The 283,804-nt window shown below is 40.1% G+C and overlaps 8 protein-coding genes across 14 annotated transcripts; 5 read left to right on the top strand and 3 right to left on the bottom strand.

Annotated features, from left to right (window-relative positions):
• Positions 1 to 1,961: 1,961 nt before the first annotated feature.
• On the bottom strand, positions 1,962 to 20,410 carry LOC306850673 (heterogeneous nuclear ribonucleoprotein Q-like). Of its 4 annotated transcripts, XR_013782430.1 has the most exons (13): positions 20,136 to 20,277; positions 17,544 to 17,702; positions 15,422 to 15,540; positions 13,268 to 13,375; positions 13,006 to 13,119; positions 12,407 to 12,583; positions 12,202 to 12,337; positions 10,935 to 11,140; positions 7,621 to 7,770; positions 7,420 to 7,541; positions 5,316 to 5,679; positions 3,062 to 3,664; positions 2,316 to 2,881 (listed from the first exon to the last, which is right to left on the bottom strand). XR_013782430.1 is itself a non-coding variant. In XM_079386455.1 (12 exons), exons 2-12 carry the CDS (start codon positions 17,689 to 17,691, stop codon positions 3,626 to 3,628), a joined length of 1,683 nt encoding a protein of 560 aa, XP_079242581.1. In that variant the 5' UTR covers positions 17,692 to 17,702; positions 20,136 to 20,410; the 3' UTR covers positions 1,962 to 3,625. The 4 variants fall into 4 exon arrangements, 3 of the variants coding, with proteins under 3 accessions (XP_079242581.1, XP_079242580.1, XP_079242582.1); XM_079386455.1 differs by having other exon boundaries at positions 1,962 to 3,664; positions 20,136 to 20,410; XM_079386454.1 differs by lacking the exons at positions 2,316 to 2,881; positions 3,062 to 3,664 and having other exon boundaries at positions 3,671 to 5,679.
• Positions 20,411 to 29,519: 9,109 nt separating this feature from the next.
• On the bottom strand, positions 29,520 to 38,847 carry LOC306850716 (uncharacterized protein; the record flags this gene model as incomplete). Its single annotated transcript, XM_079386540.1, has 3 exons — positions 38,747 to 38,847; positions 36,171 to 37,627; positions 29,520 to 29,789 (listed from the first exon to the last, which is right to left on the bottom strand). The coding sequence occupies exons 2-3, from the start codon at positions 37,536 to 37,538 to the stop codon at positions 29,520 to 29,522; spliced, it is 1,638 nt and encodes a 545-aa protein (XP_079242666.1). The 5' UTR covers positions 37,539 to 37,627; positions 38,747 to 38,847.
• Positions 38,848 to 38,909: 62 nt separating this feature from the next.
• Positions 38,910 to 41,004, top strand: LOC306850248 (acylphosphatase-1-like). The gene is made up of 3 exons (XM_079385767.1): positions 38,910 to 39,071; positions 39,205 to 39,291; positions 40,428 to 41,004. The coding sequence occupies exons 2-3, from the start codon at positions 39,211 to 39,213 to the stop codon at positions 40,641 to 40,643; spliced, it is 297 nt and encodes a 98-aa protein (XP_079241893.1). The 5' UTR covers positions 38,910 to 39,071; positions 39,205 to 39,210; the 3' UTR covers positions 40,644 to 41,004.
• Positions 41,005 to 51,227: 10,223 nt separating this feature from the next.
• On the top strand, positions 51,228 to 54,164 carry LOC306850256 (protein c-Fos-like; the record flags this gene model as incomplete). Its single annotated transcript, XM_079385776.1, has 3 exons — positions 51,228 to 52,143; positions 52,416 to 52,523; positions 53,538 to 54,164. Exons 1-3 carry the CDS (start codon positions 51,901 to 51,903, stop codon positions 54,162 to 54,164), a joined length of 978 nt encoding a protein of 325 aa, XP_079241902.1. The 5' UTR covers positions 51,228 to 51,900.
• Positions 54,165 to 64,596: 10,432 nt separating this feature from the next.
• Positions 64,597 to 77,014, top strand: LOC306849939 (jun dimerization protein 2-like). Of its 2 annotated transcripts, none has more exons than XM_079385328.1 (4): positions 64,597 to 64,713; positions 73,363 to 73,580; positions 75,482 to 75,586; positions 76,145 to 77,014. In XM_079385328.1, the coding sequence occupies exons 1-4, from the start codon at positions 64,623 to 64,625 to the stop codon at positions 76,328 to 76,330; spliced, it is 600 nt and encodes a 199-aa protein (XP_079241454.1). In that variant the 5' UTR covers positions 64,597 to 64,622; the 3' UTR covers positions 76,331 to 77,014. The 2 variants fall into 2 exon arrangements, with proteins under 2 accessions (XP_079241454.1, XP_079241453.1); XM_079385327.1 differs by lacking the exon at positions 64,597 to 64,713 and adding an exon at positions 71,750 to 71,879.
• Positions 77,015 to 103,459: 26,445 nt separating this feature from the next.
• Positions 103,460 to 146,964, top strand: LOC306850105 (choline/ethanolamine transporter flvcr2a-like). Its single transcript, XM_079385548.1, has 10 exons — positions 103,460 to 104,296; positions 121,987 to 122,128; positions 122,848 to 122,988; positions 127,496 to 127,563; positions 127,980 to 128,083; positions 135,947 to 136,057; positions 137,754 to 137,859; positions 138,409 to 138,520; positions 138,847 to 138,911; positions 141,456 to 146,964. Exons 1-10 carry the CDS (start codon positions 103,745 to 103,747, stop codon positions 141,513 to 141,515), a joined length of 1,461 nt encoding a protein of 486 aa, XP_079241674.1. The 5' UTR covers positions 103,460 to 103,744; the 3' UTR covers positions 141,516 to 146,964.
• A 947-nt stretch (positions 146,965 to 147,911) lies between these two features.
• LOC306850674 (ergosterol biosynthetic protein 28 homolog) lies at positions 147,912 to 153,750 on the bottom strand. 2 transcript variants are annotated; one of them, XM_079386458.1, is made up of 5 exons: positions 153,639 to 153,750; positions 152,908 to 153,088; positions 152,543 to 152,633; positions 151,457 to 151,575; positions 147,912 to 149,177 (listed from the first exon to the last, which is right to left on the bottom strand). In XM_079386458.1, exons 2-5 carry the CDS (start codon positions 153,038 to 153,040, stop codon positions 149,089 to 149,091), a joined length of 432 nt encoding a protein of 143 aa, XP_079242584.1. In that variant the 5' UTR covers positions 153,041 to 153,088; positions 153,639 to 153,750; the 3' UTR covers positions 147,912 to 149,088. The 2 variants fall into 2 exon arrangements, with proteins under 2 accessions (XP_079242584.1, XP_079242583.1); XM_079386457.1 differs by having other exon boundaries at positions 152,908 to 153,050; positions 153,639 to 153,743.
• Positions 153,751 to 154,561: 811 nt separating this feature from the next.
• On the top strand, positions 154,562 to 281,023 carry ttll5 (tubulin tyrosine ligase-like family, member 5). Of its 2 annotated transcripts, none has more exons than XM_079386449.1 (32): positions 154,562 to 154,678; positions 155,733 to 155,863; positions 157,832 to 157,938; positions 158,462 to 158,544; positions 158,988 to 159,094; positions 160,389 to 160,519; positions 160,654 to 160,736; positions 161,840 to 161,909; positions 161,996 to 162,080; positions 166,860 to 166,961; positions 171,165 to 171,256; positions 172,201 to 172,308; positions 189,635 to 189,716; positions 191,819 to 191,880; positions 195,117 to 195,208; positions 197,908 to 198,009; positions 198,143 to 198,234; positions 203,462 to 203,524; positions 204,552 to 204,572; positions 204,656 to 204,801; positions 206,103 to 206,265; positions 210,613 to 210,730; positions 211,899 to 212,045; positions 213,683 to 213,777; positions 213,866 to 213,987; positions 215,573 to 216,181; positions 216,875 to 217,062; positions 236,434 to 236,552; positions 251,952 to 252,120; positions 256,207 to 256,403; positions 275,466 to 275,548; positions 279,832 to 281,023. In XM_079386449.1, the coding sequence occupies exons 2-32, from the start codon at positions 155,799 to 155,801 to the stop codon at positions 279,882 to 279,884; spliced, it is 3,756 nt and encodes a 1,251-aa protein (XP_079242575.1). In that variant the 5' UTR covers positions 154,562 to 154,678; positions 155,733 to 155,798; the 3' UTR covers positions 279,885 to 281,023. The 2 variants fall into 2 exon arrangements, with proteins under 2 accessions (XP_079242575.1, XP_079242574.1); XM_079386448.1 differs by having other exon boundaries at positions 215,570 to 216,181.
• The last annotated feature ends 2,781 nt before the right edge of the window (positions 281,024 to 283,804 follow it).

The raw sequence follows: 283,804 nt of genomic DNA, 5'->3' as shown, positions 1-283,804 counted from the left end.
AACCTTTTATCCAATCGTAGTCGTTAGTTCTTTGTGTTCCAGATAACATACAAAATCTAAAAACATGGAGTGGTCTCATTTGTCTGCATATCCAGTGCTGATGTAAGATGTTTTTTATATCAATTCATACACCTCTGGAGTTTCCAGATTGGTGGAAATGACGTTTTTCTTCACTGAAAGTTGTTATTGTGTGCTTTGGATGCTACTAATAAATCAATAAAGAAAACTGCATGCATTTTATTTATTAATAGTTCATGAAAATCCTACACTTTCTGCACCTAAACTCTAAAAACCAGCCCAATCATGGATCATTGTCCTTTAATATTTCACAATAAACAGGCTCGTTTAACATCCATTCTAAGGAGAAATTAAACTCGTATAACTCGTTGAATCTCTAATGGAGAACAACGCTGTGTTGACTACTAACTCATGAGTATGAGCACTGATGTGCACCATTACACACTTGCCAAAATTGCATGTCATCAATGAGACACATTTGAAATTTGTGCATGTTCACAATTAAAACTCAATTTTTAAAAGCTTGTTCAATGGTTTTGTCCCACCAGCCGCCCCGACATTACATTCCTGTGGTTCATTAGCCCGCTAAAGGCAATCCGCCATCTCATCTGCAACCAGTACAAGTGGCTGATCATCAAAATTGTGTTGGCGCTGATGCTTCTTGCCATTGTGGCCCTGTTCCTCTACAGTATGCCTGGCTATATGGCCAAGAAACTCCTGGGGGTCTGAGAGATTCAATCAGAGCTTAATCTCTTCTGCAAGAAGTTTGAAATGCATGAGTTCAACATGATTTGTATATCTGCATTTGGTGAAATAAAGACATCAGTTGACAGTAAACCTAATATTCAGTCTTGTTTTTGTTTATTTTATAGACACACTGTGTGTTCATTGTTTTAAGTTGGTGTGATTTTAGAGTTCAGTTTAACCATACCTCACTTAAGCCTTTCACAGCAAGGGCTCTTAAGTTGGAGCACGGTTTTTCAATTCCTGCAGTGTTTTTTTTTCTGTCAGCAAGTCCATCGAAATCTCTGAAATCTCACCCAATACCATGAGGGATTTTTGCCACTTGGGGAAACAATAAGACAAGTTTTCTTTTTATTTCTTGAATGTATAGTTATATTACATAAGTGGTAGTTTGGTTTGCATTGATTTTAAAGCTTAAAGCTTAGCTCGGGACTGTTTTGATTATTATAAAGCTACATGGTGTGTTTTAATAAACTGAATGTTGTGAATAAAATATTTTATCCAAAAATAAAATGTCTTTTCGCTTACCTTTATTTTGTTCCGTATCCATATGGCTTACAACAGGAGCTCAGGCATAATGATGCATCAGTCAGTCTGTCATCTCATTTTGGGTGCCAAATTTATTTGTATCGTAAAAAAATTGTTGATCAATTATAATTGTGCAATAGTAATATAATTGACATCTTCAAAAGCTGAAGTGATTACCTTGTCTTAATTCTTAGCTAGAATGTATAACTTAATTTTAACAGTAAAAGCAGAACAAAAAAAAATACTGATCTGTGAAACAATCGGTGATTAACCAATCATCAAAATAATCATGTTGCAGCTACATTGTGGCCAGTTATTACTCATTTTTACAGTTTAATGAAGGTGCATTATTCAACGGAATTGTTATTTGCTGAAATTCCATTTTCCAATTTAATTTTAATTTGCACTTGGCCTGAAGACATCCATCAAATTTTCTGTGATCAACCTGTTGTGGACTTCTGAGAGATTTGTAGATGTAGCGCCCCCTATGGGCAGAATTGGAAAAAAAACTTGTCCGAATGTCCTTTTGTCTGTCGTCTCGTTAAGAATGGACCATGTGTTTGACAGATACAGGTCAATTAGTCTAAATAGGTGGCAAATATTTGCCAGAGATAAAGAATAATGAAAACACTACAAATTGCTAATTATTTTACAGTTATTTATTTTATTTTAAACATTTACTAGCAACTTAAGAGTGAAAATTGTTTCAAAGTAAGCTTTCAGCATTTTATTTTATTTTTTTATATCAGCGTAGAATAGCCCTGTTTGTACAAACTTGTACAAGCCTCGTTTCACACGGGCTATTTCACAAAAAAAAAAATAGTTGAGCAAACTTAAAAGTTTAAGGCAACCAGCTTCAGCAGAGTTCTCAACTTGTTTTAAGTTTATACAAAAATAAGTTGAGAAAACTCAAAAATCTGCTGACGCTGGTTGCCTTAAACCAGGGGTGCCCAACCAGCAGCACACGAAACGCCTTCATTCGCATCTTTCCAGACGACAAGATGACGACAGTGAACGGGTTTTAAGATAGAATTCAAAACCTTTATTACAAAAATAAGTTACACTCACCTCATTTTACAGTATAAAACAATTTATTTGCTGGAATGCAAAAACGTTGTTGGCCACCAACAATAGTTTAAAACTGCTCACATATCTTTTCAAAAGGTTGCAATGTTACAGCTTTATTGAGAGGGAGTTAACTGTGTACAAAACCGGTTGAATGGTTCGGTCACCTGCTTGCTAAATATGGAATATAAACTGAAGCTGCAGTATCCCTTTTTCCACAAAAACCAGTTCATCTCTTGCCTGCAAACGAACGCAAGCCTGGCGAGCGTTAATATCGCTCGCCTAAAGTCATGATTGATTATAAAACCTACATAATTCATTGCTCTTCGACTGGTGTTCGCCGTCCAGCATTGGCAGAAAAAAGGACACTGCAGGGCTTAGCAAATGCAGCGGATGCATTTGTGATGTTTAAGCCAATACAAAAGTAACATTTTATCCCAAACTATCATACAATCATACACCCAGTAACTACATAATCTGAAGAAGCAAGGCAGCTAATTCAGTTGAAAGGAGGATAAAAGCAGGGCTTGTTCCAGCTCATCATATGAGATTCATTTGCATGCCCAGTTTCACTGTTTGCAATGTCAGAGCAGCAGCGGATTGACTATATTACATTAAGAATATCTGCTGCCCTTGTGCATATTTCATAAGAAACAAGCCCTGCTCCTATGCTTTGACATGTCCCTATTTACAGTACAGGCAGGGCAGTTGAATCCTCTCTACTGAGGTAGTTAACCGACCCTTAAAAAGACAAGTTCTGAAAAGAACCACGTTCCTGGAATGCCTGACTTGTCCACGCGAGGCGGTTACACCAAAAACCGGCAGATGTTCTCTAGCCGAATCCAAGCGCTTTAGGTTAACATGGACATTCCGACAATAAAATTGTAGTTGGCACAAAAATATACATCAGCATCAAGCTCCTCTGAGCCACTTCAAACGCAGGAGTAAAAAAGAAAAAGAAAAAGAAAAAAAAAAAGTGCAAAACACATCTGAAGTATGGGGATCCTTGAGAGTCTGAACTTCAGTTCCACAATGTGGTGAGTTTAGACTATATAACTGGGGGGTAGTAGTGAGTGGGCTTATTTAGACGGGCTCCGAATGGGGAAACTGGGTGTCCAGGGTTTTGACTTGAGAACTTTATGGTATGTTGGGGGTGGCAGTATAGGAAATATGCTTCAATACAGGCTGGAACATCATTGGGTCTTTGAGTTTGCTTTAACCTTATGAACACTGGGAGCATCCGGTGTAACCCCATACAACAAGTCAGTCTTCATACTACCTGGTCAGGACCAGCCTCGACCCCCTTTCCCTGGTAAAACAAAAAACACGCATGCTTTATTCACACAAACACAAGCGGCGGTACAGAATAAGGTTCATGCAAGACCTTCACAACAAAAGCGCAGGAGATGGTGAAAATCCAGTTATCCGGGTCATCACAACATGAGAATGTTTTCAAAGAAACGTGGAGACGTCAGTGCCGCAACAAGCAGCTGACATCAATGCGTGTGCTAAAGCATGTCCAGTCGCAGGACTGATTTTGCTGAAGTGCACCTGTTACTTTCACCATTAAATCATTACATTTAAAACAAGACTCATTTACGGCGAAGCCTGGGAGACAGAATATTTACAAAAGTTTTGATTTTGCCCATGAAGTTTCCAAATGAGCCAATCTTTAGACTAGTTTTAGGATTATGATGAGTGTTAAAACAGTTTTAAAATCCTCTATTTTGAACTTTACTAGCATTAGAGTTCATAACGTTATTTCTGTGATTCATTAGAACCAGTATATTTAAATGCATAATACCTCAAAAAGCAACATTTTTCATACAAGAAAATACTATTTTAGTCTTTCTACTTGATTTACACATTTACTTCAATGTGTAAATCGTTCCCAAATTGTTTTGCATGTATTATATTACTGGTAAGTTTACATGATTTAATATTCATCCTTTTGTCCGAGTTTATGTAGTAAAAACATGCTAGGGGTTTTTTTAACTAGATGTTTACTGTTTTTACTCAGTTTTGCATTTATAGTCTAATCTGCTAAAATGGTTGTTTTGATTAGGGAAAGGCACATCTAAGTAATTTCAGAGCAATTCTAGTCCTGCACCAAAAATTTACACTTTTTTTTTTTTTTTTTTTTTTTTAACCAAACTGATAAAAGGTTTTCATTTTGAAAATCTGAACACCAAAAACAAAGTTAAACAATCAACCACTAATCATTTAACAACCAACACTTAAAAACTGACTTGTATATAAACATTTAAGTTGTACTTAAGACGTTTTAACAATATAAGTTTTTTTTTTTTTATCGATTTTGTTGAAACAAAAGGGCTGGAAAATGGTGTGCTGAAAACAGCATAGACTAAAAGATGTCGGTTCATCAAAATGAAGGTTGATAAATTACAAATCTATGTTCACCTGGTGTAGTTTATCCATGTTTTGTGCATGAAATAGACACTCGCACATTCAAAACGGAGAAGCGCTTATTAAACATCACCATTTTGGTCAATGATTTCTGCTCTCTAAAGTGGTTTTAGCCAATACTGAAAATTAACTATGGTGCATCACCAGCAAATACTCAAATATAACACCTGAACAAGACAGATGTTTAAGCTATATCGCTCAGACCCAAGCACAGCTTGTGCTACAGTTGAGTACTTCTTGAAGACATTTTGCATATGCAGAAGTCAAAAAATATATCAGTGTACATAAGTGCCGTGAATTTCCAGGAATGAAAGAGCAGAAAGTGCAAACCTTTGGTCCGTTTCGTCCACAAGGTGCCTTGCATATGTAAGCAATATGAAAAGGAGGGGAAGGAAAAAACAAACGCCCAAAACATGTATTTTGATCACTATGTCCTTTGTCAAATTTGACTTAAAATGAGTGCACATCTAGCCTAGAGCGCTTCAAAACCTCCTGCCAACACTCCAGGAATGCTCCACCCACACATCACGTACCACTCGACATCTCTGCTGGACGCCTCCTCTGGACCCCCGGCCGCCTCGGCTGGACCCCAGACCCATGCGCTGAGAGAAACCGGCCCGTCCTCTGCTGCCGGTGGAGCCGCGGCCCCTGGACAGTGTGGGGCACCGGGCTCCTCTGCTGCCTCTTCCTCTGACGTGAGCGTGAAAGTCATCGTAGCCGTAGTAGGGGTCGTCGTATCCGCCTCTGTAGTTGTGATAGTCATAGCCGTAGTAATCGTAATAATCTTCATAGCTGTAATAGTCGTGGGGATACGAATAACCTCCTCTAGGGCCTCGTCCTCTTGCTCTCGTCGGGGGATGCATATGTGGCGGCCCGTAGTAATAATACTCATCATACCTGAAACACATGCACATGTTTACAATCCATATACAACCATTCAAGAGTCTGAGTGTATCAGCACTGGTTGGTCACACCTCAAATCTGAAAAAGACTCGACAAATGGCCGTGTAAAGCTGGAAAAGTGGGCAAGTAAAGGGGAGACAACAGCAAATAAAAGACCTACAACACTTACACACTATATGTGACCCTGGACCACAAAACCAGTCATAAGGGTACATTTTTTAAAATTGAGATTTATACATCCGCTGAAAGCTGAATAAATGTTAGGAGAGGACAATATTTGGCCGAGATGCAGCTATTTGAGAATCTGAGGGTGTAAAAAAAAATCTGAATATTGAGAAAATCTCCTTTAAAGTTGTCCAAATTAAGTTTTTAGCAATGCATATTACTAATCAAAAATTAGGTTGTGATATATTTACAGATCTTTACTTATCCTAATGATTTTTGGCATAAAAGAGAAATGTATAATTTTGATCCATACAATGTATTGTTGACTATTGCTACAAACATACCTGTGCTACTGATGATGTTTTGTGCTGCAGGGTCACATATAGGAGTCTCTAATGATTATTAAAATGTGATTGAGAAAAACAGCTGGGGTCACTTTGCTATATTTGATCCGCCAGTCTTTTTTGGCTCATATAGTCTAATATAGTGAGAATATAAAGGAAAAACAGCTCAGTTTTATTCTGAGACGCAAACTGAGCAAAAATATGCAATTTGGTGCAATGCTGATATTCATATGATGAACCTCTGATGCTTGCAATGTAAAACAATGAGATCTTCATAACAGTATAGCACAGGGATCGGCAACCTTTTGGGCATGAAGTGATATTTTACATTTTTGGGGTTAACCACTGTGCCAATAACCTCACCCCCAAATGCATGCTGTATTTATACAGTACATAAGCATTTTCAAATGTTCAGATAAAAATCTATATTTGATTATCATACATACATAGTTTCTGAAGCATTTTTTAATAAATCGGAGATACACAGAAACATTCAGCTCAGAAACTTGTCTGCACCGTGACTGATTCGCTGTATTATATCTCTCAGCAACGAGAAAATTCCTGTTTCTGAAATAACTGAACTCAGCTTCATTGTGTAGAGAAAGACACAGATGCAGATAAATCACACAAGCAACTTACATCTCTCTCTCTCAAAATGCCCATATTTGAGAAAAAGTGGAGTAGTTTGCATCATTGGATATAACTGTCAGTCATTTAACATTTCTATCATAAAACAGTTGACATATTAAATGATTTGCAACTTTCATTTTAGCTCGTTAAACTGATGCTTCAGGCTGGAATTTGCGCTCTGCTTCTGTGAACGGTAAACCTCGCCTACTTTGATTTGATTGGCCTCTCATCTCAGTCATTTCACGTGCATATGTAGACTAGCGCAGGTTCATTCTCACACTTTAATAGTATTTATAGATCCTAATGGGCTTTGTAACCATGAGGAATGATTACCCAAAATCTACATCGGTATGCAGTTTTCCCTGTTGCTCACGTGCCAGTGATTATCCCTCATTTGTTATGCCATAGGTTGCCAACCCCTGGTATAGCAGATACTTGCATAAAATTAAATTATAAGTAATAGTGCATTAGTTACTATGGACTTTTGCGCTGTATTTTATGTCATTTTTAGACCTCGAGAGCATTGTTGTGCTATATTTCTCCATGTGTGTTCGTGGGGAGTTAGTTATGTGACAAAGCTCATAAATCGCCTTACATTTGAGTTTTAGCAGCTTGTCTCTGGGCCTTTCGCTCTTTCCTTTTCTGATCAGGTGGCTTTGCAAAGACGATTTCAATTTGTTCCCCTTCCAAATCCTTCCCGTGCATTTCAGCTAGAGCCTGCAGAAAAAACACTGGTTAAAATCTGTGCAAAAATTACCAGTAACCTCTCAAATGATGCAGAGGAAGAGATAATTACCTTAACAGCACTATCTCGCTCTTCAAAGTGGATGAAGGCGTAGTCTTTAAGCTTTTTAACCCTTTCCAGTTTGCCAAACTTACAGAACGTCTTCTCCAGAAGCTCTTCCGTTACTGTGCTGGCCAGGTTTCTTACAAAGAGGACTTTGACCTACACAATACATGCAAACAAATATTATCAGTATAAACTTGACCATTTATAATTCAAGGCTCTGCCATCAAATCTCATTTAACACACAGGAAACACATTTTGCATAAAGAAAAATAAATTTTTAAATGTTTCCACATTTAACATTTGCATAAGCACAAACTACCTTCAAATTGAAACTCATTCTCATTGTTGTAACGCGTTCAGTGTAAAGATTGTGTAATCTTCATTCTCAATTATTCTCATTCTAACTTCACAGCTACACAGATAATCAACCTTAAGCTGCTTGACTAATATCATCACTATAGATTTTATGCACTTACATTAGTTAGAAAGTCTTCTCTAATTACTATAATGCTAAATACAAGATTACAAAATCATTAAGTCATCTACAGCTGACAAAGTTGTATTTTTCTTTAGGCTATGTTTCGCTATTACTCATCGATAATTTGAGCCTGTAATCTTTTGTGACTGCACACTTAAGGTCCCATATTGTACACCTTTCTGGAGTTTTATTTTAGGTTTTGATGTCCTTAAGAATATATATTTGCGGTATAAGTACCAAAACCCATCTCAATATATTTTTACACCTGTCTAATTAATATTCATGAGCCTCTGTTCTGATTGGCCTGTTGTTTTCTGAGTGACGCACGGCCAGGCCAACCACAGGTAACTAGTTAGGGCCGACGTCACAATTACTTCACCGAGCTGGAAGCAAAACAAAGGGAAAACTGGAGGCGGCCCATTCAAACCAGCGCAGATTCGTCTACATAAGGAGCTTAAAATATCATACGAACTACGGCTCTGTGCAGTAATTCCCGCTCCATTTGAAAGCAGGTGATGGTGATTTACTGCAAATCACTGAACCGGCTTTACTGACGAGATGCGCATGATAATCGAATTCGATTAATTGCACAGCCCTAGTGCGTCTAAAGATTTCTTGCATCTCACGACTATGTCGTGTATGAAATAACGTCTGTGTGAATGCGTGTAAAACAACAAACTGATGATTTATATGCTTAATCATTTGTAATTGTACAGTGGTGTGAAAAAGTGTTGGCCCCCTTCCTGATTTTTTTGCATGTTTGTCCCACTTTAATGTTTCAGATCAAACAAATTTAAATATTAATCAAAGATAACAAGTAAACACAACATGCAGTTTTTGAATGAAGTTTTTTTATTATGAAGGGAAAACAAAATCCAAACCCACATGGCCCTGTGTGAAAAAGTGCTTGCCCCCTAAACCTAATAACTGGTTGGGCCACCCTTAGCAGCAACAACTGCAATCAAGCGTTTGTGATAACTTGCAATGAGTCTGTTACAGCGCTGTGGAGGGATTTTGGCCCACACATCTTGGCAGAATTGTAATTCAGACACATTGGATCATCACACCATCACACTACCACCACCATATTTTACTGTTGGTATGATGTTCTTTTTCTGAAATGCTGTGTTACTTTTACGCCAGATGTAATGGGACACACACACCTTCCAAAAAGTTCAACTTTTGTCTCGTCAGTCCACAGAGTATTTTCCCAAAAGTCTTGGGGATCAAGATGTTTTCTGGCAAAACTGAGACGAGTCTTTATGCTCTTTTTGCTCAGCAGCGGTTTTCGTCTTGGAACTCTGCCATGCAGGCCATTTTTGCCCAGTCTCTTTCTTATGCTGGAGTCATGAACACTGACCTTAACTGAGGCAAGTGAGGCCTGCAGTTCTTTAGATGTTGTTGGGGGGTCTTCTGTGACCTCTTGGATGAGTTGTCGCTGCGCTCTTGGGGTAATTTTGGTCGGCCGGCCACTCCTGGGAAGGTTCACCACTGTTCCACGTTTTCTCCATTTGTGGATAATGGCTCTCAATGTGGTTCGCTGGAGACCCAAAGCTTTAGAAATGGCTTTATAACCTTTTCCAGACTGATAGATCTCAATTACTTTCTTTCTCATTTGTTCCTGAATTTCTTTGGATCTCAACATGAGCAGCTTTTGAGGATCTTTTGGTCTACTTCACTTTGTCAGGCAGGTCCTATTGAAGTGATTTCTTGATTGCGAACAGGTGTGGCAGTAATCAGGCCTGGGTGTGGCTAGAGAAACTGAACTCAGGTGTGATGAACCAGTTATGTTTTAACAGTACACTTTTTCACACAGGGCCATGTGGGTTTGGATCTTGTTTTCCCTTCATAAAAAAACCCCTTCATTTAAAAACTGCATGTTGTGTTTACTTTACATTTAAATTTGTTTGATGATCTGAAACATTAAAGTGTGACAAACATGCAAAAAACAAAAAATCAGGAGGGGGGTGAACACTTTCACACCACTGTATATACATTGTTGTGATTAATTGTGGCTGGAATAATAATGTAGCTGTAAAAATAGTTGACTGCTGAAGTTGAAATATATTTACATCATCGTGACTAGATAGACACGGTGAGCTTGTCTTTTACTATACACATGTTAGACGTGATCCACCTCATAGTCACAGTTCTGTCAGATCGTCCGTCCTTTGAGTGAGTGTGTAACGTTACAGGTTGGCAGATCTGGTTTCGACCGTTAAAGTGAACCTTTTCGACATGTTTCCGTGTTGTTGTTGTGCAGCAATGGCATAAAGGCAATGCTGTCTGGGGGTTTGGCAAAAGGACAGTGGGTGGGTGCTCAGGATGGTGACTCAGTATTTCGGATGTCACATTTTTAAGGAAGTCACAAGGGCTTGTGAAAAGGCACAGCTACATTACGCAGGCTGTGTGCACTTTACTGTGGACTGATTGTTTTGAAACTTATATGGTAGTTACATAGCCCCTAGACCTCTGTTATCATGAAAAAAAGCCAGGAAATTTCAGTTTTGACAATATGGGACCTTTAAAGATTTAAAAACATCAAGTCTGAAGACAAAGCCATTTGTTTTTTTATTTCTCAGAATTAAGGAATGTACTGTATGCGTTACATTATGCAACCATGCAAGTGAACAAACCCACAGATAGAGATGATATCAGGTGAAAACTGACATGCTAAATTCAGAAGTGTGTTTAGTTTTTTTTGGTATCAACCATATTTCCAAAAAAACATGCATACTGAGATACGTCATAAAATTACTCTTTGATATATACACTTTTGGGCTTATCGGCACCCACACCTAATCTAGTGTTGCACTAGTGCTGTTCGTGGAAAACAACGTACCTTAGCCATGACTTCAGGGTCGGGGTCTTCTATGGGATCGGCCCATTCTACCGTCACCACATTCCCCCAAACCTTCACTTTGCCGCTCATTAATCTACGCCGCGCCTGGGCTGCCGTTTTATGATCCTCGTACTCTAAGAAGCAGAAGCCGCGATTCTTCTTTTTGTCATCAGGCTGATGATATAAGATGACGTCGTTCAAGCCCTCTGTTGAGATTAAGGATAGAAAATTTCAGGAAAACTGATGTTTGTTTTGACAAATACATCAAACACTTGCCTCTTCAGTTAATCAAAAAAACCCTGACAAATTCACAAGCAGATATGCAGTTCTTTGGAATATAGTTTCAGCAACAAACTGACAAACTTCATCACTACTGACAAGTTTATTTTTACTTTTTCAAATGAACTAAATACAAATAATTTACAAAAGTAAAAAAAAAAAATATGATTCTGGAATTGTTATTGAATTGTGAAGCATTGTGTATTTATCCATGTGCATTGATCATTTTAGATGTATTTTTATTAGTGCGGTCAAATGATTAAATCGCATCCAAAATAAAAGTTTCTGTTTACATAACATATGAAAGTACTGTTTATATTTGTTATGTATATATAAATACACAGACATGCATTCATATATTTAAGAAAAGTGTTGTTTATATACTATAGTTTATATAAATTATATGAATATAAATATACATGTAAATGTTTTCAAAATATATAATGTATGTGTGTGTATTTATATATATATAATAATATACACAGTACACACATTGTGAACAAAAACTTAACCTTTTGACAGCACTCATTTTTATATTTCCTTCGCACCAACCTTTCATAAACAAATATTTTGTTAAAATAGAGAAAACTAAAACAGACAGGTTGGTCCCGTGCATGTACATATGCACAATATAAAGTGTGCTTCGTCTTTGCATAAGCAAAAACTCAATTTTTCACATTAAAATTGATATAATAAAATGATGAAATTACGATCTAAACAACAAATCCTCATCAGAGAGCTTGTTTTTATCATTACTGTAACAAATATGAGCATCCTCTATACTAGAAAATAACAGACCCCTTCTTTCTTATTTGAGAAAAAAAAAGAATTGTGATTTAAGATGAAAGCTGAGAAGTTTCTTCCAGCGCAAATAGAAAAACCAATCGCAAACCACTGGTCATGATAATCTGTAAAAGCAGCGTGTCAGTCCGTTTCTAATGCACACATATATACGAGCATCTCAACAGTTAACACCACCAACTCTTACCAGTAACTTTGGCAAACTCCTCCATGATCTTCTCCTTAGTTTTGCTCTTGGGGATGGACCCCACAAACAGACGATTGTTGGCAACAGAGATGCACACACCGATGTGTTTCCCAGGGCGAATTTCATTGTTGTTACACTGCAGGAAAGATTACAATCAGAATCCAAAAGACCGCAGGTGGATAGAAACAAGCAGGCAATCACTTACGAGTTTGACGGCTTGCTGAGCAGCCTCTTTAGTGCAGAAGGTGATGAAGGCGTATCCTCGGTTCAGCCCGCTGAGCGGGTCCATCATCAGACGCAGATCCCAGATGGGTCCGGCTTTCTCAAACAGAGGGACTAGCTCATCTTCAAAGAGATCTCTCGGGATCTTTCCCACAAAAATCTATGAGCGTTTGAGGAAAGAATATCAGCCACAGTATACAGAGAGATGTGCATAAAAATCTTAAAATAATTAATTGACTAGTGTTAAAACACTGCAAATTAATTCCCCTTTCCTGCAGTAGGCAATAATGAGATATATTGTCAATCACCTAAAACTCACTATGCAAATGCAAGTGACGGCACTGTGAACATGATATTGATATGATACAGTATGCTTTAAGGTCAAGCCAAACGCAATACTTTCATTATTTAGCAGTCTAATTTGGGTTTTTATGCAAGCTCCAGTTGAGTGTTTTAATGAACTGATTAATGTGTCTGAGAAGTAGATGACATACAATGCATTTTGACAGCTTCAAAACACAATCGAACCCTAGTGCAGAATAAAAGACATCAGTCACTCACACAAACGACTACAGCACTAACCTCTGTGCCGACGGTGGGCTGAACTCCAGCATGGGTCGACCCTGGAGGAGGACCGCCATACTTGCGCTGGCCTGTCGTCACATCAAGTGTATAGCCAGTTCTCTCCAGCAAAGCCTGTGAAGTAGAACATAAAAACACTTGACTGACTGCCAGACAGTTACTGGATCAACAGAAAAGCAGCAACACAAACAACTATATAGAACGAACAATAGACAGACATGCAGAACTGAAAAAACCTGACTGACTGGCTGTATAGACTTACTTTGATTTTGGCCTCATCTGGTCCTTTAGTGGAGTCTGACACTTTGGTCCCCTGTTTCTCCCTCTGCCTGTACGTCTTCATCACTCCACAGAGGAAGGCACTTTTATTCTGTTCAAAACATTAGCAATGGGTGAGCAGGTGTGCTTGTGCGCCTACAAGTGCATGGAAATAAAAACCAGGGCTCGACAATAAGGACAGATCAGTGGCCCGGGACAGCTGACTACTGCATCATAAACAGCTGAAAACCAGATGTGTGTCAGGATATTAGAGCTGTGCATTAGACAAATGACAAATCACTCATTTAACCAAATAACTTTAATAATTGACATTTCATTTATGCATTGAAGATTGTTATTTTACATAGGATTACTACATTTCTTTGCCTGAATATTAATGGAAAAACTGTTTTTTTTTTTATTTCACTAGAATTACATTTTAAAATTATCTCAAATGTTTTGTATATTTTTATTTAACGCCATGTTTTCATGGCAAAAACAATTTAAAAAATACAAGTAAAAAATACAATAAAATCTAACCTGTTGGTATCTAACTAATTACATGTGACAATTAACTGATCTAATTAATTGTGATTTTAACAGTACGATATGCATAATTGACAATTGATATAAATGGGAAAAGCATCAAATAGACATTACAAAAAAGAGCTTTAGAAAGACTTTATTTTTTTTGGGTGAACTGTCCCTTTAATTAGTTTTTATTAAAAAGGTTTTTCTTTTTTATTAAAATGGAAATATGAAATTATTTTTTAATGACGTGATACTCTAAAATAAGAAACTAAAACTACCAGTAGATGGTAGTAAATGTCTTAAGTCAGATTCATCAATTCTTTCAAATGGCTGATTCATTCAGGAATGATATAAAAGATGAATGAGCACAACAGCACACAGAAAGTTATAGATGCATACTGCGGTAGTAAACAAAGAAATTTATAGAATACAATTTAGGTATGCAACATTGCAGGACCAACATGTTTAAACAACTGCAATGTGACAGTAGTTCAATAAAAAAAAAAAAGTTATAATGAAGTGACTTACATTTAAGACACAATATTGACTGTTTTTGCTCAATTTCACTGATGAAAATAGTTCCAATCAAAGCCACAGCAGAACTATTTTGTGTCTCTGAGCAACACAGCAGTGTTTCGTTACCGAACGAACCGTTTTTGAACGAATCAAGTGAGTCAATGATTCAGTTACCCATTCATGAAGACAGTAGTCACTTGCCTCTTTCTGAACGAATCAGCCGTTTGAATGAATCTGATGTCTAAACGACTCAGTCATTTGCCCCCACAGACTGGTTTGGTTTCATATTCAAAACTATCATTGCATTTTCCCCAACATTTCTTATTTGTATCTAATAAAATTCCTTATGCATTCGAAATGTTGCAGTGTAAATGCATTTATGGCACCGCAGCTTCATCAAACAGACTGTGTTAATGTATCTAATGCCACTTCAGATGCAGCTTCTGTGTTTCCTGCAGCAGAAAGATGGAGTTTGTTGATACTGATTTCATTTGAATGGCAAAAGCTCTACAGTTTCTTATTATAACTGAATTAATTGGAACAATGTAAGAATTTGATGTAAACGATGACATTTATTAAGGTTAGCGAAAAAATGACAATAAGAAACATGGTGGGAAATTACATCTGTTTTGTTAAATACAGCAACTCCTTGTCAGTTAATTGTTATTTCTACCTTTCACAGAGCACTTTATTTCCAAAGTTGTTTAAATAAGAGAGCATCTGTAACTTTGTCCAGATTGGGGGAATTGTAATGTTTAATATTTTTTTTATTATGTATTTTTTTTTGCATTAAAAATTGAGTATAGGTTTTTGTTTGTATATACTGTCAATTATAGTTTTTGGAATCGGCCAAGAAAACTGCAATTGGTGCATCTCTAATTTTAATCCATGCTCCAAGCTATTTTAAGTATTATGATTTACAGATCTCAATTAAAGAGACATCATAACAAAATAAAGAATGAGTACTAAAATAAATTATTAAACGTCCTTATAACCAAAGAAAGTGTGACTGTTACGAAGCATCAGTAAAGCATTACCAAAAATAAACTGAAACGCAAGCACTCTCAGTATTCGGTGCGCGACTGCATTAGTTTGGTCTTCTCAAACATACCTGAACATGCGACAGGTCGCTGTCTTTAAACTGCAGGAGAACCTGCAGTGCACCTTCTTCATTGAACTCTTTCAGAGCTTCAATCGCTCGATCATCGAGATCGCTGTGAGACACGAGTCCTGCACAAAAACACATACTTAACACTTCAAACTGTTAATACATTCACCTTCACTGGATGTTATCAGACACAATTTTAAAATCCCGATGAAAGACGTGATCTGAACTACTGCAGTGCTTTCCCCAATTGATGTCATGTGTAATTTGACAGTAGAGCAGAGCCATTGACTGCATCTCATAGACACAGCGCTTTATGAGCGTTAATCATCTAATCACGAGCATCTGCTGTCATTGTTCCTGCATGTGTGCATTTGGCAGCGTGCTTCCTCTGACGCCAGACAAGGAGAACTCGTGTTGGCGGTTTGATTTGTTCTTAAGTTTCAGATCACAGTCCATGCAAAATAAGTAATCAGATACAATATTCACACTTTTACCTACTTAAAACCATTACTGGCTCCGTCAATATTATATGACATGGTGAGTGTTTACAAATAACAGCCATTCATGGCATTACAGTAGCATACATTCAACAGGACAACACACCGGCTTTAATGATCTGTTTGCATCAATAACAGTGTAACAATTTCAGAAAGGGATAGTTCACCAAACATTTTACTCACCCTCAAGTTTTTCTAAACCTGCATGAGTTTCTTTCTTCTGTTGAACATAAGATATTGAATAATGTGGGCAACAAAACTATTGTTGGTCCACATTGACTTCCAGAGTATGGAAGAAAAAAATACTATGGAAGTCAATAAAGACCAGAAACTGTTCGGTTACCCACATACTTCAAAACATAATCTTTCGTGTTCAGCAAATTAAATATATTCATACAAGTTTAAAATGAAATGAGTGCGAGTAACTGACAGAATTTTAATTTTTGGGTGCACTATCCCTTTAACAGACAGCCCAAAACACAGATGTGTATTCATGGGTTTTCATCCATTTCAAACATATAGACCTCAAAAAACCTTAACATATATCCAAAAACTATACTTAGTTTTTGAACAGGTGTATGCATCTATATTTGGTTATTGGGCATTAGTTAGTGCCAGTAGTAAAGTAAAATAAAGGTTTGCTGTAGCTCAAACAGAATACGGTGCTAGCAATACCAAGGTCATGGGTTCGGTTATGAGGGGAAAAATAGGCAGTGGCTATTTACAAAAGTTCAAATAGCAATGGATCCTATTTACACTGTTAAAATAGCAAGATTTTCTGCTATTTATACTACTTCTTGCAAATAGTGGCAATTATCTGCACCTCAGTATTGTAGTACATTATAAAACAGTACGTAATAATAATTATTGAGTGTAAATTATAGTTTTAATTCAAATTATTAAAAGGATGCCACCTTATTGGGACAATAAAGCCCTCTCTACACCTACCCTAAACCTACCAGATACTTTATTTTCAACTTTTTGATTATTTCCTTCATTTTTATTGAAAATGCATTTCTGATGCGATAGATTTGAAAAGTGTCGATCGCATCAAAAAGCACGCGCCTAACCATCTACACCACTGAAACAGATGTTTAATGAGCGTCTTTATTCAGTGTTGACTGTCCCAATCACACGTTAGTGGGCGGAGTTACTGTAGTGTAATAGCCTGTGCCAACAAGGGGGGCTATTTGCACCTAGTGTAAATAGACACTCCAGGAAAAATAATATACTTGAATGCACTCATACTTGAAGACACTTTGAATACAACTTCCAGCAAATGCGTAAATGTTTAATATTCAAAGTTGTGAAACATGCCACTAACAAACTGCACAATACAGAACTGAAGGTTCTTTACTGGCATTGATGGCTCCACAATTTAACATCCACAGAACCTTCCAAATCCATAAAAGGTTCTTATAGTGGAAAAACATTCTTTAGATTATTAAAATGTTCTACTAACACACTCAAACAAAAATGGTTCTTTTTATTCAACTCTTGACTGAGAGGTCCTTTGGGGAACCAAAAATGATTCCTCCATTCCTCCGTTTCAAGCATGACTGTAAACACCCCCCCTTTTGGAAGCTTTATTGCAACATGCAATCGTATGAAGATGTGTAACGTCTCACCTGCTATGTAAATCTCATCTAGTTTGACTGCAACTTTTCTAGGTAAGCCGGCGTCTAGTAGCGTCTGGAAGTGCTCTGAATGGGTAACCGCCACTGAAGACTCCACTGGTTCATCCGTACCATTTCCATTTATATGCTCCGTGGCCATGTCTCCGGGACCTGTGCAGATGTAAGGGGCCAAATTAATCCAAAACTGGGTCAAAGTTGAGCGATCTGGAGCCTGCCGGCTGTCTTCATCACCACGGAAGTAGAGAGATGCAGAAACACTGCAGGACAAACTTGATTTTATTTACTGTAAGCAGTGTTTAATAAACAGTATTTGTTTACTCCATTATTATAATGCAATATGCATACAGTATTTATTAGAATACAGATAATCTGTCAAACAATTGGATTTTTAAATAACAGCCATTCTTAAGAATCAAATAAGAAAGATTTAATTAAACACATCCTGAAACAAAATAATTAGCAACCATTACGACTTTAAAACAACCTTGCATGATTAAACGTATCATAAACATGACAAATTGTTTATTACTCTCTATATTCTTAAAGCACAGCTTTTAAATTGATCATAGTCATTAGGCAAGTCAAAACACAGAAATAATTAAATTGTTAATGCATATCAATTATCACACTAATAAAATCTGTATCAGTCAGTCCTAAAAAATAAATAATCAATATCTAGTTTTTGACCTCATAATTGGAGATTACATGGGATTTTACACATTAAAACTCATTTCACATCACAGCAAGATTTGTCAATAAGTGACGGCAAAAATGTTGATGTCAAGTGAACATTACTATGTATTACTTCCTCATATCTCACTATTCACAGACAACTGTAAGACAAGCATTTTCAATATATTGTGGTTTGTTTGAATATCACAGCCAGCCTGACAATGAGCCAATCATTGCTTTGGGGGCGGGGCAATCCATTCATCTGACCAATGGCAGAAAACATGCTTGATAACAGCCATTTCTGCTATTTAGTCTGGTGATGCTGTGCCACAGAAATGACCCTTCACTTATCAACTGTAACCAGTTACAGCACTTAAAATATCCACTTTAAATTCATTTCATACTCTGCACTTTTAAATCTAACATCTTGCTGCTGAAAACAACCCAACAGAAAACATTATGCACAGACTGAATCAAGCCCATGTACTGAATTACTCCCAATAACTGTTAGTTTCTATAGCATCGATGTCATTACTGAACAAGTACTGTGAAAGTACCATGGTACAGAGATGGTCCTACATGATACCATGGTAATGAACGATTGCCACCAATATATCAGCTGCTTTCTGTCATATTGAGGCATTGGCTCACAGCACTGCCTGCTATATATATATATATATATATATATATATATATATATATATATATATATATATATATATATATATATAATAAGATGTGATAATGTGAGAAATGTTGAAGGTGTCTGAATAAATGTATGTGTAACTTTTATATTTTATATATATACACATAGAATAGATCGAATAGGAAAAGAATAGAGAAAGCTAGTGTAAGAGGCTTTTTAAAATATAACAAATAGACAGATAAAATAGAATTAGAGCGTGCTACAGTAAGAGGGTCAAATACAGTACTTGTTATTAATTAATTAGGTGTAGCATATATTTACGCTCAATTATCATCAACAATATAACGTTACTCAATCATACAGAAATGCAATTGTATTGCTCAGTCAGTTCTGTAGACATCAGCACTCTCGAATCGAAATTAATTCTATTAATATGGCATTTACACCGTATTTCTACTATCTCAGCCTGCTATCATCAATGGAATATGTACAATCGTAAGTGTATGAAGACAATAGCATCATGTGCTGTATCTGCTCGCGCATTTCATCACTCAGACCTCCACGTGTTCCGCCGGAGGAATCATTCCCGCTTCACGAGCGACACGAAACGGCCATTTCTGTCTCAAAACCAGCGCGATTTACAAACCCCCGACGCATTAATCACTTTATTAAATAATGTGACCGAACCCGTGTATTAACAGACCGCGTGATTTATTTAACCAGCTGATTTCTCGACAAACGTTGTCATTCCGCTTCAAACAGCGGCCGTGTCTCTTTGTTGTGTCAGATGCTGAATAACAAGGGCACACTCACTAGGCCACATGAGCTACGTGGACAGTCTGCGCTCTAATAAAGCCTGTTCTCTGCACCTCACACGAGCCTTTCTGACAAACTACACACAAAGAACACACGAACACTTTCACTGGAAACTTTAGTCACGGTTGGCTGTGTTCAGTGTGTTTGACAGTGTGTGTGTGAGAGTGTGTATGTGTGTGTGAGAGACTGTGTGTGTGTGTGTGTGTGTTTGGGGAGGAGGGGGCGACATCGTGTTTGATCCGCCAGCAAACAACAACAACCACACCATGACTTTACCACGCTACTCCAACAGTGTACGAGCACAGAAAGCGAACAATATTCGGTGAATTCCGCCTAAATGTTTGAGAATGAGCCGCGTGCGCCGCCACAGAAGCCGGTCTACAGAAGCATCACCTCACCGCGAACACAACCGACTCCGCGCCGGAAATCTCAAGAGAACGTTCTCATACCTGTCCGTTAATATCTTGGATTATGTTGGGATAAATCCAGAGGGAAATGTACTGAAAGAGGATAAAGTGGCCAAATCCCGCCGTGTCTGCTATCTCGCTCTTTTCAATAGGTCTGGTGCAAAATGGCGGCGAAACTCATGCCGCGGGAGTTTTTTTTCCGCTTCCGGTTGCACGGGGTTTCTCACGCAGCTATTGGAGGGCTCACATTACAGCGACTGCGCTCGGTGCTGTCTCGCTACCTACTGAGTACTGCGCTGTATGCTGCTTAATGCACTGTTTTATTTCATTTTTAACTTACACTGGGTTTCTAGCTGACTGAATACTGCACATAATGTGTTGCATACAACCTAGAACTTTTTTTTAAAATAAGGTGTATCTCAAATCGCATGCTTATATGCACTATTCTGTGACGGTTTGTAGTACAAGGTGTCAGAAATCTCACACATTTGGCACATGAAGTTTGCAATGTTGGAAAGTGCATAGTGTATACGTGCATAGTGTATAAGTGCATAGTGTATACGTGCATAGTGTATAAGTGTATAGTGTATACGTGCATAGTGTATACGTGCATAGTGTATAAGTGTATAGTGTATACGTGCATAGTGTATACGTGCATAGTGTATAAGTGCATAGTGTATACGTGCATAGTGTATAAGTGTATAGTGTATACGTGCATAGTGTATACGTGCATAGTGTATAAGTGTATAGTGTATACGTGCATAGTGTGTAAGTGCATAGTGTGTAAGTGCATAGTGTATAAGTACATAGTGTATACGTGCATAGTGTATAAGTACATAGTGTATACGTGCATAGTGTATAAGTGCATAGTGTATAAGTGCATAGTGTATAAGTGCATAGTGTATACGTGCATAGTGTATAAGTACATAGTGTATACGTGCATAGTGTATAAGTGCATAGTGTATACGTGCATAGTGTATAAGTGCATAATGTATACGTGCATAATGTATACGTGCATAGTGTATACGTGCATAGTGTATACGTGCATAGTGTATACGTGCATAGTGTATAAGTGCATAAGTGTATAGTGTATACGTGCATAGTGTATAAGTGCATAGTGTATACGTGCATAGTGTATAAGTACATAGTGTATACGTGCATAGTGTATAAGTGTATAGTGTATACGTGCATAGTGTGTAAGTGCATAGTGTGTAAGTGCATAGTGTGTAAGTGCATAGTGTATAAGTGCATAGTGTATAAGTACATAGTGTATACGTGCATAGTGTATAAGTGCATAGTGTATACGTGCATAGTGTATACGTGCATAGTGTATACGTGCATAGTGTATACATGCATAGTGTATAAGTGTATAGTGTATATGTGCATAGTGTATACGTGCATAGTGTATACATGCATAGTGTATAAGTGCATAGTGTATAAGTGTATAGTGTATAAGTGCATAGTGTATACGTGCATAGTGTATACGTGCATAGTGTATAAGTACATAGTGTATACGTGCATAGTGTATACATGCATAGTGTATAAGTGCATAGTGTATACGTGCATAGTGTATAAGTGCATAGTGTATACGTGCATAGTGTATAAGTGCATAGTGTATACGTGCATAGTGTATAAGTGCATAGTGTATACGTGCATAGTGTATACGTGCATAGTGTATAAGTGCATAGTGTATAAGTGCATAGTGTATACGTGCATAGTGTATACGTGCATAGTGTATAAGTACATAGTGTATACGTGCATAGTGTATAAGTGCATAGTGTATACGTGCATAGTGTATAAGTGCATAATGTATATGTGCATAATGTATACGTGCATAGTGTATACGTGCATAGTGTATACGTGCATAGTGTATAAGTGCATAAGTGTATAGTGTATACGTGCATAGTGTATAAGTGCATAGTGTATACGTGCATAGTGTATAAGTACATAGTGTATACGTGCATAGTGTATAAGTGTATAGTGTATACGTGCATAGTGTGTAAGTGCATAGTGTGTAAGTGCATAGTGTGTAAGTGCATAGTGTATAAGTGCATAGTGTATAAGTACATAGTGTATACGTGCATAGTGTATAAGTGCATAGTGTATACGTGCATAGTGTATATGTGCATAGTGTATACGTGCATAGTGTATACATGCATAGTGTATAAGTGTATAGTGTATATGTGCATAGTGTATACGTGCATAGTGTATACATGCATAGTGTATAAGTGCATAGTGTATAAGTGTATAGTGTATAAGTGCATAGTGTATACGTGCATAGTGTATACGTGCATAGTGTATAAGTACATAGTGTATACGTGCATAGTGTATACATGCATAGTGTATAAGTGCATAGTGTATACGTGCATAGTGTATAAGTGCATAGTGTATACGTGCATAGTGTATAAGTGCATAGTGTATACGTGCATAGTGTATAAGTGCATAGTGTATACGTGCATAGTGTATACGTGCATAGTGTATAAGTGCATAGTGTATAAGTGCATAGTGTGTAAGTGCATAGTGTATACGTGCATAGTGTGTAAGTGCATAGTGTATACGTTCATAGTGTATAAGTGCATAGTGTATAAGTGCATAGTGTATACGTGCATAGTGCATAGTGTATACGTGCATAGTGTATAAGTACATAGTGTATGCGTGCATAGTGTATACATGCATAGTGTATAAGTGCATAGTGTATAAGTGCATAGTGTATACGTGCCTAGTGTATACGTGCATAGTGTATAAGTGCATAGTGTATACGTGCCTAGTGTATACGTGCATAGTGTATAAGTGCATAGTGTATACGTGCATAGTGTATAAGTGTGTCATTTGGAATGCAGCAGATAAAACAGTAGGGCTCTGTCCCAAATGGCTCAAAAAGTCTTTGGTCTTTTCATCATCATCACTAGAATCACTGTAACACCTATATTTACCACATTAATTAAGCACGAAGCAGTTTATACTAGAATTTCAAAGTATACTGCATTTGATAGCAGGCATTCAAGACATTAGAAAGTTTAATCACTGTCTGCTATATCTCTTTAGAAGTTATGACTGATAAAATGCCTTTGTAGTGTTTTATATGGCTGTGTGCATCTCGAACCCCTTAACACAAGCCTGACTACTTTCCTCCAGTGTAGGGTGTAATATTACAAGTAGGCTAAGTTCAGTTACGTAATCAGATTACTTTTTTAAAGTAACTAGTAATTGTTATAAATATTCCTAAAATACAGCAAGGCACACGCTGCCCAATAACATACAAAACAAACACTTTACATTTAAAAAAAATGTTACAGAAACTGCATTTTTAAAGGTACTTAATTAGTTGTAGATTACCTTTAATAGATTATGTTTTCTTGGAAACATTTGCAATCGGTTTATAAAAGGTGCAATCATGCTAGAGCTGAGTTTTTTGTTGCATGTACACGTTTTGACCAGCTGATGCCTCCAGACTGTGGAGTCTCAAAGTCTTCGAAAAAAGCGAATCATTTTAAGAAACAACTGGTTCAATTGATTCAGAGTTTCAAAAAGCTTCATTTCTCCCATTACCTACGGTGGCCGTGAGAGCTCAACGCGCTGCAACTTCAGAAAACACATGCAAATAGACAAAACACCAGCAAATCAAGAAAACATCTTCATCATTTTGACAACACATGCGCTGCAAATGCTCACAACACATGCAAATTAATAAACGCTGCAAATGCTCACAACACATGCAAATTGAGAAACGCTGCAAATGCTCACAACACATGCAAATTGAGAAACGCTGCAAATGCTCACAACACATGCAAATTGAGAAACGCTGCAAATCCTCACAACACATGCAAATTGAGAAACGCTGCAAATGCTCACAACACATGCAAATTGAGAAACGCTGCAAATGCTCACAACACATGCAAATTGAGAAACGCTGCAAATGCTCACAACACATGCAAATTGAGAAACGCTGCAAATGCTCACAACACATGCAAATTGAGAAACGCTGCAAATCCTCACAACACATGCAAATTGAGAAACGCTGCAAATCCTCACAACACATGCAAATTGAGAAACGCTGCAAATCCTCACAACACATGCAAATTGAGAAACGCTGCAAATCCTCACAACACATGCAAATTGAGAAACGCTGCAAATGCTCACAACACATGCAAATTGAGAAACGCTGCAAATGCTCACAACACATGCAAATTGAGAAACGCTGCAAATCCTCACAACACATGCAAATTGAGAAACGCTGCAAATCCTCTCAACACATGCAAATTGAGAAACGCTGCAAATCCTCACAACACATGCAAATTGAGAAACGCTGCAAATCCTCTCAACACATGCAAATTGAGAAACGCTGCAAATCCTCACAACACATGCAAATGTCCCTTCTTTCATTAGCCTACTAAAAGAGCCTGAATAAATTTTTAAATATTATTCTTACTGACATTTTTATTTTGACCTGGTTTTAACAATTAATGAAGCATTGCAAATTTATTTTCATTAACCTTGAAATTATATTTAGTTGAGGATAAGTTAGCCATCTTACATAATAACGTTAATCGTGTTATTTGTCATTATTAATCTAATAATATCCAAAAGACAAAGAAATCATGCAATCAGGGTGTTAAAATAAACAACAACAAAACACTCACCTTTCAGTTCACCAACAACTCAACCAATAGCCACTGCACAATAAGCAAATCCCAGCTGGTCCGTCACTTTTTTTGGGTCCCCTTGAAACATTTCCATTGTGGTCCATGCAGCACGTTTTTGTGAGGATTTGCAGCGTTTCTTAATTTGCATGTGTTGTGAGGATTTGCAGTGTTTCTCAATTTGCATGTGTTGTGAGGATTTGCAGCGTTTCTCAATTTGCATGTGTTGTGAGCATTTGCAGCGTTTCTCAATTTGCATGTGTTGTGAGGATTTGCAGCGTTTCTCAATTTGCATGTGTTGTGAGCATTTGCAGCGTTTCTCAATTTGCATGTGTTGTGAGGATTTGCAGCGTTTCTCAATTTGCATGTGTTGTGAGGATTTGCAGCGTTTCTCAATTTGCATGTGTTGTGAGGATTTGCAGCGTTTCTCATTTGCAGCGCATGTGTTGTCAAAATGATGAAGATGTTTTCTTGATTTGCTGGTGTTTTGTCTATTTGCATGTGTTTTCTGAAGTTGCAGCGCGTTGAGCTCTCACGGCCACCGTACATTACTGTCCCCTAGATTAAACATAAAAACCGTAGTGTACTTCGGGCTAAACCCTAACCTCACTGGACCTATCCAAGTTCCACCCAGGGTTACCAGATCTGCATAACAAAACCATTCAAAACTAGTCAAATAAAAAATTTAACTAATCCAAAACATGCCTACTATACATATATACAGTCACTGTTATCCATTGCACAGTTCTATATATTCTTCGAGAAACAGGCTATGAATGCTCATTAAAGTCTCAGAATAGTAGAACAAGTAGTGTCATACTTGAACATAGGCTATTTGTTTTTAATGATCTGTTGTAAGCTTGCTTGTATCGGTGTTACACTGTGAGAACATAGACTATCAGCTAACTGATTTTGATTATAGTGAAATGTGAATATTAACTCACTTATACAATGAATATTTCTGGTTTGTTGTGGAGCTGTTACATAATATCATAACAGCACTATTTTCCTAAGAGCTTTCATCCTGTGAAGTAATTGCACTGATACTGATATGAATTATATAGTGCTCTATAATTCACAATAATCACCAGTCCGTGGGCAAGAGTAGTCTGTTGTGTAACTTGCATCATGTTTAGCAGTAGCATGGCTGAATAACTTGACTAATGATTTAAAAGAGAATACATGTGATTCAAAGTACTTCAGTGTCTGCTTACCAAAAACATTTCTTTACTGATTTCTTCCTCTTTCAGTTACATCATTACACCAGTAGATGGTGACCAGTGAGTTATTGTTACGTGTCAGTATCTGTTTTGTTCTGTTTTGCCCTGCCCTGGTTCTTGATTAACTAATTTCCGCTGATTCCATGCACCTGCGTTAGATTAATTATCTTGTTTGCTAGTTTGTTCCGGTTCCTTTAAATAGCCCTGAGTTCTTTCTGTCAGGGTCTGATCTCGTTCCGTTAATGCCTACTGAGTTGATGCCGCTCCTGTAATGTCTTTTGTGTTAATGCCTTTCAATAAAAGTAACCTTCGTGCACTCCTGGATCGTCTCGTCCTTACCACAACCCAGGGCGCGTAACAGAAGATCAGACCCGTACCGAGGACGCGGACGACGCACTCATCACAATGGAGTTTATCGTCCGCCTCGACGCCTTAATCCAGCAGAATCCCACATTTTATAAATTCACTGAGGAGTTCTGCGAGCTCGCTGCAACGGTGGATCTGCATGATGTGGCCATCCTCGAGCTGTTCCGACTTGGGATCCGTCGTCTCTACTCTATGGACCTCCCAGACACTTCTGGCTTGTGTTGGAGACGGGGGATTTTCCAGTGTCTGGGGAGTTACCGGACCCAAGTCGGAGCTAGTCCGCCATCTGTGGCGAGGAACATTCCACCGCCCGAGACGACAAAGGAGATCTCTAGGTGTCCACGAGCACGCAAGAGTGTTTCCAACAGCGCTGACCTGGGGGCGAGAGTTTTGGACCCATCTATAATATCAGTCAGGTCAGCGCTGAGATCCTTTCCCCGTCGTCCAAGCCCTTCGCCTGAGAGTATGTCCAGCCCTCCTGAGTTCCCGCTGGTTCCGTCCAGCCCTCCTGCGTTCCCGCTGGTTCCGTCCAGCCCTCCTGAGTTCCCGCTGGCCCCGTCCAGCCCACCTGAGTTCCCGCTGGTCCCGTCCAGCCCACCTGAGTTCCCGCTGGTCCCGTCCAGCCGTCCTGAGTTCCCGCTGGTCCCGTCCAGCCGTCCTGAGTTCCCGCTGGTCCCGTCCAGCCGTCCTGAGTTCCCGCTGGTCCCGTCCAGCCGTCCTGAGTTCCCGCTGGTCCCGTCCAGCCCACCTGAGTTCCCGCTGGTCCCGTCCAGCCCACCTGAGTTCCCGCTGGTCCCGTCCAGCCCCGCGCCTCCCGTGCGCCCTCTAATGTCCGCGCTACAAGAGCGCCCCTTTGAATCCGCGCTGCAAGAGCGCCCTCAAGTGTCCGCGCTGCAAGAGCGCCCTCAAGTGTCCGCGCTGCAAGAGCGCCCTCAAGTGTCCGCGCTGCAAGAGCGCCCTCAAGTGTCCGCGCTGCAAGAGCGCCCTCAAGAGCCCGCGCTGCAAGAGCGCCCTCCTGCGTCTCCGCTGGTCCCGTCCAGCTCTCCTTCGTCTCCGCTGGTTCTATCCAGCTTCGCGCCTCCCGTGCGCCCTCAAGTGTCTGCGCTGCAAGAGCGCCCTCAAGTGTCTGCGCTGCAAGAGCGCCCTCAAGTGTCTGCGCTGCAAGAGCGCCCTCAGGAGTCCACGCTGCAAGAGCGCCCTCCTGCATCTACGCTGGTCCCGTCCAGCGCTCCTTCGTCTCCGCTGGTTCTATCCAGCCCCGCGCCTCCCGTGCGCCCCCCAGTGCCCGCTCCTCCAGAGCGCCCCCAAGCGTCCGCTCCTCCAGAGCGCCCTCAAGCGCCCGCTCCTCCAGAGCGCCCCCAAGAACCCTCTCCTCCAATGTGGCCCCCAGAGGGGAACTTTCCCAAAGAAATTTTGGGGGGGGGCCATATAGTCTCAGTCTGTGTGGCTAGGCCAAGGGCCAAGGCCACGGAGCACCCCGATCCGCCAAGGCCGCCCGAGGACCCCGACCCACCAAGGCCGCCCGAGGATCCCGATCCGCCAAGGCCGCCCGAGGATCCCGACCCGCCAAGGCCGCCCGAGGATCCCGATCCGCCAAGGCCGCCCGAGGATCCCGATCCGCCATGGCGTCCCGAGTCTCCCGATCCACCATGGCATGCCGAGTCTCCCGATCCACCATGGCATGCCGAGTCTCCCGATCCACCATGGCATGCCGAGTCTCCCGATCCACCATGGCATGCCGAGTCTCCCGATCCACCATGGCATGCCGAGTCTCCCGATCCACCATGGCATGCCGAGTCTCCTGATCCACCATGGCCTCCCGAGTCTCCAGTCCCGCCAAGGCCTCCCGAGTCTCCAGTCCCGCCATGGTCTTCCGAGTCTCCAGTCCCGCCATGGTCTCCCGAGTCTCCAGATCCGCCTTGGTCTCCCGAGTCTCCTGATCCACCCTGGAGGCTCCCCTTGTCTCCTCCCTGTCCTGGGCCTGCACCAGCCTCCAGGGTGCCCGCCCCCCCTCCCCGATGTGACTGTTACGGTGCGGGACGCACCTTCCGGAAGGGGGGCGATATGTTACGTGTCAGTATCTGTTTTGTTCTGTTTTGCCCTGCCCTGGTTCTTGATTAACTAATTTCCGCTGATTCCATGCACCTGCGTTAGATTAATTATCTTGTTTGCTAGTTTGTTCCGGTTCCTTTAAATAGCCCTGAGTTCTTTCTGTCAGGGTCTGATCTCGTTCCGTTAATGCCTACTGAGTTGATGCCGCTCCTGTAATGTCTTTTGTGTTAATGCCTTTCAATAAAAGTAACCTTCGTGCACTCCTGGATCGTCTCGTCCTTACCACAACCCAGGGCGCGTAACAGTTATACAACCATGGATAATAACTAAATTAACACAAACAGTAATTAGCAAACATCCCAACAATGTAAACACAAATTTATTTATTTTTTAAATCGCATATTCATAAATTAACATTACATTAACATCTCAAAAACTGAACCTTAAGAGTGTTACCTAAAGACACAACAGAAATAAAATAGTGGGACGTGAAATTCACTGAAAACCAATATTCTCTACAGAGGACATAAATACATTTCATGAGCTGCAAACGTATAGGGCTAAAGGCCCTATAGTGTTTCTTTCTGCTGGGGAAATTAAGGGGAAAAGTAATGAAATAATAACTTATTATATGACCCCATAAACTGTAGGTTAGTGAAGTGGCATTCTAATAACACATTATAATTTGTAATTGTAACACAAAGAAAGGATATGAAAACGTAAACAATGGATGTTTTAATGTGAGAAATCAGTTTGCTGTCAGTAACATTTCGTTTCAGGAGAATTACTGAAAATGGACACATTTCCCATGCTACACCCACATAATTTATACCTACATTGCTTTTAAATACTTAAATATAGAATTCATTTGTTGCTTTGTGTTTGGATTTTTCCAAAATTAATAAAATCACTATATTCATATACACAACATTAATGGTTGCAATACCATGTTCAAATAATATATATATATATATATATTTAATTCAGAATATGTATTTGTTTTTAAATGTTCTAGACAGAGTTGTTTTGAATAAGCAAATAGCAAGACATTTTACACTAAAAATGTTACTCTAAAGTTACTACTCTAAAGTTCAACCCAACAGCATCAGCGGCACATGTCTTCTGACAGAGAGCAGCTGAAGCACAAGTCACTGTGTGATCTTCCTGCTGCTGCTGCTGCTGCCTCCGCTGTGCAGCTGTTTGGGAGGCGGTGGTCTGCTCCTGATGTTCTGGCACTTTGGGATGTGTCTCTCTGAAGGCCCTGGGGCAAATTTGCGGCCACAGTGAGGGCAGTTAACATATTCTGAGTTGAGGTTTAAGCCTGACTGTGGCGGCACACTTCCCGGAGTGTGAGCTTGACCCTGACGCATGGTTTGAATGAAGGCCTCGTGTTTCAGCCGCCAATTATTCTTCTTAGGCTGAGGATAAAAACAGTAAGACATTAAGTAAAGACAGGGATAGTGCACAGAAAAGTGATGTTATGAAGTAAACACTACCACAGCTAATCAAAACACAGATCGGCCTTTTTTTTCACGATCAATGCTAAAAAAATATTGTGACGAGCGTCCCGATTGCTCATCAGCGTTGCCCTGGAGACGAAGAGGAAACACCTGCACCTCCTCATCACGGCGGATCGGCCACACCTGGGGCTCGTTTGCCCGCGGCCAGATAAGCCGTGCGAGGCTGCACAACAGGGAGAGACATCTCCGAAGAAGCTGAAACTAATGCACGCTACTCTTCTTGATTTCAGAGCCCAGCGAGTGACCGATCCTGCCCTGCCCCGAACACCGCACCGACGCAACGCACTAGGGAGGAAATCACACCACGAAGAGCACCGCCGCACCTCAGCCACACCTTTTCAACCGACGCCCTCACCTTGTTAAATAAATCCACCCTCCGGGGTATTTATTTTGAGCTCTCCTTGTTGTGTGATTCTTCCCACCTGCCACAATATATACACAGTGCCCTCCAAAAGTATTGGAACAGTACAGACAAAATTGCTCTGTTGGCTGTGGAGTCAAGACATTTACAAATATGATTACAAGATGAATATGAGACAAAACTACAGAATGTCACATTTTATTATTAGCTGTTTCAACACACAGATGTTTTACCAGCTAAGAAGTTCAGCACTTTTAGAGTTTCATCCCTCTATCTGATGTGAGCATAAGTATTGGAGCAGTTGCCTCACAGGTCTTTCTAAGTGATCAGCTGTGTCCTGTTGCATTAATTCTTCAGATATTAAAAGCAGGGAATGTGTCGTATCAGTTATATCCATTACTTCTGTATTCTGAATCTTGCATTCGATGATGACACACAAACCATCTAAGATGGCGCCGGTGAGATCGGCTGCCGTCACGACTGCTCCGACCAAACTTTGTCTTCTTTTGTTATTTTTTCGTATTGTTAACTATAAACACCGGTTTCTTTTTGTAAGATGGCCATTCTTACATACGACAGGGCCACTCTTATTTCTATTGGTGCACAATGCACTAACCTTTCGCCGTTTTTGAACCCGGACCCATCCTGGCCGAGCGAGATCCTGAGGAGGAACAAAGGACGCGACCCGTACCGGCGTCCTCGAGGGAAACGAGCCGGCGTCAGGAACAGGCTGAGGGCGCGCGCACAACGCGCTCCCCTACCAAGTGTCCTGCTCGCCAATGTCCAGTCGCTGGATAACAAACTCGATGACCTCAGGGCAAGAGTCAAGTTCCAGAGGGACATTCGGGACTGCAACCTTCTCTGCTTCACTGAGACATGGCTGAACCCAGCGGTACCAGACCACGCCATCCAGCCGGCCGAGTTCTTCTCGGTTTACCGCATGGACAGAACGCTGGACTCGGGGAAGACTAGGGGAGGTGGAGTATGTCTGATGGTGAACAAACACTGGTGCGACAGCGCGAGCATTGTACCCCTCTCACGCTCCTGCACACCGAATCTTGAACTTCTGACCATCAAATGTCGCCCTTTTTATCTCCCTCGGGAATTTAGCTCGGTCATCGTCAGTGCCGTTTATATTCCACCTCAAGCGGACACGGACACTGCGATATGGGATTTACATGAAACACTACACCTTCACCAGACACAGCACCGGGACGCCGCATTCATTGTTTTGGGAGATTTCAACAGTGCCAATCTCAAGCGTGCACTGCCGAACTTCCATCAGCACATCAGCTGCCCCACCAGGGGCGAAAGGACATTAGATCACTGTTACACCCCATACAAGAACAGCTACAAGGCACAGTCACAACCACCGTTTGGGAAATCGGACCACGCCGCCATCTTCCTCATGCCTGTTTACAAACAGAGGCTGAAACAGGAAGCCCCGGTGCAGAGGGAGGTCCAACGCTGGACGGACCAATCGGTGGCCGCTCTGCAGGACGCGCTAGATGACGCAGACTGGGACATGTTCCGGCGCAGCTCTGATGACGTCAGCTTGTTTACGGAAGCGGTTGTGGGATTTATAGAGAAACTAATGGATGATACGGTGCAGAAAACCATCATCAGGACGTTTCCCAACCAGAAGCCGTGGGTGGATAAAACCATCCGCGACGCCCTGAGATCCCGCTCCGCTGCCTACAACACAGGGCTCATCACCGGGAACATGGATGATTACAAGGCTGCATCTTACAGCGTGCGCAGATCGGTGAAGGAGGCGAAGCAGCGCTACGGGAGGAAACTAGAGTCGCAATTCCAACATGGCGACTCTAGGAGCCTGTGGCAGGGACTTAGAACCATCACGGACTATAAAACACCACCCTCCAGATCGGGGAATGCGGACGCTTCTCTGGCTGACGAGCTGAACACTTTTTATGCTCGCTTCGAGGCTGCAGCTAATCACGCTAACGGCGCTAGCAGTGCTAACTGCATGCACGCTGAGGAAGCCGGTGAGGACAACGTGTTCACCATCACGGAGCATGACGTGAGGAGGGCATTCAGGAGAGTGAACATCAGGAAGGCAGCAGGACCAGATGGCATCACAGGTCGGGTTCTGAAGGCCTGCGCTGACCAGCTAGCACCGGTGTTCACCGAGATCTTCAACCTCTCCCTGGAACAGTCCATAGTCCCCTCATGCTTTAAGCAGTCCACCATTGTTCCTGTCCCCAAGAAACCCCAGCCCACCTGCCTAAATGACTATCGCCCTGTAGCCCTCACATCAGTGGTGATGAAGTGCTTTGAGAGACTGGTCAGAGACTTCATCATTGCATCACTACCAGACACACTGGATCCACTACAGTTTGCATACAGGCATAACCGCTCCACGGAGGATGCCATCTCACACCTCCTCCACACCACAACAAGTCACCTGGACTGCAGAAAAGGGAATTATGTAAAAATGCTGTTTGTGGACTACAGTTCAGCGTTTAACACCATAATTCCCTCCACACTCACCTCCAAGTTGGAGGTCCTTGGTCTCAGCACATCCTTGTGCCAATGGATCTCCAGCTTCCTGAAGGACAGACAGCAAGCCGTACGGATGGGTAAACACACCTCATCCTCCATCACCCTAAGCACTGGAGCCCCTCAAGGTTGTGTTCTGAGCCCCCTGCTGTACTCACTGTACACCTATGACTGTGTGGCCACTTCCAACTCCACCATCATCATCAAGTTTGCTGATGACACTGTTGTGTTGGGCCTGATCTCAGACAACGACGAGACGGCCTACATACAGGAGATTAAGAATCTGGAGAGTTGGTGCCAGGTGAATAGTCTACACCTGAACATCAGTAAAACTAAGGAGCTGATAGTGGACTTCAGTACGAAGCAGGAGCGGTCATACCAGCCGATCACGATCAGCGGGACTCCAGTGGAGAGAGTGGACAGCTTCAGATACCTGGGTGTTCACATCACGCAGGACTTGACTTGGTCCTGTCATACCAGCACCCTGGTGAAGAAGGCCAGGCAGCGTCTGTACCATCTGAGACGCTTAAAGGACTTTAGACTTCCCTCTCGGGTGCTTAAGACTTTTTACACCTGCACCATCGAGAGCGTGCTGACGGGCAGCATCACTTCCTGGTTCGGGAACTGCACTATGCAGGACAGACGAGCCCTCCAGAGGGTGGTGCGTTCAGCGGAACGTACCATTCACACCGAGCTCCCTGACCTGCAGGAGATCTACAGCAAGTGGTGCCTGACCAGGGCCAGGAAGATAGTGAAGGACCTCAGCCATCCCAACAATGGACTCTTTTCTCTGCTGCGTTCAGGGAGGCGCTTCCGCTGCATGAAGGCGAACACAGAGAGAATGAGGAGGAGCTTCTTCCCGCAGGCCATTCGGAGTCTTAACCTCTCTCCACTCTAAGCACATCACCCCACACTTCCACTTTGCACATTTTCATTACATCTGCACTAATTTGTAGAAGGTCACGTAAGGATAAATGAGTGGGACTTACATACCATTTGTCTTTGTCTTTAGTATTCCTTTTACTCACTTATACACTTTACTGCACTGCACAGCACACAGACACTTTATCACTGACATACACTTTACTTTTACAGAATCTATATAGAATCATATTCTATTTTATTCTTCATATCTATTTTTATTCTCATATCTATTTGTTATTTTATTTTATTGCTAGTTTATTTCTATATATATGTTTACTGTACTTTTTCTATTTGCTATTTGTATTTTTGTAAACTTGAGGTTTTTTTTCTTAATTTTGTTGGACAGTCGTACAATACATTTCACTACATGTCGTACTATGTATGTATATGTATGTGACAAATAAAATTTGAATTTGAATTTGAATTTGATTTGAAGACGAGGGAGCTGACTTTAAGAGAAAAGCGAGCAATTTGGATGCTAAAAGAAAAGAGGAAGTCAATTAGAGCTCTAGCAAAAACAAAGGACATGGAGAAATCAAGAGTTTGGAAACCACCAGCGACACCAGCAACCAACAACGACCTGATCAGCTGAGAAAACAACAGTAGTTGATGACAGACAAATCATAAAAGCTGTGAAAATGAACCCTAAAAGACGTGTCTGTAAAATCACCAACAACTTCCAGAAAGCTGGGGTGATGCTCTGACAATCTACTGTCCTCAGGAGACTTTGACACAGAATTACAGATGCTACACAGCAAGATGCAAACCTCTGACCAGCACCAAACATAGAAAGACAAGATTAGAGTTTGCAAAAAAGCACAAAGGTGAGCCAGAAGAGTTTTGTAACTGTGTTTATGGACCGATGAGACAAAGATGAACCTTTATCTAAGTGATGGGAAAGCAAAAATGTGGAGAAAAAAAGGGAACTGCAATGATCCCAAGCATACAGCCTCATCTGTAAAGCATGGTGGAGGTGGTGTCATGGCATGGGCATGCATGGCTGTCTCTGGAACAGGCCCTCTCAACTTTACTGATGACTTCATGTATGATGACAGTAGCAGAATGAATTTAGAAGGGTACAAAACCATCTTGCCTACCAATATTCAAGAAAATGCCACCAGATTGATTGGGAAGTGCTTCATATTGCATCAGGACAATGACCCAAAACACCCTGCCAGTTCAGTCAAGGAATTTATAAGGGCAAAGAAATGGAAAGTCTTAGATTGCCCAAGTCAATCTCCAGATTTAAATCTGATTGAACATGAATTTCACCAGCTGAAGAGGAGAGTAAAGGCAGAAACTCCCCAAAACAAGCAACAATTGGAATCGACTGCATTAAAGGCTGGGAAAAGTACTGTATTTCAAAGGTTGAGACCAAGAGTCTGGTGATGTCTATGGGCCACAGGCTAATAATAAAATCTGACATTCTTTAGTTTTGTCTCATATATATATACATATGAATGTACAGTCAAATTACAATTAAATTTAACTTAAATTTGAGACTGTTCCTCACACTATCATATGACTTAAGACCTTTTTAGCGTGCAAATCATATGGAGTACTTTTTTCATTCTTTATGAAGCTTATGAATTTAGCATAGGCTATGAAAAAACAGTAAGAAAAATGTAAATTTTTGACGGAATAATTTATTGACCTTTTAGACAAAATATACTGTTTTTTTTTGTTTTTTATGTTGAGCAGGCCTATAATAATTGATCCATCAGGCTTTTATGGCTCATATAGTCTGATATAGTGAGAATATGAAGCAAAAACAGCTAAATTTTATTTAGAGACTTAAAATGAGCAAAAATACACACTTTGGTGCAGATGTTGATATTTATATGATTAAATTCTGATGCTTGTAATGTAAATTAATGAGATCTTTATAACAGTACAGCAGATACTGACATAAAATGATCTAAATATCAGTGGTGACTCTATATCTCCAATAATATGTCTCAGTAAGATGAGATTGAAATGATCCAAACATATAATGCAATGCAATGCAGTCCGATGCTGATTGAGAGATGAAGAAATAAACGCTCCTCAGAAGATGTGAGATGAAGATCATTCCTCCGCTGAGGAACAGTGAAAGTAAAGCTTCTGGAAACAAACGCTCCTCAAAAGATCCTGATGATCAGATTTGAGACGCACTGATTTTTCTAGAAAATGATTGATGGAGAATCAAGTAAAGCTGAGCTGCTTCAGTCCAGTAAGAGTTCATCTGGAGATATGACTGCAGTTATTCTGACGTTAACTTGATCAAAATCAGTCAAGATTTGACAGAAAAAGACACTGAAGCAGCAGCTGAAGCTGGACGTTTCTACAATTACACTAAAAGAGCTTTTACTGGATAAAAAAAAAAAAACTCTTTCAATAAACTATCGATCAGATGACAAGAAGGCATGGAGTAAATTGTGTGTGACACAAATATGTTACAGTAGGATTTATTGAGTAAAAAGTAAAACTCTTACTGGCGTTTTGCTCCTGCCGTTGGTTTTCATGAACTCCTCGAGGTCTGTTCCTTTGGCTCTGTACTGTGACGTGTTGAATATCTTGCGCTGGGGCCGCTTTTTCTCACACACCCTCACATGCGTCTCCAGCCGGTCTCGTGCGAAGCATCGATTGCACACGCTACACGGGATCAGCTGGTGTGGAGCGCCCCGATTCTCCTCCAGACTGAGCTCCACCTGCTGCAGGTGCTTCCCTCTCTGGCTGGGGTTTCTCTCCGGGACGGCCTCCTTCATGAGTTTCGATGTGAGTTGATATAAACCATCTTTATTTTCTCTCCTCTCATGCTTGACGTGAGATCTGTCCCTCATCACAGAGTCAGATGAATTTGGTTTTCTCACGTCGCAGTGATCTTCATCTTCACTGTGCAAATAGAGGTTGTGTATTTCCCTTCTTCTTCTGACATTGTCCCATCCCATTCCTCTCTCTCTTCGTTCCTTACTCATTTCCCTGCTCCTGATTTTTGCTGTCTGTTCATACTCATCCCATTCTCTCGTTTCCTCCAGCTTGTGACCCTTTGTCATCTCTAAGGTCGAAGGTCGTCTCCATTTTGCACTTTCTTTGCTCCTCTCCACCCGGCCACCATTTATCCCTTGCTCCCATTCCTCCCATCTTTCCATATCATCTCTGAATTCCCTGTGATATCTGTCTCTTTCCTTATCCCAGTTGCCGTATCCATTACTATGGAACCTGTTGTCCTCCTTTAGCTTACGCAAATATATTTTTTTTCTCTCATCGCTCTTTGCACAGTCCTTCCTCTCTTTTTGGACTCTTCTCAGAGTCTCCTCTGCATTGAAAATCTTCTCCTGGAGCATCATCTGCTCAGAGTGGATTTCCTTTGACAGCCATTTTTGTTTCTCAAGCTTCTGTTCACGGTCCACTTCACTCTTTGTCTGATATTTTCTTCCTAGATAGTCTGAATTAAGAGCGTCTAGTTTCCTTACAACCTCCTGCTGGTGTCTATTAGTGAAACACGAGTAAAGTCTCTCTTGATGCTCTGGTTTGGTGACGTTACTCAGGCTGTAGGCTCTCTTGTGAAGGACTGGTTTTAGAGGGAATAATTTGTCCGATTCTCTCCGTGAAGGAACGTATTCAGTCTGCTCCTCCAGATGTATGTGTTTCTTCCTGTGGATGTTGTCTGGATGTTGCCAGGGTTGTTGTCTGTCTCTCGTGGAGCTCGTCCTTCCCTCTCTGTTTTCTAGAACATGTGGTCTGGAGTTGGGACTGTGCTGTCTGCTCATGCCCTCTCTGTCCAAGTATGGAAGTTTTGTTGATTCGGTCTCTTTTTCCCAGAAATGCTGCGTGAATCGATGGTGTGGCACCGTTTGCATGTTTATGCAGTGAGTAAATCTCAGTAACAGTCACATATACAGCTTCAGCAGGAGTTGATTGTATAATAACAACGTTGTCAACCTGTGGACTGATATAACACAGACATTTTTTTTAAATAGTCCAAATTGTTTATTTCTCTTGTTTCTTCTATTTAGCATTTCTTTACATTACACAGCCATTGGTTTTAGAAAAGCTGTTCTCATGCTTTAAAAGTAAGACACTACAGGCATAATCTTTAGTTTTTCATGTACTGGTCTATTTTGCTTCCATGACATGTCTTCTTTCAGACTAGTGGAAAGAAAACATCCAAAATAAATAGTGTTTTTTATTGCATTTAACTATTTTTGCATCTGTAGATTTCAATTCCATCCTTCTATCTATATTCTGAAGGGTGTTGTTTTCTCAGTCTGTTGACAATATTTTCTGACTTATGGAGTGTTAACAAGAGAAATCCAAAATCTGCTCTGTTAAAACCTTTAATTGTAAAATGTGACCCTGGAGCACAAATTCAGTCTTAAGTCGCTGGGGTATATTTGTAGCAATAGACAAAAATACATTGAATGGGTCAAAATTATCAATTTTTCTTTTATGCCAAAAATCATTAGGATATTAAGTAAAGATCATGTTCCATGAAGATATTTTGTAAGTTTCCTACTGTAAATATATCCAAAATTCATTTTTGATTAGTAATATGCATGGCTAAGAACTTAATTTGAACAAATTTAAAGGTGATTTTCTCAATATTTTGATTTTTTTTTGCACCCTCAGATTCCAGATTTTCAAATAGTTGCATCTCAGCCAAATATTGTCCAATCATAACAAACCATACATCAATGGAAATAGTATTTATGATGTATAAACCTCAATTTCTAAAATCTGACCCTTGTGACTGGTTTTGTGGTCCAGGGTCAACAGAATCCAACAAGAATTTGCCTTTATCTGTTCTTTATATGTGTTCAGATTTCTGTTCTGGTAAATTATGCAAATTAGAGCATAGTTAATCAAATGAAGCCTCATTAAACGGTTTACATGTACAGAACAGCTGTTATTAATCATCGGTGTAAAGTATGTTGATATCTGTTAGTTAAAAGTTGTACCTTGACTCGGGTAAAGCCCTATTAACCCTCTTGGCTTAATCAGCATATTTTCATAAGCACCTGGATATTAGACTACAGATGGTTTAATATCTATTTAGCCTCAAACTTACCCAACTTTAGCGTTCTGTGAATGTAAAGCGATGAATCTTCTCGGTTTAATGAACTCGATATATATCTGTTTCCAGTAGCGGTCAAGAGTGTGTTTACACTCGTTGCTTAGAAACAAGACAACTCAAACTTCCCTTTCCCTACTGGCCAGTTGCGTCTGACGTCATGCCGTAACCCGGATGATCGACGCTGCTGCTGTGCATGTGCCGCTTCATGAGCAAAACAGTAAGTTCATAGGTGCAATAAACTGCATTTGAATCGCCTGTAAAGTGGATTTGACCGCGGATTTCAGAAACCAGAAAGCCTGTTATTATCGTCCATCCACCGGTACGTCATACAGTGTGCTTCTCATAGAAAAGCTGGTCATATCATATCTTGCGGTGCGTTTGCATGGAAACAGCGCTGCAGTGAATGATAGTGAGCTGCAAGAGTTGAGTTTGATGCTTGATCTGTGTTTCAGGTGATCATGTCCTCTGAAAAGCTGCTGTCTGTAGATTATGAGGTGTTTGGGAGGGTGCAGGGTGTGTTTTTTCGGAAATACACCCAGGTAATCAATCTCAGATCGAGGATAGAGGCACATGATTTCTACATTAGAGGCTGAAACATGCAAGCCTGCAGAATGCATCAATACATACTAATGTGCATCTTAAACACTGAGGAGGAAAGTGGCATAAATGCTAAATAATGCTCCTCAGGATGATGGCTTTATTTATGAACGTTTCTGTGTAGACAAAACATTAAAAACTATGAAATATGTGACAGAGCTTGCTGTATATTGACACAAATTGTTTAAAATATGATTTACTATCTAAAGTTACCTGTCTGTCTATGTTTAGAAGATAGTTTATTCTATATAATGGCTTTTAAGCAAACTTTAAATAGTAAATAAACATTTTGGACGATATAAATGTATATATATATATATATATATATATATATATATATATATATATATATATATATATATATATAAAACACAAGAATATGAAACTGTTTTTGTGGCCAACAGTTACTGTGATTGATGAATTATGTAGAATTACAAAACATAAACCCACAACCTGGCCTGACCAGACATTTCATCAAAATAATCTTGTCCCGTGAACACACATATCTACCTTCACAACATAAATCAGCATGAAATCATACTTTAATACTCTTTCCAAGTATGTATTTTCCAGTGTTACTTTAGTATTATTGAGATGATAATATAGTTTTCATTGTAATTTTAGGTAACATTTTGATGTTTTTGTCATTTTGAATATTTTTTATGTCTATTTTTTATTTCAGTTTTAGTTATTCTAGTCAAGTTTTTAAATTTTATTGATGTTAAATTAATGAAATGTGTTTTTAATGGTGTTAGTTTTAGTGAAGTCCCATGTTTTCTTCATTGGATGTGCTGTTAACACAGAAAAAGTCATATTACAGACTTAAATGGGTAGCTAAAGATGTTTCATGTTGACTTTAATCTATGGTTTAATATTGCTCATGTGTTTGACAGAAATTTTTATTTTTTGTTAGGATTTAAATATATTTTGATTTCTGTCCTTTTAGTCATACAATTTTTTTCCATTTTAATCAGTGTTTATATTAAGATCTGACTTTTTTAACATGATGTAATCAGTGCATTCTAGTGTATGAAGTGCTGTGTTGATGTGAGTGTGTGTGTGTGTGTGTCTGTTTCAGTCAGAAGGAAAGAGGCTGGGTCTGGTGGGCTGGGTGCAGAACACTGATGCTGGGACGGTTCAAGGGCAGCTGCAGGGTCCCGTCTCTAAAGTCCAGCAAATGCAGCAGTGGCTGCAAACCAGCGGCAGCCCTCAGTCACGAATCGCCAAAGCAGAGTTCAAGAACGAGCGGGCCATCGACAAACTGGACTTTAAGGACTTCAAAGTTGCTCGTTAATGACAAAACAACTCAATTAGTATTTATTATCATATACTACTTATTTATTTTCTTTTTGACCTGTGGTCTGTTACTGATAAATATGAGGAAGTAGTTTTTTTTTTTTCAAAATGTCTTATTGACGATATAACATCTGTTCTATAATTTTAGAGCTCTGTACATGAAAACACCTTCCTGATGTAACAAATAATAGACTATATAGACTCAGTGTCCATGCTCACTCCTGTTTCTTTAATGTATTTCTGTTTTATCATGGCTTAGCTTTCATTCACATATTATTGTGTTTGTTTATTTCAGAATGCAATATATTAATGGTTGTATTTTAACAAAAATGTCTTAAAATGCCATGGTGTTGACATGGTAAATTATATATATATATATATATATATATATATATATATATATATATATATATATATATATATATATATATGACCCTGGAGCACAAAACCAGTCTTAAGTCGCTGGGGTATATTTGTATCAATAGCCAAAAATACATTGTATGAGTCAAAATTATACATTTCTCTTTTATAAGAAAAATCATTAGGATATTAAGTAAAGATCATGTTCCATCAAGATATTTTGTAAATTTCCTACCGTAAATATATCAAAACTTCATTTTTGATTAGTAATATGCATTGCTAAGAACTTCATTTGGACAACTTTAAATGTATTTGTTTCAAAGTTGCCATTTTTAAATTTATTCAGCTTTCAGATGATGTATAAATCTCAGTTTCCAAAATGACTTATGACTGGTTTTGTGCTCCAGGGTCACATTTGTAGTGGTTTAATATCAACAAAAGGTAAATGTATAAATGAATTAGTGTAGGGGGGTTTAAGTATGTGTCTTTCAAAAAAACTAAATTGGCGTATACACTTTTGTCTCTAAAAGTGAAAAGAAAAACATTTTTCAGATGTTTCAAAGCCTGGCCAACAACATTATTTTCAGGTTAATTTTACATTATTTCTATTAAACTTCTATAATATTTGAGGGTTGTGGTCAGGAAAGCTTAATCCATTTCAGTATCAAAAACATTTTAATGTACAATTAGACAAAAGTCATGCTAAAATGTAGATATTAATGATTAATGATATGACCAAAACAAACATTGGGGCTCAACGGTAAGGATTGTTTCTGCTGGCCCTTGACTAGATTTTTACTTTACCTTACTAATATTTGCACTTGCCCACCACACACACACAAAAAGATACTTATTATTAATAGTAATACATGTGTAAAAAAAATCGGTTTTATAAAATATTAAATAGAAAATGATAACAAAAGGCCTACTGTAATAGCTGGACACTACAGGGCTGAAAATGAACTTTTTTTGTCAAATGATGGCATACAGTGATTTGTTTGTCACTTGAAACGGACTTTCTCACTCATGGCTTGTCACAGTCATTCAGAACAAACTCAGGTGCTTTACACTCTGACAGAGTTTATCACTAGAGGTCGCTGTCACATGCTGCATCACATCAACACTGCTTCATTGCATTCCCAACAGCTGCTGTAGGTGTATTATATTGGAGAATCAGCTATACTGAAAATGGCTGTCAGTGTGAAAACACCTTTACACAGCTTTTATCACTTGTAGCTTTATCGCATCCCTCCTGGTTCGTGGACAATGCTATACAAGTTCAGCACATCATGACTGAGTCTGCCGGCTTTTAGTTTGTCAAGTTTAACGTCCCTACTTTTTGGCAAATTATTATTACATTTAAGTGTTTTGTTTTGCTTGGTTGTTTAAAGAAAAAGTACGAGTCCCCTAAATATTATATTGCTTCCACCAGTGAAAAAGTCATCTGTTGTGAATCAGGAGAGAAATCTGCACAGATAAAGCACCATTTACAAGCCAAAACAGCTCTAAACAAATATGTGACCCTGGACCACAAAACCTGCCAAAAGGGTCAGTTTTTTAAATTGAGATGTATGCATCATCTGATTTGTTAGGATCGGACAATATTTGGCCGAGATACAACTATTTAAAGATCAGGGCCTGTATTCATGAAGAATCTTAGTGCTAAGAGTTGCTCCTAGTAACAAAATTCTTAGAAATGTGGGTGTTTCCTCTTAAAATGAAAGAAAAGATCCTAGTAAAGAAAAAAGTCATTCAGAAAGCATCTTAACCCTTAAAAGAGGTCTTAAGGTCCAAAATTGTTAGGAGTATGGACGAGGACTTTTAAGGGGCTTAAGAGTTTCTTTAGCAGCGGAGAAAATGGACGAAGCATGAAGAGGGAGAAGAAATGTGTTGCACACAATGCATGAGAGTGAGTTAATAAGACGCTACACATTAGATCGTGCAGGGATCATGTTTGTGACGATCTTATTAGAGACACACTAACATCTCTGACCCCTTTGCTATGTATGACACAATCTTTTGAAGACTGATTGGTTGGTTGTCAAGAAGGAAATAAAAGTGCTTTTAAGAGTAGGGTATATTATAAGCCTTCACTTTGAAATTACAGGCGTAACTGTTTTCACACTGACAGTCATTTTCAGTATAGGTGATTTTCCAATATCAGCTGTTGGCAATGCAATGAAGCAGTGTTGATATGATGCTTTTGACCAAAAACAATGGTTCTCCAATGATGAAGAAACAAACTCATCATTCAACCATGTTTGGGTGAACCATTCCTTTAAAAGCATTGGAAGTTAGCATTGGATTGTGGTTCCATGTTGGCAGCTACAATACAACCACGTGTTTATGTAAAAGTTGTGTACATATTTCAGCAGTATAGTATTGTTTAGAAATAAGCAGCCCAAATTCTTCCACTGCATCACCAAATCTAAGCTCATCATTTGAGGACTGGATCTCTATTTCCCCTCTTGAGGAAATTCAATTTAGATTCTGGCTGAAGGTACATCATGATGTGGCACTGTCCATAAAACATACTTCTCCATAATTCTTTGCTCTTATGCCATGTTTCATGTGTACATCGAGCAGCGTGTCTGGTATTCTCCCAGAACCAAGACTGCAGAATGAATGGATGTATTGTGAAAGAGCCAAACATTCCAGGAAATGAGTGTTCCCCACCCCCTAGTCTCCTTCCAAAGCCTAGACGGGACGCTTGTTTTCTACATGAGCTTTTTTAAGGTCCAACCACCCATATGGACGCCTGCACCAACTATGAGACCGAATCCATTTGATGATGCAGTACTATAGCAAATGGCTAAAGCTTGTGCTCTGTAAGGACTTTACACATCACTTGTCATTATTAGTGAGTTCAGCCATCTGTAAGAGGGCAGTCCCATGTTCATAAAAGACATGATGACAATATGTTGTCACGGTGCACACAGCAGGGAGGAACAAGGAACACGCATACGAGGATGTAAACTCAAATAATACTTTACTAGGACATCAGGGCAGGACAAGGCAAGGCAGACACTGACAGGAACACCGGGGAGTAACGAGTAGACCAGACAAAATGGCACAACACAGACAGGACTATAAATACACAGGTAAATTAACTCAAACACACCTGGAACCGAATAAACTACTGATTACATGAAACGAGAACAGGAAACAAACCAAATAAGGGCACAAGAAGCAGGAACATATGACAGACACACAACAGTTCCCTTACATTACTCCCCCCTCCCGAAAGGCTCGTCCCGAGCCTTAACAGTTCCATCAGGGAGGGGGGGGTGGGCGCTCTGGAGGCCTCTCAGGACAGACACGGACCGGAACACAGGACAGGGACCTCCAGAGCGGAACAGACAGACTGAGAGCTGGACGAGACCAGTGGAGACACAGGAGAGCTGGACGAGACCAGCGGAGACACAGCGGAGCTGGACGAGACCAGCGGAGACCCAGGAGAGCTGGAGAGACCAGCGGAGACCCAGGAGAGCCCAGGAGGCCATGGTGGAGCCAGGAGCTCAGGAGACCATGGCGGTGCAGGGAGCACAGAAGGCCAAGGCAGAATGTCTACGGAGCCTTGGCCTCGGACCCCTCTCGGCCCGGCCCCTACAGCCGGAACCCTACTACCCCCCCCAAAAAATTTCCCTGGGGATGTTGGGGGTATCAGGAGCCCTCCGGGGCTAGACACAAGTTAAAAAGTCCTCGGTCACTGGTCAATACGGCTGCAGCCGGCTGCCACTACCACAACGGTGGCAGCCGGCCGGCTGACCATCCCAACGGCAGGGACCGGTGGGCTGGAGGCAGCCCCAACCGGTGTCGGGCCGAGTGACCTCGGACGGCGGGTTGGCTTTCCCCGCGAAACAGTGGCCAAGGTGAGCCGCGAACGGCGGCGTGATCTCCCGCGAACGGCGGGGTCCTTGAGCCGCGGACGGCGGCATAATACCCCGCGCACGGCGAGCTGGAGTCAGCGGCGATCCGGCGGGCATTGAGTCAGCGGCGATCCGGCGGGCATTGAGTCAGCGGCGATCCGGCGGGCTTGACTCCCGCAAACGGCGGGTAAAACAAAAAACACAGGAACAAACAAAACACTGGAAAAACTGGACAAAACCAAACGCGGTGAAGGGACGACGCTTACTGTACTGGTCTGGTCTTCTGTCACGGTGCACACAGCAGGGAGGAACAAGGAACACGCATACGAGGATGTAAACTCAAATAATACTTTACTAGGACATCAGGGCAGGACAAGGCAAGGCAGACACTGACAGGAACACCGGGGAGTAACGAGTAGACCAGACAAAATGGCACAACACAGACAGGACTATAAATACACAGGTAAATTAACTCAAACACACCTGGAACCGAATAAACTACTGATTACATGAAACGAGAACAGGAAACAAACCAAATAAGGGCACAAGAAGCAGGAACATATGACAGACACACAACAGTTCCCTTACATATGTGTTATTGGTGGAGGTATACACTTGCCTGACCTGCCATTGATACAAAGAAGACGATTTTTATAAAACTGTTTTATAAGCCATTTATACTACTCAGTATTTCTTTTAGTTATTATTGTTTTGATAAAATAACCATACAGCGGGTAAAATAAGTATTGAACATTTTTCTCAGTAAATATATTTCTAAAGGTGCTGTTGACTTGACATTTTCACCAGATGTCGGTAACAACCCAAGCAATCCATCCATACAAATAAAACAAAACAAACAAATTAAGTAATGTGTAATAAAATGGAATGACTCAGGGGAAAAGTATTGAACTACTGAAATTAATTTAATACAAAAGCATTTGTTGGTGATGACAGCTTCAAGACGCCTCCTGTAGGAGAAACTAGTGGCATGCGTTGCTCAGCTGTGATTTTGTCTTCAAATCTTGAAGGTTCTGTGAGTCTCTTCTATGAACTCTGATCTTTAGCTCTTATTTTCTATTGGATTCTAGTCAGGTGATTGGCTGGCCATTCTAACAGCTTTATCTTCTTTCTCTGAAACCAGTCGAGAGTTTGCTTGCATGTGTTTGGGATCGTTGTCACCCTTGTTTCATCTTCATCATCATGGTACTGTAGGAGATGGGACTGAAGCAGCTAATATTCATTTCCACTGACGAGGGGCAGGATTGCTTTCTAATCCCTGATAGATTTCAGGCTTTACATGCATTTTTCCACCTCCCTTTTTCCCCTGTGTCATTCCATTTTATTACACATAACTTAATTGGTTTGTTTTGTTTTATTTGTATGTATGGATTACTTGGGTTGTTACCGACATCTGGTGAAAATTTCAAGTCAACAGCACCTTTAGAAATATATTTACTGAGAAAATGGTGACATGTTTAATACTTATTTTACCCGCTGTATGTTATTAATGAAAGAGTGCAAAAAATATAATTCTTTCAAAACATGTCTTTACTCAAATTACACTTTGATAAACCTATAATAATTTGTATTTCACAGCTGTCAGGACGGTTTTCGCGGGAAATTGCCCACGTCATAGAGAAAAGACAATAAGTTGGCCATGGATCATTCAATCACCAGTTGTAAAAACAAAGAAACCCTCATTTTTCGTCCATCTGCTCTGATAAGATCCTGTAGAAGTCCTGTGTCCTGAACCACATCATCCGCGCGGAGGAGCCGAAGCACAACCAACGCAATGTTCCTCCCCGAGAACCATGCAGCTTAGTTTTAACCGCTAGAGCAGGGGTTCTCAAAGTCTACATTCTAAGGTCCAAATCTGAATTTTCATCAGTGTCAAAGGTCCGGAACAATTGGTTATTACAAAACGTGTTTTTAATAAACATACATAACATATAACAAATAAGCACTCATTTTTTTAAAAAAAAAAGGTTCCCTTTGCATTCAAAATACTTTAATAACAAGTGCAAAAGTGGCAAAACAATTAATTTAAATGTCAGCAGTAGAAGTCGGCCTATAATGTTTTTTCTCTTGCCAATTTTTTGAAATCAGGGCAGCCTATGGCCGATATATGATGCTGATTTTTGGGGCCGATTTTCTCTTTTTTTCCCTTTATATCAAAAGAGAGTTTGCGTAAATGGTTATTGCAGGGCACAAGATAGTAATAGTAGTAGTAGTAGCCTAATTCATAGTAATAATACATGGCAAAACAAAAATATAAAAATATTAGCGGTTAAATGTCGCCCGATTACGTCAAACGTCATACGCTCACTGGATGTCATGATGACAACAAATGTCATGAAGGAAATTTTTTTGGAATTCTTTGATAGATAATATTAATTGGAAAAAAGCATGGCTTTTACCTTACAAATTTTGTATCCCCAACAAGGTGAAAGAATTACACTTAAGAATTTTACATAATATTTACCCCACCAACAAACTCACATCTAAATTTGATAATGATAACTTGAATTGTAATTTCTGTAAAAGTAGTATTGAGTCAATTGATCATCTGTTTTTTAATTGCTCCCTTGTTAAAGAATTTTGGTTGGATTTGTCAAATCTCCTTGTTTCAAAACTAAAATTAGATATTGAATTTGTATTGGGTGATGTAATTTGTTATTTTTCTCATTGTAATCATAAAACAGAATATATTGTAAACATATTTATTTTATTAGCAAAATATTTTATCCATAAGTGTAAGTTTTCTCTTAAAGTACCCAAATTATATAATTTTTTGTGTGACTTTAACTACTTAATTAAGACGATGAAAACAATTAACAACAAAAAAAGGGTCAAATGTTTGAAATTATATGACATTTTGTTGAGCGAAGTGTAATTGGATTAATGTCTTTTTTCTTTGTAGGACTACTTAAAATGTTTCTATTGTCTTCCTTATGTTTTTGTCATCCACTGTCATTTCATTGTTATGGATGTTCAAGTGTATTATTATTTGTTATTTGATTGTTCAATTGCAATAAAAAAAAAAAAAAAAAAAAAAAAGACAACAAATGTCATGAAGGAAAAGTTTCAATATCTCGCCTGCAATTTCGGACCTTCTCCAAAAAGACATAAAAAAATAAGAATAAATAAACAAATGATTTACAAGTTTAACGTGCGTTTATCAAAGTAGGAAATATAATTAATGTTCTTGAAATATGAAATAGAAGCGGGTCCGGATTGAATTCCCTCCGGGTCCGGATCCGGACCGGAGTCCGGACTTTGAGAAGCACTGCGCTAGAGGGACAAAAGTTACATAGTGGATTCTTTAACCCTGCAAAGACTGGCATATGAAATAATAGTCCGAAAAAATATATAGATGTTTTACTTATTTATGTATGTTGGTTTGTTTTTAAATGGATCAGTTAATTAAAACTTCAGACAAAGTAAAAAAAAAATAATAATAATTCTCGAGGAGAAAAAAAAACTCCTTTTTATAAGACTCCTTTATAGGACTCCTTTTGTCCTTTTTATAAGGCCCAAACTGAGCATACAGTGGGGATCGAAAGTTTGGGAACCCCTTGCAGAATCTGTGAAAATGTGGATAATTTTACCAAAATAAGAGAGATCATACAAAATGCATGTTATTTTTTATTTAGTACTGTCCTGAGTAAGATATTTTCCATAAAAGATGTTTACATATAGTCCACAAGAGAAAAAAATAGCTGAAATTATTAAAATAACCACATTCAAAAGTTTGGGAACCCTTGGTTCTTAATACTGTGTGTGGTTACCTGGATGATCTACGACTGTTTTTTTGTTTTGTGATGGTTGTTCATGAGTCCCTTGTTTGTTCTGAACAGTTCAACTGAGCACTGTTCTTCAGAAAAATCCTCCAGGTCCTGCAGAATCTTCAGTTTTCCAGCATCTTTTGCATATTTGAACCCTTTCCAGCAGTGACTGTATGATTTTGAGATCCATTTTTTCACGCTGAGGATGATTGAGGGACTCAAACACAACAATTAAAAAAGGTTCAAACATTCACTGATGCTCCTGAAGGAAACACGATGCATTAAGAGTCGGGGGTGAAAACTTTTTGAATTTGAAGATCAAGGTAAATTGTACTTCATTTGTCTTCCAGGAAACATGCAAGTATCTTCTGTCGCGTCAGAAGGGCAGTACTAAATGGCAAAATATGATATTTCAACAAAATAAGAAAAATTTGGACATCTTCATCCTGTTCAAAAGTTTTCACCCCCCGGCTCTTAATGCATCGTGTTTCCTTCAGGAGCATCAGTGAATGTTTGAACCTTTTTTAATTGTTGTGTTTGAGTCCCTCAATCATCCTCATTTACACTGAAAAGAATAACTGAAATAGGTTGCAGTAATGAGATTCCTGACTGCAGGTGACCAATTTGTTTTTATTTGGCCAATAATACAGAATTCAATTAAGAATGCCTTTAAAATTTCAATGCAATTAATATTTATTGCATTTGAATTGAGGTAGTAAACAGGGTGCACAACTGCAATTCAAGTTTGAATGTTGGGAGAATTAAAATGAACTGAAATTCAATGATCAAGTTTTAACCAAAAAAAAAAAAAGCTACATTTGTGAATGCTGACTTGACAAAGCCTTTTCGGTCGTTTAAAAGTTAAAAGTTGTGCATTGAAGGTAAATCCTTATGGAAACATTTTCTTTACACTGAAATTCATTACTTCCTGTCATTCCAATTCTGCTTCTTGTGTGTGTGGCCAATTCTATTCAGATTCCCACTCATGAATCGAAAGACAAGTTCTTCAACCCTGATGGATCCAGTGTTTAATCAGAAATTAAATGACTAAAATTTCCCTTATCTAATAATATTCCCCTTATGAAAATTACATTTTCATGTTCTCAGGATGTAGTAGACACTTAGGCCTAATACAGGAGTCATTTCCAAATCACTAAAATTCGAAATATATAATTGACTTTTAGGCTATATCTGCAGGTGTCACTTGGCCAACAGTTCATATTAGCGCATGCTCACGATCTGCAGAGAGAAGGCATTTTCACACGACTGGCATTTAATGTCTGACCACATAATTCTCATGCATAGAATTCTTCAGTGGTCTCGCCTCCTCAGCTCTGCAAATTACATATTTTAGACTGTACAATAATATTTTACCTACAATAATGATGGAATTTTATCATCACAATAGTAATTAAAAGTACTTTGCACTATAGCCGTACTAAACAGAGTTGTTTCACCTTTAGATTTTAACATCATAGGCTACGCATTCACTCATCATCATGGGCTGCGAAACAAAGAGAATAATCTGCTTTCTTCATTGAATTTTCAAGGTTATTTCAATAATAGGTTTTTGAATAACATTAACGTAACACATCAGCTTTTGGGAATCAAAGAAAAACACACATTCTTTCTACCTGAGCCTTGCCATACCATTATACACACACTGAAAATGCCATAATCTGACATAACGCCAACATCATTGGATATATAGGCTATGGAACGTTTCAAGGTTTATGTTTTGCTATCTGCGCATTTGTGTCACTGTCTGAACGCGCTTTCCGGAGGAAAACACAAATGCACTGCACAAAACACACAGCCGCAGCAGCTTCAGTCCAGAGTCCAGACGCACGCTCAGCACTGGAATCCCAACACGTACTTATCCTTATATGGTCATGTTCCTGTTTGACAGTGTGACGTCACTGCGTGACGCGTGAGCAGGTGCAGATGCTGAGACTGGAGGGGTCAGGAGTTAGAGACGGCACATTAAACATACATTTAATTATTTGAAAATGCAACGCGGACTAACAAAATATATAATCACTGATAAAATCATTTATATTGAAAAGCAGTAGAGTTGGTCCAATATCCTTTTTGTCTTTCTTTCACTGCCTCATTATACAGCATGACAACAGACATTATCAGATTATCAAAGTATGTTTTGAATTGAATGAATTATGATTATCATAATATTTAGGCGAGCATCAGTTTGCATGAAATGATCACCGTCATATGCATAAATCATACATTATTCATAAGGATGGTATGCACGTCTTCATGCATATCAGGGTCCATCAGAATTGTATGAATGAATATGTGGCACGGGCCACCGTTGGTCCTCACAGGGGATATCGATTCATCGCGCGCAGCTTTGCCACAGTGACTTCTGTCTCAGTCGACATTTCAGTTGTATACGGATTAAGCAATAACATGCGCGGATGTGCTCGGGAAGCTCAGTTTTCTCTGCGTGTTCTGTAGAGGCGCTCCCTGCGTGAGGAATGGTACGGTCCCTTCATTCATAAAATTCAGGCGGACTATAAATAGCCGCTCGCGGAGCTGAGTGTCACTGACCAGGTTTATAAACCTGGAGAGAGCGACTCCAACATCACGAGGCGACGCATCTGGATCATAAGAGCTGGAATCGAGACAACAGTTCGTCCGTGCGCGCTGGAGACATGTTTCTGAGCAAAGCGAAGAAGACTGATCCTGACTCCTCGTGCTCTTTGCCTGGGGACACCACCGGCTCCAGCAAACCCACCGATGACCCGATGGACAGCAGCGCACAGGTAGAGAAGACTTAGACATGCTTCCACTTTCAATGCATTCCGTGCATGCGGATTAACTGCTAATACATAATGCAAATGTATGTTTCTGAAAGCCATTCTTTTTATTCGAATATGTATTATTCTGAAAAATACAATATATATCCTATTAGGCTGTTATTCTTAAATAGTCATAGATTTTGGAATAGCACGCTATTGCAGCGCGCGCGCGCCTCTGTTTATCTGATGCTGAATGTGATGTTTTTGTCGCGCATCCTTTGCAATGCAGCGAAACATGGTGTAAATGCAGCTGTTCATTGAGAAAAATAAATCCATTGAGGAGAGCCCACAGCAGCCCTGCGTAAGCATTGACGTCAGAGACAATGCAAAAGTTAAATATTGATCAGGAGACTATTTTTAGACGCTCGAGCGTATTTAAAGAAAGCGTAAGATATTAAAAAGTGACGTTTGAAAACCTGGTTATGCAGATGCACATGAATCAGTGTTGTCCCTTGAATGACACGTTTCCATCGCAATTGCAGGGGTCGTTTGTTCCGACGGTCACCGCGATCTCCAGCACGCCAGACCTGCAGTGGATGGTCCAGCCGACCATCATCACTTCTGTGTCTCCGTCTCTGGGTAGAGCTGAAAGCAGTGAACCGGCAAAGAGCAAAGCAGCTGGGATCAAGGGGAAATGCGCTGCCAGAAAGAACAAGAGCGAGCAGGTACGGGTCTGCGTTTGCTGCGTGTTTGGCGCGCGTGATAATCTGTGAAGCGTGTGCCTGGGATTGATGGGGATGCAGCTCTTGCTTTGGCATGCTGCCTAGACCAGCAGCATCCACTTTATATTCAGGTCACAGCAAGTCTGCAACAATAGACTATTTTTAGACGCATTGCAGAGAAAGACGCGTTTGGGTGAATTGGCGATTGGTTTTTGCAAGGGATGCATGGATTCTTCGAGATGGTAATAAGTGCAATTCATCTTGGCTTTGACTAGCTCTCATCGGAGGAAGAGGAGAAGAAGAGGATCAGGAGAGAGAGGAATAAAATGGCTGCAGCGAAGTGTCGCAACAGACGGAGAGAACTCACCGACACCCTCCAGGCAGTGAGTATAGACATCATTCACAACATAAGGGTTTCATTTCGATATCTCCAGTTCATCCAGAACATTCAAATTCTGTCTCTGTTTAAAGTGATCCATACCATGCTATGTTGCTCCATTGTCCAAGGCTTCCGAAGTCGTGTGACAGCACTGTGTGAGAACAGACTCAAATGATAAAGGTCAAGTGTGTGATTCCAAATTCAAATAATGATGGGTTCAAACATTCACCCTAAACTCTTGTCATTGGTTGATTTACTGTTGCTGGTCATGATGTTCAAACAAACAGAGCAATCGGGCGAGTCTACCTACCAGTGGCTTATAGTTGGGTCTAAATATTGAGCTGGGATAGGAAAATATATTTTAATTGAAAAATGTCTTTATTCACTCATCATTTTCCATCCATTGATGTCAATATTAATGATATTTAACTGTAGAGTCACAGTGGAGAGCAAACCAGTGGGTCTGTTCTTCACACACAATGTGGCCGCTTCCAAAAGAAGGTTTTGCACATTCCACAGAAGAACCTTTCAGTGAACAGTTCCTAAGAACCATTTTTTTAGTGTCACACATGAAACTGAAATACACAATTAGTAATTTAGTCATTTAGCAGATGCTTTTATCCGAAGCGACTTATATGGCTTATAAATATGCAATAAACATTAATTTAGCAACATTAGATGAAACATAGAACCCTAATAAACATAACTGATAAGAAAAACCTAAGAAGAAACATTATTCATTATTATCAACATTATTTCAAAGAAAAAACATCCAATTTGAAATGGAAAGCAGGGAATTATGAGAACATCAATTTATGGTTTTTCACTGTAAATTATACATTCTTTTTCCACTTCTAAAAACAGTATTTTACCGTAAAATTACATGAAATGTCTATTAGAGTTTATCACCGTATATAGTAGGGGAACTTGCCATTAACCATTCAACAGGTTTTTACTGTACAGTTTTTTACAGTTAAAATCATGATCATTTTTTACAGTGTATTTTACGTTTCTCCAGGAAACAGACAAGCTAGAAGAGGACAAAGCCGCCCTCCAGGCTGAAATCGAGAACCTCCTGAAGGAAAAGGAGAGGCTTGAGTATGTCCTCGCCACTCATAAACCGCTTTGCCAGCTGCCCGAAGAGCTGGACTGCCTGTTTCCAGAGTCTCCCCAGCCGCTCTCCACTCCTGAAGCGGCCAGCAAACTCCCTGAGGACGGCACACAGGACTTGGAGATCCCTACGGTACCATCCACCGCCATTTCCGGCAACTCCAACATCCTTCTGTGCTCCAGTGCAGAGGTCAGTCTGTGTGACCTCGAGCCCTCTCTGGATATCAAGGATGAGCTTCTCGACCGGATCTCAGCAGAAACAGCCCGCTCCGTCCCTGACATCGACCTGACCGGCTCGCTGGGCATCACGGACTGGGAAACCCTCTACAAGTCTGTGGCCAATGATCTAGAACCTTTGAGCACCCCGGTGGTGAGCACATCCACACCCACCTGCAGCAACTACCTGTCCATATTTACCTTCGCCTGCCCAGAGCTGGACTCCCTGGCTGAGGGACTGGACGGCTGCAAGGGTGGCGTGACCAAAGCAGAAACTAGCGTCGACATCCTCAACTCTCCCACCCTTCTTGCCTTATAAATGCAAGCGTAGATGATGTACTGTCACAACGTTGTTCTTAATATCTATTGGATATCGCGGTGTTATGATGTCCAGATGTGTGATGTTGGTGTGAAGCCAGCTGTTCTATGGCTGCATCCGGGTAATGTGTACGGGACGGGGGTTTACTTTCTTCCAGAGACATTTGATGTAGCCCAAATACAAGAGCATGGATACTTATCTTATGAGCAGATATGAACTATGTTCTGGTTTGAAAAGCATGCACGATATATCTATATATAAATATATATATACAGTGGTGGCCAAAATGATTAGAACACTAGTATTTTCACCAGATAAACAATGAGAGATGTGATCTGATCATCATCAGTCTGTCTGGAATAACATGAAGAAACAGAACAAACTGAGACTAAATCCAGAAGAACTGTGTCTCCAAGACGCTTCAAGAAACCTCCTGCTAAGCTACAGTGCTGTTAAAAGTTTTAGGCACTTGTGTAAAAATGCTGTAAAATGAGGATGCTGTCAAAAATAATGTCAAAAATAGATTTTCTTTATCAATTAACTTCTATTAACTAAATTGAATCAACATTTGGTGTGAGCATCCTTTGTGTTTAAAGCAGCTTTTGCCCTCTGTGCACTTGAGCAGAGTTTCTCAGGAGCTTTGCAGGAGGTTTCTTGAAGCGTCTTGGAGACACAGTTCTTCTGGATTGAGTCTGTCTCAGTTTGTTCTGTTTCTTCATTCCAGACAGACTGATGATGATCAGATTAGATCTCTGTGTGGAGCACAAAAATCTCACTGGATTATTACAATTAATGGCAAAATGAATGTTTGGAAATATAAATTTATATTTCCTACTGACACACTACAGCAAAAGATAGAAAAAACTGACTTAAAACCTTTTTTAGCTGCTTAAAATACTAGTCTTCTGATCATTGTGGCCTCCACTGTATATATAGGCTATATATAACATATACAGTATATATTATATGTATCAGTTCCATATTTGTTTGATCTGGTGCTATAAGTTCTGTGGAATTGATTGCGGTTTTGTGTTTGTTGTCTATGGCAATAGATTATCGACTCGTGTTGTGCTTTAATATACAGTCATCGGAGTTATCGCATACCTCAGTGTCATCATTTGACTGTGTTTTCACATTGTTCTTAAATGTTTAGAGTTTTCCATGAAAACATCCAGTGCTATATCGATGGAGATGTATTTTATGATAATTTATTTTTCTACATTTTAAATTTGACTTCTTTGTCAAATGAAAAGAATGAAATGAGCATTGATTGCTGAATAAATATTCACGATATACAGTCATGCACTGGTGTTCTTGTGTCCTTTGTTTTGAAATGAACTGTGGATAGAAAGTAGAGCTTAATAATTGACATGTATTTTCACTCTGCTAAACCAGTCATCCTTACACCAGGATGTTGATCTGCAGACTACGGGATTTATATTAATTCAGTGTTCGAACAAATAAAGACAAGTGCAATCATCGTGTTTTTTTATTTTTTGTGGGGTTTTTTTACGAAAGGTTGTAACAGCCATCTATCAGATCTTCAGTGACAGTTAGGGTCTGATAAAACAGGTTACAGCAACAGACACTAGAGAAAACTGGCTTCCAAAGAAAATGACTCCCTCCTACTGTTAGACTGAAAGAGAAAACCCTCTGTAAAAATGAGTACTGTCATATGTGATCATAAGATGTGTACATGGACTCATGATAAACATTCAAATTTAGATGAGTTGCATGTTATAGGATATAAGTCAGTTTAAATGAGTAAAGGTGCTTAAAATTGAGAGCAGGGGCAGACTGGCCATCTGGAGCACCGGGAGTCTTCCTGGCGGGCCGCTGTTCAATGTGGGCCGGTCCTTTGCGTAAATATATAGAAAAAATGGATTGTAGTAAATGTTACGTGTATCCTTCCGAGGCGCGTCCTACTTCTTTCAGACATTCTAATTAATTTAGCTCCGGCTCAGTGCAGCGGCTCAAAAGTGCTTGTCAATGTCAAAATGTTTGAAATAGCCAATCAGTGTAGAAATTGAGATGTAACTATGGGTTTGATGGAACCACAAGCAGTTCTGTCTTGGCAAGGTTGAGCTGAAGGTGATGTTCCTTCTTGCAGCAAGAAATGTCTGATAGACAAGCGGAGATGCGAGCAGCTATCGTCGGATCATCGGGATGGAATGAGAGGTAGAGTTGAGTCTCATCAGCATAGCAGTGATATGAAAAGCCATGTTTCTGAATGACAGAACCCAGTGATACCATGTAGACAGAGAAGAGAAGTGGTCCAAGAACTGAGCCCTGAGGCACCCCAGTAGTTAGATGTTGCGACTATCTGAGACCACTGGAGTGCGGTTCCTGAGATGCCCTTTGCCAATAGGGTTGACAGGAGGATCTGGTGGTTCACCGTGTCAAAAGCAGTGGACAGATCCAGCAAGATAAGTATTGAAGATTTGGAATCCACTCTTGCCAGTCTTAGGGCTTCAACAACTGAGAGCAAGGCAGTCTCGTTTGAATATTCACTTCTGAAACCAGACTGGTTGCTGTCAAGGAGGTTGTTCTGTGTGAGAAAGGCAGAGACTTGGTTGAACACAAATCGTTCAAGTGTTTTTGCAATGAAAGGAAGAAGGGAACCCGGTTTGTAGTTCTCTAAAAGAGATGAGTTAAGGGTGGGTTTCTTAAGTAGTGGGCTTATACGAGCCTGTCTAAATGCAGAGGGAAAGACCCCAGTGTGAAGGGATGTGTTAATGATGTGAGTGAGTGCAGGTACAACTGCAGGAGAAATGGCTTGAAGGAGATTAAATGGAATACGATCAAGCGGACAAGTAGTAGGATGATTAGAATCATAGAGGAATTTGGAGACTTCTGCCACAGAGAGTGAAGAGAAGGATGTGAACGAATGTATATTTGCTGGTAAGATGTGTTTGCCAGATTGTGGTTTGGAAAATTGTGCAGTGATGGTTTTAATTTTTATTAATGAAGAATGTGGCAAAGTCGTCAGCAAAGTCGTCAGCTGTTAGAGTTGATGAAGGAGGGGGAGGAGGAGGACAAAGAAGCGAGGAAAATATTTTAAAGAGCATGCGAGAGTTAGACAAATTGTTAATTTTGTTATAATAGTATGTCCTTTTAGCAGTGGAGACATTAGCAGAGAAGGAAGAGAGGAGTGACCGTTACACATTAAGGTCAGTAGGATTTTTTGATTTGCGCCACACCCTTTCAACAGCCCTGAGCTTAGAACGATGTTTGCAGAGAACGTCAGATAGCCAAGGAGCATAAGAGGTGGTACGGACTGGCCTGGAAGACATGGGGTAGACAGTGTCTAAACAAGATGTAATAGTGGAGCAGAAAGTATCAGTAGCACTGTTAGCATCAAGAGATGCTAACTGTTTAGGGGGAGGAAGCGAAGATGAAACCATAGCCGTGAGGGTGAGAGAGAGCCTAGGTTATGTCAAAAGATGACATATGGAGGGGAATGTGTTGTGTCAGGAATCATGTTGAGGTTAAGAGTGAGGAGGAAGTGATCCGAGGTGTGCAGTGGCGTAACCAGCACATGATCAGTGGAGCAGTGTCGTGTGTAAATAAGGTCCAGTTGGTTGCCTGATTTGTGAGTAGCCGTAGTTAACACTCTCTTGAGATCAAAAGAGGCAAGCAGAGTGTGGAAGTCTGCAGCCTGAGGTTTATCTAGGTGGATGTTGAAGTCTCCAAGCATAACTAGGGGAGTACCATACTCAAAAGGTTGAGAGCAGGACATCTAATTCATCCAAGAAGTTACCCAGTGGTCCTAGGGGTCGATAAACAACTACAAAATGTATTTTAAAAGGGTGGGTAATAGTGACTGAATGTGATTCAAAGGAGCTGTTAATACCCAAAGGAATACATTTCCAATCATTGGAGAAAAGCAGACCAGTACCTCCACCTCTGGTTTGATCCAGGTCTCTGTCAGGGCCATGAGGTTTAGTCTTGAATGACTAGTAATAGATGTAATGAAATCTGCTTTGTTTACTGCAGACTGACAATTCCAGAGACCAATAGAAAAAGAAAGTAGTGTATTAGCAGACATAGGCAAAGTTCACAGGTTGTTAGGATTGTGCTGCCTATAGTGTGTGATGCGTGGTTTGCGAGTGGTAGTAATAATAGGGATATGGAAACACATAGTAAGAGTTGATCATAAAAACTGAAACAGAAGTGAAGCAAGGTGTAGAAAAGAGGATGAATCAAAAGCAATACTTATGTCCCTTGCCGGTGTCCCTGCACGGTAGAGTCGATGGTCTTACACTCTTCGGTCTTCACACGACGCCTGCCACGACCGCTGCCATCTGGTTATAGGAGAATGTTTTATTCACAATACTAAATAATTGCGTCTTGATTTAGAAATGCACTATACTGTATATTATTTTAAAAGAGACAAATAAAATTGCAATATATTTTATCACGTCTGGCAACTTGACAAACAGGTTTACAATATTGGGGGAAATATGCAAGTTAAATTTACATTTAATGATGTATAAGCATTTCACAGATTTCTTCTGATTATATAAAACTATTTTCAGAGCACTGTCTGTGCATTTATGTATCATGTTCAGTTATTCAGTAGTAACTAATGGAGATTAGAAAAAGATCAGACTTAGGTGGATTTCTTATTCATCACCTCTAGTGGATAACATGAGTCTTACATCATTTGTCAGATGAAATGGCTGATAGTTTATAATTTACTGTCAGCACCCTGAGCATCAGATATTCATGAAACTAAGCATGTTTCCTTCCGCATGTTCTCCATACTTACTACGTTTTGAGAAATCTGGATTTTGTGTACAGAAGATTCCATTCAGATTTGACATCATTAGCTACTGAAATATGATTAGCAGGCTATTTTTTTTTACACAGCCAAGTCATATAGGATGCAATCCAATTGTCAACTTAAGCTTACTGCATTATTAAGGACTTTCTGTTGTAGGCGCAATATTGGCGTGACTTTCCGTGCATCCTCAGATTGACCTGTGGTCTGTGGATCAAGTTTTGTTAAGTTTGGGCATTGCATTAGGAGGGAAATCAGCAATGCCAGAAATTAATGAATTAATTTGCTTATATCTTCACAATATTTGGACAAATCAAAATCCATTAGATTACTTCTTGCCAGCACCATCCCTGACTTTGGTGAAGCTCATAAGAGCGAGGTTACAGTAAGCAGTGAAAACTAAAAACATATCTAAATTTTTCCCCTTCACATCTGTTACAATAATTAACTTTTTTGCTTTTTTAATCTTCCATTAGAAATGTCTTAAATAACCAATGCACATCCAATGTGTGTCAGTGTCCTACTCACTCAAAATGTGGTATGTACCTGTCATGAGGCCGGGCTGCAGGTTTGCCCTTCCCCGCTAGAGGTCGCTATTCCCCTTTCCCCCGGACTCTATTCACTGGATTATGCACATACACCTGTTTGATCACACACACCTGGCATCTCATTACACTCACATTGCACTCACCTGGATGATTACACGCGTCTCACACAATCAGTTCACTCACAGCTGATCCGGATCACCATGAACTATAAAGTGTCTCTGCACCCGTCTCTCTGTCTGGTTGCATTGTCTTATGTTTCATGTCTTGCCTGATCCTGCCTGTTAACCTGCCTTGTTTATGTTTTATATGTGTTTGTTGTGCCGTGTTGGCCTTTTGTTATAAATAAATAGCACTCACCTGCATCTTGGACCCAGCCCTCATCTGTTCTCGCTCTGTGTCGTGACAGAATGCAACCAGCTGAAATGGGTCCAGCGGGGAAGTTGCTTAACATCCGCCAGGGAGATCGGAGCATGGAGGATTACGCCAGGGAGTTCACCAAATTGGCTCGACAGTCGGAGGTTCATGGGGAGAGCCTGGTGGTCTTCTTCTGGGGTGGTCTGGCGGAATCCTTCAAGTCTTGGGTACCATATTGGGACCCAGAGAAGTCGTTGGAGGATTACATCAACTTGGTTTTACAGCTGAGCGGCTCAACGTTCAGAGTGGAGTTAGTGGCGGAGATGGCGGTGGCCGCGCTCAGTGCCTCTGGTCCACGTCTGGAGTGTTTGGAGCTAAGGCGCAGTGTGTGGGAGCCTTCATTGATGTCGGTGCGAGCGGCATTGACCGCTCGCGGTTCCTCCAAAGCGACAGTATCTGCTCACAAGTCTTCTAAAGTGGCGGTGCCCGATTACAAGCCTTCCAAAGCGTCGGTGCACGCTCGCAAGATTTCAGAAGCGTCGGTGCACGCTCTCGAGGCTTCCGAAGTGGCGATGCACGTTCACGAAGCTTCCGATGCGGCGGTGCCCGATTACAAGCCTTCCAAAGCGTCGGGGCACGCTCACAAGATTTCCGAAGCGTCGTTACACGCTCACGAGGCTTTCGAAGCGGCGGTGTCCGCTCACAAGATTCCTGAAGCGTCGGGGCACGCTCAGAAGGTTTCTGAAGCGGAGATGGCGGAGGATGCCGCAGTTGCGCCCCCTGGGGCAGCCAAAGTTGCCGCTGTATTCCGCTCTCAGAAACGGAGGAGGAGGCGGAGGAAAGCCTCCCATGCCCCACAGGGCCAGGAGGCCATTCAGGAGCTCACGGTTGGCCAGGAGGCTGGGCCAGCGCCACCCAAGCTCCTTGCCCTGCCGGCGCCACCCAGACTCCTTGCCCTGCCGGCGCCACCCAGGCTCCTTGCCCTGCCGGCGCCACCCAGGCTCCTTGCCCTGCCGGCGCCACCCAGGCTCCTTGCTCTGCCGGCGCCACCCAGACTCCTTGCCCTGCCGGCGCCACCCAGACTCCTTGCCCTGCCGGCGCCACCCAGACTCCTTGCCCTGCCGGCGCCACCCAGGCTCCTCGCCCTGCCTGTGCCACCCGAGCTCCTCGTCCTGCCGGCGCCATCCAAGCTCCTTGCTCTGCCGGCTTCACCCGAGCTTCCAGGTCTGTCAGCTCCATCAAAGCTCCTCGCTCTGCCGGCTCCACCGGAGTTTCCTGCTCTGCTAGCTCCAGTCAAGCTCCCTGCTCTGCCGGCTCCACCTGAGTTTCCTGCTCTGCCAGCTCCAGTCAAGCTCCCTGCTCTGCCGGCTCCACCTGAGTTTCCTGCTCTGCCAGCTCCATCCAAGCTCCTTGCTCTGCCGACTCTACCTGAGTTCCCTGTTCCGCCGGTTCCACCCCAGCTCTCAGTCATGACGGAACCATCGGGGCTGCCTGCCAAGCTGTTGGCTCTGTTCGGACCTCTGGGCGTGCTAGTGCCCGCCTGGTTCGCCCCTCCGGTCCCACCCTGGCCGTCTGCTGGGGTTTTGGTGGGGCTGGAGCCTCCCTGGTCCATTCCTCCGGATCCGCCCTGGCACGCGGCTCGGCCTCTGTCTCCCGGTTCTCTGCCTCCACACGGACCTGGCCCACCATCCCTCCCCCGGTGTTGCCGTTCTACCCCCCTACGGATCACGGATGGAGCGTCTGGAAGCCGCTCCTTTGAGGTGGGGTACTGTCATGAGGCCGGGCTGCAGGTTTGCCCTTCCCCGCTAGAGGTCGCTATTCCCCTTTCCCCCGGACTCTATTCACTGGATTATGCACATACACCTGTTTGATCACACACACCTGGCATCTCATTACACTCACATTGCACTCACCTGGATGATTACACGCGTCTCACACAATCAGTTCACTCACAGCTGATCCGGATCACCATGAACTATAAAGTGTCTCTGCACCCGTCTCTCTGTCTGGTTGCATTGTCTTATGTTTCATGTCTTGCCTGATCCTGCCTGTTAACCTGCCTTGTTTATGTTTTATATGTGTTTGTTGTGCCGTGTTGGCCTTTTGTTATAAATAAATAGCACTCACCTGCATCTTGGACCCAGCCCTCATCTGTTCTCGCTCTGTGTCGTGACAGTACCATCTTGAGATACTCCTGACAAAGACAAGAGTCATCAGAAGAATTTAAGCTCATTTAATAATTTAACAGACATGGGCCATTACTGGGCCGATATATTTTGGGCTGCAGCCCATAATAACTAAATGTCCCATTTCTTTTAAACACAGTGTCCAAATTTCACAAAACATGGTACACATGGACAAGACATTCTTAGAAAACAGCCAAAATATCACAGTACTAAACAAAATCTTCCTTTATGACATGATTGCAGCTTCTGAAAAAACCCTAAATATCAAACATTTCAAACTCCTTGGATTTTTGGTCTTCTCCTGGAAGCTTCTTCACTCCTTGTTCTTCATGTGTTAAGTAAATTGAGATATCCTTAAAGATGTCTGACCTACACTGATTTCCAGCTCAAGAGCTGGAGAATGGAGAAGTGAGGAAATGAGAAAGCATCCGTTTGAGTATTCAGAAGCACACTGTTTGTCATGTTTTGTTAAGTCTGGACACTGCATTGAGCAAAGGTTATTTAGTCAAAATGGGCAACGCTTTGATAAATCAAAATTATTTTGATAACTTTTTGTCATGAGGGCTTAAGTTTCATGCCAATCAACCCAATGGCTAAAGTTCTTAAAAAAGCAAGTAAACAATATCTAATAAACAGCCTATATTTAATCAGTTTCTGCGTATAGCACCAGTATCAACTATGGATTAAATGTATATAAATGCCCACAAATGTTAGATTTGGTCTGTGCAATTTCAGATCCACAAAAATGTTTCTGTGTTATTCAGTGATTTTGTATTGACCGCCATTACTTTGCCCCACTTATGGCCATAAATATGGCGGATGAGTGAAAAAAAGTCACGTGACTGAAGATAAATTGATTGGAAACTACTATGTTTTTGGACATATACCAAGGTAGTGCCTTGGTATTTTATGAAGTACTTTAGAGAAACCAATGTAAGCACTTTGATATGGTAAGGGTGTTGCATTTTACAGTAAAATACCACTGATGGTGGAGAGATTACCATATACTGAACTGAGAAAATTGTTTCCCTGATGATAGACTTTGAGTGTGTTTTCTATCAGCTGTTTAGCCTAAACAGGTTCTTCGGACAGGTCACTCATGCTCTGAATCGTTTGCGGCGGTGGCTGGATGAGCTGGATATTAACCTACAATCCACTGTGGTAAACCCTGTTGGGGGTAACACGTTACAAGTAACGCAAATTATGTAATAGGATTAAGTAACTAGTGAAGTAACGCATTACTTTTTCATTTAGAATTAAATATTTGAGTTATTCTTTCAGTTACTTTGTTTCCCATGTCTTGACTGATAGCTCTCATGTTGCCATGTTGAGAGAAATCAGGAGTAAGCTAAAAAAAAAACAGATTCAGTATCCCTCAAAATGAATAAAAACAGTCAAATATTTTGATTCAACTAACTAGTTAGAATAGATTTGATGGAAAAACAAAGGATTTGATGTTCAGAACAGAATAACTAGAGTAATTGCCCATTGCCCCCTTTCTCTTATGTTTGAAAGAAAAATTATGTAATTCTGAAAATATAATGACGTTTTTATTAAATAACACGTACTCTCTATCTACAGGCCCAACTGTTCTCATATCATCTATAACTGTGATGTTCTACAAAACAACAAAACACTTTTTTTCTTACTGCTGAAAATGAGATCTGTTTTCTCTCTGGTTCATCACCAGTGTGAGCTTCATGGTGAAAACTTCTACAGCACTCTAGTCAACGTAGTCCATAGTCACAATAAAAATTGATCTTGACATTATCTTGTAGTTATTTAGGAAAAAACAGCAGAGTTTCCCCCACTCTACCCTATCCTTTATGTACTTAACCCCATTTTGTTAATCAATGTCTTTGCTACTGACCTTCGATGATTCAGTTCAACCATACTAAGCAAAAATGACACATTAGTGTTTCCTTATTGTTATTGCTGAAGTGTTGACCTTACTTCTCCTGCATCATATTCTTCATTCAATTTGTTTACTGTACAGACATGAATTTACACTTCCTTCAGCCTGAGGCGCATTCATTCCACGTTTGTTCTTATGAAAGGGCTTCTACGCTTGTTAAAGATGAACTTTTTTATAATAAAACAAACAAGCAAGCCCTGCCCAGATTTAAAAAGTAATGTAACACATTATGCTCCATATAAAGTAACTAAGCAACGTACTTCAATTACTTTTTTAGGGAGTAACCAATATTGTAATGCATTACTTTAAAAGAGATAAGCAACTCTTTATCGCGCATGCATCTGCAGGTAAATAGGCTACAATTTCTATCTATGCATGCATCCATAATAACAGTATGGGGCCAGTTTTTTGAAGGGGTACCGATGAACGCTCCTAGCACACAGCACAGGACTGCTGAGGAACTTCAGCTTGGCAGCCTAGAGCATGTAAAGCGCTGATGGTGAACGGAATGTTTGTTTCTGGTTTCTAAGGGGTGGAGCGAGCCTGCTCCTCACTTCTCCACTTCTCCATGTGTGTTTTCCCTGCAGTTCATTTCTCATCCTCCCTGCTGACGTCTGACTTCCGCATTCCTCGCTCTTCCCGATCAGGGATCAGCGCTCCAGACTCGAGCTGATGCAACGATTCCCGCTCTTCAAGATCTACTCGCGACCTCCGGCTGACGTCACAAAGGGACTCCACTCGTTCACCTCGAGACCAAAGTCAGGTAAGAGCGCAACTTTGGCAACTTTTGCACGGCTTCGAGTCCGGCCGCTGCGTTCCTCAGTGGCTGCGTCTCAAAGCGCGGAGAGCCGCCTAGACGGAGCGCGTTTTTGCGCATCTCAGGCGCGCAGCAGCATTTTTGGGCATCGCGAGAGGCTTCGCGCCTGAGATGCGCTAAAATGCTGTGTGTGTAGGGCACTCGCTAGGTTTTGAGACACGGCCCGAGTCTGTGCAAGCACAAAATGGCACATTGCAAAATAAGTAAGGTGGGTATTTCATATTTCAACAACAGCAGTGCATTCTATTGCTGTAGCTGCACACCGAAAGTGCAACTTAAACAGCTCTTTATTTCCAGATTTGAACGCATTTCACTTGGCCGTGTCCATCTCTAGTTGTAGCCTACACAGGGAATGTGCACTTCCTAATATACCGCGTTAATGATGATGATGATGATGATGGGACAGATGGTCTCAACACCGCTGTAAGCTAAAGTTCATGTTACATAAGAGAAACTTCCGCTTTGAGATCATTGAGTCACTGTAGGGCGTGGTGCATATATGCACATTCATATTTTGATTATCTTTACATTATTGTTTCTCATTATTTGTCCGCAGTCACTGTGCATGTACAGGCTCGCGAGATGCTTGTGTGGAAATGGCGCGTGAATACTATAACTGTGCACACTAACTTTTTAAAATTCAAATATATCCAATATAAGAGGTTCACAAATACTCTAGGCTTCTGTAAGTAACACAAGTGTGAGATCACTAGTGAAATGCTATTTTGCATTGTTCTAGTTTGATGGAAAAAATAAAAATAGAAAGTAATAATAATAAAAACACAGTTTGAGTGAAATGTTACATTTGAATTTGAGAATGTGTCTGTTTATTTATTGTGTGTATCTTTTGCTTTAATAATGTTTTAAAACATAAGATACAGCATTTAGTTTGAGATGATCCGAAAAGCATCTTGAACCTTAAGGAAAGCAAGATTTCAAACAGAATTAAAATGGGGGGGGGGGGGGGTAAATAATTCATATGATCAGCTTTGTGTATATTTTAATATCTGTGGTCTCTATTTGCATTTGATGTGAATTTAAGGGCCTGGGGCGATGCTTTCTCCTTGAGGTCACTGAGCATGTCCAGTGCAGTTGGATATCCGTCATCTGAATGTGAGATTGGTGTTTCTTTAATCTATTTAAAACAAGATCTAAAACTTCAGCGCTGCAAACGTTTACAACAAAGTTAAATGAACTGCGGTGCTCTTTGTAGATAAACAATGCACAGCATGCATTTTCAGTTATTCAGAAAAGGGTTTCAGTTCCACTCAAAAAGGAGTGGGCGATAAAATCTGGAAGCAATGTGTGAAACTGCTTTCTGATTGCATAACAGTGCTATTATAACTGCATGCATAATGCAATGAAATGACACTGACCTTTACGGCGCTGACGAATGTAGGGATGTTGAATATGACACACAGCTGTATGCAGTGATCTGATCAACAGTAACTCCACACAGATACATGTCACTGTGAACAGACTGGCCTTTAGAGTGCACTGTGACGCTCTCCGGCGCACAAACACAGACTCTCACTCATCAATGTTTAGAATTTGTGGAACGGATCTGAACATGTTAAATGTGTTAAATAGAGCTAAAAGCATACAATAATGTTGCATTGAAATTCATTAGTTTTAGTCTTGTTAAAATTGGAGAATATTTCATTTTGGCCAAATCCAATTGTAAATCTTTGACTGATGTTGTCGAGCACTGTACTGTAGAAACTGGTAGCATTATTGTGTGTCCATCACTTCTGCTTGTATTATTCTCGTTTGGTGTAGTGTAGTGGAGAGTGTATAGTGTTAAAGCATGTCACGTTATAACAGAAGCATCCTGCAGTGCGACACTCTACACTTAATTAAACTCATTTATACTAAATGCATCTGAAATGTGTTGTTGTTGTTTTTTTATTTAAAGCACGTACATATTTCATATTTAAGAACACACCATATCATGTTTTAACATATTTAAAAAAAACATTTAAACTTCATTTGATGATTATAAAAGGTTTGCTTTGAGTCAGTTTTGAAGCTTTGATGCAGTCACTTTAATAATTAGAAACAGTGGAAAAATGACTCAGATTTTATGTCTCAGAAAAGCTTTACCTTGTAGGACTAAATGAATGGCTGATTTGATGCTGTACAGAGGCAGAAGTAGCACTGCACACATTATGCACTTGAGAGATTCGACTTTCAATTGATTCCAATAAGAAGTTAGTATGTTGTTATGCTAAAAATATGATACTCTGGTAAGCATGTAAATGCACAGCACACACAGATACAGGCTTTAAATTACACTGGACCATTTTAACAACACTTGTTACAACGACTGAACCTCTTATTAAACTCCTATTAACTCTTTTCTCAAAAGCTGAACATAATTTCTCTGTTGTCCAGCTTGGTTGTGGTGAATTTAACACATGATTATTGTATTCATTTTGCTTGTTGTCCATATTATATTTGGACAAACAGCATGATAAAATCCCATTCTTTAATGTGTTACGCTGAATTCCTCCACAATAACGGGGCGATCGATCAATTAGAGCGACACATTATCTGTGATAATGGAGCAAAGTATTAATATAAGATGAGTTAACGGTGGCAGCGGAGAGAGCGTTAGCGAGGACGGTGCTCTCAGGCTCTGAATTGCGCCGCTCTATAGGACTTTCCAGTGCAAATCTAAACAAAGAGAACAGTGTTGTATTCTGTTTATTTTTCCAGATCCTTCATGCTGTCATTCCCTCAATACATACTTGTCTTGACTGGTTTGTATGAAGTTTTATTTGGAAGTGTGCTAAAAGTTTCAAAGATGGTGAATTTTACGGTGGAAATCGTTTTTCCATTGGGGCTTTCAGTGAGATGGCTTGTGTTGATGGAGTGAGTGTGTGTGTGTGTGTGTGTGTGTGTGTAGACAGAAAGGCAGCACACCTCATACACCTTCTGAAAGCCCAACAGGCTCATGAAACACACTTGATCACACGCTCCTGATTAATATATGGCAGAAATAAAGACTGAAGGGGGGTTTGAGTTAGTTGTTCAGTTTGTATGGAATATAAGATTACTGCATACTGAATACTGCACAGTGTGCACTCTGTACAGATTACTGTATTGTAATTATTGTAATTGCTGCAGCATGCTACAAGCAGTATTATGCTACAATGATGTCTCATATTAGGCAGTTTGATCATTGGCACGTACAAATATAGCTCTGAAACTCTTTCCATATTAGTGAACTAGATTATTTGAAGAAGATGCAAGTGGGGCTTATGATAAACTGCTGTGCGGTTGTTAAGGGGTTTTGAGTGTTTTTTAACCTATTTCTATGAGGCTGCTAAGGTTTTCTGAAAAAAGAAAACTAGAGTTTATTTAATAATCAATTATTTAATCAGTTTTTTTAATAATAAAAAAAATTGAAAAAGTTGTATATAAGGTATATAATCTATATAATATATAGGGCTATGTTTATATATATATATATATATATATATATATATATATATATATATATGAAGAGTTTATTTGCAAGTTTATTAACTGTTTTTTATTATGTTATCAAGTTTTTACTGTGTTTTATTGTGTTAGTTAGCTGTATTTATTTATTTTATTTTATTTTGTTATTTTTTTATCTAATCAAAATAGCCCAACTGCAGTTTGATTGCGATTAACTGAAACGCACAATGAAAAAACATGATTTTTACAACATGATACATACATCACTTAATGCTATGATTAAATAAATCTAAAAAGTGTAAAGTTTATAATTCTACAATGAATAGGAGGACAAAGTAGGCTATATCATTAAAATGTTGATATAAAAACTGCCTTGCTGCCTTGCATATAATATATAAGCAAGGCAGTTTTTATATCAACATTGAAGAATTATAAACTTTACACTTTTTAGATTTATTTAGTCATAGCATTAAATAATGAAGATAACAGGTAAATGAAACCCAATGAATATATAATAAAGTGCCTCTCAGGTAATTTTTTTCTAGCTGACTAATGAGTTTGCAGACATTGAAAGTCTTTCCTGAGGTTATTGTGTCATTGCATGACATTGTTTAATTACTGCCGTTTTTCTGCGGTTGAAACACTGATTGATTGATCGATTACATGAGATATGATTAATTTCAGTAAGTTGTTCTGTTTCTTTAAACTCCTTCAGAACTGAGGCCCTACAGCGATCGTCACGCAACATTAAAGTGTGTCAAAACCACATTTATTGTTTGGATTTCATAAGATTGACAGCATATGTCAAGTGTGTTTTATAACAAAAGTAACAAAGTTTATTGTGATTATTGGATGACAGGTGTGCTACAGATTAGTAAAGTTTAGTCCCCACATTAACTGAAAACAGCACAAACTAAAAGATCTCGAAGATTGATTAACAACAAGAAATCTATATAGAGAATCCAACAATAGCAGCCTTCCACACATCTGACATGTTCACCTGTTATAGCTTATCTACGTTGTGGGAACAAAATAGACACTTAAGTGTCAAAACAAGCCATTGATTAAGTGCTGCACCGTTTCAACTGAAACTTAAAATACATTTCCAGCCGAATATTATTGGTTGCTGTAATTTGGTGCATCATAAGGTCTCTAGATATTACTTGGTCCTTTCTTGAATGGAACAATTTCACACATTTGATCATCCGCCTGGCAGAAGTTAAAAGAAAAGCACACTACACCTCAATAAGCCGCAGCATTTAAGGTATCAATCCATGACAGAAATGATGCATGACGTGTCCGTGTTAGTAGCCTGCTTGGGGCTAGGGATTTGTTTAAGTGACTAACCCTCGGTATGAGCAATGATTGCTTGCCTTAGCAAAGACTAATTAAACTTCCTCTGAGTCAGAAGCGTTGTGTGTGTCGTGCAGTTGTTCACATATGGCAGTGATTTCTTGTGTCATCATCAGGCTGTTTCTTTAAGAAGAGCATTTATGTAGTTGGCAGTGTTGGGAAGTAACTGGTTACATGTAACTAAATTACTTAATTTACAAGAATAAATGTGTAGTTAAATTACAGTTACTTATGAAAATGTTAATGATTACAAAGGGGTTACATCTGGGGCTTTTTTTCACACACACCCACATACAGATTTAACTATTTTCTTGGTTGCACTTTATTTTACAGTACATGTACTTACAGTGTACCTAGCTAAGAAAGCTCTGGTAATAAGGTAACTACATGGGGTAGGGTTAGGTTTAGGGGTAGAGGTAGGATCAGTGTAAGTCCTAGTTTTTACCTAGTTATTGTAATTACTAAAATAAGAACATAGTATGTACATGAGTAACATGACTGTACAATAAAGTGCTACCGATTTCTTTCATAAATTGTATCGACTGCTCTAATATATAAGAGTTTAGGACACAGGATAGGACATATGCTTATTTGATCACTGTTTTATTTCCTATTTGGGTTTATGTATATACTTTCTTTATTTTTTAAAGATTGAGGCCCAGTTTCACAGACAGGATTAGGCCATAGTTCAAGTCATTTTTATAAACATGCCTAGAAAAAAAACATTACTGGGGTGCATTTTGAGACAAAACAAAGGCACTGATATATTTTAAGATCAGTCAGTGTTTAATTCAGTTGAAACAGCTCAGATTTACATTTTAATCTAGGACTAGGCTTAAGCCTTGTCTGTGAAACCAGGAGTAACTGTTTTTTTTCCAAGCCATTGTTTGATGCCAGTGTTTCCTGTCATAACTATGCAAAAGGTTTGATTTCAAAGGCAGTTTCATAGCTATTAAACTATTTCTTGTTATGGTTTTAAATCTGTATTTAACCTCAGAGTGACCTCAAAATACACTCTAAAAAATGCTGGGTTAAATACAATCCAGCACTGGGTAAAATATGGACAAACCCATAATATGGGTTGTTTTGACCCAGCGGTTGTGTTAAATGTTTAACCTAACCTTCTGGGTAGTAATAGCTGGGTTTGTCCATATTTTACCCAGTGCTGAGTTGTATTTAACCCAGCATTTTTTAGAGTGTAGAAAAGCAATCAAAAAGTAATCGAATGTAATCAGTTACATTACTTGGTAACACTTTATTTTAAGGTGTCCTTGTCACATGTGTTACATGTTACTATTAATAACAATTAATTATGCAAAATTACATGCAAGTAACCCTAAGACAAAACCTAATCCTAACCGTATAGCAAGTACATGTAGTTAATTAATGTTACTCAGTACTTAAATGTATAATTACACTGTAACAAGGACACCTTAAAATAAAGTGTTTCAAGATTGTACTTAAGTGTACTTGATGTGTATCTATACTGTACACCTTATCCAGCTCACCTTAGTTTGATTTAACCCACCAGTATACAGCTTAAATACATGTAATACATTTCTAATTACATTACAATTACAGAATATTACACAGGCATAAGCTACTTAAAATAAAGTGTTTCAAGATTGTACTTAAGTGTACAAGTAGCTGTGTAACAGACTCGGTCTGTAATATATGTGTAACAGTAGCTGTCTATTACATCTACATAATTACAAACTGTAATTACAGGCTGTTTTATAACTTAGTTACATGGTAAGTACAGTTTGTTTCATGCAAGTACAACAGCTACTACTAAGTACTTAATTAGCTAATTACTCTGTATTACGACACCTTAAAATAAAGTGTTACCTAAAAAGGTAATTGAAATAGTTACACTACTTGTTACATTTTAGATAACTAAAACTTGTAACTGGTAACAGTTACAGCTAAAACTGGTAACGTAACTATTACATTTCCAAATAACCTTCTCAGCACTGGTAGTTGTTCACTCTCTGTAGTTCATCAGGACGCGTGACTCGAGCAGACTATGAGAATGCTCTCTCAAAGCTACAGAATGCACACTGCATCTGAAAGGTTTTGATTTGAGGAGGACTTATGTAGGCCGATGACATTGTCCTGTTCCTCTGCGGCCACATTCCTCTCGGCTGACACGGAGAACAGTCGCAGATTTGGACGGAGGAAACTTTGGTAGCGGGCGGATCTTGGCCGACGTGCTCTGTCTTCTCTCCACAGCTTAAAGGAGAATGTGTCTGGGTCTAGTTTTGTGCCTCTCATAAAAAGGGGAAAAGAGCAGCTTCTCTTGCCAAGGGTCTGTAAGTGCTCGTGTTCTGTACATTTGTCAGATGTGGAGCGAGAGATTGGATATCTTACTTTATGGGCAGTGCATGGGCACAATGGACATGTGTTATATACAGCATTACTGTAGGTTAATTAAAAAAATGTTTTTTTTTTGGTTAATACTTTATTATTTTCTGATAAAGCCTGCATAATGGATTCCAGTGACAGATGCGTATTTGAGCCTGATGCTGATTGGTTTGTATTTCAGCACTGGTGGTGTTGCAAGGGTGACGTTTTTCCTAGCAAAGAAAGATAAGTCGTTAAATCATGCATTCAGAAACTTTGCATCACTTTTGGATTCCTTTTGAAGGTGATGCGTGTCAGTTTTTAGTAATAAATACTTTCTTGTAGCAGCTTAATTTTACTATAAGGAAGTCTCCTGGTAGTTTGACTTTCTGAAGAGTGTAATACTTGCTGACAACAAAGTGTATCAATGAACAATAAGCGGTGTCTCTCAGGAATTATATTGCAAATTATCTTGACGGTGGTTTTTATAGGATTTCATTGCCACAATAACTAGCGCCGCACAGCTTGGTAATCTTGGTAATAGACACAACTAATCTAAATAATAATTACTTACACACATGTGGCCAGTTTTTTAATTAAATGACCCAGTGTGCTGTGTGTGATGATTTCAGGAAATATATATATATATCACAAGTAGAAAATGACTTTTTGATACAGTGTTTCATCAGAACAAATATTTGTTATTGAAATGGACAGTATAAAAGGTGTCACTGGTGCAGTATCTTTTCAAAAGTTACAACTATGTACCATTAAGGTACTAATGTACACCCTTTAGGGTAAATAAGGTATAAATGTGTACATTTTCGAAGGGTGCTGCTCCAGTTACAGCTTTGCACCTTTTTTCTGATAGCTTATAATAAAAAATTTTGTATACACTGAATATCTGTAGGCCACAGTATTTTAAAGAGCTCTATATGTCTTTACCAGCTAGCGATATGTAATAGTGACTATTAATCATGATATAATTGTGATTACTTTGATGCAAATACATAAAAAAAATGAAATTATAAAATATAAATACAGAACTGAAATGGATGAGATTTAGATTACAGAGGTTTGCATTAGAGGTTCTGAAAAATGCTTTTCTAGGCTTTACTCTGTCTTCTCCTCTCTGGAGCTTCCAGCCTCCTCCTGAACTTCTGAAAACATCACAACTATCAGGAATCAGTTAAAGACACCAGCATTTAACTTGTTTGAATGAACTGATTCAATTCACTGATTCATTTGCATCATCATTCAGAAATGCAGTTGCATATTTGATATATTCAAATATATTAGTAAAAAATGTTGAGATATATGCAGAATATAATCTAAAATATATGTATGTAATCAAACTCTAACTTCAGTCAGAATTATTCTTTAATAATTCTGAATTATAATTTACATTTCAAAAGACAAGTTGTCTCATGATGCCTCTGCTCTTTTCTGCAGCTGTGGTCACGGGCGTTTGTGACATGATGCCGGGACAGATACCGGACCCCTCGGTGACCGCCGGCTCGCTGCCCAGTCTGGGCCCTCTAGCGGGCATCTCTGCCACCACACTGACTGAACACCTGAAATACACCGACCTCTGCAACCTTGGGGCCATGCTGTCCCCTTTACATCTACTGGGGAAGCTGGGTAAGAGGACGCTCCCTATTAAAGCCGAGGTGAGCACATTTCATCCTTTAGCTTGGGGAAGAAATTTAGGGGCATCTTTAGGAAAAAGCGCTGTTGTATTATCAGTATGTGAGGCCTGTTTCGTATATGCATCTAAATGATTCATCTGCAGGAAACCCAAACCTGATAGCAGAGCTGTAAACTGATTTAATCATCTGGATTTAGTCAGTTTCATTAAATGGAAAGTGCTGTTTGTGTGCTTTGTTGTTCAGTCCATTATTTGATATTGCTTTCTGAACGTCTGCAGTACATGCACTGTAAAAAAAAAAGCTTTAAATAAAACTAAGATTATTAGAATGCATTTTACAAGAAAATACTACTTCAGTGTTTCTGCATTAGAATTTCATGTTTAAGTGGTTCTTGCCGTTTCCTTATGATTATTGTGAAGTTAACTACAAATGTCTGTATGAAGTTACAAAGTAAATCTTACATCACATTTTTAGTATGCACATCTGGCACAATACTGTGCATTCTTACCAAACTGCAGTGACTCCATCTAGTGGAGAAAAAGTGACTGTTCAAACAAAAGACTGAATTAAAAAACTGTGAATTTAGGTCAAACACAAATGAAACATTAAAGCAAAATATAGTGTTTAGTTGGCCCAACCATATCAAGCTATTTTTACACAGTGACAGAAGAAAGAAACTCCACAGTGGCCTTATTGATGATTTATGGACTTGGAAATGAAATATAAAATCACAGGAAAACCTTGTTTTATAGATAAATGAAATACTTCAGCACCAGAACAAGCAGTACAAATGTTTCTGTACTGTTTAGCTAATAACTTAAAGATGCTGTTGCAACTCATAATTCATTTCAATTATAATTACATATTTTATATTGAAATATTTATTTTTAAGTTATGTTCCCTGCCTTTTCATTTAGTTGTATTTTGACTGAGAATAGCAACAGATTCTTGTTTGAGAGAACAGTTAAAAAACGGTTAAAGGTTAAAAGGGAGAGCATTCGTGCCGGCTGAACAGCTGTTAATGTCATAGGAATAATAGTTCACCCAAAATTAAAAGTTAGCTAAAAAAAATGGGCTCAACCTCAGGGCGTTCAAGATGAGGATGAGTTTGTTTGTTCATCAGATTTGTAGAAATGTGTCTCTGCATCAGTGTCTCAGCAATGGATGCTCTGCAGTGAATGGGTGCCGTCAGAATGAGAGTCCAAACAGCTGATAAAAACATCACAATAATCCACACCACTCCAGTCCATCAGTTAACGTCTGGAGAAGACAAAGGAAAGAAATCTTTGAAATTGCTTTTGTCTGAAAATCTGGCTAAAGTCCATAATCCATAAGTAATCTGTTCTGAATCAGGAGAGAAATCTGCATGAATCAAGCACCGTTTACAGTCGAGCAATGGTTTGAAGTTAAAAACGTCTTAATGCTGGATTTGTTTCAGCTTTTGTCTTCTCCAGATGTTAACTGATGGACTGGAGTGGTGTGGATTATTGTGATGTTTTTATCAGCTGTTTGGACTCTCATTCTGACGGCACCCATTCACTGCAGAGGATTCACTGGTAGGGTTGGGAATCGAAAATCAATTCCAATTCCAGAATCGGATACTTAAGGTTAGGAATCGAATGCTTGTTGTAAAATTACTGTGTGCGCATCTTTTTTTTAGGTGGCGAAAAGGGGCTGTTAAAAATAGTTTTTTAATCATTTATTCAAGAGAGTCATTCAAAAACCAAAAAGTCAATCTTGAGTGAATCACTGAATCATTCCATGAAATCTTGTCTAATATTTTTTCTTCAGAATTGTAAGAGATCTACAACCTCAAACAAATGAAGTACTTTATTGGCACATAGTCGTTTTGTAGGAAATGTAGTGTATAAAAACCTATAAAAAGCCTTAATTTCCTTATTTTGCTGTCACCGCTCATACAGAAAGATGAAGAGGAAGAGCGGAGGAAAAGAAGGCGAGAGAAAAACAAAGTAGCAGCAGCGAGATGTCGAAACAAAAAGAAAGAAAGAACAGAGTATCTACAAAGGGTAAGTCGTCTGTAAAAGCCTCAGTCAGTGTTGGGGAAAGTTATTTTTTAAAAGTAATGCATTACAATAATGCGTCACTTCATTAAAAAAAAGTAACTAATTGCGTTACTTTGTTACTTTTTATGGACAGTAATGCATTATGTTACTTCTTTGTCACCCTGCAATAGACTTGCTTGTTTATTTTTAATAACAAAAATCCCAAAAGTAATATTTTTGGCAACTAAGGGCCCTTTCACACTGAAGGCTGAAGGAACTTTCTCTCAACACGGGACAGATGTCAGCAAATAAATGTAACTGGCGTTACTTATTTTAAAAATTCATATAAAAGTCATAAAAAAAACATTTTCTATAAGTAATGCATTACAATATTGCGTTACTCCATAAAAAAGTTTCTAATTGCATTACTTTTTATAGAAAGGAATGCATTACTTTACTAGGAACTTAAGTAATCTGATTACATCCCTTCCTTGTAATGCGTTACTTCCCCCAACACTGGCCTCAGTTCTGTATCAGCATTTAGCAGGAGTGTATTAATGTGCCTTCAACTCTTCACTGAAGGAATCTGAGCGTCTAGAGATGATGAACTCGGAGCTGAAAGCACAGATCGAGGAGTTAAAGCATGAACGACAGCAGCTCATACTGATGCTCAATCGTCATCGGCCCACCTGCATCGTGAGTACGGACAGCATTAAGACGCCTGAGAAAGAGGCCAACCCTCTCCTGGAGCAGGTGGAGGCCAAATGAGAAGGAACCACACATTTCCATGTTACTGTTTACAGGTCAGCTCGTCTCCAGCTAGCTGAAGCACTTGGCTCGAAGCACTTGGACATTTTAAGGAAGCGAGAATGGCATCTCTGACCTGCGAGGTTGGAGTTTAGAGACTAAAAGCAAAAAGAGAAACACACGGATGGCCTGTGTGTTGGCAGTTGCAAATCTTTTGTGGGATAGTTTTTTTACTATCTTTTTTTTTGGTCATAAAGTGCCTTATTTGTTTTAGTCCATTTAGTATTTTTTATATTTTTTTTTTATAAAGAATTGTCTGTAGGTTGTTCTGAATTGATGAAAACACTCATTGAATGGTTGGACATGCATGTTGTGGCCTCGCCATGTTAACTGGATGATTCTTCACGGACTATCTCAACGTTTATTCACCATTTGCTGCCTTCAGTTGCGTTTTTTTTTTTTTTTTTTCTGACGCAGGCGTCATGTATGCACATATGTATGAACTGTTTACATCTTGCCAATTTATTATAGTTATCTAGTATATAAATATATATGTGATTTTTATACTTCCTGTACATGGACTTATCACTAGATGTGATACATTTTATGCAACAATTTCATAACCTCTATTTCTGTGACTTATTCAATTTGTTGTATAGCTGTGAAAACTGCAAACTATTATTAAATAAATGATTTCCAAATGTTATTTTGTAATACTCAGAATGTTTGGAGTTGGTCAACCTGTAGCCATTTACTGTAAAACTTCTTTCAAGCTCAGTTTCATTTTCATTTCACTTTTTTCTTGACATAGAGTAAATATAGCAAATAAAGCAACGCAATTAGAATAAATAAACCTCTTAAAAATAAAGCGATGCCATTGAAGAACCATTTTTGGTTGCATAAAGAACCTTTCAGTCAAAGGTTCTTTAAATAACCATCTCTTTCTTACCTTTTTATAATCTGAAGAACCTTCTTTCACCACAGAGAAGCTTTTGTGAAACAGAAAGGTTCTTCAGATGTTAAAGGTTCTTAATGGAACCATTTAGACAAAAAGGTTCTTCTATGGCATCGAGAAGCACATTTATTTGTAAGACTGCAGCTAAAGATAGAATTAAAGGCTTCTGTGTTTACAAAAACAACAAACAAACAAACAAACAAACAGGTGCTTCAAACATTTTCTGTTTTTGTAACCTCTTTGTCTGTCATATACCAACATTAGCCCCATCAGCACAATTCCATTAAACAGTTTTCCCACTAAATCAAATTATACCTGATATTATTTATAAATATAATTTGCATTAGTACTCACTTTTAGTCAGAGACATATATTATGCTACATCATGCTTACATGTTTGTAAAATGTGCACATATCATAATTTTTCATATTTTGAACACACTTATATTAAAATGGAAGAGGAAATTGCAATTATTTTAATCATAAATCATAATTTTATGTGTTTCAGAATTCTAAATATAAAAATCATAAAAATCATTTTTGTTTGAGGTCTCTGGATTATTGGTAAAACTGAAATGATTCCAATATGAAGAATGATAGTGAGAAAAAAAAATGTCATGAAGTTCATGTCATTTGCCCTTCAGAATCATCAAGTACAGTTAATCTATTAGTTAATATTAAATGAATATGCATAATACAAATACATAATACATAATGCAGAAATACAAGTGTGCCATTAAATGTGTAATCGTGGATTTAGTACATTAATGGCTAAGCTGTCCAGAAATGTCTATTACAGCAGTTTCCTAAATAAGAAATCACTAACGACTCTGGTATTTCCAAACCATTTTTTCTAGTCATATTTTACAACTGTATTCATCCTTCAAAGTCCTCTACATTTTTCTTCCACCTTATGTAAAGTGCGGTCTTCCTTCTGCAACTGTCCCGATGAAAAAAAAAAAAACTACATTACCCACGATGTTGTTAAGAAAATTCCACCAATCAGAGAGTTGTGGCAAGAAAATCTCAGCAAAAGAGCTCTGCAGGGAACATCCTTCATCCTTGCTTAAATATTTGTATATATATATATATGCATATTTGACTATAAACTTACTATTATTATTCAACTACTTTAAATGAATAGTTTTATATTGCGCCACCATTTTTAATTTGCAATGCTTCATGGGACTGTAGTTCCTTCCTCCATTAAAGCCATTCAGTTCTCAGTCTTGTACCTTTGTCTTTTGTCTATAAATGCATTTTTGCATTTTTATAACTCTTTAAATAAGACTTTTTAAAATATATGGTAAAAAAATGTTTGTGGACCCAAAGGTGCTGAAAAAGTGGGTAAGAACTAATGCACTTCTAATAACTGCATTACCATGACTTCACAAAAGAGAAACAAAATAAATAAATAGAGAGAGATATTGATTGATTACAACTGTCAAATTGACAGTGACTCCCCCTGAAGCTGCATTAGAAACACCTTGCTTTTGAGATGTGTTTGTGATATTTTGAATGCAGTGCTTCATTTTTCAAGAGATGTGAGGCATTTTGCATTTTGTGTGTGCGATTCTTGACTTTGTGTGTAAAGTTTTGAAAATGTAAGCAGTTGAAAAAAACCTGTAGTATCATAAACAGGACTTCTATTTCTATTTTGATGCCAGAGTCCACATCCAGTATCTGTGGATGTGAGGCTTGCATGCAGCTGCTCGGCCAAGGAAACCCATTTTATGAAGCTCTTGCTGCATAGTCATCCAATCACAGTACCACACTTGAATTTACTGAGCTCCTCAGAACAACCTTTTTTTCACAAATGTTTGTAAAAAGTTTTACAAAATTTCCTCACCCACCCACTGAGAACCTCTGCTGAGAGGTTCTGCTGCGATTGTAGCTCCATGTAGCTTCACTTTCTGATGAATTTTACTATCACTCTCTGTTGTTTAAAGTGATAAAATCTAACCTAATTCCCTCCATATTTCTGACATTATCTATCAAACTAATCTAATTTGATCGTTCGCTTTTAATCTAAAACCAAGAGTGCAACGCGTGTGCCATGCGTTAGCATTCGTTAACCGTTCATTCACGTTTCCACTCACCTATTATTTTTAGTACTGGCTGCAGATAAAGTCTTAATTGTTGGCGATTTTAATATCCATGTCGATAATGAAAAAGATGCATTAGGATCAGCATTCATAGACATTCTGAACTCTATATCGAACTCTGAACAAAGCGATGATGTCTCAGATCATTATCTAATCTTGTGTAAACTCCATGTAGCTAAAACTGTAAATTCTACTCCTTGTTACAAGTATGGTAGAAGCATAATTTCTACAACAAACGACTGCTTTGTAAGTAATCTTCCTGATCTATCTCAATTCCTCAGCATATCCAACAGCGCAGAAAAACTTTATGATGTAACAGAAACTATGGACTCTCTCTTTTCTAGCACTTTAGATACAGTTGCTCCTTTATGCTTAAGGAAGATCAAAGAAAACAGTCCGTGGTATAATGAGCACACTCGCACCTTAAAGAGAGCAGCCCGGAAAATAGAGCGCTGCTGGAGGAAAACAAAACTAGAGGTATTTCGTATAGCTTGGCGGGAAAGTACCCTATACTACAGAAAAGCATTAAAAACTGCTAGATTTGATTACTTTTCATCTCTTCTAGAAGAAAACAAACATAACCCCTGGTATTTATTCAATACAGTCACTAAATTAACGAAAAATAAAGCATCAACAGGTGTTGGCATTCCCCAAGAGCACAGCAGTAATGACTTTATGAACTACTTTACTTCCAAGATTGATTCTATCAAAGATAAAATTGTAACCATGCAGCCGTCAGTTACAGTATCGCATCAGATGCACTATAGATCCCCTGAGGAACAATTCCACTCATTCTCTACTATAGGAGAGGAAGAATTGTATAAACTTGTTAAATCATCTAAACCAACAACATGTATGTTAAACCCTATTCCATCTAAACTACTAAAAGAGCTACTTCCAGAAGTCATAGATCTTCTTTTGGCTATTATTAATTCATCATTGTCATTAGGATATGTCCCCAAAACCATCAAATTGGCTGTAATTAAGCCTCTCATTAAAAAACCACAACTTGACCCCAAAGATCTAGTTAATTACAGACCAATCTCAAATCTCCCTTTTCTGTCAAAGATACTAGAAAAGGTAGTATCCTCACAATTATATTCTTTCTTAGAGAAAAATGGTGTCTGTGAGGAATTCCAGTTAGGTTTTAGACCGTATCATAGTACTGAGACTGCTCTCATTAGAGTTACAAATTACCTGTTTCTATCATCTGATCGTGGTTGTATCTCTTTATTAGTTCTACTGGATCTTAGTGCTGTGTTCGACACTATCGACCACAACATTCTTTTGAATAGACTAGAACACTTTGTTGGCATTAGTGGCAGTGCCTTAGCATGGTTCAAATCTTACTTATCTGACCGCCATCAGTTCGTAGCAGTGAATGAAGAGGTATCATATCGATCACAAGTGCAGTACGGAGTACCTCAAGGGTCAGTACTAGAGCCGTTACTTTTCACGCTTTACATGTTACCCTTGGGAGATATTATCAGGAGACATGGTGTTAGCTTTCACTGTTATGCTGATGATACTCAGCTCTATATTCCTTCGCGGCCTGGTGAAACACACCAAATTGAGAAACTAACGGAATGCATAGTCGATATAAAAAAACTGGATGACGAGTAACTTCTTACTGCTAAATTCTGAAAAAACAGGTGTTAATTATCGGACCTAAAAACCCCACATGTAATAACCTAGAACACTATCTAACACTTGACGGCTGCTCTGTCATTTCTTCTTCATCAGTTAGGAACCTAGGTGTGCTGTTTGATAGCAATCTTTCATTTGAAAGCCTAAAGTTTCTAGTATCTGTAAAACTGTTTTTCCATCTCAAAAACATATCTAAATTGCGACCTATGCTCTCAACGTCAAATGCAGAAATGCTAATTCATGCGTTTATGACCTCAAGGTTAGACTATTGTAATGCTTTACTGGGTGGTTGTTCTGCACGCTTGATCAACAAATTACAGTTGGTCCAAAATGCAGCAGCTAGAGTTCTTACTAGAACCAGGAAGTATGACCATATTAGCCCGGTTCTGTCAACACTGCACTGGCTCCCTATCAAACATCGTATAGATTTTAAAATCTTATTAACTACTTGTAAAGCCCTGAATGGCTTAGCTCCTCAGTACTTGAGCGAGCTCTTATCACATTATAGTCCTCCACGTCTGCTGCGTTCTCAAAACTCTGGCCATTTGATAATACCTAGAATATCAAAATCGACTGCGGGCGGCAGATCCTTTTCCTATTTAGCACCCAAACTCTGGAACAATCTACCTAATACTGTTCTGGAGGCAGACACACTCTGTCAGTTTAAATCTAGATTAAAGACACATTTCTTTAACCTGTTAACCTTCACCCCCATTTGGGGCCTCGCAGGTGAAAATAACCTACCTAAATTAAAATGGTAACAGTTTGTGACAAAGTGTGCTTACACAAACAAATTAGGTATCTTTGGAAAGAAGACACTCTGGGCTTTACTATCTATCCAAAAGATAAAAAGTTATAGACACTGACGTGCCTTGAAAAATGTTTTTCCACACTGAATGTTTTTTTATTTCATATACAAATACATGAAATAAGTCCTGGAGCAATCCAGAAAAGTAATGGATCGAAAGCCACATGTCTCATGAGTTCATATTTCAAATTTGAAGAAGATACCATGAAAAATGAGATTCCTGCAATATTTTTTCTGAAACTATTTATAGTCCCCCCACCCCCCTGTCTGAGGAAAAATAACCACCAAATGGATTGCAGAATTATACAAGCTATTTTAGTCATTATACATATTCCTGCATAGTTTTTCAACTATAAAATAATAGACAGATTTATTTGAGCACAAAAAAATACAAAAATAATTATTTGAGTAATAAAAAAGGAAAAAAAAAAAAGAAAAAAAATGCTTTGTATATAGTATGTATACTGAAGTATTCTGATTGCCAGACATGAAGTGATATTGCCAGACATGGTCATACAGTCAGTAATCACACGCTGATGTGCTTCCATTCAGATGATAATCAAACAGATGGGCCATATAATCAATAATAGCTGATCAATGAATCACAATGATAGTCGTCATAGAGTCGGTAATAAACACGCTGATGTCCGTCCATACATATTATAATCATGCAGATACGGCCACATTCCCCACACAATACACACACACACATATAAAAAATGTAGAAGAAAAAAAAAACATTTTTTTTATGGATAAAGCAGATCGCTAAGTTACGCCCCGCTCAGATGACAGCGTGCGTGTCACAGCGTGCGTCATGGCTGACTGGAGGGAGCGCCAAATTCAAATAATCTATATTCCGCTTTTCTGAGACTTTTTTTTCCGTGGACGGTCTCATTCTGTTTGTAAAACTGTATGCTACAACACCGTGTTACTCTATACAATAACTCTCTGAAGAAATGAAACGTAAACAAAGGAATATTCATCCTTATTACAACGTTATTGTTTCGCTGGACTAAAAGTGCTCGCTGGGATGTTGTTCTGTGGACCCTTACCTGTCTAACTAAACTGGGATTTCAGCAGTGGACACGTTTGTGACTCGTTATTACAATGATAAAGGTACGTACTGCTTTTTTACTCTGCGTGTTTGGATGTGTACTGCTTACACAAATGTAGCAAATACATTCCTTATAAGCTTTCCATCGAAAAACAGCGATCTGTCGTCGATGCTTGAGGCTTAGACCCTCAGAATGATATATAGTTTGTCAAGATTAACTTTGTCCCGTTTCATTTATTCTAGTAGAAAACAATGACACATGCAAACAAAGAGCGTTCAGTGCGATGTCGCTCTGGTGAACGTTAACAGGTTAACCTGGCTTACAAATAACAAACTAATATGCTTCTATTATTCAAATCAGTTAAAGGATTGTTAGGCTGCATTAATTAGATCAACCGGAACCGGGGACACTCCCCATAACACACGATGTACTCGTTACATTGTAAGAAGAATGGTATCTATGCTAATATTTGTCTGTTTCGTTCTTATTCTTTTTCTCAGTCCGTGTCCGGATCAGATGGTGGATTGGCGCCTGGAGATGATGTCTACCTGATCATCGGCGGAGGCCGGACACCTGGATGAGCCCCGGGGACATATCCCCAGTGAAGACCTCGACTTAAATACAATAAAACTAACAATAAAAGAAAATAACTAAAAACATAATAAAATACCTAACTACATAATACTATTATTGTTAGAAATTGCAACAAGATAAAATAGAAATAAATAAATGTATACAATTAAAATTTTAATTAAAACAATAAGTAAACAATAAATAAACAATTATCTCCTGGCCAGAGGAGAACTGGCCCCCCGACTGAGCCTGGTTTCTCCCAAGGTTTTTTTTTCTCCATTCTGTCACAGAGGGAGTTTTGGTTCCTTGCCACTGTCGCCTCTGGCTTGCTCAGTTGGGGACACTTAAATGATGTTTTATTAACAAAGTTCGGGAGGAGCACGTCAGATACTTAGCCTAATTAAACACAAGTGGCACGTAATCAAGTCAATCAACTCACAGATATAAATACAGCTGACATACCTCTACTCATTTGACAGTCTATCAGCATTCGGTCCACACCTCTTGCCATTACATCATAGACTCAACTTCTCCCGTCCAAACCACGAGACTTATGCTGGGGATCTTTTCGGATCCTCCGGCCAATCTGCTGGCCCAGGATCGGTCTTTCTCCACCAGACACGGCCGCTGAACCCCAGGCTTCGTCGCGACCGCTGCTCTCTGCTCAACCAGCCACACGCTCTCCTCCACCGGCGTCTTATTCGGATGCACGGATTTCATCCGTGCCAACAATTCCTCCGATCGGAAAGTAGATCGTATTTAAGCCTGAGGCAAACACTGATTAATTCCGATGCACCGTCCTTGCGGAAGGTAAAAACAGATTTACACGATCTTCCGTCACCCCACAAACCAGCCAACCTCACTCCTAAATCCACTCCAGCCGCCAATAGATCGAGGAAAGAAATAGAAACCGAACTCGCCTCGCTCGACACCACCATTGTCCCGCTAAAGACCCGGCTCTCCGCAAGTGTCGGGTCTCTGCAGCAGGCCTTCAACGAGCCTGGGCCCCGCCCCAGTTCTCACCGCAGCAAAGCCTCACTCGCTTCCTGCTTCAGCTCAGCCTTCACCGTGGCTCTGCCGGCCGCAGTGCCGTATGCCACCGGGCCTCTAGCTTCTGTATCCAGATGCTAGCGCGAGGCAGCCTCCGCTAGCGGCGCAACCACAAGTGTTGCCAAATAATCCTCAAGTAAAATCGCTAAAGGCAGGTAATTTGTTGATAAAAGTATGTTGCGACATCATTGGATGTTAATGCCACTATGTAACCAAGAAAAACAAGTTACTAGGGTAGTGCAATAAATGGCTAAATCGGCAACGCTGCAGGCTAACTGGACATTTCAGCATGTCCAGCTAAAAATCGCAAGCCACTTTTCCGTGGCCTACAGCAGCAGAAGCAAGCACAAGGCTGCCTCCTCTTGCAACACAAGCCCACACATCTCAGTCTTTTTCCTCCCACTACTAATAACCACTTTTGTCCTTTTCAGCAGCCTCCAGCTCCAGTGGCAGACACTAGCGTGAGGCTACCTCCGTTAGCAGAGCAAGCTACACAAGTTTTTCTGGACTCCCTTCCTGTGGCCTATAGCCACAGCAAGCGAAGCAAGCGCGAGGCTGCCTCCGCTCACAACACAGACCCACACATCTTTTTCTCAAACTCTCTTTTTCTCTAACGCTTCTATCAGTTTCCCAATAGGCCATAATCATTTGTATAAAGTATCAAAAGTAAGTAGCATATGGTTTTGTCGAAAACTTAATATAATGTATTAAACAATATCATGCACATACGCATTACACCAAAGCCTACAGAGGGCTCCAATAGCTAGACAATTGTCTATATCGGTCGTTCTCGGGCCTGTCCTGGGGGCCCCCGGCCGCTGCGTGTTTTTGTGTGTCTCTCTCACGGGCCGTGCCCATTTCAAGTCTTGCAGACTCTACCGGAGTGTGCTGTGGCTTGGGGGCCCCGGGATGAGTTGGGAACCACTGGTCTACATACTACTGGTCCACCGTGTGATCTTATCCTCGTTCGACTAAAACATCCATTCAAATGTCCACCTAATCTCTAACATTTGGCCATTTCTTTACGACAGAAACGCCGCATCAGTCGCAAATTATTTTATGCAGGTTTAGTTCCTGCGTACCTAACTCGTCTTCTACCACGCTGCAATCCAACCTGCTCCCTAAGGTTGCAAAACTCTGGACTTTTGGTATTACCTAGGATAGCAAAGTCCACTAAAGGAGGTAGAGCTTTTTCACATTTGGCTCCCAAACTCTGGAATAGCCTTCCTAACGTTCGGGGTTCAGACACATTCTCTCTGTTTAAATCTAGATTAAAGACACATCTCTTTGTGGTATGGAAACAGCTCCAGTCAGGAATGCAAAGCACTACAGAGGGTTGTGCGCTTAGCTGAGCGCATCTCAGGGTCTGCTCTCCCCTCTCTGCAGGACATCTACCTCAAACGCTGCAAAAATAGAGCTGTCAAAATCATCAAGGACTCAAATCACCCTGGTAACCGTCTATTCACTTTGCTTCCATCTGGTAAGCGCTTCCGTAGCCTGATGGCAAAAACTGAGAGACTTAGGAGGAGTTCTTTTCCCAGGCCATCAGGCTCCTAAACTCTAATTCTGTGTCATAACATCACTTGACTCCATGTAAATATCACTATATCAATAAGCTATTCACTATTCATAATTTTTCTCTACCTCATATTGCTGCTATTTAAATACCCTGTACAACTTTTTTGCACATTCTTTTGCACATTCCTCTTCATTACTATTTAAGTCAACAACAACATACTGACCTTCACATTTATATTTATCGTAATCATCGTAGCATCTACCCCTTTTAGACGACTCATTATCCTGAGTATTGAACTCCCTGTCAGATGCTGCAAGAGCGCTCCCGGTGGAGCAATAAGTTTCTATGTCAACTACCGGCGAGACTCACACATCCGATGCCGTGAGTAGTGAACTCTTGCCGGATGCAACCTCGCTTTTCCGTCCGACCACCGGCAAAGCTTACACGTCCGATGCTGCAAGTGCGGAGCCCCATCAGATGCTGCATGAGCCTTCCCGGTTGAGTGAATCCGTTTCCCTTTCAACTACTGGCGAGGCTTATCCGTGCTGCTGTGAGTATCAAACTCCTGTCAGTCGCCGCAAAAGCCTCCCAGCCCAGCAATGGGATACCTTTTTGTCCTACAGTCCTCCCATCCCTTACCTTCTCCATCCTACGTTCGGCGAGGCTTACCCGTCCGACACAGCGAGTATTGATCTCCCGTCGGATGCCGGCGAGAGCCTCCCGGTCGAGCAAACCTTGCCTTTCCGTCTGACTACCAGCAAAGCTTATCCGTCCGATGCCGCGAGTATTGAACTCACATCAAGCGCTACAACAGCCCCTGGCCAAGCAAATCTTGGCCTTTCAGGCCGTCTACCGGTGAGGCTTAACCATCCAATGCAGTGAGTATTGAACTACCACTGGATGCTGCGAGAGCCTCCCGGCCGAGCTAACCTTGCCTTTTTCTGTCCGACTACCAGCGAAGCTTATCCGTCCGATGCTATGAGTATTGATCTCCCGTCGGACGCCGTTTAATTTTAGCCTTTTTTCGGGTTTCTGAGATACTCAGAGCTCACTATCTCCTTTAAATTCGATCCGGACACCAACCCCACCATCTCAGACCTAAGAGTTCTCTATAGCGAAACCATTTAATTAAAGAAAAACAAAAAAAAACGAGCCTTCCAGCCTTTTTTACTTTTTTTTTCACATCTTGTGGAACACCGGCCAGAGCCTCCCAGCCAGACAACTTACCTTTTCCACCCTGCGGCCGGAGAGTCTTACCCATCCAGGCTGCGAGCTTCCATCTCCAGTCAGATGACGGCAAGTGCCTCCCGGCCACCCAACATTACCTTTCTGTCTTTACCTGTCCGTCACAGCGAGTCTTGATCTCCCGACGGACGCCGGCGAGAGCCTCCCGGCCAGACAACCTTACCTTTTCAAGTCTCACGCTTGGCGATGCTTACCTGTCCGACACAGTGAGTATTGTGCTCCCGTCAGGCGTCGGCGAAAGCCTCCCCAGCCAGACAACTCACCTTTTCTATATCACAGCCGGCGAGACTTACCCATCCAGACTACGAGTTTCATCTCCAGTCGGATGCTAGGCAAGAGCCTCCCGACCACACAACTCCGTTACAGGGAGTCTTGATCTCCCGTAGGGGTGTGCATTGGCACTGCCCTCACGATTCGATTCGATTACGATTCACCAGGTAACGATTTGATTCAATTCGATTCTATGATGCATTGCGATCCATCAAAATTCTACTGCACACAAGGCAAATTTTTCATCAGTCATGAGGCAATACAAGCAGATATTAAACAACAGATTTTATTGGCTGCTATGTGTCTCCTGTATCTTTGACATAAAAGTTATTAAATAAAATAAAATGTGATTAAATAAAATGTAATTAAATAAAATGGTACAGGGTATTGGATATGGCATTTTCAAACCTGAAAAAGAAAACAATCAAAATCAGTGCTTTCAGTGCTTTGAATGAGAAATGTTTCTCTTCTCTCTGCTTAAGAACCATTTGAAATTAAATAAATAGAGCAATAAAATAACAGCCAACTTTTTTCAGCAGTGAACATAAATATTTTTTTTTACACACAGTAAAATAGGAGCTCTAAGACAGGCCACTTCCTGAAGTCCTGTGCAAATATTAAAATAATAAGTAGCACTATTTTAACACCACCCAGGAATAAAAATATTCAGTGCAACAACACACAGTAACCACTTATTACTGTGAAACTTTTTTCAAGTAGTAAAGTAAAGTGCAAACTATTCTCAACAAAACAGCAGCTTAGCAGCTTTAAGACAATGGCAATTATATGCCTGCCCTGATCCTACATCACATCAACTGCATACAACAAAATATCAAGATGTGAAATACAGTAATGTAAACCAAAAATAAAGTGTGTAGGCTTAGCCTACTACCAAATTTGTGCAAACAAACAACTTCTTCCGTCTGAGTTCAACATCACCATCATCAACAATCCGTTTCAGAGTGAGGAAATGTATAGTTTAACCTAAGCCTACATCATAACTTCTCACTGTTTAGCATTTGGGAATTTCAAGGTTCTTGTGCAAAAACACAAGCTGATCAACATGGTCCGGTTTGAGAGCGCTTCTTTTTGCAGTGATAACATCTCCTGCAGTGGAGAAGACTCTCTCTGCTGACACACTTGTCCCGGGGATGCACAAGTATCTCTTTGCTAACCTAGAGAGGAGAGGAAATGTGCCCTTATGGCGATGCCACCAGTCCAAGGGATCCTCAGAGAGAGGCACAGCTGGGGATCTACAGTACAAGTCCATTTCCTCCTCAGCACTGGCATCGGCGGTCTTACTTTGTACTGCAGGTTCACTGGTGTCATTGATGAAAGCAGGTCCCAGCAAACTTAAAAGCAGCGATGAGGCCCTTCTTTTGGGAGCGGATGGGCCTGCTGAGTCTGACACATTGTCATCCACGGACAGCAACTCTTCCTTGGTTCCTGAACTTCCTGTTCTGCCAGGCGCTTCATCTGCTTCTGTTCTCTGTCTTCTCTCATACTGTTTGAAAAAATAAATAAATAAGAGCAAAAAACAGCAGTTAGCATCACTTTCTCAGCCAATGCTGCAGCTCATATGACAATATTTATTTATTTACACGTAACTATTTTTCTCAGTCTAACATTTTACTGACTATGTAGCTGCTTAATAATTAATTAACATTACATTGTTATTATAATACATTTTTGTAATAAATGACAATTATTAAATTATGAATTTACAATTATGAAATTATTAATTAAATTTAAATTATTTTACAAGTAAAAATGAATTACCTCCTCCAGGGATGCAGCCTCTGAAGTCACTCCTGTGGAGACATCCAATCTCTCCTCCTCTGTCAGGAAAGGTAACCCCTTAAAGCGAGGATCCAGGGCAGAGGATGTATGAAGGATCTTTTTCTCTGCCTCACTATTGTACCTCTTAAGGAGATCTGTTTTGATGGCATTCTTCACATCACGGATCAGTGGTTGGTCTCCAATAGTGTCGGACATGCTCTGGAGGAGTTGGGCATATACTGGTGCAATTAGGCTGACTGTAGGACTGCTCTCCTCTGACATAAACACAGTGGCATCCTTCACTGGTTTTAATGTCTTCACTACTTCCTCCACATTAGCTAGATCGGCTCTGCTGAGAGTGACGATGTCACTTTCATCTACATTTAGGGCAGGCGACAGCAGGGTGGCATGCACTGCAGCTTGCAGTTGCAAAAACCTCTCCATCATATCATGAGCACTATTCCACCTTGTGGCGACATCTGTTGTCAGTTTAAGTGGACTTGTCAGTTTAAGAACAACTCTCTGGTTTTCTTCAAACAGGTGCTTTGCCTTTGTGCTGCGGTGGCAGTATGCTGAGATACGTCGGACTCTGCCCAGAAGCCTGGAGACCGCCGGTAGCTTAATCGCCCGCTGCGCAGCGAGGTTCAACGTATGCGCAAAGCATTTCACATGAGGGAACTTACCAATTTCAGCAGCACTAATCATATTAGCGGCGTTGTCCGTCACCAGCACAACACTTTTATCTGTTACCTCCACAACATCCAAGAGTAGCCTTGCCATATGAGCACCAGTGTGGCTCTCATAAACTGCTCTCGTCTGCAGCACATGTGATACAATCTTCCAATCCTCGCTAATATAATGTGCTGTTATGGTTACATAGGACTCTGTTGCGACTGAAGTCCAGGCGTCACTTGTAATGGCTACACGTCTGGCTTTACACATTGATTCCATTACCTTTGCTTTGGTTTCTTTGTACAATGCGGGAAGCGCGGATTCAGTGAAGGTAGCTCTTGTCGGTAGCTTATACCGGGGCTCAATTGTTTTAAGCATGTGGCGAAACCCCGCATTTTCTACCACAGAATAGGGTCGTAGATCCTTCGCTATGAAACATGCCACCGATCGTGTGATCCTCTTTGCTCTCTCGGAGTTGTGTGGCAATGTTGACACTAGCGACTCGTCAATTCTTGGCTGGGATGTGTCGACTTTTTGTGTTGTTGTTGTTGTTGAAGCTAACTCAGGATGCCAACGATCAACATGGTTCGTGAAGTTAGTTGTATTGCCAACGTGCTTGATTTTAGTGTGGCAGATTTTACACACCACGTAAGACTTGTCTAGTTTCCCATTCACTTCATAAAATCCAAAATGTGCCCAGATGTCCGCTTTCCAAGCTTTGGGGCGCGTTTTTAATAACCCGTCTATCGCGGTCATCTCCCTCCGCCTCAGCCATCTTGCTCGTTGTTGTTGTTATTCCCCCGGAACCGGAAGTATTTGAAACTTCACAACTTTATTTTCCGCCAGAAAATACACAGTGACATAATCGATTATGGCACTTTGCCGCATCGATGCTGAATCGTTCATGCCCCGCAAAGCGATGCATCGTCGAATCGATTATTGTTGACACCCCTAATCTCCCGACGGACGCCGGCGAGAGCCTCTCGGCCAGACAACCTTGCCTTTTCAAGTCTCACACTTAGCAAGGCCTAGTCATCTGACACAGCGAGTATTGAGCTCCCGTCAGATGTCGGCGACAGCCCCCTAGCCAGACAAACTTACCTTTTCCATCCTACGGCCGGCGAGACTTACCCATCCATGCTGCGAGTGCCAGTCTCCAGACAGATGTCGGCGAAGTCTCCCGACCACACAAGATCTACCTTGCTGTCTTCACTTGTCCAACTCAGTGAGCCAGATCTCCTGACGGACGCCGGTGAGAGCTATCCCGGCCAGACAACCTTACCTTTTCAAGTCCCACGCTCGGCGAGGCTTACCCGTTCGACACAGTGAGTATTGTGCTCCCGTCAGGCGTCGGCGAGAGCCTCCCAGCCAGACAGACTTACATTTTCCGTCCACTCACGCCACAATATCAAGCCCTCGTCGAAAGCCACATACCCGGCGAGGCTTAACCATCCGACTCGCAAGTATTGATCTCCCGTCGGATGTCACGAGAGCCTCCCGGACAGACAACCTCACCTTTTCCTCCTACGTCAGCGCCGCTGGCCCATCAAACGGGTGAGCACGCCCACCAGTTGGATGGCGGCTAAGCGTCCGGGCCAAACTTTACCTTTCCGTCTTTACCTGTTCGACACAGTGAGTCTTGATCTCCCGTCGGACGCCGGCGAGAGCCTCCCGGCCAGACAACCTCATCTTTTCAAGTCCCAAGCTGGAGATGCTTACCCATCCGACACAGTGGGTATTGTGCTCCCGTCAGGCATCAGCGAGAGCTTCACAGCCAGACAACTTACCGCTTCATCCTACGGTCGGTGAGACCGACCCGTTAGACTCAGTGAGTATTGGCCTCCTGTAGAGCGTCGGCATCGGTCTTGGCCACCCACCTACTTTTCCGTCCGTCGCGCGACGAGGCCTAGCCTTCAGTTGCTACGGGTCTTGTCCACCTGCCGAACACCATCCAAGTGTCTCTTCTAGCCTCACACCTTTTTCCCCCCACCTGGCAAGGCTTACCCGTTCGATGCTCTGTGAGTCTCAATCTCCCATCGGATGCTGCGAGAGCCCTCCCAGTTCCGGGTTTTCTCTTCTCCCTACCTGTCGGCGAGGCTATCCGTCTGACATTGTAGTCTTGATCTCGTGTCAGTCGTTGAGGCTGGTCTCCCGGTGGGCTCTTATGCTTGCCGCCCGCAAGTGAGGCTCATCCATTCGATGTCGTGAGTCTTGATCTCACTACTCGATTTTTGGAGGATCTCTCTTGGGAGATCAAGGAGGAGATTCTAACTCGTGATCTGCCAACCCGCTTGAAAAAAGCAAGATGGCGAGATGTGTGTCAGGCAGGACAGGTGCGGCAGTGGCGTTGTTATTTTATGGATTGATTTTAAATGTATTAAAGCCCACTGATATTAACATATCAACAAACATTAAGCAAACAACCCAAGCCGCAACAAACTTCGGCTATGGGAAACATGCGCTGGTAGTAACGTTCATGTATCCACAACTGTACTATCCAACAAAGAAACATAAGCCTTCAATCAAGATTCAACAAAGCAATGCTTTGCTAATCACAATCTGTTTATTACTATCCGGAGATATTCATCCGTGTCCTGGCCCGAGAGGAGAAGTAAATACTGTCGATATAAGTCGCAACACAGCTGTTTTACAGGTACGTACTCTTCGTAATAAATCATCGATTGAACAGATTCAACAAACTAACCTTGATCGCCATCTCTGTTTCGTGGGTGCCGCTGGGTGCGGGTTGCCTGCTCGGGTTCCTGTGGCCTGTCTCGTGGGAGCGCCGGTTGATTCGCCGGGGGCCGGCGTGGGGGGAGCGGCCTTCGCGCCGGCGGACCGGCGGTGTGTCGCGGCTCTGGCCGCCGTGGGGATTCCGGCGGAGACCATGTCCAGCGGTTGCATTGCTGAATCGCCGGGTGTTACATCTAGCTATTTGCCGATTTTGACGGACGAGGGTGACAGGCACTGCAGTTTAGGAGGGAGTTGTTCATGTAAAAACTCCCTCTACAGATTGTCATCTGATCCATCCGCACCGATGGCAGAGCTGTCGACGGGTTCATCCGCGCCGACGGCGGAGCGTGGTGTGTCGTCGCTCGATCGGACGGTGTGTGCTCTGAAAGAGAAGGCTGTAAGACATGCAATAACTACACTCAATCACACAATATGTAGTGTACACTCAAAAATGTTAAATGTTGCAATCACCAAAAACAGGAAACTTAATATATTCCAGACTGTCAATCATTCAAGAATAATCTGGGACCCCAAATTAAAGCCGAGGGGTATTTTAGGAGGGCACTTAAATATAAGAAGTTTTAAATCTAAATGTGATCAAATCCATCAGCTTCTATTAGATTCTAACCTGGATTTCTTGTGTTTAACGGAAACTTGGCTTAATGAAAATTCACCTTCATCAGCTTTACATGTTCCTGGTTATAAGGTGCATAGAAAAGATAGAGTGGGCTCAAAAGGAGGGGGAGTTTTAATCTTTGTAAAAGATCACTTTCAATGCCACGAGGTTCAGTGGTCAGGTAATGAATTGGAGTGTATTGGACTTAACATAACTCTATCTCCATCTATGTCTTTCTCACTTATTACACTATATCGCTCTCCATCTTCTAAGAATATATTTTATGAACATTTCCAAAATATGTTAAAGGAATGTAATTTTAATAAGGAGGTGATTATTATGGGAGACTTCAACATCAATTGGGAAGACAAAGCGTCAAGGAAAACATTAAAACAGATTACTGACGATTGTGATCTTACACAGTTGATAAATGGGCCTACCAGAGTAACAAATTCTACAAGAACACAAATAGACCTAATATTTAGCAATCGACCAAAGCGAATTGTTAAATCCCTTAATATGCTGACTGGACTATCAGATCATAATATGATCTTAATAGCCAGGAAGCTAACTAACAAGCGTTTCACTCCATTTGTTCAAGAACAAGAATCTTTAAATATCATAAGTGTTCATAAGTGCCGTTCAGAACATCAATTGGGATAACGTACTTTTAGGAAGATCGTTGGAAGAAGACAGTCAAAGATTTACACAACAAATGCAGAGTTCAATTGATGTATTTACATGCAGACAACGGCATAGGGAAAAAAAGAACACCATTCCTTGGATAACCACAAATATTTTAAATTTAATGAAAAAACGAGATATGGCTTTAAAATCTGCCATTAAATCTAAAGCAAGCAGTGATCGACATATTTTCACTATGTTACGGAATAGAGTAGTTAAAGAGATAAGGATAGCCAAAGCAAACTTGTTTTTGACCATAATTGAAAAAGCAGGAGGTAATACTAAAACTATTTGGAGCCAGTTAAGAAAATTAATGGGACATGATGTTAATAATGTCAAATCAATTGAACTTATTGTTGGTGGAAAATTAAGAGATAAGCCAGCTGAAGTAGCTGATGCTCTCAATAATTATTTAATTGACTCAGTAGAAAATATCATCGTGTTTTTCTTCTGAATATAAGAACATTCCTTGTCAAGGCGAACAAACAGAGCCAGCTTTCAACATAGAACACATCACTGAGGCAGATGTTGTGAGAGTGATTAGATCTCTGAGGCCATCTAGAGCGAAAGATGTCATTGGAATGAACACTGTTATGTTGAAAGAGCTCTCTGAATCATTAGTATACCCAATTACGAAAATTGTTAATCTTTCAATTGCTCAGGGGTTGTTCCCAAATGTGTGGAAGTTGGCGGCAGTCTTTCCTGTACTCAAAGGAGGTGATCGCTTGTCCATTTGCAACTATAGGCCCATCAGTATCCTGCCGGTGGTTTCCAAGGTGGCCGAAAAACTTGTCTTAGAACAAATGATAAATTATTTAAATACCAGTTCTTATTCTTTACATTCATATCAATTCGGCTTCCGTATTAATCATTCAACAGAAACAGCCAATTGCTATTTCGTTGATAAAGTCAAGTCACAGTTGGATCGAGGAGGGGTTGTTGGTGCTGTTTTTCTAGATTTAAAAAAAGCATTTGACACCATTAATCATGGAGTTCTTCTATCTAAGTTACAAACTTTTAATTTTGATAAAGGTACTATTAAATGGGTAGAATCTTATTTAACAAATCGGACTCAGTTTGTTAGAGTTAGGAATCATCAACAAGGTGTTATTTCCTTATCTGCAGGTGTCCCACAGGGCTCTATTTTGGGTCCACTTTTATTTTCTTTGTATGTAAATGACTTGCCAAATATTTGTCCTAATGCCAACACCCAAATGTATGCAGATGATACAGTAATTTCTGTACATGCTAACAGTGCAGTTCAAGCTGCTGATCTGCTATCAAACTCAATGCAAAAGATTACAAAATGGTTAAATCACAATTGCCTTCAACTGAATGTATCCAAAACTGTATGTATGTTTTTTTGTAAATCTAAAAGCCGCTGCGTTGAACCTGATGTAGTCGTAGCAGGGAAAAGACTGCAAGTCGTCTCAGATTTTAAATATCTTGGAGTATGCATAGATAATAATCTTACTTTTAAATTACACATTAAGAAGGTTTGTAATCACATTAAGTATATACCTGGCAAATTTTAGATATGTCCGTGGCTGCATGTCAAAAAGGGCCGCTATGATGTTCATGCACTCAATGATTCTATCTCATATCACCTATTGTTTGACAACCTGGTCACATGCTAGTAACACCTCTCTCAAACCACTACTCTCCTTATATAAAAAAAACTCTTAAAGTACTTGATAGGAAATCCATATATTATCATCATTGTCATGTTTTAAAAAAATATAATTTATTAAATTTCGAAAACTTGATTATATATGCAGATCTCTGTCTTATGTACAAAATTCTGCATGGACTGGCTCCTCCCATATTGCGCCAGTTTGTAAGCACAGTACCAAATGCTTGCAGATCTACAAGGAGTGCAGCAAGAGGTGACTGCATTGTCCCGTTTAGGAAGAGTGCACTTGGTCAAACAGCTTTCTCAATCAGGGCTGCTCGTGAATGGAATCTCATCCCAATTCACATTAGGTAATTTCAAAACTTATGCTTCTTTTAAACTTAACTTAAAGAAGTGGCTAACAGGTCGTCAGGACTGTCAACATTACATTTGACATGAAATATTGCTGCAACCTTGTCTTCTCTGTCCTGCTTGTTTGTTTGTTTGTGCTTCTGGCTTATTGTTTTCTCTTGTGTTTAGATTGGTGAAACCTCTGTTGTTGGTTATTTTCTCAGTTATATTGTTTTTTTGTGCATGTGTCCAAAAAAATGTTTGTTAGATGGACTGGCAGTTTGGCTTGTGTGTGTGTGTGTGTTGGTGTTGTTGTTATTGATCAATTGTTTTTTTGTTTTTTTATTATGTGTTTATTGTATTGATATTAATATGTATGTAATATTTTAATCCTTTTGTAGGTGTGACTTTAAGATCTGTCCAGGGACAGCAGATGTAAAATAGCCTTCTGGCTAATTCTGGCACACTGTACATTTAATTATGTATTATTAGTGTGCATTGTCCCTGTTAAATAAACCTGAAATAAATAAATAAATAAATCTCACGTCGGATGTCGCGAGAGCGTCCTTGCCGGGCGTCCAAAACTCTTTTTATCTGCCAAGCCGATGGGACCCACTTGTCCAACGTTGGAGTATTGAGCTCAAGCCAGAGGCTTCATGGGCCCCCTCAGCCAGACAACCGCCCTCTGTCCTCTGATTAGCAGGGGCTGACGGCCAGTAGAACCCGTACGCCGACTCCGTGAACTATACCATTGCAGGCAACTCGGGTCCTCCTGGTCAGGGCCTTAACCACGCTGCTCCTCCATCGGCGGGCAGGGCTCACCTGTCCCAACGTGATGAGCACACCGTTGAGCTTCGGTTCGAGCCCTCCCCGACCGGTCGCCCTAAACCACGCAGTTCACACCAGCGACCGGTGGGGCCTAACCATGCATGCCAATACGCTCCCTCAGACCTCATAGGCTCCCCTGACCCTGCAATACAGGCCACTCCTCGTAACTAGCTCCTGCCAGATCTCTAGTGCGTATTTTGGGGGGGATCTCAGTCTGGCGGCTGTCCTACACCCATTGCTTTTTTGGGGGATACTCTGGGTTCGGGCCATTCCCGAGCTCAGAGCCCAGCACGCCATACTTGCCGTATTACCATACTCGCCAAATACGCATTACGTAACTCGTGCTAAATAGATGTAAGTGTGAACTCGTGAAATGATGTTTTATTAACAAAGTTCGGGAGGAGCACGTCAGATACTTATTAAACCTTATTAAACTTATTAAACCTAATTAAACACAAGTGGCACGTAATCAAGTCAATCAACTCACGGATATAAATACAGCTGACATACCTCTGCTCATTTGACGGTCTATCAGCATCCCTCCACCACCCCTTCTCCACCAATATCACTAAGTTCTCATCATGATACTATGGGGGGATACTCTGCGTTCGGGCCATTCCCGAGCTCAGAGCCCTTCCCCAGGACAGCACGCCAACTACGTATTACCATACTCGCCAAATACGCATTACGTAACTCGTGCTAAATATATGTAAGTGTGAACTCATGAATTTCTAGTGATTATCATCAATTTGATTTTGCAGATACTATTTAAACTAAACTGAGCTAGACAATGACATCTCTGAATTCAATAATGAAATGCCTTTAACTGACAATTGAGTGTTTAATATTATTATTATACATTACTGACACTCTATCCTCCAATTTGATACTGTTAAGTGCTTTGACACAATCTGTATTGTTAAAAGCGCTATATAAATAAAGGTAAAAAATATCTGCTGTAATTTACATTTACATTTAGTAGACGGTTTTATCCAAGGCGACTTACAAATAAGTACACATAGCAAGGTTATTTTTATTATTTTATTTTTTAATGAAAGAAAACAAGTAGAATAGAAAAAAATGTTTTTTTTTTAAGAAAACTAGTAGATAGAATAGAAAAAGAAAGAAAGCTAGTGTTAGAGGGTCAAATAGATACAAAGAATAGCTACAAAGAAGAGAGACAGATGAAATAGAATTAGAATAGAGAGTGCTAGAGTTAGAGGGTCAAATCAAGATGGAAGAGATGTGTTTTTAGCTGATTCTTGAAGATGGGTAAGGACACAGCTGCTCGGATTGAGCTGGGCAGGTCATTCCACCAGGAAGGAACAGTTCATTTAAAAGTCTGTGAAAGTGATTTTGTGCCTCTTTGGGATGAACAATAAAGCGCAGTTCACTTGCAGAACGCAAGCTTCCAGAGGCACATAAGTCTGAAGTAATGAATTTAGGTAAAGGGGAGCAGAGCCAGAGGTGGTTCTGTAGGCAAACATTAATGCCTTGAATTTTATGCGAGCAGCTATTGGTAGCCAGTGCAAATTGATGAACAGAGGTGTGACGTGCGTTCTTTTCGGCTCATTAAAGATTAATCTTGCAGCGGTATTTTGGATTAATTGCTGGAAGACCTGCCAAGAGAGCATTGCAATAGTGCAGCCTGGACAGAACAAGAGCTTAATTTATTATTATTATTATTACTTGTAATTTATATACAGTATTTGCATAACTTCAATCAGTTGTTTCTCATAAGCAATGGAATAAAATACAGGGGACATATTTGTGCTTCAGTTCACAATATATATACAGCTGTTCACTTTGACTTTAGCCTATAAGTTAGGTTTAGAACATGATGTTATCTGTTCTGACATACAGTGTGAAATTACTATGACGAATTCGGCTCGTGGCCTTCCGTCCGACTGCCATAAGAGGTCACCTCTCCATCATATTGACTCTCACACCACACAGACTGTAAAACATCACCCTGGACTGCATTTCCCATCATCCATTGCACTGATCACACACAGCTGTCACCAATCACATGCTCACCTAAGAGCTATTACACACACTATATAACACCCACTCAGCTCTTGTTCAGATCGCTGAGTATTGTTCAGCCTTTATCATTGGGATAGTCGATAGCCACTTTACAGAGCCATTCATAGTCATGCCTGTTATTTTCCCATGTTTTGCTTCCAGCTTGTGTATCTTGGATTTACCCTTTGCCTTGCCGTTTTGGGCTCTGTTTGCCCCTGCCTGGACTATTGCTATGTACCTGGATTATCTCTCTTTGCCTTGCCCTGTTGGATATTGTTCGCTGATCGAAGACCTCCGCTTGCTCTAGGATTGCTTTTGTCTGACCTCTTCTGTGTCTGTTTGCTGTGAACTGACCACGCCTGTTTTGACCATGCTAATTAATAAAGCTCTGCAGATGGATCTGCACGTTTCCTCTCTTCCTCCCATAACAATTACATTGTTTTGGTCTTGGTTGAACTTGAGTATAAAAGAAGTTCAAGCATTTTAAATTTGTTAACCGTATGCAATTTTGTGTCAAAGCAACAAGAAATGTTAATTGTATAGCCTACACACAGATGTTGTGCTAACTGTTTTAAGAGTTTAGGAAAATTGTTAAAAGTATTGAAAAAATTGTTTTAGCGATCATAAAAAAAAAAAAAAACTGTAGTCCCACATTGGAAATTTTAAAGCAGGTTAATTAAGTTTGCCAGTATAATATTTCTTAAAGGTTAGACGTTTGTGAATATTTTGAGTAAAATATGTTCTGAAAAAGGATGCCAATGTTAGAATTTTTAAGATTATAATAGCCAGTAAATTATTAGAAAATAATAATGCACAGGCTGTTAGCACGGTAAATAATTTTCATTAATTATTAAATGCTCCTTGAGAAAAGCATCAAAGACATCTCAGCCAAAGTAAAATCTTTATTCCTCATACAGGGCTCTAAATCCCAATATATTTGAATACTAAATACTACCAAGTCTCCCTTTTTTCTTAACTTGCTCAAAACCATATTTCAACATTTTCACTTTCCTCATTAAGTCCTGTGGAAACTACAATACTTGATCTGGTTCACATTTGCCCTACATAAAGTAATCTAGTAGACTGCACATTTTAGAGAATTACATTAATTAAAAGCAACAAAATCACAAGAGAAACACAATTTTGTTGTGTAGATGATAAATTATGTTCGAGTGGATCTGTGTTTTCCAGTTGTTTTCAGTGAGTGCAGGACCTACAGCTCGTCTTTATTAGCATTTTATCTATGGAAGCATATGTGTTGCTAAATTCAATTTGCAATGTAATATGCAAAATGGCCATGCAATATGTAAAAATGGCAATGTATTTCTGTATTTAAATGTACATTTTCCCATTCATATGTGCAACATTTAGTGCAAAATGAAAATTCAATTATATCATTTAAATTTGTCATTTTCTACACTAGTTTTAATATGCAAATTAAAAACATATTTTAAAGCTTCATAAGTTGCAAAATGCAAATGTATTACCCAAATTGATTAGATATGTTTAACATGTCCAAGCAAAAATTGTAGCGAAATTATCATTTAAATGCTATTTTTCCTAAATGCATTTAGACTTTGGGGTAGGACACTTGGGATTGCATTTTCATCGTGAGACTGCAGGATAATTGTAGCAGAATTCAAATGCATTTTGTTTTATTGACCACAAAATCATTGTTATTTGTCTGAGAGGGGCACTTTTGAATCATTTTGAAAAAAGGGCAGGTGCTCGAGCCCCCAAAGCCCCTGCCCCTGAGGAGCTCTGCATGTCCCTGTTCAGGTGCCACGGAACACGCGCTATGTTACGGATTAAAAATAAAAGAGTAATAAAATATAAGGTAAGGTAGTAAATACGTGTAGAGTAGCACTGTCTGTTTGCTAATGTGCATCAATCCGAGTGTAAACAGTGAGAGATGTTCAGGCAGGTGAAAAGCGTTTGGTTAATGGTGAATATTGACCTATCCTGCTGCTGATGTAATGATTGACAGCTAGGGGGCGTGTTCGGCTCGGAATGCATTTTCAAATCCACAATGACTTAAACTATATTCATTGCGGGGTATTTACTGAAAATGCAATTAAAACGTCATATATGTAAGTGTCAATGCATTTAAGAAAAATAAAAGACATTTAAATCACCATTTTGCTACCCTTTTGCTGCACCTTTGTCTCAGAACACATTTTGAAACTCTCATTGCATTTTGCTACAATTATCCTGCGGTCTCACGATGAAAATGCAATCCCAAGTGTCCTACCCCTAAGTCTAAATGCATTTAGGAAAAATAGCATTTAAATTATAATTTTGCTACAGTTTTTGCTTGGACATGTTAAACATATCTAATCAATTTGGGTAATACATATCCATCTTAATTTTGCAACTTATGAAGCTTTAAAATATTTTTTTTAAATTGCATATTAAAACTAGTGTAGAAAATGGCAAATTTAAATTATATAAATGAATTTTCATTTTGCACTAAATGTTGTATGCGTCATGATGAGTCCGGGTCCTGCACTTCTCCCTCTCACCACAAGAGGTCGCCATCGCCCATCTTCTCGGACTCAATTCTCCAAATTCCATTCACCTGACACACTTATTACACCCTCAGCTGTTCCCCATTGCCACAGACTATGTTCTCCTCTCTCTCACCACTCTGCCTGGTTGAATTATTTGTATTAGTTGTAATTAATTGTGTTAGTGTTTGTTCCTCTCTGGGGATACATGCACTGTTTTGCCGTTTTATGTATCCCGTTCCTGAATCTGTTTTGGTTTGCCTCGTTGGCCTTTTTGTTTCGTATTAAAGAGATTCTTACCTGCACTTGGACCCAGACTTCATCTTTCCACGGTGCTCTAAGTGTTCCGTGACACATATGAATGAGAAAATGTAATTTTAAATACAGAAATACATTGCCATTTTTACATATTGCATGGCCATTTTGTATATTACATTGCAAATTGAATTTAGCAACACATATGCTTCCATATTTATCAGCACCAGACACACCAAACAACAAAAAAAGATGATTTATTTAATAAACATGAATGTGCAATAGGCCTGCTGTTATGGGTGTCTGGTGTGTAAAGCAAAGAGCACGACGAAGGAGTACAAAAGGAGTTATTTTAATCATTCACAGACTGAGAAGGGCACAACCAAACATAAATCCAAAATAATAGCAGACAAAGGAACATGGGAGAACACAGGCTTTAAATACTAAACTTAATCATTGGGAAACAGAAACAGGTGAGGAGCTAATGAACTAATCAGGAAAACTAGGTCAACGGAAGACATGGCAAAACAACTAAAACAGAACAACATGTAACACCTGCTTTGTACAAATAAATAAATATTGTTAACAAAGAACATTTTAACTGTTTATAACCTTCTCTGTAACATGGTTGCATGATGGCATATAGTTGACATTGCTTAGACATCATACCAGATCATGCACATAAAAGGATCTTTCCATTGTAAATAAATCAATAAATACAAATTCAAGTTCTGACATCATTTGCCTATCACTGATCATTGCTGCAACTTTAACATTTATGTTTGTGACCAGCAGAGGGCTCCGGGGCCCCAAGTATTCGCCCAATGGATAATACCACAACTTTATACTATACAGTAGGGGAGAGTGGGGACGGTTACAATACATTTTTGCATTTCTTTTAGTTTTTCAGAGACTGTTTGCATTAGAAAGGCAGAATGTTAATACAATAAAGCAACGTCAGTCGGCTACTCACCCACATTGCTTTAACACGTGCACATATGATAATATACACACAATTTATACTTGAATAGACAAAGTCAAATGTTGCAACTGACCCCACAAGAGGGGACGGTTGCAACAGTCCACAGGGGCAGTTGCAACATTCATTAAAATGTAATTAAAACCATTCTTAAATATCATTTTGCAGTTTCTTTATTTTATTTGTGCATAGACATGGTCTTTAATAAGTTAAATTGGCTGTATAAAAACTAAGAATAGTAAATGTAACAACCTTGCCTTGGTTAATTATTACAATACATTTGAACTACAAAATATTAATTTAATCAGAATCAAGACACTAAAACATAATAATAGCCTGCTTCTGTTAACATCTGTGAAAGGTTACTGAACTAAGGCCAGTTGCATGAACTTAGTCACTGTCTTAAGAACTAGTTTGACCAACTAGCAGTTAACCAAGTGTATCAATGTTGTGGTAAGAGACAGCATGTTGGGACGGTCCCCACCCTTGACAGCCGTGATAAAACTTGGTATAATAGCTTGACACAATATCTTTGACACATGCTAGCTATGCCTATTAGAAGCTAAGAAAACACAGATATAAATCATGTTTTTACAATGCTTCACTCAAACAACTTAGTATAACAAAAACAAATCTGGTAATTAAAAAAAATACTTTTTTTACCATGAAAATTATTTCCAGAGGTTTAGCATGTGATTTAGCAAGTGCAGTATGAATATCATCACTGTAGTTCATTCCTGATTGAAGAAATAAGCCATGTTGCAACTGTCCCCACTCTCCCCTACAGCCTAATACTCTATATTTAATAAATAACAGCTCTTCTATATTAATATGTTGGGTTGAGCAGGAGCTAATGATTGACAGCAGATCACGTGCTAGAGTTTCTCTCTCGTGTGATGATGATGATGATGATGATGTGCAGTCTAAAGCTCACGCGCATGAATCAGTGATAGAAGTGATTGAGTTGGTTCCTGGAGGGTTGTGTGATTCTGTCTTCACCTTTGCTCTGAACTTTTATTCTCGCTGGAAACGGAGTCAGTCCGGGTATTTAAAGACTTGGGCGCTCTTAGGAACTTCTTCTGCGTCTGGAATATTTCCTTCATTACAACAGAAGGACGCGATTCTGGATTCATGAAGCAGGATTGACTGAAGAACTCGCAGCGCAAAATGTGCGAAAATAGCGACAACCACTTTGGAAAAGACGTTCTTCAGACAGAACAGACAAAAAACAGAGATGGAAACTTTGATCACGTTGAAATCTCCGAATGCAGAGACACGAACACTCGTTTATACCGGAGGCGATGGCTCATTCTGTGTCTCTTTAGCTCTTATTCGCTGTGCAACGCGTTCCAGTGGATCCAGTACGGAATCATCAACAACATCTTCATGAAATTCTACAGCGTCTCTTCGTTCGCCATCGACTGGCTGTCAATGATCTACATGCTGACTTACATCCCCTTCATATTTCCAGTGGCATGGCTGTTGGAGAGGAAGGGGCTGCGGGTGATCGCTCTGTTCGCAGCCTCGATCAACTGCGTGGGAACGTGGATCAAAGTGGCCAGCGTTCAGCCCAGCCTCTTCTGGGTCACTATGCTCGGACAGTTCGCCTGCTCCTTTGCGCAGGTGTTCATTTTGGGAATGCCGTCTCAGGTGGCGTCCGTGTGGTTCGGATCTGATGAAGTGTCCACCGCCTGCGCCATCGGCGTGTTTGGAAACCAGGTGCGTAAAAGCGCGCGGAGCGCATTTCTGCATTACCATAGGAACACAGAAAAACTGTCTGCCTTTCATTTAAGTTACATTAATCAGATGGCCTAGATTACACCAAAAACTCATCTTTTCCCAGAATATGTCAACACACATAGACTGTGCAGTCCTTTATTTTTACTGTTTTTTGTTTTACTTAGAAAACTTAGAATTTTTACTTCAGTCAGGGGTTTTGTTCATAGAAATGGGAGAGTGAATAAAATTTCAACATATGACACATTATCCATCTATGTGGAAAGCAGGTTTGCAGTTCGGGTTAAATGGAGGTTAAACTTAACATTGTAGCTATATTCATTAGTTTCAACAGCGTTTTTATTCCAGCAACCAGAAAGTTGAATTACAAGTTTGACACACTAAATAGAAAAAAAGGAAAATTAATTAAATAATAATTTGTCATAGGGCGCAATACATCGGCTATACAGCAGGCCCTATAGCAAACCAGTGAACATCAGTGTTTCATGGCTTTATGAAACTATAACATTATATGATTGTTTGGCCATAAATGACTGAACTTGACAGTTTGAGTTTAGATGTATCCTACAGTGCAGTATGTAAGGGACTATTCACACAAAACGCCTTTTTGCGTCTAAAGCGGGACAGACGCGTTTTAAACAGTTGGACTTCTATTAATTTGAGCTCCGCCTTTAGCGCATGTTTACGCACAAAAAACGGAGCCCGGCACGTCACCTGTAGGAGAAAAAAAAACAATCCGTGGCGACGGTATTGCAATCCGTCACCTCAGTTAAACCGTGCTCACGGATTAATAAACCATACCCACGAATTTCCAATCTCTGCGCTCAGATTTTGTAAACCATACCCTCTGTTTTTGAATCCGTACCCACAAATTCATCATCCGTGCGCACGCTTTCGCAATCAGTTCCCGCGGGCAGGCGCGCAGATGGCACTAGGGACGGGGGGGACATGACCCCCCCCCCAGATTCATAGTGACCCGATCCGTCCCCCTCACTGTCTCTACGAAAGGCAACATCAGTATACGGAGGATAAATCAGGGTTTCCTCTATGTACATTAGCCTATGTAGTGGCGGCCAGGCCACATGCACTAAGCCATTTTGAAAAACGCTTTTGACCGCAGTGTCTGACCGAGTCCCAAAACACGTGTAGCCAATCAGCAGTAAGGGGGCGTGTCTTGTACTGATTGAGTACACAGGAGTCAGGACGTATATTAGCAGATCAACTATAGATAGAGAGAGATGGCAGATAAAAAAGAGGAAAATATCATAGAAACAAAACATTAAAAAGAAGGGTTACGATCAGGCAAGAGGTAGGAACCGTGTAAATATAGATCGGAGCAGCTTTCCAGCGGTGGAGAGAAACTCAAGGAGCAGGAAGGGCTCGAATTGGACACCGAGGTTGTGTTGTTTCTTTTTGATAGGAGAGTAACGTTGATTTTGCTTTGTCTCACACAACTTATCCTTGTTGGCTTTTGCTTGAATATGCTTTTGTGTCATCTTTGCTTGTTTCTGGATTGTCGTTGCCATGGTTGTGTATGTAGGCCTACATGTGGATGCTGAGATTGTTTTTAGTTTCACTTTAACTTTCGAGATTCACAATCGCTCATACTCTGTTTATACTATGGAGCAGCAGTACTAAGCCAGTACTATGAAGCTAGATTCACACTTCGGGCACCAACCCCCCCTCCCCGTATAGATCTTGAATAAATTAATATTTGTATTTACATGTAATCATTTTGCAGACGCTTTTATCCAAAACGACTTAGTCTAAGTGAAGTCTAACGCAGTACATGTAGCAAGTAGCAATTAAGGGAAGTCGTGGCCTAATGGTTAGAGAGCTGGACTCGTAATCCAAAGGTTGTGGGTTTGAGTCTCGGGCCGGCAGGGATTGTAGGTGGGGGGAGTGAATGTCCAGCTCTCTCCACCCTCAATACCACGACTGAGGTGCCCTTGAGCAAGACACCGAACCCCCAACTGCTCCCCGGGCGCCGCAGCATAAATGCTGCCCACTGCTCCGGGTGTGTGTTCACGGTGTGTGTGTGTGTGTGTGTGTGTGTGCATTTGTTCACTACTCACTGCTGTGTGTGTGCACTTGGATGGGTTAAACGCAGAGCACCAATTTCGAGTATGGGTCACCATACTTGACAATACGTCACGACTTTACTTTTTACTTTACTTTACTTAAGGTTTTTTGATCTACATCACAATATGCCATGACCTACATTACATTATAATGTTAAAACTTTAATGTCTAAATTCATCCACGATGCTTTTGTCTTTACTGGCGACCTCAAAGTTTGTTTGTTTTTTTTTTCATTTCATATGTTATCGCCAGGATGCCCTTATTATAAGGATACAATAACCACTTTAATACGGTATGAAGAGTTTATTTGCAAAAACAGATACCTCTATGGCAAGCCGTTTTGACTTTTATTCCTTCAAATGATATGAATTCTTAATATCAACAATTCAGTTTTTATTAGTTAAATTGCTAATTCTTCATATCAACAATAAAATTTTCACTAGTTAAAATGTTAATTTCTGATATCTGAAAATGTATTTCTGATATCAACAATTTAATTCTTGATATCAACAATTAACATGGTCACTAGTGACAATAAAATTGTTGATATCAAGAATAGACATTTTTACTAGTAAGAATTGTATTTCTGATGTGAAATTGGAATTTCAACTAGTAAGAAATTAATTCTTGATATCAACAATTGATTTTGAATGGCAGCCTATGGTGATATTTAACTAGTGAAAATACAATTACAGATTTTACAATTAACATTGTTACTAGTGGAAATGTAATTGTTGATATCAAAAATAGCCATTGTTGCTAGTAGAAATATAATTCCTGATATCAACAATTAGCATTTTAACTAGTAAAAACTGAATTGTTGTTATCAAGAATTCATATAATTTGAAGGAATAAAAGTCAAAACGGCTTGCCATATACCTCCAGGGTTTTTTTGTATGTTTTTTATACGTCAGTGTCAATGGGGATTGTCATTTTGGTCTTGTTTTACTGTTTATGCACAGATTTTGATCAATATTTTAATATTGGGGACATTTTGATCAATATTTGTATATAGTTCACAGAGGAACTCTCAAAAACAAACAAAGAGACAGTTATTTGTTTACATTCTAAAAGCAGCGATGGCCACTGCAGCATGCAAGCCCCGCCCCTTCATGTATCCTCCGAGGAGCTCTGAACATTCTAACAGCTCCACAGGCAGAAACAGATAAAGCACCATCCTGAAACACTGTTTGCTGACTATGACCAACCTGCTCTTCTACACTGAAAACAGCTCCTTATGGCATACTGCTTTCTGCCAACGCTTCACCTTCACCACAAAAAGAGGCATCTGCAAAGGCAGACAGATCCTGGTATTTGAAGATGCTGAAGGAAATGAGTAATCAAGAATTTTATCTCTGAACTTATACCACAACGGCATTGTCATGATCCAAGGCTCGGAGCCTGCCCTCCAAGCATTTACAGCTGACTTTATACAAATTAAACAGCAGACACATCTTAATACAAGTCTCATACGAGATCATACAGATATAAATACAACCTCTTCTCCCGTAAAAGACATCCAAAAGAAGAAAACAACTACAACAGCCTTAATTCAGTCTCCCTTGTCAAAAATGAAAGAGAAATTTTCACTCCTGGAAATAGATGTGGTGGAACTAAAAGAATTAATAATGTCCCAGTTAAAAGACAACAGCGACTTGGAGCAGCTTACAAAGGACATGATGACTCTAAAACAAGAGACTGAATACCTGCTGAGAAACAAAGAACAGATGTCAAAGGAACTTCACCAAGCCAGAGAAGAGCTGGAGGAATTAAAATCAACTTTCAGGAGACAAGTAGCTGAAATTAAAACAGAAATGCATGAAGATGAACTTATAAATAACATGAAGGAACAAACTTCTTCATGTTTCAACTTCCAAAGGATCTCATGCTAAACACTTGACCTGTCTCCCCACTGACAATCACCAATCACCCGCAGTGGACCATCCTCACGCTTCATCAGATCCACAGACCAACATCCACAGCACTGCTCCAGATAACCTCACTCAAACAGAAGCTCTTATTCTCATCCACTCCAATGGAAAATACTTAAATGAGAAACTCTTGTTTCCAAAAATGACAGCACAGAAAATGTGGTGCCCAAATACAAGCAGGGCTCTTCAGATTTTATCTGATAAAAATCTGAAAGAAACTTACAAGCACATCATAATCCACACAGGGACAAATGATTTACGAGCAGCGAAGGGTAACGTGGCTCCTATGCTCAGAGAGGTGGCCATCAGAGCCTCAGAACGCTTCCCAGAAGCTAAAATAACTCTGTCCACGTTACTGCCACGGAGGGATGTGCCTTTACACATGATCCATGGAAACAATGTAGAACTTTCCAGAACCTGTGCATTCATTCCAAACGTTCACCTGGCTTACCATAAAGACATTCGGCCCCATCATATGTAGGACTACATACACCTCAACAAGAAAGGAGTACAACTCTTCGCAAGAGTGCTGAAAAGCACAGTATTTGGTAAAACAGAAAACAGCAGAAACCTACACAGAAAGAGCAGCTCCCAACCACCAAGAAACGTCCATCCTCCTCCAAGAACCAGACAGGACTCGACCCCTGGAGCGCCATCACAGAGCTACGCCGCAGCAGCCCAACAGCCACAGAACCCTGCAGCCGCCGAACTCAATCAGATAAGACACCTGCTCAACATCATCTGCTCCAAACTGGTCAAATAATGTACAAGAGTAATACACACAAACACACACTTAAAATGACTGTCAATATCAATGTGGAATATTCAAGGCTTGAATTCGACAGCCTTTGGACTAAAGAGTTCAAACACAGAATTCCAGAAGAGCATCAAAGAGATGGATATTATAATTCTACAGGAGACATGGAGCAGGGCAGACGCCATCACCCACTGCCCACCCAACTACAGAGAAATCATCCTACCATCACAAAAACTCAACACAGTCCGTCAGGGAAGAGACTCAGGAGGACAAATAATCTGGTACAAATCAAAATTCCACAACCACATCAACACAGTAAAGCAAGGCAAATACTACACCTGGCTTAAAATCCACAAGGAACTGCTCCCATCCAGAAAAGATATATTCATATGTGCCATATACATCCCGCCATCAGAGTCCCCCTACTACAGCGAAGACATGTTCTCCACATTAGAGGAAGAGACAAGCCCTTCCAGGCCCAGGGAAACATGCTCATCTGCGGGGACCTGAACGCAAGAACAGGACTCCAGCCGGACTTCACCGACGCACAAGGGAGCAAATATATCAACAACAAACTGACTGTTATTAATAACACATTCTCCCAGATGCACAGAAATAACCATGATCACATAGTAAATAAGAATGGGAAAGACCTCCTGCAGTTCTGTCGAAGCCTGTGTCTGAATATCATCAATGGTAGGTTACGAGGAGACACTTTAGGGAAAAAAACTGAGAACATTGTCAAATCAGAAACACGAAGATCCAAATAATGTAGAGATCTGCCCTCTTTACAGTGAAACACTAAAACAATACAAACATACACTCAGAACCAAAAGAGCACAATACATCCAAACACAACTGACAATAATCGAGAAGTCGGTGAACACAAACCAGTTTTGGGAAAATTGGAACAATCTGAAAAAACTGATCATGAAGAATTGGCAATCCAAAATGGAGAAATATGGGAAAGTCATTTCCAGACATTGTTTAATAAAGTACAAACAAACACAAACTGTAAGCAAATTCAAACAATCAACCAACTGGAAAAACTAGAATTAACAATCAAAGATAACCAAAACCCATTACATTTCCCAATAACTGATAAAGAACTTAAAGAAAATCAAAAACCTCCAACACAAAAGCATCTGGACCTGATGGGATATTAAATGAAATGATAAAACACACGAGCAGTAAATTCCAATTGGCCTTTCTAAAACTATTCAATGTGGTTCTGAGTGTAGGTTACTTCCCTGACATCTGGAATCAAGGCTTGATAACACCAATCTTTAAAAACAGAGATACATGTGATCCTAACAACTACAGAGACATCTGTGTGAGCAGCAACCTGGGAAAGGTATTGTGTAGCATAATAAACGCTCGACTATTAGACTTCATCATCACACACAATGTACTGAGCAGAAGTCAAATTACCGTACATCTGATCACATCTATACATTACATACTCTAATTGAAAAACATGTTAACCAAGATAAAGGTAAAATATATGCATGTTTTATCGACTTCAAAAAAGCCTTCGACTCAATTTGGCACCAAGGACTATTTTACAAAATTATTGAAAGTGGCATAGAAGGTAAAACCTACATCACTCATTGGCAAACCCAAACACAACAACAGAGTAAAATGCAATGCTATTCGGCCCTAAAGAGAGAGTACAGTATGGCAGAGTATCTGTGCACAGTGTCAGATAAGAAGCTGAGAAGCACATTAACCAGACTCAGCGGACACAAGCTGATGATAGAGATGGGCTGCCCCCGGAGCAGAGATTGTGTTCACACTGTGATCTGAATCCGACGGAAACAGAACTGCACTTCCTAACAGAATGCTCCAAATACACAGATATACGGACAGTGTTCTCTGATCAAATACAGCAGATCCATCCAACATTTACACCTCTTTCAAACCAGGAGAATCTGTTAGGAGAACACAAGAACTGCTGTGTGTTTGTCTGCCTGTCACCATAGAAGAGAAAACACTCAATCTGCCCTGATCTGATGTTTCCAGCACATCTACATTATAATAAACCATATTACTCTATTATTTTATTTAGATGTACATTTTGCCTCCGTAAATCTGTCTAATCCCTTATTTTTATTTCTAGTTTATACTTACATTAGTAATTCATTTTGTACTACATGCTAAATACTTTTATACATTATTATTAATACAATTATTATTATTCTTTCTCTTTCTGTTAATACATATATGCACTATTTGTAAGCATCCCAGCTGCAATTGCTTTGGCAAAACAAATGTATAGTTTTTGTCATACCAATAAAACACACTTGAATTGAATTGAATTGAATTGAGAAAGAGAGAGAGAGAATGGAATGGATGGTATGTCTTTAGCCATTAGATCTATCTCCAAGAATTTAACTTGCATATGAATAACACACAATAAAATAGAAATGGTCATCTTTGTTACCTTTCCCTGACCGTGTGTGTATTTATTTGTAGGACATAGGTTTGACTGTAAAACCCGGGATAACCCGGGATAACGGGTCTGGCTAACGCAACCCCGACTGACAGGATTGTTTTTCTTCTTTTTATTTTTATACTGTATAAAAAAGGTGTCCGCATATTTTACTAGGTCTATAATTTTTATACTCTGGCACATAGGCCTATAGCACAGAGAGTGAGAACGAAAAATAATATTTGATTCATGAACGAATTATTGACAGAACTATAAGACTATTATGGAAAAAAAGACAATATAACCCATTTTTTTATAAAGAACAAACAAAATTGTAATTAGTAGATTTGAATTTCCAAAACAAATCAAACTAATAAAAAATAAACTTGTTCATTCAAAACTACAAAAAGTTTCAATAGCCTGCACTACTGGTTTAAGATCACAGTATACTATAATTTGTGTAAGCCTGTGAAACACACCTATATATATATATATATATCGTAATTACAGTTTAAGAAGCGTTTAATACTAGCTTTAATGACAGCCCCATGTGCATTAAAATCAAATACTGCGCATGTGCGTAAAACATCCACTATTAATAGGATCTGATCCAGCTCGTCATCGTGCTACAGGCTGCAGCGAGGACAGACTTGGTTTGTAAACTCATGGATGTGTGGCCCCGCCTCTATTATTTTACTCACCAATAGAATAAAACACAAGAGGAGAAAGTAAAAAGCAATACAAAACAAACAATGCACCGGTTATGTTGTCATTCCTTTGCTCTCTAACTGAATGCAATGTTATAATAGACCTAACATTAACAGTGAAACATGCATCTAACTATGGGGGGAAAGCTTAGTATAATAAAATCACCAAAATAGGTTAAGTCTTCTTGTTAAGAATGAATAGTAGCTACACAAAAACATTTCCAAAACTGTAAAAGGTTATTTAAAAAGAAAGCATTCATGAATTATTTTATGATAAACATTTTACTGTCTTAAATGCACTCATTTATTTAGCCTATTAATAATAATAATAATAGTAAAACATTATTATTATTGTTATTATTATTATTATTATTATACGGGCCATTCCACCGAATGGGTGCCATTTGCTTCAAAAATTCTTTAAAAAAATTATTTTCTAGCTTTTTTAAATACTGAATCTAGTAATACACATTTCAATATTCAATACACGTTACACTATTTAAAATCTGTATTGGCCTATCTCAGGTAACTTTATTTAATACATTTCTTAAGTGGAGAATGGAGGCATTTTTCTCAGTCCTGTTACCAAAACTCTAATGTCTTTTAAAAAGCATGTTTAAAAATATGTCAACAAATTCCTTCATTTCCCCCTCAGGCAGGTGTTTATTTTAAAGAAATTGTTGGTTTCATGGTAAAAAAAAATATATATCTTTTTTTAATCATATTTTTAATCATAAAAAAAATCACTATTTATCTACACAAGGTGTATTTTTCTTTTTGTGCAGGACACTTTGCTTAATAATTTTTTATAGTTAATTGTTATGCATGTTTGTACCTATAATTTCCTGGGGACAGAAATGGCACCCATTCGGTGGAATGGCCCATACATTTAGGTTAGGCTACTTATGCATTTAGAAGAAGCTTTTATCCAAAATGACTTACAAAAGTGGAACAAATGACTCCAAAGTCAGTCACAATGCCAGGTTTATTATACAATAATAATCAAATTCTAAGATTATCACAAATTAAACAAGATTTTGACTCACATCTTTCTTATTAAATCGTCGTATTCCACTTCGTATTCCACAATTTGCTGTAGGCCTACTATTCCACATAATAATATGCAATAAAACAATAATACGCTACAATACATTAACACGTAGACTACCTAGTTTACTGTTCTTCTAAAGCGTGCGCACGGATTATGAATTTGTGGGTATGGTTTATTAATCCGTGGGCACAATTTGCTAAACCGAGAGAACAGTTTAAGAATTCGTGAGCACGGTTTATAAACTGAGGTGACGGATTGTTTTGGTTTTTTCTCCTACAGGTGACGTGCCGGGCTCCGTAGTAATGCGTTCTAGCGTTCAATTTTTTGTGTTCTAAAAACATATGTGTTTGAATGTGATTGAAAATGAATATCTGTACCCTGTAGATTACTCTTAAAATTATTAAAACCTATGCACATTTTTCAGTGAAATTATTTTTAATCAGTGAAAAGTGTTGGACTTTAAATTTCACTTTAACACTGAACATTTTGCATGTGGAAGTTTATTGTTTTCTCTAGCAGCTCCTTGTGGTGCCTTTGATTGGCCTATATAAATGTAATTAGTAGGCCATACACCCCATGTGTAATGACATGATAAAGGAGGAAGCAAAGATGCAGTGCAACAAAGGTTTATTAGAGTCAGCTTCGGACAAACAGTACAGTCTCTCGGGTGGGCAGGTGGCACAGGTACTTCGACGGACAGCGTGTAGGTGACGAGTGATGTTGGTGATCCAGTGACGGTGTAAATCCAAGAGAGACGAACCATGAAGACGAGACAACGACCAGGAACCAGGAAACAGACGAACGCAGGACACACTTGGAGGACATCAAACAACGATCTGACAAGGAGAGGAAAGTGTGGTGAGACTTTATAGGTGAGTAGATTGGCAGCAGCTGGAGCGGGAATTGAGATCAGCTGGCACGCTGATGACTGGAGTGAGCGGTCACGCCCACTCACACACACACACACACACACACACACACACAGAGAACAACAATACACGAGACATGAAGAAACCAGTGAATTCATGAACCGTGACAGTACCCTCCCTCCTAGGAACGCCTCCTGGTGTTCCCAGACTCCCTTACCTGTTGATTGTAATCATCAATAAGGGAGTGATCCAGAATGTCTCTAGCAGGCACCCAACTTCTCTCCTCCGGACCGTAACCTTCCCAGTCCACCAAGTACTGAAATCCGCGTCCCCTCCGCCTTGAGTCCAGAATACGATTAACCGAATAAGCAGGTTCCCCTTCTACGAGTCGCGGCGGTGGGGGAACCGGGGCTGGCGGATTAATACGGGCATAAAAGACGGGTTTGATTTTGGATACATGGAACACGGGATGAATTCTCCTGTACACTGGAGGAAGATTGAGGCGGACTGCCACCGGGCTAATGATCTTGGTGACAGAGAACGGGCCAATGAATTTCGGAGCAAGCTTATTAGAAACGGAGCGGAGAGGAATGTTCTTGGTAGAAAGCCACACTTTTTGACCTACGACGTAAACCGGAGGCTTAGACCGGTGGCGATCGGCTTTAGCCTTGGTGCGCGCTCCCACCTGGAGTAGAGTCTCACGGGCTCTAGTCCAAGTGCGGTGACACCTCTGGACAAAGGCGTGAGCGGACGGAACCGCGACTTCGGATTCCAGTTTAGGAAAAATTGGTGGCTGGTAACCTATACTACATTCAAACGGAGATAGGCCCGTGGATGACACTGGTAACGAATTGTGGGCGTACTCCACCATTGACAGTTGTTGGCTCCATGAGGAAGGATTCTTGGAGACCAGACATCGCAACGTTCTCTCCAAATCCTGGTTGGCTCTCTCAGTTTGACCATTGCTCTGGGGATGAAACCCTGAGGACAGGCTAACAGTAGTACCCAGTAATCTACAAAACTCTTGCCAAAATTTGGACACGAATTGGGGTCCTCTGTCGGAAACCACGTCCGTCGGGAGGCCATGTAACCGAAAGACGTGGTTAACGACTGTAACCGCTGTCTCCTTGGCTGAGGGTAATTTGGGCAAGGGAATAAAATGGGCCGCCTTCGAGAACCGGTCCACCACGGTCAAAACTACCGTGTTACCCTGAGAGGGTGGGAGGGCGGTGACAAAATCTAGAGCGATATGGGACCAGGGTCTCGAAGGGATCGGCAGCGGTTGAAGGAGCCCATCTGGAGGTCTATTGGAAGTCTTACCAGTGGCACAAACTGAGCAAGCCAAAACAAAACTGTGAACATCGCGAGCCATAAGTGGCCACCAAAATCGTTGCTTGACTAAAGATGTAGTGCGACTGACTCCTGGATGACAAGCCACATTGGAACAATGCCCCCACTGAATGACGTTGGACCGTAATCCCTCTGGCACAAATAACCGGTTCGGTGGGCAACCGACCGGAGGCGTTACCCCTTGTAAGGCCGTCTTGACCTTCGATTCGACCTCCCATGTGAGTGTGGAGACAATTAGGGTCTCTGGAAAAATGCACTCGGGAGTAGACGGGCGATCGGAACGGTCAAAAATACGTGATAAAGAATCGGGTTTGATGTTCTTGGAACCCGGGCGATACGAGAGAGTAAAGTCAAAACGTCCGAAAAAAAGTGCCCACCGAGCCTGCCTGGAGTTCAATCTTTTAGCAGTTCTAATGTATTCCAAATTCTTATGATCGGTCCACACGATAAAAGGTATCCCCGACCCTTCTAACCAGTGACGCCATTCCTCCAATGCTAACTTGACTGCCAACAACTCTCGGTTACCAATGTCATAATTACTTTCGGCGGGGGATAAACGATGAGAAAGAAACGCGCACGGATGCATTCTGTCGTCTGCAGGAGAACGCTGGGATAGCACTGCACCTACCCCCACCTCTGACGCGTCGACCTCCACCACGAACTGACGTGATGGATCAGGGGTAACTAAGATGGGGGCTGAAACAAAGCGGCCTTTCAGTTTGGCAAACGCAGCCTCAGCTGCGCTAGACCACCTGAACGTGGTTCTGGGGGAGGTCAAGGCGGTCAGAGGCGAGGCTAGTTGGCTGAAATTGCGAATGAACCGCCGGTAGAAATTGGCGAACCCCAGAAACCTCTGTAGGGCCTTACGGGAATCTGGACTTGGCCAATCCACCACAGCCTTAACCTTCTCAGGATCCATACGCACTCCCTCAGACGACACAATGTACCCTAGGAAAGGGACAGACTGTGCATGAAAAGCGCATTTCTCCGCCTTGACAAAAAGCCCATTCTCTAACAGCCTCTGAAGCACTCGTCGAACGTGCTGCACGTGCTCCTGGAGAGAAGAAGAAAAAATCAATATGTCATCCAGGTAAACATATATGAATTGATCGACCATGTCTCGCAGCACGTCGTTGACGAGTGCCTGGAAGACTGCCGGGGAGTTGGACAGCCCGAAAGGCATGACCAAGTATTCAAAGTGCCCCCTGGGGGTGTTAAAGGCAGTCTTCCATTCATCCCCCCTCCTAATGCGGACCAAATGATAAGCGTTACGTAAGTCCAGTTTAGTGAAGATTGACGCTCCCTGCAACCTCTCGAAGGCTGAGGACATCAGCGGCAAAGGATACGTATTCTTTACCGTGATGTTGTTCAGCCCCCGGTAGTCAATACAAGGTCGCAGGGACCCGTCCTTCTTCCCCACAAAAAAGAACCCCGCCCCCGCTGGAGAAGAGGAGGGACGGATGAACCCCGCTGCTAGAGAATCAGAAATATATTTCTCCATAGCCTCTCTCTCTGGAACAGAAAGTGAATATAACTTGCCCTTAGGCGGAGACGTACCTGGCAGTAACTCTATAGCACAGTCATAGGGACGATGCGGAGGGAGAGAAGCAGCACGAGACTTACTGAACACCTCCTTCAGGTCGTGATACTCCGTGGGCACGTTTGACCAATCCACTGCCTCCTCCTGAAACGTAGAAACAGAAACAGACGGACAAGCAGACACAAGACAAGACTCATAACATTTACTGCTCCACTCCGATACTGTTCTCTGCTGCCAATCGATCCTGGGGTTGTGCTTGGTGAGCCAGGGGTGACCTAAAACAATGGGTGCGAGGGGGGAGTCCAGAATGTAGAAGGAGATGGTTTCAGAGTGGTTGCCAGATACAATGAGTGTGACGGGTCCGGTGGTGAAGGAAATGATGGGAAGGGCTTGGCCATTGAGAGCGTGAACTGCGATGGTCTGTGTGAGGGGTAGAAGGGGAACTTGAGTCCTATGTGCAAAAGCAGAGTCCATGAAATTACCCTCAGCCCCAGAATCCAGCAGTGCGTGACAGTCCTGAGTGTGGGCTGACCATCGTAGTCTTACCGGGAGGAGTGTAGATGTCGATGAGGTCTTCTCAGCGGAGATCCCACCCGACAGTAGCCTCAGACTTACTGCCGGGCTTGCCCCTTTTACTGGACAGTTGCAGGCGAAATGTCCTGCCGTGCCACAGTACAGGCACAAGCCCTGGGATCTCCGCCTCTCCTTCTCCTCCCGGGAAAGCCGAGCTCGCCCGACCTGCATGGGCTCGTGATCGTAGACGGGGCTGACCGCGTCCCTGTTGCTGGCTCGTGGTGTAGACGTCTCCCCTGGAAGCTGAGCGGGTAACCTCCGCCGCTCGACTCGAGAGAGTCGGGAGTCTACCCGCAACGCCAGATCGACAAGCCCATTAAGTGTGGGGGGTAGGTCCAGGGCATAGATCTCATTCTGGACGCGATCAGCCAGTCCATGCAGGAACATATCCCACTGCGCCTCCTCGTTCCACTGACACTCTGCCGCCAAGGTCCTGAACTCGATCGAGTAATCAGAGACGGATCTCTCCCCCTGCCTGAGATCCGCCAGAATCCGCGCGGCTTCTCTCCCAGCAACCGCGCGGTCAAACACTCTCTTCATCTCGGCGGAGAGTGTCTGAAACGAGGCACAGCATGGATCCTGGTTCTCCCACACCGCTGTTCCCCATAGTGCTGCTCTCCCAGTCAGCAGCGTGAGCACGAACGCCACCCTTGTCTGCTCGCTGGCAAAAGTTCTGGGCTGCAGGGAGAAATGCATAGCACAGCGAGTCAGAAAGGCACGGCAAAAGTTCGGCTCACCGTTGTAAAGTTCCGGCGCTGGTAGGCGGGGCTCTGACTGGGAGACATAGTTTGATGGTATGAGGAGAGCTGGTGGTGTGGGTGGCGCAGCGGGAACTTGCCGATGTTGAACTTGCTGGGTGAGCTCGGACACCTGCGCCACAAGAGCTCGAAGAGCCTGTCCTGACTCCTTCAAGCTCTTCTCCAGGGCATCCATCCGAGAGACGCTGACTCTAATGAACTCCTCCAAAAAGGAAGAGTCGGCACTTGCTGCTTCCATGGTGGTCAGATCGTTCTGTAATGACATGATAAAGGAGGAAGCAAAGATGCAGTGCAACAAAGGTTTATTAGAGTCAGCTTCGGACAAACAGTACAGTCTCTCGGGTGGGCAGGTGGCACAGGTACTTCGACGGACAGCGTGTAGGTGACGAGTGATGTTGGTGATCCAGTGACGGTGTAAATCCAAGAGAGACGAACCATGAAGACGAGACAACGACCAGGAACCAGGAAACAGACGAACGCAGGACACACTTGGAGGACATCAAACAACGATCTGACAAGGAGAGGAAAGTGTGGTGAGACTTTATAGGTGAGTAGATTGGCAGCAGCTGGAGCGGGAATTGAGATCAGCTGGCACGCTGATGACTGGAGTGAGCGGTCACGCCCACTCACACACACACACACACACACACAGAGAACAACAATACACAAGACATGAAGAAACCAGTGAATTCATGAACCGTGACACCATGATTAACCCTGATAAAGTCATGCTAAATTACTGTAAATATAGAAACAATGATGTTGGGGAAACACTATTAGCATCATCTATATCGTGGTGCTTTGAGGTTGAGACCAGATAAGATGGATATCAACGCGTGTGATCTCTCCACTCATCTGACCTGAAGGACTGCAGCACAGAAATATTCTACTCGAAGATATACTTTGAGACAATTTACCACTTTTTGAACTGCTGTGTGATCACTTTGACTAATACCAAGTACATTAATCATGATCTTTTCTCAGGCTCTGTATTACAGGCTGGTCTGTTCTGGTTTTAGAGGGGTTTTGGGTGCTGTCTGAGACCAGCTGGCCATCCAGCTAATCCAGCCTGGTCATTAAACTAGCTTAGACCAGTTTAAGCGGGTTTGTCAGCAGGGTTGTGATCTTCCTTTATGACAGAAATGGCACAGCCCTGGCATAGGCCTATATTAATATAATTTAACTTGTATTATGGAAAGTAATGCTGGTGCCATATTTTAATTTTACACACATCACGTGAAAGCTGTTTACTATTGTAGTGATGCAGTGGTATATCTAAACGTTTTATGGCTGGTTGTTAAAACAAATAGGCTTTTTTTATAACAGCTGTAAATGTGCTAACAAATCCGAATAATAACATATTTATAAAACATAATCTAGCAATGAAATTTCAAAGACTAGGGGCGGGGCCTGGACGAGAGCAAAGGGCACAGAACCAAACAAAAGTCATGTGGTCACACAAACACTGAGCAGGACAAAGAATAGATTATTTCTTAAAATAAATCATCCTCAAATAATACTACTATATACTGTTATAAAGTAGATACAGCCAAGGTTCTTAATTAATCTAGTTTCATCAAATTGACTTTTTACTGCATTCTCTTTTCACAAACCATCGTTTTATACATGCCACAAACAAATGCCAATTTCACCCTTACCCATGTTGTAACAGCAGGACTGAACAAGTTTATAAACAGCACAGTTTCCCAAAAGCATACACAGTAGTACTTTTGGTTCATTCATATATTTTTTAATGAGTTACTGCGCTTGTGTTTTGGCTGTGTTTTGTATGATTTTGAAGTCTATAATTTCAACAAGTTTAATAGCAACATCAACCTTTCCTGTTGCTCTGAGTTTGCTTATAAAGTGCACCGGTCCCACTTTATATTAGGTGGCCTTAAGTACTATGTACTTACATTTAAATTAATCATTTGGTACAATGCACTTATTGTGTACATACATGTTTTTTTTTTTATTATGTGTAATTACATCTGTAATTTCTGTAATTACCTTTATAATTACACTGTTGACCCATCCCTTACACCTTAACCCACCCTTAAACCTACCCATACCACCAAACCTGCCCCTAATCTTACCCATATCCCACCTCAATAGCAGAAATAGTGTTTTGCAATACAGTATGACCACAATAAGTACATTGTACTTATTTTTTTGATGTAAGTACATAGTAGTTTAGGCCACTTAATATAAAGTGGGACCAGTGCACCAACTTCACTTTTTCACATTTCAAACATGTTTGTAGGAAGAAATCGTGTATTGAGAGAAGCATATTCAAAACCATCATTGTCAATTAGGAAATGCATGGACCGATAGAAATATATAGATCTGCTATTGAATGCAATGTAGGTTGCTTCAGATAAACACATGCATCTGCCAAATGCATTAATTCAAATGTAATGCCAACCTTCTCCATTAGAAATTTCATGAATTCTTGTTACATGTTATTGGCTGTGATGTCATTCAGAAAGCAGTCAGACCCCAATATGATAAACACACAACAACGCACAACACGGGGTGTGTATGATTGTAGTTTGCTATGAACTGGTTGGGGATATCATATAAATGACATAATTACAAATCACTCACATGATGAATGGCAGCACAGCACACTCAGCTTATGGATGGGAGTGAAGACGCGGCTATTAGTTTCAGCGCTGAGATGTTAGACTATATCCTAAGACAGATTTCCCAATAACCAGCTCTGAAATGAAATATGACCCCTGTGATCCCGTGGCACAATAGTAAATAGCAGAAATCGTATTTCTCATCATCACTCTGAGGACCTTCATCAGTGGTCCTGTTTCAGCTGAGCTTATGTGGATCGTTTAGAAAAATGTGTGCCTGTAGTTACCAGTGCAGTATTCTGCTGAATTTGGATAAAGTCTGGAACACAATGCAACTTATACTGCAAATCAGAATATTTAGTTCTGCATGTGAATTAGTTTACTTGCTAATTGCCTTGAGCGAAGATTGGATGCTGTTAACCTTGCAAACTTTCATTGTTAAAAAAGACTTCTGCATACAAACGATTTCACAAATAACCTCTGTTCTAAAATTTATTCTAAACTTAAAACAGGAACAAAATAACAAAAATACTCTTTGTGACAAGATTATATTTTAAACATAGTAGTTCTATCTCAAATATATTTCATCATAAACATTGAACGAGTAAGAAAAGCTGCATTATTGCTGGATCTGTGAGGTATCTCTGTATTATAACACAGATATACACATATGCACAGCTAGCTATTAAGAGGCTGTAATCTGGGTCTGCATTAAAGGAAATGGAGATATTTGGGTGTGTTTTATGCAAGTGACTAACCTTGGGCATACAGTCGCTCATTTAGAATCCTCCAAATTCATTAATGTGAGAGCAAGGCTAAGAACAAATTAATGTGCATATGCATGTTGTGAACTGGTTAGAAAAGTTATGAAAAGTTATCCCGTGTTCTTCAAAATTATTCAGGAAATGACCTGTGCTGTTTATCCTGGAAGTTGCACAAAACCGGACAATCACTTTTTATTTTTCACTTTCATGTGAGTTTTAGGTCAGTGAAACTGAGAATATGCTGCAGTTGAATCTTTATGTCTTTCCCCTTCAGCTTGGCATTGCGATTGGTTTCTTGATCCCACCGATTCTTGTGCCCAACTTGGATGACATGAATGAACTGGCTCAACACATCGGCATCATGTTCTACATCACAGCCGCTGTGGCCAGCCTCATCTTTCTGCTGGTCGTGTTTGGTAAGAACATCCACTCCAGCAGCATAAATGAAAATTTGTAGTGACAATGTTTTTAATCAGCATGTAAAATCTGTTAATAAAACCTCCTCTGCTCTTAAAAACGTGAGTGCACCACGATACTCATAGGTCTTTAATTCATGCACTCATGTCATCAGCTTGATTATGAATGGCAAAACCTGCTTAAATAAATACATACATACATACATACAGTAGTAGGTATTTGACTGCTTCATCATTTATTCTTTAATTCTCTTGTTATTGCATTTACTTGTTTATTTTTTAATTTCTGCATGTTTGGTTCTCTGAATCTGTTGCTATAATTCTTAGATATTTTAGATCCGTTTTGAGATTTGCTTTTACAAAGATATTTGTGTCATTACCGAAGTAGTGAAATATATGGAAATGGATTATATGATTTGGTTTTGACTTCTTGTAGAAAACACAAGCAGAACCAATTTCTGTGGAAATCATTCAATAAATCCAATTTTATGTCTGACTGCAATAATTTATATAAGTGGTGTTTACAAGCAATTAACTGCTCATGTTTCATGAACAACGCTCAATGCTTTGCCCTATGATGATATCCTTGATTGCAATCATTTTGTAAACAGGCTCATGTTAATTGACATAATGTCCATTTCTGGTTTAATCAATTACTGTTTAGAGTTGTGTTTTTCAGTTTCTTTTGTGGTAATCAAGTTTTTGAATGTGCCATTCAGTTTTTCAGGAAAAGCCTGAAATCCCTCCGTCTCTGGCTCAGGTGGCGCTCAGACACATGCCCACCACACAGAACTCGTACCTGGCTTCAATCACAAGACTTTTCTGCAACAAGCCCTTCATCCTCCTCCTCATTAGCTATGGTACACACCACTAATTCTTATTCATATACTTATTAACTTAAAGCACATTCTACCTTTGCATGTTTAGCACAGTATGTCTTCAGTATTGTAATTTTATTATCTAATAGTAGTATCCTCTGTGTTAACTTATAATTTTCTTGTAATCATTTTCTTTGTTATTTAAAGAGTCCAAGGTAGTGATAGATTAAAATAAAAACCATGAACACATGCTCGCTTAATGGCTCTGCTCCATTTAAATGAGTTGCCTTTATAGTCAGCATATTTAAACCCCCCATATAGATATTTAAACCCCCATATAGGCTAAAGTGCCATGTGTCGCGAATCCGGTCTGTGGTCTTCCACCCGATAGCCGCCAGAGGTCGCCCTTCCATCGAATTGACTCTTGCACTACATTGGAGATGTATATTGGAGTATATTGGAGATTATTGTGATCTGTGATGACTTTGAAAGGATAATTAGCTCCCTCCAGCCAATGCTGCCACTCCTCCAGGGCCAGCTTGATGGCCAACAGTTCCCTGTTTCCGATGTCGTAATTTTGCACCGCTGGGGTTAGTTTCCTTGAATAGTAAGCGCAAGGCTGGAGGCTAGGAGGCTCACCAAACTGCTGGGACAGCACGGCCCCGACTCCCGCGGTGGAGGTGTCCACTTAGATTAGGATGGCGAAGGATGGGGCCGTGCTGAACGCGTTTTTGTGTTTCTCGAATGCTTCATGGGCGCTGGGATTCCAGGACAGGGACTTGGGCTTCCCGCAGAGCAGGGTGGTAAGCGGGGGTGCAAGCAGACTGAAATCCTTAATAAAACGGCAATAAAAGTTGGCGAATCCCAGGAATCTCTGAAGCTCCTTAACTGACTGGGGGGTTGGCAATTCCACGACTGCTGTCACCTTCCCTTGGTCCATCTGGATACCTTCTTGACCGATGATGTAGCCGAGGAACTGCACGGTGGGGCGATGGAACTCGCATTTCTCTAGCTTCAGATACAGATGGAACTGACAGAGTTTCTGGAGGACCTGCTTCACGTGGTGGCGATGGTCGGCCTTGTTCCAGGAGTAGATGAGGATGTCGTCAATATAGACTATCACAAAGTGGCGAAGGAACTCCCTGAACACCTCGTTCATGAATTCCTGGAAGACGGAGAGGGCATTGGCAAGGCCATACGGCATCATGAGGTACTCATAGTGGCCAGAAGGAGTAATGAATGCCGTCTTCCATTCATCGCCTTCCTGGATTCGAATGAGGTTATACGCACTTCGCAGGTCCAGCGTAGAGAAGATGCGGGCCCCACGGAGTTTCTCTAGAGCGGCAGGGACCAAGGGAAGTGGATATGGGAGCTTGACAGTCTGGGAATTCAGCGCTCCGTAATCAATACAGGGCCTAAAGCCCCCGTCCTTCTTACCCATGAAGAAGGAACTTGATGCCGCTGGTGAGCTGGATGGTCAGATGTAACCTTGACTAAGAGCCTCCTTGATGTACTCCTCCATAGCCTTGCACTCCGGGATGGACAGCAGATATACTCTACCCTTGGGGAGTTTGTATCCAGGCAGCAGATCGTTTGCACAGTCCCATGGCCGATGAGGAGGTAACTGGGTGGCTGCCTGCTTGCTGAAGACATCCTGGAACGCCCTGATATCAGATGGGATGGAGGGGGTCGCGCCGGACTCGGGACTCTCAACCCGCGTGTAGGCGACCTGAGCAGCGGGTGACTTGAGTGGGGGACGAGGAATTTCTTGGAGACAGTATTGGTGACAAAATTTGCTCCAGCGAATTACCTCACTTGACTCCCATCTGATTTCTGGTGAATGGAGTATGAGCCAGGAGCTCCCCAGGATAAGATCTACGGTGTATTCCTCCAGTACCAGAAACTTGATCTCCTCCTCATACAAGTTGCCGATCCAGAGTTTCATTGGAGGAGACTCAAACTTCACATACCCATGTCCAAGCGGATTGTCTCGACTCGGCGCTCCCGGGCATGCCGTTGACGGGGCAGGTGAAGACGACTTAAGAGGTCTTGGGAGATGAAGTTGTGCGAGGAGACTGAGTCGACCAGAGCAGAGGCTGTAACGGAGTGGACTGGGGTGAGCAGTAGTACAGTCAGGACAGAAAGCTTGGAAATGACAGGGTCAATCTGGAGAGTACCCACCGTTGGACATGGAGGTCTAACGGGGCAGGATTTGATGAAGTGGTCGGGAGAAGCACAGTAGAGGCACAGTCCAGCTGCCATTCGGCGGGCACGTTTACGGTTGGAAAGACGAGCCGTGTCAACTTGCATGGGTTCTGATACTGGGGAACCATTGGCGGGTGAGACAGGCTGGTGAGCGGCTTCAATGGGGTGGCAGGCTGATAAGTGTTGGGAGATTCATAAAACTCTCCAACCCAATGGCGTCGTCATATAGCGCCATCTGGACGCGGATGCTGGTATCTAATCCCTGCCGATAAGCACTGAGAAGAGCTGCCTCGTTCAAACTGCTAGCTGCCGCCAGAGTGTGGAACTGTACCATGTACTCGTGGGTAGAGGAAGTGCCTTGACGCAGGCGCAGTAACTGGTCCACCACAGAGAGCGCTCCGGTAGTGAGATCAAAAAGGCTACCTTGGAGCGCTCGGTGGGAAATTTTTGTGGCTGCATTTCAATGTACAAGGCGAGTTGTAGAAAAAAGCCGCCACATCCAGCCGAATCACCTTCATAGGCAGCTGGTAAAGCCATGGGACTGGCCAAGGCAGATGGTAGAGGGGTAGGTGCTGGTAGGCACGGAGAGTGTTGACCAGCTTCTCCAGGATTTCTGCCAGGGATGAAAGCCGGGGATTCATAGGGGTATCCGTGTGGTCCAGTCTTCTGTCACAAACAGAGGCGGAAACAACAGTATGGTTTATTGACAGGTAAAGCAGTTTGTGAGGAGAGTGATGAGCAGGTGAGTATCTTGATACTTAGCCCAATTCCGAATGTCTTGGTGAGAACTGATATCTGTCTCATTCACAGGGGTGAGGAGACCGTAGGCTCAGGAGAGCTAGAGTCGACGCTGGAGAATCGCTGGAGAAACTGGGTTCCTGGAATCTACGCTGGAGAATCGCGGGGAAATCTTTAAGGTAAGTAAACACAGGTAAGTGCATACGGAGTCAGGTTACTGTTCGATGAGTGTCAGAGAGAGAGTGGTATTTATAGGAGTGCTGATGAGGGACTGCAGGTGCGGGTGATTAGAACTCAGATGACTGTGATCTGGTGATTACAGTTGGAGGGCGGTGACTGTGACTCTCTGACAGCTGAAAGAATGCTGATTTTTTTTTTTAGCAAATTTCAGTGTTGGGTCAAAAATGACTCACAAATTTCTTGCTTGTTAGTTATAGGACCTAACCTTTTAGAGAGGATATTGGTATATTCGGATAGACCAATAACTAAGCCTAACCATAATTGCATGTAGTTAATTAATATTATTCAGTAATTATTTGTGTAATTACACTGTACCAACATGGACTTATAATAAAGGGTAAAACACAAACAAACAGAAAACATCATACAGGTGCTGAATTCACATAGAGTTGAGGCCTGTACACATATTCAGAGTGACTGTCCTACAGAGAAATGTTATTGTCAGATTTTAAAAACTGATGTCAAAGTTTATGAGCGTTTAGCTTCTGATTTCCATCCAGTTTCTGAAATGTTTAGCTGTTTGCTGTATCATATATGATATCAGCCTCCATCTGCCACAAAACTCCACCTGCACCAGTGTTATTTTTTGTATCTTTGAGATACTTTTAGAGTTTTCATTAATAGCTTGATTTAGTTTTTGTTTTTATATTTTCTGTTTTCATTTTAGTTAACGTTTTAGTCATTTTATTGTGTGTATTTGTCATTTTTTAATAGTTATGTGTTTATATAGTGTTATTTCAGGTTTAGTTTTAGCTCTTTAAGTACGTAAAGTTAAACTAAATGAATATTTTAAATAGTTTTAGTTAACTAAAATAACCACGACCTGCACAAAAAGTATGGTTTTTGTTCCTAATATTTGACTCTGGTTGGATGCTGCTTATACTGAATGCAAAATCAATTTAGACAAAATATATAAGTTGTGCAGGATGTGTGAAACTTTATGCATGATTGGTGCTCCAATTTTACAGAAATCTACCTACTTAAATTCTAAAGAAATCTGCGTAATTAGTCCCTTACGCTGCGTAACTGCGTAAGTTCTTTGATGCATGTAAAATGTACAGGACTGTCCCAAAAAATGAAATTAAATTTGTGCTTTCTTAACATGGTCCACTTTCACTATTGAAATGTTACTTTGTCTTTAAAACTGAAGTGTCAATTTTGTGACACTAGATTCGCCAAAATTAGAATCACAAAAATTATGTCTGTTTTCAAACAGGTCTCCCAGTTGGGCTGCTAAAACCAACCAGCATTTTGCCCTTAGTAATCTACACCTTTTCTAACTATCAATTAGTCATTTTACCCAGTTTGAATCCTTTGATTCATATTTATTTGACAGCACGATTCTCCCTGTGTTTGTGTTTCCCAGGACTGAACGTGGGATGTTTCTATGCTGTTTCCACTCTGTTGAACAGGATGATAATAGAGCATTACCCTGTGAGTCCTGTTGTCAACAACCTCGAGTTCTTATCATCCTCATCCACTCTACAGACACAGGATAGCAGTAGCTGAATCTCGGAATGATGCATCACAGTATTTCCATGTTTTTTGTTTTTTTTTGGGAAATTGTACCATTGTAATAGCATGGCATTTTTAGAAGTACCTTGAAGTACCATGTAGATATCATGGTCAATGATTATGATAACTGTTCAGCTGTCATGCTATAAGTTCACTGTGAATCTCTGAATCACATTCTTAGCAAATGCTTGTCTGGCAGTACATTAGTACATAATTTCAGCTCAGACTCAGTGTATTGGGTTATCTAAACACCGTGGACTGAAGTGCATGAGAACATGGTCTTACAGGGTGATATATTAAAGATATCTCAGATGTCATTATTGTCTGAAGCACAGGGTGAAGAGGTGAATGCTGGGAGAATTGGCTTGACTCTTGTCATCGCTGGCGTGGTCGGCTCTCTGATCGGTGGAATCTGGCTAGACAAGACCAAGACTTATAAGTAAGTAATGCATTTTCTATTGTTTCATCTCCCCCTGAGATCTTCTGCATATCATGATAGCAAAGTTTATCATTTTTTTATTATTAATAATATTATTTTAAATTTTATATAGCATTCTGGTCATTTTAACCTGGAGTATCAGACTAAAACTTATTTTGCTTCCACCCATCACCAAAAAATTTATATTTTTGTAACTTTTTGGAATTTATTTTCCCCACATAATGACCGGCCTACAAAAAAATGCTTATAAATTAATCATTATACTATTTTATTACGAAGTACTGGATTTAGTCTTTTTAATTTTTGTTTAGTTAGCACAGGATTTGTACTTCTGATATCTGGCCTCACAGATTGAAGGCCAAACTAACCTTTTTTTTTTTGAGAAAAAAAAGCATTATTTGGGGATAATTTTGGCAATGTTCACTCAAATATTGAGGTGCATAAACTCACATCAATGAGGCCTACGATCATGGGTTTTTTTTGGGGGGGGGGGGGGTTTAAGTGCAAAACCAAATTGACAGAAGATTTGGTTATAATATAGCACGAAGCTCCCGAGGTGAGGGTGACCGCTCACGTTCCTCCTGAGACAGCGGTGTCGGCTCACATTCCTCCCGAGGCGGCAGTGTTCGCTCACGAAGCTCCCGAGGCGATGGTGCCCACTCAGGTTCCTCCCGAGACAGCGGTGTTCGCTCACGGAGCTCCCGAGGCGATGGTGACCACTCACGTTCCTCCCGAGACTGCGGTGTTCTCTCACGAAACTCCCGAGGCGGCAGTGTTCGCTCACGAAGCTCCTGAGGCGATGGTGCATGCTCATGTTCCTCCCGAGACAGCGGTGTTCGCTCACGGAGCTCCCGAGGCGATGGTGCCCGCTCACGTTCCTCCCGAGACAGCGGTGCCCGAAGCGGCTGAGTCCTCTGGTGCTCCCTCCGGGGCGGCGGAGTTCGTGTCAGGTCTTTTCAAAGCGGCAGAGTCCACTGATGTTGCCCCCGAGGCTATGGAGCTTGCGTCAAGCCTCCCAAAGTGGCTGCGTCCGCTCACAGTTCCCTCGAGGTGGCGGTGTCCGCTGATGTTCCCCACCCTGATGTGCCCCCCGAAGCGGTGGAGCCCGCCATTGCCCGCTCCAGGGTGGCAGCTCCACACACACTGCTGTGGTGGCCGCTGGTTGTGCACTGGGTCCCCATCCCGCCGGCGCTGCCTCAGGCCCCAGGTCCCCCTCCAGAACACGGACCTGGTCCCCCCCCATCCCACTGTTCCGCCCCCGCTCTGACGTCCCCCTGGATGGGCGCTGGGGAATGTCTGGAAGCCGTTCCTTAAAGGAGGGGTCATGTCATGAGTCCGTGTCCTGCGCTTTTCCCTGTCGCCACAGGAGGCCACCATCTCCCGTCCTTCCGGACTCATCTCCCGTAATTACATACACCTGTCACATTACACACACCTGTAAACACTTCACACTCCCAGCTGCTCTGTCACACTTCCCATTATCAGGGACTACTTATACACCACACTCCCGCTGCTCTGTCTGGGTGAATTAAGTGAGTGCAATTGTGTTAGTGTTTATTCGACTCAGGGGATACAGGCATTGTGTAATTATAGTTGCCTTTTGGTGTATCCCGTTCCTATATTGTTTTGTTTTTTGCCTTGTTGGCCTTTTTGTTTCTATTAAAAGAGCCTTCCCTGCACTTAGACCCTGACTCCGTCTTTTCACGGCGCTTCCTTCGCTGTTCCGTGACAAAATTGTTTAAAGTTAAACCCTACACCATTTTTTTTTTTTTTTACAGTGTCGGTCTTTGATAGACTGACTTTTCTCCCCAAGACTTTTCCTACAGTAAATTGTTAAAACTCTTAACTTTGACTCATGTTGAGCAGCAGAATGCCTGTAATGCGCTTTCCTCTATAACAGAGCCTCTGTTTCTCCTAATCTCGTCATGTGTGAGAGGATTTACCAGGACAGATCAGTGGTTACTGGGTTTATTACTCACACTGACCTTGATTCAAGAATGGGTTTATGGAGAACGCTCTCTGGTCTTTACTCTCAATCCTAAATATATGCTTTCACCCTTGTAGAGTACCAATAATTAATCATTGTAATGGACGGTCAGTCCTGTCACAGTAAGCTTGGACTTAATGTATTTGTAATTTGAGTAGCAGCAGAGTAAATTCTGGTTGTAACAGTGTACCGTGTGTGAAGATCACCCACTGTAATTGAAATAAATATTTTGATAAAGTATTTTGTCAACCCCACTAAATTCAAAATGTTTCAAGGTTGATCATGATGGGTTGAAGAGCACTGCAAAAATATCTAAATGCCTTAGTCTAAGTGTCTAAATATCAGTCCACCACACTCATCATTTAGAGTCAATATTTTTGTGCTTTGTGCCAAGAAAAAATATTTTTTCAGTAATCAATTAATCAATGTTTTTTTTTTTTTCCCATAACAGAGTAAAACAATTGAGCTCTCGAAGGCCAATAGAAATGTAATATAATGAAACTGCAACATAGGCTCATTGGAAAAAGATGCCTCTACCAAGATATTTGCAAAACTCCCAAAACATACCAATAAATACAATTCACTTCAGTTTCCAGTTGAAATGAACACTACAGGCAGTAAAACACCTACAATTTTTATTCCTTTTCACACAAATTATGATTACGAAGGCAGATTATCAGTTAATAAAGACTTATTTTTGCACAGCTCCTTGCACATTACTATGTTATGACCTCAAAACCACATATTGCATGATTTTTATGCTTTTCCGATGTAGTAAACTTGCTCAGTAGCTCACCTGGTACAGCATTGCACTTGTGACTGTGCTCGGGAACTCGAGACCCGTGAAACTTGAGTTGTGATAAAAGAGCTCAAAGACTTGTAGAAACAAGGTAAAATGGCAAGACTGATTTGTTAACACTATTAGTATTAGTTGCTATGTTATTTTAATATGTGATAGGGAAGTAACCTTTTGGCATCACTCACTGGACATTTCACTTTGAAATGTTGCAAAACGTGCATGAAGCAATGTAATATCATCTTGTAGAAATGTGCCACAGTCACGTTTTTTTCAATGAGCCTGGGTTGCATAATACTGAAGGCTTCAAGAGAAACTTGCATCAGTTTGCATTATACCCACTAAACTGAACTCAAGCTCAGATTCATGCCAAGACCGTTACTGCATACACATGTCTTTGTTTAATGTTTCTTTGTTTGTTTTGTGCCTGAGCACATGGCTTTGTCTTTGTTTATGTCGGCCATGTGCTCCTCTTGTCCTGCCCCCTTGTTTTCATTCACCACACCCTCTTGTTTAGTCATTTACGTGATTGTGCTCACCTGTTCCTCATGTACTTTCCTCCCTATTTATAGTTCCCCTTGGCCTCTTGTCTTTGCCGGTTCGTCGTCATTCTCACCCCTTCTGTTACTGTCTTTGTTGCTGTCTGTGGATGTGGCTGAGTATGTGTTCCTGTCTCCCTGCCTCCCTGCCTGGTTGGTCTTGTGCCCTTGTCCAGTCCTTTGTAGTTCCATGTTCTTGTCTTGCTCCTTGGGTTAGCATTTTGTCTGTTCTTGCCTTTTGTTTTTATTTTAATATTTATTCAGTTTTTCTAGTCCTGATATTTAGTTTTGCATTTTTGTTTGTTATTCTTTAAAGGAACACTCTTTTTTTTTTTTTGGAAATAGGCTAATTCCAACTCCCCAAGTTAAACAGTTGAGTCTTTTTTTTTTTTTTTTTTTTACCGTTTTTGAATCCATTCAGCTGATCTCCAGGTCTGGCGGTAGCACTTTTAACTTATCTTAGCATAGATCATTGAATCGGATTAGACCATTAGCATCTCGCTCAAAAATGACCAAAGAGTCAAGTTTTAAATAGGAAAATTATCAAAAAAAATTACCCTTGTCACTCACTCTGCAACTGGGTCCTCCTTCCAGATTCCTGATACACATATTGAGTTGACTAAACTTAAAAAGGGAATTAGTTTGAACTTTAAGCATGTAACTTAACTTTAATTTCAAACATTTTAAGTCAAAATGGCCATTTACATATTGCTGTTTATTTGTGTTAAATAGCTTCAAACACTCAAGTCAGCATTACACATAACATATTTGGCAACTATATGTATAATTTTTAAACTTGATGTAAATAATAGGTTTGTTCAGTGATGTCTTTTTTTTTAGAGTAGGAAGTAAATGTACCTTTAAAATGAAAAGGGCCCAAGACCTCTAATTACCATCACTGCATGGAAAAACACATATATTTAAACTGAACAACATAAACAAGATTAAATGGAGCTGAAACCTCTATTAACTCTAAATGACAGCTGTTTACACAGTCCCATACATATTTAATGTATTCAGGAGCAAGGGATTATGGGTTTCCCTCAGCCACAATGCTTGGTAGAAGATTTATGAAGGTCTTTTCAACTCAACTGTACATTACACCAATCAGTGCACTATAGAAATCAGTGCTGTGCTTGTCTTGTTGCTGGGCAAGTTGGTTTGTTTTTAAAATGTAAACCATTTCTATAAATGAAAGCACAAGTTTAATTAAAGAAAGCATGAATAACCCGCTTAAACAACACGTGTTTTACGCTGTCAGATTACGGCACTAAAACTGAACAAGTGAAGGCAACTTGAATATCCTCTGAGACACGAGCAGCACTGGTCTCATGTAGAAACTTTCCTGTGTTTGTAGAATATTGATTAGCAAATGTGTTCTCTGTTTCCAGAGTTATCATTCACCTCCTGATATTAATAGATGGTGATTGTTATGTAACACAGTTGCTCATATATTTGTCAGTGAATGCATTCTTTCCATATCCATCATGAAGGCTCTTCACTGTAGTGGTCTCTCTTATCTCTTGTGAAGCGCTGGTTTGAAAACTGCCTGTTCAATGAGCACACATCATCCTGGTGCTTATAATCGGCTCAGAGACGTTTGAGTCAGAATTGCCCCCGGCGGATCCCAACAGCAGCGGTGAAGTGGGGCGTTTTCTTACGCGTGGTTGTACTGAACAGCTTCATAATACATTGTTTATTTAGAGGGAGCTAAAGACACAAAAGACCTACTTACATGTACAGGAATTTTGTTTTTCTACTGAGGCTGGTTATGATTAAGAAAAACATGCTTTTCCTAGAAATATGTGTGGATGTGTGCCACAGCGGTCTGTCGGATTCTTCAGACGAGACAAATCGTGTTCCATAACTTAACATTTCCACTTCAGTATTCATCACAGATGATCACTACAATGTTCTAAACACAAATCTACAATTTAGACTGATTTTCTCTTTATTTGATAAAAATTGACATTACGTCATCACACATTCCTGAAGAATGAGGCTGTTCTCAATTCAATACCTATATTCAATTTAGATGAAAATCCCTATTTAACTAAGTGATATGGAGAATCAGACCACCATAGCAGTGCAGATGGAGTTGAGAACCTCCAAAGACCAAAGACCATCAAGACGGAGCTGATGGAGCTAAGGACCACCGCAGAGCAGATGAAGCAGGAGTCCACCAAGGTGGAGTTGATGGAGCTGAAGACCACCAAGGCAAAGCAGATGATACAGAAGACTACCACGGTGGATCAGCCAGAGCTAGAGATGACCAATAGAAGACCATCACAGAGGAACAGGTTGGACTAAAATTGACAGCACAGAACACCCTCCGTGGCTGTGACAAGACAGGCAACGGGCCCAAGGATGGCCTTTATGGCTGTGACAGGACAGGCAGGGAGTTCTAGGCGACCTCTGTGGTTATAACAGAACAGTCAGGGAGTTGGAGTGAATGGTGCTGCCTCTGGAGGATCAGGATCAGATGCCGCCACCTTGCAAAGATCTGGAGCAGATGGTGCCAGCTTGTGTGCAGACCAAGCACTCAGAATGGCATTGGCCTTTTCCTGGGAGAGCTGCAGATGGTGGAAGGACCTCTGAAACCACCGGACTCAGAAATGCTGGAAACACGGCGCTTAAGAACGCTGAGGCTGGGGGGATGCTGGCCACTCGTACCAACCTAACCGGTGGGTCTCTCCCAGCAACAGCTTCCCAACAACCAAAGGCAATGACTGACAAAGACTGACTGAAACACTGGGCTATATATACATACACACGGATGCTAACAAGGAAACTAGACACACCTGGTAATACAATCAAGGGGACCAATGAAACAAAAGGGCTACAAAGGAACTACAAAAACGGGATGCTGGATGTACAATTTAAAAGTCAAAACAAACTGAGAATGTGTAACAAGCACGTATACAAACGCAATAAACACTGACATGTTATCTTGCTCAGATGCCTGAAGTTTCACAAGCTTGTCTGCCCAATCAGTCCTGCTTGATAATGGTAAACGGACTTGGCTTGTTGTACTCAAGGGAGGCTCGAACCCTCGGCTCAGCTGAAGCTCCGAGTAAGAACCCACCTCTATGTATGTACGCTGTGGATAAGGAAAAAGAAAAGAAATGGAGGAGGAGAAGGGGAGGCGGAGAGATGCCGGAAGAATTTTCGCTGGGACGGAGCAGCGACTGCTGCATATATACACTCGCAAGCGATGATTGACAGGACTAAAAGATTAGGCTCCTCCCGAACCTACGTTTGTAACTTCATTTAGTAACATTATCGTATACGACAGTTCTGAGAAATAATTATACAAAATCATTTTGATGACGGACTTTTGCTCAGGTAAAGTCAACAAACTGTCATACTGTGTGAGAAGGAAGAGACGGATAGATGCCAGGTCCATTGTATTTCTTGGTCTAGTACTCTGTCATGGTGCAATCAGGCAAAGATAATTAGATGTGGATCTAGTTAAAACTTAACACTTAATTAACAAAATACAACAAAGAGAGAGAATCCACAAATGGTGAGAAACAACGTACTTAACAGCTTTACACACAACATGCAAAGACAATACCAGACAAGGAACTTAGGAAACTGAGGGCATGTACTGTAAATACACAAGAAAACAAGGAGCTTAAAAACACAGGTGAACATAATCAATCAACTGATGAGTAACTATAGAAACCAAGGGGGAAAGGACATAGAGGCTGTATCCGAAATCGCCCCTATACCCTCATTCACTATTCCCTACATTAGTCCACTCATATAGTTCACTTGAAGGAGTGAATGAAAACGAGTGAGTGAATTCGGACACTAAGTGCACCGGAAGGACTGCCGCTTTTGCATAGTTTGCTTCCTGTTAAATAATAATTTGGTACGGGCAGCTCCAATAGTAAGATTGAAGGATTTATCTAGAACTCAGTCACGGAAATTATGTATAAACCCTAATAGTGTTTTGTACCTGTGTTGTATTACGCCGTGGACGAGTGCTTCTAAAATTAATGGATGGATGATTCAGCTGGTGGGCGCCATCTTCTGGTGAGACGCGGGCGCGCGACTCTCTCAGTGCATTCTGGGGATTCTCTAGCCGTTGAGTGTACATCGCTTGTACACTCGTTTTTGCGGTGCATTGTGGGATTGAATGAGTGCACTCGAGAACATCCACTATGTTTTCGAACACCACTTAAAATGGCTGTCCCCTCAAATAGTGCACTATTTGAGGGTATAGGGGGCGATTTCGGATACAGCCAGAGACTACACACAGGAACAGAAACCAAAACAGAACATAACAGATTTTATGTGCATATATTTTGATACACTGATACTGCTGACACCTGTTGAGTGCAATCAGAAACATACATTTTTTGAGAAAATGCCAAATGGAAAAACCAGAACACCTAATTATTGATAAATAATTCTTTGACACATGCTTATATTTCTGCGAATATAAGCGAACATGTTCTGTGAATTACACTATTGCTATTAGAGTGAATGACATATATTTAGGCAGTTTAACTTGTTAATTTTTGTCTTGCCAGGCAGACGACGCTCTCAGTGTATCTGCTGTCATTTGTGGGGATGGTGATCTATGCTTTCACCCTGAACTTGGGTCATCTGTGGGTTGTGTTCCTCACATCAGGAGCGCTTGGGTAAGAGCTGCAGTGACAAAAAACCTGCAGTGGACACAGAAGTGTTGTGACTTTTAAGGCACACTGATAAAAAGAAAAGAAGAAAAAAAAAGATTTTCTTACTTAGTTTTTGTCTTCGATTTCCACTACAAATATCTAAACATTTTTAAATCAAGATACATTTACATGAGAAGCACAATTGCATACAGTCTGGAACATTTATCAATATTTAGTGAGTTGCTTAAGACAAAAACAAATATCTCATAGTCATCAAAATCAACTTAATTCAAAAGGAAAACATTTATTTTTCTTAAACTACTTTTAGATATTTTTTCTTGTTTTTAAGCATAAACTCACAACATTTTGAATTGTTTTTAAGAAAACAAGACTTAATATTTTGCTTCTCAAGTAAATGTCTTTATTTAGTAATATTTAGATTCTTGTTGTACTGTTAGTTGTACTGTAAAAGACAAAACAAAATACAACAAAATAAGACACAAACACTAAGATTTTTTTTTTCACTCTAGACAACAAAATATCAAAACCAGTGTCATTAGTTTAAAATAAATAATAGCACAAGTGCACTTTTCATGCAAAAATGCATTTGACAAAATAGTGTGTTAGTCATTGAAATGATAAAATAGTAAAAGTATTATGAGACTGTGTGGTTGCCAAATGTTCCTAATATTGTTACACTGTAATTACACATATAAGTACTGAGTATTATTAATTAACATCATGCATTAACTATAAGGTTAGGGTTTGGTTTAGGGATAGTTGCTTGTAATTCTGCATAATTTACCGTTTTCACAATAGCAAGTACATGTAATAAGTTTAAATATGTCACATTAAAATACTGTGTTACCAAAATGCTAAATTCTGGAAGGAAAATAGTTTTTGTCTGTTTAGCGTTGTCACAGTATATGCTTACATCACATTTCTTCCACTCTGACCAAAGTGTACATGTGTCCATTTCACTGTTAGAGAGCAAATATCTAATAATTAAATATTGTAATTTATGAAAGATATTTTGCCCCCAGTATGGTACAGCGTCAACTAACTGAACCATGCTAGCAAGCCAAATCTTTACCTCATGATTTCCACACAGACTGACCATAAATAAATTTTGTGGATCATCGTCTAAATGTAGTTCAATCATTACAACTTTTGGAATAGTTTCACCATGTTAACTGATATGACAATGTTGTTAATGTATTAGGTCTTGGAAGACTAGATCTGCTATGTACACTGCTGCAGAGCCAGTATGGATATGCTACTGCCAATAGGTATACAGACATGCTGCTGTTAGTATGTAAGATATGCTGCTGCTGCTGCATAGATATGCATACATAAATCCTGTAGCAGATCTAGACAGGTGGTGCTGGGGGAGGTGGAGGGTTTCAGAGGAACTCTAGTGCCCTACAGGTCCAGCATACAGCCAACACTGAACTTGACTACTGAAATATTGAGAATCAGCAGAGGCCAAGCAGCTTGTGTTATTTAGTGAACAATGTGATTATTTATATAGCATATAGCAGATTGCATGTAAAAGACCTATTAGCTTGCAACATCCAGAGTTTCATGAGTGAACTAGATGTATGTTTTTTTATGTTTATGCATGCTAATGGCTAACTGATGAAATATTTCCAGAATCGATGCATACAGTGCAGTAGTTTGGGCCGGCTGATTCTTCAGTCTCTTCTGTCTTTGACCGCAGGTTCTTCATGACAGGTTATCTGCCGCTGGGCTTTGAGTTTGCAGTGGAGCTCACGTACCCAGAGTCAGAGGGAACATCATCAGGACTGCTCAACTGCTCAGCGCAGGTCATGTATCTGCTCTGCACTTTAAGATATGAGGATGAATCAAATCTAAAAAGACATTCAGGGGACCTGTTTCCATGACTAAAATTCTAACGCATTGATTTAATTAAAACATCTGTTGACATAATGCATGTTGATCAATACACCAACTTAATATTTTCATTTTTTCATTAAACATAAGTTATATTTAGCATGTGATATACTAGCTGTTAATTTGAACTAAAATAGATTAGTTGATTCCAGTGCCACCACTCAACAATTTTGAAATCCCAAACCTAAAAATAACAACTACCTTACTTTCTATCAAAAAGCAGTCATTTGCAGCTTATTGAGGGAAAACTCTTAATACTTAATAGTGAAAATGTGTTCCCTAATCTAAAGTGATAACTAAAAAATTGTTTATACTACAAATGATTATGTTTCTCCAACTCAGTGTAGTTTGTTGGTTGAACATAATTTCAGTAGTGCTTAAGAAGATGCAGAGGTGTATAAAGATAACAGCATGTTTATGATACATGACATACATGCTCAGGATCTTTCTGTTGTATTCAGATGTTTGGAATTGCATTCACCATCATTCAAGGCAAAATCATCGATCACTTCAGCACACTGGCCGGAAACATCTTCCTCTGTGTGTTCCTCTTCATCGGCTCCATCATGACAGGTAGAAGCTCATCACATGACCACTAGATAATCGCTCCACTCATCTTCTGCACATGTGATGAATAGAGCATAACTTCAGCATATTGTGTCACAGTGGCACATACACACATGCAGGGTTTTGTAGGAACGTACCATGAAAGTTCAGACATTAGAGCAATGGTGCATGCAACACCAAGGTCATGGGTTCGATTCCCAGGGAATGCATGAACTGATGACGTGTAAACCTTGAATTAAAGCATGTATCAAATGTATAAATGTAAGTGAAATCTAAAAAGCATATTGCACTTAACAACTTCAAACTTCAGTTTATGTCTCTCTGCCTCTCAGCGCTTATAAAATCTGACCTGCGGCGACAGAAGGCCAACAGTCAATCTCAGACAGAGGTGATCGCTGTAAGTATGTTTTAGTTTGACCCGTCTCTCCTCACCAGGCCTGGATCACGTGGGCCTAGAGTGACCATCCGTCCAGCATTTTGCGGGACAGTCCTGAAATTAGAAGCTTTGTCCCATGTTAAGCAAGTTGTGAGAAGTGTCCTTCATTTCAATTTTGTCTTTTGTCTTATTTTCCCCTGTAATTACAATTCCTCAAAAAATTTAAAAATTAATTTCAAATTTGGAGCTGTTGATTTGCATGTTAATTTGGTGTAATTAATTACATGATGAAGGATAGCAACGGTCATGTACCTATTAAGGCCAATTCACATCGCTCCGACAGACACAGACAAACGTCAGCAGACACATTCATCAGGTTTGGTCTGATCAGTGTGTTACCCCTGTCGGCTTCTGTTGGTGTTGTTTGGCATGTTTTCACTGATTAAATATGTTGAATTGGCATTAACTGGGTCTTGTTTTGGGGAAGTTATTATTCCTTGTGTGAGCAAAGTCAGTAAGTTTCAGTCCAATGAGATAGCATTAACTAGCGTTCTCGGAAGAAGAAAATCTATTCTGGGTCAAAATGACCGATGAACATAGATGAGGATCTGCTGGTTTTCTTATATTGAGAGATTTAAATGTTGGTTGGTTCAAAAGTAATTAGAGGTTAACATAACAGTCAGGTTTGTTCTAAGTGAGAGTGTACAAAGCATCACTGAACATTGGTTTCTAGTGAAAGTTAAAATATAAGTGAAAAATAGCCGGCTTATCAAAGTCTGTGATATGAGTTTGAAATGTTCAGTTAGCAGTCATTTAAGCGATGATGATAAGAAATGGTTTTTATTTCATTTCGTAGCATTTCTGATTTCTGGCAGAGTTACTATATCCTGATATGTTGTTCCTTACTGTGGTTGAAAATGACTCATGTTGTGGTAAAGAATAGCACACAGTTAAATCATTCTGTCCAGCCAAACCTAGCCAATTTCTTTGAAGGTGACACACAGATCACTGGGTCTGGAATAGAGTGCCAAATACAGGAAACGGTAGAAATTCAATAAAAAAAGAGAAGAACAACAGAACAACTGATGAGTGCAAAAACAGCAAACAGATGATCAGATGATTGGACTGACACACAAAAAAAAACTCAATGGGGCCATCTAGTGGTAAGAGCTGAAGGCTGATGACAAGGATACAAATGTTCCATGATCATTATTTTGTGTAAATGTTTCAGTCGCCCAGTTACTGTAGTTGTCCTTCAGCCCAGTGAAGTTGCGGTCAGGCTGAGCGTTATGACGGGACGATTAGGTCTGACAGCAGAGCAGAAAGAGCTGGAGGCCACAGGCGAGAGGCACTTCATAGGACATGGAGACCTTAACCAGTGCAGGATAAACTCAGGATCAAACTACATGAGAGAGCTTCAGGTGTGAGAGTCTGACAGACAATGCACTCAAAGAAAAGAGCCTGTTGTGTCTGGGGAGAGATAGTAAAAACATCCATAAATCTCAGGTTTTTGTCATCTTAAGAGAAAGAACAAAAATAAACACAGTGTATATAATGCAGTGTGTGTCCATATGACACAAAAATAATGGGGAAGAACCTGATTATACTAGAGGAGAATATAAGTTACAAACACACCAACAAAGCTGTGCAGCCAGTGAAAATCAGGTAATGCTTTAAAAATAGATGCATGTAAAATAGTAATAACTGCACACACGTCTCTTAAAAAGCACACCAGCTAGGTTAGTTTGGTCAGTAAACTAGATCAAACAGTAAGCACACCAAAGACTCAGAGCCAAGTGATATTTTCTGCTGAATTTGCCAAACATGAGCATTCTTGAGATGTGTGTCTGTGAATAAGCATGTAATAGATATGATTCTAGATAGATATGAACTTTATTTACATGCATAGAGTAGAGTTGCCTAAAATGATAAACAACACTCATCTGCCTGTTGTTGTTGTTTTATGTCACGATATGTGCATTGATTGTATACACACAGTATATTAAATCTCAAAATGTAAACTATATTAATGCCCAGGTCTAAAATGCTAACATTTTAGCATTCAGGCATGAAGATATTAAGATATTAGGAACATTAACATTATGATTTTCTGTAAAGCTGCTTTTAAAAAAAAGTATTGTGACAAGCACTTTACAAATCAATTTGATTTTACTATTTCTGTCTATTACTTTTCTTGGTTCGTTTGTACAGTTTTAGATTTCTACAGTCCATTTCTCGCTGCATTTTTTATGTTACACTGTAAAATAAAAATAGTTCAACTTAAAATGTTACCCCACTGCCTTAAAATTTTTAGTTTAGTCAGCTAAAATATTCCAGTTGTCCCTTAAATTAACATTGAGTAACTTAAAATTTCAAGTTGTCTAAACTGAACATTTTAAGTCAGCGGGGTAACAAATTATTTTAAGTTGAAACAACTTTTTGAAACATTTTTTTTTTACAGTGTAGTTTATGTCAAAATTATTATAGTTCCTTATATGTAAGGAATTATAATCATTGTGATTGTGAACGGATGCTTGATTTACCCTGTTTGTTTCTTCTGTTCAGGACTCATCTGTACATTCCCAAGATGATAAATCATTGCCTGTAAAAGAGGTGAAGATGTAAAGACCATAAGAATCATCACAACTCCATATGAACCATCATATGCATAAATCCTCCTGAACTTTACAGTCAATATCCTGAACAATGACAGCTCAGTTTACATACTCAAGCACAACCAAAAGTACGTTTTGTAACTTTACATTGTAATATCCTGTTGTTGTTCCTTCAGTATTTAAACTAACCAATAGTTAAAGCATCCACGGCACAACATTCAGTGGGAATCATTCATGAAAAACGCGCACAAAAATTGCATGCCGTTGCATTCAATTCACACAAGTATGGATATATGAACTATTCACATGAACTGCTCGTGTTTCATGTTGTAATGTGTAATTTTCTATGTCTTCTTATGTGTATCTGTAATGCCAAGCCAGCAGAGGGAGCCCTCACCCGAGTACTGACTGCACGCTCCCTCTGCTGCTTCTACAGTCACTTCCTGTTTGGGATTATTTAAGCTGAAACCATGTGCTTCCTCTTCGCGAAGTATTGCCAGTTACCTGTCTTACTGAGCGTTATTCTGATTTTTCTGATTGCTTTCACGTGTATGTTTCTGCCTCGTTTTCTGACCATCGATTTCTCGGATTACCCTATTTGGATTGTTTGCTTGTGTGGACTGAATTCAAGGTTTGACATTATTGCCTGGCTTCTCACTTTCTATTTACGGATTATCCCCTGGACTGTTGAACGATTGGACTGCTCTTTTGGTTTTGACCCACTGCCTGATTACACGTGTATGTTTGTTGCTGTTTGTAATAAACTTCCGCACATGGATTCTAACGCCGCCTCAGCGTCTATGTTACAGAATACTTCGCCTACCATGGATCCAGCGGAGGTTTCCAACTTGCAAGCAGCATTCGCTTACCAAAGTGAACTATTGAAGAGTTATCAAGAGCAGCTCACTAAACTACAATCAGTCAACGAACACTTGACGCACTACGTACGATCCCTTCCACCTCCCATGCCATCAGTGGTAAGCTTCGCTCTTCCTAATAAGTTTGATGGAACTGCTGAGCAATGCAAGGGTTTTGTTCGTCAAGTGAGACTGTATTTTGATCATCAAAGGGATCGATTCGAGTCTGAGGAAAAGAGATGTGCTTTTCTAATGACTTTGCTCACGGGAAGAGCCCTCGACTGGGCTTCAGCTGTATGGGATACCGATCCTCTATTCAAGACATCTGTCGATTGTTTTTTACAACAAATTCATGAGGTCTTCGAATATCCCGCAGGGGGCAGGGATATTTCGACTCAAATTATTCATGCTAAGCAAGGTAACCGAACTGCAGCTGATTATGCTATTGAGTTTCGTACTCTGGCAGCCCAGAGCGGGTGGAATGATGTGGCGCTCAAAGCCATCTTTTACAACAGTCTCAATGTTGATCTGCAAACAGAGCTCGCCTGTCGTCGAGAGAACTCATCGTTTTCAGAACTCGTTAATCTCACCATTAAGATAGACAATCTCATGAGGCAGACACCAAGGCAACGTATTAAATCAAGTGGTCATCGCAATTCCCCGATCTGCATTCCAACAATGGAACAATCATCTGTTGAACCCATGCAACTTAATGCTTCACGACTGTCTGAGGAAGAACGAACAAGACGTCGACAAAATCATCTGTGTTTTTACTGCGGTGAACCAGGCCATCGTAGTGTGGGATGTCCACTCAAGGTCAAACCTTCATCAGGGGTAAATATCCACAACTTCTCTGTTCTAAGAAATAAATCACTTACCTTACCTGTTACCATAAGAACTGATACTCTGTCTCTTGATCTGACAGCGATGATTGATTCTGGAGCCACATTGAATCTCATCAATAAGGACATCATCAAGAAATATAACATCCCAACCCAACCATGCATTCCACCCATCCAGATCAAAGCTATCAACGACTCTCTCATCGATCATGGTATCCACTGCCAGACAAAAACATTAAAACTTCAAGTTGGTCTGTTTCACCAAGAAAATATCACCTTGTATGTGGTAGACTCACCCAAATACGAAGTCATCCTAGGATTTCCCTGGCTCTCCATCCACGATCCGTCCATTTCCTGGTTTCAAGGGGAACTAATTCACTGGTCACCATTCTGTGAGAAGAACTGTTTTTCCAGCCTGTTACAACCCTGTCTCACCACAAGCATTGAGAGCCCTGAGACACAGGTAAAAATAACCATCCCCAGTCATTATCAAGATTTATCTGAAGTTTTTAGCAAAACCAAAGCCACGCAACTCCCTCCACATCGTCCTTGGGACTGTGCGATTGATCTGCTTCCCAACGCCATGCCTCCTAAAAGTAGAGTTTATCCTTTGTCCAGAACGGAGGATCAGGCTATGGAGGAATACATTGATGAAGCTCTAGACTCTGGTTTCATCCGTTCGTCCACATCCCCTGCCGCAGCCGGATTCTTCTTCGTGAGCAAGAAGGATGGTGGTTTGAGACCCTGCATAGATTACCGTGGACTCAACAACGTCACAGTAAAGTTCCGATACCCCTTGCCGTTAGTACCCCCGGCTCTAGAGCAACTACGGGAAGCCAACATTTACACCAAGCCTGCGAAGTGCATACAACCTCATCAGGATCAAGGAGGGTGATGAGTGGAAGACTGCATTTCTCACCACCAGGGGGCACTATGAGTACCAGGTAATGCCGTATGGGTTAGCCAACGCTCCAGCTGTCTTCCAGTCCTTCATCAATGAAATTCTCAAAGACTTCATGAACAAATTTGTTATTGCCTACATCGACGATATTCTGATTTATTCCAAGACTGAAGCAGAACATATTACCCATGTCCGTGCAGTACTGTCCCGCCTGTTGGAGAACCAACTTTATGTCAAGGCTGAAAAATGTGAGTTCCACGTTCACCAAACCTCATTTCTCGGCTATCAAGTTAGCCATCATGGAGTTAAAATGGACTCAACCAAGGTTCAAGCAGTCACGGAATGGCCTCAACCCACTACCATCAAGGAGCTTCAAAGATTCCTGGGGTTTGCCAACTTCTACCGCCGCTTCATCAGAAATTACAGTACCATAGCTTCTCCACTTACCTCACTCCTCAAAAATAAACCTAAGAAACTCTGTTGGACAGAAGAGGCAAGTCATGCTTTCGTCACTCTCAAGTCAAGCTTCACCTCAGCCCCCATCCTTAAACACCCTGACCCCGATTTACCATTTATTGTGGAAGTGGATGCCTCAGATTGCGGGATAGGAGCTATTCTCTCCCAACGGCATGGTCAACCAGGCAAGCTTCATCCATGTGCCTTCTACTCCAGGAAACTCACTAGTGCAGAGAGGAATTACGACGTGGGAAATAAGGAATTGTTATCCATGAAAGCCGCCATCGAGGAGTGGCGACACTGGCTGGAGGGTGCTCGCCATCCTTTCCAAGTTATCACTGATCACAAGAACCTTGAATACATCAAAGGAGCCAAAAGACTTAACCCTCGTCAAGCTCGATGGGCCCTCTTTTTCACTCGTTTCAATTTCACAGTCACTTATAGACCAGGAAGCAAAAACAGCAAGGCAGACGCTCTCTCCCGCAAGCATGATCCTCCTATGGACAATCTCAAACCTGAACCCATCCTACCACCCACTGTCATTCTGGCTCCAGTCTCATGGGACATCATGGACGAAATTCATCGCCGGCACGAACAAGATCCACCACCACCACAATGTCCCCCAAACAAACATTATGTACCCCAAGAGATGCGTCGCCAAGTATTACAATGGGTTCATACCTCCCTCAGTGCTGGTCATCCAGGTATATCACGCACCCTACACCTGTTAAAAAATTCATTCTGGTGGCCATCTATGACCAAGGACACGACCGATTTCGTTAAATCATGCCAGGTCTGCGCCCAATCCAAGACCCCCAAGGAATTACCCTCAGGCCTACTCCAACCATTACCTATTCCACAACGACCCTGGTCTCATCTTTCCATTGACTTTGTCACTGACCTGCCACCTTCCAATGAATTCACAACCATTCTAGTAATCATTGACCGTTTCTCCAAGTCATGTCGTTTAATCCCTTTAAAAGGATTACCCACAGCCATGGAAACGGCCTTAACTCTCTTTAATCACGTCTTCCGTATCTATGGTTTACCTGAAGACATTGTCAGTGACAGAGGAACTCAATTCACCTCTCAAGTCTGGAAAGCCTTCTGCAAACAGCTGGACATTAACGTCAGCCTCACCTCAGGATATCATCCTCAGAGCAATGGTCAGGTGGAGAGACTAAATCAGGAGATCGGCCGATACCTACGTACTTATTGTAGTCGCGAACAACATAGGTGGTCAGAGTTTCTCCCCTGGGCCGAATATGCCCAAAACTCACTCACTCATGCATCTACAGGCCTCACCCCCTTCCAGTGCGTCCTGGGATTTCAGCCCCCCATGTTCCCGTGGTCAGGTGAACCTTCCTCGGTTCCGGCTGTCGACGACTGGATTAAGCGTAGTGAGAGGGTGTGGGACAGTGCTCATGTGCGTCTCCAGCGGGCTGTACGGGATCAGGAGATCCAAGCCAACAGACGCCGCCGTCCACACCCTCCCTACCAACCTGGACAGCGGGTCTGGCTTTCTACGAGGGACATCAAGCTGCGGCTGCCCAGCAGGAAGCTCAGCCCAAGGTATGTAGGTCCTTTCAAGATTCTTAAAAGAATTAATGAAGTAACCTACCAGCTTGAGCTTCCTGCTAACTACCGTATCTCTCCCTCTTTCCATGTGTCCCTCCTCAAACCGGTCCACCCGGAGGCTGACCCCGGCCAGCTTGCCCCAGAACCACCGCCACCCCTGGATGTAGACGGCATGCCCGCCTATCAGGTAAAGGAGTTACTGGACTCTCGGCGTAGAGGGGGTCAGCTCCAATATTTGGTGGACTGGGAGGGCTATGGACCTGAGGAGAGGTCATGGGTGGCCGCCAACGACATTCTGGATCCATCTCTCACCGAGGAGTTCCATCGAGCCAGACCCGACCGTCCAGCACCACGACCACGGGGACGTCCTCGCCGAGCTCCAGGAGTCGCTCCTAGAGGGAGGGGTTCTGTAATGCCAAGCCAGCAGAGGGAGCCCTCACCCGAGTACTGACTGCACGCTCCCTCTGCTGCTTCTACAGTCACTTCCTGTTTGGGATTATTTAAGCTGAAACCATGTGCTTCCTCTTCGCGAAGTATTGCCAGTTACCTGTCTTACTGAGCGTTATTCTGATTTTTCTGATTGCTTTCACGTGTATGTTTCTGCCTCGTTTTCTGACCATCGATTTCTCGGATTACCCTATTTGGATTGTTTGCTTGTGTGGACTGAATTCAAGGTTTGACATTATTGCCTGGCTTCTCACTTTCTATTTACGGATTATCCCCTGGACTGTTGAACGATTGGACTGCTCTTTTGGTTTTGACCCACTGCCTGATTACACGTGTATGTTTGTTGCTGTTTGTAATAAACTTCCGCACATGGATTCTAACGCCGCCTCAGCGTCTATGTTACAGTATCATGATGTTTGCATGATGGTTCGTTAGAGCTGACCTAAACTTTAGTTATGAGATCCAAATGATGAACTAATCTAACTGTCTCTGCAACAGACACATCTAGATCTGATTCAGGAGATCTCTCTCTGTGTTCAGGTGAGGTGGAGGTTGATGCTGGACATCATCGCTCTATTATTATGGAAGGTCAAAGTCCTTCAAAGAAACCATCAACTCAATTTTTTGCTTTAACTGCATCCAGAGAACATTATGGATTTTGTGGGAAAAAAAATATATTTATAAAGGTGTGTTTATGTGAAGTTTAAGAGATTAAATGGAGATTTTTTTTTCCACTCCTTTGCAGACTCTTAAGTTGAAAGATCTCAATGGGATTCTCCTGGCTAAATAAAGGATATATATATATATATATATATATATATATATATATATATATATAATCATTGAGACTTTACAATCTCGTCAAATACTTTTTGTCATTAAAAAATCTCTTTACATTTGACTGCTTTTGTTACTTTGGTAAATGCTTTAAAGCTGTATGAGATGGAAGGTAATATGAGGCACATTTTTGGGCAATTTTGTTGCAAAATTTAGCAAGTTTTTCTTCCAAAAGCACCTAGCAACAAATGTAGCTATTTTTAAAATTTATTTGGCAACTTTTGATAAGTGACTGATAAAAATGAATATTTACCATTTAAATTACACAAAGAGAGAAAACCAAAGATGCCTAGTAGTGCACACATCACGTGAATTAAGTTAGCTGCTATTTGCAATTGTTTAATTTAATAATAATAGTAAAAAATAATTTTGTAATTTAATAATTGTTCATTTATGAAACACTTTGTTAGTAGCTTGTAATAGTGATTGTTGATCAGTTGGTACACTATAAGAAAAATATCTAGGAAAATGGAAAAGGCACTGTTTTTGGGCAAATCAGCAATATTTATTTTTGAGATGCCATGGGCTCTGTGTAATAAATCAGAACACAGTCACAGATGGAAAACAGTTCCGTGTCTGGACAGAAAAGTGGCTTTGATATCAGTTTTGACACTGATTTTGAGCATAGTATCAGTATTGATGATCAGTCACAACTTCTGTGTGTAGAGATGTAGTTAGTTTCTATGTACAGCCGTGTTCTGATCAGATCATTGTTCATGTTAGAAAATTGTGTGGATGTAGTCCTGTGTACTGTTATTGTTTGTACATAATCTAGGAATTCTTGCTGTTTTAAATTAAATCTGACATTCAGTAATAAAGAGTGATAACTAGTGGCTAAACTGCAAACTGTGCACGTCTTGTTGTTAGTGAGCTATTATTTAACATGCAAATGAGTCATGTAAACTATTCCACATGCATTCTAGAGAAACCACTGTGACATGACCAGAAATAAACATTCATGAACAGCTCCTACTAAAACCCTTTCATTTAAAGGCTTTTGCTTGAATGCTTGACGGTCATTATTTAAACAAATATAAATGTAAATACAACATTTCCCCCAGGAGCTCAGAGCTGTGATCCAAAGAAGCAGCTCAAATGTGTCAGGTTTTCAGACTTACAATTGTGTTATTACGGTTTCCATCACTGCATTATCATTCAAAAACAGTAGTGCCCAGACTTTTTAATACAAAGGGCCACAAATCAACATTGATTGATTTTTTTAAAATGTAACTAAACATCAATATATATTTTTAGATGAAAAAACCCCCAAAAAACAATTGTATTGTTTTCCGCACTTCAATTTAGAAACAAAACAAGAAGTTAAAACAAAAATATCAAGTAGAAATGATAATATTCTTCAAAGGCAGGGTGCAGTGGTTTGTGCATCTCAGCTAAAAATAACACAAAAGTACCGGTACTATAATTGCTTTTGGACAATTAAACTTCAAAAAAACATAAAATGATTGCTATTTTAATATTACACGGATGTTAAAGTGATAAAAAGGTAGTTTGGGCCTCATATGTTCTGCCAACCAGTTGATATGAGGACAGGCATGTAAAGCAGTGACCCATCAGAAAACACTGTGACACTGCTCTTCCCATCACAGCCGTCCCACGCCGAAGCCATCAGAGATGAAGCATCAGTCGTGATGCTGTGAGTATCACTCAGTTCCTCTTCTTCTGACGAGCTCCCACAACTTCCTGAGGCTCAACGGTACACTGGAAGCCAATTAACATGCCCACGATAGAGAAACCTACAAACACAAACACTGTTATAGGCCGGTATGAAGATGATACGGACTCTTCAAATGCTGAACAACTAACAACAGAATTGATAAATATTTTTTTTCCATTACATTTCTCTCAAATATGGAGTATGTATTTGAAAGTCAGTGTTTGTACAGACACAAACTACTTCAAGGTTTCCGATAAAATCTACCTCCATGCTGTATATTTGTGTATGCAGGTGTACACTACTCTTCAAAAAAGTTCTTAACATTTTTCAAAGTCTCTTCTGCTCACTGAGGCTGCATTTATTTGATCAAAAATACAGTATTATTTTAAAATATTATTACAATTTAAAATAAGTGTATTCTATGTGAATATACAGTGGTGTGAAAAAGTGTTGGCCCCCTTCCTGATTTTTTTATTTTTTTGCATGCTTGTCACACTTTAATGTTTCAGATCATCACACAAATTTAAATATTAATCAAAAGACAACAAGTAAACACAACATGCAGTTTTTGAATGAAGTTTTTTATTATGAAGGGAAAACAAAATCCAAACCCACATGGCCCTGTGTGAAAAAGTGCTTGCCCCCTAAACCTAATAACTGGTTGGGCCACCCTTAGCAGCAACAACTGCAATCAAGCGTTTGTGAGTCTGTTACAGCACTGTGGAGGAGTTTTGGCCCATTCATCTTAGCAGATTTGTTATAATTCAGCCACATTGGAGGGTTTTCGAGCATGAACCGCCTTTTTAAGGTCATGCCACAGCATCTCAATAGGATTCAGGTCAGGACTTTGACCAGGCCACTCCAAAGTCTTCATTTTGTTTTTCTTCAGCCATTCAGAGGTGGATTTGCTGGTGTGTTTTGGATCATTGTCCTGCTGCAGAACCCAAGTTCGCTTCAGCTTGAGGTCACAAACAGATGGCCGGACATTGTCCTTCAGGATTTTTTGGTAGGCAGCTGAATTCATGGTTCATTTATCACAGCAAGTCTTCCAGGTCCTGAAGCAGCAAAACAGCCCCAGACCATCACACTACCACCACCATATTTTACTGTTAGTATGATGTTCTTTTTCTGAAATGCTGTGTTACTTTTACGCCAGATGTAATGGGACACACACCTTCCAAAAAGTTCAACTTTTGTCTCGTCAGTCCACAGAGTATTTTCCCAAAAGTCTTGGGGATCATCAAGATGTTTTCTGGCAAAACTGAGTCTTTATGTTCTTTTTGCTCAGCAGCGGTTTTCTTCTTGGATCTCTGCCATGCAGGCCATTTTTGCCCCGTCTCTTTCTTATGGTGGAGTCATGAACACTGACCTTAACTGAGGCAAGTGAGGCCTGCACTTCTTTAGATGTTGTTGTGGGGTCTTTTGTGACCTCTTGGATGAGTCTTCGCTGCGCTCTTGGGGTAATTTGGGTCGGCCGGCCACTCCTGGGAAGGTTCACCACTGGTCCATGTTTTCTCCATTTGTGGATAATGGCTCTCACTGTGGTTCGGTGGAGTCCCAAAGCTTTAGAAATGGCTTTATAACCTTTTCCAGACTGATAGATCTCAATTACTTTCATTTGCTCCTGAATTTCTTTGGATCTCAAGCACTTTTTCACACAGGGCCATGTGGGTTTGGATTTTGTTTCCCTTCATAAAAAAAACCCCCTTCATTTAAAAACAGCATGTTGTGTTTACTTGTGTTATCTTTGATTAATATTTAAATTAGTTTGATGATCTGAAACATTAAAGTGTGACTAACATGCAATAAAATACAAAATCAGGAAGTGGTTTTCACACTACTGCGTGTTAAACTGTAATGTATTTCTGTGATCTGCAGCTGTATTTTCAGCATCATTACTCCAGTCTTCAGTGTCACATGATCTTCAGAAATCATTATAATATACTGATTTACTGCTCAACAAACATTTCTGATTATTATCAGTGTTGAACACAGTTGTGCTGCTCAATATTTTTGTGGAAACCGTGATACATTTTATTTTTCAGGATTCACAGATGAATAGAAAGTTCAACAGAACAGCATTTATTTGAAACAGAAATCTCTTGCAACATTATAAATGTCTTTACTGTCACTTCGGATCAATTTAATGCGTCTTACCCCAAAAGTTTGAATGGTAGTGTATCATGGTTTCCAAAACATGTGACATGGAACGACAGTTTTTAACACTGATAATAATAAGAAATATTTCTTGAGCAGCAAATCATTTCAGAATATTACTGTTTTTACAATATTGTTAGTGTAATTTTATGTTCACTTGTCACCCAATAGATGTTACAAAAATAGGAGTAGATCACTCACTGGCTACAATCAGAGGTGCCATGACTCCAATGTTCAGAGGAGCGGTTTTATAGATAAATGCTTCGGACAGGAAGTGGCCAAGCGCCAGAACAAATGTCCACAGAGTGATATGATAAAGCCTGGAATGAGGGCAAGAAAGAGACGTTAGCTTCATTCCAGCAGAATTCAGTCCACACACACACACACACACACACACACACACACACACACACACACACACACGCGCGGACACACACGCACAGACACGCACACACACAGACACGCACACACACAGACACGCACACACACACACGGACACGCACACACACGGACACGCACACACACGGACACGGACACACACGGACACGGACACACACGGACACACACAGACACGGACACACACAGACACGGACACACACAGACACACACAGACACGCACACACACGGACACGCACACACATAGACACGCACACACACACACGGACACGGACACACACGGACACGGACACACACGGACACACACAGACACGGACACACACAGACACGGACACACACAGACACACACAGACACGGACACACACAGACACGGACACACACAGACACACACGCACGGACACGCACAGACACAGACACGGACACACACAGACACGGACACACACAGACACGGACACACACAGACACGGACACACACACGGACACACACAGACAGACAGACACACAGACACACAGACAGACAGACAGACACACAGACACACAGACACACAGACAGACACACACACACACACACACACACACAGACACACACACACACACAGACACACACACACACACAGACACACACACACAGACACACACACACAGACACACACACACACAGACACACACACACAGACACACACACACAGACACACAGACACAGACACACAGACACACACAGACACACAGACACACACAGACACACACACAGACACACACAGACACACACACACAGACACACACAGACACACACAGACACACACAGACACACAGACACACAGACACACACACACACAGACACACACACACACAGACACACACACACAGACACACACACAGGAGGATCCTTACGTTCTGTTCTGAATGTCTATGGCACAGGCGCAGCGGATGATGGAGGACAGGAGGGTCCATATGCCAAAAGTTCTCGCCTGAAGACCGTTTACTAAAGATTAACACATCAGGGTGTTTAGCACATACAGTGACTTAACTCTGGCTGACAATTTGTACAATTTCTAATGTTCTTTAACTATCTGCTTATATTCTTATTTGTTACACTATTTAAAAAAAAAATGATGGCATTGTGTCTGAATGCTTTCTGTGTTCATGGACAGTACACACAGTAACTGAAATAGCGGTAATGTTTTTTTGTTAAGTGATAATGTTAGTAATGAGTCAGTAATGAATAAAGGTGATGATTATGAAGGGCAGGTCTTGACCATAATCAGGTGTTCCTGTGTAGAGCTTCTCGGACAGGAAGCTGTGGTCTCTGAAGCTCTGCACTGTGTTTCCCATCGCGATCACTGACACCATGAGCAGCCAGCTCCTCAACACATTCAGACAGCGACTCATCCTTCACCTGCTGGAGATCAGCACCAGGGCTAGAAGATCAGCTCAGTGCTGCACATACCGTACTGAATGACTGCTATGCTCGTGTAGCATGGTATTACTCATATGCAAAGAACATGGTACTTCTCTGTCTGGGTTGTTAGGCTATCATAAACTCATCTGGATCATCATTACACATTAGACCCTGGACCATAAAAACAACCATAAGGCTCTTTTTTCCCCATTAATGTATGGTTTGTTATGATAGAACAATATTTGTCTGAGATACAACTATTTAAAAATCTGGAATCTGAGGGTGCAAAAAAAATCTAAATATTGAGAAAATCTCCTTTAAAGTTGTTCAAATTAAGTTCTTAGCAATTAATAATCAAACATTAAATTTTGATATATTTACGGTAAGAAATTCACTAAATATCTTCATGGAACATGATCTTTACTTAATATCCTATTGATTTTTGGCATAAAAGAGAAAAGTATAATTTTGACCCATACCATGTATTGTTGTCTATTTGTACAAATATACCTGTGCTACTGATGACTGCTTTTGTGCTGCAGGGTCACATGTGATAATATACGACACTGTTTATAACATAATTCTTACCTTATGTACGTGTTCCAGGACGTATATGTACTGTGTAGCTATGTATTCACAAGCATCAGCCGGCGTGATTGACTCCTCTTCATCAAACCGCGTCAAGTTCACAACATTGAGCAGTGATGGACATGAACGCGGTCCAATCAGAAACTGCGGAAGACGGCTGCGTCACGTCGTACCACCACCCCATTGGGTAGTTTGGGACCATCTTTTAAAAGACCGCCCACTTCTAGGAGTTCGGACCAATCACTGGCCGATAAGCATCTGATGATTTCTAAAGGAGCGTCAGGTAGTAGCATTTTAAATTTAACAACATATTATACATTTGTTTATTTTATTAGGAAAATACAGTATACATAAGAAGAAGTGGGCTCATTTTATAAATGACTTTAAATTAAATGTAAAAAATTTGCATTGTATATAATTATAAAGTATATAATTTTCTTCCTTTCTTTTTTCTCTTCTCTTTTTTTATTTATTTTCTGACAACTAATATGATAATGTGAATATTGTTCTTGTGGCACTGAATTAATAAAGAATTAAAAAATAATAATTTTAACTTGATAATTATTTATTAAGCACCGTACATGTTTATAATAAAACATTTGTTATTTTTAAGGTTAGCATAGGCTAAATCAAACAAACCAACAAATAAGACCCCCTTAAACTCTAAGGTCTAAGCTCTATAGATTTAACGTTAGTTGTTAGAGATCGAAAAAGTCTTGCAGAGCTTTAAAAGTAAAAATAAGAGTCATTGTATTTTATTATGAGTGAATGAAATAATTAAGCGTGTAAATGAAAGGGAATTTAATACACATAGCGCTGCTAGTCTTAATTTTGCATTAAAACATTTCGCCTCTTTGGTAATATATTGAAAAGTTCAAACGCGACGCATGCGCACTCGGCGGCCGCCCGTTGGCTGTAGTTCTGTACGCATGCGCACATCGGTAGCTGTCAGCTGGTTGTTATAGTAACAGGCGTCCGGAGTGGGTTATGGAGCTAACAGTTAATAATTCCACGCAAGAGCACTCACTCAACACAAACAGGTATGTTACTAATTACATTTAGCAACTAACTAACTGTCTAATGTGCTGTGTTAGACATTCAGACGCTTAACTTACTTCTTATATCACAGTCTGGCTAACTTAGCTCGATTAGCTAACAGCTAGTGAACACAACTACTAATAATCCTCTTTGCGATATTATATTTATATTACTAACTTTCTTAGAAGGTATTTTCAGTCCTAGTAGACTGGAGTAATTGACAAATAGTAGACGGAGTAGCAATTCATTAAAAAAGACTAATACAGGTCTCAGAAATATGAAATTATAAACCAGAATTAATTCAGACACCTTCAACATTTCTCACATTATCACAGTTTATTCTCTATAGTTTAGAAAATGTAATAAAATATGAGAAGAACTCTGTGTCAGAACAAACTGATCTTGATAATATCAGATAACTTTGATAGAAAGGTTGAATAGCTGTCAGATGTTAAATTTAAGAACACAATTAGATAAAACCAATTTAGCTCAAGCAATCACCAAGCAATGCTTTATTTAGTTCAGTCTGTGGTGGAAAAACATCACTTTAGCAATTACAGAAAAGCAAGACATGCTCAGATCAAAGTGTCTGAATCATTTTTATCTATTTGACTGAATTTATGTGATTAATATGTGCTTTATGTAGCTATCCTCACTTACAGAAATGAACTATAGTGTCCTGCTCCGGCTAGTAAAAACAAGATCAAAAAATTCATAATAATTTTTGGTTTGACTGTATATGTTATTGTATTATGAAAGTTTTATGGTTTAACCTATTTAATGACATATTTAGGTAACTTATTATTTGTTACATTCATTGATTATTATCTTAGTAAACTACTGTCCTTTTAAATCACTTAATTTTGTTATTTTCATTCTATTTTGCACTACTGATAATTTTAGCATAAATGTTGTTTTACTTTATTTTTACTGATTTTGCATGATTCCTCATCCCACACGGAGCAATGTAAAATGTATATGATTTGATATTCATAAATCACAGTTAAGCTGTAATTGTATGACAGCTCTTCTCATGAAGATCTCATTGTTTTCCAGATGAGTTAAGTAGATGGAGATGAGGGCTGTCACGCACACATTGAGCTGACACACACACACACACAGATGGAGATGCCAGCCGCGAGAGAACAGAAGGACGAATCCGAGTTATCGTCTGAAGATGAGCTGGAGTAAGTGTCTTTACTAAAGCAGAATGCTTAACAGTGTTGATCATGGAGATTACATTCAGTTAATCAGTGAGCAGGACTAGTCACGTTACACACAAAACTACAGCAAACATCAGGCGCTGCTTACAGACTGATTTCATGATTTCACAGAGCTTATCGTGACTAAATATAGACGAGTCAGTTCTTAAATAGTAGCAGCCGCTCCTCAGATAGTCTAGAGACGTTCTGCACGTCTGTTTTCAGCAGCACAGCTAAATTCAGCCTCCCTGTGAAGTTTTTATGAGACAACCATGAATATTTTACAAAGTGACAAAAATGACAAAGGTCTGTGGCGATTCAAACCCAAAACTTGTTTAATTCTTTTGGAGGTTAAAGTACTTTTTTCTATCCCAGCTGCTGGGGATCAAACTAATGACCCACATTCTCAAGACATAATAGTGCCTTTAAGCAGACTGCCAAGATGATCATTTGATCACATTAGAATTATGGGCTGTTCGCTGTAGTGCTCTGGAGTATTTGTATAGTGACCAGTTCATTGTAAAAAGACAGTCACTTGCAGGACAAAATTAGTCTAAAACCTAGTAATGCTTAATAATGTGCAGTTTATAAAATTACGTTAATATCAGGATCATTTTTGTAATAGTTTTAAATTGAGCAAAAATTCACAGATTTCATGAATTAACTTGAATTAACAAAACAGTAATTAATATCAAATTGTACATTTAATGTAAATACTGTATATCCAGCCTTACTCGAATATACTAAATAACAAGTCTCAACTGCTTGGTTGCTTGTATTGTTGCAAAATGTTATCTTATTGCACAGTTCTAATCTGATCAATACAACCACAAAGCATTATAAACACTATCGTTATGATTTTCTGTAAAGCTGCTTTGAAACAATGTGTATTGGAAAAATTGCTATATCAATTAAGTTTACTTAGATTTGACAACTTAACTTGATGTGCATGTTATTTTTTAATGCTGTAATTAAAAAATAATAAGTGTATCAAATAAAATACATTTCAAATGAAAAGGTGACATTTCATTATTTTGTGAATGTAAAGTGCTTTTTTGAGGGGAAATGCTCATAAAAAGGGTGCACAACGCTCCAAAGAGCTGTCACTGTTTGGTAAACCAGGCCTTGACTGATGCATTGGTCTGTAGCTGGTTTAGACTGTTACACTTTTACATGCATGAGATTGGTCTTATGTCAGGATGTAGCTTAATCTGTCTGCAAAAACAGACTCAATGAAAAGTCTGTCTTTTAATTAGATTTCTTCTGCTATATAGTCTGGATGATTGAACATGATCAGATAATGATTGCATTCACAGCCTGTCTTGCCTTGCTGTCATGTGTGATCGATAAGCATATATCAGCGTACCATCTTATCTCTGAGTCTGTTCACATATATCACTTCAGGGTCTCATATTGCACAGGTTTTTATCAGAGTTGCTCTTTTTCCTGTAAAACATTTTAATATTTGCATATCTTTGTCAGAGCTGTGTAATGCAGTTAGTTGTGCATTGATTTACTAACTACCACTTGCCTTCAGTGTTGTGTGATACCAAAGACTCTATATTACCAAGACGGTTCACTTACATTACTATGAATGGGAAAAAAAGCAAAAGCTAAATATATTACATCGTGCAATATAGCAGCTCTAGTAAAATGAAGTCCAGCCTTCTAAATTAAAGAGCCAATCACCAGTTGGCAAAGTCATTGTGTCACCACAGCTGCCATTAGAACTGAAATAAATTTGAGTGTAAGAAACTGGACATTAATGAGATGCTGTTTAAATATGAGTTTGGCGTGCAATATTTTTTTTTTTAGATTTTGCCAGTATGGCTGTCGAGTGAACTGACTTTCCTCGAAAGAGACTTTGGTAATATCTCAGTGTCATGTAAATGTGAAATTGATCTGACAGAGGAAATAGCAGATCTCTCTTTGCGTTATGACTTTTTGTGATAGGAAACGTCCGTGCATTGCCTGGAGTGGTGTCAGCAAGCGGATTCCCGTGCTGCTCTTCTGTGCAGAAGCCATTGTGTCCAAAGATGTGGCCATCCGCTCTGTTGGAGGTACAGACAGAAAAATCTTGTGTGCTTGATACAGAATATTAAATTGCAAATCAAGCAAATTCTGTACAGGTACACAACAGAGAAATCTAATCAGTAATTACATCAGTACTTTCATTACTGTGTTTTCTGTATGTAGAATACAGTAGTTCAGTACTGTCAAAACCATAACACACACGCATACATGCATTCTATTTAATAAATATATTGTTTATATAGACGAGATTATAATTTTTTTAACATGTATAGTTTTTTTTTTACTGTATAGTAATTCTTATGTAGTTGTACTCACAACATATTAAAATATTTACTTCTTTCTAGTAACAAATATATATATATATATATATATATATATATATATATATATATATATATATATATATATATATATATATATATATATATATAGCGTGTTTTGTGTTAATATCTAGAGTCTGCTTTTATAAATTTTCTGTTAGCTATGTGGCATTGTAGTGGGACCTTGAAGTGGTAATGCTGATGGGTTTTTCTTACTTTTTTGAAATAGAAAAATATAACTTGGCCTACAAGATTGTGCGTACGGAGAGCCGTCTTGTTCGTGGCATACTGGTCAATCACGGATTCCACGAGGTAGGGCATAGACATTGTTTGAAATGAAACCATACACTGTTTGCTGCCAAAATTAATGCAACTGAGGAGTTTCATCTTGTGTATAGAAATTATTAGTTCGCATTTAATATAGCTTTATAATAATTAAAGAAAAAAAATATTCAAGAAAAAGAGGTTTATAATAACATCTGATATGACTTATGATTTATTTGGCCCACTGGAAACTGAAGTTGAAGTCAAGTGCATTGCATTATGGGATTCCACACAGTACACTTGTACATTGGCACAGTTCAGTTCATTTTAGAAACACAAATATTAAGCCTCCAGCTTCTTATTGCTTTATAAAAGGGGTTCAATACAATAATGTAATAGCAATGAAAATGACTAGAACAATTTTGGGACTCTACAGTATCGTTTTTTAAATTTCGGACATTTCCCTAAAATAAGATTGTTTCTATGTTTAGGTTCACCCAAATAGCAACGATTTTAACCTGATGTGGACCGGCTCGCACCTGAAGCCCTACTTTCTGCGCTCTCTGCAGGATTTCCAGAAAGTCAACCACTTTCCCAGGTGAGTCTGTCATTAGAGAGCTGTCTTGCTGTCTGCATAGGCAGCTTCCTTCTGAGGCTGGATCCTACATGAAACGGGCAAGTCTGCATGTTATATGATTCACGGTTTATTTCAATGAGACAGACAATAGCATTTTAATAAGTTTTATGCTGATATGCATAAAAGTAATCTGCACTAGGGCTGGTTAGCTGTTAAATTGGACATAAGGTGGTTTTTAATATCAACTTTTAAATGATTTAATTATGTACTCTAATTAGTTGTTGAAATATTTTAACAGGTTAAAGACCAATATAATAAATAATGTAATATAGTACATCTGTTTAGTTGACAAACAAGTTTATGGTCATTGAATGCTTTCCTGAGGTAAATGTAACATTAAATTACATTGTTTACAATCGACGTCTTTCTGCGTTTGAAGGACTGATTGATTACACAGAACATGATAGATTTCAGTAAATTGTACTGTTTCTTTCAACACCTTCTGATGTTTATTCATGTTTATTTGGTGCTGTAACTAGTAGTAAAGAGGAAGAGATGATCGGTTCACGTGCTGCTTGAACTGATGCTACACCGATCTGTGACGCCACGTTAAAGAGCCACAAAACCATTTGTTGTTTGGATTTTGTGAAAAATATTGACAATTTGAAAGTTATTGGATGGTAGATATACTTAAAATAATGTTCAGTGACAATGTTCTCACATCAGTAGAAAACACCATTGACTGAAAGGGCAGTTCTTGGGATTTAAGAATCTATGTGTCATTGTTCATCAGAATGAAGATAGATTAAAATTGATTAATAATTTTTGTCAGCCCAGTCCTAGACAGCACACACAAATGTTGGATATATCAGCATTTTCTTTCTCGCGTTGTCACCCATCTTGGATGGATTTTCAGTGAGCAGTGCATTCTGGGATCGCCTCTGTGTTGGGTGCACCTGTGATTTATGGAACATTTCTTTCACCTGAATGTTGTTGGTGTTCAACCAAACACTAGTTTGTGGTGTGCCGTGTGTATCCCACAATGATGATAAATTACAAAAGTCACACACATTCTCACTCAGCAAAAACAACGTCCACACATCCAGCCTTCTAAGTGGGCAGACAGCTTGTGTTCATTGGCAGTTTGAGCCGAGTACATTTTGTTTGGACGCCTGCCTCTCTGAAACGGCGCAATAGATCAAACTGACCATGTGCTGTCGCTGCAGTGTTATTTCAAGGGTTTATGTTCCCCTCGCTATCTCAGATGCTAACCTCATCCTAGGCACTTACGGTCAACGCTCCCTTTGCTTTCCAGGTCGTACGAGCTCACGCGGAAAGACCGGCTCTACAAAAACATCCAGAGGATGCAGCAAACCCACGGCTTTCAAAACTTCCACATCGTACCCCAGACCTTTGTGCTTCCTGCCGAGTACCAGGAATTCAGCAGTGAGTGGGCACCTCGTCCAGTCAGCGCTCGGGCGTGTGTTTGGCTCTTAACATAAACAACATCAATTAGAAAAATGTGTCTGCTTCTCTGCTGGGCTTTAATAACACTCTCTCTGTCCTCACGCAAACCTCAGGCTCTTTCAGCAAAGACAAGGGTGCGTGGATCATCAAACCAGTGGCGTCCTCCAGGGGCAGAGGCATCTACCTGGTCAGCAGTGTAAGTGATCAAGGGAACATGATGTGATAAAGCTCATCTGGAGCATGCACAAGAGGCTCTGTTTCAAAGATCGCCTATTTTTGGGCATTTGTGCGCTTAGCCTGCATTTTTAAACCTTTTAAAGATTTTTAAATCTTTATTTGAATGTGGCAATTAACATTTTATTTTTAAACCTTTGTTTGAATATGGCAACATAATGTTGGCTCTACAATATTTCTATGAATAAATCTCTGACAGAGACCCCTCCCCTCTCCTATCAGCCAATCACTGTGTGCATAGTTAGTAAGCATGCTGACATCATCCATAGCAACGAGATCAACCCCACCCTTATTCTTAGCTTAAGACTTCTCTCTATTCCTTAGTAAAAGTTTGTCTCAGCAGCTTTGTGAATAGATTTTAAGAGAAAACTCTTAGCTAAAAACCTTTACTGCTATTTAGGAGAACTCTTAGTGGTAAGATAAAATGTTTTGTGAATACAGGCCCAGAAATGATTAAAATACCACAGATGGAATATATAAATGTGAACATTTTTCTTCTCTTGTTTCTCTGGTTTACTTTGAAACAATTTTTATTTAGAAATTGCTAGTACATTTAGCAAAAAATGGCAAAGAAACTGAAATTAACATGGAAAGAAATGTGATAGTAGAAAGACTGAAATAGTATTTTCTTGTAAAACATAATCCATTAATCTTTGTAAATCTTTGTTCCTATCCACAAGCTTTACTACACTGTGATAACCACAAAAACTATTAACACTAACATGTATTTTCCTTTACTCAGAAGTACATAAAACAACACGTAAATTCATCATGTGCTCTCTTGCTTCCGTCCTTTGCGAATCTTAATGCAAAAAAATTATTTATGTAGTCCCAATACAAATGAATTACATAAACTTCGATTTTCATATGCAGCAGACAGGAAGCATTTTTAAGCATGGTTTTCTGATGTTCACATCAATGTGCCTCTAATGTCCAAAAATGCTGTCTAGATAGACACCTGACCTAAATATGAGTCTATATTTCTGTCTGAAAGAGTATTTATTATGTTTCTGTACTCTGACAGTTTTGTTCGTGCTGCATGATAACACATGTTTGGTGTTTCAGCCGAGTCAGATCCCACTGGACGAGAATATTCTGGCGTCGCGCTACATCAGCAATCCTCTACTAATTGACGGTGAGTCTACAACACTAACACCAGCAGATTCAACACCATCTGCATAGCGCATGCGTTTAAATTGAGTTTCTTTTGCATATCTGCAGGTTTTAAGTTTGACGTGCGTCTGTATGTGCTGGTGACCTCATACGACCCTCTCCTGATCTATCTCTATGAGGAAGGCCTGGCCAGGTAATTCATTCATCATCCAGACTATGAAATGAACTCCCGCTATATAACAGTAACCGTCGCACATCTAAAATGTGATAAGAAATGTCGTTGCTTACATAGAAAGATGCATGCTTGAACAGACAGAAGGATTGAAGGCTTTCATTTGAACCGCTGTTCTGATGCTCTGCATCTCATGCACTGAGAGATTCAAGTTTACTGTATATTCGAATTCTATAATATAAAACAGTCTGGTAAAATTGGCCATCAGCTGCAGCTGTTGCTGTGAGTGATGTCTGATTGTTGAACAGATTGTTCTTTTGAGTAAGCGACTGGTTGAGACAATTCTCAAAATCAAACTAGGTGGCTCTTACACCATTTTTAACCAAAGAACGGGTTCGAAATAAACAAATCAAACCTGCAGACAGAGTTGAAAGTCAGCTGTTGGTCATGTCAAACTCAAAAAGAACCACATTTTAACAGATTTAAACTACAAAAAGTTGTGATTTGATTAAATAGCTATATAAATGCATCATTCATTCATTCATTCTATACATCTTACCAGTGTGAGCTCTTGTCAAAGCTCTTGTGGGGTCTCCCTAACCAGAGCCCCCCTTCAAAAAATGAAATAAAATGTATAAATAAAACCTTACATATAAATGATTCAAATTTTTTGTCTTGTCCTCGTTATCGTTGAGAAAACCTAATTCTAAAATAAAAGCTTATTTTATGATGATCTTTGAATTATGTGTAGCCTACCAAACAATCACTAAGAAAAAAAAAAATTAAATATCTAGCCTAGGGGTGTGCGATATAGACAAAATATGATTCTGGGATTTTACCGATAACGACAATCAGATGATCTTTTCCTGAGTGTGTCGCGCTGCAGGACCGCTGTGGACAGCTGACTCCTAAAGTTTTTGATAGCTTATTCTTCATGCAAATGCATAAATAATGTTTTGATATTTTAAACCCAAAACGTTGAATACTGATATTTGAAATTATAAAAAAAAAATGAAAAGGTACCTTAAATGTGAAATTAAAACAAGTGAGTTATTGCGATTGAACCGAATCATTTAAACGGTTGATTCAGCAATGAAACAGCTCATGTTGCTCAGAGAAGCTAAACAGTGCTGTGACTGTGTTTGGAAGCATTTTTGTTGGTGAAATAGAGCAAAAACAGGCGATATGGTGTCTAAAATGTAAGTCTATTAATATTAACTTCTTCTTTATTGAACTGATGTATAGGCTAAAATCAATTTCACATTTGTGATTTTTTGCAAAAAATGTCACTCTTCGTGTGATATTGATTAACTATATGAAAATATATAAATATATACATTTTCTGCCCCCATATCTTGAATTTTGGCAGCATTCTGAATGCATTTTATTAGACCGAATCATGCAGTGAAAGAACACACTCTAAATGAGCACAGTCAGTCTAGTTAGTGTTTAAGCACTCATAACTCCTCTTATAGTCTGTATGATAAATTAATCTCTTTACTTTTATCGTACGTATATCTGCACTTTTGTTGCTTATGATGAGGGAATTTGCGAGTTTCTGTCTAAACAAAATTCAGCGATGACTAATCTGAACGCCTCTGATTGGCCACTGCATTCCTAAGCTCAACAGAATCGTGTGTTATTGGTCATAATGAGCAATGCTGTAAAAATAAAATACTTTGTAACGAGCTATTTTTAAATTTAATACAGCAATCAAATCCTTTCATTTCATTTTCACTAGTTTCATGTTTCAAGTATTATAGTTTTATTAAAAAATCAGTGGACCCCCCAAGTATATTGTTTTGGGGTTATGGGTGGTCCCAATGCTGATGGGAGGCCCCCCCCCCCTCAATTCGAACACTGCATCTTACTGTGTCAAGTGATATGACCATTCAAATGTCCCTAAATGATCAATATGATTCAAACTTTGCTGTTTTCAAACCTGTTTCACACACAATCTACCACATGCCTTCCATCGCCTCATTGATAGTTTAGACTTAGGCCTTGTAGAATAATGTGGTTCAATGTCTTTTTGCTGTGAAATGATATGTGAATTTTATAAAGTATTTGTCAGGATAATTTAAAGGTGAACACTTTCTGGACTGAAGCAACATAGGCTAGTGGTTTGGAATAAAGACGTTTTTTTTATGTTTTTGAAAGAAATTTCTTCTGCTCACCAAGGCTGCATGTATTTAATCAAATATACAGTAGTATTGTACAGTAATATTTTGAATTATCAATTTAAAATATACTGTATAGTATATTTATATGTTTCAAATATATAGAGAATATGTGTTAAACTGTAATTTATTGGTGTGATCAGAGCTGTATTTTCAGCATCATTACTCCAGTCTTCAGTGTCACATGATCTTCAGAAATCATAATAATATGTATTATCCAGACATCTTTTTTTCTTTTTTTTTTTTAGAAAAATCTTGTTCAAATGTGATCATCAGGCTTTTGAGGAGTGTTTATTTCTTCATCTCTCAATCATCATTGGATTGCATTGCATTATGTTTGGATCGTTTCAATCTCATCTTACTAAGACATATTATTGGAGATATAGAGTGACCACTGATATTTACATCATTTTATGTCAGTAGTATCTGCTCTACTGTTATAAAGATCTCATAGACTTACAGCGCAAGCATCAGAATTTCATAATTTAAATATCAGCAACTGCAACTTCTACATAAGCAGAAATATTTCTTTAAGACACTGAAATAGCACAGACACTAGATGGCAGCAGAAATGTTTCCAGTACAGTTGGACTGGCTCAACTAGGCCTCAAACAAAGCTTTCCATTGTCTCATTTCTGGAAGGACATTGACAAGAGTTTTTTTTTTTTTAAATAGTGTGTTTTTTTTAAACATTTAAAGCACCATGAAAATGTGAACATTTTAAGGCGGCACGTTCTCAGACTTACATAATTGTCTTTTTAAATGTCTTCTACCTGAAGAGGCTCCTTTTTATGATATTTTTTCATAAGCCACAAATAGTAGTGGGAAAGATTTCTGACTGCTCAGCAGCCGGGGAAAGTCTCACATTCGCCTGTGAAACGCATTCAATCTAGATATACACACGGTGTCCTGCTTTTGGCACAGCGAGGAGAGCGTTTTCTCAGACAAGCGAGTGAGAAGCTCAAACAATCCTCTGATTTTTTGGAAGCCGTGCGGAGTGAAACCGTGTGAAGTGGATGTGCGGTGTATTGTGGGCCGCTGTGGTCTGGTGTGTGTGTAAAACGCTTGGCCTACCTCTATTAGGCTTAGCGCTGACGCCGCCTTTATAGAATGACACTCGAGTTTGTTTTCTGCACACTCTTATGAACTGCTGGCAGTACATCCTGGCGCTTTTCCCAGCTCAACTTTTATCTAGGAGATCCCAGAAGCTTTGGAGGCATTCAGGTGCTCGGTGTGTGCCAGGAAATTCTTCCTCCACATGTGGCGTCCACTCCTCTCAAGCCCAGCGGCGGTGTATTCTGGGAATACCCGTGAGCTTTAGGACAAATCACTCAGATTACGGTTATAAACGGTTTGTGATTATGCAGTATTGTCACTGTACCATCATGTGCAGTTGATGAGGAGAATAAACAGATTAGTTAGTGGCCTTCATGACAGAAACATTATATGCAGCATCAGTACAGAGCGCTGCAGTGATGATGTGTTTTGTAGGCCAACCTGTAAATTAACAAAAACCCAATATTGGCTTTTGGATTACTGCAGAAAATAACTATCAGAATATGACTAGCGATTAAATGAGTTTGCCTTTTGTGTGATGACGTTTATAATCTCTGTACTCCCATTTAGTCACTTGTTAGCAGTGCTTTCTTCAAGAGAAATAAAAGCTTTAAAGGAAAAGTCCACCCAAAAATGAAAATTAGCTCAAAATGTGTTCACCTTCAGGCCATCCAAGATTAGGATGAGTGTGTTTCTTGATCAGATTTGTAGGAATGTGTCTCTGCATCAGTGTCTCAGCAATGGATGCTCTGCAGTGAATGGGTGCCGTCAGAATGAGAGTCCAAACAGCTGATAAAAACATCACAATAATCCACACCACTCCAGTCTATCAGTTAACATCAGAATCTGAAACAAATCCATCATTAAGATGTTTTTAACTAAAATGCGAGTCCATAATCCATAATATTATTTTCTTCAGTTGTCTGGTCTGAATCAGCAGAGAAATCTACACAGATCAAGCTCTGTTTACAAGCCAAGACAGTTCTTCACAAATATGTGGGTGGATTTTGATATGAGAGGAAGCATTATTATTATTAATTATGCACTTGCATTTTAGCCGGAAGCAACAGTTTAAAACAAGGTGGTAAAAACATCTTGATGGATTTGTTTCTTAAAAACATGCAGCTTTTGCCTTCACAAGACCGTTCCTTTATAAAATATCACAAGGGGGGTATAGTTATAGAATAAAACATAAAAATATCTTGAGCTTGTTTTCAGTCTTATTTCAGCCATTTAACCAAAAGCCCCACTGACCTCAGGACGATGGAACTGAAGGTAGTAAAATGTTTGTTTCCAGGTTTCGGCCTACAAAATACGTCATCCCATCACAGCGCTGCTGTTGTAGTTGTGTGATTTGCTAGTTTTAGTTGGATGGCTGTTGCAACACCTCTCTGTTTATGTGTCACATTATTATTAAAAAGATTTGTGGCTGGGGTTTAAGGTCGTCCCGTGTTTGCACAAGGCTGCTTGCTTTGGTACTGTACCTGTTTATTCTTTTCAGCGGGTCAGTTTAATGTCATACTCGCTATTAAGCTCATTTATTCCTTGCGTGTGTGTGTTGTAGGTTTGCCACAGTGAAGTATGACCATGCCACGGCAAACATCAAGAACCAGTTCATGCATCTGACCAACTACAGTGTCAACAAGAAGAGCAGTGACTACATCAGGTGAGCTCTCTCGGGGTTTGATATTTCAACTTCCAGTGTGGATGCGAATATGAATACTGAGAATATAGTTAATTTCAGCGCCAGGCGCAAGATAAATGAGCGTGGAAACAGTACTGTGCTCGTAGTGCATGATCTTCAATTGACCTGTCGGTAAGCCCCGCCCCCCTTAGTTACTGTTGCTCCCTCAGACAAACAAACAGAGCTGCTCACCGTCTTACAATGACAGCTGTCAGTCTGAAAACCTTGCATTCAAGTGTGAATTAAATATGCCATGGAGGGATATATAAGAGATTTTAAAATAAATATGTTGGGTAACTCGATTCATTTGGTATCGAGGGTTTACAAATCACAATGCAAGCGGGAGAAGCCTCAAGTTACGGTCGTCACGATCACGGATGACAACATGCAGGATCAACACTGGTCATGTATCGCAGGGTACGATTAATTAATGTACATTTAACCAGTTTAATATGGAGAGGCACTGAAATGTAGACCTTTGTTTATGTGTTTTTGACCTACACTGTACATGACATGAGAACAGTTCTCTATTTAGGTTTGTACGTTAGCATGGACGCACTAAGCTAGAGATACCTTGCTAAAGCACAAAATGAAAATAACATTCTGCTTAAGCAGATGAAAACTGTAACTTAATGAGTTTATGACAACCAGAAAATGAAAGTTTTTGTCTTCATTTGTATTGGGGTTGAATACTTGGGGACATTTTGCTCTGTTTTGTTTGGGTTTAGGAAATGTAATAAAATAAATTACATTGCCGATCCTCTCATTTTTTCTATTTTTGTAGCATAAACACCATAAAACCGATGCAAGCTTCATATCTTCCAATGTTTCTCTATGGCGCTGAAACGTAAAGATGTCCGAGTTCCGCTCTCCATGCAACTGATACTCGACTGCCATTGGCTCATCTGCGTTCGAGGGGAGGGGCTTACCGATAGATCAATTGCACGCAAAAAGGTCCGGTGTGCGCTGTAGCCTGTATCATTTCATATCCAAGCACAAAATAAACTACGTGCATGCAATATCGTGGTCAGTTAAAGGTTCACCAAAAAAATTCAAATTCTGTCATTAATTACTCATCCTCATGTCGTTCCAAACTCGTAAGACCTTCGTTCATCTTCAGAACACCAATTAAGATATTTTTGATGAAATCTGAGAGCTCTCTGACCCTCCATAGACAGCAAGGATATTACCACGACCAACGGACAGAAACGTAGTAAGGACATCGGTAAAATAGTCCATGTGACATCAGGGGTTCAACCGAAATTTTACGAAGCTACGAGAATATATATGTAAGCTACATACATGCATGCATACATTACATACATACTTTTTTAAATGTTTTATTTTTTATTTTTTTTTACATCCTGCTCAATAAAACAGTGTTTATATTGATGGAAATGAAAACTAATATAGTGAATGCAACCATGTAGGCTGTGCTACATATTATGTGCAAAAAAGGGTTAAAATCACATTAACATTATAACATTACAATCTAAAAACAAAAATAATTCTTTTTAAAGCTGAGCCTAAATTCACTAAACTAAAAATGAGAATAAGTAAAAACAAAACTTTCTTTAAACTATACAGGTTAACTATATCTCATGAGTTATTTTAAAGCCCTTAATATAAAGCTTGTCTTATGTTTAGGACAACCTGGATTATGCACTTTTCCCGCAGCAGTTCACTTTGTGTCCTCCACTATTTTTCAGATGTGCACACACCAAACTACTGTATATCAATATAACTGGTAATGCCTCATTCCATATTGTTTATAAAATTATATTGATATAATGTACAAACTCAGTATACAACCCAGCCCTGCCTTATAGCTTATTTGTCATAATTTACACTGCATTGTTCATTGCATAGTTTATTATAGACTATTTGCATGTATTTGAATTTGTTTAATTATTATTCAGAATTATTTAGATTGCTTTGAACCAGCAGGAATCTGTTTGTTGTGAAAGCAATTCAATTTATTCAAAAAGTATTAACATTGTTAAAATATGGTTGTGGAACAAGCAATAGTCAGTATTACAATTAGTGTGACTGAAACAGAAATAACTGAAACCTGGTTAAAACGCATTCGGTTTATTAGTACCATTAGAGAAATCTGACCCGTTTCATTTATGTATAACTGACAAAGTATTATTATTATTAATAGTTTATGTTAAACTGTGTAATCCAAGTGGATGAAAGTTCTATATGCAATTCAAATACATAAATGAACAATTTAGGCATGACAGTGCCTTTTAAATTCCAGTTCAATTGTTGAATTTGATTTGAGGTAGCAAAAAGAATGCAGAATTTCATTTAAGTAGAATTAAAATGAAAATTAATAAAAATTCAAAGGAAATCCATTTGACTTCTTAACCAGAAAAGCAAAACAGTCAAGACAGACTTTAAATGTTGACTTTATGAAGCTTTGTTTAAAAGTTTTGAAATGAAAAAAAAAGCATTTTAAAGTGTAAAAGATACGATGCCTCAAATTTCAAAATTACCACCAAATAGTGGAAAAATTTGACATATTTAAAGGGGTCAAGTGATGTTGCTAAAAAGAACATTATTTGGTGTAATGCAATGTGTTTACGCGGTTCGAGGTTCAAAAAACACATTATTTTCCTCATACTGTACATTATTGTTGCTCCTCTATGCTCCGACGTTCTGAAACTCGTCAATTTTTACAAAGCTCATCGTTCTGAGAAGCAAGGTGTGCTCTGATTGGCCAGCTAGCCGGTGCGTTGTGATTGGCCGAATACCTTAAGCGTGAGACGGAAATGTTACGCCCCTCACCACCATATTGTGATGCCGTGTCCCTGTGCAACAACACAAAAACAATAAAACCCATTATAAACGAGATATTTGTTGCATCCAGCGGGGACATAATTACTGATTATAACGACTCGTACGGTCTTTTTATGCATTGCGCCGCGCCGCCTAAACATAACACCATGTCTGCATTTGTGATCGTAGAAACACCAAACAAACACTACTCTACACTGCTCAAAACTCGCGTTTGAATAGTCAGTAGCAAATTCTTTAAATATAGAAACGTACTTACAGGCTGTGAGTCAGAAGCATCAGACTGTCCTTGTGATGTTGGAATTGCCCCACTTTATAGTGTTCACAGCCATTCATAGTGTTCACGCTGTAGGCTACTCTCTCCCGGGATCAGGGAATAATCCTCTGTAAAATGTGCTGCACACACTCTAATATTTGGGTTGAACTGTTCTGGAACAGTGTTGTAAACACAACTTAACCACTGATTTCTAGTTGTGTCCTCTTTTGGAAGCCCAAACAAAGTAGCTTCTCTTTCACAACGAAACACAGCGTCTCCAGGACATGGCGCCGGCGGCAGCAACAATACTACAGACAGAATAATAGTTATGCCTTCTTTCTTTGCGTATACATTTGGGCGGTGTTTTGCAAATCTTGGGCGTGGTCAAGTCTTAACTTTTATAAAGAACATCTCTTTGGTTTTGAGACTTTAGTCTTTGCAACTTCAGGGATCTTATCTATGCACAAACAGCTTGTAACACTCCAAAGAGAAAGGAGAACTAGAAATCACATCAGATGACTCCTTTAAGTATATGGATCATAAATCATCAAAATCTCCTTGTTACAGTATAAATGGAAACGGTAAACGCAGCAACATCATTGAAGAGAGTTTTTATTTTCAGTTAACATTTGATTATTATTTTTTTAATTAAAAGTCTATCTTCCTCAAACGTTGGGTAGTCAGTAAGAACAGGAAAAAGTTCAGTCAACAGTTCAGTGCAATCTCAGACTTATTTTACCATGTTTAAACTTTTTAAACACAATTTCCACCAATACTAACACAGGAAATGTGAGGAAAGTCTTTCCATCTGAATCTGCTCAAGGTTATGTGGCAGTAATCCTTAATAGCTCTTTATAATTGCCTGATGATATTAGAGTAGCTTGTGTTTGTTTGGTGGCAGCTCATGCCATAAGCATCATGCATGTTACAGGAATGAGAACAGATCTAAGCTGTCTGAAATAATAGTTAAATAATCACTTCTCATTGTTCATCACTCCTAAACGGGAATGTGTTTTCAAATACGAGCTAATCCTTGTGTTTGCTAATCATGTCAACATTGTTACGTTGTGCCCATTTCTCGGCATTGTTTTGGCGGTGCTGACAGTCAGGGTTTCTCTTGCTTTCAGCTGCGATGACCCTGAAGTAGAGGATTATGGGAACAAATGGAGCATGAGCGCAATGCTCAGATATTTGAGGCAAGAAGGCAAAGACACCACATGTGAGTAGAGCTAAAATGAGCCTTATGCAATCATGTACTTTCATGTTTAACACACCGTGATGTTTGATATTCATAACCGCTAATCTGCAGATACTCTCAAGCACAAAGCACTACAGAGTCATTTGTAGATTGACACGCTTGTTACTCCTGACAAACATTGATGTCTCACATTATGACCCCCTAGGTGGGGTTCATTTCGAGGATATTTGAAACATTTCATGTTGTGTTATGTTTGAATTATGTTTTTTTTTTATTTCATTTAACTAATTTCCTATGAAATTGTACTATAGATCTACCGTTGGCCTTTGTCTTTTTCTGTTTACTGATCATAGCCAATGATCTGTGTCCTCCAAAAAAACCCAAAAAACATACCGCTTGAACACTTGGTCTTCTGTGTGAATTCTGCTAAGGGCACACAGTTGAGATATGAGATGGGAGGAAAAATTGTATCGTGCATTCGCTGGCAAAGCTTTTATTTCACTCAGAAAAGTTTTGTGTTCCCCTGAGAAACTTTGCATTTGCTTTCAAACCATTTTGCGTTCTCTCACGATATGTCAACTTTTCTTACAAATCTTTTTTGTTCTTTTTTTGCCAGCCCCCAAGAAACATTGTGTTTGCAAACCTTTGTGTTTGCTCAAAAAAATGGTGATGGAAATAATATTAGATGTGAAGAAAATGGTATTTTATTGCTTATGTGTTCAGTCACAAAGCTTATATTTTCTCTCAAAAATGTTTTGTTCCCCCTGGAAACTTCTTTTCTTTTATGAACGTTTTGTGTTCCTCTGAGAAACTTTGCATTTGAGTGCAAAACTGGTGATGGAAATAATATAAGATAGGAGGAACAACTATATTTCAATGCTTTTGCAAGTGATTGTGTTGCATGATAAAAACACTATTGCTGTAAAAAAAATATATATATATATAAATTTTTCTGTGTTTGTCAGTGCTCATGGGCCAGATCGAGGATCTGATCATTAAAGCTCTACTGAGCGCTGAGATCCACATCGCCACAGCCTGCAAGATGTTTGTCCCTCATCGCTGCAACTGCTTCGGTAAGACAGAACCACATACATGGTTTATGATGTTATGTATCGGTGCTGTTTTTCATGCTGCTTTAAAAAAAGCAGGTGAAATTAGGCATCAACATTTTACTGTAATAGTAAAGAAAAACTGCTTGGTACTTCTGAAACATGGTAAAAAAAAAAGCATGTTGTTTCGATTGGTAAAAAATCGCTCTGAAATGATGTGCTAAATCGACATACTCACTGATATATTGAGCATCCCTAAACATACAGTACATTAAGATACATTATTTTATTGTGGGATCATTGTAACTCAAGGTAAGGGTTTACAATATATAAAGTCTCTGTGTTGACAACCTCAGAAGTGTGTTTAAACAGAAGAATGCAGACTTTACTGTATGATAGGCTGCATGATAAACAACAATATCTGCTGCCAGAGCAGAACTGCAGAGATGCCCGTTTACAGTCCAACTGTTTCTCATTCTGAGCTGTTATGGGGTGTTAACTACCTGTATGAGGTCAAACACTGTATCCTCCAGAGTAATCATCGCCATATTCACTTCATCAGTGCTCTGATTTATGCTCTTTAAATTGATTAGTTAATTATCATATTAGTTTATTGAATTTGAAAAATAAATAAATAAAATAAACAGACATGTTCTGTAGTTGTCCTCCTATGCCAAATCACCCTCCCAAAGCTGAACACAAATGTGTGTCATGTGAAGTAACAAAGCAAGAATTGTACTTCTGTCAAAACTTTGATTTCCGGTCATAATGAACACTTGCCTAGAGAGCAAAAATAATGCATGGTTTACGTTCTTTGTTCTTATTGAGCAAAACGTTTTGAGCATTTTTATCGGTCGGACCCTTTGGCCACTTAGGTACTAGAACTGTACCATTCTTTACAAAGAGATGATTTAACAATATGGGAGATTTAAACAGAAATAAATGCAATTTTTTATAAATTCAAATTAAATGAATAGTTAACCCCAAAAAATTTAATTTGTGAAAATGTGTTCACCCTCAGGCCATCCGAGATGTAGATGAGTTCGTTTCTTCATGGGGTTTGGAGAAATGTAGCATTGCATCACTTGGTCATCAATGGATGCTCTGCAGTGAATGGGTGCCGTCAGAAGGAGAGTCCAAACAGCTGATAAAAACATCACAATAATCCACACCACTCCAGTCCATCAGTTAACATCTGGAGAAGACTAAATAAATAAATCCACCATTAAGAGGTTTTTAACATTTAAACAGTTGCTTCCGGCTGAAATAAGAGTCCAAAATCCATAACAAAACACTTCCTCAAGTGAAGTATTTAAAACATCTTAATGACTGACGGCACCCATTCACTGCTGAGGATCCATTGGGGAGCAAGTGATGGAATGCTACATTTCTCCAAATGTATCCTTTAATTTTTAACAAATTATATAATCAGCATAGCAGTTTGAAAAATTATTGTGAATTTAACAAAGTCCCCGTATTTGTTTGTTTGTTTATGTTCTAAAGATCGTCGTGAGCTTCAGTGTAAGCAAGAGTACAAAGAGTCTCATGATCAGTGACTCGTACTTGTAGTACATTTGATTAGTCATCTAGAAACAAGAGCTTTGTTTGTCTGTTTTTCTATTTTGTTCAATTTGAACAATGGCAGGCTAATGTTTAGGTAACTTGAATAATCATTGTTTTTGCAGTTCCATTGAGGAGCGTCTCGCTGCAGCCCACAAAATCCAGGGGGCGTGGTTGGATCCAGATCCAACTCCTCCCACCTTGCATACAGTGCCCTCCAAAAGTATTGGAACAGTAAAGTCAAAATTGCTCTGTTGGCTGTGGAGTCAAGACATTTACAAATATGATTAAAAGATGAATATGAGACAAAACTACAGAATGTCACATTTTATTATTAGCCGTTTCAACTCATAGTTGTTTTGCCAGCTAAGAAGTTCAGCACTTTTAGAGTTCATCCCTCTATCTGATGAGAGCATAAGTATTGGAGCAGTTTCCTCACAGGTCTTTCTAAGTGACCAGCTGTGTCCTGTTGCATTAATTCTTCAGATATTAAAAGCAGGGAATGTGTCGTATCAGTTATATCCATTACTTCTGTATTCTGAATCTTGCATTCGATGATGACACACACAAACCAGGATGAAGATGAGGGAGCTGACTTTGAGAGAAAAACAAGCAATGTAGATGCTAGAAGAAAAGAGGAAGTCAGTTAGAGCTCTAGCAAAAACAAAGGGCATGGAGAAATCAAGAGTTTGGAAACCACCAGCGACACCAGCAACCAACAACGACCTGATCGGCTGAGAAAACAACAGTAGTTGATGACAGACAAATCATAAAAGCTGTGAAAATGAACCCTAAAAGACGTGTCTGTAAAATCACCAACAACTTCCAGAAAGCTGGGGTGATGCTCTGACAATCTACTGTCCTCAGGAGACTTTGACACAGAATTACAGATGCTACACAGCAAGATGCAAACCTCTGACCAGCACCAAACATAGAAAGACAAGATTAGAGTTTGCAAAAAAGCACAAAGGTGAGCCAGAAGAGTTTTGGAACTGTGTTTATGGACCGATGAGACAAAGATGAACCTTTATCTAAGTGATGGGAAAGCAAAAATGTGGAGAAACAAAGGGAACTGCAATGATCCCAAGCATACAGCCTCATCTGTAAAGCATGGTGGAGGTGGTGTCATGGCATGGGCATGCATGGCTGTCTCTGGAACAGGCCCTCTCAACTTTACTGATGACTTCATGTATGATGACAGTAGCAGAATGAATTTGGAAGGGTACAAAACCATCTTGCCTACCAATATTCAAGAAAATGCCACCAGATTCATTGGGAAGTGCTTCATATTGCATCAGAACAATGACCCAAAACACCCTGCCAGTTCAGTCAAGGAGTTTATAAGGGCAAAGAAATGGAAAGTCTTAGATTGCCCAAGTCAATCTCCAGATTTAAATCTGATTGAACACGAATTTCAGCAGCTGAAGAGGAGAGTAAAGGCAGAAACTCCCCAAAACAAGCAACAATTGGAATTAAAGGCTGCATTAAAGGCTGGGAAAAGTATTTCAAAGGATGAGACCAAGAGTCTGGTGATGTCTATGGGTCACAGACTCACTGCTGTGATTGTGTGCAAGGGATCTGCAACTAAATAATAGCTTTTAATCTTTAATATCTGCCTTATGTTCAACTGTCCCAATACTTATGCTCACATCAATGAGTGGGATGAACTCTAAAAGTGCTGTTCTTTTTATTTGGTAAAACATGTATGTGTTGAAATGGATAATAATAAAACGTGACATTCTGTAGTTTTGTCTCATATTCATCTTTTAATCATATTTGTAAATGTCTTGACTCCACAGCCAACAGAGCAATTTTGTCTTTACTGTTCCAATACTTATGGAGGGCAATGTATACCTAAACCTACCCATCTCCACCCACTGATCCCTAAACCTACCAATCTCCACCCCCTAGATGTGGATCCAACTACGCCCCCTGGATCTTGTGGACTGCAGCGAGCCCTACTTGGTTCCATTTGGTAAAGCTGGTGGCACGGATTGTACGGCAGGTCTCTAGACTCATTCTTCCCACTGGTCGCACTTTTGCGACCAACGTTCTCAGTTGTATATATTTATCTTACCTAAATGTTTGATCATGCACTGCATTTTTGTTTTGACAATCGTACGATTGTTGCACAATAGCTTACACACAGCTCAAGCCTGATTCCATGAACCGTATGTGAGATGGCCTTTTACACCAGGTTCACACATACTCCGTTTGCAGTGTGTATGCAGTCCATGTGTGGTATTTAAAGGTGCAGAAGCAGCACTGACTGTGCTTTCACGTGGGAGTCTGCTCCTGATCTATGGCTGTTTTTCATGATCCATTATTTTGATTTCAAATCCAAACTTTGTTACTTAAAATGCTTTTTCAGCATTATGATTCTTTTTTTACACAGTACAGTACTACAATCTTTCATAGACGCGTCATCAGCTTGAGATCATTTTTTTTGAGATCGACGATCAAACATCCCAAAGCGATTATCGGCCGATAGTGATCAGTAGCTGATCAATCGGAGCACCCCTGTATAGAGGGTATGCACGTGACAAGAGTGGCAAAAAGAATGAATGGTAGCATTGGTTTTCAGTTTGAATCCTGTGACAGAACACACAAAACAAACACATCTAAAACAAGAAAGAGCTTTGCGATTGACTACAAATACATTTGACAAGAAAGCTGAGGTACATTTTTACAGACTGCCGAAAGCTACAGAAAAGAGAAGCAAATGGATCCCTGCAATTCAAAGAAACATATGGACTCCAGGCAGGGAAACACAGGTTTGCAGTTATCATTTCATGTTTATATGTTGAATTTTGCTGTAAAATCATATCCTATATATTGTATTATTATATATATTGTATTGACAACTCATCAATTAAATATTTACCATCTTATTTTCTGCATAACTGGGTGTTTTAAAATAAACACTCACAAAAACTATATTAGTTTTTGGGCTGGATGATTTAACAATAGATATATAACTTTGATATAAGTGATCACCCGGATTTAGATCAACCTATTTTGTACAAAATGCGTTCACAGGCAAATTTGCTTTATGTATTTCCTTGGCGTAGAAATCAGGCACATATAAATGTCAGGAAACACGATTCCTGGCTGCATATCAATATCCGTGGACCACTAGATCTTTGGTAAGTTGTAAGGAATACTATAATATGAGTCCAACAACCTTTAGTTTAAACTGATAATCGTTTGTTTTTCGTAGCTTCCTTATTAAATCCAATCATGCAGCAAGCTCTTTTGTCACTCAGTCCGGCTGAGGGGGCGTGTTCCGGCAGGGAAGTGATGTCAATGCATACGCTCTATAGCCAAGTATGGTCTCCCATGCACACACACACACACAAACAGCAGTGAGATTGCTTTGTATGATGAACAGATTTAATTTAGGCTTTTATTGATTCATAAACATTGATTAATGCACATACATAGAGCACATTAAATATGGTAAATGGAAGATCAGACGTGCTCGCTTGATGCACAAGAGTAGAGCTCACTGTTTCTGTAACATCAAGCACACATGTTTGATCTTCTGTTTACTGAAAATTGATGAGAGAATAACAGAAATACATTTATTTTCTGAAGATGAGCACATTTCCACAGAAGGCAGTCACTGTGAAATGTTGTCTATGCTAGGGCCTGTGAAGATTCAAACACGTTTATCCTCATTTGTCATCCTTCTCTTTCTCCGCTCCAGTGTTCTGTCATCTCCACTGTAACGTGTTTGTAGACATAATATTTTCTTCAGGAGATGTTGCTTGTTTACGCTGTGATAACACAGTCCCTGTGGACTGCTCTGTTATCGGACAATCACCTGCATGAAAAGGATATCTTTACCCTATGCCCTCATCTCGCAGTGAATGATGGGATACTGGAAGAAGGCAGGGCCAGGCCAGGTTCACTTCACTGTGTCATGTGACTGAATATGAGCCGCCCATGCAGGTGCATCAGTGGAATGTGATGGATACAGTGTGATACGGATAAAGTGCTCGTACTGTGAATACACAGGGCCTGTTTAATATGGTAAAATCAGTCTCTTTACTTACTGTATCTTACAAAAATATATTGGACGTTAGTCATGCACCAAAATGTTTTTTTTTTTTACCAAAATTTTTATATTTTCTTTTTTTGACGAAAATAATTTTCATTTAGCTGAAAACCGAAACTGAAAATGAGGTTTATTTAATAACCAGCACTTAAATTAAAACTGACTTGAATATAAGCATTTAAATGGCATTTTTAAAAAAACGTATTTTAATGATATATATAGTCACAGACCTGCCAACCTGTACGCATTTTGCGTAGCGGGCATGCATTTTGACCTCAAAGTACGCAGGTACGATTTGTCACTTTCAACTACGCAAAAACCTGCTGACGCCTTTGTGCAGCACAAACCAATCAAGCAACAGCAAAGAAAGAGCACTTCGACCAATCAGAGCGCTGGGTTCATTCCCCATCTAGCAAGTGGGATGATTGACAAATGCGTAACCTATCATTAAAAAGAGAGTACAAATAGACAGCAAAACAAAATCCCGCTCGGTCCCGTACCTTTTTTACTCCCGCCGTCTGATTTCTTAAAAGAGGACAGTACACACAGTACTTACAACTAAGGTAAACGGGTTGAGGTGGATGTGGAAAGTTAAAATATTGAGTTGAGTTAACTTAATCCTCTGGAGTCGACGTGATCGCATTGATATTTTAGACGAACTGAATAGAATAAAAGCACACATTTATATTCAGTCAGATCTGCTGCGGTTTATTTGTGTTCATATAGCTGCACTCACTGAACAGCGTCCTAATATTAGGGCTTTTAGTCCAAAAAAGTGCACGTACTTGGATAAATACTGATATATTTGCACTAGAGCTTCGCCCGTGTCTAATAAACCTTTAAAAAAGTCTTCCCGGACTATTCACATCTGCCTTCAACTGCTGACACTGAGTTACCATGTTTGGGTAACAGCTTCACAAACAGTCTTTTCAGCTACACAGTATTATTTCTGTATTACAGTCATTCATAAGTTAATCGTTCAGATATAAACACTGATGTTTATGGCAGCGATCAAAATAGACCTTTTGAAAGTTAACTGGTGCTTCAAATAACGTTTGTGTCGATTGCATTGTTCCGCCACTAGGTGCAGAAAAGTGACTTAAAAATGTATTTGTGATTGAATCAAGAGATTAGTTTAAAAACACTGATTCATCCAGTAAAGAAACGAGTGAGACATTAAATCATTCATTCAAACCACTTTTTCATCATTTTAATATGAACTAAATATATTATAAATACATATTAATTTAAATGTTTAATAATTCGTTCAAATTAAACACTTTTAAATAGACTGCAGCAATGATATTTTGTCACACATTATTTTGTTTCGTGGGAGAATCGTGATCTCTGTTTGAGACAAAATAATTCTCAATTTATCCAGAATCGTGCAGCTGAGTGCAGACCTTTGGGAAATATTTAACACGAATAACGTTATCCTAACACTACATAATTTTCAAGCTAGTTTGTCTATTCACCAGGCATTTAAGTTGGCAAAGTAGTGTAAAGTTATGTGCTCGGTGACAGAAAAGTGTTTTCATGCCTTGCAGCTAAAAAAAAAAACATGACATGACATCAGATGAGGACACTTACAGGGAGAGAGAGAGAGCAGCAGACCTAAAAAGAAACCAAAAAGAGTCCATGCCCCACAGCAGTTCCTCACAAAATATCAGGATATGATATATGTCACCCCCCCCCTCCCATCACACAAGTGGTACTCCAAAATAATTTCAAAGGTTGGCAGGTCTGTAGTTATGTTTTTACTCCAATTCATTGTTGAAATATACATATTTAAACCATAGCTGTGATAACTTCTTTTCATGGATTTTTTTCAAACATGCATTAAATGAGACATCACTAACAGGTTAATTACAAATATAATGAATATGTAATATATTGCATGTATTTATCAAAAATCCTCTCTGGAGTTATTTTTCTCGCTGAGTTTCTAATGAGTTTATGGACATTGAATGTCTTTCCTGAGGTAAATGTGATGTGTCGTGACATTATTGATCACAAGCTGATTTACTGATGTCTTCTGGCAGTTAAAACACTGACTGATCAATTACATGAGACATGATCATTTTAGTAAGTTGTTCTGTTTCTTCTGATGTTCATTCATGTTTATTTTGTGCTATAACTAGTAGTAAACAGGAAGGGATGATGATTGCCTACAGTAATCTGTCACGACACATTAAAAAAGCCACATTTAGCTATTGTTTGAATTTTGTTAACAGAATTTGAAAGCTGAGACTTTGTTTCATATCACAAGAAACGGCACAAAGCTTCTTGCGATGAACATTGACTAAAATCCAAAAATCTAAATGATCAACCCAGCACTAGTGTCCACACCGCTGATATGTTTACCTGTTGTAGTTTATCCATATCCAGTGAACAAACTAAACACAAGCTATGTTTCCATTGTGTATTTTGATGCAAATTGTGGAATATCGCATTAAAAACACTGGATGGAAATGCCAATTTAAATGCATAAATTCTAACAATTTTTCACCCGTTAAGAAGAACAAACTATGAAGGAAACCCATTTAACCAATAAATTACCCAATGTGCATTAAACATCGTGTTACTTTGCCTCAGCAGATGATGTGATTAGATGACTGGACTAACCTGAGCACTAGTGTTATTTTAATCATTTTGAAATGCCTGAACATCGTCTCACACGACTGCGTTCCCAAACATCAGACATCCAAAGACAACAAGACAGTGTTATTGTGTTTCGTCTGGTGCAAGTCATTTTATGCAATGTTCTAATTTTTATACAGAAGTTAAATTTGTATCTTTGGATGGAAAAACAACTAATGACACGATCAAAACGTGTCATCATAGAAACGCTATAATTAAATGTCACTGTTTCGTCATTGATTGCGTTCCTCCAAATCTGGGTCAGTTGAAAATTAATTTGGAGGTAGTATGTTCAGTTGCTGAAAACTATCATTTATTATTTAATTTTTTTCCTCAAATAATCCTTTCCTCATATCTACCACCCGCTCTGCATATCCCATCTTTACTGTCTTATCATAATGAGAAATCTCCATGTCATACCAATAAAATAAAGCAATACAACACGGAAGCAGAAGCAGGAAGTGATGCGGAGGCTAATAAATGAGAAAGTGTTGAAAAAGCTCTTTAGCACTGGCTCCAGGAGAACAGCCCCATTGTTTTCCAAGTTTACATCCCATCTCACTTAAATCTGGATCAGAGCCACATGGCTGATTCACTCTTTAATATGCTCGTCATTGTTCGCATGTGAATTAGCGTTGGGTTTGTCTTTGTTCAGCTGCTGTCTAAATGAACTCCTGTAACATGATGCTTCATTGGTCCCTCTTCACCTCTGACATGGAAAGCAGAAACGGTCCCTTGCTAGTGAATAAATGAGCCTCTTTGTGTGTGATTTGGGTAATGGCTGTTCATGTCTTTAAGTCCAGTTGAATGCTTCTTTATATGAGTGCATGCTCTACAGTTTTGTGGACCGAGACAGATTTCATAAATTGTAAAAGATTTATTTTGTCTTTCTTTGATGGCTTAGTACACTCTCAAGAAAAAAGAAGTGCAACAAGTTGTCACTGGGATTTTTTCAAATGGTACTAAAATGTACCATTTAGACACTAGTATGTTTACTTTAGGCACTAATATATATTTTTAAGATGCTAATATGCACTCTTTAAGGGCAAATAAGGTAAAACGGTACCGCTTTAGTGACAGCTTTTGTGATTATTTTTAAAAAAGTATGTTGTTTAAAAAGTACCTTTTTATAAGTAAATTGTACAATAAAGATTTTATGTGGTTTACCAGTTAGAAATAAGTGTTTCATTTCCATTTTTTTCATCTCTGCTTTTGTAATTGAGAATTATTGCATTTTAGTGCTATTGAAAATGGCTTCTGAAATTTTGGTATTGACAGCTCTAACACTACGATAGTGTGGACAAGATGCATTGAGGATCATTTTGTAATTGAATTGTTATCATTTGAATCAAATCGTGAGGACTGTGAAGATTCACACCCCCTTTGTGATGAACCTGCAAGGGAGAATTCATTAATTAGATATTTATGTTGTGTGTCATATAGACATATATAAACCAATATCCAGTCACGAGTCACGTCAGACTTCAGACAATCCAATTTCTTTTCTTTTCCAACCAAAACATTGCTAACTGTTGAGCAAAGACTCACAATACTCGAGTTTGTGTGGTACAATTTAAATTTTGTATGAAGAATGTTGATTTGATGTTTAGATGGCTATTTATGCAGGCTGGCCGCTGTGTGAAGGAGTTTACTGTCTCTTCTGTTCGTCATCACTCTGCTTCTGTGAAGGATTAACAGCATGCATTGCTGATGAAGGATGTTCATTTTTTTTATTTTTGATTAGCCGAGCCAAAATGCTTTGCCAGCTATGTCACATCATTTCAGAGTTTACACAAACATCGTTTTAAAATAGAGCTGTGAGCAGCGGTTTCACACTAGTGGTACATGCTTTCTAGAGCTGCATAGATGTGTGTGGTCACGAGCCTCAGTGCAGTGTTTTTAATAAACACAATTGGTTTAAATGCTAGAAGAACATTGGTCAGTCTGCATGCAGTTGACTAGAGCAGTGGCTAAATATAAAGACCGGTCTCTGCTTACCCTGCATCAGCAGAACAATGTGAATGGTCAAGAACCATTCGGTTCCTGTAGTTTTGACCTGAATTTTTATATCTTGAATTTATCCATGTGACCGAAGAGCCACTGAAATGTTTTTTTTCCCCCTGCAATTATAGTAATGACCAAGATATTTATTTTCTAAGACTTTGTTCCAAAACCTAGTGAGCTGCCTAAGTAGGCAGCATTTAAAGGTGTTGGTTCCAGTTGATTCCACCCTGTTTTGGTCAAAACGCAGCAGGATCCCACATATTCTTCATGTATAAGTCAATTCTATATTGCACTGCAACAAGCTCAAAAGAAGAGAAAAAGCCACCAAGTCAAATGCATTGACTTTATGATAGTATTATATATATTTAAAGGGGTCATCGGATGCCCATTTTCCACAAGTTGATGTGATTCTTCAGGGTCTTAATGAAAAGTCTATAACATTCTTTGGTTAAAATTTCTCAATGGTAGTGTAAAACAACACCCTTTTTACCCTGTCAAAAACAGCTCTGTTTTCAGCAAGCCGTTTTAGTGCATGTCCCTTTAAATGCTAATGAGCTCTGCTGATCACGCCCCTCTCTTCCGTGGGGTGACGAGCCGTTCTCATGAGACTGTTTACTTTAGCCGCGGAACTTACTAACTAGCACGTTATTAGGAAAGGTGATTTGCAAAGATTCATAAAATAACCTTATATTTCTGTTGGTGAAGCTGGATCACTAATGATTCGCGCGAACACAAACGCATTTAGGCAGATTGGAAGATGCATTCACTTCAAAAACAAAGATAAATCTCTGCGTCTTCTGCGGCTCAGATGTCAGGAGTAAATGACGACTGCTTTGTTCATCATATTACATCCAACAACAAAACACCTCAATCTCTTAGGAGCCATTCTTGTCTACCCCTGCTCCGGCGTCGAAACAATGGAGGATTGATGACAGCTCACTCAGGGCGGGTCTGTGATAAAACACCACTGTCAATCAACAATCGTGGGAGGGGCCTGGGTCTGTGTGACCCCTTTAAGGAATCCCTATGAACTCTCGTCAAATGGAAAAGAGCTGCATGAAGATCCTTCAAATTCCTTTTTTGTGAAAAACAACAGCATACAGTCAACGCGTATTTGAGAAAAACATTTATTTCGTAATGATATTTCCCCCATTTTAAATTCTTATTATCCAAGGAAATGTTAGATTTTTGTGAATTTAAATAAAAGATCAAGGATTAACAATGCAGATTAATTTCCACAGCCTTCTTTGATCATATTTACCAAGGGTGCCGATATTTTTGGCCATGACTGTATATGGGTTTGCAGTGTGATTTTCATATTTATATTCCTTTAATATTGGAACATTAACTGAGATAAAAATCTGGTGAAAATCTCCCAGTTTCCATGGCTGAAGTGACGTGTAGTTCTCTGCTGTGATCATGTGTAAATAGTCTCTAACTTGAGTTTAAGAGTGAAGTTATATTTCATCAGTGAGTTTGTGTGAGCCGCTCCACCCTCTGTTATATTGTTTATGAAAAGACACCCAAAACCAGCAGGAATACGATTCATTTCTGCAGTGATGCAACGCTGTCAAGTGACACAGCAGATGCAGGAGACACCCAGTGAGATGATGCGTTACGGCCTTGTTATTGTTGTTGTGGTGAATTTGGTTTGGGCTTGTTTTCTCGATTCCAGAGCCCAACAGCTCATAATAACACCCGGCTTTGATCTTCCCTTGTTGGTGCTTATTTATTCTCCTCATAGTGAATATTTTGCGGTGATGTTAATGGGCCCTCCCAGCACACATTAAAGAGCCACAAACGGCGAGAGCAGAGAGACAGAGAGAGCAGGGCGGCCTGTGAGTGCTGAGGTGCGGGCAGGACCGGTGTCTGCTCCTGATTGGGGGAAAATGCATTGCACATAGGCTGTTGGCTGCTTGCTGTGTAAAAGCGTGTTTGTATGTGTGTTCATGATGCAAAAGGGTGCTTTTGCACATCTTGAGTAATTAGTATGGGCCGCTCGCCCTGTCTTTCAGCTCATGTTGTGTGTTTAGAGCTGATTAAAAAAAGATGTACTCGACTGTAGCTCAGTTCAAGCACTTCTGCTGCCTACACAGACAGTTATTAATAAAAAGCATATCTAATTAATTAAAATCATGAAACCTGTACAATTGAACATTAATTTATTAAAAGGTTTAACACAAATGACATGTTTTGGGCCCTATGAAATGTTCTATTTTCTTCTCACCTTTATGTTTTATTGTTACCAAATACTGGGTTTTAGCATGTCTAATTGTTTGAATGCATAAAAACTACTTTTATTTATTCTTAATGATAGCATTATGATGTTTTTTTCTTTAGAAATTCTGTGTTCATTCAAATGAAGGCATACTACATTAATTTATCTTTTAATTAATGAAAATTTTATTTTTTGGGCAAACAAAGGGGATTTACTATTCAAATTAAAACATGATTGAAATATTGTGTAATTATTCCTTAAAAAATAAAGTTGTAATAATTTTAGTGTAGTAGTAGTATTAGTACTTGCATACATTCTACTGAACAATATATGAATGTATTTCTAGCCCAAAGTCTTCAAGTTAAACCAAACTTTTATTTTGAAAGGTTGTCGCCGTGAATACCTTTAAATTTCTGTGTGTACATGATATGACGCTAGCTGTTAGTTTTACTCAAATGAAGTACTCTCAGAGCAGTTCTGGGGATGTTGTTCATGTATTTATTTCCTCTTTTAGTGAGACGCCAGACGCTGAAATCACCGTGAACATCACGTGTGCTTCAGTATGTGTGTAGTAAACAAAACTGCATCTTGCACAGAGACACACAGAACATGTAGGATTCATATTTAAATAACAATTTTCCGGCTTAATATTTACAGATACAAGTCCATTCGTCCAGACGTTGACAAATTCCGTGACATTCCACGTTATACAGTAAATTCCGTTTTTATGACTGAATTTTGCGATTTTTGGCCACATTTTCCACATCGTGGAAATCATTGGGCCCTAATTATTACTAGCTGGTGCTTGAGGTAATTCAAATGTTAGCCAATCATTCATCAACCTCATATATGGCTTATCATTGCAATATCCAAGTAGTAGCACCTTTGCATGGCTGTTTGCTCTAATGTTAACCTAAATAAATGTGCACCATTGGCTGCAGTGTTTGTGTTTGTGTGGAGTGTGGAAGCTGTTAGTGCTTGACTGTCTACTGCTTGACATGGAGGCATCGGCGTCATCACTGGCTCTTTTTTTACTTGATAAAACTGGAAACAAAATACCATCATTTTTGCTCATACAGCTAAGATTAATCCATCATTCAAAACTGTAAAGGGTCTTCTTTTATTTGTGCACACTCACAATATCGACAAAACATTATGCTTTTGTAAAATAAATAAAAAAACAAACAGGACACACTTTTTGCCATCTCTGTCTTTGTGAACTGGAGCGCATCACAAAAATGAAGCAAAACTGTAGAGGATACTTGCCTCACAGACATGAGAAATATATCCACAGAAAGCTTGAAGCCAACATTGACGCAGGCTTGTCTGACAAGTGCCTATGATCCAGGTCATTTTCACATTTTAATGTAGAAGCAGGTAAAATCTTATTCTAGATCATCTGGACGTGGTTATTCTGAATCGAGTCAGCTGATGAGTGCGTGAATAAGTGACTTCTAAAATGATTCAATAACCAGGTCCAGATGATTTTAGTTGCACATTCTACCTGTTTACAAATAAATGGATTGCAGTATACCATGCATAACAGGTTTACAAAATACTCTTACAGTACGTGACACAATCCGGTCTGGGATCTGTCTTAAATAATTACACGGGATCAGTGGTGAACTGGCAGATGGTCACTATTATTTGTATAGCACTTTTAACAATGCAAATTATGTCAAAGCAGCTTTACATCAGCTTGATATAAAGCTGGGTGGCTTTATATCAGCTTTGCAGCATTTAGACGGGGAAATAGTGTGTCGAAATTGTGTCAATCTCCTCTGGCCAGACAAAATCAGCAGTTTAAATCTAGGCTGCAGCAGAGTCAGATTCTGTGGTCAGGTTCCTGTGGTCTTGTCCTGATGGCCGTCTTGGAGACAGGGTCTTCACTGGGGATCAGTCTCTGGGGCTCATCTAGGTGTCCTGGTCTCCGCTGACGTTCAGGGCTGTAGAGGTCGTCTCTAGGTGCTGATCCACCATCTGATCTGGATACGGACTGGATCTGGGTGGCTACGGTGATCTCTGAATAAGAACGAAACAGACAAATATTAGCGTAGATGCCATTCCTCTAACGGTGTAACAAGTACATCGGGTTTTATGAGAAGTGTTCCCCTAATTAATGCAGCCTAACAATCCTTTAACGGATTTGAATTATAGAAATGTGATAGTGTATTATGTGTAAGCCAGGTTAAAGAAATGTGTCTTTAATCTAGAGTTAAACTGACAGAGTGTGTCTGCCTCCCGAACAGTGTTAGGTAGATTGTTCCAGAGTTTGGGTGCTAAATAGCACAATGCAGCAGCTAGGTAAGAACTCTAGCTGCTGCATTGTGAACCAGCTGGAGTTTGTTTATTAAACGTGCAGAGCAACCACCCAATAAAGCATTACAATAATCTAGCCTCGAGGTCATGAACGCATGAATTAATGTTTCTGCATTTGACATTGAGAGCATAGGTCGTTCTTAACTGATGATGAAGAATTGACAGAGCAGCCGTCAAGTATTAGACAGTGATCTAGGTTATTACATGCTAAAGTTTTTGGTCCAATAATTAACACTGTTTTTTTTCATAATTTAGCAGTAAGAAATTGCTAGTCATCCAGTTTTTGATATCAACTATACATTCCGTTAGTTTTGCAAATCGGTATGTTTCATCGGGTCGCAAAGAAATATAGAGCTGAGTATCATCAGCATAACCGTGAAGTGCATCACAAAAATGAAGGGAAAAAAACATTAATAAAGCAAATGCTTAGAATTAGTGGTTGTCTGAAAATGGTTGTTAGAGTAAGAAGTATGTCACGGTTAAGATGGTTGGAAACAACCCAACACAACCTTCAGTAGAGCACAACTGTAGGTTTTTAAACCTTTAAAGACTCAACGTGCTCTTAAACGGCTAGTTCACGCAAAAACAGCAAAAATAGTGTTGTCATTAATTGAGGCAAAATAAAGATATGCCATAATTGGATACAGGTGACGTTGAATAGTAGGATCAATTGTTGATCCCTTTGGGGACCAGATGAGTGATGCTGTGAAGTTTAGTATAAAGGCGGACACAGGCTTATAGTCCTGATGTCAGCACAGCGTGGCCTCGCTCTCTAAAACAGCTCTGTTTACTCAAGAGCGCACAGCAAAAACATTCAGACACTCTCTCTCTTGTGTCAGGGTTTGGAGGTTTTGAGGTGAGTGTAGAACGGCCAAAAGAAACCGCTTGATAAAGACCCGCTTTAAGCCAGAGGGCATTTAGAGCCACATATAGGCTCTCTTCCAAAACACAGTGAACTGCCTACGCAGGCAACATTTAAAGCATGTTCCCAAATAGAAGGCAAAACACTGAATATTAGCTATATAGTTGTAATATGTGTATATGTGTGACAATATAAAATGAGGGAATATTGTGTATATTATTGTGATGTATTACTCATAAAGACAGTAAGCCAATTTCACTCCCCTTTTTCATTTCATGCCAGCTGGTAGACGTTGCTTTCAAACGTCTCCATGTGTGTTTATGTGAGCGCTCTCTGAAGAGTATCAAACGTTTCTATTTACAACATGCAAACCAGTGTCAAACATTGTTAGTTTGTGTGTGTGTGTGAATCCATTCATTATAGCCAACAAAGTGTGACTAACCACTGGTTAAATAAGAGTAATAAAATAAAAGTGACAGCTTTTGTACCCTTTTTTTTTCTGAAAGTGTAGCTACACACTGCATTTTTTTTAAAAATTGACAACCATATTTAAATACAGGTTTGAATTTGAAAATACAGTGATTGACAGTGATGACCGTGGCAATGGACGGGATTAAAAGAATAAAATAAAGTGATACTGTATGTGAGAATAGATCTGTGCATTAAGTGGAGTGTAAATGCAAACTAATAAACCTGCCACTTGTTTAATGTGTTTATGTTTTTTTTTTAAAGAACTCGCTTGGTTTTTGCAATACCCAGTTTTGTCTCAAGAGCAAATGCAAATATATGCACAGCCCTACCACATTCTTTTGGCCATAAGAAAAAAGTAAGATGTTAATTTGGGAGCAATGTTTATTACAAGTACACTTAAATTCTACTCAATACAAAAGTATTGATGATAAACAGTCTAATTTAATTCAATTTTGTTATCTTTTTGCGTGTGCTATGCATTTTATTTTTCCGTATTGAAAACAATTGTCAAGCCAGTGCATTTGAGGAGCACTATGTGTCTATGTGTAGTGTTATAAATCAGTCCCTTATTTGGGTTACGTCTGAGTTAAGGATGCTTGTGTAGACTGTAGACGGTAACGCAGCTCACTGAGTTTCCGAACAGAACTAATGATTAAGGTAGAAATGTCCTTTTTAATAATTCATAAAACAGACGTTCCTCTCAGAATCACATGATGGTGCACTTCTTCCTAGTATTCAACTTCATCTGTTTCTTAAATCACAGACCTACATTATAGTTAAATATGGCTGTAAAAATCTCTCATATTCTGAGTGTTTAATGTTTACAGAGTTCAGTTATTTGCAGAAGTCACAAACACATTATATACAGTTCACAATCAGGTAGTGATCACTAGCTGCTAATGCAGTGACAGATAATGCATATGTCATGTTTTAAGATCACAATATCCATAATTGGATACTGTAATATCCGGACAGCCATGCCAGGTTCTGGAGAGACACATAATTATCATTTAGAGGATTTACTTCTGTATTTTGAGGTTGTCACTCCTAAAACCTGTCAGTGTGTTTGTGGCCTGTTTCTTCTTCCATTACTGCTGTAATCTGTTCATTTACATTCACAGACGGCCCTCAGTAGCGCTGGCCATCTCTGTGTGGTGTGTGTTCACCCGTCTCACTCTGTGTGTGTGTGTGTGTGTGTGTGTGTCTCAATTCACAGAACTGTACGGTTTTGACGTTCTCATTGATTCCAACCTCAAACCGTGGCTCTTGGAAGTGAACCTCTCTCCTTCATTGGCATGGTGAGCGACGCACACACACACACTAATTTTTTTCCTTTTTTTTTTGTTTATGGTGATGTGTACAAAAACTAATTTTTTCCAGGTTTTGGGTGTTTGTGTTGTGCCTGTCTTATACAGACAAATGCAATTTGAGATCACTGCGTTGCACACTTTAAATTCCCATCACATACTGCCATCCATACAAGGAATTTTAGTTGATTTAGAGTTTTACATCAGGCCTCAAAATTGCTAAATGAACAAGTATGAACTGTTAATATAGCCCTAGTCAAGATCTGACTTTGCGCCACATTTAGTTTTGACAGGAATAAAAATGATGCTATGAGCGTTGAAAGTACAGACTTTTCAATAGGTTGTACAGTTGTTTAACAACATGCCAATTGTTCAGCCGATAAAACATCTTTCCTAAAAACTTTTACTTGACATGTGTCGAACATCTCTAGTATTCTCTAGTATGAGTAGAGCTCAAGCGGCGTCTGTAATAAGTGGTGGGATCAAATCGAAACCTCCCAGAAAAGCCTATTTCAAAGCGTAACACCAGATGAGCGGAAGGATTTCCCGTTACAGGTGATTTGCAGGAACTAATCAACTGGAAGTTGTCAGGTCTGGACTTGTCCAAACTACTGGATCTGAAGCTTTGATGCACTGCATTAAGATCTTGTAAGGGCTCTAAGTGAAGCAACCAGTGATTTGAGTATGTTCCCAGACTGGTTTACCCAGGAATTATAGCAGAAATGTAGGAGTCCTAAATTTAGGTTGACACGCCCATTATTTTTAAGATTTCCTCCTAAATCAGTGAGTTATGAGCTACTTTTAGCCTTAAGATGTTTTGTGAATATGGGCCCTGATCTCCGGGGTAGGAAAGTAGGGCTGTAGGAGGAAAAAGAGAAGGATGCAAAGATCAGCTCCACATGGACAAGGCAATCATCTTAAACGACATGAAGAAGAAGAGGAACGTTCAGTATGGCATACATCAACAAAGCATTTGACAGCATTTCCCTCAGTCTGTGAACATACCAAACAGACCCAGTCATCATCGGCTTCTTGGAAGGTGAAGCGTTGGAAAACCAACCTGCGGTTCCATGCCAGTGGTTGCATAAGGGCTGGTAAAAGCCATTAAGTGAAGAGTTTTCCAAGGCAACTCTGTCTCACAACTGACAAACTAATAATGAACATCCTAAATAGTGGGAGCCCATGTTATAAGATGAAGAACAGCAAGTTGCTCAGCAGTGACATTCAGAAGCTTAATAGCCAGTGGCCCAACAAGCAGTTCAACAAGATGATAAAGGGATTTCAGAAGCCAAATACCCTCTATTCTAGATCAGAGATAAAGTGCAGAAATACAAATAAATGCTTCCTATTAAAAAAGCCATTTACTCCCCAAATGTTTTTCAATACAATGCAACAAACAATACTCACAAAAATGGACAATTCAGACTCAATTTTTTTTTTGTGTCAAACAATCCTAGAGGGAAGTTCTTAATGAATACTTGTCAGCATGCTCGTAAACATTTGTGTGGTGCTTCTAAAAACAGCACAGACTGCACTGGTTTGGGTTCAAGAATGGAAACGTTGAAATATCTTCACATTTGTGTTCACTATCAAGTGGAAGTGTCATTTAGTGCTTTCGGCAGAGGTAAATCATCTAGTTATGTAGATCGTTTGACCCCATTGATTTTCATTGTGTGGACAAAACATTTTTCAGAGTATCAGAATGTTAATTTGTGGGTGAACTAGCCCTTTAAAAAAGATGCATTTTTGTAGGCAGTGACAGTGTTCACTGTGGATTTAGGTTGTATTGTATTGAAAACTTTAAGGTGCTCCAAAATTTGACTCTTGTATGATTTCAATGACTTGAAATGTAGTGCATTAGTGAAGTTATGATGGTGTTTGTAGCTTGACAGTATAAATCACCTTTAATTAGGTGGAAATGAGCAGCTTGGACATTCTGCCCATCTTGTGTTTCATGGAAGAAAGAAAATGATCATGTTACAGCACACACTGTATTGTGTTTCTTTTAAAGGCTTATAAATCAGAATTATTTATTGGCCCACAAGGTTAATATAACAGTGCACTAATGCTTTTTTGTCTTTTTATGTTTCTAGTGATGCTCCTCTTGATTTAAAGATAAAGGCCAGCATGATCACCGATATGTTTTCTCTTGTGGGTAAGTTTCCTTTTTCCCAGGCTCAGAGTCCCAGTCGTAACCCTGACCAGTCCTTAACCACTTCACCTCAGTCTCATGTTGTGAATGTGCATGTATGGTCATGTTCTCAAACCACAGAACAGCCATAACTGCAGGTTACTGTGGCCGTGGCTTTTGTCATGTGGGTCACATTTGTTTGGTCTGCAGTAATGACCGGTTAAGAAGAAGGAGTGTTGTGCTTTCCTGCCATACATGAGAGTTTGTGGAAAACGCAGACGAAATCACAAAATTTTGCAAAATTTGAATGAATAAATACAAAGTAGGGCTGTACAATTAATGCAATGACAACATAGACTAGTATCTATGAATATATTCACGTGCAAGAAGACTACTGTTGAAATATAAGGACTGAACTTCATCTCCAGAGCTGCTCTGAGAGGCACTTCACCAGCATTTCACCATGTCTTTTAAGAAAATGAACATCAAATACACTCAAAGCTCGTCACAACAACCTGCCAAACGCTTGGTTAATTAATAAAGCTCAATATGGTGAATGGGGCAAACATCTCAAGCATTCATTATGAAATTATGAATAAAACTTGAAGAAATGATGACAGAAATATGTTACTGTTGTACAGTAGAATGTATTTCTCAAAGTAATAATGACAATAATAATAATAATACAGTTAAAAGTTTTTTTTACGGAATATCATAAAATTTTTATTCATGTTTTAATTTAAACCATAAACCTTTTTTGTGCAGCACTTCACCAAAAATTAAAGGAATTGTTCAAATTTAATTTGTTTACAATTTAAAAGCTTAATTAAATCGTTTAAGTTTTATGGATTCATGATTACCACCATTTTTCATAAAAATAAATAAATAATGTATTACGTCATAAAACACAAAATCTACAAAAATGAAAATGGAAAGAAAAGGGAGAAAATAAGATGGGTATTTCATAGGGATGTAACAATATCAAAACCTCACGATACAATATTGTGCTATTTTAAAAGAAAAAAGACAAATGAAGAATTGGGAAAAATTAAATGTAACATTTTAAAGTTAAATTATTCTATCTAATGCACTTTGAGAGTTCAAAATTAAGAGCTGCAACCCATGTTTCTTAACTAAGAAAACTTCAGAAAAAAGTCAGTGAATTGACTTGTACCTGAACTTTAAAGGGGACTCAACCCTGTTTTTATTTGTGATATACTCTGTCTAAATTACATTCACACTGCTGTTTTAGGAAGACAGACTAATTAGAATAGAATAATAATAATGACAGTAGCAAAATAAATGAAAATGAATATTTTAATAGGTATATTTACACTACGGTAGGGAAATTACAACACTTCTTTCCTAATTTCTACACTTGAAAGAGATATTTTGAGTTTGGACTGCATTTAAACCGCTAGCTGTCAGTAATTCATACTGCGCTTTAAGCTTTTATTTTGACAGAAACATCAGTAGAGCTTTTATTTTGAAGGAAAACTCCAGCTTCAGTGAAAACAGGCTTACAGAAACACGTCTCTCTACACATCTAGTGAAACGCTGTAATCATCTGCCGTGAAAATAAAGCATAACTGGTGGCTGTTGCGTTCCCAAGCGCGCTCTAAACTCACAGAACGTGAAGTAAACCAGTTCACTGCATTCATTCAGTGTGAACGGAGCCGTTCTGAGACGCGGAAAACACCAGATCATGAAGTGACTTGATGAAGGGATTAAGCCATATTGTGCTTTTGGTTTTATTTTGTTGGACAGATAAGTTACTGTGCCAAAGCATAATGGCCCAAAACAAATGTATTTTAAAAACTACACTTTTTGCCCAAAGACCTATCGTTTCATATGACCACAATAATATTGAGACAATTTTGCTATTGCAATATTGATAACATCGTTACATCCCTAGGAGGTCACGCTGCGTCTCCTGTCTCTCACTAAATCCATATTGCTCACAGACCACTGATAGGGCATTGTTGCCTGCTGGTGGTTTTTTGGGTCACATTCTTGCAACCCTTCAAACTGTGTGATGATCAAATGTGATGTGTGTGAAAAGCAATGAATTACCCTGCATCAGAAGCACAGTGTTAAAGATTTACCCGCAGGCGCTGTTCATTAGCATAAGATGACTTACATGAAGGAACTGTCAGCAGATCATTAGACGCTTGCATGAGTCATTGAACTGTCATAGTTTGGCTGAAGAAAATACCTCTGCAGCGCTCATGAAAATAATGATTGCTCAAGGCGAAGTTTTGTTCTGCTTACGCAATAGGCTGTCCCCACTCCAAAACCTCCAAATCTGACGCTCACTGTAATGATTGATCTCTGTACAGTGACGTTTGTTGATCGCATGCAGTATTTTATCTTTCTCGGTTTTATGGCAGCGTCTGTGATCCACATTTCTGATGATTACTTGACATCATTTGTGGGTGTCCTGCCACAGATCAACTCAAGACTATTTGTTCATTCTTTGTAAAAGTTGAGGATTTCGATTCTGGCGACAGATTCTTTTGCTATACTTTTGTTGAATGTTTAATGTTTAAACATTTATGTGGTGAATTTGTTCATTTAAAATTGTGTTGTTGTTGTTGTTATTGCATATTTTAATGGCTTTAATATGTAGTAATAAATTAAGTAATAAATCAAGTAATGAAAAGCAGCAAAATAATTATTTAGGCGGTATTTATGCAAGGCAGCTCAAAAAGTTTTGGAACAGAGGTGTCGTGAAAAATTGTGAATTGTTTAATTTACGCTTATGACCACATACACTACTGTTCAAAAGTTTGGGGTCGGTATGATTTTTGCTCACCAAGGCTGCATTTAAAAATACAGTAAAAAAAAACAGTAATATTGTAAAAAAAATACAAAATAAATAGCTGTTTTCTGTGTGAATATATTGACAAATGTAATTTATTTCTGTGACCAAAGCCTAATTTTCAGCATAATTACTCCAGTCTATAAATGTTTTTATTGCCATTTTTGTTCAATTTAATGCATCCTTGCTGAAGAAATGTATTTTAAAAACTGAGCACATTTTTGAACAGTAATATAAAATGTATGATTCTAACATCAAACGGAACATTTGATTTGATTTGATATCTACTTTTTTCTGACTGTTTGATCAGTATTGGTCTGTTATTTACACACACTCCATCACACATCTGAATGGATAGAACCAAGCTAATTATGAATAGATTGTATTAAGCCTCATCAAGGACACTCTTGTCTGAACAGGAACTGTTTCTTGTGCTTAGGTTTTGTGTGTCAGGATCCGTTATTACGACAGCTGCGTCCCGACAGAGCTGGGATTGATTCAAGAATGAAGAATCCTCCGCAGAAACCTCAGGTAATATTACCCACACTTTGAGCTTATTCACATAGTTTTCCTCGGTGTAGATACACAGGATAAACAACTGCACTGTTAGGACAATCATGATGATCATTAGACAAACTTATAGTGTTTTTTAATAAGAGAACCCTTCATGTTTCATCATGCAGGTGTGTCAGTGTAAGACAGTGTCAGGGGTATAACTTAATTAGGACAGGGTGTGCTAATGTAATTAGAATATTATCACTGTGTGCTTTATGATTTATGATTACTGTCTAAAGATGTTGAAAACTTGATGATGGCACTCTGATCCCCGGGGGCCCAGACAGACTTAATCGATTATAGAGAACAGTTTTTTCTCTTGGACCCAGATGAATGTGTTTTGGACCTTTTTGATCAAATCTTTAACCAACTTACTTACATTTGTTAAGTGATTTGGTAAAAGATTTGATCAGAAAGCTGAAGCTTTTGCCACATTAGTCTTGGATAAATATATTCATTCTGTCTTTATGTATCTTACTAAAATTGGAATGAGTTCATAATATGATGATAATTATAACTAAAAGTTTAATAATTGGTTTAATTATATGAGTAATGCGGTTTCTAATAATGACAAAAAACATAATTGGAATCACTTTCAGAAGGATTTTCTTTTTCTAGCTGATGAACGATAAAAAACATTGACAGCCAATCAGAATCCATCCTGCTTTAAAGAGCTTGAGCACTTAAAGTGGCGAACGACAAAACTGTAGACACTAGTTATTGTTACAGTTATATTTATAGTTACCGTTTTTAGTTTAAAAGGGCCTTAGCGCTATTATTTTATGATTTATTCAGTGTTCATGTGGATACCAGTGGATCTGATGATTGCTGAACTCCAACACATTCAAGACTTCTTTAGTGATGTTTCTAGCTGATCTTTGAAGCACTTTTTCAAGCAGCCAAGTGGCATTCATCAAATCTCTTGATTTCATTTGTTGTGTGGTGAACAAGCATGTGCAAAGTTGGCCCAGAAGAATAAGATTGAGACAGCAACCAGCAACCAACCAGCCAGGCACATGAGTTTCACGCTGGTCACTGGATCATGTTATTGGTTCCAAATGCTTATAATGGACTTGTAATTTTTGGCCCACAGTCGGTCCTCAAGAGGGTGGGACTCCTCAGCAACCCATCAAACTGGCTGGCAGAGTCTGGAGCAGCTGTTTCATATCAATCTGATGAAAAGGATTTAGGGAATTCCATGGTGGATTTGGGACACAGCTCTCCTCAGTTAACAAACTAGATGTTAAGGAGCTGATTTCGCTGTCGATTCGCTGAGGTTTTTTAGACGCAGGGTAGAGTGATGTGATCCAGCTTGATACCTTAAACTCTGTGTTTCGAGTGCTACTGAGGCTTACGTGGCAATAATCAGAATGCTGCTGATTGAAATCTTTGAGTGCTGTTGTTTGATACCCTGTTTTTATAGCACAACTGAATTTTCTAGTTGTAATTATTTAGTGAATCTGACTGAAGAGTCCAGCTGTGAGATCTGCCCCATGGCCAGAGGACAGTTTAATCTACAAACTGCTCTCCATTTCTTCTGACTTCAGAACTGAATAATGTTACTACATGACATAGAAGAATGTCTTTTAACTGGTCTTATTCCTAGTTATGTCAGCATATTTCAAAATGATTAGTCAGGTATTCTTACTATTAATGATGCTGAAAATTCAGCTCTGATCACAGAAATACTGTAAATTACATTTTAAAATATATTATAATACAAAACTGTTATTTTAAATTGCAATAATATTCACAATATTTCTGTTTTTATTGAATTTCTAACCACATAAATGCAGCCTCGATGAGCAGACAACAACATTTAGTGAACCTTCAAAAGACGTTTTAAACATTAACAAACTTTTGACAAGTATTGCATCCCTTATAGAATATGCAAAATGTTAATAATTTTGATAAAAGAAGAGATTATTATAAAAGTCATGCTATTTATTTTTTTAGTATTTTCCTGAATGAGCAATTTCACATGACACATATTTACTTTTTAGTCCACAAGACAAAATAACTACATTTACATAAATTAACCTTTTAAAAAGTTAGCATACCCTTGATTCTTATTACTGTGTGTACCTGGGTGATTGACAACCTATGGAAGCCCATTTCCGCCACTGATTAAAAAAATAAAACAAGATAATTGCGACTTTTTTTTCTCACAATTCTGACTACTTTTCTCCAATTCTGAGGGGAAAAAAGACTATTTTCTTACAATTGCACGTTTAAATATCTCAATTCTGAGAATTCTATATCTCAGAATTGTGAGAAATAAACTTAAAATTGCAATAAAAAAAGTCAGAATTGTGAGATACAAAGTCACAATTACCTTTTTTAATTTTTTAATCAGTGGCAGAAATGGGCTTCCATAACATTCCGGGCTACGTTTCCCAAAAGCATTCCCATAAGTTGATCATAGCTCCATTGGTTTCAATCGGTCTATGATGTATGTACTTGAGCTTATGATGCTTTTGGGAAACGCAGCCCTGAACAGTTAAACTGCCTGCTGTTCTTCAGAAAAATCCTCCGGGTCCTGCTCATCCTTCGCTTTTCCAGCATCCTCTGCATATTTGAACCCTTTGCAAAAGTGACTGTATGAACTCTATGAGCTGTAATAACACTGATGATGCCACTACAGTATTTTTGTAATAATACACTCTTTTCCTCAGCATCAGAGACCGCCGTCTGCCAACAGTGCCGACTCAGAAGCTCAGAGAGAGAAACCCGGCGCTAAGCTAGCGGAGAGTACGCTGAGTCTGACGGCAGAAGAGGTCAGTGATTTGGACTTTAGCCAAACGCTAAGGAATTTATTTGAAGATAGCAGGCTGATGTATGCTCTTTCTTCTTGGCTGCTCCTGTCATATTTGATATTGAACAGCATGATTTCTTGTCTCCCCTGGACAGATGAAAGTGCTGAGGAGGGTACAGGAGGAGTATGACAGGAGGGGTGGGTTTGTTCGGATCTTTCCTACTCCGGACACCTGGGAACTTTACAGGTGAGAGAATGAAAGGACAGAACGATGATTTGTAGATCAGAAAATGTTGAATTGATTTATGCTACCGGCAAAAGCTTGGAATAGTTTATATTTTTTGAAAGAAGTTTCTTGGCTGCTATTATATAATGCAAACAATAAATTACTTCAGTCTTCAGTATCACATGATGTTTGAGGGAAGAAAGATAAAACACAGAATTTTAAATCTGAGATTTTGTTTCATATTAAAAGTACCAAAGCACAATGCTTATTGCCAGAGCCGGCGCATGCCTGATACATTGGATGGAAGGTGCCCTTCAATGTTCAGTCCATTAACTGAAAACAGGCTCGACTAATCGATTCTTGGGATTTAAGAATTGCTATTGTTTTTCGTAAAAATGAGAATCAATTAAAATATTTTTTTCTATATTTTTACCCAGCCCTAGTAATGTATATTCTCATACTGTATGTGTAATATTATTTACAGCTGTATAATTCTTGTTGTTGTTCAACAAAATAGACGAAGCAGCTGTGAAAATTTGTTAATTTAATACTGCAGTCCACACTGTCGTCACTCATTTACTTTTGTATACTGACAGATTGTTTGAGAAATGTGCTGTGACTCATGCTCAGACTCTGATATCTGGTCTTTCTCCGCTTCGGTTTCTCCCATCAGTCCTGGGGTCTAGCAGCAGTTAAGAAAGCATGTGGTTTAATGAGCAGAAATAAAACAGTGCTTCACTGACGGTGGTTTACCAAAACGTTTGTGCATGTGAATGTCTCTGATTGGTAATGTTGTTTTTGTGAAAAAAATCGCTAACAGGTTTAAACTTAATTAGATGGTTTAAACCAGGGGTGCCCAATCCTGCTCCTGGTGATCGACTGTCCTGCAAAGTTCAGCTCCAACTCTAATCAAACACACCTGCCCTTCATTTTTACGCAATCTTGAAGACCTTAATTAGTTGCTTCAGGTGTGTTTGATTAGAGTTGGAGCTGAACTTTGCAGGACAGTCGATCGCCAGGAGCAGGATTGGGCACCCCTGGTTTAAACTGTAAGCATCACAATGTCAGCCATCTGTACACGTTGAGTTGTAATTTAGGACATTCACTTCTGTGTTTAAATGATTCCCGAAATTGTGGTGTGTGTATGTTGCCAGAGTCATCTTAAGATTGGAGTATTGTGTTTTTCTACAACCCTGAGATCATACTGACTTCACCTATAAGGTCAAATCACCTGGAACTCAACATGCGCTCCAAAACTCTGCTGGTTGCCAAGCTTGAGCCGCCAGTCACTAAATCAGACACTGCAATCATGTCTAACAAGAGTGTGAGGATGACCAGCTGCTGTCTGCACAGATCTCCTCAACGGGAATGAGCTCAGAAAGGGTCGTCCGGCTCGCTTTCTGATCACCACACTCAGGGTTATTATATTATAGTCAGGCTTGGGGAGTAACGGAATACATGTAACGGCGTTACGGAATCAGGATACAAAAATCGAGTAACTGTAATCCGTTACTGTTACATCAAAAAAACAAAGTATTCAGATTACAGTTACATTTTGTAAAAAGTGGGAATACTATCAGGGTTACATTTGTTACATTTAGCGTTTAGTGTTTTGACATAACTGACATCTGTTGACACATACCGACTCACGTGAACCACCTGCTGGTGCATTTTGACATGTAGGCTTATTTTAACATTTTTAATCTTGTGTATAAAGTATATTTATTTTTACTTGTACATGTTGAAGAAAAAAAATTAATAAAACTGTAATACTAAACTGTATAGCTACTAGATGTCTACATAGCCTTTTATATAAATATAGGCTATATATACATGGGCTGTAATATCTAGATGGTGAAACAAGATACGATTTTTAATAGTTTCAAATAGGTTTTACGATAGTTTTTATTAGTTTTAATTTTAAAGCCATAGTTAAATAAAAGTACTTGCTTTTTTACTTTATTTACATATGTAATTTGAAGTAATCCAAAAGTAATCCGATTACGTTTATTTTGTGGTACTTGGATTACGTTACTGAATGCTTTTTTTAATGAAGTAATTTGTAACTGTAACGGTATACATTTTAAAAGTAACCCTCCCAACCCTGATTATAGTTAACTAAAACTAAGCCATAAACCACCTTTCATTACTTGAAGTAAACTAAGCTTTAAATGAAATATAATATATATATATATATTTCCGAAACATTTCTCATTTTCATTGCTAAACGTGATGTACTAAAATAGCTAGAACCAAAACTGAAATAATGTATTAGAAACTAATAAAAATGATGAAAACACAACAAAACTACTAAAACTTTAACTATTAAAATAACAAAATATAACAATAAAATCTCATTCAAAATATTAATAAAAGCTATAATAGTCTCTCTGATCACTCTTCACAAGTTCAGCAAAGCAAATAATCGAGTGCTGGCATCATCTGAAGTCTGTTACAGCACAAGGCAGAAGTTTGACCTCGGTGAGACTGTGTTGAGGTAGAAAAATAAAAATAAAATGCTCAAATTTAGTGCTAGACATCTGGACTAAGAGTGTGGTACACCCAGTGGTTTAGCTAAAGGGCTCATGAACTGCATTTTTTGTTATTTTATAATGTTCTTTGAGGTCCACTTTCATTTCATTTATTTAATCAGGGACAATGCACATTAATAATACATACAATATGTAAAATGCACCAGATTTAGCCAACACTGGCTAATTTTCATGCGTAGTCCCTTATAAAGTTAGCAAGTGTTTCTCCTGCAGAGGCGGTCTTTCGTCGCACTATGACATCATAATGTGACAAATTCCAAAACGAGTCGTTTTCTTAGCTTGGATTCAATAAAAGCTGTTTTTGAACTAATGAAAAAGTTTCGAGTTCTGAAGCGTACAGGAGGTTTTTATCGTACATTGACCTGAAGATCAAGTGAATTTGATTTCTCAGTTCATGACCTCTTTAAGAGACAAAGATGATCTAATTTGTTTTGTTCAACATCATTCACTGATAAACTTAAAGGCTAAAATAGCCAGAATAATGCTCTACACTGTTTTTTGAGTTTATTGGAGTAAGTTTGACAAGAGAATACTAGTTCAGTCTTTCTAATTCAAAATGTGATGTTGCTGTTTCTTAATAAGTAATACAAATTCTTTGTGAAATGCTATTTTTGAGGGAAGATTGTTTCAAAGTAAATCCTGCACCATTATTCAGTGTAGTAAGGATGTTAACATAAACACAATTGAAGCCTAGAATGAAATAACGTTCAGGTGCAGTATTACACCGCTTACTTGTGATAGGAAACATCTGTGAGCAGGTTACAGGGATCACCCTCCGTTAGATCAGATACCTCCAAACACCAGATGTGCTTAGACCAGGGCAATCAGTCTCAGTCTTTCGTCTTTCTGCTTTATGCATGAGTATGTTTGATGGGCAATAAAAAATGAGATTCCAGCGATGCCAAGTCACGCGGATATCATTTCCTTCACTCATGCATGTGCTCTCGCTCCTGATTGGGACAGTGTGCTCTGCCTCTGAATACAGATGGGTTACCCTCCACAAGCACGAGTGGGTATCATTACCAAACATGATGAATTTCAGAAAATATGTGCAGGCCAGGCGAAGAAGATTGTGCATGTAAAATATGGATAAAAACAGGTCAATGGAGTCACACTTTTTTGGCATCCAGATCTACAGCAGGGTTGTTATTGCTAGATAAAACTAGGAATATTAAAATAAAATATTAATATTAGATGAAAACTTTAAAGGAAACCGAGAAATGTTGCCTTGGTAACTAACTAAAGTATTAAAATTGGAAATATAAAAAAATAACTAAAACTGAATAAATACAAAATAAATGAAATCTGAATATAATATATATTTTTAAAAAACTAATAAAATGACAAAAACACATAAAAAAATAAACTGAAATTTTAAATTAAAACTGAAAATATTAAAATAAAATTTAATTCACACCAAGGATGATGACAATAACAATAAAGATATAGTTATAAAAATCTTTCTAAATAAAAATAAAAAATAGTGGAGTCAAACCACAAGTATAACACTATAAGCACAGAGGAAAGATATTTTTGGAATCACTTTCAGAATTATTCCTTTTTTTGTCATTGTAAGACAGACTTGAGAGCTTGAGCATTTAAAGTGGCAGACGACAAAACTGCAGCGTGTGCTTATAATAAACAGAACATTATTGTGCTAGGGAGTGGACGCTAATATAGTTATCATCACTGTATCATTCTTGTTGTGAACAAGCCAAAATATTCAAAATATTACTTAGAAGTATAATAGCTTATAAGTAATACTAAAATAACCCTCATCTATAGATGTGGCCAAAATCATTGATACGCTTGAATTTTATTTAATTATAAATAAATAAATACATACATACATAAATCTAACTGTTTATGTATGTATCTATTTGAATTGCACTGGAACAAAGCTATTTTTGAGGAAAAAGACATCCTAAAATGGCCTGAACTATTAGAAGTTACAGGAAATAATTGTTTTCAAATAATTCAAATAATACTTGAAGCAGACCGTTCTTTAACTAATTGGTCCCACATGATGTCTTTTTTTTATATATTTACTATTACTTATATCAAAACAAAATGATAATAATAATATATAATAATTTACATATTATTCTGCTGAAAATGATTGAAGCAAACATGAACGTAGAGATTACTAGTGCAGGTTTCTGTGGGTTGTAAACCAGGTTTTTGAAAGTTTTTTTAAATGATCTTTATTTAGCATTGGCCCAAGTGCTTGCTTAATTACTACCTCATCCTTGTGTGAACATTTCATTCTCGTTGCCTAAAGACATGCTGAATATGTGCTCAGAAGCAGGCACTGTCCCATAGCGGGATAGAGCTAATTCTAGCTGCTTGAAGGCAGAGCGAAGTAATATTGCTCAGGCGTCACCGATGCAGTCTTGTGGAGAGCCAACCACCATAAAGCATCTAACCCATCGTTACCTGTGTTTTGTCATAAACATGCAGGACAGTTGTTGAGGAAAGCTAACAGACATTGTTTTCTCGTTTCAGCAGTACGCAGTTTTTACACAAATGAAAAGTGTAAGAAACATCATGTTCTCATTCAGCTTGTGTCTTTCTCGTTTGCATAAGAGTCACTGCTGAAACCAACAGGACTGATTGTTTACCACATAATTTCTTTGGAATTGTTATGTAATTAATCTGTCTGTAATTATTTCTCTCTCTCTGAATCTCTATTTCAGTGGTTATCTGGAATACAAGACGTCTATGAACGCCATGTTGGCTAGTAAACTTTTCCATGGAAGGTAAGTCTTTCTGCCGTGGTTGGAAAGATCTTCATCTAAGGAATCTTCAGCCTGAGGGCTTTTTGTTGATATTTAGTGCGAGTATGTTATACAAAGGCTTATGTGCACTGATAAAATTACTTATTCTTGGAGGAGCCCTTAAAGGAATAGTTCACCCAAAAATCAAAATGAGCTAAAAATTTACGCACCCTCAGGCAAACCAAGATGCAAATGAGTTTTCTTGATCAGGTTTGTAGAAATGTGTCTCTGCATCAGTGTCTCAGCAATGGATGCTCTGCAGTGAATGGGTGCCGTCAGAATGAGAGTCCAAACAGCTGATAAAAACATCACAATAATCCACACCACTCCAGTCCATCAGTTAACATCTGGAGAAGACAAAAGCTGTGTTTGTGTAATACATCCATCTTTAAGGCATTTTTAATCATTGTTTCTGGCCAAAATTAATCCATAATAACACTTCCTCCAGTGAAAAAGTGTTCTGGTGTGAATCAGGAGAGAAATCTGCACAGATCAAGCAGTGTTTACCAGCCAAAACAGCTCCAAACTAATATGTGTGTGGATTTTTATGTGAGAGACAACAGGAGATGCACTTTTTCACTGGACAAAGCTTTATTATGGATTAAAAACATCTTGATGTATTATTATTACAATTTTTTTTTTTTTTTTTTTTACATACACACAGCTTTTGTCTTCTCCAGATGTTAACTGATGGACTGGAGTGGTGTGGATTATTGTGATGTTTTTATCAGCTGTTTGGACTCTCATTCTGACGGCACCCATTCACTGCAGAGCATCCATTGCTGAGACACTGATGCAGAGACACATTTCTACAAACCTGATCAAGAAACACACTCATCCTAATCTTGAATGGCTTCAGGGTTTTTCAGCTAATTGAATTTTTTTGGATCAACTGTTCCTTTAAACTCCAATATGGCCAAGTTTATGTGAGTTTTTCTCTAGAATGTTTCAGAATAGCTTTCCCAGAATTACATTTGTTTAAAATGATCTGTTGCTCTTTGTTTCTCAGATCTGTGATCTCCCGATCGAGGTTAGTGCCTGTAATTTCAACCTCTGAATGCAAACAAACACAAAAGGTTATAAATGTCTGTTTTGCCGTGTTTTATTCCACAGGAGCAGGATGAAAGATACTATCTCGCTGGTTGTGGGGACCTTCTACACGCACCATGTGGTCCAATACGAAAGGAAGCTTCTTAGTCTGGAGGCGCGCAAGCAGAGGCGCAAACCCAGACGAGCCCCCGCCGGAAGAAGACGAGCAGGTGCGTTTGCATGATATGTGTGCTGGGGATGATTCGTTGAGAGACAGCTCATATCTGGTAACGAGCATTTACTAAAAATCATCTGCAATCTCTGACTCTGTCCAGTTCATAAGTTTACATTTTATTTATTTGGTTACACCAATGTCCTGCAGTTGATGCACATAGATCATAGTCTTCATAGTGTTTTTTCTTTTTCTTTTTCTTTTTTCTGACTTCCACAACAGGTTTCCACAACTCTATTCATTATATAGCAGAAATGGCATTTTGTCCAGTTTTATAGCTAGCATTTTGCGTATCCTAAATATACACAATTAAATCATATTTTCTGCATAATTTCACAAATTATTGCTCAGAAATTATGTTCAGTAAAATATTAATCTCAAGCTCTGACACTAATGTAACAAACTTTTATAAAAGTTTACATTTTGGTCTTGAAAATAATGATTTCACAACTAGTTTGAGTGAAAACTGATGTGAATCATTTTCACTCATTAAATATTGAAATAGTTTAACGTTATTTTGCTCTTTATTTAGATTATAATAGCTTTAAAATGCCTAATTCATATTTTATCATTGAAAGTCTGTATTTGAGACAAAGTTTGGAATAATTAAGATTGTTTTAATCTTAATTAAAAATCTCTTCTGCTCACCAAGGCTGCATTTATTTGATCAAAAACAGTAAAAACTGTAATATTGGGAAATATTACAATTTAAAATAGCTGTTTCTATTCAAATATAGATTTTAATGTAATTTATTCCTTTGATGCAAAGCAGAATCTTGAGTCTTCATTGTCACATGATCCTTCAGAAATCATCCTATACTGATTTTATGCTCAGTAAACTTTTCAAATTGTTATCAATGTTGAAAACAATTTTGAAACAGTAATATACTACCATTCAAAAGTTTGAGGTAAGTATGAATTAAATAATTTAATTAGGATGCATCAGATTTATCAATAGTAACCATACAAGAGAGAAAAAAAAGTTTGACGAAAATTTAAAAAAAAAATCTTTTACTTTTATAAACCCCTTATTACATAAAAGTGCTTGATTACCTGATGCTGTTTTTACAGTGGCCATCCCCATACCTTTCCACAATTAGACTCTTCTTATTGATTGAGATGCCACTTGAACACTTTTTACACAGAAAGTTTAAATGCATAATGAAGGTGCATCAGACTGCACAACGGGGAAAGCTTTAGTTGTGGTATATGACAGAAGTTAAATGGCACATCACCTCCTCAAAACTAACAACTAGTCCTGTAGTATTTTAAAATGATAATATCTGATGTGTGTTTTAGGTCTGAAAGCGTCTCAGTCCCCTCACGTGAGTGAGAATGAGGACGGGGTGGAGGCAGAGACGGAGCTGAAATCACCTCACCTCCACACAAACACTGCGCTGGAGCAAACCTCACAACCCAAAGTCAACCTGCTCCACATTCTCCAGCAAGGATGGGACCTGAGGTCAGTGTGGGCACTCAGAATCATGGGTAATGAGCTGGCCCTTACACTTTCGGAGAGGATCCGAGTTTGATCAGATGTCTGAGTCAGCTCATACCATCTTACCATCTTGACTACATATCTGCAACCTGTTCTTGTCTTTTTCTGCATTTCTCAGTGCTTTTCTGAAGTTAAAGAGATCGCCTAAAAGTGATCATCATGTCATCATTTATTCACACTCATGTCATTCTGTTATTTCTTCATTTCTTTAGTGGAAAACAAAAGATATTTTGAAGAATGTTGGTAACCACACAATTTTGGTGATTTAATGGATGGGAAAAAAACCGATACTTCTCAAAATAACTTCTTTTACGTTCCAGAGTATAAAGAAAGTCATGCAGGTTTGACAGATGTGTTGTCAATTTATTTACATAGACTGAACGGCACAGAATAACGCTTTCTCATCGCATTCGGTTGCACCGCACAACTCATATAACCCGGTATTACTCCTGCCTGCGCTGCGGATTCTGTAGCCATGCAGGACAGGAGTATTTCCTTCCAGTATCATTCAGTGCATTTACATGCACCCTCTTAATTAGATTATAATGAGATTTTGCCAATATTAAACTTTATCTCATGTAAAAGCAATACTTCGATCTAAATAATGCAATTAAGCTCATAATCGCAGCAAGCATAATCATATTAACATAGGTGGCGTATGCCGATTTTAATCGAAATATACAGGCATGTAAACACCTTAATCGCAGTATTGCCTATACAACTGAAAGCTCATCTCTTTCGACACTACTTGACTTCATCCTAAACTTAAAAATCAACAACTTTAAAACACTTTCTTTTATTTATTCCTCCCTTGCGAGCTTGTACTTATTTGTACAATGCCTCTCTGACCAAAGTGCGCTTGAGCTTGACGTACATGAATGACGTGACACACACCTGTAATAATACGCAGATTAGAAATGATGGCGGGGAAGAAAGCATCGCATTTCTGGGGAGCCGAGGAAACAGAGTTCAGGTTGTCGACGTTGTGTGACATGAACATAATGTAGTACACTGATGGACAAAAACACAGAATCAAAAAGGTCAGAGCATGGAATACAACCATACAAAAGTGTTTTGCATTAGATGTAAATAAATTAAAACAGCAGCCAGTAACACACCTGCTCTTTCTGAGCTCATCATTTGTGCTGTGCAGTGGGGTTTGTGAATAATGGCATGAATAATAAATAAATAAATAACCACAATTCTTAGTGAATAATACTAATTATGGAAATTGCATGTAAACAGGAGTGAAGAGCTTTACTCTTGACATGTAAAAATCATAATTAGCAATTAAGTCCTTGCTCTGATTATCGGAAATAATCACATTATTTGTGCGCTTGTGAACGTAGTCCTTGACGAGACGGAAGCAGTTCTGACTAAGAATCAGTTCTCAATTCCCAACAACATTCTCTCGCACACACACACACACACACTCGTGCACACACACTCGCACACACTCACACACATTCTCTCACACTCACACACTCGCACACACACACACACTCACTCACACACACACTTGGACCTGCTTAAAGAAGCTTGGGGATTGAGAGTGAGACTCTGGCTGCGCCGTGGTGTCCTTTTCATCCAGTGCCTTCACGTGTTTTCATTGCTACTTTCACAGTCTCATTCACACAAGAAGCGGATTCCTCCCGCGCTGGCCAATCGGCTCATCAGCCCTGACCTCTGTGTATGTTATAACGGCTCACTCTTATTGGCCGCCTAATTGCTGGAGTCAGACTGTCTTTCCTTTTTTTAACATTTTGAGTCCTGGAAGCAGTTGAAACACATTCCCTCGCCCTGCACGTTATGCAATAGCCCTACACAAATATTTAGACCTGCTCTTTTAATACGCTGACATTAATGAATATTACATACACCTGTCCAAAGTGCAATAAAGATTCCAGTTTCCTCTGGACTCGCAGTCCAAGAGGCTGAATTGTAATTTGAGCGAGGAATTATAATGACATGTCTGAGTTTGTAGAAATTCCTTTGCGCCTGCCAGGGCCGGGAAGGGACCGGGCCCGTTACAGTACAGTAGATCTTTGTTTTTCTGTGACGGCTTTTTCCGAAACATTTCTTTTCCGTTTCGTCGTACTTTCCTTGCTTATCTTCTCATCATTCAGTGCATGTAAATAGCTCACAGTTGTTGGAGCAGCGTGGAGGGTATTTCTTACCCTCAGATCTGCCTCAAATGTTGTTATGTTTGGTAGTGGTGAGGTGCACGTGCGCGTCATCCGTACGCCGAAACAACCTGCCATGAGTTGTTTGTGCAATTTGTGTTCTTAAAAAGCCTTTCTGTGTGTGTTTGTCATGGTGCCAGTGTTTACCTGGGCTGTGCACCAGTCAGAGTGATTGAGAATGCCTTTGAATTCACATCCAGTTTGAATTGAGGCAGCAAACAGGATGCAGAATTTAATTAGAATTTTAAGGATTTTAAGACATTTTAAGGAAGTAGATTTAAAGTGCCCCTATTATGGGCAATGAAAGGTTCATATTTTGGTTTTGGGAGTCCCCAACAACCGCTCCAAAAGTGGCACCTAGTGGCAAAGAATGAATTAGCATTTTCATTCAGACCAACCCCTGAAAGACCAACGAGTGGGTGGGAAATATGCTAATGTTTCATGTTGACGTCAACATCGGGATTCTTTTAAAAACGACTCATTTCAATGATTCAGAGTCGACTCTTTCTTTTGAGAGACAATAACTTTATCGGAGTGTCTATTTACACTAAGTGCAAATAGCCCGCCTTGTTGGCAGAGGCTATTTACACTAACTCCGCCCACCAAAGTGTGATTGGGCTAGTCAACATTACAAAAGATGGATGGCTGTCGTCAGCTCCAGGGCACAGTTAAACGTGTCATACTCATTTTGACACAATCGACCTGAGTTAAAAAAAAATTCTCCCTTTTTGAAATTTCAGATCACATCAGAAAAACTTTTATTTTCAATTAAAATTTAAGGAAATGATCAAAAAGTTGAAAATAAATATCGGGTAGGGTTAGGGTAGGTGTAGGGAGGGCTTTATTGTCCCAATAGGGTGGCATCCATTTAATAATTTGAAGTAAAACTATAATTTACACTCAATACGTTATTATTGCGTATCGTATTGCTATTTTAACATAGTGTAAATAGAATCTATAGCTTTTTGCACTTACTGTAAATAGCATATCACTAAAAAATGATATGCATATGATAAAAAAATCACTTAGTGTAAATAGCATCCATCGCTAAGAAAAGATGCTATTTTCACTTCAGTCTCTATCGCTGTTTACACTTAGTGCAAATAGCCGCTGCCTAACTTTATACACGGTGCACTATCAGATTTAAAACTTTGCAGGATGTTTTCATTCACTTGCTGTGTTACACAAAGCATGAAAGGTAATTTTCAAAAATCCATAATAGGGGCACTTTAAAATGGATTGAAACAGTGATGCACCAAAATGAAAATTCTTGGTGCCCGCTGCCTGAAAACTGAACATTTGATTAGATTAGATTCAACTTTATTGTCATTAGGCAGAGTACAAGTACAGATCCAATGAAATGCAGATGCAGATGATTATTTTGTTTGAATTACTGATTTGAATTATGATGCATATTTCTGATTACACCTAATTAACATATAAGCTCCGACAATGTTTTGTCAAGTGTGTTATGAATATGACAGTGTTAAACAGTATAATACTTATTTTTGGCACATGCTTACACTACCGTTCAAAAGTTTGGGATCAGTATGTTTTTATTTATTTATTTTTAAACAAGTCTCTTATGCTCATCAAGGCCACATTTTTAAAGTCAAAAATACAGTAATACTAATCTTTGGAGGATGAAATTTCACTGCAATTAATTCCTACAAATACATTTATATAACTGCTTTGTGTAGTTCGAAGTGTTTTAGTTTTTTTTTTCATTTATGACTGACCTATACAAATGTTGGCATACATTTATGCACATAAACATGCATGTCATTAAACTTTATCAATTTAACTGTAAATGAATAAACACTTAATTTCCCAGAATGCTGTAATTTACACAAGTTTTCAAAGTGGAGCCAAACAACATGAAGACATTAAAGATGAAGTGTGTAATTTCAGCTTTGTAACAGAAATAACTACAAATAATGAGACGTTTCCTGAACACTTCCCTCATCTGATACTGGTCAAACAGCTTCACAGTGTTTATATTCTCAAAGGAATCAACCTACAAAGGGCTACATTCTAGTTGTCTCTGTGTATTAAACTGGAAATAGGTTGCATCTTGCTTCTGCTGTCTTATTTGATGACTTTTTGTTCTCATGCCTCCCTCCTGCAGTAAAGTTCAAGCACGCATGGCCTTCTCCTCTTACCTGCACCGTGTGCAGCTGCGCCTGCTGGCCGAGAGCAGAGCCAACATGGGCCCGTCCTGGACACAGAAGGAGCACGATCAGATGGTAAACCGTGTCTGGTTTTATTGAAATATCTGCTTCGCGTAGTATCTGACAGATATAAAATGATTTAAAAAAAGAGCTAGTTCACCCCATAAAAGCCGTCATTTAATGTTGTGGGTCAATTTGACCTTGTTCTTGATATTTTGTGACTCTCTCTCATTTAGAGTCAAGAATATGCATGCAAAGTTTCAACACTTTGATATGTTGTGGAATGTGCATATGAATTCTGTCTCAGTTAGGATTTTTATGATTATGGCATTTCATGGTTAAACGCAGCTGCTCACACCCAAAATAAAATAATGCGTTTTTTTTTTTTATATCAGTTTCTCAAGTATCCGGCGAGGGAATTTACACTTACATTTATGCATTTTACAGATGCTTTTTTTTCTTTAAAAAAATGCATTCAAAGCGTACATTTTTATCAGGTCATGCTTATTCACTAAACATGCATGAATCCATGATTTTTGGTCTTGGCTACTGCTTGAGTTTCACAAAAAGTGCTTTTCCACACTTCTCTCACTCAAAATGATAAAAGGGTCTAAAAATGTTACATGTAAATAGTAAATAAACAGTAATGGTAATTTTAATGTTTGTAAAAATAAAAATTATTTATGTTTTAATGTGTGCGAAGTATTAATATTACATTAATGTTTACTACTATTTGTTAGGGTTTTTTTTTCCATAGTGTTTTTTTTGTGTGTGTGTGTGATTTTTGTCATTTGACATGCATTGTCTGGCACATATGTACAACCAACAAGTAAGAAACAGCACAAGCGCCTTATGAAGGTTCTTGTTTAGAGGAACAGTGGTGATGGGGAACCTTCATGTTTACTAGCCCATATCTTTACCAGCTTATCTAAAACAATCCCATGATGCACATTTGTAAGTCTTTTGTAAGTCGCTTTGGACTAAATGCATAAATGTAAATGTGTGCTTCATAATAGCAGCACACAGTTGTATATCAAAGCAAGCTAGCAAACATGTAAATGATGGCTTTTCATCTGTAGCAAACATGATTTATTTGATGTTTGTTGTGGTGTTACAGAAACGCTGAACGTCTGTGCACCTTTGATACTGGTCTAATATGTCTATTTTATAGCTACTTTATCAATGTGAGTGCTAAAGACTGTGTGCTGATGGGATGGGTGCTGTTGACCGTGTGATTCTGCAGGAGCTGGTGGTTCGCTTTCTGAAGAGAGCCAGCAGTAACCTGCATCAGGACATGTGTCTGGAGGAGCCCAGCCGTCAGCTGTGTCTGTCAGACCGCCAGCGCATCCTCTCCCATCAGCTCGGAAACTTCATACAGCTCTATAACCAGGTTTGTGGATCAGCAGGCCGATAATCAAATAAAATCAGCAAACAGCAGTTTGTCAATACAGACTTTGAGTGTGCTGGCTTGACCAAAGCTGAGATAGTTTGAAGGTTCGTTTGAAGCTTATATAGGCCCTGTGTAGTTTGCTCTGGCATTCTGGCAGAGGCTTGATGGTTATATAAGCCTTGAGTAGTTTGAAAACTGTTAGAAATGCCTTGCTGTCTGGTTGCTACGGTGTTTTGGATGGTTGCTACGGTGCTGCTAAATGATTGCTAAGGTGTTCTAAGTCATCGGCGAGTTAGTCTTTTCTAATTCATTGTTTCAGTGGATTCTTTTGCAGTGCAGATACAGTTCGACACAGGCTTTGTAAGGAGACTTGTATTTAATAATGATGCAGTGCCAACGACTCTTATCAGACCTGAGAGTAATGTCGCAACACACAAGCATGAGTTAACATGTTAATTCTAATGCCTCACCTGTTACAGGTTGATGTGTATCGAGTATTTCATTTTTCACCAAAATGATCAGGCCTTGTATTGTTCAGGAGAAACTGTTTTATTGTCTATTGTTAGGTTTTCTGTTGAGGTGATTTTATCCTGCTGATTTCAGTGTTTTGTCTCATTACTGGAATAATTGCCGATAATCTCTTGTGTTTAGAAACATGACTCTAATTGATACAGGGACTGGAGAAAATAACGTGAACACCATGTATATATAAGAGGAGTTAATATCATTTGCTTCAGTGAATAAACAAACACTTTTATTTATCTTTTCTTTGTCTGTAAGGTTTTATATAAGTATAGTATAAGTTTTCAGTACAAGCCGTGGGTGAAATCAGTGACTTCCAGGACAAAGTCTGTTTAACAGGAGCGTCTGTAAACGTAATTGTTTGGCGTTTAAACAGCAATCTTTACGTTCACCAAGCATGGCAAAATATCATCAGTGAAGAAGAATAGTGGGCGAAAACTGAAAATGAACTATAAAAAAGGTTTGTGTCCAAAAAAACACAGAACTACTGCAGCAAAGTGAGAGCAAACCTCAATATTCATCACCGTGAAGACCCTGTTTCCACTAAAATGACCACAGAGAACTTCTCAGAACCAACACCCATGAAAAGCTGCAATTGTTACCACTTTAATGGGTCACAGACACTGTACGATGCTAACATGTGAAAAAGATGGGCCGCTGGAGCATCAAGATGAACTTCAACATCTGCCCTGATCAGACAAATCACATGACCTGAATATTAACAGACCAATGTGGGCAGTTTTGGCGAGTGAGAAGCTGATTCCCTCTGAAGCAACTGGCAGATGTTCTGAATGCTGGTAAAACACTTTGATAAAGAAATAGTGGCTATAGCCCAGATGTTCACATTGTTTTGTCCAACCCCTGTATGCATCTGATACTATACTGTAAAACTATACATTGTTTACTTTGACAGTTATAACTGTGCAAGCAGTTATAATTAAAACATCAAGACAACGTGACCCTAAAACAGTGTTGAAATCAGAGGGCCAAATTACCAGCTATTTCCAAATTATGACAGTGTTTGTAACATTATAAGTGGAGCTCAGGGATCATTATAAAAGAACACAAATGCAATGCATGACCTCTTTAAGTCAACTTTGTTTAATAACCCTCAGGAAACCAAGCAAATGGTGGAGAGTTTGGACAAGACTCCAGATGAGAATCGCTGCATCAACTCCAATGTTTTCCAGGAGTTTATTCTGGAGGCGAGGTCGGTGTGATGCATCTAGAGCACATCGCTTTACTAGGACAAATGCAATAGTCATGTTTGTCAGTGGTCATTTTGCTTGTTCTTCCAGTGAAAATGACTTGGAGGAAGTCCTTACGTTCTACACGCAGAAGAATAAGTCTGCCAGCGTGTTTCTGGGCACGAAGTGTGACAGCAGCAGAGTCAAGAGGAACAGCGATGAAAACAGAGAAAGTGAGTGACATTTCCTCATGTTTTATATGGCACATGCCATCTCATCAGCCGCGCATGAAATATGACACAGTACGCGTCATAAAAGTGTGTTTCAATAACAGATGGTGGTCTGAAAGGAGTAGTTCACCCACAAATGAAAAGTCTGTTATCATTTACTCTCCTCCATGTCATTCCAAGCCCATAAAACGAAACACCAATTAAGATATTTTTATGGCTTTTTGGATCTTTTAAGTTCTGGTTACATGGACTTTCATTGGAGGGACAGAAATCCCTCAGGTTCCATTAAAAATATCTTAATTAGAATTTTTACCAAAGTCTTATGGGTTTGGAATGATATGAGTGAATTAGGGTCAACTATCCCTATAATTTCAGTATTTTAGAGTTTTTTTTATTTATTATATGTAACAGAGCAAATATGAATGTTTTTGCTTTATGAAAGGGTTAGATGATGTGAGTGTGAGGTGACAGACTGACAGTACCATTCATTAATTATCTTCCCATCTACCACCGCTCTGAAATCTCGTTCCCCATCACACATATTCAATCGTGTGTAATAGGACTCATTTGAACGTGAACATGATCGACTACAAATAAACTTTAAAAAATAGTTCACTCAAACATTTCATTTACTCTCCCTCATATTGTTCCAAACCTGAATTACTTCATTGCTTCTGTGTAACATAAAAGAAGAAATTTTGATTTGAAAAATGTTTTTGGTCCAGACAGTTAGTCACTGGGCTCCGATGCTCTTTTGGACCCCGAGGTTCTTTAGAATACCTTCTTTTGTGTTCTGCAGAAGAATCAAATGCATATGTACTACTGTTACATGGTTCTTTTAGGGTGTTTTGCTCTTTTTTTGTGCCTTGACAGCCCCTGGTCACTTGATGTTTTCTTGAATAAAAAGCAACATAAACCCTAAAGGAAAGACTAGAGTTTGTAACATTTAGACCCTGTTTTGGTGAGGTGCACTAGTGCTGTGTAAATTTGCAGGTCAGATTTCTCCAAACTTGATTGTTGATACACAGCAGATGAAACACCTTTGCTTAAGCTTGCATCTCCAGATTCCAGCATTCATGCTTTACAAACTTAACAATTTCTGAGTGAACATTATTTCTACTTTTTATTTCAGAGCATGAAATATAATTAAATGTGAACAGAGCCCAAAGTTAATTTGACCTTAATACCAACGTAATTTAGTTGTCAAGTACTGTAAACATATATTAACTTTGTGAAAGTGTTTTATGATTACTTAAATGATAATTAATAGTGCAGTGATATGACACAATTCCTCATAAAATAAGCTAGTAATTGTAAACATGTATGTTAAAATCTAATACGAAGAAGCCAGTGTGCAGCCAGTCATGACTGTGAAATATATCCCAACAGGGTGATCAGGATAATTTCCAACTATTTATTTGACAGGATCACTAATGTGTTTTTTTTTTAATGTAAATTTTGGTTAATGTTGTTGATGGAGTTGAGTACGCTATGGCAATGTGCAAGATTTGTCTTTGTGTCCTACACAGAAAGATGTTTATCTTTCAGGATGTAATAATTGACTGATATTATCTCTTTCATGAAGCAGCTGCGTGTATCAACACAGATGCCTCTGATGGTTCAGACAAAGCAGATGCAATTCCCAAGACCCAAAACACTGACAGTACTGCAGCTCAAACCGGAAACCAGGGCCAAAGTAAATTAACCCAAAGCACAGAAAACTGTAGTGCAGCTAACAAAACCAAATGCAACTCATTACAAAATGGACACATCCATAGGAAAAGCCAAAGTGGAGACTGCACCGTTATTGAAGTGCTACCCAATCCTTCGACTGCCACAGAAACTGAATCAAGAGCGTCGCAAGATGGAGCAAGCAAGACTCACACTCCTGCTGTCAGAAACAAGAGAACTCAGTCAAAAACAGGCAGCGATCAGCTGAATGCTGCAGCTCTGGAGTGTGAACACATCGTCTTACAGCACTGCCTCCCGCCGCCTTACGTCCAGCCGCCTCCGCATCCGCTGGCCAACAGCTCGTCTGTGTGCGTCAAATGGGCCTCCGCTCGCAGCGAGTCTACTGCACCAACAGCTGCCCAAGAAACGTCTCGCCCGGTCCATCCTAGCAGTGCCAACAGCTTCGTTCCCAGAGCCACGCACCTCTCCATCCAGAGATCAGCACGGCCGTCCTCCGCAGGACACGGTAATCTGAAAGCCTTCCCCTTCAAAATTAAGTAAAAAGTTATTTTGATTACCCCCATTACAGTCACTGTAGTTAGTGCTATCATATCAAATACAAATACACTTCTCCAGGCCCCCAAAACACCCTCAGACCCCAGGGGGTTAAAATTCACATTTATTGTCCAGCTACAAATATTTCAGCAAAATGTATATTTTAGTCAGAGTTATTGCGCTGTGTCTGTTTGGTGCTCGCTCTAAATGAAGTCTGTGAAGTTTAGCGGAGAATTGTAAAGCAAAAGCTCATGCACTTCTGATAGCAAAATGGAAATATTTCCATGGCTTTCTAACATTTACGGATAGAGAATATACCTGTGAAATGTAAGTTATGCATTTAGGAAAACAGCACATGTCAAAAACAGCACGTCTTTCTGTCAGAGCCGCTTTAAACTCAAACTATAAACTATAGGCTACTATATCTTACGAGTTTTTTTTAAAGCCCTTCATATAAAGCTTGTCACATGTTTAGAACAATTATATTATGTGCTTTCTCTACAGCAGTTCAGTCTGTGTCCTCCCTAGATATTTTTTCAGATGTCAAACTACTGTATATCGATGCTTACTGTATAACGGTATTGCTTCATACCGTATCGCTTATAAAAAATATATCGATACATCACCCAGCCCTAATTTCCAGTATCTCTGTTCTGTTTCACAGTCAGCCAGAAGCCCAGTCTGAGTAAGTCCAGACCTGGTTCTGCTGGTTTGCTGAAAGAGACAGACTCGCTGTCGGCCCAGGCTCAGTCCAACCAGCTGGCCATCGTATCTGCTCTGCGCAAACTAGTGGAGAAACAAGCGGCTCGTCAGTACAGCACATCCAGTCACATCAGCCTCCTCACACAGCATGTGAGTCATGATTTACACGTTCCTCCATGTGGTCCTAGTTTATATTAGGTGGCCTTAACTACTATGTACTTTCATTTAAATTAATGATTCAATACAGTGCACTTATTGTGTACAAACATGTTTTACATTGTACTTATTTTTTGATGAAAGTACATAGTAGTTAAAGTTAGATAGTTAGTAGTTAATAATTTTCAAATATCTATCTATCTCTGTTTATAAGCCATGAAGCAAAACAGACCAGGTGAAACACAACATTACAAAGTTTGATTTGAAGCAAAAAAGTATTTGAAAATCAGGCAAAAAGACAAAGGTACAAGATGACTGAAAGGGGACCTATTATGCAAAAATCACTTTTATAAGGTGTGTGAACACAGTTGTGTGGCCGTAGTGTGTGAAAACAACCAGCCTATAATGTTTTTATAAAACCAATAAATCATGAACAGTCTCTCCAAACGAGCTGTTTCAGATTCTCCCTCTGTTCACGTCACAGAGGGGAAAAAGTCTCGCCCATCTGGGACGCTCTCTGTCCTATTAGCATAAACACAGCCCTGAGTGAGAAGCTGCAGTCCATTACTGGAGATATCTACTATGTCAGCGCCAAAGAGGCATTACAAGTGTTGTGTTTTGGGATGCACTAATGAACATACGAGTCGCCATAATCTCCCCCCATCTGAGCCGAGGACACTGTGGTTAAATTTCATTTTCGAAGGAAATATCCTGGAAAAAATCGGTAACGTCCCCTAAATGTTTGGCAATCAATACCATCGCTTCGTGCGCGAACGTCAGCTCCAGACAAAGTAAGTATCACGTGTTTGTTTTCCAAATTGCCCTTCTGAAAGAGCTTCTTGGCACTCTGTAAGGCTAATTGCTAAAGCTATCATTGTCTCTGCCTGTTTTCACTGATGCTGCCTTCAAGTGCTGCCAGAATGATCGTGAATAGGAAAGTGGTAGTTAAAAGTTGCATATGAAAGCAATGTGAGTCGATCGCTTGAAGTTGTTGAGCTCATAATCAGAAGTGGGACTTATAAAGTTTGTGATAGCATGAGACCAGCTATGTTGTTATTTTTATCCCGCCGTGCTCCCCATCTGTGTAATTCATAAAGGCGAATTTATTATGCACAGTATAATCAGATGACTGACTTTGAAACCGAGTAGTTTTTTGTAAAGATAACAGGCTTGTATTAATCGTGGAATGTTTATTTTATAAAGGCTAGCACTGCTAATGCTAGCTCCAGCTCTTGAAACTCCGCCCTTTTCTCCAGGAGCAACAGCTCATTTACATTAAAGCAACATGCTCAAAATCAGCGCGTTTTGGCTCATACCCTAAAAGTGGCAATTTTAACAAGCTATAAAAATTTATCTGTGGGGTATATTGAGCTAAAACGTCACACATACGCTCTGGGGACATCAGAGACTTATTTTACATCTTGTAAAAAGGGGCATAATAGGTCCCCTTTAACGGTTTTAGTCCTGCGAATCAATGACATAAATACAATGGAGAAATATAAAACTATTCATTTAAAGATATTATGTATATAGAAAAAAAAACAGTTTAATGCAAAATACACAAATATATAAGTAGTCTGAGAGTGAGTTTGTTCATGTCATTGGCTTCAAAGAGGCTGTTGCACTGTATTATTGTCATAGGTTTGCCATAACTGTTTACTGTAGTGGCAGATATTTGCCAAAGGTTGACTGAAGAGCTCTCAGTAGCTGGATATCTGACGCGGTCTCATACGTTTCTCATGCACATCTCATGCAACCGCCAGAGCACACAGCATGTCTGATCCGGAGTCTGTCAGGAGCAGGATACGCTCTCTGTGTGGTCTCATTATCAGACACTCCACAGGGGAGGCGCTTTCTATTGAGATTTAACAAGCAGCCCCTTTTCCCTCCAAGTAATTGATTCTTATAAATAAAAGAAAGTTACGAATTGGCACCAAGTGCAGGGGTGAGATCAGTTCATGCCCCCCTTCTTTGCTGAATACCTGAAGCGTTTGAGATGAGACCGGACCACACAGATTCCCCGACGCTCATGTTACTGAACGCTGTAACTCTAGAAGGTGTTTACTTTAGTTTGCTGTGAGTTCACTCGTGTCACGACTTTCTCTCTCAGCCTACAGCTTAATCGCTTGAACAAATACACCAGCGAACTGAAATTGTGTTTTCTGGCAAAGTCAAATGTCTGGAACTACATGATGCTTCATAGATTACAGTATGCATTCAATGTGTAGATGGTAACCACCTCCTGTCTATTTAAAAGACAGCCCCATTCACTGACTACGGTTATATTGTTTGCATTATCATTTTAAAGGCAGTGGAACATTCTGTTAATTGGCAATAACATTTCCCGATTTTGATGTAATTTTGTGGGAATAGTTTAATGAACCGCCAGAAGTGGTTGGCATATTCAGCCTTGCATTCTTTGCCTCGGAAATCTGGCTTTACCAGCAGTCATTTTAAACACCTCATTCGAGTAATTACTGCTTAAATGAGTGAAAATCTAGCAATTGTAGCCTTCTGACTGTTTTGTTCTTTTGTTTGTTTTGAGCAAATTGAAAATTGCATTGCTCTCACTTTATAATGAATACTTTCAATGTGGGGTATGAAAAAGGCAAGAAAATTGACAGTAGTAATAATTATAGAAGGAAATGCATGAAGTGATGTTTTATTAACAAATTTCGGGAGGAGCACGCGCAGATAATTAACACGGCCAATTCACCATCAGCAATCACTCAGTCTATCCTATCAGCCGAGAGAGAACTTCTATAAATAGACCAAGCCATCTTACCTTCATTCTCTCTACAGTTTTCAGCATTGGTACTCCCAATCGCCACGATGTCAGAGATTGAACTGTTCACGAACGACAACTCCCTCGACAACCAGGGTCCTCTGGAGTCTCCCAGCGCCGCCCAGCGCGCTAGCACCTGCCAAGACACCGCAATCGAGCCCACGGCTACACCGCGGGGCCGTCGGCCCTCCCGAGCCGCTTCTCGATCCTCGAGACGCCGAGTCTCGCCCTCGACTCCCCCTTCCAGGCATCTTCCACCTTCTCCCACATCCTCATATGCCTCAGCCAGCTCCTTCGTCCCCGCTATCGAGAAGTGGATAGTCTTAAGCCTAAGACAAGCGCTGAACAACGCCGACGTCTACTTCTCACGGCGGATGAACAAGGCGGAGCTCTACAGCCTCTACTCATCTCTCCAGCCAAGAAACCCAGCGCCGACTTCCACTCCTCCATCAAAAACGGCCGACAAACCGAGTCCGGCCCGCAGCGGCCCGTACTCACGGCCTGGAAACAACACCACGCCCGTGAGGAGGGGTCTCCGGGCTCCAAGCCGCCGTAGCCGGCCCTCGGCAAGCCTGGGCCATGCCCCGGATTCCGTCGCTGCTAGCCCTAGCCCGTTTCTCCGCCAGCGGCTCCAACGGCCGCCATTCTTCCTCCTCTTCCTCATCCTCAGGCTCGCCCTCCGTTCACGCTGGCATCCGCCATTCCGACGCCCATCCCACCGAACGCTCCTGCCCTGGAACCACCTCCTGTCGCCAGCAGCATCAGAGCACAGATCCTAACAGGTGCGGACATAGACCTTTTTTCTCTCCTGTCATCACTTTCACCACCCTCTTCAGACCGCCAAATTGATTGCGGCGATTTCTCCGTCACACTAAAAAATTCAGCGCATAATCTGTCACGCATTCTGTCATTTTCCGAATTCACGATCGCCTTCACCCGTTACTCCGAGGTAATTTGCACAGCTTTCCCACACAGGAGACGCAAGCTCAGCGACTATCTCTCAATAGTCGCCGAGCTCGCCTTATCATACGGAGGCACGCACTTCTACACCTACCACAAGCTGTTTTCAGCAAAATGTGCCATCAGGGTGGCTCAGTGGAACCAGTGCCCGTACTGGGGGGCTCTGGATACCGAGCTCCACAACAGAGTCTTCTTGGGCTGCCGCAACGTCACATGCTCAGTCTGCCGTTCTGTCGCCCATTCCACCACGGCATGCCCTCTCATCACCCCGCCCACCCCTCCTTGCGCCGAACCGCCTCAGCGCAAATCAACCAGCTATGTCCCGCGCCAGCGAACCACTCCAACCGACCCACTTCCAAACCACCGACGCCACCCTTCCTCCTTCTCCAACAACCAGGTCTGCTCCAACTTCAACGCGAGCAGGTGCTCCAGGCATCGCTGCCGCTACATGCACGTCTGCAGCTTCTGCGGCGGCGCACACGCCCGCACCATATGTCCAGTGTTTAAATCCTCCAATAAAGATGAAAAACCTTACTTATCGACTCCTGTGCAAATTTACTGTCTGTCTGCCGAACTGTCCCAGCACCCCGACATCAACTTTACTGATTTTTTATTGACCGGTCTTACTCACGGCTTTAATCCTGGCGTCGAAAGCCTCCCGCAACACAGCATCATTTGTGCCAACCTTCAGTCAGCCCTCGCCGAACCCGACACAGTCGATCTTCTAATCAAAAACGAAGTCGAGTCAAACTTCATGATCGGCCCCTTCAACGTTCCTCCCTTCCCCTGTTTTCGCGTCAGTCCGATTGGCGTCGCGACCCGGAAATTTTCTGGTAAAAAACGTCTAATAATCGATCTCTCATCCCCGCATAACTCCCCCTTCCCAAGCATTAATAGCCTCATTCCGCTCGAAGAATTTTCTCTCCACTACCACGACATCGACCAAGCCATAACACTGATCAAAGATGCGGGTCGCGGCGCCTGGCTGGCCAAAGTCGACATCGCCTCCGCCTTTAAAATAATGCCCATCCATCCAGATTTTTGGCATTTATTCGGCATACGCTGGCACGAGAAATTTTACTTTTCCGTCCGCCTAACCTTCGGCTGCAGAAGCAGCCCAAAAATTTTCGACATGCTGGCAGAGGCTATCTGCTGGATCCTCTCCAATATACCTCATCCACCTTTTAGACGATTTTTTGTTCATCTCGCCTCCCGGCTCCATCCCAGCCGCACACCTCTCAACAGTCCAGGAAGTCTTTTCCAAACTCGGGATTCCGCTCGCCCAGGACAAAACCACGGGCCCAACCACGTCCATCGAATTTTTAGGCATCAAACTAGACTCGAAAAAATTCCAGGCTTCCCTGCCCAAAGAGAAAATCGATAGAACGATCCTGGTCGCTTCCGCCCTCTTAGACAACCCAAACTGTTCCAAGCGCGAGCTGTTGTCTATCCTCGGTCACCTAAACTTCGCAATGCGCATCATCCCGCAGGGCCGCCCTTTTATTTCTCACCTACTATCCCTCGCGTCCTCCGTGCACGCGCTGGAGGATCACCTATCCCTATCCAGCTCGTGTTGCAACGAGCTCAGGCTGTGGATAAACTTCCTCAAACAATGGAACGGCTTATCCTTCTTCTATAACAGCATGGTTTCCCACCCCGACGACATCCAATTATTTACGGATGCCGCCCCCTCCTGCGGTTTCGGGGGATTTTACCGAGGCCGCTGGTTTGCATCCACGTGGCCCCCCCAGCTGTCAGATTTACCGCAGTCCCTGTCATCCTCAGCATTGTTTGAGTTATATCCTCTCGTCGCCGCAGCGGTTCTGTGGGGGAAAGAATGGTCCACCGCAAGCATCGTAGTGCATTGCAATAACGAAGCGGTCGTGCATTGCATAAATAAAGGCCGGTCTCACTCCCCCGCATTAATGCCCTTTCTAAGACGTCTCATCTGGATCTCGGCATGCGGCCAGTTCATTCTAAATGCAAAACATGTCCCCGGGTCCAAAAATCAAATAGCTGACTCTCTCTCTCGGTTTGCTTTCCAGAAATTCAGGCTGCTGGTTCCAGATGCCGACAAACTCCCAACGCCAGTACCTCCATATTCAGAGCAGATATTCCCGTAAATCACCCTCTAAGAACCCTCCTAGATGCCTCCCTCAGTTCCATCCTCCATGCCGTCTCCCCCAGGACCCTCCAATCGTACTTAACTGCTTGGAATAGTTTCAAAAGTTTCCACCGCACCTACAACCTGCCTTTCCCCGATTTTTCCCTACTCACCATCACCTCGTTCACCTCCCATCTCAACGACACCAAAAACCTCCAGGCCAGCTCCATCAAAGGCTACCTCAGCGGAATCCATTTTTTCCACAAACTCATGCTCGGCTCACCCTCCCCAGGAATAACCAGCCCGCAGACATCCATGCTCATTAAGGGCATCCAAAGAGCCCAACCCACCCGCCCAGACGCTAGACAGCCAATAACTCTAGAGATCTTAACTAAATGCATTTCCACCCTCCGCAGAGGCTACCACTCCATGCACACCGCCCGCACGCTCGACGCCATGTTCATCTTGGCCTTCTTCGGTTTTCTCAGATGCTCGGAACTCACCATCACATCCAACTTCAATCCAAAAATCCATCCAACCCTTTCAGACCTATCAGCACCAGACACCGAAGCAATCTCCTATCTCATCAAGCAAAGCAAGACAGACCAAGCGAGAAGAGGCCACGTCATTTATATCTTCAATCTCCAGTCACCAATCCAACCATACCAAACCCTCTTAGCTTACCTACAGTACAGGAGCCCGCAGGCCAAACTCCCATCCGACCCGCTTTTCGTCGACGACTCAAATCGCCCTGCCACACGCTTCTGGTTCCAAAAACACCTCAAGTCCGTCCTACTACTATCCGGCATCCCAGCAGATCACTACTCCAGCCACTCCTTTCGCATAGGCGCAGCTACCACAGCCGCCCAAAAAGGCCTCTCCCAGCCTCAGATCCAGACACTCGGCCGTTGGACATCAGAGGCATTCAAGACCTACATTCGGTCAGAACGCTTCCTCATCAGAGAAGCTCAACGAACCCTCATCAGCTGATCCCCTTTTAACGCCAGTACACCCCTGTTCACCCGACCGCAGACCCGCCATAGCCATCCCCTTATCCACCCATAGCTGCTCACCTCCACTCCAAACCATCCCAGCAGCACCCCGCTCCCACAGGAGCCTTCGCGTATTCCCGCTCTGCCGCAGTAACCGCTCCCGCAGAAGCCTCCTTCCCTTTCCACATACCGCAGCAGTGGCCGCTTCCGCAGAAGCCACTTTCTGTCCCAAAATGCTGCAGCAGTGCCCCGCTCATCCGATACCACCGCAGCAGTGCCCGCTTCCGCAGAAGCCACATTCTCTTTTCAGACGCCGCAGCAGCGCCCTGCTCATTCGATACCGCCGCAGCAGTGCCCACTTCCGCAGAAGCCACATTCCTTTTCAGACGCCACAGCAGTGCCTGCTTCCGCAGAAGCCACACTCTTTTTCCGATGCCGCAGCAGTGCCCGCGTCCGCAGACGCCATATTCTTCCAAAGGCCGCAGCAGTGCCCCGCTCGTCCGATACTGCCGCAGCAGTGCCCGCTTCCGCAGAAGCCACATTCCCTTTCAGATGCCGCAGCAGTGCCCGCTTCCGCAGAAGCCACATTCCCTTTTCAGATGCCACAGCAGTGCCCGCTTCCACAGAAGCCACATTCTCTTTTCAAATGCCGCAGCAGTGCCCGCTTCCGCAGAAGCCACATTCTCTTTCAAATACTAAAAGTAGCGCCCTATTCATTTGATCCCGCCACAGCAGTGCCCGTTTCAGCAGAAGACACATTCCCTTTCATATGCCACAGCAGTGCCCGCTTCCGCAGAAGCCACATTCCCTTTTCAGATGCCGCAGCAGTGCCCGCTTCCGCAGAAGCCACATTCTCTTTCAGATGCCACAGCAATGCCCGCTTCCGCAGAAGCCGCATTCCTTTTCAGACGCCGCAGCAGTGCCCGTTTCCGCAGAAGCCACATTCCCTTCCAGTTGCATTTTCTTTTCAGATGCCACAGCAGCGCCCGCTTCCGCAAAAGCCACATTCCCTTTCAGATGCCACAGCAGTGCCCACTTCCGCAGAAGCCGCATTCCTTTTCAGATGCCGCAGCAGTGCCCGTTTCCGCAGAAGCCACATTCCCTTTCAGTTGCATTCTCTTTCCAGATGCGGCAGCAGAGCCGCTTCCTCAGAAGCCACATTCTCTTTCAGATGCCACCGCAACATTTCCACTCCAAGCGACGTCCAGCGCCTCTCCATCCTGAAGCCTTGCAAATTTCGGGGGGTTATCAACGCCCCACTCCAGCTGCTGTCCCGCGCTAATCGCATCTTGGGGGGAGCGCTCTGGGTCCGGGCTAAATGCCGAGCTCGGACCCCTCTCCCCGGACAGGAGGAGTGCCCCGGGTTCGGGAGTAATTTACAGAGCTCGGAGCCCTCTCCCCGGACAGCACGCCAAATACGCATAAACCTTAACTCTGTTCATTATACGCAAGGGCGAACTCGTGAAGTGATGTTTTATTAACAAATTTCGGGAGGAGCACGCGCAGATAATTAACACGGCCAATTCACCATCAGCAATCACTCAGTCTATCCTATCAGCCGAGAGAGAACTTCTATAAATAGACCAAGCCATCTTACCTTCATTCTCTCTACAGTTTTCAGCATCCCACCTCCACCCCAACTCCTCACCATCAGCCCGCTCCTACCCCAGCGTGGGGAGGAGCTCGGGGGGGAGCGCTCTGGGTCCGGGCTAAATGCCGAGCTCGGACCCCTCTCCCCGGACAGGAGGAGTGCCCCGGGTTCGGGAGTAATTTACAGAGCTCGGAGCCCTCTCCCCGGACAGCACGCCAAATACGCATAAACCTTAACTCTGTTCATTATACGCAAGGGCGAACTCGTGAAATTCAGGTGGTGAAAAAATCTCAGGTGGTTTCGTCTCTCGTGACCTCTGCCAGTCGTTCACGTGTAGGCTTTCATAAAGAACTTCTCAGCCTCAGCACGGATCATTAGCACAAACCCTCATCATAACCCAACATAACATTTTTGTTCACCTCGCACCATTTAGCTCCAAATATAGATTCAGGTCAACACTGCAATATTCACATTGGTTTGAGCTCTTTCAGCCCTTTCTGCTGCTGTTACTTCTGTCCGGGAGAGTGAGGGAATAACATAATTCGTTCACCATCCGTAATCATTATTAATGAAATAACATCACAGTTTTACCGGAATGTCATTTAAATGAAATTCTTTTTAGCCAATTTTAGACCACTTGAGGTAAGGAGACACGAATATGCCAAAATTTGCCTTGAACATAGGGCTGCACGATTTGGGGGGAAATCTAAATGCAGTTTTTCTGATAAAACTGTGATTTAAAAATTCATGTTTTTTTGGTCAAAATTTTATGATTATTTATAAATATGATAATATAAAGAAGATCATATTTTTTATCATTTGTATAATGAATATTATCACTAAATGACAATATTAAACAAAAGTAAAAAATAGTATTATTACAGTATTTCACTGTAAAATGAAAAAAAAGTATGAAAAATAATATAATAATTATGTAATACAAACCATGAAGCTTTTGCATTTTCAGAAAAAACTGCATGTAGTCCTGAAAGCTTTTCTTTTGTAAAGATAAGCACTTCTCATTAAAAGTTTGTGAAGATGTTTGGTGCATGTTTCATTCCCAAATGCATGCTAAAGCGACTCAAACTCAGAGCAAATGTAGAGATGGAGATCCTGTGGATCATGTATTGTGAATTGAGTCACTCTGAGATGCTAAAGAAAACACAGGTGGATCATGAGCTGCTCACATTAAATGAACACAGTGCTGCGCTTCACTTTGTGCATATATTTCTTTCAATAAATCAAAGCCTTTGTGATTTGAGAATCGCACTAAACCATGTCACGGTTTCAGTTTTACTTAAATTAATTGTGCAGCCCTACTTGAAATGCTGACAAAAACATGTACATTTTGTGTTCTGTTTCAACAAAGAGTGAATAATAATAATTAGGGTTGGGTACCGAACTCTTTTACTTTTAAGGGTACAGGCCGAATTGTGCCGGTACTACTGCCAAATTTCGGTACCCAAGAATGCACCTGGAAGTGCATGTTACAGAAAGAGAAAGAGAGAGAGAGACCCTGTGACATGCAACTCATTCTAACACAACACACAGCGCAAACGCAAATGTTCTGAAGTGTGCTTACATTTCTAGGGTCAAATGGTTTCTGCAAAAATGTGGATGTGATCACGGAGTCCATTCATGAAAACGGATTTGAATCTATAGCATGGAATTCTTCAGTTTTTGGATGAATAAATCAAAATTAGGTCTGTCACTTAAATTCGAATCACGATATGGACTAGTGTCTATGAATATTAAAACACAAAAATGTGACAAGCAGCTGTGGGAGTCACTTCATGGGAATTTTACCGTTTCATTTCAGACAACTAGCATCACACAGAAACATCACGGCAACCTGTCAAAATAAAAGTACGGTTTAACATTTAACAGGAATAATGTACGTCTTTATATACAGTCATGACCAAAAATACCGGCACCCTTGGTAAATATGATCAAAGAAGGCTGTGAATATTAATCTGCATTGTTAATCCTTTTGATCTTTCATTTTAAAAAATTCACAAAAATCTAACCTTTCATTGGAAAATAAGAATTTAAAATAGGGGGAAATATCATTATGAAATAAATGTTTTCTCTAATACACATTGGCCACAATTAACGGCACCCTTTTATTCAGTGCTTTTTGAAACCTCCATTTGCCAGTTTAACAGCTCTAAATGTTCTCCTATAATGCCCAATGAGGTTACAGAACACCTGACAAGAGATCAGAGACTATTCCTTCATCCAGAATCTCTCCAGATCCTTCAGATTCACAGCTCCATGACGGTGCTTCTTCTCTTCAGTTCACCTCACTCAGTTTCTACAGGGTTCAGGTCAGAGGACTGGAATGGCCAGCAGAAGCTTGGTTTTGTGCTCATGTTGGTGTTGTTTTTGAGGTTTGTGTTAGGATTATTGTCTGGTTGGAAGATCCAAACATGGCCCATTATAAGATTTCTAACAGAGTCAGTCACTTGTTGATTTTTACTCTGTTGGTATTAGAATCCATGATGCCATGTATCTAAACAAGATGTCCAGGACCTCCGGCAGAAATATAGGCCCACAACATCAAAAATACAGCAGTATATTTCATTGTACACATTGTACTTTTTATCCCTGTGTTCACCAAACCCATCTTGAGTGTTTGCTGCTAAAAAGTTAATTTTTTTGTTTAATCTGACCATAGAAACCAGTCCCATTTGAAGTGCCAGTCCTGTCTGATAACTGAATATGCTGGAGTTTGTTTTTGGATGAGCTGGGAGAATTTTTCTTTAAACCCTTCCAAACAACATGTGGTGATGTAGGTGCTGTTTGACAATTTTTTAAAAATGTTTTCTGGCCCGAGACTTTTCTGCAATTCTCCAGCTGTGATCCTTGGAGAATCTTTAGCCACTCAAACGCTCCTTCTCACCGATATAATCACACGTCCTCTTCCAGGCAGATTCATAACATTTTATATTGACTGGAAATTGTTTATCTCTAAATTATTTGGAAATAGGAACTTTCACTGCTGTAGCACTTTTCTTAAAGCCACTTCAATAATTTGTGAAGCTCAATTATCTTTTGCTGCACATCAGAAATATATTCTTTGTTTTTTCTTATTGTGATGGATGATTAAGGGAATTTGGTCTTTGTTTACCCTCCTGTTTATATTTCTGTGAAACAGGAAGGCATGGCTGGATAATTTTATGTTCATAATCACCCTGGAGTGCTCAAAATTGTGAATATGAATGGGAATATACTTCAGAGATATTTTACACATAAGAATTTCTAGAGGTGCCAATAATTGTCCAACACATGTTGAGAAAAACGTCTCGGTTACGTACGTAACCCTCGTTCCCTGAGGGAACGGAGACGTTATGTCGTGACGACATTAGGGGATTTACTTGGAAGCCCCAATCATCTCTGACTTAAGAGAAAACGCCAATGAATATTGGCTAGTGGAATTTGCATACCTGAGCCACTCCCCGTGCATACGGGTATAAAAGGGCGACAGGTGCATCCACTCATCAGGTTTTCCGCTGAGGAGCCGAGAACGTGTCCCTGGCAACCAGCGATGGTTCAAGATTGTGGCATGGGGACATAACGTCTCCGTTCCCTCCATCAGGGAACGAGGGTTACGTACGTAACCGAGACGTTCCCTATCTGTCGGTCACTACGAGTTATGTCGTGACGACATTAGGGGTCTATGGAAAGCGCCACAACCTGAACCCCGTCACGACCTTGTGGCATGCAGATGTTGACAAGCTGGCGCGTGACAGACAAATGCCATGTGAAGGTCGCAACCTTACCACCGCCCCAGCGCAAATTCGCTAACCTTGGCGCCCGCAGGGACCACTGAGTACATTGCTGCTGGAGATAGCCAAGCCGCTGTTCCTTTCCCCAAGAAGTCGGAAGGGATTTCGACCTTCTATGAAGGACCGCTTCAAGTCTTTCCTATTTGTTGTTACAGCTTGGCAGTAACGATGGGGAAGCGAGCCTTCCGGAGAAGGGCGCTACGGAGGCCACATCCTGCCCGAAGGGAGGTAACGTGGAGACGCTGGCATGGACTGGCCCAGGCCTGGGGCAGTGCTACATACGCTTGGACCCTGGGGCAGATCCTACCTAGGAGTAGGGAGGAGGGCTGCCAGCAGGGTCTGACAGAGCTCTGTCAAAGGAAGACGCGGGTTTACCGTGAGGGAAACCTTACCGTGGATGAATACACATGTGGGATCACACGAAGGGAATCAGGCCACACGGGCACCTAGCCGAGTACAGGGGCTGACCGGAGACCCGGGCAAGCTAACACCGGTACTGGGCCTGGCGTCAGACTGCTCCGCCCGGTCTGACTGCCGGGGGTGCTGGAGGACTCCCCCAGGGTTCGCCGTCCGGGGAACTAACTGGAGGGGAGAAACAGGCGCTCATATCCCCGGGTAAGGGGGAATGGCGCAGCAAGCGTGACACCGGCCAACTCTTCCCGCCACTTACCTGTTACCCAACACACGGGAAGAGACTGGCTCAACGCGGAGGCTGTAAAATCTTGCGAAGGTGTTCTGTGTCGCCCAGCCCGCAGCTCTACAGATGCCAAAGAATCTGTAGAGATTCTTTATCTCACACGCAGCAATTTGAGATGTGACTGACTCCAGAGGAGGAGATGGCGGGCGAGCTGTGACATGCGGCGTGATCGTAGACCTCCCTGACGGTTGATGTACGAAACAGCCGCAGTGTTGTCCGTACGGACCAACACGTGCTGGCCCAACAGCAGTGGCCGGAACTGCTTTAGGGCCAGATGCACTGCCAGCAGCTCTAGGCAGTTGATGTGCCAAAGCAGTCGAGGCCCTGTCCAGAGCCCCGAAGCTGCCTGCCCGTTGCATGTAGCGCCCCAGCCCGTGCTGGAGGCATCTGTTGTGACAACAACATGCCGGGACACTTGTCCTAAGGGCACCCCGGCCCGTAGAAACGCAAGGTCCGACCAGAGGCTGAAAGAGCGGCGACACGATTGCGTGATGGTCACACGACGTGTCCCGCGGCGCCATGCCCATCTCGGGACCCGTGAGTGTAACCAGTGCTGAAGTGGTCTCACATGAAGCAACCCGAGCGGCGTGACTGCGGCTACGGATGTCATATGCCCCAGGAGCTGCTGAAACTGTTTCAGCGGAACCACTGTCCTGCCTCTGAAGGCAGTTCAGCACTGATTGGGCACGCTCATCCGTGAGACGTGCTGTCATACTCACGGAGTCTGACTCCACACCGAGAAAAGAGATTCTCTGCACAGGGGAGAGCTTGCTCTTTTCCCAGTTGACCCGAAGCCCCAACTGGCTGAGGTGCCGGAGCACCAGGTCCCTGTGACCACACAACTGATCTCGTGACCGAGCCAGGATGAGCCAATCGTAGAGATAGTTGAGGATCCTGACGCCCACTTCCCGTAACGGGGCAAGGGCGCCCTCCGCCACCTTCATGAAGGCACGGGGGGGACAGGGAGAGCCCGAAGGGGAGGACCATGCCCGCCCCTCGAACGTGAACCGTAGGAACGGCCTGTGTCGAGGGAGAATCGAGACATGAAAGTAAGCGTCCTTCAGGTCGATCGCTGCAAACCAATCCGCGGACTGCACGCTTTTGACGATGCGCTTCTGCGTCAACATCTTGAACGGGAGCTTGTGTAGGGCCCGATTCAAGACTCGCAGATCCAGGATTGGCTGAAGGCCACCGCCTTTCTTGGGCACGATGAAGTAGGGGCTGTAAACCCCTGCCTCATCTTGGCTGGAGGGACCGGCTCGATTGCGCCCCTTGCCAGAAGGGCAGCAATCTCCTCGCGCAAGACAGGTGCATCTCGGACTGCCACCGAAGTCTCGAAGATGCCACTGAACCTGGGAGGTCGTCCTGGCGAACTGAATCGCATAGCCGAGTCGAACTGTGCGAATGAGCCAGCGAGACGGGCTGGTACCGCCCAGATACCTTGCAAGTGGCACCAAAGGCACAATCGACTTGCCCGCAGTGGTGCAGCGAGGGGGAGTAAGGCTGGATGGAACAGAAGACGGTGCGTTCTGACTCATCTCCACAAAACTCCCTAAGGCCCCGGGGGGACTGGCTAGAGGTGCGCGGGGAGGCACCGTGTCCCAGGCCACTGGCAAGATGGGTCGCGGGCGAGAGTGAGGAGGCAGCGTGTCGCACACTGTCAGCCCGCAGACCTGAGAACCCGGAGGGAAGGGAAATTGCTCTTTTATGAAAATGTGGGTACTGCAGCGGCGGAACAGAATGAATGATTCTCTCCCAGCCCTCCTTCGGGGGAAGGAGCGCCATTTCCTGAGATAGAGCAGCTTTCCACATCTCCGGGTTGCCCGTGTCAGGGCCGTTTTATCGCCTCCTTGGACGATATCGGGCCAGCTGGAACACGGGGGGCGCCCCGTTCCTGCAAGAGGCTCGACGCCCCAGCACAAGGCGGAGCAGCTCAGGGGAACACAGGAGGGCGCCCACGGCGGCCAGCAGACTCGGGTTGCCCTGCGGCAGAGCGATGCATCACGCCGGGGCAAGATGTGCTGGATGCCTCAGTCTGCTGCAGTACTGCCGAGAACTGCTGGCACAGCTCCCGACAGTGTTGCCGAACAGTCCGGCCTGGGAGACGAGAGCATCGAGAAAGTGCACTTTGTCGATTTCGTCCCTCTCACCAGGCTGAACCCTGCGGCACTCTTGGACCACAAGAGTGTGGACATCGCCTTCCCGAGGGACTGCACCGTGACTTCTGTTGCCCATAGGGCAAGGTCAGTCGCTGAGCGCAGCTCCTACGTCAACCTCGGGTTGGTACTACCCTCGTGCATTTAATGCCTTGGCTTGTGTACTCGCCGTGGCATGCAGGGCAGAGGCTGGCCCGCAGCACTGTAAGCCTTGGCGGCAAGCGCGGCCGTGAACTTACAGGCTTTGGCCGGGAGACACGGACGATTCCTCCAAGTGGTGGCGTTTCGCGGGCACCAGTGCACTGCGACCGCTCTCTCCACCTGGGGAATGTCAGCGTCACACCCTCCGAAGCAAAAATCTGATGAGTGGATGCACCTGTCGCCCTTTTATACCCGTATGCACGGGGAGTGGCTCAGGTATGCAAATTCCACTAGCCAATATTCATTGGCGTTTTCTCTTAAGTCAGAGATGATTGGGGCTTCCAAGTAAATCCCGTAATGTCGTCATGACATAACTCGTAGTGACCGACAGATAGGGAACATTTGTTTCATAATGAGATTTTCCCCCATTTTAAATTCTTATTATCCAGTGAAAGGTTAGATTTTTGTGAATTTTTTTAAATGAAATATCAAAAGGATTAACAATGCAGATTCATTTTCACAACCTTCTTTGATCATATTTACGAAGGGTGCCAATATTTTTGGCCATGACTGTATTCCATTTACTGTCAAATTTAAATAAAACGATTAAATGATAAAAATCAATATTACAACCAGATTAACCACTTAATTGATGAAATTAAAACTTTTTAAAGAAATTTTCACACAATATTTTTTCCATGTATGAATTTTAACTTGCCAAAAAATAAAAGGGTTTAATTGTCATTTGATTAAAAATGAATAAATGTTTAATGTCTTCATTTGATTATCAGAAAAATTAAAACACACAAACATTTTCTGAAAGAAAAAGATTGTAGGGCCCTATTGTTCAATAAATAAATATATATATATATATATATATATATATATATATATATATATATATCGGTACCGTACCGACTAAAATGTGAACTGTACCCAACACTAATAATAATAGGAAAATGCTTTTTTTTTTTTTTTTTTTTTTTTTTTTTTTACAGTGATTTGACTATTAGTTGAACAAAACAAGCAATATAACAACAAACACAATATACATAAACACACAACCTGACTGCAGAGCCTGAGTCACAGGCCAGAGAGACAGAGTAATCTGAACAGAATGAGCACAAGTGGAAAAATATAATGTCGAAACACCAGCATTCACACACTGGTATGTGTGAGTATAGTCCAAACATAGAAACTTTAATCATCCTCTCTCCAGAGGAACATGGTGTTTTTTCCCTTTACTGGAATGTATGCAATACAAAAGCATATTGCAACACCATTCGAACTCTATTCACGAGAATGCCAGGTGGAAAATTAAGGATTGGGTTACAGTGAGAATTCCCAAAAACCACAAGCTCAGTAGTTTTTCTGTACTGCAGACACAGAGGGATAAATGAAACACTGCACAATCAGTGTTCATCCGGATCTTCACTACTGTAAGAACCATCTGAGAGCTCAAGAAACAGACAGATAATGTGGCGTTTAGCATCTGCTGACAGGAGGGCAGATCATAAGCTAATATGTGCCTTGTTTCAAAGTGAACTTCTTCAGTGAGGTCTTGCATTAATTTAAACACCTGCCTCTGAGGAATGCTTGACATTTCCCGTTCACCCAGCCTGACCAGAGCATGGCACACCATCCACCTGCCACTTAAACAAACACTTGAGCACAGAAATGCCTTTCATGTGCAGCTCAAGCTTTTTCTAGGGCAGTCAGGTTTTCGGTGTCTGGATCTGCACTTACTTTTGCTAGTGTCATGGCAACAGTGATTTTAATAGACAACATTATGACAACTGCATAAAGTCTGGTCCACTTTGCAGCTTATTCTGCTCAAGAACGATCCACGGAAAAACATGTAACTGACATGAAAGTAACGTGCAAAAATTAATATAGATCTACATGTAAAATGAATAGTAGTCCATTCATTTGCCTAAAAAAATAACAATATCTAGCCAGTTTAGAGCTTCTCATGACCAGAAAAAATGTGTATTGTTTTGTTTTGTTTTGCTTTATTTTATTTTAAATTACTGGAAATTTAAAATGTATAAGCATTTTTAACTTTAGATAGCAAAATGAATTGAATTATATAGTTAAAATTATTGAATTACTAATTTAAAATTAAATTAAATTAAAAATAAAATTTTTTGTCCATTTGTATACGTTAGAAAATGTAACAATTTCTAACCAAACATATTTCAAATATGCATTCAGAATTTTTTTTTTTTTTTTTTTTTTTAATGCAATTATTATGTTTTTCAGGCCTGAAAATTACATCTCTAAAATGAATGAAAGAAAGAAAGAACAGCACTTTAGATAGAAAATTGAACTGAATTATACAGACATACATGTTATATTACTCATATGCCTAAAAAAAAAGCATTCTAGTCCGTTATATATGTTAGAGCGTGACCTGAAAAAGGTACATTAATGGAAGATTTGTTATTATTGTTGTTGTTGTTGTGTTTTCCAGATCTGGAAATTACAAATGTACAATATTCACGTTTTTCCATTTCTGTGGGAAGTACAACTACCAAAATTGTACAGCATTTTTAAGCATAACCAACATATACAATATACAGACCTACTTCCATTCATACACATAAATATTTAACAAAGACAATCCCAGAACGTTCATGCAGCTCAATCTTATTATTGTTCCAATGAAATCCTTGTACGATCACTATGTGAATTGTATGAATATTGGCCACTTCTGACCCACATTGGCATGTTCTGACTACATCTGACCCTCAGAACAGCCCTGGAGCGAATCAGTTGCACTCTGAAACTACTGACAATGGCCAGATCAGTACAGTTACCTGAACTTATAATCAGAAAATTAACATAAATTACTGAGTAATAGCAATATATTGAATAACAGAAAAAACAATATGTACAGTGGCATGCGAAAATTTAGGAACCCCTTGCAGAATCTGAAAATGTGAGTAATTTAAGTAAATAAGAGAGATCATACAAAATGCACGTTATTTTTTATTTAGTACTGTCCTGAGTAAGATATTTTGCATAAAAGTTGATTACATATAGTCCACAAGACAAAAAAATAGCTAAAATGATTAAAATAACTGCTTCTTAATACTGTGTGTGGTTACCTGGATGTTTTGTGATGGTTGTTCATGAGTCCCTTGTTTGTTCTGAACAGTTAAACTGAACACTGTTCTTCAGAAAAATCCTCCACGTCCTGCAGATTCTTCAGTTTTCCAGCATCTTTTGCATATTTGAACCCTTTCCAGCAGTGACTGTATGATTTTGAGATCCATTTTTTCACGCTGATGTGAAAACATTTGGAATTTGAATATCAAGCTAAATTGTACTTAATTTGTCTTCCGGGAAACATGCAAGTATCTTCTGTTGCTTCCGAAGGGCGGTACTAAATGGAAAAAAATTATATTTCAACAAAAGAAAAATTTGGACATCTTCATCCTGTTCAAAAGTTTTCACCCCTTGGCTCTTAATGCATCGTGTACTTGCCTCAGATGGTCACTGGAACCTGCTCAATCACGCTTACTGCACCATTCCCCTCTACGGACCGGATACATGCGCTTTTATTGCTTCTCAGTTCAGTTCCCCGCGGCGAACCCTGTTGAAGTTCCTCCCGCACCCTCGGCAGTCAGGCGTGGCGGAGCACCAGACGCCAGGTCCAGCACTCGTGTGTTTGCCCAAGGTCAGCCCTTGTGCTGGGCTAGGTCCCGTGTGTAGTGATTCCCCTTCGGGTGATCCCACATGTGTATTCTTCCACGGTACGGCTCCCCTCACGGTGAGCCCGTGTCTCTTCTGCCGTCTCTGCTGTGTAGTTATCTCACCCCAGGCTGGCTGAGTCTACCTCAGAGATACACACCTGCAATAATTGTTTAATAACACAAATAGCCTTTATGTATTTAATCCCCGTTTTGTTAACCAGTGCAAATGTAACAAAACGCATTACTTTCCTTAAAAACTAACATAATTAGTTACTTTTTTAGAGAGTAACACATATTGTAATGCATTACTTTTAAAAGTAATTTTCCCCAACACTGGATATCTAGTATTTCAGCATTTGAAATATATGAATACCTGTACATGACCTGTTTTTCTTTTTCTTTTTTGTGTTGAATATCATTTTGTATGAATAGATGATTGTTCTCTCCCCACAGCTGACGAATCTGAATCTGGCCAATGGGCTCTTCAGCAGAGGAGGTCTCACGTTGAGTCCAGGGCTCCGGCACGGGCCTGTGAGAGCGGTGCATACAGACGCGACTGCTAGGAACTCTGGGTAAGTGTTCATGCACTCACGCGCAGTAGTGTTATTAATACTATACTACGTTATGAAAGGTAAGTTGCATATGATTCAAACCACTTCACTTCCAGAAGCCAGCACTCTGTCTCACTTCACTCCTGCATCTAATAATCCTTCTGCTGTCTCTTAGTTTCATGCAGTGTTCTTGAAAAAAATGTTTTGGTTCAGTTATCTTTTGAGGCTGCTTATTTGTCATCTGTGTTATTGTTTTTATTATTAACTAGGTATTAGATTCTGATAATGTACCAAAGCCAAAATTGTGGTATCAAGCCAACCCTACAATGGTGTGGCTAAAGGTTTGCTGCACATTCTGTCTTTTCAGTGTGCAAAGTCATTTTAATTTCAATTAAACTCTTATCTGACTACATTTTATAACAACCTTAATTTTTGTTTAGGATGCCAATTGATTATTGGTAAATTTTTATTTGTACACTTCAAATTGTGCTTGTTTATTCAGATTTGAACGTCTTAGAGGCTTGATGACTAATATTATGTAGTAGTTTTGGTTTAGTATTTAGTATTAGTCCATGCTTGAAATAATTTGTAATAGTAGTTCTGTTAAAACAAACCATCCTCCTAATGCAGGCTTGAGCTAACAAATTAGAATTAGCATTAATTGAGATCCTAGACCTGGAATTTGTGGAGACCTGGGCAGTGTTGGGCAAGTTACTTTTAAAAAGGAATTAATTACTAATTACATCATCAATATTGTATTTAAATTTTTTAATTACACTGTCTGAAAAGTAATTTAATTACTTAATAAGTAGCTTAATTACTTGATTCGTTAATTACATCCTAAAATCCCTATATAAACCTTGATGCATAGACAATAGAAATTAAAATCTTTATTCTTTCAATTTGAGTCAAACATAAAATAGCTTAGCCTTTTATCTTAACATTTTTATAAAAACCAAAATTAACCTCCTGTGGTTAAAATATAGCCTAGAATTACTTAAATTTAAACAATACATGTAATCAAGCTGTAAGCATTAAACTTTTCAAAGCAACGAGTACCATATTTCATACACCCTGACATACTGTACATGTATACAATGTTAGCAGTCACTAATACTGATTTTGCCTGTACTTCTAACAAAAAAGCAACATGATTTTGCACTGTCATTCATGCACATACGCTTTGTACTATCACACAATACATAAACAACATTCTGATACTTATTAACTAAAACTTATTGCCTAGCACATTATAAAATTGACATCTGATAGTAGATCAGTAAACACTGATCTAAACATTCCTATGACATTCATCATGCTGCAGTGTAAACATTCACATTACTTTATATCTTTAATGTATTATATCACATTTTCATTATGTGATGGCAAAAAAAACAAACAAAATAAACTATTTACATTTCGTATTTAACCTATATGTAATAAAAAGTTGCCTATATATCTGAATGTCTATTATGTTTCATTCACTTTCATGTATTTCAGTTTGGCAAGATAGTTTAAAGCCAAATAGTAAAATGCGTACAAGTTTATGTAAACATAACACATTAACTAATATAAGTAAGAATAAATGACAGAAATGATATCCTCCGTTGATTAAAGCCACGTCAGATTGCGCTATTCTTCTGAGGTAAATTCCGGCTTATTCCTCTTAGTGAGTTTTCTTCCAAAAATGATGAAAAGTAGATGAATCTTGATTTATTTATTTTTTGTTATCTGTTTTTTGTGATCTGCGCACAGGTATGGCTGCAGATAATAAGCTCAGACTGTACCTCGCATTGGTTTCATATGGATTATATAATCAGAGAATAATAGTTTTTGATTTGAATTGGTTATTTTACTTCAAGTTCAACCCTTCAAGTTTTCTATAGACATATTTCTCACGTCTGTATGTCGAGTATTCGCTGAGGTTCGGTTCATTTTCGTTTCAGACACTTTTCAGAAAGTTGTTCACGGAGACCAAGACGGCAGTGTGTTTTCTTTATTTTACAAAAGCACAATGTTTTGTTGTTATTGTCAGTGTACACTAATAAAAGTAGACCCTTTACAGATTCGATTGATTTTAGTCTTATCTGTATCTGAGTATTATAGGATATTTTCTCTTTTATCAAGAATAACTGCAAGTGAACGCGCAGAGGGTTAAAGAGGCTGTATTAATTTAGATTTCAAGTTTAATATTGATTTTAGAACTGTTCAAATTATTTACAGTATGTAACAAGTACTTTATAAGTAACTGTAATTAAATGACCTAAAAATGAACAGTAATCCCTTACTTTACTTTTCCAGTGGATAAGTAATTTAATTACTTAGTAACGTGTTACATCCAACTCTGGAGCTGGGCAATAAAACCACTGTACCAGTCACACTGAGACTTCTCAAATCATACCAAACACGTAAAGTAACTTATTGTTCACGTTAAACATCATATACATTTTGACACCAGGTTTACAAAACTTAACACACTCTTTATGCTATTTGTATCCCTAATTCACACTGATTAGTTGTTACAAGTGAACTAAAACATTAACAATGAGAAATCGAACAATTTGTGAGGGACTGAATCAAAGAATGCACATTTTATTGATTTGTGTTATTAAAAAAAGAAAAAAAAAGAAAATACAAACAGCTTCAGTGTAAAGTGGACTGATAAAACCTTCCACAAAACGTCCATCCACACCAGTAGGTGTCAGTATAACGTCTAAGACCTCTGGGATGAAGAAGAGCCAACTGAACATAACGAAATTCATAGAGGACATTTTTAATGCTTTATATGCTTATACAATATCGACAGTGTGAGACAAAAATGGTGTAGTTAGGAAAGGCCAAGGTATTCAGTCAATAGTCAGTCTGGTTTTCTTTTTTTTCCCAAAGATGCAGAAGACCCTCAGTTTGAAGTGCTTGGTTAAAGGGTGAATTAGCATTCTGTGAACTTTTTCGGTGTGATCATCTTTAGACAATTTTATAGGTGCTTAGCTGACATTGGCCAAATCGGTCACGGGCGATAACACTTACAGGCCAGTTTACCGGCCACTGAAGAATCTTTTAAGAGAGCAGAGAGTCTAAAATTGGCGTAAAATCATTTTTATGAAGCATTTCCAAACTATCTCTGATCTATGAGAGTATAGTGTGCGTTCTAGAGCGACATTGCTGAAATCTGTCTGCTGTTTTGCTTGCCCTCTGTGTGAGAGCACATAAGTGTTAAGCTTGGCAGAGAGTTTGATCCTGCGGTAGACCAAGTCATAGGGGTAAAAACAGAAGAGTGTCTCCCAGATTCACCTCCTGCGTCGTCACACTCCGTGGCCCAAGTTCAAGTGTTATATTATGCGAGTTTCTGACCTCTGCTCTCACAGCAGGACGAACGTCACGAGACTGCCGTTTCTCCAGGCCTCACAGTGGAAGGGTTAAGTACACGGCGCTTCTCCTGTATTTTTACAGTGATATGCGAGTGACAATGTCTCAGACACTTTGGCCCTGATCTCCCCTCTCTGTTTTTCCAGTCGAACCCTTCCTTATGTATGGAACTGTCAGGGAATTCCTGGAATGTCTGGCTTTTTCCCTTTTTAAAATGTTTTTATTTCCACAAAAGAAAGAGCGGCCGTTATATAGAATCTGTAAGACCCGCCGACGTGTGGTTTTATGGTGATATCTAAAGCAGACGGTCACTTTTACCAGCGTTCTCCTTCTGATGGCTGTGTTTGTTTTATCACAGCTCTGCTTCAGTATGTCAGGGCTCATATTTAAGAGCGGAGCTCATCTCTAATATTAGGACTTTTTCCATTACATTGACTGTAAAGCAGTGGAGGGTGGAAAAGACGTTAAACAAGGATTCATCTGTCCCACTGCAGGCCTTTCCACTGAGATTAATTGCCAATTAATCATAATAGCGTTGGGGAAGAACGGTTAGAAAATGCTGTTTTTTCCTCAGAAGAGTCTGCCTGACTGCCTTTTGTTTGCAGCGGAAGATTTCATTCCTGGTCAAAACGTGGCACTCCATTTTTTAGGCATCTGGCTGGAACTTTCCACCGGCTACCGTGTGCTAAACTACACTAGAACCGAAGCGAATTCCTCTGCCGTTATGCTTCACCTCGTACTTGGCCTGCACATTGTGGAGAATCTCAAACGAACGTTTGTTTAATAGTGCACCGTAATAATTCTTGATATACTGCCCAGCCCTTTCTTGCTGTACTTAATGTTTGGGGGCTTTTTTAAGCACCTCCTCCACATCCAAGATTTTGGGGCCAGTGGTCTGTGCCAAACATGCTGAAGCCGTTAAGTGCGCTGTTGTCGAAGCCAAGGGGGTTAGGCGTAATGGCTTTCAAAGAGAAGCAGAGACCTTTGAAGTCGCGCTAGCCAGGAACTGCCAGGTATGCTGGATCAGCACTTCCAAGACATTGTCCTCCTCCACCAGCTTTTCCCTCACTGCACGGCAGCGTTTAGTCTGATGCTAATGAAGAATGGCCATTTGCTAACCGAATCCTGCAGATGAGCGCTTGAGCCTTTGGTTGTTGTTTTTCACATTAGGTATGTGGCAGCGTTGTCGTAAGCCGGAAATATTTGGGTGATTTTAGTTCCACTTGGATAACTGTTTCAGCTGCCTCTTTTCTTGTTGTCGGTCGAGATTCTTTTCCAGTAAGTTTTTGGTAAAACTTGCAGATGATGATGATGATAATAATAGACGTGGTTTAGAGTGGTAATGGAATGTCACAATTATTGAAAATTTTGGTTTTGGATTGTGTCATTGGCTGGAAGAATGTGGCGTCCCACCGAGCGGATAGTGCTGAATCGACTCTCAGCTCCTCATCCTGACTGTAGTATTTCAGGATTGCTCCTGCTGACGGTCTTTACACTTTTACACACATTGTATATATTGAGAGCTGCAGAAGTTTATGAGGATCAGAATCACTCGATTGAGTGCCAGGAGGTGATGGGTTCATGCACTGACTTTAGTGATGATACAGTGGTTTTGCAAAGATGCTTTTTTTGAAATTAATACTTTTATTTTAAAGAAACTTGATTGTGATTTATGATGGCAATAATATAGTGCTGAAAGGATGGCGTATTTTTTGTAGGCCAAAACCCAGAAAAAAGTTCTCATTTTAGTCCTGAAGTGATTGGGTTTTTGGTTAAATGCCTGAAAAGGTCTGTGGTGAAAACAAACTCAAGCTATGTTCAAGATTTATTCTAAAACATGAAATACATCAGTAATACCCCCTTGTGATTTTTAAAGCTTTTACATGTCTTGGAAAAGGCGGTTGATGACAAGTTTCTAAATGGGACTACAGAGGTTGTTGGGGTCATTATGACACTGAACAGACGCGGACACATTCACAGCATTGTTGTGTTTATAATCATACTCTTGCAAACTATTTTAAATCAAACTTTCAGGAAATATTTGTTTTAAAATAAAGACTGACAGAGTTGTTGAAGTTTGATGTTGAAGTCACGTGACCATGGTGTAGTTCGTTTATATTTCTGTTATTTACTTGCACTCTTACAAATAAAGGTGCTTCACGATGCCATAGAAGAACCTTTTTGTCTAAATGGTTCCATAAAGAACCTTTAACATCTGAAGAACCTTTCTGTTTCACAAAAGCTTCTTTGTGGCGAAAGAAGGTTCTTCAGATTATAAAAAGGTAAGAAAGAGATGGTTCTTTAAAGAACCTTTGAATGGTTCTTTGTGGAGCCAAAAATGGTTCTTCTGTGGCATCGCTGTGCAGGACCTTTTGAAGCAACTTTATTTTTAAGAGTGTATGCCAATTTTATTTAGGCTTCAAATTCATAAAGGTTGTGTTTATTTGTTATTGTCATGATGAACAATTTATGTAAGAATCATAAACTTGTGTTGGTCACAAAGCTTACTTTCTGCCAATGGAAAAATCCTAGTGGTTTTTGTCGAGGAAGCCAGGGTGATGCAAACTTACGGGTTGGCCTACAAAAACACATCCTCACTGAAGTGCTCAATACAGCGCTGTTATCTTCTGTGCAATTCATCACATGCTACCATTAGTGTTCTGTTGTCCTCCTCCTGCCCACCTGCCCCTAACGTGAGCCTGGATCTAGGAAATGATGATTTAAGGGATCCTGTATCTCGCACCCCTCCTCACGTCTGGAGCCAGAGATGTCCTCCTTAGACACTCCTGAGTGACTCTGTCTACTGACTCAGCATCTCTCAGCCTCGCTCTCCTCCCTTACACTAGTCACAACATAGAGACACTGTTCAATTTAGAGTTGAGAAATCTCATTTTCCCTGTAAAAGGTCATTGTGCTATAAAAACACACTTTACATTTAAGCTCTAAAAACTTCCATGTTAGTCCAAAAACAGCTTTTTTTGAAAGCAAACTTTCACTTCCTGATCTTTATTACGTTATAGAGATGAATACATCAGCATAAGACTCTTTAGCTCCGCCCACTCGCGCCTTATTTGCACACACGGGCAGAAGGAACATATAAGGAAAGATATGGACCGAAGGTAATGCCACAGCTTATACTGAACGTAAACAGGGTTGGAAATCAGGGGCTTGTGGAAAAAAAATGACCACCAAAATAAACAAAAATGCACCCACATTCAAGAGAAGGGGGCAGAAATGATTATACTGCACACTTAAACTAGATCTATATTGGCTGTCACGATTAAAGTGAAAAGTGTGAACTCCAGCTTTACATTTACAGTAGATTTGCTTAGGTTTCATTAGATTTCTTTTAACGCTCGGTTTGCAGCTTTGAGCATTATAACCAATCACACGTTTCTGTTGAGCTTATGAATTCAGTGACCAATTCATAACCACAGAGAAAGTCTGGAGTTGTTCAGTGTGATGTAAGAGATTGATTATGCAGTTTTGACAGCTTTAGTAATATAACAGAGTTTTTACACAAGTGCATAACTCACATTTATTACTATTTATAAAATAGTAATTATAAAAATTGCCCTTACAAAGGTAAAAAATATCTATAATAATTAATTCCAGGGGGCAAATAATGTCCCTTGATGCAAATGTTAATTTGTGGCCCCATAGGTAATATGTTCTATTCTAATGTCTAATCTGTGATCAGTGATAAGGACTTTAGTAAGGACTAATTTACAGTCAGATGCTCTCTGAAGCCAAAATTCTTTCAAATCAGATTATATTATTTTGTCATGTATGGCAATTGCAGGAAGTGTTTCTTTACTTAACAACTGTTTTATACAAGCTTCTCATAACAAGTTACCAACATCACAAACAATGTTGGAAATTATGCAAATGTGAAAATAAAGTGAACCTGGTACATGTCACATTCATTCCAAAAAGCGCTTTATAAGTGACTAAAACTCAGCAGCGCATGCAGAGATGGAGTTGTGAAGTCGCTCTGATTCTGTTCGCTTTGTTACCAAAGATATTGTTTGAAGAAGTTTGGATTGCTTATGATTGTTATTAAAAAGTGGCAAAGTTGTCAGCTATTGGGGGTGCCTGCCAGACCAGCACCAAACCAGCACTAACCAGAGTAAACCAGTCTGGACCAGCTTGGAAGTGCATGCAGATGTAGACTAGGGCTGCACGATTAATCAAAAAAAAAATACATAAATGCGATCTCATTTCTAAATGACACTGCTCCGGGTGTGTGTTCACGGTGTGTGTGTGTTCACTGCTGTGTGTGTGCACGTTGGATGGGTTAAATGCAGAGCATGAATTCCGAGTATGGGTCACCATACTTTGCAGTATGTCACTTCACTTTTTCACTTCACTTCCGTGTATTTCCCTGCATTCAGATCATGCTGCATTCAGGCGTTATTGGTCACTCACACAATAACAAAACACTATTAATTCCCCAATCAATCATAAATCTCGATCACTTTTCTCCTCTCCCTCATTGGCCACGGTCTGCTGTCACTCACGTGACGTGTAACAAGGCGGCAGAATTAAACGGAGTCAATAGGAGCGTTCACAGAATGATCACCGGATGACATCAAAGTACCACGAGAGCGATAAGAGAGCAGTCGATCCTATGCATTCAAATCGCTCTTGCGGTACTTTGATGTCATACGGTGATCATTCTGCGCAGCGCTGCTTCAACGGGGCGTCAGCATCACCGCTTGACGGAGGGCGTGTCTGAAGCTTGGTGCTGACCAGAGCCGCTGAGAAACAGAGTAGCGACACGCTTTGATCTCGCCGCCGCGCCGTCACGTGCTTCATGGAGCTCTCAATGGTTCCTAACAGCTCCGCGCTGTCCATGGGTTTGAATGGGATTAATCGGGTCAGACAACAACAAAGTAACAACGTTTGTCTGTGGAGTTTAATGGAAATAATATTGTGGTGAGTGGGGCGGGGCCGAGAGCCGTGGGAACGGAGCGAGGCCGGTGGAGTTAATGATAATGAGCGACACCTGCGACACTCACCGGTCTCGAGTCCCACGGAGGAGCTCCGGAAGCCAATGTAACAAAGTTCGTAGGTCGGGAAGAAGGAGGCGGGAACCGGCAAACATTTAACGATTTAATAACAAAATAAACAAACGTAAAAGTACAGCGGCAGCCCCTCACGGACGACTGCCGCACACAAAACACAAAATAATATCCAGGCCTGGTCCTCTCTCGTCTTCCACTGTCGTCACTCCTCCTTTTATCCTTCCGGAGCTCCTCCGTGGGACTCGAGACCGGTGAGTGTCGCAGGTGTCGCTCATTATCATTAACTCCACCGGCCTCGCTCCGTTCCCACGGCTCTCGGCCCCGCCCCACTCACCACATACCCCCATCGCCCCTCGCAGGCCGGGGGGTACCCGCGAGACTGCGCTCTACTCCCCCCCCCCCTCCTTCCTGGGGGGGACCCGTCAGGGCGGCCGCGGCGTACCTGGGGGTATGGACAGACGAGGCGAGAGAAAAGGAGACGGAAGTTTGAGGAGTGACAGAGACGAGAGAGGAAAAAAAAAAAATTTGGTCCGGTTCCCGGACACACTGCTGGTTGGTCCTCAACCAGCTGAGAGGCTCTCACTCGCGGTGCCATGCGATGGTACTGGACCTCTTTGGTGGACGGCTCGACGCTCCGCCTCCTGGCGGACGGCGATGGCTCCTCCGGTCGAGGGCAGCCGGCAGCGAGTCCCCCATTCCCTGCTCCTCCCCATCATGGCGGATGGCAGCAGGCTACGGCCACTCGGCGAATGGCGCCGACTCCTCCGCTCCCTCTCGGACGGCAGCCCCCCTCCTCGACCCAGGAGCACGGTAGCGAGTCTTCCGTCCCACCTGATGTTCCCTCGCTCCAGCACCACCGTCGCCTCGGGCAGCCAGCGGCCGTCCCCGCTACTCCCTGCTGCCCGATCTCCTCAGCACCGCGATCCCCCTCAGCAGCGAGGGCTCTCTGACAGCGTGTCCCTCCTTCCTCCCGGGTTTCGGCACCAATGTAACAAAGTTCGTAGATTCGGGAAGAAGGAGGCGGGAACCGGCAAACATTCAACGATTTAATAATCAAAAGAAACAAACGTAAAAGTACAGCGGCAGCCCCTCACGGACGACTGCCGCACACAAAACACAAAATAATATCCAGGCCTGGTCCTCTCTCGTCTTCCACTGTCGTCACTCCTCCTTTTATCCTTCCGGAGCTCCTCCGTGGGACTCGAGACCGGTGAGTGTCGCAGGTGTCGCTCATTATCATTAACTCCACCGGCCTCGCTCCGTTCCCACGGCTCTCGGCCCCGCCCCACTCACCACAAATATTAATGGGTTTTTCTTGTTTAACTATGGAGTAAAAACAGTACAATGCAACACACAGGATAAGATTCTTTGTATGCAAAGCATAAATAGTGTAAACTGCTTAATAAAGATTGGAGACTTGAGGCATGACTTTGTGTTACTCTTATTCCTGTGGATGTGCAGACTAATGATGAAATAAATTATGCTTATTTAAAGAGTATAAGAAATCTAATTAGTATGTAAAATGTGTTATATTAATATATATTTCTTCATCTATGGTCATCTATTATTCACATTTTAATACAGTTATGATAACTAGTTTAGTTATTGTAGCTAGTGTATCTATAATAATATAATAAAAATCTAATAGTCTCACTAGCTATTATCTAATGATAAACATTATTAAACTTGACGACATGAAAATACCACTATTAATTACTATTCAAGAATAGGTCAGCTAAGGCGTTAAAATATTTAAAAAAGCAGTTATTTCATCAACTTACCAGTGAAAATGCTCCAAAGATACTGAAATTAATGGGGTTAATTCAACTTCCTTCAGGGAGAGAAAGATTACAGAAAGATGGAAAACAACTAGCATCAACTAGCATCTGGTTATGATCGCTATTAAGGTGTTTCTCACGTTATCTAACTGCAAATATAGCATATACTGCCCATTATCTAAAAATAAACATTAACTATAACGCGTTTCATAAAATACAACTACTGGTCAGATTTCCGAGAGATAAACTAATGCGTTAAAATGGCAAAAAATGCTGTAATTTCCTCAACTTTCTGGCGACTGTGCTTGAGAAGCACTGAAATGAATGGGCTTCAATGCTGAAACTATGGGTTGTTTGGAACGATCTGCTGCTGCATGACACGCTTTACTTCCGCATTCCTAAGTTCCTATGGAAGCGTCGCAACTCTGTTTCTCAACGGCTCATAGTGATAACAGCCAATCACATGCTTTTCTGGTGCTGCATGAACGGGATTGGCTAGCGTCTGCGCTAGGGTATTTGCATAAGGTGATCTGATTGGCTGACGCCTGCGTTGGCGCTTGAAAAGTTGAAAAGTTTTCAACTTCTGCCGCGTGCAACGCCAGTGAAGCGACGCGAGGGACCCACAATTCAGTTCGGCAACGCTTGACATCACTCCATTCAAAGTAAACGAGAGGCGTTGACGTGTGAATGTGAATATTTTTATTTATTATTGTTAATGTTCTCTTATGTTCAACAACTTAAAGCTTTAAAATTATTCACTTTAAGGGGTCTAAAGACACGTTTTTGTTACTCCAGCACTTTATTATACTGAATGTCCTGTGGTTTTTTTTGGGGGGGGGGGGGGGTTGTACTTGAGTGCAATACATTTTGGTTGATAAAATTAGAATCGTGTAAGAGAGTCGTGATCTCAATTCCCATGGAGAAAAATCGTGATTCACATTTTAGCAAGAATCGTGCAGCCCTAATGTAGACTGGTCTTTCAGCATATAATAATAGATAACAGCTGGCTTTTATGCCGTATGCAGGAATTCTTGGACGACTCCTCGAGTTTAGTTAGAATACATGAAACTAAAGGAACCAGGGTCCGATCATCATATCAGAGTGCTTACTGAACATTTAAATTGACCAGCTCCTCTGACACGATCTGTAACCCCTGATCATCTCGTATTTTATTTTATTTTATTATTCTTTCATATACTTTAAAGCTGTACATCATAATGGATTCAGCCATGCATCGTAATTTCGAGGAATGTGAATAAACTGAACTTGACACCTTCAAGGAGTCATATGTTACTGCTGAAGCAAAGGTTTCTTGCACTCATGCCTAATTTAAGAGGTCGTGGGACTAAAAATAGTTGTAAAGGATACATTGATGCCCTCATTTTAATAAAAGCTTTTCATTCATCTTAATTGGACCCAGATGGCTTGGGGTTCACAGGACTTTCCTCTGGTTGGCGAGTGAGAAATTCCACCCCGGGATAACAGTGTTGTGTTAATGAGTCAACGTGGACGCCGGGGGCACGGCACGCTGGAGCCGAGCTCAAACTGCAGTCATGCATCATCAACAACATAAAGCTCAGTGCATTTATTGCGCTGTTCCCTAGAATGCTGCATTATGGTGGTAATCACATTCTGTGGCCGTCCTTTCTTGTTTATGAGGTTCATTTATTTGTGACCTTATGTTTTAATATGCTGAAATTGTGAATAAAAGTCAAGAAATTGCAACAAAATTTCACTGCTAGAATTCTGTTCTCAATAGATCTGAACTGTCTTACAGGCAATGGCTCGCATTGTTTTTCATATCAGCATGTCAGAAAGTTAACAGTGAAGACCCCACATCCTCCGCTTCCCCAATGCCGTTATTCTGGCTGCTCTCTCTCATTGTTTATCGTGGGAAGCATGTTTGCTCTACTGGTAAACATCTGCAGTACCTGTGGTTCTGCGATTAAACTGAGGCTGTTATTGAAGCGGCTGATGCAATGTTTCGAAGTAGCTGCGCTGATGTTCGGGTTCACGTGGAGGTTTGTGCTCTAGATGTGGTGAGGTGGCGGTCTTTGAGGTTGTGTCATGGGTCACCAATTGTTTTTCCAACACACAAACCGTTATGAGAAATGAGAATTGCATGGGTGGATGGTTCTTTTCACATGACTCTGTGATCCCAAGTGTCTTTGGCTCTGCTGTTCTCATGTAGCCTCTTGCACAAGCACTGCTTTTACTGATGTTTACGCAGTTTTTCCAGAATAATTCACTTCTGTATTTACATTCATGTTGATTCCTTTAGCAGATGCTTACATTCAAGGTGATTATGAACGAGGGATACAGCCACATAGTTAATTCATACTATAGAGAATTGCTCGAGAATTGCTTATAAAAGTATGTTTTGAGTCTGATGATGTTTTTCTAAAGTATATTCCTTTTATAAAGTTTTCTCAAAGTATTTTTCATGTCAAGCCTTTGGGCAGGACATCAACACGTACGGCAAATTGAAATACTCTTTGGTGCATGTGGGTCGAGCCAAAAATTACAGATGTCTGAAGATAACAGATATACAGTTTTGGTTTCATGTTTTATTTTTGGTTGTGTTCTTTACATAATAAACATTGAATGAGTACTGGTTATATTTAGTAGCATATTTTTTTCTAGGGACAGATTCATGAAAATATTCTTAGAAAACAAGTTAAGAAATTTCTTAACCATGTTCTTTAGAACATTTTTCTTAACATTTTTTTAAGAAGAAAATGACAGACTTTGGTATTTTGTATGGTGTTTGTTGCTGGTCAGCTCTGCTGAATTCTGCCAAAATTATGTTGTAATTAAATTACAATTAAAAATGAGGTTCCTATTCAACTCATTGTCCCTATTCAAATTGTTACTGAATTTCAAATTTAGCAAAAAGTCATGTCATGTATAATCATGAACAATCATTGGTGTCACTTCAGAGTACTCATGCACATCCCTACATGGACAGAAGTATTGGGACATTCCTAATTATTGCATTCAGACCCATTGCCACAGGTGCATAAATTCAAACACGCCGCTAGTCTGCATGTACAAACATGGGTCACTCTGAAGAGCTCAGTGAATTCAAGTGTGGTACTGTGATTGGATGCCACCTTTGCAGTAAGTCAGTTTGTGAAATGTCATCCCTGCTAGATATTCAACTCTAAGTGGTATTATTAGAAGTGTTTAGAAACAGCAGAAACTCCACCATGAAGCGGAAGACCAAGTGAAGTCACAGAGCAGGTCATGGAGTACTGAGGAGCGTGGTGCCACCAACACTGCTGATTCCACAGCTGAAGAGTTACAGACTTCCACTGACATTAATATAAGCACAAAAACTGCAGCAGGAGCTTCATGAATGTGTTTCCATGGCCGGCAACTGCATGCAAGCCTCACATCAGCAAATACAATTCTAAGCATCTGATGCAGTGTGTAAAGCAGCCACCACTGGACTCTGGAGCAGTGGAAACCTGTTCTGTAGAGTGACCGATCACACTTCTCTGTTTGGTGGTCTGATGGGTGAGTCTGGATTTGCTGGATGTCAGGAGAACATTACCTGCCTGACTGCATAGTGACCAGTGGGGATTTGTTTTAAGACTGCAAGGGAAGCTCGGCTTCCCCTATAATGTCAAAAAATTAATGGTCAAATATGTACTATTGTGTTAACATTTTATTGACTAAAAGTGCGTTAGAACACGTTCATCTTGAAGACGATCAGCTACATATAGTAGGTGACTCGATTTCCTTCTCATATATTCCCGTAGCGTCACAGTGTATTTCCCTGTTGAAGCCTAGCATCCATTGACTTGGGGGGGCTGCTTTGAACAGTTTTTGTTCAGTGCTTCGAAACTAGATGGTCATTGGATAAATGCTGCGATTATGTCCCGCCCCCGGACGCTCAGCGTCTCTGGGAGTGAATGGAGGAGTCTGGACTCCGGGCTTCTGCGTGATGATTGGAGGGTCTGTCGAAAGACTGCATCTCCTTTTGATTGACAGCGATTTTGTACTATAAGAAGTCGCTGACGCTGAAGCTATTCGAGCTCAGTCCCATAGCGGATTTTGCCAGTGTAGTCGAAAGACAAACTGCTGCAACCTATTTCTTGGTATTTGCTTGGCGAAATTGCTAGTCAATTTTCATCATACATTTCACACAATTATACACCACATTCCTTGTTTCAGTTTAACCTAATTCCCACATTTCCTCCGTCGAGTTTAATATCTTTTTTTAGATCGTTTGTTCATTCATTCATTCATACAGTAGGCTAGGCTAGCCTCGTAGGGGTGAACTAGCCAGCTAGCAAACTGCACACGATGGCAGACAGTGCTAATATTGTCGAAAATGAGCTTCCCCTCTTTGAAAGACTAGCAGCCGCCACTGATAGTGATGACTGTAAAGTTTGGTGAAGGGATAATGTTATAGGGCTGTTTTTCAGGGGTTGGTCTCGGTCTCGGTGGAAAGCCTTCCCAGAGGAGTGGAAGCTGTTATAGCTGCAAAGGGGGAACCACTCCATATTAATGTCTATTATTTAAAATGCAGTGTCAAGTCGCTGTTGGAGTTATGGACAGCTGTCCCAATACTTTTGCTCATATAGTGTATTGCTGCTCTCTGAGTATCCATGTCTGTATCTAATGACATTTCCAGACTGCAGTGATAACAATATGAAAAATAATGCTTGGAGGAACATTTAATTCACCATGCACCTCCAAAGTGCCCACAGATTATGTACAAAACTATTTACCCAAACCTTTCGGTTTTCACTGTTTCAGTTGATGCATGAATAAAACTTATAGCGTGCCTCCTGTCTAATAATCACAAAAAGCTTTGTGTTACTTTAGCCCAGTCAGTGTTTTCAACCGTGCAAAGATGTCAGTAAAACAGCTTGTAAACAATGTCATTTACATCTACATCAGGCAAGTCTTTTAGTGTCCACAGCACATTAGTTCACTAGAGAAACTTTAGTGAACTTTAGAGAATATTAGCCTGTATATTCATTATATATTACCTTGTTAATGATGTCTTGATTATTTAATGTTTAAATAAATCTGTCATAAAAACAAGCTATGTCAGCCACTGTGTAAATGATTATATTAGTAGAATGCATCCTACTCTCATCTCCAAGGTGCTTGACATCTCAAATGATGCTATTGGCATCAGCTAACAGCATTTTTCAGTAACAGGTTTGCTCTTGTCCTGCTGGGACACTGAAATGCTTCTCGACTAGTGTTTTGATGCTGTCGTTTGTCTTCAGTCTCAGGGCTGCGTGTGAAGCCGAGTCGGTGTGTGACGTGGATCTGCTAAGCGCTCAGAAGCCGCCGCCGGCTGCGGGAAGCTACCAGCTGCAGTTCGCCATCCAGCAGCTGCAGCAGCAGAAGCTACGATCCAGACAGCTGCTCAACCAGAGCCGCACACGTCACCAGGTAACCCCACAGTCACCGCACTTCATTTCACCTCCACACAATGAGGGAGACCACACAGGGTTCAATAACAACCGCACAGGCTAAAATGTTTATTTGACTTGTGCATGTATTAATATTTTCACTGACAGATACCACATGTATATACACTGTATTTTCTGGAAAATAAGTTCCACATGACTATGCGTTGTGCTGGGTTAAAATTTGATTGGTGAGAGAAAAAACACAGACAAGTTGCAGTTTGAAATAACATTTATTACAGTTTGAAATAATGTCAAATACTGAAATTAAACATTTACAAACATTATAGTGAAAATGTTATAACAATACACATAAAAATAATAAACGTGTATTTTAGTTCCCATGATTCCACAACAAATCCTTTAAATTTTAAAGTGTTCACAATGGAATAGGAAGGGAAAAAAATAAGTATAAAATAGTGCCGTCAAACGATTAATCGCGGTTATTCTCATCCAAAATAAAAGTTTTACATAAATAATATATGTGTGTGTACTGTGTATATTTATTATGTATATATAAATACACACACATACAGCATATATTTTGAAGATATTTACATGGATATACATTTATATATTTATATTCTTATATTTTATATTATATATAAATATATTTAATATATAAACATCACATATTTTTCTTAAATATATTCATGCATGTGTGTGTATTTATATATACATAATAAATATAGACATTACACACATATATTATGTAAACAAAAACTTTTATTTTGGATGCGATTAATCATGATTAATTGTTTGACAACACTAGCTTCAAATTTCAGCATCCTTATTTCTTTTTTCAGATGTGTGATATTTCTGTCATAGCTAGATGTTGTCTTACATTTTATTTGCATTATGGATAAATACCAGAGTCACAAAGCAACACTCTCAACACAACTGTAAAGTATTTGCTTCAGATTTATGGTTAATAATCTCATCAAATAATACAAAGCTTTAAAAACAAACCCACTTCAGAACAGTTTTTAAAATTTGTAATTTTCTTTTTCTTATATTCAGAGTATTGGATGACTCTCAGTATAATGTTCCAGTTCCTCCAGTGGAGTTTAGTCTGTATGAAACGTGATCTCCTGATCTTGTGTGTTTCACTCTCAGCTGTGCATGTCACACTTACATCAGATCCTGCAAACATCACGTCCTCAGCGCCGCCCGCTAACATGACTGCATGCACATTTATAATAGTGTCGCTGATGTCACTGTTCCGCGTTGACATTCGTCTCTAATTAATGCAATTGGAGATTTGTATTTCTTGGCACGAGTCGATTGTGTTCAGCAGGGGATTATGGGAAAACGATCCTCACCCCCACAGACTTTTCTGGATGGAGATCTCCTCCCTGGTACTGTGAAGCAATCAGTCCACGTCTCCAGAGGACTTCATTAAGCCACAGGATCCTCGGAGGAGGCGTCCATCATAGGCCCTCAACTCACACTGCATTACAGTAAATGTGAATGAAATAGTCGGTCAGCAGTGTGTGTGTGTGGTCATCTGTGTGTATGTTTGCACTGTTTATGAGTCAGCGCTGTATCAGTGAATACTCCCTAAACCTCCCCATGAAGCACTGCTCTTCTTTTGAGACTCGACCAAGCACACATTCATTACTACAGCCACATAAAAACATGTTTTCATTCCATTAGCATTGATCTCAGCACAAATAAATGGCAGGTCGCAATCTCCATGATTACTGTTCAAAAGTTTAAAAGAAATTAATGCTTTTATGAAGCAAGGATGCAATAAATTGGTCAAAAGTTACAGTAAAGTCATTTATGATGTTACAGTAGGTTTCCGTTTGTAATAAATGCTGTTCTTTTGAACTTTCTATTCATCTGTGAATCCTGAAATATAAAATGTATCAGTTTCCACCAAAATATTGTGCAGCGCAACTGTTTTCAACATTTATTATAAATCAGTATATTAGAATGATTTCTGAAGATCATGTGACACTGAAGACTGGAGTAATGATGCTGAAAATACAGCTGCAGATCACAGAAATAAATTACACTTTAACACATATTCACATAGAAAACAGCTGCTTTACATTCTAATAATATTCCACTGTATTTTGACCAAATAAATGCAGCCTTGGTGAGCAGAAGAGACTTCATTAAAAACATTGAAAAAGCTTGACTCCAAACTTTTGTATTTTTAAAAATGTATTTATATTAAGCGCTATTCAAATTGCCTGTAGGTAAATTTAATACACAGAAAAGCTAATAAATTTAACGACAGAACAAAGATCTAGCTTTTATGACGTCTCCTTTTTGCCTGCGTTGGTTTGGGTCATCATGTTTTTAGATGACTATCACCCTGATCTGTTTTGATCACTTGTTTACAGCCTCAAATGCAAGCTCTCTAAACCTTCATATCCGTCTGGAAGAAGGTTTAACACAAACTCGCAGTTGCCTCTGTTTGTTGAGTTGCTTTGCTGAGGGAATCCGTTCAGAATCGGTGAGAGCAGAGATGGAAAGCGGTGTGATTGTGGTGCTGTGTTCAGTGCTGGTACAGACTCTGCGGCTCCTCGGCTGTCTTGGCCCGTGGCCACCTGGCAGCATTAGAAAGGTGCCCTTTCCTGGCCCGCAACTCCAAACCGCCAGCCGGTGAGTCCCGTCCACTCATTCATCAAACGCCAGGGGCCTCACAACTCCCTCACGGCAGTGTTTACGCGAGAGGAGCGAGACGGAAAGAATGCTTTCTCGTGAATCAATGAACGGTAGCCATTAAATCGCATGTCAGTGTGGAAAATATGTTTACCGAGTCCAAGCTCTCGCTCAGATGAAAACTTGTCTAAACAAGAATGAAATGTGAAGAATTCCTGTGTTTTGGTATGTCCGATTATAAAGTATTTAGTGGCTGTTATGATAAGCCGTGTCATTTCTTTCTTCCATGTGAGTGAATGAACTGGCTTTTGGTTGTGCTTGACCTCGATTGACTCGAAGGAAAAATGCTGCTTTTAATAAAGACTGAGATAAGGTTGTTCCTTCACAGGACCGTTCAACACGATCGTTTTATTCTGCTGGAAGATCTCACTGAATCCTGAAATAGACAAACAGTTTTAGCACTTCAGATTCAAACAAACATTACAGTGGTAAACAAAAAAATGTATATATCTATGACTGTTTAGATGTAAACTAATGTATCCATATTACATATTAAAGGAATAGTTCACCAAAAAAAGAAAAATTGTTGAAAATGTCCTCATACTCAGGCCATCCAAGATCAGGATGAGTTTGTTTCTTCATCATATTTGTAGGAATGTGTCTCTGCATCAGTGTCTCAGCAATGGATGCTCTGCAGTGAATGGGTGCCGTCAGAATGAGAGTCCAAACAGCTGATAAAAACACCACAATAATCCACACCACTCCAGTCCATCAGTTAACATCTGGAGAAGACAAAAGATGAAACACATCCAGCATTAAGACATTTAACTGTTGTTTCTGGCCAAAATAATCCATAATAATGCTTTCTTCAGTGGAAAAGTGATCTGGTCTGAATCAGGAGAGAAATCTGCACAGATCAAGCAGCGTTTACAAGCCAAAACAATATGTGGGTGGATTTTGGTGTGAAAAACAACAGGAGATGCACTTTTTCACTGGAGGAAGTGTTATTATGGATTATTATGGATGTTTTGGCCAGAAGCAACGGTTTAAAGTTAAAACATATTAATGGTAGCACCTGATTAGTTTCTTACATACACACAGCTTTTGTCTTCTCCAGATGTTAATTGATGGACTGGAGTGGTGTGGATTATTGTGATGTTTTTATCAGCTGTTTGGACTCTCATTCTGACGGCACCCATTCACTGCAGAGCATCCATTGCTGAGACACTGATGCAGAGACACATTTCTACAAACCTGATCAAGAAACAAACTCATTCTAATCTAGGATATTTTTAAGCAAACTTAAATTTTTGGGTGAACTATTCTTTTAAACTGGTGTAATCTCAATTTTTTTTATTTTTTTTTTCATTTATATCACACAAGCATTTTATTTTTAGTATACTTCAGAAACTCACCGTTTAAATGAATGGTCACTCTCATCTCTCATCTTTAGGCCATTCTGTCGGCACACACCCTCACACCTGCTGCTTCAGCACGACCTCACGCTCCCAGCAGCCCTCTGACCCAGCCGTTCAGACGTACCTTCAACCAGACGGGCCGCGCCGGGCTCCTCACGCTCGCCCCCAAACCTCCCAGCAGCGCGCCCAGAGACGGACGCGTGCGCAAGACCGTCGCACACAGTCTCCACAAGTAAGATTCAGTGTGTGCGCATACTGCAGTCCGTTTCACTTTCTGAAGTTGGGTGTTCATCATTAGCAGGTAAAAAATCAAAAGTAGAGAAAACCTAAAAGTTTAAGGCAACCAGCTTCAGGAGATTTTTGAGTTTTCTCAACTTTTGTTGTATAAATTGAATACAAGAAGTTGAGAAATAGTTGGCTTTAAATAGAGAGGGATCCATCCTCACGTAAAAATGGCAATATCAATTAGTAATTTTATTATGAAAATGTATGCATAAAATAAGCTTTGAGGTTAAAAAATGAACAGACATCTTACTCAAAAAGGAGTAATGTCATGGATATGGAAACATAATTTTGTGGTTATTTCTAATAAAGGCAAATTTATTGTTTTAGGTTTTAATGGGTTAAATTAAAAGTTGTTTTAAGGTTGATCATTTTGTAATTGTTAAAAACTGATTAAAAACAGACAAATTTGCAGTTTGTCTATTGAATGTTCAATGATGGCTTTCAAATATATATCACATTGCTATTAGTATTGGCATACTAGCCTTGATGGTACCTAAACAGATGTATTTAAAATGTACTTCCTTTATTTTATTATCAGTTTTGATTCACTGAAATTGTGCATTTGATTATACTACTGGTCAAAAGTTTAGGTTCAAAGGATTTTTTATGTTTTTTGAAGGAAGTCGTTTCCGGTTACTTAACTGTAACCTTGTTCCCTGAGAAAGCGGAACGAGATGCTGCGCTGCTCAGCGCATTGGGAACGCCTTTAGTCGTGACCAGCTGTGAATATTGTGTGTAACACGTCGATAGAATTGACCCGGAGGTAATATAGCCTCGGTCGATGACGTCATCGGCGCGCACCCGCAACACGAGGCTATAAAAGATGAGCCACAGGTGCATCATCAGGATAATTTGTCTGAAGAGCAGTCCTGGGACATCTTCAGCACGGCAAAGCAGCACAGCATCTCGTTCCGCTTTCTCAGGGAACAAGGTTACAGTTAAGTAACCGGAAACGTTCCCTTTCGAAAGCTACAATCGATGCTGCGCTGCTCAGCGCATTGGGAATGAGAATACCCACGCCGCCGTGCTTGGAAATGTCTGGACCCACGGTTGTGCAGGTGTGCCCACAAGAACGCAAGAAGGCCTCAGACATTAGCTTGTGACATTGACTCAAGGACATGAGAGCCCGGGGTGGCATGAACATCCAAACTATAAAATCTTATGAATGTGTGCGGAGAGGACCAACCTGCCGCATCACAAACCTGTTGTAAGGGGGCACCCCTTGCCAAAGCACTAGAGGAGGCGACCCCCCTGGTGGAGTGAGCCCTAAGACCTATAGGCGAAGCTTGACCGCGCGCCTCATAAGCAAGAGCAATAGCATCCCTGACCCAATGAGACATGGTCTGCTTGGTGGCAGCTGCTCCTCTGTTACTACCACCATAACAAACGAACAGTTGCTCTGACTTACGCTACTGGCTAGTGCGGTGGATGTAAGCCTGAAGTGCACGGACTGGACACAGTCTATGAGATTTCTCCTGCTCCGGCGTTGTGAACGGTGGAGGGCAGAAGGCCTCTAGAATGACCGGATGTACAGCCGAAAATGGAACCTTAGGCAGGTAATCAGGATGTGGATGCAAAATAACTTTCACCATTCCTGGGGCAAAGTCTAAGCAGGATGGAGAGATAGACAGAGCCTGCATATCCCCAATTCTCTTCAAGGAAATTATTGCCATGAGAAAAAACATTTTTGGAGTCAGAAGTTTATCAGACGCAGATTCTATAGGTTCAAAGGGGGTTTCAACCAGACCCTCGAGAACTGTAGCTAAGTCCCATGAAGGGATCTTGGTTTTTACTGGAGGCCTCAGTCGCCTGGCCCCCCGAAGGAAGAGAGAGAGCAGAGGATGTCTCCCGAGTGGCGCCCCATCTACCAAGGTGTGGCAAGCCGAAAGAGCGGCCACATAAACCTTAAGAGTAGCAGGGCATGTGCCTGTTGATAATTTCTCCTGCATGAAGTCCAGAACTGAAGCAACCTGGCAGTTGACTGGATCTACATTGTGTAAAACACACCACCTTTCAAAAACACCCCATTTATTGGCATAACTTTGTCTAGTGGAGGAAGCTCTAGCACTCAGAATGGTCTCAATAACGGCAGGCGAAAGCCCAGTGTACCTCAGTTGGTTCCCATCAGGGGCCAAACGTGAAGATTCCACAGGTCGGGCCTGGAATGGAATATCTTGCCCTCCGCCTGAGACAGAAGGTCCCTCCTCTCCGGAATCGCACACGGCGAGCCGTCAAGGAGAGATATTATCTCCGAGAACCACACTCTGTTCGGCCAACGTGGCACTATCAGCAAGAGGCAAGACCCTTGTTGGCGAACTCTGGCTAGAACTCCCGGGAGTAGAGAAACTGGAGGAAACGCATACATGCGCATCTTGGGCCATGTGTGCGCCATCGCATCCAGACCCAGTGGAGCTGGGTGACTCGGAGAGAAGTAGAGGGGACATTGCGCTGTCTGTAGTGAGGCGAAGAGGTCCACCTCCGCTTTGTAAAATTTGGTCCAAATCTGTTTCACTACTTCCGGGTGGAGTTTCCATTCCCCCGTCGGTAGTGTCTGCCTGGACAGTAAATCTGCTCCCACATTCAAATGCCCTGGAATGTATACTGCCCTGAGTGACAGGAACTTGTCCTGGGCCCAGAGAAAAATCTGCCTCGCTATTCTGTTCAGATTGCGTGAGCGCAGACCTCCCTGGTGATTTATATAAAAGACTGCTGCTGTGTTGTCCACCCGCACTAGGACATGACAGCCCCTCAATTGATGGAGAAAATATTCCAGAGCCAGAAATACGGCCATCAGCTCGAGGCAATTGATGTGCCAATCGAGCTGATGGCCCTCCCATTCCCCTTGAGCTGGAAGGCCATCTAAGACCGCTCCCCAGCCCATCAGGGAGGCGTCCGTCGTTAGCAGTCTGCAACGACACGGCGCCCCTAGAGTGGGACCCAAGGCGAGGAACCGGGGTCTGAGCCACAGAGATAGTGTACGAAGCCCACGGCGCGTCACTTTTATTTGCCTTTGAGGATTGGAGCTCTTGGATGAAATCCTCTGGCTTTCAGTCACAACTGAAACGGTCTCATGTGCAACAGCCCCAGAGGAATCACCGTGGATGCTGAAGCCATGTAACCTAACATCTTTTGGTACTGATGAACAGTGCGATCTTGACCTAGCCTGACTTTGCTCATGGTCTGCCGAATGGTCTCGATACGAGCGGGAGATAGTTGTGCCCGCATCGTGATCGAATCCCAAACGATCCCGAGATGAGTCGTTCTCTGGGCAGGAGAAAGAACACTTTTCTTGGTGTTGAGTCTCAACCCTAGAGAAACTAGATGAGCTAACACGATGTCTCTGTGTTGGAGCGCCATCTCTTGCGATTGTGCTAATATTAACCAATCGTCGATGTAATTCAAAATGCGAATGCCCTGGAGTCGTAATGGAGCCAGTGCTGCATCCATGCATTTTGTGTACGTGCGGGGTGACAAGGCTAGACTGAATGGAAGAACCCGAAATTGGTACGCTTCGCCCTCCGAAAGCGAACCTCAGGAATTTCCTGTGTTGTGACAATATTGTGAAAATATGCGTCCTTCAGATCGATCGTGATGAACCAATCGTGATGTTGAATTTGCGTCACGACCGTCTTGACGGTTAACATCTTGAACTTGAGTGCTTTGACTGCACGGTTTAAGCCTCGAAGATCCAAGATTGGACGCACCCCCCCATCCTTTTTGGGAACCAGGAAGTATCTGCTGCAATAGCCCGACTCTCTCTCTGGAAGAGGAACATTTTCTATGGCCTCTTTGCTCAGAAGAGTTTGCAGCTCTTGTGACAGTACGTGCATCAGCTCCGGTTTCACGGAAGTGAAAACCACGCCGTTGAAACGCGGAGGACGACGAATAAATTGGATTCTGTATCCTATCTGCACTGTGCTTAATACCCACGCAGAAATGCCTGGCAGAAGTTTCCACGCTGCCAGACTCTCTGAGAGTGGTATTAATTTTAATACTTCCTTTTGAGGGGATGTTAGATGTTCCGCGTCCGGAATGACAGCCGGAAACAACGGAACATCTAACATTTCGCTGTAAACCGCTGCCCCCCGAAGCACGAGAAGTGGCGGGGATAGAGTGGTTTTGTGAGGGTAGCGGGAAGGGGCGAAGAGATCTTGAACGCCCCCCATCCCGCGGGGGACTACCCCCACCAGATTGGGCGCCAGACCATCAGGACTTTCGCTTCTTGTTAATAATAGTCCTGAGGTCTGGCTTGGGAGGTTGCTGAGCGCGGCGAGCCTGTCCCCAGTCTCTACGAGGGGGAGCACGCTCCGCCACGCTCTGCTTTTTAACCTCCCTAGCTTTTGAAGGACCGGCGCGGGGCTGGGTGGCAGATGGCCCCTCCCCTTGAGTGCGGCGAGGAAGGAACTGAACGAATGCTTCGTGTTTCTTCACCTCTTTAAATCTGGCCGCTACGATGTTCACGGAGTCGCCAAACAAACCAGAGGGAGAAACAGGGGAGTCTAACAGAAACAAACGATCTTTCTCTTTAATACCTGTCAGATTCAGCCACAGGTGCCTCTCCGTGCTGACTAAAGCACTCATTGAACGGCCGATGGCACGGGCCGTTTGCTTGGTCGCATGGAGAGACAGATCTGTGGCTCGACGAAGCTCAGAGAACGCTTCCTCGTCGATGGTACTGCCCATACTCAAATCCTTCAACAGGTCAGCCTGGTATGCCTGTAACACTGCCATAGTATGCAGCGCAGCACCAGCCTGACCTGCAGCTTGGAAAGCTTTACCCACTAGTGATGATGTTATACGACAAGGTTTAGTGGGTAGGGTAGGTTTCTTTATCGAAGATGCGGCTTCGGGCGAGAGATAGCTCGCGAGCGTCTCTTCAACCCGAGGCATCTCCGTATACCCCCGCGACTTCGCACCCACGATAGTCGAAAAAGTCGACGTCGAAGGCACAAAGACGCGAGAAGTATATGGTTTACTCCATGACTTAGACAGCTCATCATGGAGGTCCTCGAAAAAGGGGAGAGACTGATGTTGTGGTCTCTCCCCCCTGCCACCGGACAGAAACCTATCCTCTAGCTTACTACGTTTGGGGGTCTCTTGTTCACGTGGCCAGTCAATCTGTAACCTGGCCACCGCGCGAGTAACCACCTCTAGCAATTCCTCGACAGATTTCTTTTCGCAAGAGGAATGCTCAGAGGCTGGCTGCTCGTGATCTGAAGAACCAAGAGATATATCATCCCCCTCCTGAACCGAAGAAGCACCGGAGCGCGCTTCGAGATCACGAGAATGTTAGGATCTGGTGACGCAGCAAGCGAAAGGGACGGACCTGTCTCTTGCCCGTCATGCAGATCCATACGAGAGCCCCACAATGGTAATGCGGGTGCGGACTGGAAATAGTTCAGACGGGAGCGAAGCATCTTAACTGTGAGCTGGTCACAATGCTCGCACCCGCCTTTCTTTATAGCCAGAACCGCGTGCTCTTCCCCCAAACAAACAAAACAGTAATCGTGTGTATCCAGCTCAGACATGGGACGGGAGCATGGAGGAACACAACGCTTACTGATTTGTTGGCTCATTTTTCTTCTTTTACTTTTTAAACTCTTTGTTGTAACGTGAGAGAAAAAAGATTTGAGAATGAGAATTTTCTGCACACTACCTGACTCGACGCACACATGCACAGAATGGTCTGAAGACAAAAGACCTGATGATGCACCTGTGGCTCATCTTTTATAGCCTCGTGTTGCGGGTGCGCGCCGATGACGTCTTCGACCGAGGCTATATTACCTCCGGGTCAATTCTATCGACGTGTTACACACAATATTCACAACTGTAATTTATTTCTGTGATCTGCAGCTGTATTTTCATCATCATTACTCCAGGCTTCAGTGTCACATGATCTTCAGAAATCATTCTAATATACTGATTTACTGATCAACAAACATTTCTGATTATTATCAATGTTGAAAACACTTGTGCTGCACAATATTTGTGTGGAAACCATGATTTTATTTTTATTTCATTTTTCAGGATTCACAAATGAATAGAAAGTTCAAAAGAAAATATTTAAAATAGAGATCTTTTGTAACATTATAAATGTCTTTACTGTCACTTTTGATCAATTCGGTGCGTCCTTACCTAAGTAAAAGTATTAATTTCTTAAAATATATATAAATAAATAACTGACCCCAAACTTTTGAAAGATATTGTAGTTTAAAAAAAAAAATAAAGTTAATCAATGCATAGTCCAAGAGTAAAAGACATATTTTTGCCTACCTTTACTATCATAAACAAACACTTTCATTATTGTTGATACTTCAAGGTTTATTCTGAGCAGGTTTCTGGCCATCTGAAATCTCACTTATGGTAACAGAAATATTTGACCGGACTCTGATATCCAAAATCTAGTTAGTGCACCGCTCGTCCACTGCTGTTTTGAATTTCAAGACCAAATAGAAACTATTCAGGAATGTTTAGAGTTCAGAAATTAACAAAAGCAAAAATGTAGTATTTGTTTCCAGAGTGCGTCAGGTTTTCAATGCCTGATGCTATTGATGTGTTCAGTCCTCAGCTGAGGTTTGCATTAGTGTTGGTTGTGTAGAAGAACACATTAAGAATGTTAATTCCATTTGCATTAATTGTCGGCATCCACACACACACACACACACACACACATGCACAGGCCTTTGCCTATTAAGTAAACAGTGTGACGGGGCGGGTGGGCCGTGTTTATGCGTGCTGTGGAAACCTGATTTTGTTTTGAGATTTGCAGACAGAATGGTGGGAGGTGAGCCGGCTCTCGGACCACAGACCGCTCTTATGTTTCCCACGCTGCACTGCACATTTGGCCCTATTACACAACATTAGCAGAGCTCTGAGATATCTTTACTAACAGCATGTGGCCCACCATGCTGGGGTTGTCTACGTCATGAAGGCCTGATTGATGTGGTGGAGGGATGCAAATAGTTTTTCTCCTAGAACAATTACACGTGATTTTGTAAAAGATTACCTTAATGTTTCCGATCATTAAAAGGGATTAGATTAAAAATATAGCCTGAAGGAGCAAATGCAGATAAACCACAGAAAAATGACTCTGTGTGCCCAGATTGCACTAGGACTGGGCAATATAGCTCAGGGCTAAGTCAGGCAGCGCTAACCCATAGCTAGGTGTCAGCCTGCAACAGCCTGTTTCAAGACGTTTAGCCCGTCAGCTGCTTCAAACATTTGAGTTCTGAAATTAAGATTTACAGTGGTTTATTTCCCCTAAGTTCATGTAACATCTTAACAATCCTTGTTGATTGTAGACCGTAGTTGTTGCTCAGACGTCTTTTAATCATATAAAGGTGTTTATGTAAGGAATAATTGACGACGGGCCATTGAATTATTAGAAAAAATAATGCACAGTTAACTAAATTATGAGAGAGAGAGAGAGATTACCTCTGAGTCTGCGTCTCTCAAAAGTGTTCGGCAGCAATGTCTCTAACGTTAGTTATAGTGAAACTTAAAGTTAACTCTCTTCACGAACAGCGCTGTTGTTGTTACCTCGCTTGTGAGAAGTCATGTAGTTTTTAAGTTGTTAAACTATGCTACTGATAAAATCGTCAGAGTAGCTCTAACAACATTAGCACTTATGTTAGCATGTGTGCAGACTGTGTGTGAGGGAGAGATAGAGTATGTGCTTTTCGTACATAATAAAGCATCATTTTGTGGCAAAAACATGAATATAATCTGCCGTTTGTATCCTTATGTTTACAATATTTATTTGTTTGGCCGGTGTCTTTGTGGGTTTTGGTTCTTTTGCTGTTTTAGGCTGTAAGGACATTTGAAATAACCCAAATAATTTGGTGAAGTGATATGGACATGTAATGTGGTGCCTGGAACTACGTTCGCCGTGCGTTTCCCTGAAAATAATTGCACACCTTAGAAAGTTCGTCAGCCAATCAGATTCAAGCATTCAACGGCCCCGTAGTATAACCTTGAATGGTGCAAAAAATGCTTTCCTGCTTAGAGTTTGTCTTGTTTCTAATCCAAATATATCTAAATATTCCTAAATCTAGAAGCATTTTCTAGACAAATAAAAATTGTCTTGTTTTCAGAAAAAAAATTAAAAATTAAGTTTTTCCTTAAAACAAGCAAAATACTCTGCAAATGGGGTAAACCCATTCAAACCGAAAACAAGATTATTTTGACTTTTGACTTATTTGTTTCGGGAAAAAAAGATTTGATTTAAAGGGATCCCTGGGTATTAAGACTTGTATGGTTTAATATAACGTAAACGATGTCTCTTACTGAAACAAGTAGTAGAAAACCCATCAAAGATTTAAGTTATTTAAAAAAAATCACATCATTTTATACATATTTTGAACTATGGGGGGCACCATTATTCTGATTACATAAAATGGTTGCACTCGGTGAGCTACTAGCACTACCTGTTGCTATTTTTACCACAACACAACTCTGAATAGACAACTCGGAAAATAAAATACTGATATGAAGACCACAGCGATGGATACAGATTTAAACCAAATGCTGTACCATCGATTGTTTTTCTCCACAAGGAGTCTAAATGCCCCGGATATTGAGGGAAATCCGCGCTGAGAAACTCCTCTAGCGGCCGCGAGTCATGATTAGCGTCGGCATGTTTACTTCCTAACAGATGGCATCTAGCGTTCTTATCCCAGCCATTTGTAAGCTCTTTCAGTAGCTGTGGTCTACTAAAAGACTCAAAGGCATCAGGGCTAAAGTGGAGAGATAAAAGAAGCGGGTTTTTATGAAGTTTTATTCGTCCACAGGCATCTTCCCATGCTTTTCTCCTCCTACTATCGCTAGGAAAGCAGTCTTACATTGCTTCTCTTGTTGCCCTTTGACTGAAAATGACAACCAAAAGCCACACAATGTGGTATCGTATCAGTATTTTATTTGTTGTGTATTCTGAGTTGTGTTGCAGTAAAAAGCCAAAGACCATAGAAATAAGGGCCAGTAGCTCACCGAGTGCAACCATTTGACGTCATCGACGCAGAATGTACTGTGCACATAAAATTATGGCGCCCCCCATAGTCCAAAAATGATGTAGATTTTTTTAAATAACATACATTTTCAAGTCAAGTCGCCTTTATTTATATAGCGCTTTTAACAATACAGATTGTGTCAAAGCACTTAACAGTATCAAATTGTCTCCCCATGAAGCAGTTTGACTTGCCATTGTGTGTGAAATGCGCTATGTGAATTATCTTGCGTTTGGGGGGGTGGAGTTTAGTTTGTCACTTTTTTCACTCCTGACGAGTTTGCACCTCTGTTGATAACAAGAAGCCATTAGTATTGATTATAAACGGGAATTGTTAACAATATTGCCAATATCCACACAGCTGACAGCTTTACCTGTTGTGGTTTGTTCAAGTTGTGCATGAAATAGACGCTGTTTTTCTGAATTTTTACTTGCATGTCTCCGTCATCTCGATCTCTCTCGCGCTGCACAACTGAGCTGCGTTTAGCAAACACTAAAAACTAAGTTTAAAACTTTGATGCACATCATCTCAGTTTATTACGTCAACATAGCAAAACAATCAGGAAAAAAGGCATTGCATGTTAATTTTTAAATAATAACGTAAATATAGTCGCCAGTGACCACAGCAAACACTCGCAAATTAATATTTTTGGTCACAAATGCAACCATTTTTTATTCGCAGTCTGGAGCCCCGTATCTGAAAGACAGAAATGAAGTTTGTTAGGTTTTAAAATGTAAAGCTATGGATGTGTTGTTCAGAATGAAGACAAGCGTTGTGGTCGTTAAACATAATGGTGTTAATGAGATGATCCACACCAGACGTCTACATCCACTCAACCACAACCAGACTGGATTGTTAAAATGATTGAAAAGTGCCTCAGAAAAGTGAAGGTTCTGAAAAGCTCCAGCATTATTTATTTGCAGATGCCACTTGGTTGATAATTTGTATCTAAAGCAATTCAGACGTTTTTAAGTGTTTTGGGGTGACTGTAAATACATGTAAGGGAAGAAAAATATTGTTTTTACTAAATGAATACAAAGAAGAATGAGGTTTAATCTTTTAATTAATAATCACCAAAAGAACTAAATATAATGACCGACATTTACTGATGTAGATTAGAACTATAGAATTGTATGTGCTGTGTAAACATTTATGAGTAATGACACAAATGAATCATTGAGTCAGAGTTTTGAATCTTTAATTTGAAATGAATCTGATTCACAGAAATGAATCAAACTTAGCAAAACTTAACACATCTCAGTTCAAACACTTTCATGCTCAGGAGTCATGAGACATGAAAAGATCATTCAAATACATGATATTCAGGGAACTTAAAGAATAAATAAAAACAAAAATCCACAATATTGCAATTCAAAATAAAACTCACTGATCTGTTTAACATAATCAGCCGTGCTACGAAGAAGCCTTTGTCTGTGAGTGTAAGCATTTAAAGGTCTAGTTCACCCAAAAATCAACATGCTGTCATCAGAAAGTCAGTCATTTGGTATTAATTTCTTTCCACCATGAAACACAGAAAGAGATGCTAGGCAGAGCTGCTTTCCCACTCTATAAAAGAGTTCATGGTGGTCTGACACACATTTCAAATCAAATAAACAAAGTCTGATTCAGTGCAGCGTATTGAGTGACTAGGTCAACACAAACATGATAATATATAGGATATAAAAGCATGAACAATCAAAAAATTTGCACCATTCCAACATTGCAACTAAAGTGGATGGTGACTCTCAAAAAATGAGACATACTTTTCCTTTTACTTTTGTCGTATGGAAAAGAGCATTCGGACACTGACGGTGAGGAAATGAGGACAACGTCTTCATCTTTGTAACTTATTTAAAGGTCTTTCCTATGGAAAGATCGCTCTGCTTCCGGAGAGGATGGTCACGAGATACAGCTGAGCAGGACTGTGTGAGGATCAGGAAGATTTCATCACTCTTCTCAGGATATACAGAGAGAGAGAGTCTAGAGTAAATGATACCGCTTGGAAAGGCAGACGAGGGAGAGGCAGGAAATGGAGGTAATTCCTGAGCGGCTGAATTAAGAGAGAGCTGAAAGAGCGGTGGAGAGGCATTAGAGAGCGATCAGAGACGGCTGGAGACAGAGGAGGGTTATGCAGAGTTAAAGCAGTGTTTGCTCGCGGCCCGTGCCGTGTTTACCCGCTCCGTGTGGAATTCCTGAGCCCCTCACTCTCTCCACTGCGCTGCATTCTTGTGGTTGGCCTGTGTGACATGGGAAAGTGTGGGAAAAACGGAAGCCAGAAAAATAAAACTTCACAGGGAAACACTGAACCGACACAAGACTGGAAGCGAAACGGAGGATAAGAGACAGGTGAAGAAGCAGAGCTAATCCAGGAGAAGCCGGGGAGGAGTTTGACTGGAAGGAGCAAAAACGCAGAGATGAATGTTCTCTGTAGTATCCAGTGTTATTTTAGTATCACAGAGATACTATTATGCTTTTATTAATAGTTTAAATTCAGTTTTTTTATTTTTATATATATTTATATATAATATAAATTATATAAATATATTAGGGCTCGTAAGCAATTACATTTTTTTAATCTAATTAATTACGTGATGTGGCGATTAATTAATATAATTAATCGCACATCAAATCTGGCTGAGAAATTACTCCCAAAAGATCATTTAAAGTCATTGTTGTGTAAAGCATCAAACAGACGTTACAAAAAGTAGCTTCAGCAAGAAATATTTTGTATTTGATAAAATGTATTACATAAACTCTTTTGGACCATGAGGGCGAGTAAATGATGACACAATTGTCATGTTTTTGGGTGGGTGAACTATACCTTTAATAATTGATTTTTTTCGTTTTATTATTATTACTATGGAAATATACAATTATGAAATTATACTCTAAATAAACTGAAACTGCCAGTAGGTGGTGGTAAATGTCTTAATGATTAAGTCTTCGAGTCATTTATTCATTCGATTCGTTCAAATGGCTGATTGATTCAGGAGTGAAGGTAATGGTTCTTTATGAATGGTTCATTGAGTCATTAGGCTTGTTCGGCTTGAAGCAGACCATCACCATCAGACAGACATCAAAGTACCGCAAGAGCTATAGAGAGCAGACGGCTCCTTATGCTTTTGAATCGCTCTAGCGGCACTTAGATGTTATACACCGATCGATCTGTGCAGCTCCGCTTCAAATCCAACACGCCAATGGTTCAATGCGCCAAATAGTTCACCCAGTTCGTTCCAAACGTGGATAAAAAAATGAAATGCTGCTGTGTGTTGCTTGGAGACGAACAGTTCTGCTTTGTCTTTATATTTTCATTGGCAAAATGGAGCAAAGCAGACAACATTGTGTGTAACACAATAACACAATATTAACTTCTTTCTTATTGTATAAGATCAGTATCACATTTGCAGTCGCGTGATAGTGCACTTAGCCTATTGCTCGTGTGATATTGCTTAACTATATGATGTAAATATGAGACAAAAACTCAAACAGGGGCATTTTAGCCCCATATCTTGAATTTTCGGGACATTCTAAGATATAATTTCTAACTACGTTCTCTAGGCTGCATCACGCAGTGAGTGGTTTCCCTGCCTCATATTTGTCATCAGTCAGCTGTATGAAATGTCAGATGACCCACACAGGTCTGGGCCGGGGCAAGTGCATTAAATGCGTTAATAATTTTAACGCGTTATTTTTCACCATAATTAATTATTCTAATTAACGCGTTAAATTACCAGCCCTAAAATATATGCAAGTATTTTTTAAATATAAATTGTATGTGTGTGTATTTATATATACATAATAAATATACACAGTACACACACATATATTATGTAAACACAAACTTTTATTTTGGATGCGATTAATCGTTTGGCAGCACTAGTCTATATACAGTAGTTTAGTACATCAGGGTAAACTACTTAAAATGAATAAAGTTACCTTGTCAGCTAGCTAAAATAAAATAAGTTTAGTTTTTATGTATTTTATTTCAGTTAACATTTCTATTTTCTTTCTTTTTTATTAGTTAACTATAGTAATCCTGGTTTCTATGACGGATGGCCCCTGCACAATCAAACTAAATCGACTACGACTGTCGTGATTAAAGTTCAATTTGAAAATGAATGAAAAGCGTTGATTGTGGCATTTCATTTAGATCAGCTCAGGTTGCATCAGATTTTGTTTTATGCATTGTTTTTAGCAGCGTTGATCATTATAACCAATCACACATTTCTGAGGAGCACATGAATGCAATGGCCAGAGGTTTTTAGATTAGTAGAAGAAATCCACTGGAAACTGTTTGTTTCCCTGACATGCTGCACTCTCACAAATTCAATTATCATGAACAACACAGTTCAGATGCAGTGTAAGTAAGAGGATCAGTTTTTGAGAGTACAGAACTGGCCGCTTCTTTTGTTCACCGTATTCCCCGTCTTGCACTTCTTGATGCTAAAATAGCCAATGTGAAGTCTTGAATTTTGATGCATAAAACTAACTCATAAAAATGTTTCAGCTGTTTAGCCTGACATGCCTTTTCCCTATACGCAAAATCTGCTAAATGTATGGGTTTTATTTCATAGAGTGAAAACTACTTTGATGTTACGCAAACTGGTGAAAGCTTTTCTAAGACATCTGTATTTAAAATGCTATTACTCTCGAGTATTTAATTAAAGCAAGAGTTAAAGGAATATTATGTAGCCTGAAAATTTTTTTGAAGCCAGCAGATGAAAGAAAAAGATGAAACAGACGAATACTGAACAAAGAGGGACAGACTGGAAATGATTGTTAACAGAATTAGGGCCGTTTGCTTTGGTTTTCACAGGACTGCACTGTTTGATTACCCAGCAGACTTCAGGAGGTGTGTGTGTGTGTGTGGTGTGTGTGTGTGTGTGTGTGGTGTGTGTGTGGTGTGTGTGGTGTGTGTGTGTGTGTGTGTCTGTGCGTGTGTGTGTGTGTGTGTGTGTGTGTGTGTGTGTGTGTGTGTGTGTGTGTGTGTGTCTGTGTGTGCGTGCGTGCGTGCGTGCGTGTGTGGTGTGTGTGTGTGTGTGTGTGTGTGTGTGGTGTGTGTGTGGTGTGTGTGTGTGTCTGTGTGTGTGTGTGTGTGTGTGTGTGTGTGTGTGGTGTGTGTGTCTGTGTGTGTGTGCGTGCGTGCGTGCGTGCGTGTGTGTGTGTGTGTGTGTGTGTCTGTGTGTGTGTGTGTGTGTGTGTGTGTGTGGTGTGTGTGTGTGTGTGTGTGTCTGTGTGTCTGTGTGTGTGTGTGTGTGTGTGTGTGTGTGTGTGTGGTGTGTGTGTGTGTGTGTGTCTGTGTGTGTGTGCGTGCGTGCGTGTGTGTGTGTGTGTCTGTGTGTGTGTGTGGTGTGTGTGTGTGTGTGTGTGTGTGTGGTGTGTGTGTGTGTGTGTGTCTGTGTGTGTGTGCGTGCGTGCGTGCGTGCGTGTGTGTGTGTGTGTGTGTGTGTCTGTGTGTGTGTGCGTGCGTGCGTGTGTGTGTGTGTGTGTTTCACCCTAGACTTAAAGGAAAAGATCACCCAAAAATGAAAATCTACCCATTATTTCTTGTTCTAAAGCCATATGATTTCTTCTTTTTTGGAAACACAAAAGTAAAAAAATCCAGCTCGTCGATATAATGGCAGTTAATTCATTAAGCTTCAGAAAGAATGTAAACGTCTCATTAAAATATTTTTTGCGACTCGTGCTGTGTATATCCCTAGTGTTCTGAAGGCCTAAAGATCAGCCTATGTTCATGAGCTGAATATCTGTCATGTTCTGGTTTTACGTCATACTGACGTATGAGTATGATGTCTGTTTGTTCAGAGGACGAAATACAAGAGAAGGGGTGATAAGGCCTTTGCCCCAAAGTTATGGAACAACCTACCACTCCACATTAGATCTGCTCCCACATTAGGCTCTTTTAAAGGCCGTTTTAAAAACGCACTTCCTCAGTATAACCTCTATGACTGAAGAGGGGTGAGTTTTTGTTTATCCATGGTTCTGTGTTGATTTTTGTTTTTATCATGTTTTTGGTTTTTTACTAATGCCTGTACAGCACTCTGGTGCAACTCTCTGTTGTTTAAATAGTTCTATTGAAATAAATAAACTAAACTAATGTCATGTTCCAGGGCTTCTGTTTGAATAAATTATATCAAATAATAATCATTTTGAAATGTCAAAATAAACCATCTAGTCCACTTTCCCACATCATAGCTGAACTGCAGATGTGAAGTCTGAAATGGCTAATAGATGTGAACGAGCAACTGTCTGATGCTGGAAATGAGTCGCATGCTCTTTATTAGTAATCAGTAGCAATAAATACGAATTGTAATTACTCTGTAAAAAAAGATATACAACATTTTTGAGGATTATAATAAAACAAATATTCTTAAAGTATTATTGGGACAGGCATCATCCGTTGAAAAACCCATAACTATCAACCACTTGGTTTTACACATAATTTGTGGAAGAAGACAAATGTTGTCATAGCCATTAATGCCAAGTGTGTTTTTTAACCAAGCGTACACTATTTTTGCTATTACAAAATGATTAAAAAGTCCAAGACTTACCTACATAGGTATATTGCTAATCTTGATCAACCCATGTATAATTTTCTTTCTTCTTTTAGAAATGGAAAAATCTAAAAAACATTTATTAAATTTATGAGTGTAGATTTTTCATTCTTTTAAGACAAATGTCTGATCTGTTACCATAACATTATAATAATATTATCAACATTTTACAACAGAAGCCCATTTGTGACCCTGGAGCACAAAAGCAGTCTTAAGTCGCTGGGGTATATTTGCAGCAATAGCCAACAATACATTGAATGGGTCAAAATTATCATTTTTTATGCCAAAAATCATTAGGATATTAAGTAAAGATCATGTTCCATGAAGATATTTTGTAAATTTACTACCGTAAATATATCAGAACGTCATTTTTGATTAGTAATATGCATTGCTAAGAACTTAATTTGGACGAATTTAAAGGAGATTTTCTCAATAGTTTGATGTTTTTGCTCCCTCAGATTCCAGATTTTCAATAGTTGTATCTCAGACAAATATTGTCCGATCATAACAAACCATACATTAATGGAAAGATTATTTATGCAGATTTAAAATGATGCATAAATCTATATTTTAAATAATGGACCCGTATGACTGGTTTTGTGGTCCAGGGTCACATATGATATATGTGCTATTTAAGTCTTCTGAATATTATTAGTGAAAAGCATCTTAAATGCCAGTCTATTCCCCACACAAACTTCTCATACAGTATGACGTCAGTGAAAAGTCTTGAAGTAGAGTTGATGTACTGTAGGATTTACTTCACTCACAAATAAGTTTTACAAATAATTAAAAAGAAACGGCAGTTCAGTGTATAGTGCATGAGTCATATGAACTATTATGGTACTCTAATGGTGTTTTTTGTAGAGCTTGGCGGTATAAATCTCCACTTGGCTTAAGATCTTTTGTGTTTCACACAAGAAGAAAATTAAAAGGCTTTCTATAAGGATTTGGCTTTTTAAAGACAAGCAGAATCTGAATTGACAGGCTATTGAGCGTTGAGTTAAGCTCCACACCTACAGCTGCATGCTAGCGCTGGCAAGCAGCCCGTCGACATCTGACCAACCAACACTAATGCTCCTAAACTCCAATCGCCAATAAAGCACTGAAGGGTCCTTTCCTGTGCAGAGATGTCTGACGTATAATTTAGAGCGTTTCTATCTGTGCTGCTGGCCCGGGCTCGAGCCACCAAATGAAAGGACAACTTTGTGGACCTACAAGGCAGCACTGTGCACCCTCATTAGTGCACTAATGCGGCTCTGGCGAGCTCCCGTCCTGCTTCTGGAGCTTAATACCAGCTGAGCTTTATTTATTGTTCCCAAAAAATGCTTAGCGGATTTAACGTGCAAAGTTACAGGCATGTCGGGCCCTGTTTCTGGCTCAGATAATTGCACTGGCTCTCTGTGGCCAAGCCTTCTGTGAGAGAGGCCACATTATTCTGCTCGTTAACTGTCAGGGAGCGGTGTGATGATGGAGGTCATTAAGGCTATTGAACTCACAGCTTAGGACTCAAAAGCCAGAGAAACAGCAGAATGATGGCACTCTGTGCAGCACTTCTGATATAATCACTGTCTGATGTCATGTGATATGGTTAAATCAATGTCTAGTTCATTTAATCTGCTGTGTTGGTGGAGATATTCTGCAGGGGTTTGTTTTTATGGGTCATTTACAAAAGATGTGTTCGAAGCAACACATGGCTCTCAAACATGTTTTTATTTTCACTTTTAAACTTCTTTTGAACTGCTTACATGCTATCTTAACTGTATAAAGCCTGCGGTATCATATTTGATACATTTCTAAGGCCTCAAAATTATCAAAACTTTGATGTTAAACCTGTTTCACACTCAATCTCCTGCATGTCTTCTGTCTCTGATAGTTTAGAGTGTTTTATCCAGTAAAAGCTCTTTTAGTGTAATTGTAGAAACGTCCAGCTTCAGCTGCTGCTTCAGTGTCTTTTTCTGTCAAATCTTGACTGATTTTGATCAAGTTAACGTCAGAATAACTGCAGTCATATCTCCAGATGAACTCTTACTGGACTGAAGCAGCTCAGCTTTACTTGATTCTCCAGCAATCATTTTCTAGAAAAATCAGTGCGTCTCAAATCTGATCATCAGGATCTTTTGAGGAGCGTTTGTTTCCAGAAGCTTTACTTTCTCTGTTCCTCAGCGGAGGAATGATCTTCATCTCACATCTTCTGAGGAGCGCTTATTTCTTCATCTCTCAATCAGCATTACATTATATGTTTGGATCATTTACATCTCATCTTACTGAGACATATTATTGGAGATACAGAGCGACCACTGATATTTAGATCATTTTATGTCAGTATCTGCTCTACTGTTATAAAGATCTCATAGATTTACAGTACAATGCATCAGAATTTCTTCATATAAATATCAGCATATATGCAGCAAATTCATATTTTTACTCAGACTATGATTACAAATTTCTCAGGGAAAACATTATTGAATGTGCAAACACAGATCTATTTAACTACAGTGAGCTGAATATCATGAGCTGTGTAGATGTAGAGATGCTGTGCCAAAGATCCTGAGAGTAACAGATGAAATCCCAGCTGTTGTCAGTAGATCAGATCTTCTCAACTGATGAGTCGTGACCCAAACATTGACAGACAGCATGAATAATACAGCTAGAACAATAATAGAAGTTAGGACAATATTATTAACATCTTTAAAAAAGCACAAGCTGTATAGCAGTGGCAATGGCAAGGTCATGGTTTGATTCCTGGGGAAGGCATAAACTGATTTGTCTATCTCGGATGTATTGTAATTTGCTTTGGATAAAAGCGTCTGCCAAATCCAAACATGTAAATGATGTCAAAGGGTGTGTGTCTAATCAAACTGTACTCTATTTAGAGACAAATCTATCTGTCACCTGGTAAGAAAGGGTTTACAGACATTGCCCTACTCTGCTCATACAGGTTTCATTTTATTTGTGCAGGTCTTAAAAAGCCATAAATTTGATTTAAAAATCCTGCAGGTACCCTGAGTAGAAGCTCATGAAATTACACAGATGAGGCATGGATGGTTTGTGTGTCTGTATGATATTAATTGTTGCATATTGCTGAACTGATGCAGTTTGTGGTAAGATTAATGCATTTTAATGTTGGAATTTTTTGCCCCTTAATTTTGTACAATAAATGATATGTGCATTGTTTTAGTTCATCAACACGTCCAGTGTAGAACCAGTATCCTGAGGCAAAGCCTTCAAAGTAAATGAGACACTTTAGAGTCCCATTGGCAACACTGGTTCAAACTTGTAGGTCTTTCTTTCTTCTGCACGAAACAAATGTTTTGGAGAATGTTGATAGCCAAGCCATTTTGGTGACCATTGACTTTGCACAGAAACACTGAGATGATGAGGAAATGAGCTATCGCTTTAATCAGGAGAGGTGAGATATGATGTGATACTTATGATCACTGTGTCTGTCCACAGGAAAGCATTATCTGAGCCTCCAGCCGGTCAGAGCAGCACCAGTGGACAGCATGTGGTGTATGAGACTGTGTGTGCAAAGACAGGTGAGGAAACACACACACACTTCCTGTGATTGACTGTGAGTGTACAGTATTGTGTATCAGGTTGATCTTCAGACTTGTGGAGGTTGAAAGCTGCAGTTCAGGCTCTGGTATTTTAATGAGGAACCTTGGCAGCGGGACATAGTGGCCATTCCAGCGTTTGGTCTGATGTGTGTGAGCTGCTTTTTCTGTCTGGTGTTGGTGAGTAGATCTGTGTGAACATGAGCTGAATGTCTGATCCACTGACAGCTGCTGTGAGCTTCATCCTGGAAAACAAACTAACTCCAACAGTGCCATGACTGCTGTCATATGAAGCTCCGTCATACACCATGCATTATTCATGCACAGTGCATAGAAGCTGTTTGTTTCATTCATTATGCTGATTTCAGGGATGTGAATTATTAAAGCTTAAACACACTACAGTTGGACTCTAGTATCATTCTGAAGAGCTGTTTTTGAAGGAAGTGTCTTCTGCTCACCATGGCTGCATTTATTTCAGCAGAAATATGGTACAAACAGTAGTATTGTGAAATATTTTTGCAATTTTAAAGTAAGTGTCTTCTATTGAAGTCCGTTTCCACCACTAAATAAAAATTAGAGGTAATTGTGATTTAAGACTTTTTTCTTGTATTACTGACATTTTTTCTCAGAATTGCATAATATAAGTCAGAATTGCAAGATATAAACTTGCAATCGTGATTTTTTTCAATTATGAGTTTATATATCGCAATTCTGACTTCTTTTCTCAGAATTGTGAGATATAAACCAGCAATTGTGAGATATAAAGTCCAATTCTGAGGAAAGAAAGACTACTTTCTTATGATTATATCTCACAATTCTGACTTTATAACTCTCAATTCTGATAAAAAAAAGTCTTGAGAAAGAATTGAGAGATAAAAAGTCAGATACCTTTTTTTTTTTATTCAGTGCTGGAAACAGAGTTTTATCAAAGATGTATTTTCAGCATCATTACTCCAGGCTTCAGTGTCACATGATCTTCAGAAATCATTCTAATATACTGATTTACTGATCAACAAACATCTCTGATTATTATCAATGTTGAACACAGTTGTGCTGCACAATATCTTTGTGATGCATTTTATTTTTCAGGATTCACAGATGAATTGAAAGTTCAAAAGAACAGCATTTATTTAAAATAAAAATCTTTTGTAACATTATAAATTTCACTTTTGATCAGTTTAATGCGTCCTGTTGAATAAAAGTATTAATTTATTTATACTGGCTGTCATCATTAATTGCACCTGAGAGCAGCAAAGAAGAAACAGAGACAGAGTGGGAGTCTTTTATCAGATGTTGCTATTCAAAGGCTGTAAAACAGTTCTGCGTGTCCTTTGGCGCTGTTAAACAGACGTCCTCTGTCCATCAGTAACTGCAGGGAAGCGCGTGTGAATTTGACAGATGCAGTTTTCCAGTGTTCACTGGACAGGAGATGGAGAGCGGTAGAGGACTGAGAGCCGCTGTTGTTTTAGCTGGGCTCTGATGGACTCTGACAGGGAGTTAGTGCTGATCCATACGGCTGCATTCTCTGAGATCAGCCGTCAATACTCATCAGTGTCACATCCTCTCATCTCGCTCAGCCGCTCGCCCATTAGCCGTAAACAGCCCTCTATTGTTGTGATGTTTTTCCTCGTCTTTGTTTTCACTTGACCTCATCTCACACAGATTCCTGCCAAACGCTTTGGCTGGATATTCACTCTTCATTTTCAATCTTTGGCTCAATACTGGCTCAGATATCTGAAGAAGAAGTTTGCTGAAGTTTGTTTTGAGATTAGTCTGATGTGTGCTGCTGCATACAAGTCAGTCTCATGAACACGTCGAGGGCACCTTCCACCACAAAATCATGAATGTAATACAGTTTTTACTGCTAACAGCCAAAACAATGACAATAATGTAACAATATATGTCTTTACTATCATTTTTTTAATCAATTTAACACATTCTTTGCTGAATTAAAGTATTAATTTCTTTCAAAAAATAAAAAATAACATACTGACCCCAAACTTTTGAACGGTAGTGTATATTGTTACAATAGATTTCTATTTTGTATATATGCTGTACTTTTTTACTTTTTATTAATTAATGTATCACTGTTTCCACAAAAATATTGTGCAGCACAACTGTGTTCAACATTGATAATAATCAGAAATGTTTGTTGATCAGTAAATCAGTATATTATAATGATTTCTGAAGATCATGTGACACTGAAGACTGGAGTAATGATGCTGATAATACAGCTCTGATCACATGAATAAATTACAGTTTAACACATATTCACACAGAAAACAGATATTTAAAGTTGTAATAATATTTCACAATATTACTGCTTTTGCTGTATTTTTCAATGGAGCCTCTGTGAGAAGGCGGCACTTTTAAAAACAAAAACATTAAAAATCTTAAACATTTGATCAATATACATACACACAAATAGTTTTATAACATTCTTATGGTTCTAAGAAAATTAGATTTTGTGGTTAGCTGTGACCCGCTCGTGTATTGCTCACATGTATTTGACTTTGAATACATCAGTCAGAGACGCTCAGAGACAGTAGCTTTTAAAAAAGCAGCATGTTTTCTTCATCCAGCCGCTCTGAGCCCAGCAGCTTCCAGCAGTCGAGTCACTGGATTGGAAGCCGAGCGCAATGTTTTCCTTCTCCTGTGCCGTAAGGCCGAATGGTGTAAAAGAGCACCACAATAAACCGTGTGTGGAGAGGGAATGAAAGGGAATAGTGTTCAGCGGCTCTGGGAACGTCTTTGCTGCTGTGGGATCGTCCCGGCAGAGAACGCTGCTCTTATCAAACACTCCAATGTGATCCGCACATCTGCTGCTATTCACAGTTTTATTTGGATCTTGATGAGATCTTATTCAGGATTTTAAGAGTTTCACACTCATGCACCAGCTAAGAACTCAACGAATCAAGGACCTTGTTCTTCTCATGCATCGTTGTGCATCCAATACAGTTTGATCATCAGTGCATGTTGTTCCAAAATAAATGTTTGTCTTCATAATACTTCATCAGAATGTAATAACTCAGGAACTTGAATGTCCATTTTTATGTCACATTATGTATGTAGAATGGGTTGTGAAAAGCACTGACTTTATTTCACGTGACACTCTGATCAGGGTTGGTGTTGATTATTATAACCAGTCGCACATGTTTTTGTTGAGTGTTTAGATTGGTGCACTCTCACAGATTCTCTCATCATGGACAGTTCAGAAAGTTCAGTTTCAGTGTAAGTTTGAGATGCATTGACAGTGTGGACAGCTTCAGTGATGATAACAGCAGTTTTTGTGAGAGTGCAGAACTCTTTGACCGCTTCAGTGATGGGGAATGAATTTTGCTCACTTTATTCCCAGTTTGAATACATGTGTTGATTTTCATGCTGATAGGATAACCAATGTGAAGTCTTTATCAATGGTTAATAATCATCATAGCAATATCAATGGAAATAACTGACAATGATGACTGAAATCTGTATCAGGTGCAGCCAAGCTTCAGCCATATGGTTTTACTGCCAAAAAGCAGAAAAAGCACTCTAGAGATTTTGCACAAGAATTGCACTTTTCTTGTTTAAGTGTTAAGGGGTTCACTTAAAACATTTAGTTCAGGGACTAATTCTCACTATGAACTAGCTGGTTATGAGCATCTATATTACTAGTGTATTGGCTGTTTATTAGTTCTTATAAAGCACATATTATTCACTTAATCCTACCCCCTTAATGACTACCTTAACTATTAATAAGCAGCAAATTAGGAGTTTATTGAAGCAAAAGTCATAGTTAATAGCTAGTTAACAGTGAGAATTAGTCCTCAAACTGAAGTGTGACTGAAAACCATGCATTGTAAAGTTGTGATGATTATTTGTATGATTAAAAAGTTTCAAACATTGCAAAAAGTATCATTTTTATTTCATAGATTGAAAGCACTTTTGAAATGATTGTGTATTTAAATCAAAAGAAAACCCCTGGAATATACAGTGGGTAAACTATTACACAGAACTTAATTTCTGAACTTATTTGTTTTGTTGTTGTTACCGACATCTGGTGAAAATTTCATGTCAACAGCACTTTTAGAAATATATTTACTGGGAAAAATGGTGACGTGTTCAAAACCTATTTTACCCGCTGTATCATGGTGCATGTAAAGATCATCAATGACTCTTAGTGTTTTATCACAGTTTCCAGAACTACAGTCAGATTGAAATTCAATTACAGCTCATACATGAGTGTTTGTGTGTTGATTCATTGTGTTGTTGTGTGTTCACAGGTCTGTCAGTGTACAGTAAACTCTTCCACACTCAGGGCTCCAGCAACAGATGAATGAGGCCAGAGATCAGCTGCTCTGTGGGATCACTTTACATACTAAGATCGACAGATCCATGTCCTCCTCTACACCTGCTCAAAACACAGACATTAAGAGTTCACCTCTTCACTCTCAATATGCTGTCTTCTGATAATCATTATTTCCCTCCCAACCGGCCGTATGTGTCTTTTTTGAGTGTATGTGATTGTACGTGAAATCCCTTGCTTTGATTGGATCTGTTCCTGCCTCTCACCGTCTCATATGTGCAGTTGTCCAGGCTTCATTTTCACCCCACATCTGATGCCATGTGAAGAGTGCGGACTGACGGCTCACAACAGCTGCGAAACATGCAGCAGCAGCAGACCCCGAGCTCACGAGAGCGCCCATCACGTTTAGCCATGTTTACATGTACAGATAGAAGATTCTGACTCCTGAGTAAAGAGCTTTCAGCACCGCTTGCTAATGATCTCTAACAGCTTCTGTTCAAGTGCCTGGGTTCAGGTGTGAGGAACCGCTGGAGCAGCTCTGATCTGCAATCCAGAAACATCAACGTCCAGGTAAAGCTGACACCTGTGATGAGTTTCTGTGCAACTAAACACTTGACCATTTTTGACCAATGTCCTGCTAATACTTGATGCACCGTGATCAACACTGCTGTGCTGAAGGGATGATGTTGTATCTTCAGTTTGATTTTAGTTTAACGCTTTACTTTAAGTACCTGGCCAAAAATGAATAAATGACAAGGCCTCATTCATGCAGCAGAAACGGAACAAATTTCATACCTAAATTGTTGCATTGAATTGAGAGTATCAGTTGATGAGAACAATTTACAAGAATTCATGTTGCGTTTCATGAATGAGGCCGATTATGCAAGATTGAACTTGTGCAACATAGTTTTATTCTCAGGATTTTAATGTGTTTTAGTTTGTACAGTAATTGTATTGCATTTTCTCTCCTGAATTTACTTGAATATTCTCTGAATTTACGCATGACCAGATGAAACTTGACAAATTATTTGTGCATTTATGCTACTGTATCTGTTTAGCATCCATAAACTGGAGGAAATTGCAGCTACCTTTTGTGATTACTTTTAAGAAAAAAAAATAGTGCTGTCAAACGATTAATAGCATCCAAAATAAAAGTTTGTGTTTACATAATGTGTGTGTACTGTGTATATTTTTTATGTATATATAAATACAAACACATGCATGCATTTAAAAAATATACAGTCAGGTCCATAAATATTGGGACATCGACACAATTCTAACATTTTTGGCTCTATACACCGCCACAATGGATTTCAAATGAAACGAACAAGATGTGCTTTAACTGCAGACTGTCAGCTTTAATTTGAGGGTATTTACATCCAAATCAGGTGAACGGTGTAGGAATTACAACAGTTTGCATATGTGCCTCCCAGTTGTTAAGGGACCAAAAGTAATGGGACAGAATAATAATCATAAATCAAACTTTCACTTTTTAATACTTGGTTGCAAATCCTTTGCAGTCAATTACAGCCTGAAGTCTGGAAGCGCATAGACATCACCAGACGCTGGGTTTCATCCCTGGTGATGCTCTGCCAGGCCTCTACTGCAACCGTCTTCAGTTCCTGCTTGTTCTTGGGGCATTTTCCCTTCAGTTTTGTCTTCAGCAAGTGAAATGCATGCTCAATCGGATTCAGGTCAGGTGATTGACTTGACCATTGCATAACAGTCCACTTCTTTCCCTTCAAAAACTCTTTGGTTGCTTTTGCAGTATGCTTTGGGTCATTGTCCATCTGCACTGTGAAGCGCAGTCCAGTGAGTTCTGAAGCATTTGGCTGAATATGAGCAGATAATATTGCCGGAAACACTTCAGAATTCATCCTGCTGCTTTTGTCAGCAGTCACATCATCAATAAATACAAGAGAACCAGTTCCACTGGCAGCCATACATGCCCACGCCATGACACTACCACCACCATGCTTCACTGATGAGGTGGTATGCTTAGGATCATGAGCAGTTCCTTTCCTTCTCCATACTCTTCTCTTCCCATCACTCTGGTACAAGTTGATCTTGGTCTCATCTGTCCATAGGATGTTGTTCCAGAACTGTGAAGGCTTTTTTAGACGCCTTCCTGTTTTTGAGGCTCACCAATGGTTTACATCTTGTGGTGAACCCTCTGTATTCACTCTGGTGAAGTCTTCTCTTGATTGTTGACTTTGACACACATACACCTACCTCCTGGAGAGTGTTCTTGATCTGGCCAACTGTTGTGAAGGGTGTTTTCTTCACCAGGGAAAGATTTCTTCGGTCATCCACCACAGTTGTTTTCCGTGGTCTTCCGGGTCTTTTGGTGTTGCTGAGCTCACCGGTGCGTTCCTTCTTTTTAAGAATGTTCCAAACAGTTGTTTTGGCCATGCCTAATGTTTTTGCTATCTCTCTGATGGGTTTGTTTTGTTTTTTCAGCCTAATGATGGCTTGCTTCACTGATAGTGACAGCTCTTTGGATCTCATCTTGACAGTTGACAGCAACAGATTCCAAATGCAAATAGCACACTTGAAATGAACTCTGGACCTTTTATCTGCTCATTGCATACCTGCAAACCTGTCGCTTTTCGGCGACAATCGCCGCTTTTATTGTCAATTGGGTCATTCACGTGAATCGTGTAGAACCGGAGAGTTTTTTTTAAAGGGGGGGGGGGGGGTCTTGCGTTAATTGACATCTGGGCCGATCGGAATCTCTACTGAGCTCGCGCCTGTCAAGAGAGGGAGGTGGGGGTGGGCTTGCGTGCCATGTAGGCCATTATTGGACAATTCTTATAAATGACATTTTTTCTGGACCAATCGGAATCTCAGCGCTTGGTTCAGGATCTTGAAACACACTGCCATCTGTGTTCGCGCCTGTCAAGAGACACCTGACCTAATGTGGAAACTCTGATGGAAATTTAATTCAAGGTAAATCAGTCTTTTTGGAGCTAAACAACAGATATTTGTTTGCTTAAGTCAAATAGCGTCAGCAAAGTAAGCGTTTTTTTTTTCATACAGTTAGCCTATGCTTCGAGCAAAATGCTTAATAGCAAGCAATACAAGCGGATCCAATGCTGGAATTTCCGTTAGCAAGATAGCAAATTTTCTGGCCATCTAACATTATTAGCTAGTTGTAATGTTAATTCCTGCATTGTCTGACCGTCTTGCTAACTAAAGTTAACCATTTAGCTTGCTACGTAAGTATATAGTATTTCAGATAGCCAACTTAGGTTGCAACCTTATCATTAGCCCCTAACTTAAGCCAGGTGCTCTGCCCTGAGTTCTGGCTACTACTCCAATTCTGAGCTACCCTGATTAACGACACGTTATGGAGGTTGTCGTGTGCGCAGCAGTCATTCAAGTCAGCTGGATGTAGCCCTACTTTTAAAGCGTTTTTGATGTGTTGATGTGAAACTCCCTGCATTTCACTGCTGGTTATACTCTGTATAATTGTGTATGTGACAAATAAAACTCTTGAATCTTGATGTGGGTAGATGTGACTGCTTAGACAACAGCTGATGCGAGAGTAATACAGTGTAACAAAGCAATTTGACGTCTTGTTGCATTGGATGCGCCGCATTACTTGTAAACAATGTCTATTTAGAATCTGGCGAACGTGCAAGGCTAATGCGTTCACAGTGTCGGCGTCGCCCATTCTGCACCCCCCCCTCCAAACACTGTCACCTTTTTTTCTCTGATGAGTTTGCAGGTCTGTCATTGTAATTGGGATAATGAGGGAATAACACACACCTGGCCATGGAACAGCTGAGAAGCCAATTGTCCCATTACTTTTGGTCCCTTAACAAGTGGGAGGCACATATGCAAACTGCTGTAATTCCTACACCGTTCACCTGATTTGGATGTAAATACCCTCAAATTAAAGCTGACAGTCTGCAGTTAAAGCACATCTTGTTCGTTTCGCTTGAAAT

This window comes from Barbus barbus (genome assembly GCF_936440315.1).
Source record: "Barbus barbus genome assembly, chromosome: 30".
Taxonomy (NCBI): Eukaryota; Metazoa; Chordata; class Actinopteri; order Cypriniformes; family Cyprinidae; genus Barbus; species Barbus barbus.
This window is presented reverse-complemented; position numbering and strand designations above follow the sequence as displayed.

What these genes read in the sequence shown, in the direction of transcription:
- LOC306850673 (XM_079386454.1), bottom strand. Translation starts at nt 17,691, where the DNA reads ATGGCCACGGAGCATATAAATGGAAATGGTACGGATGAACCAGTGGAG. An exon ending in GCGACCTGTCGCATGTTCAG is followed by an intron (nt 13,376 to 15,421) that starts GTATGTTTGAGA and finishes TGTTTTGAACAG; the next exon opens with AATAAAAGTGCCTTCCTCTG. An exon ending in CAGATGAGGCCAAAATCAAA is followed by an intron (nt 13,120 to 13,267) that starts GTAAGTCTATAC and finishes TCTACTTCACAG; the next exon opens with GCTTTGCTGGAGAGAACTGG.
- LOC306850248 (XM_079385767.1), top strand. Translation starts at nt 39,211, where the DNA reads ATGTCCTCTGAAAAGCTGCTGTCTGTAGATTATGAGGTGTTTGGGAGG. An exon ending in TTTTTCGGAAATACACCCAG is followed by an intron (nt 39,292 to 40,427) that starts GTAATCAATCTC and finishes TGTCTGTTTCAG; the next exon opens with TCAGAAGGAAAGAGGCTGGG.
- LOC306849939 (XM_079385328.1), top strand. Translation starts at nt 64,623, where the DNA reads ATGCAACGATTCCCGCTCTTCAAGATCTACTCGCGACCTCCGGCTGAC. An exon ending in CGCTCCCTATTAAAGCCGAG is followed by an intron (nt 73,581 to 75,481) that starts GTGAGCACATTT and finishes CCGCTCATACAG; the next exon opens with AAAGATGAAGAGGAAGAGCG. An exon ending in GAACAGAGTATCTACAAAGG is followed by an intron (nt 75,587 to 76,144) that starts GTAAGTCGTCTG and finishes TCTTCACTGAAG; the next exon opens with GAATCTGAGCGTCTAGAGAT.
- LOC306850105 (XM_079385548.1), top strand. Translation starts at nt 103,745, where the DNA reads ATGTGCGAAAATAGCGACAACCACTTTGGAAAAGACGTTCTTCAGACA. An exon ending in CTCACATCAGGAGCGCTTGG is followed by an intron (nt 136,058 to 137,753) that starts GTAAGAGCTGCA and finishes CTTTGACCGCAG; the next exon opens with GTTCTTCATGACAGGTTATC. An exon ending in TGCTCAACTGCTCAGCGCAG is followed by an intron (nt 137,860 to 138,408) that starts GTCATGTATCTG and finishes TGTTGTATTCAG; the next exon opens with ATGTTTGGAATTGCATTCAC.
- LOC306850674 (XM_079386458.1), bottom strand. Translation starts at nt 153,040, where the DNA reads ATGAGTCGCTGTCTGAATGTGTTGAGGAGCTGGCTGCTCATGGTGTCA. An exon ending in ATAGACATTCAGAACAGAAC is followed by an intron (nt 151,576 to 152,542) that starts GTAAGGATCCTC and finishes CCCTCATTCCAG; the next exon opens with GCTTTATCATATCACTCTGT. An exon ending in GGCACCTCTGATTGTAGCCA is followed by an intron (nt 149,178 to 151,456) that starts GTGAGTGATCTA and finishes TTGTGTTTGTAG; the next exon opens with GTTTCTCTATCGTGGGCATG.
- ttll5 (XM_079386448.1), top strand. Translation starts at nt 155,799, where the DNA reads ATGGAGATGCCAGCCGCGAGAGAACAGAAGGACGAATCCGAGTTATCG. An exon ending in CGAGTACCAGGAATTCAGCA is followed by an intron (nt 160,520 to 160,653) that starts GTGAGTGGGCAC and finishes CGCAAACCTCAG; the next exon opens with GCTCTTTCAGCAAAGACAAG. An exon ending in GTCGCACACAGTCTCCACAA is followed by an intron (nt 256,404 to 275,465) that starts GTAAGATTCAGT and finishes GTCTGTCCACAG; the next exon opens with GAAAGCATTATCTGAGCCTC.